At 45.0% G+C, this 282,568-nt stretch overlaps 9 protein-coding genes, 1 long non-coding RNA gene and 1 pseudogene across 59 annotated transcripts in view; 6 read left to right on the plus strand and 5 right to left on the minus strand.

The window, feature by feature from the left end:
- The first annotated feature begins 8,014 nt into the window (after nt 1-8,014).
- On the plus strand, nt 8,015-62,865 carry CAMK2G (calcium/calmodulin dependent protein kinase II gamma). Of its 21 annotated transcripts, XM_040242445.1 has the most exons (23): nt 8,015-8,203; nt 9,558-9,652; nt 20,642-20,701; nt 27,773-27,827; nt 28,866-28,931; nt 31,106-31,178; nt 31,331-31,433; nt 31,859-31,942; nt 32,378-32,472; nt 33,021-33,143; nt 36,527-36,610; nt 36,884-36,926; nt 39,408-39,470; nt 41,398-41,441; nt 49,439-49,471; nt 51,691-51,759; nt 52,879-52,923; nt 54,589-54,637; nt 55,829-55,942; nt 57,870-57,945; nt 58,300-58,394; nt 60,109-60,353; nt 60,841-62,865. In XM_040242445.1, exons 1-22 carry the CDS (start codon nt 8,139-8,141, stop codon nt 60,339-60,341), a joined length of 1,767 nt encoding a protein of 588 aa, XP_040098379.1. In that variant the 5' UTR covers nt 8,015-8,138; the 3' UTR covers nt 60,342-60,353; nt 60,841-62,865. The 21 variants fall into 21 exon arrangements, 18 of the variants coding, with proteins under 18 accessions (XP_040098379.1, XP_040098361.1, XP_040098366.1 ...); XR_005721359.1 differs by lacking the exon at nt 39,408-39,470 and having other exon boundaries at nt 58,300-58,402; XM_040242427.1 differs by lacking the exon at nt 39,408-39,470.
- Nucleotides 62,866-63,488: 623 nt separating this feature from the next.
- Nucleotides 63,489-71,869, plus strand: NDST2 (N-deacetylase and N-sulfotransferase 2). 5 transcript variants are annotated; one of them, XM_040242416.1, is made up of 15 exons: nt 63,489-63,603; nt 65,748-65,787; nt 65,868-67,200; nt 67,403-67,490; nt 67,804-67,958; nt 68,146-68,331; nt 68,613-68,741; nt 68,873-69,055; nt 69,142-69,238; nt 69,872-69,995; nt 70,125-70,299; nt 70,484-70,654; nt 70,752-70,861; nt 71,063-71,165; nt 71,260-71,869. In XM_040242416.1, exons 3-15 carry the CDS (start codon nt 66,196-66,198, stop codon nt 71,383-71,385), a joined length of 2,652 nt encoding a protein of 883 aa, XP_040098350.1. In that variant the 5' UTR covers nt 63,489-63,603; nt 65,748-65,787; nt 65,868-66,195; the 3' UTR covers nt 71,386-71,869. The 5 variants fall into 5 exon arrangements, with proteins under 5 accessions (XP_040098350.1, XP_040098351.1, XP_040098347.1 ...); XM_040242417.1 differs by having other exon boundaries at nt 70,752-70,824; nt 71,260-71,566; XM_040242413.1 differs by having other exon boundaries at nt 70,752-71,165.
- A 117-nt stretch (nt 71,870-71,986) lies between these two features.
- Nucleotides 71,987-85,920, minus strand: ZSWIM8 (zinc finger SWIM-type containing 8). Of its 6 annotated transcripts, none has more exons than XM_040242374.1 (26): nt 85,433-85,919; nt 83,118-83,271; nt 82,775-82,869; nt 82,432-82,604; nt 82,148-82,255; nt 81,951-82,032; nt 81,709-81,829; nt 81,135-81,336; nt 80,810-80,985; nt 79,452-80,445; nt 78,595-78,705; nt 78,261-78,440; nt 77,976-78,159; nt 77,668-77,766; nt 77,018-77,142; nt 76,362-76,602; nt 76,105-76,263; nt 75,775-76,003; nt 75,306-75,595; nt 74,926-75,149; nt 73,922-74,407; nt 73,549-73,732; nt 73,269-73,445; nt 72,992-73,111; nt 72,560-72,670; nt 71,987-72,462 (listed from the first exon to the last, which is right to left on the minus strand). In XM_040242374.1, the coding sequence occupies exons 1-26, from the start codon at nt 85,638-85,640 to the stop codon at nt 72,002-72,004; spliced, it is 5,694 nt and encodes a 1,897-aa protein (XP_040098308.1). In that variant the 5' UTR covers nt 85,641-85,919; the 3' UTR covers nt 71,987-72,001. The 6 variants fall into 6 exon arrangements, with proteins under 6 accessions (XP_040098308.1, XP_040098309.1, XP_040098307.1 ...); XM_040242375.1 differs by having other exon boundaries at nt 73,573-73,732; nt 78,574-78,705; XM_040242373.1 differs by having other exon boundaries at nt 78,574-78,705.
- Nucleotides 85,921-88,022: 2,102 nt separating this feature from the next.
- Nucleotides 88,023-89,226, minus strand: CHCHD1 (coiled-coil-helix-coiled-coil-helix domain containing 1). Its single transcript, XM_040242491.1, has 3 exons — nt 89,066-89,226; nt 88,822-88,940; nt 88,023-88,225 (listed from the first exon to the last, which is right to left on the minus strand). The coding sequence occupies exons 1-3, from the start codon at nt 89,187-89,189 to the stop codon at nt 88,112-88,114; spliced, it is 357 nt and encodes a 118-aa protein (XP_040098425.1). The 5' UTR covers nt 89,190-89,226; the 3' UTR covers nt 88,023-88,111.
- Nucleotides 89,227-89,252: 26 nt separating this feature from the next.
- LOC120865309 lies at nt 89,253-99,065 on the plus strand. The gene is made up of 3 exons (XR_005721364.1): nt 89,253-89,368; nt 89,634-90,289; nt 97,010-99,065. It is a non-coding gene; the product is annotated as an uncharacterized LOC120865309 (long non-coding RNA).
- Nucleotides 99,066-99,086: 21 nt separating this feature from the next.
- Nucleotides 99,087-106,806, minus strand: FUT11 (fucosyltransferase 11). 2 transcript variants are annotated; one of them, XR_005721362.1, is made up of 4 exons: nt 105,908-106,806; nt 105,159-105,784; nt 103,497-103,768; nt 99,087-99,175 (listed from the first exon to the last, which is right to left on the minus strand). XR_005721362.1 is itself a non-coding variant. In XM_040242460.1 (3 exons), exons 1-3 carry the CDS (start codon nt 106,613-106,615, stop codon nt 103,621-103,623), a joined length of 1,482 nt encoding a protein of 493 aa, XP_040098394.1. In that variant the 5' UTR covers nt 106,616-106,806; the 3' UTR covers nt 102,940-103,620. The 2 variants fall into 2 exon arrangements, 1 of the variants encoding a protein (XP_040098394.1); XM_040242460.1 differs by lacking the exon at nt 99,087-99,175 and having other exon boundaries at nt 102,940-103,768.
- Nucleotides 106,807-106,818: 12 nt separating this feature from the next.
- On the minus strand, nt 106,819-128,588 carry SEC24C (SEC24 homolog C, COPII coat complex component). 2 transcript variants are annotated; one of them, XM_040242409.1, is made up of 24 exons: nt 128,490-128,588; nt 126,563-126,762; nt 123,418-123,553; nt 118,065-118,240; nt 117,488-117,853; nt 117,039-117,175; nt 115,752-115,820; nt 114,351-114,462; nt 114,004-114,131; nt 112,792-112,930; nt 112,474-112,589; nt 112,176-112,300; nt 111,827-112,018; nt 111,548-111,641; nt 111,217-111,333; nt 110,705-110,875; nt 110,118-110,214; nt 109,879-110,024; nt 109,515-109,653; nt 109,257-109,375; nt 108,974-109,153; nt 108,520-108,711; nt 108,195-108,284; nt 106,819-108,046 (listed from the first exon to the last, which is right to left on the minus strand). In XM_040242409.1, the coding sequence occupies exons 2-24, from the start codon at nt 126,732-126,734 to the stop codon at nt 107,906-107,908; spliced, it is 3,354 nt and encodes a 1,117-aa protein (XP_040098343.1). In that variant the 5' UTR covers nt 126,735-126,762; nt 128,490-128,588; the 3' UTR covers nt 106,819-107,905. The 2 variants fall into 2 exon arrangements, with proteins under 2 accessions (XP_040098343.1, XP_040098344.1); XM_040242410.1 differs by lacking the exon at nt 115,752-115,820.
- Nucleotides 128,589-132,917: 4,329 nt separating this feature from the next.
- On the plus strand, nt 132,918-142,520 carry SYNPO2L (synaptopodin 2 like). The gene is given in 5 exon segments (XM_040242411.1): nt 132,918-133,162; nt 133,164-133,205; nt 134,480-134,631; nt 135,062-135,576; nt 138,788-142,520. Coding segments are annotated over 5 exon segments (2,955 nt in total). The 5' UTR covers nt 132,918-133,099; the 3' UTR covers nt 140,971-142,520.
- Nucleotides 142,521-145,331: 2,811 nt separating this feature from the next.
- Nucleotides 145,332-153,132, plus strand: MYOZ1 (myozenin 1). Of its 2 annotated transcripts, none has more exons than XM_040242481.1 (6): nt 145,332-145,440; nt 146,846-146,936; nt 147,839-148,017; nt 149,928-150,186; nt 150,552-150,717; nt 152,641-153,132. In XM_040242481.1, exons 2-6 carry the CDS (start codon nt 146,864-146,866, stop codon nt 152,870-152,872), a joined length of 909 nt encoding a protein of 302 aa, XP_040098415.1. In that variant the 5' UTR covers nt 145,332-145,440; nt 146,846-146,863; the 3' UTR covers nt 152,873-153,132. The 2 variants fall into 2 exon arrangements, with proteins under 2 accessions (XP_040098415.1, XP_040098416.1); XM_040242482.1 differs by having other exon boundaries at nt 145,333-145,440; nt 146,823-146,936.
- Nucleotides 153,133-158,925: 5,793 nt separating this feature from the next.
- Nucleotides 158,926-282,568, plus strand: part of USP54 (ubiquitin specific peptidase 54) — a 127,799-nt gene continuing 4,156 nt past the window's right edge. The window contains exons 1-22 of one of the 18 annotated variants that reach the window (XM_040242380.1): nt 158,926-159,685; nt 170,673-170,714; nt 226,688-227,543; nt 229,840-229,932; nt 244,986-245,120; nt 246,798-246,911; nt 247,053-247,135; nt 247,520-247,625; nt 247,736-247,882; nt 249,557-249,706; nt 251,411-251,579; nt 252,912-253,082; nt 255,605-255,736; nt 255,901-256,281; nt 256,534-256,768; nt 257,408-257,541; nt 260,594-260,761; nt 263,208-263,327; nt 264,246-264,441; nt 266,248-267,635; nt 279,483-279,601; nt 279,859-280,059. In XM_040242380.1, coding sequence (XP_040098314.1) covers nt 227,397-227,543; nt 229,840-229,932; nt 244,986-245,120; nt 246,798-246,911; nt 247,053-247,135; nt 247,520-247,625; nt 247,736-247,882; nt 249,557-249,706; nt 251,411-251,579; nt 252,912-253,082; nt 255,605-255,736; nt 255,901-256,281; nt 256,534-256,768; nt 257,408-257,541; nt 260,594-260,761; nt 263,208-263,327; nt 264,246-264,441; nt 266,248-267,635; nt 279,483-279,601; nt 279,859-280,059 — 4,389 coding nt within the window. In that variant the 5' untranslated portion in view covers nt 158,926-159,685; nt 170,673-170,714; nt 226,688-227,396. Of the gene's footprint in view, nt 159,686-159,714; nt 160,057-162,859; nt 162,898-170,672; nt 170,715-186,711; nt 187,099-203,062; nt 203,106-207,530; nt 207,613-209,056; nt 209,383-226,687; nt 227,544-229,839; nt 229,933-244,985; nt 245,121-246,797; nt 246,912-247,052; nt 247,136-247,519; nt 247,626-247,735; nt 247,883-249,556; nt 249,707-251,410; nt 251,580-252,911; nt 253,083-255,604; nt 255,737-255,900; nt 256,282-256,533; nt 256,769-257,407; nt 257,542-260,593; nt 260,762-263,207; nt 263,328-264,245; nt 264,442-266,247; nt 267,636-279,482; nt 279,602-279,858; nt 280,060-282,568 lie in introns of those variants that run through there. The other 17 variants (XM_040242379.1, XM_040242387.1, XM_040242382.1 and 14 more) reach the window with 17 other exon arrangements.
- On the minus strand, nt 173,877-185,412 carry LOC120865137 (annotated as a pseudogene).

Here is a 282,568-nt window from a genome sequence, read left to right on the forward strand (position 1 = left end):
AAATAATTCCAGAAAGAATGAAGGGATGGAGCCAAAGCAACAACAATACCCAGTTGTGGATGTGACTAGTGATAGAAGCAAGGTCCAATGCTGTAAAGAGCAATATTGCATAGGAACCTAGAATGTTAGGTCCATGAATCAAGGCAAATTGGAAGTGGTCAAACAGGAGATGGCAAGAGTGAACGCTGACATTCTAAGAATCAGCGAACTAAAATGGACTGGAATGGGTGAATTTAACTCCAATGATCTGTTACCTTACCACCAACCAAATAGAACAAAGTTGTTGAGCTGATCACACACCCTGCAATCCTCACCCCTAATGTTGCCTTTAAAAACCATTCCCTGAGAGCCATCAAGAAGTTCGGATATTCTGAGCATGAGTTGCCTGTTCTCCTTGCTTAGCATCCTGAAATATTTGCTGAATTATCCTTCACCAGAACTTGGGGTCAGTAGATGGCTTTGTAAGAAGCAGAGTAACAACACTGGTTATTTCTGCAAGAACCCCTCTGCACACCACTCCCAGAAGCCCTAGAGTGCTGAGAGGTCATCCTGTGCTCATCTCACCACCCTCTTTATGGTATGCAAGGAATATCATTTATGTCCATCTCTGATCAAGGGATCCTCTCACATTGAGTTGGAGTTTGGGGTCTTGTGCCTCTGTGAGCACAGAGGCAGCCCGTCCTTGTGGAAGGAGCACTAGGGCAGTTGTACTAGACGGCGGGCTTTGACAAGGCTCTGGGTCCTAGTTTCCTCCTTCTTCTCCACTTGCCCGCTCCGCTCCCACCATACCAGCCTTCTTCCCACCCCTTGAATATTTTTTCTCAGGCTATCACTGCTCTTTCTTCCCCCAGGAATGGTCTTGTCCCAGATCTTGAAGTGACCAGCTCCTTATCACCATTCAGGTCTCCTGTACAAGTCACTTTCCGAGGGCAGCCAGAGCTAAGAACTTCAGCTAAAGGCGTTTTTCCAGTCTCTCCCCATTCCTGGCTCTCCGATCCGTTGCTTTACTTTCTCTGTAGAATTCCAATCTAAAATGACCTCTTTCTAGTTTCGTCACCTGCCCACAAGAATGTAAGTTCTCTGAGGGCAGGAGTTTTGTCATATTGTGGTATTGTTCTCTTTGGCTTCCCCAGTGACTAGAAGAGAAAAAGTGAAAGTGTCAATCGCTTAGTTGTGTCCGACTTTTTGCAACCACATGGACTGTAGCCCTCCAGGCTCCTCTGTCCATGAAATTCTCCAGGCAAGAATACTAGAGTGGGTAAGCATTCCCTCTGCAGGGGATCTTCCCAACCCAGGGACCGAACCTGGGTCTCTTGCATTGCAGGCAGATCCTTTACCATCTAAGCCACCGGGAAACCCAGGGAAGAGAAAAGGTGCTTAATAAAATGAAGAAATGAAAGGATGGATCAATGTCCCCTATGAGTAAGTGCCTGGATTCAGGACCAGGTCTACATTGGGATAAATGTGGGTTAGGTTTAAGAATACAGTCTAGATCCTGTAGTTGGATATGAAAGTTGCTCAGTCATGTCTGACTCTTTGAACAGTCCATGGCATTCTCCAGGCCAGAATACTGGAGTAGGTAGCTGTTCCCTTCTCCAGGGGATCTTCCCAATCCAAGGATTGAACCTAGGTCTCCTGCATTGCAGGCGGATTCTTTACCAGCTGCACCAGGGAAGCCCCATAGGTTGGATGAGCACATTCAAACTGAACCCCCATGCCACCACACATCTCTTTCTATTCACTTCCCTTCAATCACATTATCTCAGCTCTACCACAGAGTAGCTATTTGCCCTCAGGCAAGCTGCTTTCCCTTTCTAAACTTAGTTTCCTCTTCTGTAAAATGGGGCTGCTGGCTCCTACACTCACAGGGCAGTGATGGGGGTTAAATGAAATAGCTCCTGCTGGGTGCTTTGTGCCTGTGTCTTCTGTGTAGCAAGCTCTCCCCAAGTGCTATTCAGTTCAGTTCAGTTCAGTTCAGTCGCTCAGTCGTATATGACTCTTTGTGACCCCATGAATTGCAGCACACCAGGCCTCCCTGTCCATCACCAACTCCCGGAGTTCACCCAAACTCATGTCCATCGAGTCGGTGATGCCATCCAGCCATCTCATCCTCTGTCGTCCCCTTCTCCTCCTGCCCCCAACCCCTCCCAGCATCAGGGTCTTTTTCCAAGGAGTCAACTCTTTGCATGAGGTGGCCAAAGTACTGGAGTTCTGTCATTTTTATTGTTTTCTCTGGTTTTCCTGTCTTTCCCTCCAAGCACCCTGTGCAACTCAGGTCTGCCCACCAGGGGGCCCCACATGCCCAAGCCATGCCTGCTGATGCAGGCCGCCAGCCCCTCACCTCAGTTCCTCCCTTTTTTCTATGATGACAACCCTGTCACCTTTCTACCAGTGCTCCCTCTTCGCCCCAACTATCTCAGTCCCTTGCCCCAATATTTCATTCATTCCACAATACCTGTTGAGCACCTAGTGTGTGCCGGGCTTTGTGCTAGGAGTTGAGGATACAAGGGAGAAAGATCTGATACCCTCTGTCCTCAAGGAGCACACCGTCTATGGGGGATAGTGGAGGATAGAGTGGCTGAGAGGCCAAGGGAGCCCTGATCGGGACTTGCAGAATCCAAAGGCAGAATCTGACTGCCTTTCAGAACCAGCCCTCTAGCTGGAAAATAGAAGGCACTTCCTCCCTGCTGACCCCTCAGCCACTCACTCCAATTATTTTGACTCCTCATAACTCACCTGAAATTCTGAGCTCCAAGCTCAGTATCTCCGACCATAGGTATTACAAATACCTCAGTTCTTCACACCAAATGCTTTAGCCCTCACCTCAAACATTCTCAGACTTTCACCCCAAAATCTCATCCCCCGTGCCCAATAGGAATTGAGTCCCTCACTTTAAAATAACCTCAGCTTCTCCATTAAGAAATACTGCAGTCATTGATTTAGTCTGTGGTTCTTAACCCTTTTTTTCAGCTCTCAGTCATAGGGGGGATGGGAAAACACTCTCATCAAGGTCAGTGGCTTTGTTGGGAGTAGTTCTCATTGAGGATGGGTCATATCAACTTTTCTGTTCATGGTTGTGATTTGAAGTGTCTTCCAGGAGAGAGGGGCATCCCACATCCCCTCCTAGTTTGGGAATTACTTACTTAAATGTTTTCATTTGTCTTTCTCATTGTTACCTATGCTTATTATCACATCTCACTAGTTTCAAAAGCCTCAAAATAATAAAATTTGTCAGAGTCCTTGGAGAAAGGCCATGACCTCATCACTCCTAATTCTCCAAAGTTAATTGTAGAATCTTAGAGTTGGCGGGGACCTCAGAAGGTCCAGTAGGTTTCAAACTTCTTTCAGGGACTTCTTTTAGCCAGGGACTCTTTTCTTAACAAAATCTTACATGGAACCCCAGTACATTGAGCAGCTGCTGAGGCATGACCATGTAACTCATAGGGTTCTGTGGATTAAAAAACCCCTTATAGTACAAGAGTGAATTCTCTTCAAATTTATTTTACAACAACCCCTAACAAGCAGGTAATTATTCTTTGTTTTCAAGAGTGTCATCCCTCTTGCTTTGGTCTCCTACATTGGCAGGCAGGTACTTTACCACTAGCACCACCTGGGAAGCCCCTCTTGCTTTGAAATACTTCGTTTTCATGCCCATCAACAGAGGATTGGTTTAAGAAGATGCAGTATATATAGACAATGCAATATTACTCAACCTTAAAAAAAAGAATGAACATTGCCATTTGCAGCAACATGGATGGACCTGGAGATTATTATACTAAGTGAAGTCGAAGACAAGTATCCTGTGATATTTGTCTGGAAAATAACCTAAAAAATAACACAAATGAATTTATTGACAAAACAGAAACAGACTCACAGAGAAAACACATAGAAAACAAATTTATGGTTCCCAAACGAGAAAGGAAGAGCAGAAGGGATAAATTAGGAGTATGGGATTAACAGATACAAACTACTATACATAAAATAGACAAGCAACTAGGATTTACTGCATAGCACAGGGAACAATATTTGGTATCTTCAGCAGTACGTGAACTGTGAATTTCCAGATGTTCAAGCTGGTTTTGGAAAAGGCAGAGGAACCAGAGATCAAATTGCCAACATCCACTGGATCATGGAAAAAGCAAGAGAGTTCCAGAAAAACATCTATTTCTGCTTTATTGACTATGCCAAAGCCTTTGACTGTGTGGATCACAATAAACTGTGGAAAATTCTGAAGGAGATGGGAATACCAGACCACCTGACCTGCTTCTTGAGAAACCTGTATGCAGGTCAGGAAGCAACAGTTAGAACTGGACATGGAACAAGACTAGTTCCAAATAGGAAAAGGAGTACGTCAAGGCTGTATATTGTCACCCTGGCTATTTAACTTCTATGCAGAGTATATCATGAGAAACGCTGGGCTGGAAGACACACAAGCTGGAATCAAGATTGCCGGGAGAAATATTAATAACTTCAGATGTGCAGATGGCTCCAAAATCACTGCAGATGGTGACTGCAGCCATGAAATTAAAAGATGCTTACTCCTTGGAAGGAAAGCTATGACCAACCTAGAGAGCATATTCAAAAGCAGAGACATTACTTTGCCAACAAAGGTCCGTCTAGTCAAGGCTATGGTTTTTCCAGTGGTCATGTCTGGATGTGAGAGTTGGACTGTGAAGAAAGCTGAGTGCCGAAGAATTGATGCTTGTGAACTGTGGTGTTGGAGAAGACTCTTGAGAGTCCCTTGGACTGCAAGGAGATCCAACCAGTCCATTCTGAAGGAGATCAGCCCTGGGTGTTCTTTGGAAGGAATGATGCTAAAGCTGAAACTCCAGTACTTTGGCCACCTCATGCAAAGAGTTGACTCATTGGAAAAGACTCTGATGCTGGGAGGGATTGGGGGCAGGAGGAGAAAGGGACGACAGAGGATGAGATGGCTGGATGGCATCACCGACTCGATGGATGTGAGTTTGGGTGAACTCCAGGAGTTGGTGATGGACAGGGAGGCCTGGCGTGCTGCAGTTCATGGGGTCGCAGAGTCGGACACAACTGAGTGACTGAACTGAATTGAACTGAATAATCTATAATGGAAAATAACCAGAAAAAAATATAAAACTGTATCACTTTGCTGTTTACTTGACACTCATATATCATTGTAAATCAACCATACTTCAATAAAAAGAAACCATCACTTTGAACTGCTTCATTTTCCTCAGCTCAAGAGTAAGTATCTTTATGGGGCAATGGTAAAGAATCCACCTGCCAAGGCAGGAGACACAAGAGATGTTCAATCCCTGGGTCAGGAAGATCCCCTGGAGTACGAAATGGCAACTGACTCCAGTATTCTTGCCTGGAAAATTCCATGGACAGAGGACTGGGGGGCTACAATCCATGGGGTCACAAAGAATCAGACATGACTGAACATGTATGTATAAACCTACTCTAAACTTGCATTCCAAAACTAGGATGGGAAGTGCCTCTCAGTCAGGGGCCAGTCCTTGGTGTAATTTTCAGAGCCTTCAAAAGAAAGATCACCAGAATGACAGAGGGTTCACCTAGTGGGGCCCCTCTAGGTGAACCCTTTCCTGTGCTGTGGGGGACTGAGGGCTGGACCTGCCGGGGGTGGGGAGGCGGGTGTAGGGACCAACTGCAATGGAACATCGCAAGTCTTGGACCCCATGGGGTTGCCGTAGATACTGTTGAAGAGGGAGCTGGCAAGCTTGGTATTATTTATATGTATCTGCCCTCTAACTGCCCTGCGGTGGCTGGAAGTTGTGTGGGTGCAACAGTAATGGGGATCAAGGAAGGTGTGTGCCAGGGTGTTTGTGTGTGCACATGAAGGCATTTGTGGTCTCCAAATCGCCTCTGAGGCCACGTCAGAAAGGCTGTTGAGAGCAGTGCAGGCAGGAGAAGCGAAGTAGTAGAGCCCTCCCTCACCCTCTGTTGAGAACAGGTCAGGTTTGTGATCCTGTTTTTCTGAAGCCTTGATCTGTGCTTGCTCTGTGAGAAGTGAGATGTCCCTCCATCTTCTCACTCTGCCTTACAGTAATGAATAAAAGTTTCAGCATCTGGAGGTCAGGAACCAAGTTGCCTTGAGGGCTCAGGCAGGACACATTGATGATTAACCAGTATGCAGGCCTTGTTACCGGAGTGCAGGCTAGCCTGCACTTCTGCCTTTAAGGTGGATGATTTACACATCCCTGTGTGTACAATCTCACTGCCCTGCCCCACACTGGCACTTGGAAACAGGCTCTTACCCCTGTGCTTCAAGATAGGAAGTGGCCTTACTCCCCAGCGCCTTACTTCCTGTTGCCCTGGGGAAGGGTGGGGCATGATATTCAGTCACCTCACCCCTTTCCTTCGGCCCTCTGCCCTTCTCCCAGGCAATCTATTAATTCTTTTCCTCTCCTATTCCCTTAATCACACCTACTGGGCAGTCTGGTTCTCAAACCAGCTCCAAGGACTGTTGAGTAAGGAGAGGAAAGGAGCCCTCCCAGAGAGCTTTGCTCCACCCACCCCCTGGGGGTGGAGGCCTGGGAGGCTGGGACACCTCTCAGCCTCTCAGCTGCCTTCTCCAGGCAGGCGAGTTAGCCTGCTGACAATGGAAGCCAGACTCCCAGTGGGCGTCCTGCTGTAATCAAGACTGAACAGCAGCAGTTGGCTGAGCTCTGCCCTGCCCAGTGGGGGCTGGCCTCTAGACTTCGGGGGTACAGCTGCCCAGGCAGGTCAGGAACCTGCCCAGCCTGTTTCTCTTCCTCCATGACAGTTATATGTGTCTTTGTTCCTACCATCCTCTGACAGTGGAGACAGAGAAAGAGATGGTAACTCCCTCTGCCAGCATCCCAAGGAATCCCTTCATCCCACAAATATTTACTAAGGGTCTGAGGCTGAGTAGAGAGGTGAACAAAGGCAAGCCTGCCCTATCACAATTTACTGGGAAGTCAAATATTAAATAGCGAGCACAGTTCTGCTTAGGTACCAGGTACTATTCTGAATGCTTTATGTGATTTAGTCCATTAATACTCAAAACTCTGTGAGGTAGTTAGTTACTATTCTTCCCTGTTTTCAGATAAGGTAACTGAAGCGCAGATAGACTAACTGACTTGCCCAGTGTCACATAGCTGGTCAGTGAGTTGTCCAGAAACCCAAGTCAAGCAGTCTAACCCGAGTTCACACTTAAGATAGCCATCCTCTTGTGTGCTGCCCCTCATACCAGTAAACACATCATTATACAATGTGATGAGCCATAAATAAAAACAAAGGGTGCCTGAAGGAAAATGGGGTTATTTTCTTCTTGCTTCCACTTGCTCTTCTAGCCCACACTGCACTAAGCCTTTTCTAAGTGGTTCCCACTTCATCCCTTTCTTTGCTGGCCAGAGAGAGAACATTCTCTCATCTCTAAGGCTGGAGTGCAGGAAGGAAGGCAGAGTTCCACCTGCATCCTTCGCCCTGGCCTGGTCTCCCTGAACAAACCGTGCCTGAAGGATTTTATCTAATAATGGCCCTGACGCTTACACACGTCTAGACTGTCAGCTTCCCGAGGGAAGGCTGCTGGGAGCTGGCTCTGCACAGACTGGGGGCGTCTCCCAAGTGTTCAGTGTGACACGGGCGTTTTTGACCTTGGCCCTCTCTCGTCGTGTGAGCCGGACTCGGGGCTCCATAGGACACGAGAGTAGAGCTCCGCCAGAGAACTCGGTGGTCCAGACCCCTACACGTTCCCAACACATGCATACTTGCACTCACATCCTGAGCACTTGTAGGGTCTGCCCTGGGACAAGCCCACAGGTCAGGAACCTTCTAGCCCCCTCCAGGTGGCCGGGGTCTGAGACCCCCACCCGCACCCCAGCTTTCGCTCCCGGGCGCCTCCGCCCAGCCCCAGCGGCTCCGCGGGCGGGGCGGGGCCGGTGGCGGGAGGCCCCTCCCCCGGGGCGGTCCGGGGGCCGGGCGGGGGGCCGGCGGGGCTGGGGGCGGGGCGGGCGGGCGGCGCGGGGGTGTCCCTCCCTCCCTCGCTCTCCCCGGTAAAGTCTCGCGGTGCTGCCGGGCTCAGCCCCGTCTCCTCCTCTTGCTCCCTCGGCCGGGCGGCGGTGACTGTGCACCGACGTCGGCGCGGGCTGCACCGCCGCGTCCGCCCGCCCGCCAGCATGGCCACCACCGCCACCTGCACCCGCTTCACCGACGACTACCAGCTCTTCGAGGAGCTCGGCAAGTACGGCTCGTCCGCCGCCAGCCGGGGCCCCCCACACCCTGCCCCTGCCGCCCGGGCGCTATGCGGCTCCTCGCCCCCCCCCCCCGCCCCGCACCCCCCCCCGCCGCGCCCCCCCCGGCCCGCCCCCCCCCCAGCCTTTCCCGCCAGCCGCCTCCTGGGGCCCCCTCGCCCCCAGCTCCCTGCCCCGCAGCCCCCTCCGCGCCCTGCAGCAGCTGCCCGGGCTGCTGCACCCCGCGCTGCCGCGGGGACTGCAGCCCCCGGAGCGCTCCTGGGCGCCCTCCAGCCCCGCCCCTTCCGCACCCTTCAGGCGCCCCCCCTAATCCCGACCCCGCCTGTTTGCTGCCCCCTCCCCACTCTGTTCAAGAGCTCACTCAGCACCCGGTCCCATGTCCCACGCGCCTGAGACTCAGGACCCTCCCCGGCCCTGCAGCTCCAACCCTGCCGCGGTGCCCGGGTGTGGGGGATGCTTGGCACCCGGCCCCGCCCCCGGCTAGTGCCGCTTCCAGGATCCCAGCCCCGCTGCTGGGCAGTGCTGCAGCACCCCCGCCCCCTCCCCCCATCCCTGCAGTGGTCCCGGGAGCCGCGCGCCGCAGCCGCAGCATCCCCCTCCCCTCCGCACTGAGCCGGCCGCTGCACCAGCCCCGGCCCCCACCCCCACCCGCGGCGCCGAGCCTGGCCACTGCAGCCCCCGCCCAGCCCGCCCCCTGGATGTTTCCAGAGCTGGAGAGTACGAGCTCCCACTGAGGGGTGGGGGGCGTGTAGAGGGAAGTATCATGGGGAAGGGGAGTTGTTGATGTCTGAGACCCACAACTGGGTCCTCTCTTTCCCTGCTGTCGGTTGAGCTGGGACGCAGTGGGATGAAGCCGGCTGGGGGGGATTTGAGTCTCACTTTCCTCCCCATGGTTGAGGGAGACATGTATTAGAAAGACATACCCTCTTTCTAATTTCTCCTTCCCCTACCGGGACTATTCCTGCTGAGAAAAGGGCAGGGTCTTCCTTTCTCCGGTCTTCTTGGCTGGGACTGCAGGGCTGTCCGTGAGATGCAGCAGGTGTGTGTTTTAAGCATCTCCCACCAGCTCTTGACGCACAGCCTGAGGTTAGGGCTGTTGCTTTACCCAGAACAGATGTGGGTGGGCGTGGGAGTAGCGTGGTCCTCCACCCACATCTGTTGAGCGGCCTGCAGAGGCCACATCCTTCTGCCCCAGGTTGGATGGTAATAGTCACTACACTGGTGTGTGTGTGTGCTTTTGACTAAAGGTCTGGTGATGGGAGCATCACTGGCCTCAGACCTGAAGTGTGTTTGTATCACTCTGCTCTGCTCCGTGTCCCAGTTCTTTCCCCCTTCTTCCTCCAGGGGTGCTTTCTCTGTGGTCCGCAGGTGTGTGAAGAAAACGTCCACGCAAGAGTATGCAGCAAAAATCATCAATACCAAGAAGTTATCTGCTCGGGGTGAGTATCCCCATCTCAGTCTCTTCATGGGGTGCCTCCAAGGACTAGTGTTTTTCTGAAGAAGAACCAGCAGTTGGGGGTTGTGGCTTTAGCTCTTGGAGAAGAGTTGGAATTTCAGGGTGCGTGACCTTTGAAGCTAGGCAGAGAATTATACAGGGAACAGATAGAAAAGAATGAAGGTGTAAGAGATGTTGATTGCTGCTAGGAGGAGTGGTCCCTGAAGGCTCAAGGGAGTTTGGTTTTCATGGAGGGGGAGGATGTCGGGAGTGGTGGGTGGCTAGCTCTTCGTTTGGGGCATTTGGAATCTCTGTGTTTGGGGCAGTGGTAGCCACTCCAGGCTTGCGCTCGTCCCTGTGCCCCAGGGGTGACTTAAGATGGAAATGCAGTAAGTGAACAGCTCTGACAAACCCAGCTTCCCCCTACCCACCAGGCGGCAGAACAGACTCCCAAGAGAAGGGAATCTGTAAACATCAAGGGAGGCTGCTACTGGCGAGGGCTTCTCGGGAACAAATCCTGCCAGATGAACTTGATTGCTTTTTTGATCAAATTACAAAGTTGGTGGTGCAGCAGCAGATGCAGTCTGTCCTGGGTGGAGGGTGATGCCTCATGGTCTGGAAATCTCAATGGCCTGGTCTGAATACGAGCAGCTGGGCCTCAGGATCTGAAGATTGTGAAGGCCCAGGCCTGAGAGCCTAACTTGTGAGATGCTCCCAAGTGCCTGGGGCTGGGGAGGGTCGGGGCTGGGGAGGGTCAGGCCCTGTGCCTCACACCTTCAACCTTGTCTCCCTGCACCTTGTGCTGGGTGCTTGCCAAAGTCAACTCATCTGATAGGTATAGACCCAGCAATGTGAAGTCCTCTTCATAGCTGCGGCGAGTAGGGAGGTATGTGGATGGGTCAGGTCATTGAGAGCTGCAAAGTGTAGCCCTGGGACAAAGGTTATAAGACTCAGAAGAGAGTTGAGACCGGGCAGTAGAATGCCCTGGAGAAGATGTGGGCCATGACTAGTAATGACCTGGGCGTCTCTGGAGTGAGAGATGTAATACATGTCTCTAAGCATTGGAGAAGCTATAAACTGACAGTGGGCTTCTTGTCAGTTATTCTGGGACCTGTTTAGCAGGTCTGTGTCTGCCTCCTGGCTGGGAGCACTGCTCTCCATCCCCACAAGCAGGGGTTGACTTGCTGTCTTCCTCCCAGCCCCTGCCTCTTGCTGTTCCTCTACACTGGCTATTAAGTTGACTTATTTGTTTGTTTTCTTTCTCTCTGGGTACCTTGAGTCGGAGGCGATGGTTGCCATAGAGATAGATATGTGGGCAGTCAGATGCCCTCCTCCTTTGGGGAGGGGGGACGGTGCAGTGGGCTGGGCTCTTTGGCAGACATCCTCTGGCCAGGGATGCAGGGTGCAGGCAGGGATGGCGGTTTGAGAATGGATCCCTCCCGGTGCCCACACAGCATAGCCCGTGTGCATCAGTAACGGGGCTGGTGTCTGATGTCTCCAACTAGTGATGCAATGCTTTGCTTTCCCTGTCTCACCGCTGTCCTCTGACCCAGGCGTGAGGGTGGGAGAGACAGCTGCGAGCTGAACTCTAGGGTGAGGAGAGCTGGTGTGGTGACTTTGTGGAGTTGCCTGCCTTAGGCTATCTTCTTCTGTTCCTTCCCTACCCACCTGAACTTCCCTAACCTGTGCGGTCACGTCCCTTTCCAGGCTTCACCTTCTTTCAACCTTGTCCCATCTTTCCCAGCTGATATCTTTTTTCCCTGCCCAAACTGGATGAGGTTTTATTTCCCTTTGATTTTTTTTTTTCTTCAAGAAGATTCTTGTGTAAGATCATATGCTTCAGGCAGCAACTCCCCCTCTCGAGATGGTTATGCCAAAACTGGGGCTCTGCTGTGTGGCCTGTGTGCCAGGTTAACTTTGGCCTGGTCCTGGCTGGTGGGTACAGATGCCAACAAGAGGGCTCAGGGATATGTAAGTGCCAATACTGTTGGAGATTGAGAGTGGGAGGCTGTTGTCTTGGAGATGGAGGGAGTCGTCCGGGGGTTGCACTGTAGGTGTGGGTGTAGGGGATTTGAGCTCCCGGGGAGGGTTGGGCCAGGGTGCCCACTAGGCCAGTGCCCGTGGGGTTAGTGAGTGAAGGCCGTGGCTTTCCTGCAGCCTCTCAGTTTACGCTGTATATTTTATAAAGGTGCCGCGGCTGGGGCAGGGTTTCACTCATCGCTGTCTGTCTGTCTAGGGCTCCACAGGTGTTGGATTTCTGTATCTGGGAATGTGGTAGGCCCACCAGGGTCATCCATGAAAGTCTGAAGGGCGTTTGCTGAGTCTTTCTGCCTGTTCCTTTCTTGTTTGTGATTCTCTGTGCTGCAGAGTGAAAGAGAGACTGTCAGGCTGCTTCTCCTTGCCCTTCGTGGTGAGGTGGCCCGGGAGGCATGGGGAAAGATTACCTGGTCTTCTGGGGGGTCAGCTCTGGATAAGAATCCTTTGGCTCTGTTGTTTCTTGTCATGGTGGCCGCAGGGGCCCATGATGGTGGCTGTGCGACAGCGCAGGGAGCTCAGGCAGCTGAGTGTTGAGCACTGTCTTCGTCTGCGGGTCTGTCTGCGTAAAGTCACTGAAAGTCACATAATGTCACTCCATTTGCTTTGGAACAGCAATAGGTGTGGAGTTGGGGCTCTTGAGCCTGTGATTCCAAGCTTAGCTCTCAGCTAGGCTGAAGGAGGCATTTAAAATAGGCTTGGATGCAGAGCTAGTGGGCCAGGTGATGGCAATGATAAGTCGTTATTTTAAGATTTAAGAGCACCCCCTCTCCCAGGAGCCTGAGCCCTTATGTCTTCTTTTATTTTTAAATCTTCAGATTCCCTTCTTATCTTTATTCATATGCATATAGATTTTCACCTCGTGGAACATAACATTTCATATCCCACTCTCTTGCTTATATCCAAACCATTTCCCATATTGCTACAGTTGAAGGGCAAATGGTCCTTTCTTTTTTCTACGTAGTTTAGGATTTATCCTTGGAGCAGTTTACATCATAAGAAATTTCTCTGTTTGGACCATTTATCTGAATTCCAGTTGCTTTCACTGGGAAGGGATGCTTAGCCTTACTAAAAGATGCTATGAGAAACAATATTATGAAATCTGTTAACACTTGCCTTGTTTGTTTATTTATTTAATCTGTATACCCCATGTGAAGAAATTTCTGTTTAAGTTAAATGTAAGCAAAAGCCTTCCCCTTCCCCAGGATCTGGGAGGTAAGGATAGGAATCATATCTGTTTCTTTACATATATGATTGATACATATTGATACAGGGGCCTGATACATATTGGTAGAACAAAGTGCCTGATACATACTAAGGTTGAATGAATGGACTGTGTAACCAGCCAGGTTGCCTTTTGGCTTTGGCTCTCAGGAAACTCATAGCCAAGTTGCTGGAACCCTTGTATCCTGGTACTGGCTTGGGTTCTCTCTGATCCATGGACCAGGCTCTAGTCCTGACACAACTGTAGGAGAGAACAGATGAAGTTAAAGACTTGTGCTTGGGGAATAAGACAGGTGGGAGATATAGGAGGATATTGCAGCTTATCATCTTCCTTCCCTGTCATAAATGGCCTTTTAGGGCAATGTCAGGACTTCCTCTAAGCAGCTGTTTTCAATTTTAGTGTGCAAGAGGATCACCTTGAAGACTGGTTAAGAATGCAGATTCCTGGGCTCTATCCAGAGATTCTGCTTTGGGAAGTCTGGGGTGGAGCCTCAGAATCTACACTTTTAACAAGTGCCTTAGTGAATTTCATGCAGGTGGGCCCTGAGCCACACGTTTAAGAAATGCCGTCTAAAAAGTGACAGCCGTAACAGTTGCTCTTGCTATGCTCTTTGATATTTACCAGACACACCTTGGCCCAGCCTTCTCCAGGTGGTATCTCTGCTGGTCTGTGACTATCTGTGCACACGGGCTGTTCTGTGATTAGGGGCCTCTTCTGAGCCCCCAGATTGGGGTGTCAGTTCGCATCCAAGGCTGTGGCAAGCTAAGTGGCTGTAATTGTGGCATGTTGGCCACCAGAAGGGCAAAGGCTGTGCCTTTCTTGGTCCAGCTGGCCCTGGGGACTGAAATAGGATCCCCCCCGGCTGGTGCCAGCTGAAAGTCTCCGCCCCCTTAGTGTTGGCCTGAGTAGCCCCCATGACATTTGTGTCCCCTGTGGTATCTCCAAGTGAGACTTTCCTGTTAAGGATGAAGAGAGCGGAGGGTGATGCAGCGGTGAATTGGGGCAGGAGGAAGAGAGATCTATACGGCACTGGAGCACTGGGACTCTGGGACTTGAAGCATTTGAGGAGGTTAGATCCAAAACGGTGCTTTCCTCCTGAGGATAAAACAGACCAATTTCTGTGGACAGAGAAGTGAGCATCCTGTGTAGAGGTGACTGAGCTCCTCTGACTCTCCCCGCTGGATGAGGAAACAGCTTGGAGGCCCCTTCTTTGTGCTAAGGGTCGGTTTCATCATCCAGCCATGCTGTGAGCTGTGTCATTTAGCTCCTACAACACTGGCCTGCTGTCCTGCCCACCCGCCCCTTCCCAGGGTGATTTTGGGTGCTAGCATCATAGGGTGGTGATGCAGGTTGGAAGGGGCCCCATCCTGTAGGAGAAGCCCCTGCTTGCTTCCTGCTGCTTGCTCTGAGCTCTGGTCAGGAGCTGTGCTCCAAGCTTTGAGGCTGTGCTGAAACCCTAGAGGTGAGTGGCTGACCCCATTCTCTGCGGAGGCTGGAGGCAGAGAAGGGGTGGAGTGGGTGTGACCAGCTCCTGCCCCATCTCTGAGCGTGCTGCTCTCTGGACAGCCTTGGCAGGCTGACAAGGGCCTGATCCCATGGGTGCCAAAAGGGTGGTGACAGGAAGAGATGGGCACTTTGCACCTTTCGAGTGCCTCTTGGCAGAAGCCCTTTGTCTTCTGTCCATGGGCCAGACAGATCTCCCTTACAGCCGGTGGGGAAACCAGAACGCAAAAGACCGGTTAGGGTTAGCTGTAGGCATGCCAGTGATCTTGCCAGTGCTCAGATCCCAGCATCTTTAAGCAGTGTGGTCATCATTTAGCCTTTGGCTCTTCCCTTTAAAATACAGATTCTGGATATTTTGTTTCTGTGCTAAATCCTGATAGATCACCTCCGCGCCACTCCATCTAGACCCAGAGCTCTGAGCCCAGTGGAGCAGATCCCTCCCTTCCACTGACGAAGTCTCGCTCTCGTCTGAACATACCTCTGTGGGTAGAGACTGCTCTATGGTAGGTAGGGATGTTTCCAGCCACTTCCCCCCCAAACACCACCTCTACTTCCTGGGCCCTATCAGCAGCAGCTTCCCATCTGCTCCCCTCTTCTCTCCTCCCTCTCTTTCCCCTCCCCCAGCTTGCTGCTGCCCTGGGAGGAGCTATTTTTAGGGGCTGCTTCCTGGGATGTTTTACTTGGGGCTGGTTACCATGAAGGAAATGTCACCAAAACAGTGGGCAAAGGCTGCAGGCACCCAGAGCCCTGCTGGGGGCATGGAGAGCTCAGTGGCTGACCCTGTTCTGGCCTTGAGAGTGTCCAGAGGCAGAGCCTTGCCTTGTTGGGGCTTGCTAGTGACCCCATGGGGATTTTCTCTGTCCAAGCTGGTTTGGGAAGACTTTCACTCTGGGCCTCTTCTTGGAGCCTCTCTCCTTGTCCTCCTTAGTTAAAGCTTCTGTCTTAAGATCCAAAGACCAGAGTAAGGCTCAGGTCTTCGTGTCACCCAGTTAAAACTGCTTGATTTAGGGCTGAAGAGAAGGAAAGGACACCAGTTCAAAGGACAGAGCCTTGGGGGTTCACATGGGGACTTTTCAGGCCCCACTGGGCTGTATTCACAGCCCTCAGCTAGTTCCCAGGTGTATGGATATGAATTAGAAGCTGTGGCCCCTGCTCTTACCTGATACACAGACTTCTGCTCTTAACTGGGGACTTTGCACCTTTAGAGTGAGATTCAGAGAGGAAGGGCTGTGGCATCACAATGTCAGGGTGAGGTCAATGGGATTGTAGCTTGGGATTCCCAAGGCCAGGGGCTGTTTATAAGCAGCTGGGGAATGTGGATTATGACACCAAATCCCTGTGCTGCCCTTGTTTCTACTCCTCCGAGCGATGCCTCCGAGGGCCAGAAGGGGGAAGCAAGAGGAGACGCCCACACAGAGCATCTGAACTGGGTGGGCTGTGGGAAGCTTTTCCTGCTCCACGTGGGGACCACAGGCACAGACCTTCAAAATAACTCCGAAAAGTCGAGGATGTCATTGAGATCAGAACCTGGGGAGGGTCCCCCTAGCCAGAGCAGGGCTTTGTGTCTTTTCCCACTTACAGTGGGCTGTATGTTTAGATGTCAGCAGGATCTTAGTTGAAGTCCGTGCTAGCATTTGTGGTTTTAGAGACGTCACTGAATCAGCCAGTGTGTCTCTGTAGGGCTGGCTCTCCCTGCACTCCATCCTGCTGTGGCAGGAAAGTGAGTTTGGAGTAGGCATCATCCCTGAGGGAGAGGTGTTTCGAGGTCTGCTCACCGTCTGCTTCCTCTGCTCTGCATCTGGTCACACCTTTGCTGCCCTTCTCGTCAAGGGTTTTCAGCCTTTGTGGTGCCCTGACTCCAGTCTTAAGCTCTTGTGCAGAAGGTGGGGGAGGCAAGGGATCCTGGTGTCCAGGGCCTGGCCCTCACCTGAGAGTGCTATCAGGAAGGCCTGAAGGGGGATCTTGGTAACAGCCGCTTCTGCTTTCTGCTCCTGTTACCACCTAGCTCTTGAGGGGGAAATCCTTGCAGAGGGCTGTGGTTGGAGCTGGGCTGAAGGCCGGCAGGGGTGGGTCTCTCCATGGCAGTAGCACACAGGCAGACAGGAAGTGGCCCTGTGCAAAAGCGGGAAGTGGCTGTTGTCAAACAGGAAGGGGGGGCTGGGCCGTGTGAGGGGGTGGGGACGAGCCCGGTCGAAAGGTGGGTGGGAAGAGGGTCAGCCTTGAAGAAGGTCTGGGCTGTTCTCTAGGAACAGAGCTCAGCGGTCACTGGAAGGAGGAGTGTCTCAAGGGAGAAGGCCGCCTTCGTGACGGGAGCACTGCTAATGTGTTAGCACCTTGGGATGTCAAGCCAGGGCCTGGACCTACCACTGTGGACCAGGCCAGGTCAGTGGCCTTAGCCCTTCGGGACTTGGGGATGCTGAGTTTCGGACTTCCCTGGTAACTCAGTTGATAAAGAATCTGCCTACAATGTGGGAGACCTGGGTTTGATCCCTGTGTTGGGAAAATCCCCTGGAGGAGGGCATGGCAACCCACTCCAGTATTCTTGCCTGGAGAATCCCTGTGGACAGAGGAGCCTGGTGGGCTGCAGTCCATGGGGTCAGAAAGTCAGACACGACTGAGCGACTAAGCACAGCACAGCATGCTGAGTTTATAGGACAAACCCTGCAGCTGGAAAAGATGCTCTGCAAACCTGACTTGTTCCTGAAACATTGCTGCTGCTTGTACGGAGCCCTGTGCTTCTTCCCAGACACACAGTGGAGAACAGGACAGGAAGTGAGGGGAAAGGGATGGGAGACAGAGGTTGGGGTGCTGGCCGGCTGAGCAAGGATCCTCCTGAGGAAGAGGGAGAGCATGGTAGGCAGGAACCACATGGCTCATTGAGCATTGTTTCAGGATGGCAGGGCGCCACAGCCCATAAGGCTGGGGCCGAGGACGACCAGGGCTCCCACAGACAGTGGCTTTAACTGGGCTGTCCTCTCTCGGAGGTTACCCTGCTGGTAGCCTTCCCCTGCAGGCTGCAGACACCAGTGGGCCCCACCCAAATGGAAGGCTGTGATGGAGCCAGGTCGAGGGCTTGGTTAGTGTTCCAAGACCCCGTGACTGCCCAGGCTGATGGAGAGTGGGTCCATCTCTCTCGTGTCTCTGGTGACGGCCGTGGGCACAAGCCCAGCCTGGGAGACCTCGTCTGTCTTACTGCTGGACCCTTGGAAAGGAGGCTCTCCCTGAGTGCCAGGCACTGTGCGGAGCATTTACCCAAATACGTCGTTCAAGCCACAGACATCCCTGCCTTCATTTTAGAAGTGAGGAAACTTATTCCCAAGCTGTGTACCTGGCTCACTCTGTCACCTCCGTTCTATCACATGTCACTCCATGCCGAGGCTGTCCTTGACCGTGCAGTTTAACTGTGCACTCTCCCACTACCCTGCTTTATTTTTCTTTACTGCACTTGCCGTGACATCTAACATGCCATCCAGTTCTTACGGTCTGTCCCCCGACCAAGCTCTACTAGCGGATCAGCTTGCTGAGGGTGGGGACTGTTGTCTGTTCTGTTCACTGCTGTATCCCCAGCATCTGAAGCAGCACCTGTCGCATAGTAGGCCTCAGTAAGTATTTTCTGAATGAATAAATGAGACTCAGATGGGTTTGGGACTCGCAGCTCTAGGACTCCATCTGGGGCTGTCTGACTCAAAACCAGTGGGTTAATGGCCAGACTCCATGACTGAGGGTCAGACCAAGGACCACAGCACAGCCTGGGGTTCAAAGAAGACTTGTACAGAATGTGGTACTCAGCTCCGTGGAGTTAGAGTCAAACTGCATGACTGTCTAGGACCCTCTGGACCCTGGGCAGCTCCTTCGAGGAGCTGGGAGTGTGACTGTGTCTCTTCTCTTCCCACTCTGAGTCACTGATAAAGCCAGAGCTCCCTTATTTTTAGTGCCGTTGCTGTTGTGGAACTGTAACCATTAGCCAGTAAGAGACTTAAGGGAGGAGATAAACATTAATCTTCTGGGCCTTCCCCTCAGCTGCCACCTCCGCATCGCGAGATACTGCTCTCCTGCACCTGCCCGGGCAGCCCAGCCCGAGAGTTGCGGGTTGGAGGGTGTGAGGTGAGTGGTGAGAGAGAGGGCCGGGGGGTCTTCAGCTTTAGTGTGGCTTGCTTGGTACCACCATCCAACAACCAGGGCTGCGGAGGAAGGTGGGGTCGCCCTGATGTCCCCCAGTCAGGTCTGGAAGAAGCAAGCCCCCTGTCACCAGGCAACGCTAGTGCTGCTTCCCCAGCTGCACTGCCTTCTGGAGGTCCTGGCCCCGAGGGGTCTGGGGCTTTCCTGGCTGCATCCTGGTCAGTCCCCATACTGAACTCAAGGATGGGACAGAAGGCCTGACCCAGATCTATGGGCAGCTGGGATAGATTAGCTGGGCAGCAGGAACTAAGCTCTACCTGTCCCTACCTCCTTCTTCCACAAAGCAGAGCCATCCCTAGAGGGAACGTTTAGGATAGAGCTGAGGGTGCCTGGTGAGACAGTAAATATGAGTTCCTTCTCATCTATGATCCGTACGTTATCTCAGGCAGGCCTCAGTTTGAATTCGTACTTCTCTCCCATTCCTGCTGTAGGACCTCGGGTGAATTATTTAACTTCTCTGGGCCTGTTTTATCATCTGTGAAATGTGGACAGTCAGTGCACCCACCTGGTAGGATGGTTGTGAGGGTCCTGGGAGGCTTTACAGAGGCTCTTTGCTGTTTAGGTGGAGGTGGGGTAGGCACAAGCCCCTACCAAGGGACGCAGGAATTGCTTGGCAGTTATGGAAGGGACAGTACCTGCCTAGACCTATAGGAGTGAGGGTGAACTGGACTGTGCCCCTAAAGCCTGGAGTCTTGACCTGATGCTCTCATTTTTCCTGATCCTGTCATCATATCATAGCGATGGAGAAAGAGGACTCTAGGCTCAGACCACCTGCCTCTGATGCCTGTTTGTGTGACCTTGGGCAGGTTACTTGAAACTTTTAAGTCTCAGTTTCCCCCTTTGCAATGTAACTGAACTAATCAGATCCTCCGTTTCACTGGGTTTCTGTGAGGATGAAATAAGATTGTCTGTGCCTCTGCCCAGCGTATAGTAAATACTTAATAAACAATAGTTTTTACTAGTACTGTCAATGCTATTGAGAAACCATTATGAAGCTTCTGATGTGGAAGGAGCTCTAGGAAGCATCACACAGAGAGGTGCCACTCTGAAGGGCTTGTGACCGAAAGGTAAGTGATTTAATGTGTGATGTGAGAACTATAAGAGGTGTTCTGGGAGACAGAGCTTGGTCATGGGGAGAGAAGTCACTGTCTACTGGGAGAAACAGGGAAGACTTTATGAAGCGGGTGGTTTTGGTGGAGTTCAGCAAGTAGAGATTGGGGGTAGAGTGGCTAGGGCTTCTAGGCTACCTTGTTTGAAGCAGTAGCAGCCTCTCTTTCCGTGCCTGGAGCTCTGCCTTCCTCTGGAAGGAATCAACTACCACATCTTGCTTAGATTTGTGGGCTCTTGGATTCTGGTTGTTTCAAAGCAGCGTGACCTCAGAACATGCGTGGCAATAGGTCAGAGCTCCCAGCAGTAGGCAGCCAAGCGGGTCCTGGGAAGAAGCAGGATTTCTGCAAAATGGGCATCGTAATACTACCAACCTGCAAGAGTTGTTTTGAGACTAAATTAAAAGATGTATCTGCCTGGTGTAGAAGTAAGCACTCAATAAACATTAGCTTTTTTTTTTTTTTTTCAAATTATCATGTCTCCATTGTCGGCATAGTTATGTTTCAGGATTGCCATGAAGACTGCATTAGGGAATATATGCAAAACTCCTAGCACAATATATGTTCATGTAGTAGGTGTTCAATAAAACTTAGCCATTATTATTAGTATTTTCAACAAGGAAGAGACTCTGGACACCCTGGCCCAGTGAAATCCCTGCTGTGGTGGAAAGAGCACCAGAGTTTTAGTTTAAGACTTGGATTCAAATCCTGGCCCTGCCGCTCACTAGCTTGGGAAGCTTTCCTAAGACACTGCTTCATGGCAAAAGGTTGTCATTAATACCTGTCTCCAGAATTGCTATGACCTGCTATGTTAATTCAGCAAATTGTTTAAAAAAAAAGCGGGGGGCCATAGTAGGTGCCTCAGAATTGAAGGCATATGAATAGCCAAGTGGCCACAAATAGAATGGATGTCTGATAGCTTTTGTTTTCTCTCTTCCACTTTTAGATCACCAGAAACTAGAACGTGAGGCCCGGATATGCCGACTTTTGAAACATCCAAACATCGGTAAGTGCCCTTATATAGAGCGTGTCTTGGGTATTTTGTAGAAGGTGGCGAGAACAGAGATCCACTGTTTTTGTGTGGGGAACCACTTCTGTCCCTGGGCGTCTGCCTGGTGTCTTTTTTTACCCAGGCAGCATCGCAGCTCAGAATTCTGGGGTGTTCTAGTTTAGAGACCTGAACCTCTCCCTCCCTGTGGTGCCATCTCAGGGCTGGGAGTGAGGTATCAGAATATGTTTCAGGCTCCCTTTCTTCCCCTCTCCTTCCGTCTTTGGGCTGAGGGCCAAGTCCTCGGCGTGTGAGGCTCCAGGCAAGTGGCCCGCCAGCACCCCTCGCCAGGGGCCTTCCGCGGCCGTCAGGAAAGGGTCTGCCCTTTGTTTCTGGACTTGAAAGAGTTTTGTTCCTTGTTGCGGGATCGTGTGCACTCTGGGGGTTTCCATGGCACTCCCATTTGTATTTCCCGGAGCCAGGAAAGCAAGCTGCCCACCCGCCTGGCTTCCCTGAAGAAGGGGGGGCAGGAGCCACTCGGCTGGAGAAGGAGAAAAAATTAAGAGGATTTCTCTCTGCTCCCACCCTGACTCGGGGGACAAGAGCACATTGTTGGTTGTTCTAAAGCCTGAGGAGGTTTGCCTGCCACAACCCACTCTGGCTCAGTTTTACATTGTTCAGCTGAAGTAGTCTTTGCCAAAAGCATTGGCCCCGATTTGGTGCTTCTCTCGGAGGGGACAGAAACTGGGCTGGCTTCAGCGTCTGAGCAGAAACCCCAGGCTTGACTTGAGGTAGAAAAACAGGGAACATCTCCTAGGTTTCCCTGAAAGCTCCAATTATCACAAAGGATAGTGAGTTTCTGTGCTCCTCAGGCATGGCCTAAATACTAGGGGTGGTCCAGAGGCTGCCCACTCTGCTGGGTTGGTAGCCAGCACTGTGAGGTGACTTGCTGAAGTTCAGTGCTCCCTCCTGAGCTACTCAGCCTCCAGCTTCACAGAGCTAGGACTGGGATTTTCACCATGAGCTCTGACACGGGAGAGCGGGGTCGCACTCCAGCCTGAGGGGAAGGGAGCTTTGAGGTAACCAGAACTGAGGCCCTGCACAGCTTTATAGATGGCAATCAGCAGCTTGGCTTACACGCGACACAGATTGGGGTAGCTGGTACTCAGTTCTGCCTGGTGCAGTCTTCCACGAAGCCAGCCCCTCTCAGCCCACGAGTCCTGGGCTGGGAACCCCTGAGCTCTCTGAAGTTCAGCCCTCACCTGCAAACAGCATAGTGGGGACCAAATTGTCGCCTTGGGTAGGAGAGAAACGACTAAAGGAACAGCTAAAACAGCAGTTACCAACTCAGGCATGTTTTGTTTGGCTGGCTTAGTGGTTTAAAAATATTTTTATTATTTGCCAGTATTTTAAAATGAGATTTCACATTTTGAAAAAAAAATTCTATTTCTCAATCTTTCAAATCAGAAGATTTGGCTCTGCTGAGCCCACATCCATGCATGGCCCGAATCAGCTGGACCTGGGCGGTGACTGCCCCTTAGCCTGCTGGCCACTCTCTATGCTGTTAACTTTCTACTGCTTACCTGGTCCCTCTGGGCTTTACGAGCTTGTCACTCTGAGCTAGCAGTGCCAGAACTGGAGGAAAAAAGCGGGTGGGTGACTAAAGCCACCCACAAGCACAGAAGCGTTTTGATGTTTCAGTCCCAGGTCTCAGGGTCTGAGGATAACAACTTCCTTTCCTTACACCCCAGGTGACTAACTCATAGAGCAATGATGAACTGCCCACCTGGAGGGAGGGGGGAACAAAGGGTGGGATCGATGGTGCAGGAGGTGGAACCATGTCCTTATTACCTGCAACATGGGTGTGGTTGACCACAGAAGGGTCAGGGTAGAACAAAGACAATTGAGAATCAACCAGGAAGTCCAGAACTGGAATTCTAGTTGGAAAATACTCTAGCCTTCTTTTTCTGTGCTTTCGAAAATTAGATATATACTTTTGAACCTTTTAGACTTGGTTTGGTAGCCCCTTTGTCTTTAACCACCAGTCCCCAGCACAGAATCAAGGCAGATGGAGGGACTGTCTCCCCCAGCCATCTGCTCTGTTAGGGAGACAGCAGAACCCAGGGAAGGCCAGGCAAGGCTTTTTCCCTTTGTCAGCATCTCATTGCCTAGAACTGTGCTTTCATTTCATGCTTGCTCCCAGACCCTGGGGGCATTGGTCTGAGGCCCTATTTGGGGTCAAGGGAAGGGAGAAGGAAGGATGAGCAGTCAGGACCATGTCCTGGGAGAATGATCTGGCCAGGCTGTCCCACTGTCCTCCAGTGGAAACCGGGACTCCTAGAGATGAGGGGGAGCTGTGGGTCCAGGAGATGGGGGTTGCCATGGATCTTGACCTGGCTTGCGGCAGAAGAGGAGTCCGTTTTGTCTGCTTAATTCGCTATCCCTCTTCTCTCTCCACTGCTCCATCCTTCAGAGCGGTGGCCCTTTTGGCTTCAGCTTCTAATTCCATCCCACAGGGATACCAGTGGACCAGCCTAAGAGTGGTGCAGAGGTGAGGAAGCAGAGAGCACGTGGTCCACCCCTGATCATTATCAGACTCACCAGCACTTGCATTCAGAAGGGTATTTGGTACAAGGAGCCAGGCACCCCCAGTTTTTTCCCTTAATAGATATTCTACCCCAGGAGTTGACAGTCTGTTGGAAGAGTGACCCCTAATGTAAACCATGGTCTCTGGGTGATAATGCTGTGTCAGTGTAGGTCCGTCAGTTGTAATGAGCTTGCTTCTTTTGTGGAGATGGCTGTGCGTGTGTGGGGACAGCGGGTAGGTGGGAGCTCTCTGTGCTTCCCTCTCAGTTTTGCTATGAACCCAAAATTGCTTTAAAAGATAAAGCCTTTTTTTTTTTTTTAAAGCCTGTTGGTTTTGAGGCATACTGCAGAACCTAAAACAGCCCTGGGAGAGTGGCCAGAGGTGCAGAGTTGAGAGGAAGAAACGGCAGTAGTGCTGACCGTCTAGAGTCTGAATGAAGTGTCTTCTACCTGTGATCTGCTTGCTCCCTGCTCTGAATTCCTCTAATGAATAGACTCTGTCTTCTTTCGTGCTGAGCTGCCCCAGCAGTTTCGATCACAGCCTAGCATTGTGGTTTAGAGCAGTACTTCTCAAACTTTCATGTGCTTGTGAATCACCTAGGGATCGTGTTAAAATTCAGATTCTGATTCAGTAGGTCTGGGGTGGACCTGAGCTTCCCCATGTCTCCAGGTGAAGTTCATGCTGCTGGTTCAGCACGTGGAGAAGCTAAGGTCTGTGGCCTTGGTATCCAGTCTTCCAGGTCTGAATCTGGGATTTGCTGGGCAGCTGTGACTTCTGGCACATGATTTTCCTTACCCGTGCCTCTGTTTTGTCGTCTGTGCCTCTTAATGGAGTTGTTCTGAGAAGGTTGAGCAAGTGAACGAGGCCTAGGAAATAAATGGAGGTGATGAAACTGGAGATTCCAGCTCCCAGAAGTAGTCCCTCCAGCCCCAACTCAGTTCACACATGTTATTCAAGCCTGGCTGCCTTTTACGTTGGGCCCAGGCCACACACAGCTAATAAATAGTAAGTGTAGCAATAACAGTCGCAAAGAAAGAGATGGAAACATTGGAGCATAGGTGAGCAGCTCCCAGATCATGCCCACCTGCTCCTCCCTGCAGGGCAGCCTCCACTCCCCCGCCAGCCCCCTGGGAGGGCACTACCTCCTCCCCAGCCCTGTATTTCCATGGACATGAACAGTGATAGTTGTCGGAGCTTTTTTGACCAAAGTTTGTTAGTTAAAATGTGGCATACTGTCAGGTGGTTTTTAAAGAGTTGGAAATAGCCACAAGATTTGGGTTGTGGCTTTGTCAGTCCTTGAAGGTATAAGACTGAGTGTGTTGTTTTTGGCCTGTTCTTCCTTCCACAGTTTGTAAAGAACAATAACTAGGTTTATGACTATAATGCTCAAATGCTTCATGCTTCTTTTCCCAGATCTTCCTGTCTAGGGTTGGTCTGGTTCTCCTTGGCCTCCATACCCTCTCATGACTATGGAATGGCCAGGGTATTGGATTTTTTTTCCCCCCAACACATCCTTTACTTTTCCCCAACAGCCCCTAATGCTTGGTTATGTATTTGTGTAAGTGCTTCTTTAAAGCCTGTCCACCCCCTACAGGCTGCTGGATCTCTCTTGTTCACTGCTGTGTCCATGGCACGTCCAGCCACGCCTGCTTCAGGGGGGGTGCCACGTGGACATTGTTGAGCAAGTCGGAATGGCCAGGGCTAATAGGGACAGGTTAGAGCTTCTTTGCCCAAGAGGATGGAGAAAAAAGTGACTCCTTCCGGGCAGTTCTACAAAATTAGGGATCTTAATATTGGCCGGCTTTGGCCTCAAGTCTCAGCTCTGCCACTCAGTGTAACTTTGGGTGAGTTTCTTTTGGAGCCTCTGTTGCCTGTCCTGTTACACAGACGTTAATAGAAGTACCTACCCTCCAGAGCTAATGCAAGGGTTCAATCAAATAACATGTGTAAAGTTCTTGGCATAATGCCTGGCACATTGAAACAGCTCAACTAAGTGTTAGGTATTATAATTTGGATCTTTATTATTGCGAATCTGCTAGGTTGGCACTTAGAGTGGTGCAATCAAGTTTCTCCTCTTGTTCTCAGCCCCCTGTTCATTTTCTCTACAAATGGAAAGAGAAAGATAGCAGTCTTGCTCAGTGATGGAGCCTTCCACACCTGTCCCTCCTTGCCTTGGTGGTGCCTGGCCCTGGGACCCACATCAAAGTGGAACTCTGGGCTGGGCGGCCTGGGAGGACTAGTTTTCCCTTGCAGCTCTGCTCAGCTGACTCCCCTCCCAGTCTCCTCACACCTGGACTCTGTGTGTGGTCTTCATGGGGAAGGGCAAGTGCCCATGCCTCCCTGTCTGGGCAGAGGCATGGGTGCCTGCCCTTTTTGCCCTTCTGGGCTTGGGGCCGTGGGGGCGGGGTGTGTAGGTCTGGGATCAGGGGTCCTGGGGAGGATAGCCAGGTGCCAGGACTCCCCTGAGAATCCCTGTTAGTGCCTCCTGCTGCTGCTGTTAGTCACCTCCCTAATGAAGCTCGTCTTTAGCTTCGGGGACAGCTGATTTCCAGGGGATTATTTGTATTACACACTTTAATGCGTTTTAATAGCAAATTTTTAATTAAATGGAAAGTCCTTTTGGAAGCAAGGGAGCAGCAGCTGCAGCAGGGCTCAGCTTGAGCCACCCATTCCGGCCAGAGAAGCGCAAGTCAGGAACGAGGGCGGCAGGGCTTTGGGGGAGCTCGCCTGAGCGCGCCTGGGTTAGTGTGGGGGAGCGGGGAGGCAGGGGTCTGGCTGTAGCTTCTTCATTCTGTCACCCCACAGGCCTAGAGAAGTAGGAGCTTGTTCGTCCAAGTACAGGAGAGAATCATTTGAGGAGGAGGGGTTTTAGGAATACCACCCGCCTTTGATTCCATTGGTAAATCGCAGAAGTACTGAGTTCTGGTGGAAATTTGAGGTTGAGAAACCAGCTCAGATCTAATAAGGTCGGCAGTAGGAAGCATAAACAATTGCTGGGCCGTGGTTCTCGCCCTGGCAGGCCCGAGTCCTCATCCGTCAAGTGAGGAAAAGCACAGGGCTCCAGTGATGGCTGAGGGCCTGGATTTTACATTCAGCTTACCTTGCTGTGGGGGACAGGGGAGGTGGGGAAGGGCCTCAGTCCTGAGGAGACGCCCTCGGACTGGAAATGGAAGGTATCGTTCGAGCTGGTGGGGGCCTGACACACAAGAGATTTCTTTGTATCTAAGAGCTTCACTGGTCGGTTTGGTGTCAGGCCATTCCTGAAGTGCTCCGTGAGGAGCTCCTGGAACTGCGTGAAGGTCAAACAGAGGGAGCCCTTTGGGACACAGGCTCTCCGTGAGTGCAGGTGAGGGAAGGGACCAAGCAGGAGGGTTGATCAGAGCAGAGGTGCGTTTGCATTAGAATGATGCTGAGGAGGGCATTGGCATTTAACCCCCTGAGTTGGCTTTGTGGGCAGAAGCTTGAAGAGGAGACCTCAGCAGCATCAGGTTGGGCTCTTGCCCAAGAGCTCTGGAGGCTGTGAGTGGGAAGAGATTCTGCTCACCAGCCTTTTCTTTCGCCTTGACTGCAGCTCCATGCAGTAGCCTCCCGTACCCATCTTGTGGGCACATTCGTGAGTGGTTTCTCTCCAGGCTCCACTGCTTTGTCGCCTGGGTGTGTGGGCTCCTCCACATTTCTTGTAGGAAACAGTGGTATAAACCAGTCTTTGGAGTCAGAAAGAGCTGGGTTCACATCTGGACCCACCGGATCTTTGGCCTTTGGCAAGAAACTCTATGCCTTTGAGCCTCCATTGTCCTCATCTGTGGAATGGGAGAAATACTTATCTTGGAGTGGTCATCAGGAATGATAAGCTCCTTGAAGTAGACACTATGTCCTTCCTAAATCCTACCATCTACCACACACAGTCAGCACTCGATACATACTTGTAGCTTAAGTAATATACGCAAAGAGCCTAACTCAAGGCCTGGCACGAAGTCAGCACTTAATAAGTGGTTATTGTCGTTGCCTGAATCTGTGTGTTGCCTGCTGGGCTGTGCCTTTGCCACTTCTTCCCCTCCCCCTAATTCTTCTGCTCCCATTTACTCCAGGGTCTCCCATCTTGTCATTCTCTGTCCCTCTGCGGTCTGCATCCCTAGGTGCTTCTCGCTCTGCACATCACCCTTACACGTCACATCCCAGGACCACCTTCGCTGGGACCAGCCCCTCTTGGAAGAAGGTTCCTGCTTTTCTCCGTCTTGCCTTACTTCTTAGCCACAGAGCTTCTGTCTCTCGCCTACATCTGAGGCAGTCTGAGATGGCGACCCGAGCCCTGGCCCTGGGATCTGGTCATCTCTGCTCTGTGGCCGCAGCTTGGACCCAGGGATGCTGGGCATCTTCCCCTTCTTGGGAAAGAGCCTGTGGGGCTGACAGGATGGGGCAGGGCTGGGGTGGCCAAGGAGGAGAGGAGCAGACTTTCCAGGTTTTCTCTCTGTTAATCTCTGTCCCCATCTCCTCTCTTGCAGTACGCCTCCATGACAGTATTTCTGAAGAAGGGTTTCACTACCTCGTGTTTGACCTGTAAGTGCCACTTTCTGAGGGTGTGGGGGCCTTTCCCTCCAGCCGGCTCAAGAGGAAGGCTGGGAAAAAAAAAAGCCCTAAACTGGGTCTTCAGCCTCTGCCAAGGGTCCCTCTCCTTTGCCCGTGGCTGCTGCTAAGTCACTTCAGTCGTGTCCAACTCTGTGCAACCCCGTAGACGGCAGCCCACCAGGCTCCCCCGTCCCTGGGACTCTCCAGGCAAGAACACTGGAGTGGGCTGCCATTTCCTTCTCCAGTGCATGAAAGTGAAAGGTGAAAGGGCAGTCGCTCAGTCGTGCCCGTGGAGAGGGGTTTGACTTTGACCATCCGCTGGTAATGAGCAGATTGCCGAGGGTCCCCTTGCTTACTCAGTGTCTCCCCGGGGCTCTGGCCCTGGCGTGGCATTGCTCTTGCATTTTCTGTTCTGCAGCACACCTGCTGCAGATGCTTTTCCCCCTTGTTTCTCAGTGTGTTGCCCTTAGCGGAGATACACAACCTAGCTCTTTGCCTGACCTTAAGAATTCTGGGAAATTGAAGGCACCTTTTATTAGTTGTAAGCTGGGCTCCCATTGGTCTCTCCTCCATTCTGGTTGTGGTTTAATGTCTTAAAAGTGGTTCTTCACCTAATGGAACTGCCTCTTTGGTATTTGCAGGGTTGGGTCTCTGTGTCCTTGGTCTCATTGTTCTTCAACTTCAGTAGTAGGTCAGTCCTTCTTGGGCAGCTGGATCTTAGTATTCATATTGGTCTCAAATAAAGCTAAGACTGTTTGAACAAGTCAGTTATTTTCTCTTAACTGCCTGTGCATTCATCTTTACCAGAGTATTAGGTAATCTACAGATTATAGACACAGAAATGTGCAGGGGGTGGGGAGGGCTCACATCGTCCCAGGAAGAAGCTCCGTTTCATTGAAGGATTGGTGTGTTCTGAGCTTGCAGACAAAGCGCATGAAGAGTTGCCACGTCTCTAAAAGCCGCTGTTACAGTGTGGCTGTTGGTTACCTGTTGGATGCCGCCTCCTCTGACCCTCTTTGTTGGTTGCAGTGTTACCGGCGGAGAGCTGTTTGAAGACATTGTGGCCAGGGAATACTACAGTGAAGCTGATGCCAGGTGAGACGGGGCCCTGAGGTGTAAGTGTGCCTCTTAACCATCTTAGGGGGCAGAGCATTGTGCCTGTTGGAACCATCTTTGGGAGCAGTCAGAAGTGCTCTTACCTGGACAAAGATTCTGTAGAGTTGGTCTCAGGCTACATTCCATGGGCATGCTTAGAAGTTAATAATTCAGCACTCCCAGATCAGTTTTCTGCAAAGCTCTTACAAATCTCTTTCACCCTGTCACACCAGAAACACCTTTCCTTTGCACCACTGTATACTCATGAGGGCCCTCCCTATCTCCAGTTTTCCCTTCTGACAAATTCTACTGCATACAAGGCATCCTGGGAATGATCCAGAGATGGGGAAAACATGGTTTGTGCCCCAAAGGAGTGTAAACGTCTGGGTTAATAATCCAACCAGGGAACTTCCTGGGAGATTTCAGCCACTCTCACCTTGTGTCTTGATCACCAGGACCAGCTTTTCAGGTTGAAAGACCATCCCTCGGCCACACCCCTCAGCCCCCAGCCCTCTAAGAAACCCTGGCAGCTTCTCCTCATGACGCAGCAGAATTCCTCCCACACCACAGCTCTTGGGCACTTGTTTGGCCTGCCTTTCCTGCCCCGGCTCCTCCCCCACCCCAGATCTTTTCTGAGGGTGATGTCCTGACAACCTGATTTTGAGTGTCCTGCCTGCAGCCTTCTCAGGCATATGTGGCAGCTCTGGCTGCCTCTGGGGGCGTGGAGGGGGAAACACAGCTTCCTCACAGATTTCTCAACCCTTAGAGGCCAACGTTTGCTGATCAGCTTCAGATGCTTCAGCCTCAGGAAAAATTCTCAAGTGGGAGATGAATTCCAGTGCCAGCAGGGGAGGACCAGGCTCTGGGGTGGGGGGAGGAGGCGGTGATAGCTCAGGGAGCCTGGCGGGGAGGAGGGGGAGCTGGGGCGGGTGACGGTACCAGTGGGCTTGGCCTGGCTCTGCTGGGACACTTCGCACTTTTGCCATTTTTGGCCAGAAGGCTCTCCTGCTAGCTTGGCTCTGTTCTAATTATATATTTCTGTGGAGACTCGCCTCTTCAGCTCAGTCTTAAAGTCTCTTCGGCCTACTCTTGGACCATGTCCTTATGGGGAGGCCTGAGCCTCAGCCTCCAGGAACCCAGCGAGACACTTTGGCTCTTGTGGAAGCCCCAGCCTCAGGTTTCAGAGGAAGGAATACTGTCAGTCCAGGTTACTGACGTTTGGGCGGGATCATTTTTGGTCGTGAGGCCCCCTGTTGTGCATTGTAGGTTTAGAAGCATCCCTGGCCTCTGTCTGCTAGGTGCCAGTAGCACCCTCCCTCTCAGTGGTGACAACCAGCAGTGTCTCCAGGCGTTGCCAGATGTCCCTTGGGGGGCCGAAATCATCCTCTGGTTTTCTCCAGTGCCCTGGACTGCTGGTGCATTCCACCGGGAGCTGACCACAGGTGTGGAGGATGGTTTGGAAGGTGAATGGTCTTTGAGAATTTGAGAATCAGCAGCCGAATGTGACTCTAGGCTGGTTTGTCTTTTTCTGTGCAAAAGCATGATGAGAAATGCTCCTTGGGGTGCCTCTTTGAAACTGTCTTAAGTGTCTTGTTTCTCGATGATGCCTGTGTACTCATTTCTCTCCTCTGCTAGATGATAAACGTCAGAGCAGGCACTGGGTCCCCTAGACAGCTGGTGTGATACCCAGCCCAATGCTTATAGGTGCTTGATAAATGTTTCCCTACCCCCAAAACAACTTAGGCTTGGTTGGACTATCCTTCCTGAGTTGCCACCACAAGCCTCTTCTCCAAGAACACAGTTACTATAGGGGGAAAGAGGAAGGAGGAGGGAGTTGGTTGGTGTTTCTTTCTCAGGAGTCTGAGGTATTCTTCCTTGGAAACAAATTGGATATGTTGAGCCTTCACAATCTGAGGAGGCTTGGTGGAACCTGTTCTAGTCTGTCCTCTGCTGTTATCTAGTAGAAGACCCTGGACAAACCACTTAGTCTGCTTGGGCCTCAGTTTCCTCTTTTGTAAAGCAGGTTGAACAGATGGTGTCCAAAGTCCAAGGTTTTGGCTCCTCATTCAGTGATTCCGTGTGAATCCGTTACCGAGAGTTAAGTGCTTTAGTCTATAGCATGTGGTCGTGGATGGTTTTACCCTGCACTGACCTTTCTTTTCGTGCTTTTGCAGCCACTGTATACATCAGATTCTGGAGAGTGTTAACCACATCCACCAGCACGACATCGTCCACCGGGACCTGAAGGTACTTACTGCCCTGGTCCCCTCTGCCTCTTGTTTGTGAACCACTGGCGCCACCTGGTGCCAGGTGGTAGGTAGTACTGCATGGTGCCAAGCTAAGCTCCCTCTGGGCTGCGGGATTGGTGCCTCACGAGGCTCTCTGTCTTCCTTATACAGCCTGAGAACCTGCTGCTGGCGAGTAAATGCAAGGGTGCTGCTGTCAAGCTGGCTGATTTTGGCCTAGCCATCGAAGTCCAGGGAGAGCAACAGGCTTGGTTTGGTAAGAGTGACCCTGTCTTCCTGGAATGCAGCTCCCGCCCTTCCTCCTCTTCCTGATCTGCCTTCCTCTTTCAGAACTACAGGCCAGACCCTTAATGGTCCTGGCCTCCTCAGAGACTGGAGGAAGGGCGGGCACAGAGCTCCCCCTGGCCCTCCGTGACTCAGTACAGTGAGACTAGCTGCTGTCAGCACTGCGTTCTTGCTGCCTCCGGGGACATTGGAAGTTCCTTTAAGGCACACATATTTGCCCTCTGGTTTAGATTCCGGGCACTGCAAGAAGCCCAGCCCGTCGTCTCTTGCTGCCCAGGTGTTGAGAGCTTATGTAGCCAAATCAACAGGAGTAAGAAGGGACGGGGAAAACTGCTGATGTGATTTAATGAGAGAGAAAGTGGGTTCAGTGTGCCTCCGCTCTCTCTTCCGCTACAGGTTTTGCTGGCACCCCAGGTTACTTGTCCCCTGAGGTCTTGAGGAAAGATCCCTATGGAAAACCTGTGGATATCTGGGCCTGCGGTAAGCCCATTCCACACACTCAGCTTTTTGGTGTTAAGGGCGCTCAACTTCCAGCGATGGCAAGAAAGAGGCATTGCTATTCCCTGTGGGTCCCACAGGCATCTGGTATATGTGAAGTCACAGCATTTGCTCTGGTGTCCCCCGGGATGGCTGTTCCCTTCACAACCTCCTCCCCAGCTTCCTAGATGATGATGTCTCCTTCTCAAAAGAGGGATTTACCCATGCCTTAGTGGGTGGGTTGTGCCTGAAGAAATCCCAGACATGGCGTGGTGATGTGGGGCGTGAAGCACAGTGGCCCAGCATTGTCGGCTGCCATCCACCTCTCTCTCTGGGATGGTCCTTGACTTTCTGAGTGGCTCAGAGCCCCATGTGGCTTTTCTTGGTTCTTTAGCAAAGCAGGTGACTGACCCCAGTGACCTCTGTTCTGTCTTGTAGGGGTCATCCTGTATATCCTCCTGGTGGGCTACCCTCCTTTCTGGGATGAGGACCAGCACAAGCTGTATCAGCAGATCAAGGCTGGAGCCTACGATGTAAGGACCAGTTTGTTCCTGCCCCTCTGTCTAGGGGAAAGGGGTGTGCTGAGTGTGTTGCAGGCTGTGGGGAGTGTTAGGGATTTTGAGGACCATATAGGCCTCAATTCTTGTCACCACCTGTCCCAGGGAGCAACTTTTTTGCACAGCCATTGTTGGTGGCTGCAAAATCAGGGAGTCCACTAAAGCCCTTTGTTCTGTTATTTGCCAAGAATGGTGTGGCTGTGTAGTGTGCCGTGTGACATAGAGATGAGAAGTGTGGCGGCTCCTCCCACTGCGGTGGGACCTTGGCACACAGTGCTGAGCAGCAGGTTCCTCCTCATAGGGAGATGGAGTTGAACCAGAAGATGTCAGGGTCCCCTAGTATGATATTCTGGCATTCTAACCATGATTGTTCTGTTTTTCTTTCCCAATCTTTAAGTTGACCTCTGGGATGCCCAGTGTTTAGCCCACTTCATGCTAGGCAGCTTTCGATAGTTAACCCTGGTTACAAGGGTTATAAGGTGCACAGATTTCATATCCCTCCTTCTCCTGTTCCCACTTCTTAGTTCCCATCACCAGAGTGGGACACAGTGACTCCGGAAGCCAAGAACTTGATCAACCAGATGTTGACCATAAACCCCGCAAAGCGCATCACAGCTGACCAGGCTCTCAAGCACCCATGGGTCTGCGTAAGTGTCTTCTCCTGAGGTCAAGGAGATCCAGGATATCAGCTCTCAATGTGCTCATAGCTCTGTCTTTACCCTCCTTCTTGTGACTAGAGAATAATCATTTGGGGCCTTGAGCTAAGACGCTGCAGAGGGGACAGGGGACTGGGTGGAGCCCAGGGGCAGCAAATGTCACCAAGAAAAGGCAGGGAAGCTATTGTGGCTAACTGACCTCTCCCTGACCTTCCCCCACTCATTTGGCAGGTTGAATGAGAGCTTAGGTTGATCCTTGCAGACTCTAGGTGATGACAGAAAGCAACCAGCAGAACTCAAAAGTAAATTGCCACGCCTAGAGTGCACATCCAGATCCCAAATCAGACAACTCTAATGGGAACGTGACGAGATCCAACAAATAAACAAAAGGGGCCTGTGAGCAATGAAAAAGAGCTCCTGAAGTTCAGTCACAAAGTTCATCCTAGGAGAGCCCCCAGGCTATCAATGTGGGTCGTCATCATGCTCTTGTTTTTGTGTAAACTTCTATCTGGCTGCAATATCTTTTTTCAAACAGGGTCTGCTATAGTCAGGCCTCCTGACAACCATGATGCATGTATTTATTTGTTCTTTTCCATGTTTACTGAATGCCTCTTTGGTGCTGGTCCCTGTGTGCTGGAGATACAAAGATGAATAAGGCCTGGTGCCTTCCCCTACAGATCTCAGAGATGATCTGGGGAGACAGGCACTCAAGCAGGCAACCAGTCTGCAATGTGACAAGTACGTAAAAAAAATCTAACGAGTGTATAGGAGCCCCTGCCCACTCCCCTGGGCAGTGGGATTGCTGAAGGCGTGGAGGAGGTGAGCTCTGTCCTGGTTCTTGGTAGATTACTGGAAGTTCCCCAGGATGATAACCTGCAGACGGAGCTTAGCACGGGCTAAGGTGAGAGGCCATGGGGAATTACAGCGATATTAAGGAATGTTAAGTAGTTTGGTTGTAGATGAAGGTAGGGCTGCAGGAATATAAGAGAACGAAACCAAAAACGATTCCAGTGACATACAAGTTTCTGCCTAAGGAGTTTGGGTGTTATTCTGAAAGCATAGGGAACCATTTAAGAGTTTCAAAGAGGGAATGAAATATGCAATTAAGAAAGATCGCTTTGGAAGCTGTGTAGAAAATGGAATTGAAGAGGCAGGGGCAGAGAGAGCTAAGGAAGCTGTTGTGGTTGTCTAAGCAAGGCCAGACAAGGTTTCACCTAAGGGTAATGATAGGATAGGTGGTGTGGCAAGGAGTGGACACATTTGAGAGATATTTGAGAGAGAAAATAAGAAGGACTCTGTGACCAACTGGATTTGGAAAGTGAAGATCTTTTGAGAGAGAGAGATCTGTGGGAATTGCCAGGTTTTGAGCTGGTAACTGAGTTGGAGGGTTGTACCATTCACGGACCCAGAGGAAACCTAGAGGAGGAACCCTTTTATGAGAAAAGATGATGATTTTAGCTTCATACATGTTAAGTATGAGGGCCTCCAGCTGGAGACATCCTGTGGGGAGTTAGAAGTATGGAGAAGAAGTTAAAAATCAGAAATACAGGTTGTGGTCATTTCTGTATGGATGGTGTTGGGGCTATAGAAATAGATGGGATTGGTTCTCTGCTAATTGAATCCTTACTGTGAGCTGTTGTAAGAGAAGATATGGCCACCAGCATTTAGTGGCCCGGAGAGGAGCCAGCAAAGGGGGCTGTCCATGGAGGGAGGAAGATCAGGAGATCCTAAGAAACATGAGGTCTCAGGAAGGGAGGGTCTGTAATCATATGCTTCAGAAAGTCCATGATAAAGATGGAAGAGAGCCTGTTGGCTGTGACCAGTAAAAACCATTGTTTCATTATTTCACTGAAAGAGGCAGTGGAGGCAGAGAGACCGGTGATACTGCTTAGAGAAGATGGATGAGTCGGGAATTTTTAAAATCTTGCAATTGATTATATTGTGTTGACTGCAGAGAAGAATATGATGCAGAATAAAGGGTTAAAAACATTGGCTAAATTTTGGCTCAATGAGACCTGTAGAAGGTGTCCTATCTACTAATCTGGAAGATCATTTGACTTGTTTTATGTAAAAAACTATATGTACATATAGGCTAATTGAAGAACCAGTGTTTGGAAAGAGAGGGGCTCTGGAGCCCAGGGCAGGGGGCCAGCGCATGAAGGGTGATGCTTCTGAAACCTGAGATTAGGTTGCAGGGGGGTGAAAATCAGCCTGTGGGGGGAAGGCTGGAGGTGAAGAAGTTCTTGCTCAATCATCTCTCATTTCTCTTGGTTTAGAAGTTTACACTTTGGAGGAGGAAATGAAATATGATACACACACACACACACACCCCCACTCCAGAAGGTAGACAGAAGGGAGAGTTGCTTCGGGAACTAGGAAAGGGAGAAGCCAGGGACGAGGGCAGGGATGGCAGGGTGGTCCCATGGGGCTGTGGGCCCCAGGCTCTGTGTTGTAGGTTTTATTTTTCTAGCAGACTAGCCAGGATACAACAAGAGCAGAGTAAAGGGATGAGCCACTTAAAAGGGGTACTCAGGAATTGTGGGAATCGTATGTTCTGGGGGCTTGTTTGTGGGCCCTACTCCCTGTCATCCTGTATATCTCAGTAGCCCCTGAGGACATCTCTGTATTAGGATATTATGTAATAATTGATGCTTGTATTGCTGACCCTGAGTCATCAGGGAAATGTAAATCCTGTCTAAGGGACTCTGTTTAAAAGTTAGCAGTAATACATTGAAGAAAAATTCCCATCCAAAATGGTGAAGAGAATTGATACATCATGGTAAAGACCCTCAATTTCTCAGATCACAACTTCATTTAGGACCTTGTAGGACCCCTGGAGAATCCCAGGGACCAGGGAGCCTGGTGGGCTGCCGTCTCTGGGGTCGCACAGAGTCGGACGTGACTGAAGAGACTTAGCAGCAGCAGCAGCAGGGGGCTGCTGAGAGGAGCTTTTGGAAAGAATGAATGCTCTCTGTAGAGAGCAGGACCGCTTCCTGTTTTCTCACTGCCCAGAATCTGGAGTGCTTTAGGTGCTCAGTAAATAGCAGGTGAAGGAATAACTGCGTGAGGATCACAACGCAGAGAATACTCACACTTTCCATAGCCTCCATCCCCTAAGGAAGATCAGAATGCTCTCTCAGGCACCCTCATCCAGCATCAATTACCAGTGGTGTTTTCATGTTCAAATTATTGTCCTTACATAACCTTGAGTTTTGGGTAGAGCTTTTATTCTAAAAGCATTTTTACCTCTATGACCTCATCTTTTCTTTGGAGCAACTATGGGGTGGCTGAGCACAAGGCCACCAGTGCTGGGACTATGGTGAGGGGCAGAGGATGTACCTGGGGGCTCATAGGCCTGTCTGTTTGGCTTCCAGCAACGGTCCACAGTGGCATCTATGATGCATCGTCAAGAGACAGTGGAGTGCCTACGCAAGTTCAATGCCCGGAGAAAACTGAAGGTGAGTTGTGCCTTCTGGGCCAGGCTGCCAGCATCCTGAAATCATACCCTTTGGCAGTGCGCCCCCTGCTCCATCACAACAGGAGAGAGAGAGAGTGAATCTCCCCAGTCATCACCCCCATTAATTGGCCGACTGGGACAATCTCATGGCAGGAGCTGAGCTATAAACATGGTACCCAAGAAGGGCCCCTAGCCAGCAGTTGCACTCTGCCTGAGAACAGAGCGCGCTTCTGTAGAGCCTGATGGAATTCACAGGACCCTCTTCTTTTTCCAGGGTGCCATCCTCACAACCATGCTTGTCTCCAGGAACTTTTCAGGTATGTGTTCGGCTGTGCACTTTCATTCTTTGAGGTGAGTGGGTCAGGATGGGCCGTTCCCAGGTATCATGCCATCCTGATGCTGGGTATCTCAGGCAGTACCTTGACCAGGATGGTGAGGATGCTGTTTGGAGGCCCTGCTACAGCTGAGTCTTGTAACCTGAAATTCTGGGGGGCTTTACTTGACTTCAGATTTATGATCGGCGTTTCCTAGAACCTCACAAAGAGTAGCCTGCCCAGTCTTCCATTTATGTTGTCCTTGGGGATTCTTAATTCTCTGAAGACTCTCAGCACTTTTAAGATTTTAGACAGTCTCAAGGGCACTGGAGGATGTTCTTGGGAAAAGAAAGAGATGAGATAGAGTGAATCTTCCCAGTTACCCCCATTAATTGGCCGACTGGGACGATCTCTACATTGTTGTGTCCAAGTAGCAATGACTAATAGAAATCATTCCAGATGTTTAAACCTTTTACAGCGACTATGCTTAAAATATTCTCTGTGATACCAACTGTAAAAATGGAGAAACAAGCCAGCAGGATGGAGGGAAAGGAACTTGCTTAAATTTGTATGCAGAATTGGGAGTCTTGGGATCAATAATTTGTAAATCACACTTGACATTTCTTTTTAAGATGCAAGACACTCCACCTTTCCCACCCCCACCCCCACCCCCGCCCTCATCATTGTTGGCCTTCAGTTGGGAAGCATTGTGGCTTTTCTGTGAGGAAAAGAGTAATGACAGGACTTAAAAGACTAGAAAGGTCTCTTCCCAACTTGCCTTTTCCCCTGGTCCTCCCTCCTCCTCCCCCCAGCCCCACTGGCTTGGTTCAGGACTTCCCCTGCTTTCTCATAACCAGATTCCTGCCCTTGCTTTCCTTCTGCACAGCCATGGTGTTGGGGGAGGGGGTGTGCAGGAGGCTCAGGTGGATGGTTCCCTGGGCAGAGATTGCTGCCTTGAACTTGAGTCCATAGGCCTGGCTCTAGTAGTTCCTGGTAACCTCCAGCCTTGCCTCTGGGGTTTCATGAACTCTAGACTGCAAGCCACAGGGCCCCGGAAGGTCAGGACTAGACAGTGAGCTGGGAGACTGTCCTCCTCAGAGGGACCTGTGGCCCTGGCTGGGGCTCAGTCTTGCGTTGTGGGCACCCGTTGAAGGAAAGGCTGTGTGTTGGATCCGCCTTGCAGATGGGGATCGGAGGGCGCAGTGAGCCACCTCCAGCAGAGGTGGAGCTGTTGCCCCGCCTTGGGCCTCTGGTCGGCTGTTTCTGCTTACAGAGTCTATGGTCTGGGTTTAAGAAAGCCCTTTGAGAGGATGCTCAAGGGCAGTTCTGTGCCCACCCTAGAGTGGGGTGATCTGTTCTCTCTCTGAGTAGAAGAGACGTGAAACAGGCTGCTAGGAAATCGATAGCATGTGCCCGGCCGTGAGACAGCCTCCGCGTCAGCTTCTTGTCCATTTCAGGAAATTGGTGTCCTAGTTTCAGGAACTCGGTCTCTGTTAGGACACAGCACCTTCCCTGGTCCCTAAAGAGCCTCCTGTCCTTGCTGCTCAGACTCTGTCTGGCCTTCACACTCACTTTGCCCTGGCTCAAGAGACCAAAAAAAAAAAAAAATGTTGTAAGCATTCCAGGATAACCTCTTCTGCCCTGACTCTGGGACAGGTGAAGACAGCCTGTCTCCAGAAGCTTCTGTAGAAAGAGGTGTGTACAGGTATAATCAAGAAGAAGGGGCACTTGGTGTGCTTCTTCAGGAACAAGTGAGGCTGTTTGCTGAGTTGATCCCAAGTAGAAAGTTCAGCTTATCCCTGGATTCGAGCAGGCTGGCTAATGGTGAAATCGGGGCTTCTAGAATGTATTGCTTTAGCAGCCTTGATTTTCTTTTGGGGGGCTCATTTTTTGGGCATCTCCACCTTTGGAACACTGTGAAATAAAGCCTTTCCTGGCCACCTGCCTTGAAGAGGGAAAGTGACCTGTGTCTCTGAGAAGCTGGGGGCTGTGAACTAGGGCCAAAGACCCTCCCCAGGCCCCAGGTGCCTGTCTCTCTACCATTTGGAATGTGGGCGAAGGAAAGGGCTGCCATCAGGTCCCCTCGGGAGGAAGGTCTGCAGATGAGATTCCAACTTCTCCCAACCTTAAGCTAGGGCATGGCTGCCTCAGAAAGGACAGCCACCCCTCTCCAAGTCAGGTTTGGGCCTGCAGACCTTCCACCCGAGGTGGTCGTGGGACAGGAGGAGCCCCGGGATTTCCCCACGACCTGCCCGAGCCTGGCCCTCTCAGGTCCCCAGACTGCTGCAGGGCTGGCTGCACCTGCTCACCAGCCTGCCCCCGGCGCCTCCGCTCCCCCAGCTCGGCCGGCTTGGCCACGCCGCCCGGATCCTGCTGTGCGCGGCGGCAGCGGGTTCCTGCGCCTCGCGCTGGGGCATGCTCGCTGCTGACTGGCCCCCGTGGCTTTGCGGCAGCTCTGTGCACTGAGAGACTGTATCCCCTCAGTTGGCAGGCAGAGCTCCGCCCCCGCCTCGCCTGCCGCGAGCGCCGCCGGCCTGGCCGGGCAAGGTACGTGGCATGAGTCCTCCCCGACCGCCTGCCTCGGCTCCCTGCCACCCCACCAGGAGGGCCAGCATGCCAGGCCCGCTCACCAGGGAGGCGAGTCCCATGCTTGCGGGCTGAGATGGGCATGCCGGACGGACCACCTAACTTGGCATCTGCGAGCGCCTCGGTGTTACGGAGCCCCCTAACCAGCCGTGCATGCTGGGCGCTTGCCAACTCTCAGGAGGCAATAGCCTGGGGACGTGGAGCTGGGCAGCAGGAGGCTTTCCTCCCAACGCGCCGCCCGCCTGACAGCCTGGCCTACCTGTGAGGGCTGCGGCCAAGGCGACCCGAGACAACCCTGGCCTGGCCAGGACCTGCACTGGGGGCCAGGACTAGGCTTGAGCCGCACTGGTAGGCCCCGCCCCGCCGCGGGGGAAGCCACGCCCCTCAAAATTATGAGGTCTGGCCTTGCAAGCCTCTGGGTCTGGAAGGCAATAGAGTGCAGAAGCTGTGCAGACAGCCGTCCCTGGGTTTGGATCCTAGCCCTGCCTCACCCTGAGCAAGTCACAGCAGCTCTCCCAGCCTTAGTATCCTCATCTCTCCAATGGAGCTAATAATATAACAATTAAAATCATTTTTGACTAAGGCTCTCAACGCTGCCTGTAGGAGAAGACTTGTCCAAAAAATACTCCTGTGGCTGAGACCCCACCCCAGATAAATAAAAGCAGAATCCCTAAGGCATGGGTTAGGTATAAGCTCCCCCCGCCCCCCCAATTCCCAAGTGATTCTAATGGACTATCAGAGTTGAGAACTTTGATGTATGTAAAGCACTTAACACAGTGGCTGGTCAGGCATAGTAGTAAACGCATTAAAAAAAAATTTTTTTCAGATCACCCCAACGTTAACTGGAGATAGGACCGAAGTCTGTTTTTGGAGGTCAGAGTTGTTGTGATTCTCACGGGAGACCCAGCTTGGGTAGGAATGGCCACCTGAAGGGAAGAATGGCAGCAGTAGTGACAGTTGTTAACACTTGCTGAGTGCTTGCTATGTGCCAGGCACTCTGCTAAGTGCTTTTCATGTCACTATCCCATTTTATAGATAAAGAAACAGGTTCAGAGAGATTAAGTAACTCACACAGCTAGCAAGCAGTAGACCCTAGGTGCAAGCCCCTCAGAGTCAAGGTGGACAGACAGTTGGACTGATTCCATCTCCCTGGAATCTCCCATCCACTGCCTGCCACCTTCCTGTGGCCTTTGTGGCCAACAGACTCACCATCCTTCCTAGTGGAGCTCATCAGCATCAGCCTGTCCCTGGCCTAGAGTCTGTCTGCCCAGTCCTTTCTGCTCAGTGGGTCCAGAGACTAGACTCTGAGGAAAGGGTGGCATTGAGGACCTGCCCAGTCAAGGCTTCAGCCCCCCGGCAAAACCCTCCTGTAGGTGGTCCTGGTCTCTGTGTCTGTGTCTGTCTGTCCTCACGTCTGGTCTCCTTCGTGAACCGTGCCACTCTTGTTTCTTGAGAACACTCAGGAGATGTCTTGCATCCTTGAAGCTTGGCCGTCCTGAGAATTTCCATGGCATCTAGGGGTGGAGCCCTCACCTTTCACCCTGGCACTCTGCTTCCAGGCCTAGGTGGAAGCTGTTGAAGGCAGAGTTCCCAATCGCCCAGGCAGCCCCAGTGTTGATTGTGGTTTTCTCCCAAGCCCGGAGTGTCCTTGTTTCTGCTGAGTCCTCTTCCATGGCAGAGGAGATCCTGGGGTGCCACCCTGTGGGTCTGACGCTGCCTGAGATGCCCTTCTTGCTTTGGGGCCTCAGGAAGGGCCTCATTTAGGGGTTTCAGGAGACTCTTGGCCCCTTTGTCAAACATGTCAGTCTCTTGCGGATCCAGCTGCCAGACTTCAGGTTGAAGAGAGGGTACAGTGCAGGAGACTTGATTTTTCTCTTTGTTTTCACAGCTGCCAAAAGCCTATTGAACAAGAAGTCGGACGGCGGTGTCAAGGTAGGTGTCTCCACTCTTGTAGCCCGTGTGTGGCCCCTCTCCCTGAAAAGTCACTCCTGGGACTCCTTGGCACTTTGTCTCCCCTTTCCCCAAGAACCTCCCTATCCTTGCTTTTTGCTTTAAGCCAGAAACCTCTGTGCTCAAAACAGCAGGTTCCACTGGCCTGGTAGGGCAGAGGGATATGTGCTTCACCTGACCCTAGCTTGATTGGAAAGACTCAGGGGAGGTGATTCAAACTATAGTTTGCTAGGACTGAATCCTGAACTTGACTTCCAGACACAGGTTTTATCTCCAGGACTTGACTCTCTGGGTTTTTTAGGTTATTGGTTAATCTTACTTTCTTTCAAAAGCACAAACCCATTTAATCAAAGGAAAACAAAGGTTGCCTGGTTGACTCAGGGCACAAGGCTTGGCACCTGAAGCTACTATCCTTTTTCTCTTTTTTCTGATCTCCAAAGCACTTCCAGAACCCAGCTCAGATACCGTTGAGGGAAAGCTTCTTGAAGTGTCTCGAGGCATAGGTGCCTTAGAAACAGGCAAGGGACTTGGTTATCACAGCTCATCTTCATTTGGTGAGGGAAACTTTTCTGGGGGATCAAGGCAAGAGGAGAGACCAGGCCCCATAAACAGGAAGTCTCAGTGAGGGTGGCTGCTTGGCCAAGGTAGAGGGGTCCACACAAAGCTCAAGGTGTTCTTAGATGCTTTGGGGGCAGAAAGCTCCCTGGGCTGGGGAGATAGATAGGAGTTCATGCTATCTTGAAACCTACCAACTTATGTCCCAGAGAATTTCAAACCATTATCATGCAAACCTTTAAATTAAGACGTAAGTTTAAATTAGACTTTTCCCTGGGATCTTATGTTCCCCACTGAGATAGACCTGTGCCCCTTTCCCTGCCCCCATCCCTTCCTTTCTCTCATTCTTTGCATGCCTGCTTCCATGTATTTCTGCCCTAAGGAGGGGAGCTTGGGCTCCACACACACCTGCTGACATAGAGCTGGGGTTGATTGGCAGCCCCGCAGTTTCAGGGTTGTGGACTAGATGGTGGAGCCAAGTTAGGGAAAAGGGGTGTGTGTGTGTACTTAGTTGCTCAGTCGTGTCCAACTCTCTGTGACCGCATGGACTATGGCTGCCAGGCTCCTCTGTCCATAGGTTATCCTGGCAAGAAAACTAGAGCAAGTTGCCATTTCCTCCTCCAGAAGATCTGCCCGACCCAGAGATTGAACCTGTGTCCCTTGCATTGGCAGGTGGATTCTTTACCACACAGCCACCTGGGAATCCCTAGGAAAAGGTGGTCAGTTTATTTAGAGATTTTGCGTGTGTCTTTCTGGAGAAGCTAGAATCTGTCTTCACAAAGTGTTTATTAAATACCTATCAGAGGCTCAGTGCTCGGGGCACATAAGAGGTATAAAGAGGAGATGCGGATTGCATTCAGTCTCAAGAGGCTGCAAGGTTGATTGAAAAGGAAAGTGGACACAGCTGGGATCAGCTAAGCACTGAATGGTCTATGGACCCTACCAGGGATGGTTCAGTCCAAGAAGCTTCTGGGGAAGAAACTTACTGGAGAAAGCTACAGGATGTAGGAAGATTGGACCCAAGTCTGTGATAGCCTTTAGAAAATGGAATTGGAGGCAAGGGCAGGATGGGGAGACACACCATTATTATTATTATTTTTTAACTTGTACACATGTTTCTTTAAAATGGAAATGTATTACTTCTGTAACTTAAAAACAACAAAAATATTTTTATAGTTTCTGTTATACATGTTGATGTTCTCTGCTCAACTGAAACATGGAGTATATGGTAAAGGGATACAGAAAACACAGCTGGATTGGTCTGGTTGGGCAGAGAAGTTGGAGGTTTGTGTGTTAGACCACAGGAAACACCGTAGGCCACCGAGCAGGGAAGGTTAAGAGTGATGTTTTCCAAAGACTTGGCTGAGTGTGTAAGGGTAAATAGAGGATGGTAGTGTCAACCACAAATTGGCACTTGCCATTGGTACTTAGCATCTCCCTCTACAAGGATTAAATCATATGCTGCTGCAGCTACTAATTTTCAACACCCCCTGAAAGGAGTTCAGGGTGGAGAGCTGAAATGAGGCACTCTATACTCTGGTAAAAACTGGCAGAACAGCTCTTCAGATAGTTAGATATAATCAGGAGCCAATTTTATGAGCCCAGTTCATTCTTATAACTTCCCATATCTAGAAAACCACTAAAATCCTTCATGGTGACAAGTGTTCCTCGTGACCAGCAGAAACCTTCTGCAAAAAAAAAAAAAAAAATGTGTGTTTGATGGCATGTACTTCCTCTTTACCGAAATCACACATATACTGACCTTCCCCTCTACTTCTTTGGAGCAGTTTCTCAGAGTTATCTGAGGTGCTGTCGCCTGGGCTATAGTCCTCATTTTTGCCTCAAATAAAACTTAATTCACAACTCTCACATTGTGCATTTTTTAAGTTGACAGTAGGAGCTAGACACAGAAGTATCAACTAGGGCTTATTATAGTCTGGGTATAGGATGAAGTGAAGATGATGAGAAATATAAAGAGTTAATATTCAAACTAACCAGAGGAGCACAGACCAACCAGCTGGAATAGGTGCTGCCTATGGGTCCAGCTCTACCCATGAGTGCCAGGCTCGGATTAGACCTTAGCCCTGATAAGGGGTATGACAAAGGATGTTCCCATTGGATTCAGGGATTAAAAGAGGGTCCATCAAAGGTAATGTCAAAGTTTCAGGACTGTTAAAAGAAATGGTGGTATTTCTGCTGGAATGGGGAGTAGTGAAGGAATGTTTTAGAGGGAAGAGACATTTTCTTTTGAACCACATTGAGACTCAGAGACAGGTAGAGATGTGTGTAGAGAGGTCTTTTTTTTTTTTTTTTTAGATTTATTTATTTATTTTTGGTTCTGCTGGGTCTTCATTGCTGCGCACGGGCTTTCTCTAGTTGTGGCTGCCAGGAGCTACTCTTCGTTACAGTGCACAAGCTTATCGCAGTATTTCTCTTGTTGCAGAGCCCAGGCTGTAAGTGCATTGGCTTCGGCGGTTGCAGCACAGGGACGCAGTAGTTGTGCCCCGCGGGCACTGGAACACTCGCTTGGCAGTCGTGGCACATGGGGCTTAGTGGCTCCCCGGCATGTGGGAACTTCCCGGACCAGGGAGTGAACCTGTGACCCTTGCATTAGCAGGCAGATTCTCAATGAGTAGACCACCAGGGAATGGGTGGAGAGGTCGTTAAAGCTGCTGGCATAGCCCAGGGAGGTCAACACCGGATGTGCAAAGGGGGACTCACATGCGTGAATCTCATGAGTCCATTTACTCAGCCAGTTCTGGGTCTGAGGAGCTGGGAAGGCAGCAACATGATCCATCCTTTAAAATGTTCACCGTGGGAGAGGGGGAAACCACGAGTTCTGGTGTGGTCTGTTAAGGTCAAGGGAGGGAGGAGCATGCAGGATAGCCACTGGGGAGCAGAGAGACCAGCATCTGAGCCAGAACAGGAAACTGAGTTTGAAGGACTCGTTGGATTTTGCCAAGTTAAGGGGAGGGAAGAGAAAGACATTCCGGGCAGAGGGAATATACATGTGAAGATACATGAGTTTGAAACAGCATGATGATTCTGGGAACTCTTGTTAGCTTTTGTATGGCAGAAGCAGAGTGGTTGCACAAAATAGGACCTGAAATAAAGCAGTGACAGCTGAGATGGTGAGAGGAAGGTTAAAGGTGTCATTAAGGAATAGGTTTCTAGCAGAACTTTGTAGTTCCTGGCCTCAGGCACAGCTATGTAAGGCTAGCCTAAGGAGCTAGGTAAAATACACAGGCGTCAGGGTCCAGCCTGGATTTCAGATTCAGGAAGCCTTGGGTGGAAGGAAGAATCCGACTAATTCCATTCCTCCGTATGAATCCAAAGCACACAAAGGTTTAAGAGTCCAGGAAAGGCAAAAATTCCAGGATTATCTGTTTTTTAAGAGGCTGGAAGAAGAATCAGCAAAGGAAATGAAGAAAGAGGTAGACAAAGAACAGAAGTATATGACAAAGCCAGTCCTTACAGGAACACAGAAACGCAGGCTAGGCAAACAGAAACAGCAGTTAAATTGCTTTGGGAAACCTAGCCCAGGGTCTGACCCTGATCGAGTGCTCCATAAATGAGTTTTATGCTTGGGAAAAGACTTCAAATATAGAGGTGGGACCAGAAACTAAGATGCAAGTTTTTAAGAAGGGCATGACCAACCAAAATTCAAAGGCCAATAAGATTGGGGAAAATATTCTCAGCAGGTGTGATGGGATGTGCTGTGCTTTGTTGCTTCTGTCATGTGCTCCTCTTTGTGACCCCGTGGACTGTAGCCCGCCAGGCTCCTCCTCCCATGGGGATTCTCTAGGCAGGAATACTGGAATGAGTTGCCATGCTCTCCTCCAGAGGATCTTCCCAACCCAGGGATTGAACCCAGGTCTCCCACATTGCAGGCGGATTCTTGACCATCTGAGCCACCAGAGAATCCCATTGATGGGATGAGTTAATATTATTTTTATGCAAAAGAGCTTTCTGTAATAAATAAGAATACCCCCTAAAACCTGGCAGATAAATGGTCAGTGAAGATGAACTAACAATATGAAAGAGGAAGTAACATGGGTCAACAAATGTGGATGTTTAGTCTCACTGATGTCAGAGGTAGGTTGAAATGCAGTCCCATTTTCACTTTGTTTTTTGGCCACACCACGCGGCATGGGAGGTCTTAATTCCCCAACCAGGGATCGAACCTGTGCACCCTGCACTAGGAGGGCAGAGTCTTACCCAGTGGGCTACCAGGGAAGTCCCCATTTATTGACTCTTTAGTTTGTGGTAGTGGTGTAAATCAGAATGACCCCCTCCTAAAACAGCCTGTGTGTCAAAAGTCATAAAAGTATTCCTATTTTACCCTTTAGTTCTAATTCTGGGAATTTTCCCTAAAGGAATCATTCAAAATATGGAAAAACTGAAAGTAGAAAGATGTTCAACATGACGTTATTTATAACCATGAGAAGATGAGAAACATCAAAAGCTAACAAGATAATGACATGGGGAACATCAAAAGCCAATAAGATAATGATGAAATAATTATGGGAAATTAATTGACCATTGCAAAGTTATTAATTTTTATGACTATATAATGACAGAAATGTTTTAAGTGGAAAAATGAGGTACAAAGCTATACATACACTGCTACCTAAATTTTGTTTAAAAAAACAAAGTTTTTTAGATTATATTCAGTGTATAATAGGTAAATAGAAAAAGAACCAGGAGAAAACCCACTGAAGTGTTAATAGTAGCTTCACTGGGTGATGGGAATTTGGAAACTTATTTCATATATTTTTCTGTATTTTCTACATTTTTCACCTAGAATGTATATTACTTTGATAATCAGAAGAAAAATTAAGATGCTATTTATTTTTAAAGTAAGGTATTAAAAGAAAGGAAGGATAAACTCATATACAGCTTACAATGATTTTTTTAATTGGATACACAAAAGACTAGCAAGAGTGATAGGATTCTGGGTGTTTTTCCCCCTCTTTTCCAAGCTGCTTGTAATGTGGTTGCGGTCCTTTTATAATCAGAAATAAGTATATAATAATGAACAGCGTGGTTGGATAAACAAGGCAAGGTGCAGGGTTTTTTCTTTTCTGGGCCTTCTTGAGCGTCAAGGTGATAACCTGTGTCATGAGGGAGACCTGTGAAGCTGCTCAGAAGATCCTGAGCTGTCAGCATCCGAGACTGTTCTTTTAGACCCCATGCTGCTTTCCCAGCCCCACCCCACTCCCCAGTTCCTGCTGGGAGTCCATAGGGAGATTTCTTTCTTGCTGTCCAGAAGCTTTCACAGACGCTCTCAGATATTAGCACTGGTTTGAGCAGCGAGTCTTCCTTGTGCAATTGAATTTGGGGACTTCAGGTTCTGCTTAGGTTTCTTCAAAGGTAGATGCCAGTGCCCCAGGGTCTGTGGAGGAGCAGAGCCGCTTATGAGGACAGACTTCTCACTGAGAATAACTTGTGCATTCCACTAGTCCCAGGCCAGCATGGCCATCCAGTCTTTAAGGAGAGAGAAGGAAGAAAAGGAGGGAGAAATAAGGAAAGAAGGGAGAGAGGAAGGGAGGAAAAAGAAAAGGGAGAGAGGTCCTGTTATTTTCCTTAAGTACTGTTTGAATGTTTCAGTGTGGGAAGGACGCTTGAACCTTCTTTTGGTTAAAATTTGAAATGTTTAATTGTTAAACATAAGTAAGGTGTGGTTCTTTAAAAAATGATCTGGAAATTAAATAGTACTACTGGCTGCAGGGGAGGAGGCCAGCTATGTACAGCTGCGGGCAAAGCCCTAAAGGAATGGAGAAAGAAATGGAAAGAAGTCTGCTCACCTGGTAGAAACTAACCCATGAGTAGAAAGGATTATCTTGGGTTTTCCTACAGGGCAGTTTAGGAAAAAGAGAGCCAGTTGGGAGCAAATTGGGAACTTATTCCTCATTAGTTGAAGCAGACGGCAGAAAGTGAAGGCAAGATGTGAGTGAAAGCAACCTGCATGGCTTTTGACAAGACCAGCCCTGGGCTGTGCCCCCGCAGAGTTTTTGGTGCTGGGATTCCAGGCTAGTTAGCCTGTGCTCTGCTTTAACCCAGGAGAAAACCACAGTAACAGTCAACAAACCCAGTTTAACTCTGCAAACATTTGTTGATCGAATGTTAACTCTAAGACATTTGGCTCAGTTGCCAAGACAAATAAGATACAGACCTTCCTTCAAAGTGTTACCCCTCTGGTTGGATAAAGTGATAAATATATATGAATGTAAAGCAAATCCCTCTTTTTTGGATAACTTGGAAGTAAAATCTCCTATGTGAGTATATATGAAAGGGTAAAAGCAAGAGGCCTCATTATATTTAGACTTTCTTTATCCTTAGATCTATTTCTGAATTGAGAGCATTCTTTTAAATACTTGTAGTCCCCTTCTTTTGGAAAAAAAAAACAACACATTCTCAAAAATGTCTTCTCAAGTAGAATATCAACTTCTTGAGGGCAGAAACATCTATCTGTGTTCACCATGCCTAGAATAGTCCTCAACAAGCATTTGTTGGGTATTGTTCATGAATATGCAAGTCAAAAGACAGACAAACATGTTCAAAGAGGACTCCTGTCTCCCGGCAAGCTAATGATAAAATTCTTAATTACCTTTCAATTTTTAGACATAGTCTTCTGAGATGTATTTTCAGTGTTCCATACAGTCTTCATTTTTCTCTGCTTGTTGATATCTGAACATAAAGTTTTTGAGCATCTAGTTGAGACTAAGGCATCCGTGCTTTCAGCATTCCCCGTGGTTGGCATCTTTGTGGCCGTGTGATCACTGCACTTTTAACCACCTGCACTCCTGATGTTCCATTGCCCCCTAGTTGCAAAATGCAATAAAACAATGAAATCTTATAAATGAGCATGGCCATAGCAACAGAGAAATGGGTGCCAAAATATGATGTTTGTCAAATGATTTTCAAAAGCCCAACATCTTTATCTGAAAGGTTATCGGCGTGCAGTGAAAAAGTCTAGGTTGCGAAGTGAAGCATTGTTAAAGCAGCTTTGGCTCTTTACCTAGTAACTGTTCACTCAGCTCTCAGGCAGACCTAGCAGTGAGGAAAAGAATCCTATAGGTGAGCTCAAGAAGCTGAAACCTATAACTCTGCAGCAAAATGTTACTCACTCTCATAGACCTGTGACTTAATCTCCATGAAAGAAGTTTCTCTGAGCAAAGCTGAGACACCTCAGAATATACTCAGTGTTTGTGAACCTCCCCTTCTCTGGGTCTGGAGGGATGTGTGTGCCTGTCCGGCTAGATGCTGTTTTAACCCTTCTGGTGCTGGACTCCAGGTCTCCTCCTGCTCCTCTTTTCTCCTGAGGCAGAGCCCACGCTGGCGCACTAACCTGCAGCGTCTCTGTGCTTCTCTTCTTACCTCCTCTTTCCCCTTCTCTTTCCCTTTCGCTGTGGTGTGTCCAGAAAAGGAAGTCGAGTTCCAGCGTGCACCTAATGGTGAGCCTTGCCTGCCCACCCATCCGCCCGCTCCATGCTGCCTGCGCCCGCCTGCCAGCCACGCAAACCCATTCTGCGATGTGCGTGTGCTTCCCTCATCCTCACTGCATGTCTATGCCGTGCGGGCAGGTGTGGCCTGTCCTGCCAGGCGGGGTCCAATGCCCGAGGTCACCCGGCGGCCTCAGAACTAGGCATTGGAAGGTGTGGTGTGGCACTCCCTGCTGCAGCGCTTGGACTGCCCCCAGCAGCCCCGGGGCAGGATGCCAATCTAGTAGGGATTCGGGGCCAGGTGGCAAGCACAGGGGGAGACCCTCACTCATGGTCGCTCAGGAGGAGAGGCCCTGCTCACTGGGCACGAGCACTATTTCCTACGGATCGGCAGCCAGGGCCCCTCCGTGTGGAGTGTGGAGGAGCCGGGTGGAGGCTCTGAGCTTCACTCTCACTCTCGCCGCTTTCCCCTGTGCTGGTGCCCATTAGCTGGCTGTGCCCAGCGTTTGTCCTTCCCACCCCACCCACAGGGGCACCAGCCGAAAGGCTGCAGAGCTCGTCTTCTTTCTCAAGGGACACAGAGCACCCAGGGGAATGCAGCAGCCTGAATCCTTATGAAACATCTCTTGGGTTGGCCAAAAAGTTCATTTGGATTTTTCCATAAGGTGTCATGAAAAACCCAAATGAACTTTTTGGCCAACTTGATACTAAAGCCAGAGGTGGGGCTACCTGGGTGACATCCCAGCCCTCCGCAGATATGGCAGGTTTTACAGACACGATACAGTCCTTACCCCATGCCAGGGTCTTTGTCTCAGCTTTGCAAACAGAATGGCTTTGTTCAATCAGCCCCAAATAGGTCCATGTCAGCAGCTGAGTGAGGAGGGCTCTGCACTTTTGGGGGGATATGGAAGAGAGCAGAGCTTTTGTGAGGTTAGGCCCACATTCTGTCTATTCCTGGGGCCCCCTTCTCCAGCCTGCAGAGTTCAGCAGAGACTTCAAGCACCTGGTACCTGGCTTGAGGTTCCATGCCGAGCCCCAGATTTGGGAACGTCTCAACCACCAATAGCAAGTTACAGCTTCGGGTGTGGTCCGAAGGGCCACAAAAGAGGCTTCCAGGCAAGAAGAAGTAGGACAGTCTGGAGAGCTTCCTGGATGTATTCTGGGAGAGAAAAAGCACATCCTAGCTGCCAGTGTGCCATCATTGGCACCCCGCACATTGATGGTCACTGGACATTTGTGTGTCTGCATGTTGAAGACCTCACAGGCATCAGGCTGCTCCTTAGTGGCCCCCGGTTCCACAGGGACTCCCAGTGAGACTCAGTGAATTTATTGGTTAGGGGATTGTAAGAGGCAGAGAGCATCAGTATGGCTCCTTGCCCTGGAGATCGGCCTCCTTTCTTGCTTGCCATCTTCTTCCTGCCTCCCTTGCTGTGCCGCTCAGTGTAATATTCTGAAAGGCAAGGAGACAGCCTAGTGGTCTGCTGCTGTTGGCCTGCTAGGCAGCCTGCTGTTTCCTGAGGACTAGGACTGCTGACACAGCTCCCACCTGGACTCACCTGCTGTTCTCTGGAGTTCTGCCTGTATTCCCAGCTGATCATGTCTAAGATCAGTCAGGCAAAAAGGCCAGCAGCACAGCCTTGTGTCTGCGCCCCGGGTCAGTGGTTGCCTTTTGTATCCAGAGTCAGATTCCACCCCTTTCCTCTGTGGATACTGTCTCCTCGACCAGGTTTTCTTTCTCTTCTTGCTCCTCTTCAGATCAGGCTTCAATCTAGTGTTGTAAGGGGAAGGAAATGCAGGTGGCAGATTGAAAGGGCAGCAGGGGACTGCCCACAAGGACCCAGAGTTTCTGAATTTTGTTCTGCTTTCTCAGAGACTACATTTCTTTCACCCTATAAAGTGAGAAGATCTGAATTTCTCTGCATCAAGTGTGATTGTACAATGACAAGGCACCTAGCATCAGCAAAGATTTCTGGAGAGATGCTTTTAAAACGAGTCTTTGGGCTCCTTCCACCTTGAGGATGCCTCCAGGGCTAGGTCTCTGGGTCCCTCCAAATAATCTTCTCTGATCATCTATCCAGCCATTGCTCCCACCCCAGAATGTTACGGGAGTGTTAGCCCACCTCAGGTCTAGCGCCTCCGGACCAAGCTGGGGGACAAGGGAGGTCTGGGAGTCAAATCCAATCTACTTTGGTGACTCTAGAGGAACTAAACCATCTGTTTTCTTGTCTCAGCCACAGAGCAACAACAAAAACAGTCTCGTAAGCCCAGCCCAAGAGCCCGCGCCCTTGCAGACGGCCATGGTACCTCCTGACTACGGCTTCTCCGCCCCTGCCCCTGGCTGCCTCCCGCTTCTGCCCGCTTCCTTCTCTTGCCCCCGCTGCCAGGCCTCCTTGGCCACTTCCCTCCTCATCCCTATAGAGCAGGTGGCTCTGTGTACTACCCCCTCATGGTCCTGCTTGGCCATGCTCCCTCCTGCATGGCGTAACTCTGCTCCCTGTGCTCTTGGGGGGAAGAGTGATCAGGGCTCTCAGCTAAGCCTCCCAGCCCCGAATGGGTCTGCTGGGTGGCCGGGAAGGTGAGCTGCTTCTACAGGGAGAGGGTAGGAGCTTCCCTGGGCTCTGTACCTCAGTTCTTGAAGGCCTCCTTGTAAAATCTGCCTCAGCGCCTCCTTGACAAAGCAATGAATAGGAAGGGGGCCTGGAGTCCCCCACCTCTGGATGGTGCTGAGGTCTCTGGGAAGCCCCCATGCTGTCTGAGTTCTGTCCTGGCTCAGTCAAGGGCACTGTGTGCTCTCAGGTCGCCCTCTGCTGCTGGCTAAGTGGAGATGGCAGGGGGGTAACTGGGAGGGAGGGAGGGGAACCAGTGCTGCTGCCCCCCTCCTCCTCCCTGCACTCTGTGCCCCAGAGCTGCCTGCTGAGGACAGGAACTTGGAGAGAGGCAGGGCTGGGTGGTACAGGCAGCAGTCTGGGCTCAGCTCGCTGAGGGCCTCCTGTGAATCTTTCTGGGAGACCTCAGTCCACTCTCCCAGTATCCCTGTCTCCCACACAGCCCCTGACGAGCACTGTTGGCCAGGCCCAGCCGGTGCCCTCAGCCCCACAGCTGCTCCAGGGTACTTGTCCCATGGGAGAAAGGACACTCAGGTCTGGCTGGATTTGAGAGCAGGGGCCCTTGTCCTCAGCTTCCCCAGTACCTGCTTCCATTAAGTACTAGGCCTCTACTCCTAACCAGCCAGTGCTGTCCCCTAAATCTGGGGCTTCCAGCTGCCTGGGACCCAGTTGAACCAGGATATTTTGTAAGAATGACTGGCGAGCAGGCCTCAGTGGTCATCCTAGGGTCAATATTCGGGGGCTGGGGTCCCTCAGGGGAGAGCCGTAGGTCCGTTCCCAGGTCAGGAGGGTAACTTTCATCTTCTCTCACAGGAGCCACAAACCACCGTGGTACACAACGCTACCGATGGGATCAAGGTGAGTGGCTCCTGAGCTGGCCTCCTGTTTTCCAGGTCAGCAGGGAACAGGTGGGCTGGGCCACAGGGTCTCAGGGTCCCGGAGGCGGCTGCCTATAGGCTGCACCTAGGGGCCACGGTGTTTGCAGAGTCTCGGCTGGGGGCAGCATAGGGCCTGTTGTCACTGTGTTCCTGGGAAGGACATCACACCTCAGTGATGCTGAGCTCAGGCTCCAGAGGCAGATAGGCCTGCGTTTGGATCCTGGCCCTGGGCCACTGGACAAGTCACCCTCCCCCTCTGCACCTCAGTTTCCTTATCTGAGAACTGGGGGTGCTAATAATAATAGAATCTTCCTCCATGACTGGTGGAGCTTAGAGTAAACATGAGCTAGTAAAACAGAGGCAAAAACATACAAATCCTAGAGCATTAATTGTCCATCGCCTCACTCCTTGAAGCCCTCAATATCCTTGTCTCCTTATTTTCATTACCATTAGTAAATATTTATTGAACCATCCACAGCTCTGGTTTACAGAGGTGACAGGAAATCTCTCTCCACAGATGTAAGGGAAGCAGATGATAAACCAAAAACTATACAAATAAGATAAAATCCAGTAGCGATAAGTGCTATGAAGAAAATGTCACGAAGTAAAGAGAGAATGAATGGGGCCTCTAATTGAGTGGTCGGGAAGGGCCTCCTTTAAAAGGTGATATTTGAGCTAAAACACTGAACAACTGGAAGGTGGCAGCCGGGTAGACCCTGAGGCAGAGTGCCCTAGACAGTGAGGATGCAGGGGTCGGGGCCAGGCGCAGAGGAAATCGGAGCTCAGAGCATGGTGAGCAAGGAGAGGGAGGCAGGAGGGTGGTGAAGCCTGAGGGGCAGGCGGGACCTGCTCTGTCAGGCTTGATACGAGTTTGTATTTTTTACCAGCAGCAACAAAAAAGCTGTTAGAGGCTCTTAGCCAGGGAGTGAAAGAGAGTGAAAGTGAAGTCCCTCAGTCGTGTCCGACTCTTCGCGATCCCACGGACTGTAGCCTACCAGGCACCTCTGTCCATGGGATTTTCCAGGCAATAGTACTGGAGCGGATTGCCATTTCCTTCTCCAGGGGATCTTCCCAACCCAGGAATCGAACCTGGGTCTCCTGAATTGCTGGCAGATTCTTTACCAATTGAGCTATGAGGGAAATCCATAGTGGGGGAGTAATGGAGTCCAATTTACACATCGAAAAACTGGCCATGTTATGGGCAAGAACTTTAGGGAAGAGGCAGGTGTGGAGATAGGGAGGCCAGGCAGCTATGGTAGGAGTTCAGGTGCCAGATGTTAGTATCTTGGGCTCAGCTGTGCATTGGAAGAGAGGAAGTAAGACGTGATTTATTTTGGAGGTAGAACTGACCGATTTGGTTTTCGATTGGATAATTGGGACATAAGGGGAAGAAAGAAAGGCATCAGCATATTATGAGATCAGACCTCCATATTTTAGCCTGAACAACTGGATAAGTGGTACATTTACTGAGTTAGGGAAGACTTGGGAGGGTGTTTGGGAATCAGAGTTTTATAAGAGTCCCATGGCAAGGGTCTGATTCCTCCTTGCAGCTCCCATAGGAACACATACTCTGCTTTTGTTCTGCTTGGTTCCTCTGGTTTCCAAGGGCCTGAGTTTATAGAAACTTGTTCTTTTTGGCCCGCAGGGCTCCACAGAGAGCTGCAACACCACCACAGAAGATGAGGACCTCAAAGGTAGGTGTTGGCCCATAGTGGGGAAGGGGCCCCAGCAGTGTCCCGAGGGGGCACGTGCCTCACCTGCCCTCAGAACTGAGATTGGCGGCTCCTTGTACCCCAGGAGAGGGTTTGGCCTAAAAGCTACTTTCCATGGGCCCAGGGATGAGGTCCCTGTCTCGTGTTGCTGGGCTGGGCAGGTGGCTTCTCTTCTTTGACCCCATGTCTAGGATAGTTAAACAAGGGCTTTTCCTGAGCCTGTCCAGGCCCAGGGCTCAGAGAGCTGCTCCTGTCTGCTACAGTGTGATATCCCGATCAGGGACATCTTGAGTCCCCGCAGAGGTGGCCTGCAGATGTCATGAGCCATTAACAAGGTCACTAGTGATCCCAGTTTCCCGGGCACTAAGGTAATTCCCCAGAATGTAGAACTTTGGGCTCTAAAACTAGAACAGTCCTGGACACATTGGGGTTGGTGGGTCACTCTCGTCACAAAGCCTTGGCATGAGTGACAAGAGTCAGAACCACATTTGGCCCTGCCCCAGTGGTCCTGTGAGGACACCAGCTTGGGCCTGGCCAGAGTGCCAGGGGACGTGGGAAGGCATGGCAGGCCAGACCACTGTGAATCTCTGTCCAACTCTTTGGTTTGGCCTCCTGGGATTGCTCCCTTTGCCTTCAGTAAGTGACCTTAGGACAGGTTCTCAGAAAAGTCGGAGGAATGTTCCAGCTCACAGCTGAGAGAGCACACCCGAGGCAATAAGGGAGCAATCAAACCTTTGGTAATCAAGAAAAGAAGAGAAAGCAGAAACACACAAGACAGCAAATAACACTGCCTTCAGGGCTGCCGGGATTGAGATCAGGTCATTTCAGTTCTGGTGATACTGGCAGAGTCAGCAGCTCCGTCACTGCTGGGCTCTCGACCCTGCAGCCTGGGTCCCTAGAACATCTGCCCTGAGAGCATGGCTCCTTGTACAGGCTGTTGGAAGGCTCCTCTGGAAGCCGCAAACCCAGGTCTGTGCCCCTTCCTGGGGCTTTCAGCTGGGAAGCCTCTCTGGCAGCATGGACGTGGTCCCAGGTCCATAGCAACCTGAGGCATCGCCATGCCTCGGTTCTTCAGTGCCACGGGCTCGGGTCCTGTCTGGCTTGCTCGCTCACCTGCCTTGTTCTGTTTGTTTTGGCTGCTCTGCCTTGCCCTGCCCTGCCCTGGCTGGCTAGCTGCCCCGCTCCGCACTGGGAATGGCAGCTCGATGCCTGAAGGACGGAGCTCCCGGGACAGGACAGCCCCCTCTGCAGGCATGCAGCCCCAGCCTTCTCTCTGCTCCTCAGCCAGTAAGTGTGAGGGAGGCACATTCTGGCTTCCGTCTCCCTGGCTCATCCTGAAGCCCCTCAGGGATCCCTCCACCCACTGCCCAGAGCTGTCAGCCCAGCCCAGCTGTCATCTAGTGACTACAGCTTCGGGAGCTCAGCCTCTGCTGGGTGGGGGAGCTGATTGGAGGTGCTGTTAAGACCAGACAGGGGTCCTTGAGACTGGAGCCCAAAGACATGAAGAAAAGCGGGTGGAAGAATGTGGCAGGAGGGAAAGAGGAGAAAGCCAGTGGGATATGCAGAGGGCCTTGTCCCAGCGCTGAGCGGGAAGGAGGGTGGAGTCAGAAGTCAGGCCCATGGTAGTGGGTGTGAGGTGGTGGAGAAATTCATAGTCAGGAAACCGTGTTCCCCTCAGTGCTTCTTGAGGGTCAGCATAATATCACACTAAGAGCTTTGGGTGAGACTGGTCTGAGTTTAAATCTAGCTCCACTACCTTCAAAAATGCATGAAGTAGCTTAACCTCCTGGAGCTACAGTTTTTTTTATCTGTAAAGTGTTAATAAAATGACACTCACCTCAGAAATATAAATGGGATAGTGGAATGTCTTGATATGATGCTTAGCTGGTTAGTGGTAGCTTGTATTTACATCTTCAGTTGTGTTTTTGTAGAGGATGCCTTCGTCTGCTTCTTTCCCTCCTACCATCGATACTTCTAGAGTTTCTAAACACGAGCCTCTTCACCCATAGGGCCCCAGTCAGGTCTTGCAGATGGGCTTGGTGGGGTTGGAGAGGGTGTGTGTGTGTGTGTCTGCGTGTGCATATACCTGCTTGCCTTTAGAAAGTGGATGAAGCCCTGTGGTTCCCCTACCCTCCTGCTTATTCACCCGAGCCACCCTCCTGATGGTGCCAATGTCTGTGGGGCCCTGTGCTGGCTGCACTGTCCTCTCCCAGTTGTGCCCCTTGGCTGTGCTGTTCTAATGCTCACATTTGTCTTGCAGCCTCTCGCTCATGGCCTGGGCCAGCCTGGGGCTCCGGTCAGGGTTAGCCTGGGCCTCCCTTACCCTGGCAGCACCCTCTGCTAATAGTGGCGCTCCCTGTAAGTGAGCTGCCCATGAGAGTGGGGTGTCATCAGCAGTTCCTTGGCTTGGAATTGGGGTGGGGGGCGCTCTGAGGGCACCAACTCTGCCTGCCTGTCAGTCTGAGCCTTGTCCTTGGTTTTCCTGAGGGACACATCCTAGCTTGAGAGCTGGTATGAGATTTAGAGTTTTTCCAAGGGTAAATGGAGCTGGTAAGAGGCTCCATTTAAAAAGAGTGTTTATAGTTCCAAGACCCTTTACCCCAAAAAGCCCTGTGGAGGAGATGAATAAGGCGAAGAGAATTAAGCATCCATCCCAGGGGTCTATTCATTCTTTGGAGCCCTCCTCAACCCTGGCTAGAGTCTGATTTCAGGCTGGCTGGTGCCCAGGGCTAAGTTTTGGACCACTGTGTGAGGGGGGATGGAGGGTGGGCTGGTAATTGAGACCTGACTGAGCCCCTTCAGGTGAGAGAAATGAGTGGTGACAACAGCCATATCCAGGAGATGCTTCTTTGAGAGCCTGAACCTATGGGGATGGGATGCAAAGACTGAGGGCAGTGTATTCACAGGGTGTCAGGCTCCTTGCTTTAAAGACAAGAGTGTTTTCTGCATCCTGGTTATTGATGGAGAGGGAGGCAAAGGCCAGAGGATCCTAAGGCGGGCTTTAGGACAAAAGGGTCATTAGGTCTGTGGACAACAGAGGGCAAAGGGAGACAACGGTGGGCTCGCTTTTCCAGAGAAGGGCCTTAAAGAGAGAAGAGGGATGTCTTTGTCAAAGAGATCGCAGGGGATTCTCTGATGGATTGGGGAGGGCTTTGCGTCGCCTGGGAGAATCCCAGTCTCACATGGGTAAATTGCTGGATTTTTCCCCCTACAGTGCGGAAACAGGAGATCATTAAGATCACAGAACAGCTGATTGAGGCCATCAACAATGGGGACTTTGAGGCCTACACGTGAGTAGAGACCCATTTCCTTGAGATCCAAGTCATCTCTCAAGCCCTTCCTGCCTTTCAAAAAGCAGCTGGGACCCAGGGAAAAGAGAAGGCTGGGCCTTGGGCACAGCATCTGAGTTAAACACCAGGCCCCTGAGAGCCCTTCCAGGTAGACGTTGGTGATTGAGCCCACCCATGGTGCCCGGGCTGGTGGGTTGCAGAGGTGGAGCTAAGCTGCTCAGCTGGCAGAGCCCTGAGATCTCAGCCATCTTGTCAGGCCCAGCCTACAGCTCACCTGCTGCCACTGGAGGAAGATAGACAATAATTCTCATATAAGACTGACGGGCTGCTTTTTTTTTTTCCCCTCCCCTGTAGGAAGATTTGTGATCCAGGCCTCACTTCCTTTGAGCCTGAGGCCCTGGGTAACCTCGTGGAAGGGATGGATTTCCATAAGTTTTACTTTGAGAATCGTGAGTGGGTTCGTGCTGCCGAGATACTCCTGCCTGCCCCTCACCCCCTTGCCTCTGTCCCTGCTCACCTTCTCCTCTTTCCAGCCACCCGCTTTTCCCTTACTGGGCCTGCCTGCCGCACCCTGGTCTGTGTGCTTGCCTCCGGGGGCCTGAGGATGGTCTTCAGCTAGCATCTCCAAAGGCCCTCCTCCCAGAGCCCCGTGTGCCCCTCTGTTCTGCAGCAGTGCCGCTGTATAATAATCAAGGCCACTGTATTTCTTTAAGCCTTACCTCTTTCCAAGATACTTGGAAACCGTGAGAGGTTAGATTGAGATGATATCAACGAGTAATAATGAAGCTCTGTGTCTGCAGGTTTCACAATAGAGGAAATTAAAACCAGGATAAGAATGTGCAAACAAGTAACAGGGCACCGTTGGCGACTGTGAGATCGGAAGTTGTGGCTAGGGTCCTCCTTCCAGCCACTGAGGGAGACAGGAGTCCTGGCTAGGGGGGGGTGGCTGGGGTGTTGTGCTCCAGACAGTTCCTGGAAGTCCCAGAGGATAAGAAGCTAATTCATCACCTCCTCCCATCTTTCTTTCCACTAAGACCATCCCCCTCCTTATTTTTTTTCCTCCTCTTTCCCACTTTATCCTGGGCCTTCCCCATCCTGCCCTGAATTTTATTTTCTCACTGTTTTCTCTGCTAACTACCATCCTCTCCATGTCTCAGCTGCAGTTATAAACCTTAGGTTATCTAAGTAATTCTATTAGCCAGAAGCAATTCCAGAGCGCACAGAAACTCTGAAAGGTCTCGTGTAGCCCCTAACATTCGAATTGAACTAAAATGTGAATCTTAGTAAAAGCAACACAGTTCATAGTGTTTGCTGATAATGGCAACACATCTTCTTTTGGTTTCCCCCCGGAGGATCCTGGGGGCTCTGGGAGTACCCTCAGCTTGGTGCTTTGCTGACTTTTTTTTTTTTTATTAACTTTGGGCCTTTATAAAAATCAAAAATCAATTTTGAATATTTTAAGTTCTTGGTTTTGCTCTACAGCCTTAATTAGGGACAAGCCAACCCTTATGAGGGCTTCCCAGAATGGTAACGAATGGACTCAGAATGGTAACGAATCCACCTGCCAAGACAGGAGACAAGGATTTGATCCCTGGGTCAGGAAGATCCCCTGGAGAAGGAAATGGTAACCCACTCCAGTATTCTTACCTGAGAAATCCCATGGACAGAGGAGCCTGGCCTGCTACAGTCCATAGGGTTGCAAAAGAGTCAGACGTGACTGAGCACACACAAGGCTTATGAAGTCCAAACCCACCTGTCGGGGAAGAAAGATCATCATCATAGTCTTTCGTTAAGATAATCTTGAGTTCAAATGTTGTGTGGGCAAATTACTTAATTAACCTCCTTGAGCCTATTTCCTTATCTTATAACGAAGAAAATAATATCGACCAAGGAATATGGCTCATGCATGTAAAACCCGCAGTACATTGTCTGATTAAAATACTAGCTGCTGTTAACACTGCTCCCCACCTTTCTCTTCCTTGTAAATAATTGAAACTAATCTAATGGGTTTCCCAGCCTCTGGAGAGTGTATGGGGGAACTTGGCGACTCCCAGAATGGTTACTGGAGAGAGGGTGAGACTTGGGAAGTGCAGGCTGGGAGGAAAATGCCCGTCCCCAGGCCTGACGCCCTCCTACCTACCTCACCCCCCCTGCCCACTACAGTCCTGTCCAAGAACAGCAAGCCCATCCACACCACCATCCTGAACCCACACGTCCACGTGATCGGAGAGGACGCGGCTTGCATTGCCTACATCCGCCTCACCCAGTACATCGATGGGCAGGGTCGGCCTCGCACCAGCCAGTCGGAGGAGACCCGGGTCTGGCATCGCCGGGATGGCAAGTGGCTCAATGTCCACTATCACTGCTCAGGGGCCCCTGCCGCACCGCTGCAGTGAGCTCAGCCACAGGTGCACCTGGTGGGGAGCGGGGGGGCTGGGACATGTGGGATCAGAGGAGGAAGAAGGGGCTGAGAGGTGGCCTTGAGGGAGGACATTCGGGCCAGCCCAGAAGCGCAGTGAAGGCCAGACAGTGTGGTGATTGCAGTAAGTTATGCTCTCAAGTCAGACAGACTTGGGTCTGGCTCCATGACGCTAGATTGGGTGACCTTGAACAGGTTACTTCCCCTCCCTAAGCCTCATTTTCCTCGGCTGTTAAAAAGACGGAAGGAGCAGTGCCTGCCTCCTTTGTTGTGAGATTTAAATAAGGTCCTTGTAAGTAAAGCAGTCCAGTAAGTGCTCAGCAAATGGGAGGTGATGTTATATTTAAATACTAGCTTGTCCCCCATCCTCCACCTTCTCAGGCAGAGTTGGCCACGTGTGTAATGTGTTTAAGTCTCTGGAACTCCTGTGTGCGTACTGTCCTCTGTCCTGTTACCACGTCTGTCCTGTTTGACAGGGGCATGAGGAGATCCCAGCCGGAGGTCAAACCTTCGCAGCCAGTGGCTCTGGAGGGCCTGAGTGACAGCGGCAGTCCTGTTCGTTTGAGGTTTAAAACAATTAAATTACAAAGCGGCAGCAGCCAATGCACGCCCCTGCATGCAGCCCTCCCGCCCGCCCTTCGTGTCTGTCTCTGCTGTACCGAGGTGTTTTTTACATTTAAGGGGGAAAAAAAGAAAAAAAAAAAAGATTGTTAAAAAAAAAGTGGGATCCATACCATGATGTGTTTTAAAACCATCGACAGCCCTTGGGCTGGCAAGAAGGCAGGAGTCTGTGATGCCCATCCTGGCACAAGCAGTGGGCTCACCCGCCAGCCCTGAAGAGGTGAGCTCGGCCTCTGGCCTCCATGGACTCGGGACCAGGCAAGAACTCTGACAGAGCTCTGGGGGCTGTGTGATGTGACTGCAGCCTCTGAGATGGCCTGCCTGCCCCAGGTCTCGGAATGGACTTCTTCAGAATTTGTATATGCGCCTAGAATGAGGCTTATGAGAACACCATGGCCAACAGACCTACTTGGGAGAGAATGCGGAGCTCCCAGCCTGCCGTGGAGGCAGCTGAGAAGCAGTGGCCTCAGGACTGAGAAGCAGGGCCCGGACGTTGCTGTACTCTACCATTTAGCGTAGAAGGGAAGAGAATTGGTGCTGCAGAAGCGTGTCTGCTCCGAAGCTGATGAGAAACCTCGTGTTAGTCTGACATGCACTCACTCACTCATCCATTTCTATAGGATGCACAATGCACGTGGGCTCTAATCTTGAGGCCCAATCCTAGCAGCTGGGAAGTGGGAGGGGTTGCCGCTTTGCTTTGTGTTTGTTTTCTTATAACTTAGCAAGGAGAGAGCCAGGCCTTGGTCTGGGCTCCCCCTGCCGCCTTTGGCAGTTCTGTTTCCGTGCTGACTTGGACCATCTTTGTCTTGCCTTCTCTTGGTGGTGGTCCCTGTGCTGACTCTCATCTGGGCCTGGGCCCTCTGCCAAGTGCCCCTGTGGGATGGGAGGAGTGAGGCAGTGGGACTGAGTTGATGGTTTCTATGCATTCAGGCTGCCCTCAGGGCTGCCTCCCTTCTTACTCTTCCCTTGCTGCACGCCAATCTCTTTTCCTGTCTTTGAGACTGACTTGACTACTCTGGCAAGAAGAGGTATCCTCTATAAAGAGACTTCTTTACTGACCAACTGAAGTTTAGACTTACTGCTGGACAATCTGCATGGGCATCACCCCCATCTCACCCGCATGTACCCAAAAGAGATGTCCAGAGCCAAGGCTCCTACCTTCGTTGTCCCTCTCTGTGCTCAAGGAGTTCCATTCCAGGAGAGAAGAATGTATACTCTAAGCAGATAGCAGAGATGATAATGGAGGAGCAGTTGGTCATGGCTTTGGTTTCCCCCCAAACAACTGTGCAGGTCTGTCTGCACAAATGTCTGCACTATTGGGGGAGAGATGGGTAGACCCCAGCTCCCTGGACTGCCTTAAGGAGGCACAGGAGCTGGGAGAAGAGGCAAAGTACAGGTTTACCTTGGAGCCAGCTGAGAAGAGAGCAGACTCACAGGTGCTGGTGCTTGGATTTAGCCAGGCTCCTCCGAGCACCTCCTGCATGCCCCAGCCCCCGGGTCCCAGCCGTCTCCCGCCCAGCAGCCTGCAGTACCAGCACGCAGACACCTTCACCACAGGGTTTGGTTTTGCTGGCTTGAAGACAAATGGTCTTAGAGTTCATTAAGACCCATAGCTTCATATGGCTGCTCCAGCCCCACTTCTTAGCATTCTTACTCCTCTTCTGGGGCTAATGTCAGCATCTATAGACAATAGACTTAAAAACAACAACACCAACACCTTTTAAACAGGAAATGGAAGGCATTTGATGCAGAATTTTTGCATGATGACATAGAAATAATTTAAAAATAGTGTTTGTTCTGAATGTTGGTAGACCCTTCATAGCTTTGTTACAATGAAACCTTGAACTGAAGATATTTAATAAAATAACCTTTAAACAGTCCATTGTGTTACTGCTGTCGGAGGCTTATGGCCAGAGGTTTAGATTTAACAGCCTGGGTTACAAGGCTTCTGGTGGAGAGCTGGACCTTCTCCCACTCCTTTTGGACCCATTTAAGAATAAAACTTCCTCCTAAACTCATCAGCCTCCAATCACCCCACTGGATTGCCAGGGCGAGTTTGGGATTGGGGTTGGGGAGAACTTGCGCTCTCAGGAGGTGAGCTCGGAGTCTCGCCCCGCCCCCGTCCCCGCCCCCGTCTAGGGCCGCCCAGCCCCCTCCCCCGCCGCCCCTCAGTGTGCCGGCCCGGCTCCCCCTCCGCCGGGCCGAGTGGAAGATCCCGCACCCTCGGCCCGCCCCGGCCTCGGGAGCCGCGCCGCCGACGCTCGCCAGGTTGTGCCACCGCGCGGGAAGGAGGGGGGCGCCGCTGCCGGGGGCGCGCGGAGCCGGCTGTCTCTGAGGTCGCGGCTCCGCGGAGCGCTGGGGAGCACCGTTCAGCATTCCGGCGCCTCGGCCGCGCGGCTGGCCGGCCCGGAGGCGGCGGGGGCCCGAGCGGGGCCGCGAGCGGCAGCGCGCCGCCTCCCCCCGGTGGGAGCGGTGGTTGGGCCCGGCTGCGGCAGAACGTTCGCTCGGAGATGGCGGAGCCGCCGCGACGCGGCCCGAGGCCCCGAGAGCAGGGAAGCCGGGCAGCCCCGGGACGTGGCGGAGCCCGGGGACAGCGGGGACGCCGCCCAGTCCGCCGGGTGAGCCGCCCTTGAGGAGAGCCCCGCTCAGAGTGTGGCCCCCACCCCGGGCCCCGCAGCTCTCCCCTCACAGACTTCCCTCCGTGTGGCCACCGAAACCGCCCGCAGGGGCGTCCCCGCGGCCCCTCGGGGCGGCCCGCGCTCCCCTCCCCCTGTCCCTTCCGCAGGCCGCCCTGGTCGTGGCCTCCTTCCTCTCGGCTGGCCCCCTTTGCCCCGGGTGCCTCCTCCCCCCGGGGCTCTTCCAGCCCGACGCCCGCCCCGATGTCACCGCAGACTCTCCTCCGCGCGGCCCTAGCCCCTTCTTTCCCCTTGAATGCTTCACGCCCTACTCTCTCCATACCCACCTGTGAACCCACGTCCCCCCTAGCTGGGCCTTCCGTCCGAGACCCCATGTGCCAGCGCCCCACGCTCCTGTCGCTGCTAGGTCCCCCTCCTCCCGCCGCATCTGCACTGCTGGTCTCCCAGCGCGGGGCCCACACCCCCGCCTTCTTCAGCCCCCACCTCAGTTGCTCTCCTGCCGCTGTTGCGCACACGTTCAGCAACCCCTCCCCGGCCGTGGTCCAGCTTCGGTATTTATCATCCCACCCCGCGCCCTCCCCCAGGACTTTCTCATCACCCCTTCTCTGAATATTGCTGCTTCTTCTAGGTCCGAAGCTAAAATGCAGTGGTTAAGAGCAGGGCTGGAGCTTGACAGGCCTGACTTTGAATCCCAGTTCCTCCATTGACTGAGCTGTGTGATCCTGGGCAAGTTACTAAGCTTCTCTGGACCTCAAATTACTCATACGTAAAACGGGGATATTACTTACCTCTTAGGACTGATGTGAGCATTAAATATAGAGAAAGCTCTTAGAAGAATGTCTGGCAAAGATAAGCCCCCAGTAAATGTTAACTATTATCCTTAACATTGTGAGTGATCACCCCCCCCCCCCAGTATCTACTTCCCCCATTCTACAGTGATTTCTTCTCACCTCTGTGTTTACCCCAAAAAGTTTCCTCTAGGTCTTAGGATTCACCGCTTCCCATCACCATTTTGATCCTTTCCCAGCTCTCTTTTCTTGCCAGTTAGTTTTACTCAAGCGAAAGCTGAACTGTTCTTAAAACTGTCTTAATTCTGAAGGACCCCTATCTCTGGTTAATCACCCCAAAATGTGTATGTGTTGCGGGGTGAGTGGTAGAGATTATCAGCTACTGGCCTTACTAGAAATGATTAAGATGGGGAGAGTGACAAGTAAAGCTTCTAGTTGGTCTACTTAAAGGAAAAAGTCTCTAAAATGTAGATCTCTTTGAAACTATTTTCCGATGGTACTTTCTCCTTTCTCTGTTATTGATTGGATACTACTTAAGCTCCTGTTGCTCTCTGCCACCCAGCCCTACTCAAGCTTGCTCTGTTTCTGTAGTAGGACTCAATCCCTCATGTCTGTCTAGGCTGGCTCGGGACCCTTCTGTGCCATTTAGGGATGAGGATGTAGTACCATCCAGGCTAAGTTAGGAAGGAGAAGTAGAGTGGATAGGGAGACAGACTCTAGTCTCACCTCTCTAGCTTTTCTTAGGTGCCAGTGATGTGGCCTGCTCTGGGGCTACCTTTTTATCACCCCTCCTGACATTGGCACAGGTGAGGTAAAGAACAGGGGTGAGTAATTTTTCACAAGGAGTGGGGAAGAGAATCCTCAGGTTCTGGGCTTGGAAGGTAATAGAACCATTAGCTAGCACCATTTGTCTTTCCTCTTGTATTCCCCTACCATAGTGTCCACCTGACTGCAAGTTCGTTAGTGCTGTTAGCCTGAGATGTTGGGTTTGATAGATGAGTGAGATTAACGGACACACGAGTTTCCTCTTATCTGATATTTCGTTGGAACATGGGACTTCTGGGGCTTTCCTTCCCTTCTTCACAGGAAGACCAGAGCCCCTACTGGCTGACCAATTGCTCAGTCACAGGCTGGGAACTCCTTTCAGAGCAGGTTCATTTTCAGCGTCTTGGGCTATTTGGCCTCTTAACTGATGGGAGATTTGTTCTCTTCCAGACCTTGGATATACTGCTTCAGTTCTGAACTTAGTTCAGGGAGGAGAATTTAGTCAGCATTCTAAGAAAGGGAACAGGCTGTGAAGCTAAGGTATGAGACTCAGATTGTGTTGTTCTTCTACAGGAGCTTGTTCTTGGAGAACAAACCATCCTGTGAGCAGGAGGTAAGAGAGATGGGGTGAATGGGGGGGATGGATTAATGACAGTTTCAAGGAGAGAAGTAATGCACCAATTTCTCTTACAGGTTGTGGGGAACTCTGTCTGACATCTGATGTGACGAGCTCAGCCAGGACCAAAGGTGGAGCCTGACTAGATTTGCATCCCGAAGGCATGGGCCAGTGGGCCATGGTGACTTGAGACCAATGAACTCTGTCCAGTTGCCCCCTGTTGCCCTTTCTACCTCCTCTACCCTATACTAAGGGGACTTGTTTCCACCTTTGCAGGGAGTTGACCCTGCGGGAATCCCTTTCCCCTCTTTTCATACCCTTCTACCCTCCCGGAGAGCCTCAGCCTATAGAACTCCTACCTCCCATCCCCTGAGGTGGTCCCCATCCCTGCCTCACCTCCCCGCCATGCTCAAGCTGTGGAAGGTGGTACGCCCAGCTCGGCAGCTGGAACTGCACCGCCTCATACTGCTGCTGATTGCTTTCAGTCTGGGCTCCATGGGCTTCTTGGCTTACTACGTATCCACCAGCCCCAAGGCCAAGGAACCATTGCCCCTCCCCTTGGGAGACTGCAGCAGTGGCGCAGCAGGTGGTCCTGGCCCAGTTCGGCCTCCAGTCCCTCCCCGGCCCCCAAGGCCTCCAGAGACAGCGCGAACTGAACCCGTGGTCCTTGTGTTTGTGGAGAGTGCATACTCGCAGCTGGGGCAGGAGATTGTGGCCATCTTGGAGTCTAGCCGTTTTCGTTATAGCACTGAGCTGGCACCTGGCCGAGGGGACATGCCCACACTGACTGATCATACCCGTGGCCGGTATGTCTTGGTTATTTATGAGAACCTGCTCAAGTATGTCAACCTGGATGCCTGGAGTCGGGAACTGCTAGACCGGTACTGTGTGGAGTATGGTGTGGGCATCATTGGCTTTTTCCGAGCCCATGAGCATAGCCTACTGAGTGCCCAGCTCAAGGGCTTTCCCCTTTTTCTCCATTCAAACTTGGGGCTTCGGGACTACCAAGTGAATCCTACAGCTCCACTCCTGCATCTCACACGTCCCAGCCGCCTGGAGCCTGGGCCACTACCCGGTGATGACTGGACCATCTTCCAATCCAACCACAGCACCTATGAACCAGTGCTTCTCGCCAGCCTTCGGCTGGCTGAGCCCCCTGTGCCAGGACCAGTGCCTCGCCGGGCCCGGCTTCCCACTGTGGTGCAGGACCTGGGGCTTCACGACGGCATCCAGCGGGTGCTCTTCGGTCATGGCCTCTCCTTCTGGCTCCACAAACTGGTTTTCGTCGATGCTGTTGCATACCTCACTGGCAAGCGCCTCTGCTTGGACCTTGACCGTTACATCTTGGTAGACATCGATGACATCTTCGTGGGCAAGGAAGGTACCCGCATGAAGGTGGCTGATGTTGAGGTCAGTCTTTCTTTTTCCTGACTTCGATTTCTTTCCTTAGAAGCTGTTTCAGGCTCTGTCCTTTCAGACTCCCTCCCTTGATTCTAAGCTTGTCATAGGTAATGCTCGCTGCCCTTTTTTTACAGGCAAGAAGAAGGCGACTTCTCAGTTTTCTCCTTAGATTGCTCTCTCCTGATTTCTCATGTTCTGCTACTCTTCCCAGGCCCTGTTGACCACCCAGAACAAACTCAGGACCTTAGTCCCCAACTTCACCTTCAACTTGGGCTTCTCGGGCAAGTTCTATCATACTGGTGAGCTCGTTCGCCTGTTCCTTCAGCGTATCAGTCTTAGTTTGATCTGTCCCTTCACTGCCCATCCTCCTGGGCAGACAGGTTGGAGAAAGGGGGCAAGATTTGGGGTCGGAATGCTGTGAGGAGCTAGCAGTGGCTGGGAATTTCGGTTTAGCATGGGTGGCTGGAGGGCAGGTTGGCAATGGGGAGAATAGTCCTAGGTGGGCAGAGGTCAGCCGTGTTGTCCCAAGGATGGAAGACGGTCCATCTTGGTACAGAGCGAAGGAGGACCAGGGTCTAACTGGTGTGGTCAGTGGTCAGTGTGTGGTCACAGGGACAGAGGAGGAGGACGCTGGGGACGACATGCTGCTGGAGCACCGCCGCGAGTTCTGGTGGTTCCCGCACATGTGGAGCCACACGCAGCCGCACCTGTTCCACAACCGCTCCGTGCTGGCTGACCAGATGAGGCTCAACAAACAGTTCGCTCTGGTGAGACCCTTGGATCTCTTCCCCATACTTTTCCCCAAAGATAATGCTTCCTTTTCGACCTTTCCCTAGTGGAGTACCCTTTCCTTGTCCTTTCCTATTTTCTTTCTATGGAGGCATCCCCCCCCCCTTTACCCTCTACTCCCCAAACCTCACCAGATCCTGGTGAGAGTCTGTGCCCCATTCCCAGGAGCATGGGATTCCCACGGATCTGGGGTATGCTGTGGCCCCCCACCACTCCGGCGTGTACCCCATCCACACACAGCTCTATGAAGCCTGGAAATCTGTGTGGGGCATCCAGGTGACCAGCACTGAGGAGTACCCCCATCTCCGCCCTGCCCGCTACCGCCGCGGCTTCATTCACAATGGCATTATGGTGAGGGACTCCCAGTACAAACCTGAATCAAACTCCCACAATCGGCCAGCCTCCAACCTGCGTTATCCAAGCTCGTCCATAATAATAGGGGGTAGAGGGGTGAAAATTCATAATGCACAGAGCAGGAGCTTTATTGCTGTAACTTCAAGCTGTTCTCTGTAAACCCAAGGAATTCTAAAATGCCTCAAGTCTTCTGTCTAGTCTTCTCTAGATGCCTCATCTAGTTCTCATTCTACCTTCCAATCTCATCTCTCCCTGTTTTTTCTTTTTCTTTCCTTCAGGTGCTGCCGCGGCAGACATGTGGTCTCTTCACTCACACAATCTTCTATAATGAGTATCCAGGAGGCTCTCGTGAACTCGACCGGAGCATCCGAGGTGGAGAACTCTTTCTGACAGTGCTGCTTAATCCGGTAAGGTGCTGAGAGGAAGGGCTAGAAGATGGGACAGCCAGTGTGTTTGCAGGCTGAGACTTTTGCTCACCAAGCCCGCTTTTGAAGTGGGGTAGGCTCTCCAAATCTGACATGCAGGCACCCCCTTTCAGATCAGCATCTTTATGACTCATCTGTCTAATTATGGAAACGATCGGCTGGGCCTGTACACCTTTGAGAGCCTGGTGCGCTTTCTCCAGTGCTGGACGAGGCTGCGCCTACAGACCCTTCCTCCTGTCCCTCTCGCACGAAAGTACTTTGACCTCTTCCCTCAAGAGCGAAGCCCCCTTTGGCAGGTAGAAGTGGAGCGCAGGCTGACCTAGAGACGTGACGGGGGTGGCTGCTGAGGAAAAGATTATCTGATTATTGGCCTCACCTTCAGAATCCCTGTGACGACAAGAGGCACAAAGACATCTGGTCCAAGGAGAAAACCTGTGATCGGCTGCCCAAGTTCCTCATCGTGGGACCTCAGAAGACAGGTGAGTCGTCCTCAGCCGGTTTCTGTTGCCTTGCCTTAAATCCAGAGAGTTCTCTGGCCGAGGAGTCCCCTTCTCATACCACCCCTCATCAGTCCAGTCCCTTGAGTGACACTTTCGTTTTTGGCTGTGCTGCGTCTTCGTTGCTGTGCGGGCTTTCTCTAGTTGCAGCAAGTGAGCAGGGGACTGCTGTCTAGTGTGATGTGTGGTCTCATTGTGGCTTGTTGTGGAGCACAGTCTCTAGAACGCGTGGCGAGCAGGTTTAGTTGCTCCACAACATACTGGATCTTCTCCAGCCAAGAATCAAACCTGTGTCCCCTGCACTGTCAGGCAGATTCTTAACCACTGGACCAACAGGGAAGTCCCCTTGAGAGATTCTTAGCCTGGTTGTATATCAGAATTCTGTCTTTTTTTGTCGCCAGTGTTTTTTTTAAAGGTCCACAAGTGATTCTGATGCACAGTCAAGGCTGAGAACCATTTTGACCCTTCCCTGGACCTCTCTTTGGCTTTCTTTTTCTCGCTCTAGTTTGGCCAAAGGGTGTTTTACTGCCCAGAGTGATTGTTTTCTGACCTCTTTCAAGCTGATGTTGAGCTGGGTTCTCTCCCACCATGGCCTGCACTTTCTCTCCCATTTAGGGACCACAGCTATTCACTTCTTCCTGAGCCTGCACCCAGCTGTGACTAGCAGTTTTCCTAGCCCCAGCACCTTTGAGGAGATTCAGTTCTTCAACGGCCCTAATTACCACAAGGGCATTGACTGGTGAGACCTGGGATGCTTCTCAGAACATTCCTTTCCTCTTAAACACCCCCAATTCCTGCTTCCACGAGCACAGGCATCTGGCCCCTTCTCTCTGCAAATTGTCTTCCTCTCCTGTCTACTACTTCCTAGGTACATGGATTTCTTCCCTGTCCCTTCCAATGCCAGCACTGATTTCCTATTTGAGAAAAGTGCCACGTACTTTGACTCAGAGGTTGTACCACGGCGGGGAGCTGCTCTCCTGCCGCGAGCCAAGATCATCACTGTGCTCACCAATCCTGCTGACAGGGCATACTCCTGGTACCAGGTGAGTCTGAAGCTCAGGACACACTAGAACATAAGAGGTGGTGACTGCTGGAGAGAGAGGAAGGAATGAGGGTAGGGAAAGCAAGCTAGTGCCTTGGGGAGGGGTCTGTTCACCAGACCAAGAGGGAAAGGCAGAATAATTGTCAGGTCACCGATTCCTTCCCTTCCTGTTCCTTGTCCTTCAGCATCAGCGAGCACATGGAGACCCAGTTGCTTTGAACTATACCTTCTACCAGGTGATTTCAGCCTCCTCCCAGGCCCCTCCAGCACTTCGTTCCCTACAAAACCGTTGTCTTGTCCCCGGCTACTATTCCACTCATCTACAACGCTGGCTGACTTACTACCCCTCTGGACAGGTACAGTTCCCCAGTAGCCCTCATGGGGGTCCCCTCCCTTTTCCTGTCAGCCCAGTGGCTTTTAAGGAATATAGAGGGAACATCCCTGTCCCTTTAGTTGCTGATTGTGGATGGGCAAGAGCTGCGTACCAACCCAGCTGCCTCAATGGAGAACATCCAGAAGTTCCTGGGTATCACACCCTTTCTGAACTACACACGGACCCTCAGGTGGGAGAGCATGACCCAGGGGAGGATGACTCTGGGGGAAATGGGGACGCAGGTTGACCGTGTCTGTTTGGAAAAAAGAAATGAATTTACCCTGTCTTGCAAGGAGAGGCATGTGCCCTGTGGGCCGGGAGAGGTAGTAGTGTTCATTTATGGGGCCTGGATTTCTTTTCTGTTACTTCATGGCCTTTTCCTGTTGAGCAGGTTTGATGAAGATAAGGGATTCTGGTGCCAGGGACTTGAAGGTGGCAAGACTCGTTGTCTAGGCAAGAGCAAAGGCCGGAAGTACCCAGATATGGACACTGAGGTAAGGAAAACCAGGGACAGGGTTTCCCTCTCCATGTCTAAGATCTGATCCTGTCCACTCCTTACCATTCTGACTTCATTTTTTCTCCCGTTAGTCCCGCCTTTTCCTTACGGATTTTTTCCGGAACCACAATTTGGAGCTGTCAAAGCTGCTGAGCCGGCTTGGACAGCCAGTGCCCTCATGGCTTCGAGAAGAACTGCAACATTCCAGTTCGGGCTGATGTATCAGCCTCTTGTACCAGCAAAAGCCCCCTGCTTCCCTAAGGGGCAAGCCCCAGAGCAGGGCGGTCCCTCCCCCTTCTACCTCAGTGGCCTTCAGGCCTGGGATGGCTGAGAAGGGTAGGGCATCCCTTTGCCATAGTTTTGGGGTATAATAAAGGGGATTCCCTTGATACCCTGCAAGATGGTACTAGGCACCTTTGGCCCATGGTCTTGGAAGGTGGAGGGAATGAGAGGGTCCAGGCAGAGGGTAGAGGAACGTATTAATCCAGTGCTTTCCCTCTTCATCCCCAGCAATGTATCTATCTATACTGGCTATGGGAGGGACCCCTTACCGTGGGATCAATGGGATCTACCTGTGGCCCGGCCTCCCTAATGTCATTCACATTGAATGGGGATGAGGTCGGACGATGGCTCATAGAGCTGAGTATGAGCCCTAGCTGTGGGCTAGAAACGACTTTAATAAACGTCCTTATTTTTCTGTTTTGTCTGCCTCGGTGGAGTGGGAGAAACCTAGAATAAAGGAAGTATCCAACTTTTCCTCTGCCCTAGTTCAGGGTTCATCCACACATGGAGGGAAAGAAGGGAAAGGCCCAGGCAGACGAGAGTAAAAAAAGTTTATATATTTATAAATGCCAAATAAATACCAGAGGCCACCCAGTGCCCGCTCCCAGACAGGGCTGTCTCCCCCAACCCTAGGTTTCTAGGGTCTGAGGCATCTTGGCCCCAAGCTACAGCCCAAGAGCAGCTGCCAGTCTGGGCTACTGGGGAACTGAGTGGGGATGATCTGTCCAGCCAAGACTCATTCCCCCTTGGTGAGGGGCCCCCATAGCCAGAGGCCTGTGTCCCTGTATAGGGCCCTATGGGGGTCAGACTCAGGGGGAGAAGGTGGTCATCTCGAGTGAGACCCGCTGCCACAGCTCCTTGGTCTGCTTGCTGCGCTTGAGGTTCTGCAGGATGTCGTTGAACTGCATCATACCCATGGGGGTCAGGCAGAAGGCGCTGCGAGCGCTGCGGATGGCATTCACAAAGTCGTCGTAGTCGGCGGGGGTCAGGTGAATCAGGCGGTGGTGGATGTACTGGACGAAGTGAGGAGAAGCCACTGAGCACAGGATCAGGCCCCTCCCCCTGCCGGCCCAGGTGCTTCACCCTGCTCCATACTGCCCAGGTGGTCACCTGCATGTATGCCTGCTGGCAGCGCTGCACCAGCTGGTGGAAGGCCGGGGCACGCAGGTGGTTGTGGGCGTGAGCAGGGCTCAGCCGCTGCAGCGTCTCCATGACGATCTCCTGCAGCACAAACGGGCTCAGCACCCCCTTGGCTGCCCCCACACAGAACTGGTGCACGTAGTTCACTCCTGGGGGGCAGGGGGAGGGGCATGAGACGGGGGTGGCCACCTCTGCCCTAGGGACCCAGCTTTACTCTCAGCTCTGGCCTGGCAGAGTGCCTCCCTCCACCCCAGGAGCTGAGGTCGCCCCCTGCCCCCCGCGCACGCACACATACCCGACCAAGGCCTCAACTCTGAGCAAGAGCTAGGAAGGAGGTCTGGGATAGGAAGGTTGGGGAAGCAGGTGAGGGCGGACAATGGTCCTGGGGAGGGGAGGTGTTACCCAGCTTTGCCGCCAGCCCCAGCAACCATTTGACATCATCAGTGTAGGGAGGGGAGCGAGAGAAGTTGTTGGGGTGATCGTTGTGTGCCCGGCGACCCAGCATCTCCAGTGCCAGCATTCCTGGGAGAAAAGGGTGGGACCGTGGTGAGGGTCCATCCCCTACCCCTTAGCCTATCACCCAGCCCCCCGGTAAACAAACTAAGAGACAGGGTGAGGAAGGGCCACTAAAGAGCCTCTGGCACTGCTGGTGGGGGTGCAGAAAGGGGCCTCCTCTCACCGACACGGTAGGCGGCGTGCAGGTGGTGTAGGCTGTGCGGGTTGACAGGCTGGCTGTGGGTCTCCTCCTCGGGTGGTGGAAAACCCCCGCTCACCAGAGGGCTGGGCTGCGTGGTCAGGGCAGGCAGTGAGGCACCCTGGATGGCTGGAAACGTGGAAGCTGGATGGACACTGCTCACTGAGGGTAGGATGGAAGCCGTGTGAGGAACTCAGAGCCCAAAGAGGGACAGGGAGGATTCCTTCCCCACCTCCCCTGCCCAGCGTGCCACCCCTCCATTCACCTGTTCCCTGTCCCCACAACTCACAGGCCACACTGGTGGGCAGTGGGAGGCCTGGCTCTGTGTGGTAGGGATGTACTGTGATGGGTGCCATGGAAGGGACGGGGAAAGACACAGCAGTGGCAGCAAGTGAGGGGGGAGTCACCGAGTAAGGGTACTGGGCCCCTAGGAATGCAGGATGCACACCCTAGAGGTGGGGAGAAGAAAGGGGAGAGAAGCAAACTGTGTTAGGATGGAGCTCTCTCCCATTCATCCAGACCTGGGCATCCCTGCGTTTCTTAGTCGGGCTGGTCCCGACTCCCGCCTCCTCCAACCCCTGTGAACCCCCAGGGAGCTCCCCCACATGCCCAGCCTCCCAGCAGAACACTGGTCTCACCTGCGGGTATGCAGAGCTGGCCACAGGGAAGACGGCAGGCCGGGGCATGTGAGGCATGGGGTGGGCGGGGTGAGCTGGGTGGGTGAGGTATTGAGGGCTGCAGGGCAGGTGGGGCTGCAGAGCAGTGTAGGGGTGCAGGCCAGGGGAATGACCGTGCCCCAGGCCTGGACCTGGGTATAAACTGGACCCCACCGAGATGACTGGCACCACTGTGGCTGCTGTCACTGCCGCCGCCGCCACCGTAACCGGCTCAGTCCCTGGGCCCCCCCTGCCCTCAGGCAGCCCCCGCCCAGCCTCCCCAGCTGCCCTGATCCCACTGGCACTACAGCTTGTAGCCCCTTCACGGGCTGTGGATGAGCCACCTGCTGTTTGCTCATATAGCCAGAACCACTGGTGAGCAACCTCAAACAACACTTCGGGGTATACGCCCCCACCCTTAGCTGCCTCTTCCACTGCCATGCAGGCCTTCTCCAACATCAGGTTATCCTGAAAGGGAAGGGCAAAGAGGGTTAAGGATGAAGAGGTTTACTCAGGGACAGTTCTAGATGACAAATGCTGACGACTTCTTCCGAGTTGGCTGGTTCTGGGGCGGCAGCCAAGGTCAGAGCCAATGTTCATAGTCAGTGTCAGCGCAGTGAATGCTTCACACAGACAATGAACAAATCTCTGTTGACCAGCAGAACTCAAGACCCAAGTTGCAGTCCCAGTTCCAACCTAATTTAGCTATTCCCAGCTGAGTTCCATCATCTCCCTCAGGCCTTCCCCAAGGACTCCACCCCCAGTGATAATCTCTCTGGTATAGGAATAGTCCTATCCTTAGACTTGTAAAGGATGTAACGGATAATAAAGCACGTTACTATGTCAACTGTCACCATGAGAGGACCAATCGGATAGTTCATGAATGCCAGGCTTGTGAAATCAAGACCTGGGCCATCAGTTTTTCCCATGCCCAACCTTCCTGCCCAGATGTCCCAAAGCAGGTCCCCAGTGGCCTCTAGAAATACCTGCTCCTTGCACTGCACCAGGGCCCGCTGGATCTCATTGGGGTTCAACGCATGGGCATGAGGCAGGCAGCTTAGGGCGAGTTCCGCCGCTGCCCTCACCATGTTGGAGTCTCGTGCCCGTGATGCCCTGTCAGCCAGGGACGCAACCTCAGGGGGCGTCAGGTGCCCATCCCAGCATTCTACCAGTATAGTCAGGGCTGCACTGCCAATCTCCATTGCCTGGCCTTCAGGAAAAGGAGAGAAGGACAGAAGGTGGTTAACACAGGCAGTGGGAATCGGAGTAGCATCTCTCCTATCGGGTCAGTAACTACAAGGATAAGGCTCTTAGCACCATGCACTAATTCCCTTCCCATACCCAAATCACAAGATACTAGATTTACCTGTAATCCAGGAAACGTGGGAAGAGTAAGTACGTGAGAGCCAGTTGGGAGAAACAAAGTTGTGCAGGCCAAGGGCATAAAGCCCAATCTCAAAGGCGCAAAGGTGCAGGTTGCGGTGAGGACCCTGGTGGCCCCCTGAGGAAGATGGGTGTGTGAAAATGGAAGTGCTGCTGTTGCCCCCTGCCTTGATCAGCACTGTCTTCGCCAGCTCGAAGTAGAAGTGTGCAGCTGCCTCTGATGGCTGATTGGGTACATGGGGGGCATGACTCTCGGGACGGCGGCCCTTGTACCTGAAGGGGCAATGGGGTAGGGACCGGGATTGGGGTTTCTCTGAAATGGGTGTCCAGGGAGACTGGAAAACACCAGGGTTAAATGAGGACACTGAGGGGGACTGGTTGCATGACCCTAGGGGTGTGGCTCTCGGGTGGACCAGGGCAGAAGAGAAGGGTATTTATTTCTTCCCACTGACCTGCCGACTTCAGCAGTCTTCGCCCGGGCCCCTCCACTGGCACTGGCCCGGCGACTTCCACTGGAGGACGAGGAGCCAAGGGAGTCTGAGGAAGAGCTGCTGATGCTGTCACTGTCCTGCCCTCGACCCCAGGAGGTAGGGGCCCAGCCCCCTCTCAGCGGCCTCCTGCTTAAGGTTGGGGAGCTATCCGACGTTGTTTCAGGGGCACTGCTGTCAATGCTGGCCATGCCTAACCCACAAGACAAGTCAGTCTCAGAAATCTGCTCCAGAAGTCAGACTCCAACCTTTAGGAACCTCCTTCCCTCCACGTCATCCCATGGGTTGTCATACCTGTGTGCTTCTTCTTAGGCCGCCCTGGTGAGCCCCAGCCCCGTCCGTTGTAGCCTCCACGGCTGCCAAGTGCCAGGCGGCTGGGAACCTTCCCCTCTGGCCTTGGGGTCAGAGCTGCTTCAGGTGGAAGACCCTCACAGGGGGAATGTGGGGAACTCTCTACATCAGGAAAATAGGACACCAGGATGAGCCTGGGAAAGGGGAACCCAACATGGCTCCAGACCATTCATCCCCCCTGCCCAGTGCCCCCACCTCACCAGGCACATTCTTCTCTGTGAAGCCCTCAGTGGGGCCTGGCCCAGCCCCTGCCACACTCCCTGGCTGAGCAGGCCCTGCAGAGCCTGAGGTCAGAGGCTGCAGGGCCCCTGGGGCAGATGGGCCCCCATGCTTTGAAGGAGACCTCTGGCTGGCTGTGGCCGGGCGGCTGGATGAATAGAACGAACTCAGTGTCTGTGGTTTATGCGTCTGGCTCTCTCGGTCCAAGAGTTTGTCTAAGATCTGAAAGAGAAGCGGTAACAGGAGGACCTTTATCTCCTGTCTTCTATTACTTTTCTTTCTCCTTGTAGAGCTTAAAACTTCCTCCTCAGCAAGGCTTTCCTCCACAGGAGAACCTTCTAGAAGAGAGGGGCTGGCTTACATGTCTTGGTATGCCCTGTAACACTGACCACAGGACTAAGTATATTCATATTCAATATTGAAATGAATGAACAACTTTATGCCCTCTTCTCTTCTTCCACCTCAAGCCCAAGCATTCCTATAAGAACCAATGGTCTCTCGTGTTCCTGACGAGGTGTTCCAAGACTCCCGTTATCTCCTTAAAGAACAGCCCTTTTTTCATCATACTGGAAACCCCTGAGAAAGGTGGTAAAATCTGCTCTCTTTGCTTGTGAACCCCAGTGCCGCAGCCCCTCACCTTCTTGAGTCTGGCCTGGTCGTCTTTGTAAGTGATCATCAGGGCCAGGGCAAGGTCGCCCTTCTCCCGGCGTGTGCCTTCACACAGCAGCGGGTGCTCTGCCTCACTGACTGTTGTCTTCATGCCTGTGACGAAAAAGGCGCCCAGGGGGTTGTGAGCGGCCAGAACGCCCAGGACAGGGCTCCCATCCACCAGCGTGTGAAGTAAGGGGTTCTGGTTCAACCTCTATTCCCTGTGGAAGGTGCCCACTGCCTACACTCTGGTCTGCTTTCTGAGGCTTTCATAGTTTGGCCCCTCTACTGTCCTGACACATCCATCACTTCAGGGAAGCTGGGCTCCTCACTCTCATGGAGACTTGATTGCCCCTGGGTCTTTACTCAGTGTTTTGTCCACCTACCTGGAACTTAATGGATCCTTTAACTCACATCCCATACTCCATCCCCTTTCTAGAGCTTTACCCTAGAGTTTGATTTTGCTGTCCTTGTAACACCCAATGTTCACAGCACACGTTTTTGCCCTAAATTCTTGACAGTCTTGTAGGCCCTACATCTTATGCTAGCTTCCCCCTTTCCACAGAGGGCCCATGTCTCGACGCCCTTCATGGCCTGGGCCAGGCTTAGCTCACACATGGACTCAAGACACAGACTCACCCAAGGCAGCAACTGCTGCTTCAAATCCCAGTTCCTCGTCCCCGGGCATCTCGTTGTTCCAGTTGCGACTTGGGGGTCGGGAACCCGTGGGAGAAACCACTGGATAAAAGTTGGGGTAAGTTACACAGGCAGAAGTAACATGGGACAGAATAAAAGGGAACAAACCAAGATGTTCATCTTTCTAGATTCTTCCAAGAAGCTGCCCGATGTGTCTTAAAGGGAGCTCAAAGCCTTGGGGCTCTTGGTTTCTCCTTAGAGAAAGCTACCCTGCTCCAGTTCCCCACTTTCTGTCGAGTCAGGCATCATACCTGGAGCACAGAGAACATCAAAGATGAAACTGGCCAACATGAGAGGCAAAACTGGCCGATAATCACAGAGCGTCCCTTCACGAAGCTCCTCGGCCCGGCAGCGCACAGTGCTCATCTCACTTGGACCCAAAGGGATCTTCTTGAGCAGAGTGGCCACCTCAGACTCCTGATAGGCCAGCTTCACCTGAGGGCACAGGGAGGAGCTCAGACCACTCACACCTGATGGATATCAAGGTGCAAGGCTCTAAGGAGATGGCAGTACAAGGTCCAGACAGAACCTCTGACCTCCAAGGCCTTGGTAGAAGCTGGGGGCCGCTGAAGCTCCAAGGCGAACATGCCTACTCGGAAGGCCAGGTTGTGGTGCTCTGGACGCTCACTTAGCACTGTCAACAGGAAAGCTGCCTTGGTCAGTGTGTTCGTAGCCACCCAGGTCTGACGGCTTGTAGATACCTTATTCTTCTTGCCCTGATGAGGGAAGCACAAGGAGGCAGGCAGATGAGTCTGACTCACCTTGGTGGAGGGAGGAGGAGACTCTTGCCTGGGGGTGTGGGAGAAGGTTGGGGGTGACGCGGAGGGAAGGGTGAGGGGTCTCTCTCACCTTGGCAGGGGGCGGCTCTACCTTGAGGTCAGGCGGGTTGGCTAGCAGGTCCTGGGCAAGTTCCACGGTGAGGCGGGAGGCCTCGCCGCTGTAGCCGTGCGCATGCAAGGCCTCAGCACAAGCAAACAGTATCTGGAAAAAGGACATGGGCACCAGATGCGTTGAAGCCCTGATGCTCCCGAGGGGCAGGACACCACACTCACTCAGGCAGCACATCTCCCGTGAGCACCGACTATCCACTGGGCCCTGTGCCAGTCCCACCAGAAACTCACAGCCAGTTAGACACAGACACACGAACACACAGAGGTGTGCAGCCAGCTACTATTGGGGAAGGTCCAGAGGGGAGCAGATGGGGAGGATACCTCACTGGGACCTGGGGCAGTCTCAGAGAAGACCTCCCAGAGGACATGATCTCTAAGATCTCTGAGGCATGAAGAAGGAACAGGGGCTAACCACATGAGGGAAAAACACTCCAGACAGACAGACCAATCCATGCACAAGTACAGATATAAGAGAGCATGGCAAGCTATGGGAATGGCTCAACTGAGTACAGTGCGGTAGTAGCTAGATGAAGCTGGAGAGGCAGGCAAAGATCAGAACAAGTGAAGCCTTGCAGGCCAAGCCGAGGCCCTTCGTTTTCACCCTAAGGGCAATGGAGACCACTGAGGAGTTAAAGCAGCAGAGTGACACAAGCAAACACTCCAAGAAAATCAGCAGACAGAGAAGGGAATGGACTGGAGGCAGCGAGGCCAGGGAGGAGCCTGCCACAGGATTCTAACCATCGCACAGCAGTCCTCTAACTCCCAAACAGAGGCTGATGGTCCCTCTCCCAGCTGTGGCCACGGGGCACCCTCAGAGTCCTGTCCACGTCCCCTCACCTCCATGCGGCTCTCCTGCTCCAGCGGCTTCAGTCCAGCAAACAGGGCGTGCTCCTCCCCAGCCCCACCCTCAGCCTTCTCTTCCTCGCCCCCGGCCCCATCCTGGGCATTCAGATAGTATGCCTGGTAGTCGTCATCCTCCTCGCCAACCACAGGGGCGGCCTCTTTGGTTTTAGGGAGTCCATTGCCACTCTCGTCTGTGGAAGGGAGGTCGTCCCGGGTACAGAGCTCCCTGGGCAACAGGCCAGGGGGGCCAGCAGAGGCTGTGGGAGGCTCAGGCCCTTCTGAGAAGTACACGCCACCATCTTCTTCGTAAGTATCTGGAGGTTCGGGAAGGAAGGTAGAAGGGCCTCGCGAGCCACCAGGGTGAGGGCAGGGTGGCGGGCTCTCAGGGAATCCACCGAAGGTGCTGGCCTCTGCACCCAGGGCCAGGCTGCTGTCGTCCAGGCTCATCTCAGCCAGATCCGGCTCCAGGGAGCTGTCCTCACTGCTCAGCCGTCGCTTGCTCCCGCTGCCCACTGAGCCCTTGCCCCCACAGCCAGCCCCACCCAGTGTTTTGGCTTTGCCCCCACCTGGACCCATCTTATGCAGTGCCTTATCTCCCCCCTCAGCCGAGAGGCGGCGGGGACCCCGCTGTGACGCGGGGACCCCCTCACCCAATCCCTTGCGTTTGGCCCCTGGCTCCTTGGGCCGCACAGCTGGCTCGGCAGGAAGAGGCCGGGGCCGCTCCCGGGATTCTTCCAGGCCTCCAGCACGCGAGGCGCCCGGCCGAGGGGGCAGGGCTCGGGCCCAGCACAGGGCCAGCTTGCGGTCAGTGGCGCTGTAGGTGACGCCAGGCAGCGGGTAGGCCTCTTCCCAGCTGAAGTAGCAGGCCTCCACCGCCGGCCGGAAGCCAGGGAAGAGCCGCTCCAGGGTCTTCTTGTGCTGTCCCCGCTTCACGTTCTCAATCACCTTCAGCTGCCACTGGCGCAGCTGCGTACACAGTTCCCGGCGGCTGGGGGAATAGAGGGGGCACGCTGCTGGGAGGTACACTCTGTACCAAGGAGGAAGGGGTGCAGAGGGGAGATGACGAACCCCAAAAGCAGGTTACAGGGAAGGACCCTGGGAAGCACTTCTTGAGCCAGCCCCACAGATGTCACTTGAACACTCAGGGATTTGGGAGAGTGGGCTACTTATGGAAGGGAAGGAAGAAAGCCTCTCAGAAAAAGGACTCATAAATCACTGGAAACCTAATGCTCAGCACCTCCCGTGTCCCCAAGACTAGAAAAGTGGTAAGTGTGTGTGCGTGAGGAGACGAAGGCTGGGTCATCCAGGGCTGGGCCGCCTCCGGACCGTAGTGAGCCTTGGGGGAGACTCACCGCTGGGGGCTGAGCGCGGGGTCCAGCACGGCCAGTCTCCACAAGGTGACCATCTCGTCACACATGCTGGCGCAGGCATGGGCCGCCACCTCGGACTGCCCATTGCTCCGGCCTGTGTGCCCACTGGCGCTGCTGTGAGAGGCTGAGGTGCGCACGCTGTACCACCAGCCTGTTATCTGGAAACAAAGAGGGCTCTGAGATGAACCTGCTAAGTTGGAGAAAGACAGAGTAGCCTGCTCCAGTGTCCCTGTCAGCAAGAAGGGGGTGCAGCTGAGAAAGGGAGAGGATGAACCAGCATGGGGTTACCTGGCTCTGGGAGAATTACCTGCTCATAGGTGAGGCACTGGTCAGTGAGGATTTCCAACAAGGGGGCAGCATTACTGTCCCTTCGCTTGAACATCTCCCGCACGATGCTAAGCAAGTTCCAGACGCCCTCTGGCTCGCGGCCCCTCAGAGGGCGCAGCAGACATGCCCATTCAGCGGCGGCTGGAGGCTCCGTGGAAGACAGATACATGGAGTTCACGTCACTGCGAAAGTCGCAGAGTGGAAAATGATGACCCCAAGATGGGGCTGAATAAAGCAGGTGAAAGAGCAATATGACTTGGACACAAAAGGGATCAAAACAAAGTACAGGGGAAAAGTATGACCCTGACAAAAATTCCTAATTGCTCTCTGCCTCAGTTTCCCAGTTGCTGAAAGGAAGAAAAATAACACATGCTCTACCTGAGGACAGACCACTCTGTGACTACTTAAAACTCTCATCACCCGCTGATTTCGCTAGGCGGGGAACCGACACAGGGAGTGGAGGTGGGGGAGGCAGGCACTGACGAAGGATCCGTCCACAGCCTGAAGGAAGTGCCCCTCCCACCACAGACACGGCCCGAAGAGACCCAGTTCACCTGAACACCACGGGGGAGGGGCCGCAGAACTTGTGCAGGGTCTTCTTGATGTTGTCGGTGAGCGTCGATTCATCCAAATACCATGTACTCTGATCGGAGGCGGAGGGCCCTGCTGTGGGATCTGGGGGTAACAAGCAGTCCGTCACCTGGAGGCAGGGGCTTGGATCTGCCTTTTTAGTAAGTGGCACTCTGCACCCCCAGCTTGCTTTCTTCCTGCTGCCCTTCTTCCTCACCACACTCACCTGGGGCTCCACACACTGTATTGATGGCTGTTGACTGGGAGGAGAGGAGTTCATCCAGGAGACGTTGGGCTGTGGGGAGGATCTGACCGGAGAAAGGGACACAAAGGCAGAAGTGACCCGAGGAGGCCAGGGCCTCACAGAAAGGCTGATACACAGCCCTAGAGCTGGTTGGAGAAGGGTGTGCCAACCTCCCTCACCTGTTGTGGGAGCTCACTGATGAGGTACTGAGCAAATTTCTGCAGCTGGTCCCTCTGCAGCCGAGACAGGGACTCTGACACGGGTGCCCGCAGGCAGACTGCAGAAGCCTGAAGGGAGCACCAAGAGAAGTGAAACAATCTGAGGAAAGACTTGCCGACACCAGAGCTGGGGACAGAGGGGCGGAGTCCAGGAGGCGGAGGGGTTCACACCGTGGCCAGGGATGCAGCAGAGGAGGAGGGGAGGGAGTGGAGGCTCGGGCCAGGATAGATGGGGAGGGCCTCACGTTGTGGATGCGGAAGAGGCAGAGGGCCACGACGTGGGTGCACCATTTGGCCCCAGCACCACAGGTGCAGCTGCAGGAAGTGACTCGGCAGCGGTCAAACATCACAGCCACGTTGTAGGCTCCTTTGGGGGGGACCATCTGAGGCGGCACCACTGTAGCACTCAGGTGGAACCCTGGGAAGAAACATGGGTATGGCGGGGGAGAGCCGCCAAGACGCAGGCCTCTGCGCTTGAACCTGTGGTTATTTAGACAACCCGCTCCAGCTTCTTGCAGTAGTTCCAGAACTCTTAACACAGGGAAAGGGAGGAGCCGGAAGTACCACAAGGCAGAACAGGACCCGTACCTATCTGCAGAGGATCCTTCACAGCCCTCATGCGAAACAGCTGATCCCCTCGCTGGAACTCATCCGCACTGCCGTTGGCCAGGCAGGAATAGAGTCTGCGAGCGAAGAAGAGGACATGGCCATGTGTATCAAATACCCTTCTACAGACCCTGTCAGAGGCTGCCCTGCCCCGGGCACTCTCCCCAGTGTCACACCCTCTTGGGGAAAATCCCAGGTACTCCCTGCCCCTGCTGTCTTTTTACCACAGTCCCAAGCACAGCATCTCCTTTGCTCCTTGGGAAGCCTGGCACACAGTGTGGAACTTCAGGGCCCCACCCCTCCACCGTCAGTCCTTTAGCCTCACCGAATATCCTCTTCATTCTCAGGGAAGCTCCAAAAAGCAATTCGGAGTTGTAGCTGCTCAGGCACTGGGGGGTAAACTTTCTCCACCACTTCAAATGGGATATGAAATGCCACCTGCTTTGCTGACAGCTCCACCAGTGGGATCACCAGTCCATCTATGGAAACAAAGATCAAGGTGAGGAGAAAGAGGAAGGGAAATGAAAAGGGCCATGATCATTCAGCACCAACACCAGTGCCACATCTTGAGGTCCCCCACTTTCACCATGAAAGGAGGACATCTGGATGAAAAACCAAGGGACTCCCTCTGTCAGGATACATTAACCCTTAAGACTCTATCTGAGGAAAGGGAGCTAAACAAACCCTGGGCAACAGCCTGCTGGAAGATGCCTGGGATGTCCCAGAAACTCCTGGCCAAAGAGGTGTGTTCCAGGGTCCCAGAAGGTAATGAGTCTCACTTGGCTTGGCATCTAGTTTCCCATATACCTAGCCCTTTAGATTCATATTACACTGTTAATATAGCTCACCAGCCATTCTCTTCTCTAATTGCTTTTTTTAAAAAAAACTATCCTTTTTCTCTAAATGACTCCGTGCCTCCACCTGAGGAGGAAAGGCAGTCTAGAACCCAGAAGAGTTCAAGAGAGGAGCCTCCGGAAGCAAGAGAGTCTGCCCTTTCTTTGGCACACTTGAACCCTGGCTTTCCACAACAAACGCCCTGGTGTGGGGGATTGGGAAGGGGGTTAGGTTATCCTAAGGTAACCTGACTGCTGCTCCTGGAATCACCTGGAATGGAATGTAGTTACCATTCAAAGTGTGACATATTGTTTTAGTCAAAAAGATACAAAAACTGCATATTTCACCAAACCGATAGATTAAAACACATATTAGAAAATGATGGAGCTGCAAGGAACTTTTCTAAAAAAAGTTAGTTTCCTCTGGTTCTTTCAGTCAGCGACCAAAGAAGGGTCGGGTTGGGGAGGAGTGGAAATGACGTGTTTTCCTAGATTTTAACCTGTTCAAGAAGATACCAACATGTTAAAAACTTTTTTTTTTAAACTGGAGTATAGTTGATTTATAATATGTTAAAAATCTTCACCATCCTCAGTTATTTCCCTCAAAATGAGGGAACTCTAGGCCCCAAGACTACCCACACATGCAAATGTGAAAGCAGCAGAGCGGCCACGGAAGACCCACAGTGAGACTGCCGCCGTGCACGTGCGTGCGTGGGTGTCTGTGTGTGTGTCCAGGGCATATGGTATCTAAGTGAAGATAAACAGTACCACTTCTAAGTAGTGACACATGTAAGTTTCTCTTTCCCTAAGGAGTGCTGGAAATCTCTGCAGGGCAGTTTGAAAAACAGGACCTTAGAATGTCCAGAATAGAATCACAAATTAAACCCCTCAACTGGTGAAAAAAGTCCACTTGCAATGAAGCCCAGGACAAAACTGTGCCTTGAGGAAGGCAAAGAAAGAATGTCCTGAGTCCTGAGCCTGCAGGACTTCTGCTATCAGGACTCTTCTCTTCCATCCTCTTTAATAAAAACAAATCCTTCACAGCATTTATCAGGTAACTCACTGAAAGGCCCAAGAATGGAAGAAACTCAAATGAAAACAGGAATGTTTCATGAGACTCCGGAGACAAGTATCTACACTCCTTCCCAGGCTCCAGGTGATGGAAATCTAAGGTTTTAATACATTGGTCCCAGCCATGGTTTCTGACTGGTATTCAATACGGCCAGGAACCAAGCCTCTGATCTAAACCTATGTGACATCTGCTCTCACCAGCCAGTTCACCTCCACTTTCCTCTGGATGGAATCCCTTCTTGGTGCAGCTGGGATGAGAGACCATCACCTTGAAGAAGCAGCTCCCAGTGCACTTTGCAATGGGGTGACACTTCAAGTGGTCACTTCTTCACAATCCGCCCCCTACTCATATTCATTTCTATTTTCTGCCCTGCCTCAGGCTGAACTGGGTAAGTACTCTCAAGTCAAAGTGGGAATTCCCTTTTACCCTATCTCTAAGGCCAGTGAACGACAAAGGATCTACCTTCTGCTGTTAATCCTATCCAACTCAGGATTCCCCAGTCATCACTCCAACACACACACACATATACACGCAGGTGTGGAGAAAGCCCCAGGAAGACCGGAAAAGCGCGCGCACATACACACACACGCAGTTGTGGAGAAAGCAGCCCCAGGAAGACGGGAAAAGCGAGTCCTGAAGTCCGTTCTAAGCTTGGGACAGCTCCCGGTCCGGGACAGCTCCCGATCAGGGACAGCTCCAGAGACAGGCCGGGGCACGGCCAGCCCACTCTCTCACCTCGCATTCTGGTACCGCCACTGCCACCTCCGCCACCGCCGCCAGTGGGGGAATTGGGCCCCGCTGACTGTTTGCGCCATCCCCGCCAGTTCTGGCAGAGGCTCTCAGCCTCGGAGATGAAGGAACAGAGCGAATCCTCCTCAAAGCGGTCCGAATCCTCGAAGGAGAAGCGCTCTCCGTCCTCCCACTCGGCGAACATCAGCTCCATGGGGCCCGCACCCCCCGGAGCCGGGTCCCCCCCCGCGGATCCGGGGCCTGGGCCGCCGGCCGGGGACTGTGGGGAGGCCCGGGGCCTGAGGGGCGAGCCGGGGCTGGGGGTGGCCGGGGCGCTCAGGGCGGCCGTGCCGGTCGAGGATCTCAGGCCTGGGAGAGATATGGGACGGGGCCTTGCCCAACTGCTCGGTGTGAACAGGGATCGCAGCCAGACTCGGAGACTCAGGGCCCGGACGAAGCCCTCGGCAGCCGGGGCCTCTTAGAGGCTGCGGCGCCGCCTCCCCCATCAGCTGATCTGAACTTCCGGCCGCGCCGGCCACCACCACTTCCGCCCTCGCGCGCCCAGGACACCGACCCGGTGCGCGCGGACAGAAGAGAGCGGTTTAAATGCTACTTTTATTTTCTTTCTGGAGCTCACCCCCAGTACCGTTAAGATAAAGCCAACCCCCAAAAGTATACGAAATGACTATAGATCCCAGCAATAAGTCGGCGCCCGTAACACTCCCAAGGAATAAACAGCCGCCACGCATGTCGGGAATTGTAGGCTGTCAAGAGACAAACACAGGAACCATTGGGTGGGGTTATTGTCCTAACTCTGGATAGGCCCAGGGCCGCACCACCTTCTGGGAATTGTAGTTCAGAAGCCTGCATTCCATAAGACTTTTTATGGGGTCTCATTGGCGAAGCACCAGAAGAAGGCATTTGATTTCGGGAGGTGGTAGAAGGGTGTCAGTGGGGCTTTTGAGTCTAGATGTTCCTAACCTTTTTTTATGTGTGTGCCATAGCAACCTGGTGAAGACCAGGACACCCCCCCGCCCCCTGCAATAGTTTTTAAGTATTTATTTATATATTTTTGGCCACATGTGGAATCTTAGTTTCCTGAAGACGGATTGAACCTGCGCCCCCTGCACTGGATGCAGAGTATTGATCACTGGACCACCTGAGACAAAAGATTACAGATTAAATCAAAGAATTACAAAGAAAATATTTTATTGATATACAATTATCAAAATATTAGTAAATTTGTAAGACAGTAATTCTTTGTACATTAAATAAAGTCTAGCTACAAGTGTAACTACCATAATTTTGAAGTTCAGTTCAGTCACTCAGTCGTGTCTGACTCTTTGCCACCCCGTGGGCGGCAGCACACCAGGCTTCCCTGTGATGAGTATAAATGTTGAGACATCTGTAACAAACTGTAATGTATAAAATATTGTGGTTTCATATAGGTATTGCTAATAATACTGTTGTTTCCCAGTGTTAACTGAAATACTCAATTTCAGTTGTGGTTAAAAATAACTTTTTCTCTTCTCATCCACATTCACAGACCTTTTACTGGGAGTCTGTTGACCAAAGGTTAAGAACTTCAAGGCTAGTCCACAGTACCTAAGCACTGAACTTCTTCCTATCAACCTCAGCTGGCAGAATAGGCAGTTGTCCAGTACTCCATCAATGGGGTATGTGGTGGTATGGGGTATGCAGTTCAAGGAGGCATGGCCCCTTCTTTTATCTTAGTAACTATCCCACTGGAGCTTTAAAACCCCTGCTGATCCCTTTGTACATTTAAAGGGGCTATATGTGCTGTAAAGTACATAGAAAAGGTTAACTCAGTTATGTCTGAAAGGGCAGGCTATAGAATATCAAGAGGTCACAAAAGGAAATGCCTTCAGCAACTAGGCAGATAATGACACTACTGAACAGGTAATACATAAAGATGATAATTGCCAATTAAGTCTTAGTCTCACCACTTGGGGGAGTCCCATGACCAGATCTCTGGAGAATGGAGATAATCAACTCTATTTGATTAATCTTTATTTCCATCTGGGGATAAGAAACTAGGGTTGTCAGATCTTTTGATTTTTTAAGGGAAGCTAAAAAGTGGACTTTTTATGACAGTTTTTCTATTGTGGTCAGCTAATTTAAACTGTGTGGGCCAAATAAAATTCATCTGCAGTAACTGTGGGTTATTAATTTGTGAACCTCTGATTATTCCAGCAGCACCTTACAGGGGCTATGAACAAAAATAGGTCATCTCTAAATATACTTACAGATGATGGCAAAAAACTGCACATACGGATAACAACCTTAATGCATCCAAAGGCAAGGGCACTAAATGGTATAAAGGACCTCAATTGCAGGACAATACAAAGGTTTTTGTCCTCCTCCTGGTGCAAATCATGGAGCAAAGACCTTTCAGAATGTAGGGGAGGACACAAGCTTCAACTATGGTGGGAGTACCTAATCCATGACAAAAGGCCAAGTTCTCTTCAAAAGATTTTATTTCAAAATAAAGCAAAATTTCCACCCACATAATGTTTCCAAAGGGGAAAAAAGAAAAAAGACAAAAAAAAAAGTGTTTTGCCTTGTTCTACTCTTCAAAGAGAGCATGGCAGTGCAAATATCTCTAAAATGCCTCTGTTTAGTTCTCAGAAGCTAAGTCCAGTCATTGAAAATGCTTCTCCATTTTCAGCTGACGTGAGGCTTGTTAGGAAACCTCTGTAACAGTTTATTCAATTTCCTGGGGGGTAAACTCCCCAGCTGTCCCAGATCCTCCTGGATTGATCTCATTTTTCGGGCTGCCTGAAAACACAGAACAAAAATTAAAATGACAGCTCTGAAGTTGGCCCTGACCTAAACTAACAGTTCTCACACAACCCAAATTACACTAAGGTGTTAACCAGCCTAGAGATCTGTGTCATCTTCCCAGTTCCCTTTCATTCATGGGACTTGGGATCCACGAATGATTGTAAAATCTGAATTATACAATTTAGTATACAATTGCCAGCTGGCAATTTAGTCTGGAAACCAAACAACCTGTCCTTTACTGTCTCTAGTTTAAACAATAATGTCTATTTGAAAAGCAATTTAAATTTTAAGAAGTGGCTTTCCCATGCATGTCTTCGCTTGATAAAAAAAAATTCTGTAAAACGAATATTAATTATTAACCTCATTTTGCACCCGGTAAAGCTGAAAGCAATGAAACAAAACACTCAGCATCACAGCGATTTCAAAACAGTAACCTTTCCCACTCTGGCGTGACTCAAGTAGCTTCCAAAAATCTCCTCTCCCTTTCAGAATGAGAGAGACTTTCTTATCACCAAGCAAGAAAAGGAAGAACCGCTACTGAATGCCCCCTATTTTCCTCCCAAAAGGGCACCCCAGAAGCCTCCTGTCACCTCAGCCCTCGAAGCACAATCGAAGAAGTCGCGGATCTCTTTTTTGCACGCTTCGTCGCGGAATTCATTCTGCTTCCAGCAAGCCATCATTATTGACATCTCCGTGATACAGGTTGCCTCTGGAGGGGCAGAACGGAAGGATCCTCAGTCACAAAGAAACCCTTACTTTCCGACCCTCCCACCCAGTAGCCTTCGGCACTATTCCAGCTTCCGCTCCGGGGCCTCCAAGGCTCAGACGACTCACCGCCCTTCTCCCGGCGCCGTTCCCCGACATGGTTAGCTAAGATAAGGGGCTTATTGGGCTTCAGTATAGGTTTCCGCGGATTCCCAAGCCGTGCTAGCCGACCCCGGAGGCTTGGCGTCGCCATCGCGCTCGGAGCTCCCGGCAGGCTCTGCGGCGCCGTGCGTGACCCTGCGTGACCCCTACGAGCCCGATGAGGCTCGGCTGCAACCCACCCACCTCCCGCCCCAGGATGCTCTTCTTTCTTTTCTTGGCGGTGTCGCTTTGATTCCGGTTTCGGACCCTGGCTGGTGTAGACACGTGCAGGTGAGGAGGAGAATCTTTGGGGCTGTTTTGTGGGTCCACGCTGACTTTTGTGAGCTCTGGGCCCTGAAGTCTTGGGCAGTACTGGGCCAGGAACACCCAGGAAAGAGCGCAAGTTTCGGGTGGTAAAGTCTGCCTTAGAGAGTGGTTGACATGCAAGGACAGAGAGGATGGGAGCGGATCAAAATGTGAGACTTTAAGATGCTAACTAGGGAATGATTTAATTTTAATAAACCTTAAAGAATGTTGGTTTTGATTACCTTTAGAGCCACTTCGAAGCCGCGAAGAAAAATAGGTTCATCTATTTGAACACCTGCTGCGGCTTAAAGAATCGTTTTTGTAGGAGACAGGCCTACTAAAAGGCCTGACAAAAGAATTAAACAATCTTGCTGAGAGGAAATGATTCAGTATGTGACTCCTGAAGGAATCCAAGAAGGAACAGCAAACATCTTGAAAGCAGGATGGACGGCTGGGGATGGAAAGCCAGCAACAGACTGTTCCTGTCCTTGGTACCTGAGAGGCACATAAAGATTACCTGAGTCTCTGTCCTTGAGGCAGAAAAACAGGGATACAAAAATATTAAATGGTAACTGCACAGGATTATCACTGAAGGCCACCTGGCCTGCTATGCTCATGTAAACACGTACAAGCAAGTCTCAAAAAGTATAATAAGGCAGACTTGAGATCAGTTTGGGTGCCTTCACCTCGTGGGGGTGTTGGTCCCCTGATCCCCGCTGTAACTTCCTTGAGTATTTCTCATTCTTTTGCCATGGCGGCGCTTTGGGGAGCCTGTACTGTCGAGCTGGACTCGACAAGTGGCGCCCCAACAGAAACCTTAAAGGGAAACCAGCTTTCGAAGCTTCTCCTTAGGAGGCAAGGAACTCGGGGAATTCTGACCGAAGAGGTGGAAGTGGAAAGTACCTGGTGAGTACACCCCTTGGATAATTCAGTCAGGGTAACAATGGGGCATGGGTTGCCATTTCCTTTTCCAGAGGATCTTCCCGACCTAGGGATCGAACCCTGATCTCCCGCATTGTAGGCAGACACTTTACCGTCTGAGCCACAAGGGAAGCCCTAATCATACCGAGTATATGCAAGTCTTAAAAGACTGTTGAAAAAGCTCAGGCGTGCAAGTTTCTCATTCTGCTTTAAAAGACTTTCTTTCTGCTATTGGAAAACATTGCTATTGACTTGATCCCGATAGAGGGACTTTAAGGTATAAAGAATAGCAAGAAGTTAATACGTTGCCTACGCAGAGCTTATCATAGTGGGGGATGTATTCCTTTGTCTGGTCACTGGGGAATCTTATTAGCACTGCGCTAGGACCTTTACATTCAGAAGCCTCCGATTCTGAAAATTTTGTAGAGACAACACATGAACAGTCAGAGAATGAATCTCGCTTATATGAGAATAGTGATTCTGAAGGGGAAAAAGCACCTCTTGCGCCCCAAACGAAAAGAGCGAAAGAAAATAAACTCATATGGGAGTAATGATCACCTTCCCATGGTTCACGTGGCTCATCCTTCAGCACCTTTAATGGAGCCACCCCTCTTAGATCCGAGACTCCATGGGATGACGGCATTTTGAAACCTCGTCTGACAGTGCCCAACCATGTTTCTCCCTTTCAAAGGGTAATTAGGCACAACTACAAGGGGATGAAGATGCCCTAGCCCTCCCTGTGGTAGTTGCTCAGGTTTCCCCTGGTCCACAGGATCCACAAGGTGCTACTACTAATGATTATCATCCTCTTCCTTTTAAGACAGTCAAAGAGATAAAACAAGCATGTACACAATATGGTACTAACTCTTCATATACTATGGGTTTAATTCAAGGACTTTCACAAGCTGAAAGGCTGATCCCTTTTGACTGAGATATGGTTGCAAGAACTTGTTTTTCATCCTCTGAATTTTTACAATTTAAAACCTGGTGGCAAGATGAAACAAATCAACAAGCTCATTAAAAATGCTGCTTCAAATCCACCTATTAACATTTCCTTGCAACAGCTGATGGGGTCAGGAGGATATTTTGGAATACAGGCTCAGTTACAGTTTGATGATCAGGTCCTCTCCCAAGTACGATTTGTATGTTTAAGAGCTTGGGAAAAGCTTAATCCTCCTGGACATACTACTCCATCATTTACACAAGTTAGACAGTCTAATGGAGACCCTCATGTTGACTTGATAGCCAGACTTCGAAAACATTTAATGAACACGGTATCTCAGCCTACTCTAAGGGACATGCTTTTACAGTTGTTGGCTTATGACACTGCTAACTCTGAATGCCAAAAGGCTCTCCAACCTTTAAAAGCTTGGGGGTGGGGGGGGGGAAGCTCGGGGGAAAAAACGAAAAAAAAAGGAAGAAAAAAAAGCTCAGGGAAGCAACTTGGAAGATTATATAAAGCCGTGTCATGATATTGGATCAGAACCCTATAAGATGCAGTTATTGGCACAGGCCCTTTCAAAAGGAAAAAAGGACAATAAAATTAAATGTCATGGATGTTGAAAACTGGGACACATGAAAAAAGATTGTAAAATAAAAAATAATAATGATCAAAAAGGGGAAGCTAAAGTCCCTGGATTATGTTCTAAATGTCAAAAAGGCACTGGGCTAATGAATGCCATTCCAAATTTCATAACAACAGGACTCTTCTGTTGGGAAATGCCTTTCGGGGCTGAGCTGGGGGCTCCCAAAACAATCCGAGCTTATGGAATGCAGTCCCATTCATATATCCTACTCAAATATTAGAAAACAATCAATCTATGATTTACTCCCAGCAACCTCAGGCAGCGCAGCAATAGATACTCCTGCCCTAGATAATCAATTATTGATGCCATCTATGGGAATATGTAAAATTCCTATAGGAATATGGGGTCCACTTCCAAAAAATACCTTTGGACTTAGGATTGGTAGAAGTAGTCTAACTATAAAGGGCATTCATGTACAAATTGGAATCATTGAAGATTTTGAAGGGGAAATTAATGTTATGATGAGTGCTAATATTCCATATCAAAGAAATAAGGGAGACCGAATTACATAACTCCCTTCTCTTGCCTTACATAAAGATTAATAATTCCCCTAGAAAAAGAGAAGGAGGATTTGGAAGTACGGGAAAACAAGTATATTGGCAGACCTGTGTTACTGATGAGAGACCAAAACTAGATATAGAAATAATGGAAAAGAGATTTTCTGGGCTCATGGATACAGGAGCTGATGTTTCAATAATAGCTATAAAACATTGACCTCATTCCTGGCCATTAAAATCAGTTCCTACTGTTATAACAGGAATAGGGACTATGAATAATATCTCTCAAAGCTCTCAAACTATGCTCTGTAAAGGCCCAGAACAACAAACTGCCACTTTGCAACCTCTGGTTGCAGATATTCTGATCAATTTTGGGGGACGAGATTTATTAATGCAATGGGGAGCATATGTAACCATACCCACTATATCCCTAGAAGCTAAACAAATTATGTCCAGTATGGGATATAACCCTTTCCAAAATCCAAATTTATCCTAGCGGCCACTGCTTCAAAAAAGACTGCATTAAAACTGACTTGGTTTTCAGAAAAACACATTTAGATGGAGCAGTGGCCCTTAACCAGAAAAAATTGGAAGCATTATATGAGCTAATAGTAGAACATAAAGAACAAGGACATATAATTGAATGTACTAGCCCCTGGAACTCCCCAGTTTTTGTTATAAAAAAGAAATCAGGTAAATGGAGAATATTAACAGGCCTAAGGAAAGTTAATGCTATCATGGAACCCATGGGAGCGTTATAGCCAAGTATTCTCTTCCCATCTATGATCCTAAAAAATGACATCTTACAATAACAGACTTAAAAGATTGGTTTTTTTTTACTGTTTCTTTAGATTCTTCTGATGCTCCTAATTTTGCTTTTACTGTCTAGTGTTAATACTAGTCAGAGATATCAATGGACTGTCTTACCTCAAGGAATGATGAACAGTCCTCAGTTCAGTTCAGTTCAGTCGCTTTGCGACCCCGTGAATCGCAGCACGCCAGGCCTCCCTGTCCATCACCATCTCCCGGAGTTCACTCAGACTCACGTCCATCAAGTCGGTGATGCCATCCAGCCATCTCATCCTCTGTCGTCCCCTTCTCCTCCTGCCCCCAATCCCTCCCAGCATCAGAGTCTTTTCCAATGAGTCAACTCTTCGCATGAGGTGGCCAAAGTACTGGAGTTTCAGCTTTAGCATCATTCCTTCCAAAGAAATCCCAGGGCTGATCTCCTTCAGAATGGACTGGTTGGATCTCCTTGTAGTCCAAGGGACTCTCAAGAGTCTTCTCCAACACCACAGTTCAAAAGCATCAATTCTTCGGCACTCAGCCTTCTTCACAGTCCAACTCTCGCATCCATACATGACTACTGGAAAAACCATAGCCTTAACTAGATGGACCTTTGTTGGCAAAGTGATGTCTCTGCTTTTGAATATACTATCTAGGTTGGTCATAACTTTCCTTCCAAGGAGTAAGCGTCTTTTAATTTCATGGCTGCAGTCACCATCTGCAGTGATTTTGGAGCCCCCCAAAAATAAATTCTGACACTGTTTCCACTGTTTCCCCATCTATTTCCCATGAAGAGATGGGACCAGATGCCATGATCTTCGTTTTCTGAATGTTGAGCTTTAAGCCAACTTTTTTACTCTTGACTTTCACTTTCATCAAGAGGCCTTTTAGTTCCTCTTCACTTTCTGCCATAAGGGTGGTGTCATCTGCATATCTGAGGTTATTGATATTTCTCCCGGCAATCTTGATTCCAGCTTGTGCTTCTTCCAGCCCAGCATTTGTCATGATGTACTCTGCATAGAAGTTAAATAAGCAGGGTGACAATATACAGCCTTGATGTACTCCTTTTCCTATTTGGAACCAGTCTGTTGTTCCATGTCCAGTTCTAACTGTTGCTTCCTGACCTGCATATAGGTTTCTCAAGAGGCAGGTTAGGTGGTCTGGTATTCCCATCTCTTTCAGAATTTTCCACAGTTTATTGTGATCCACACAGTCAAAGGCTTTGGCATAGTCAATAAAGCAGAAATAGATGTTTTTCTGGAACTCTCTTGCTTTTTCGATGATCCAGAGGATGTTGGCAGTTTGATCTCTGGTTCCTCTGCCTTTTCTAAAACCAGCTTGAACATCTGGAAGTTCACGGTTCACGTATTGCTGAAGCCTGGCTTGGAGAATTTTGAGCATGACTTTACTAGCATGTGAGATGAGTGCAATAGTGCGGTAGTTTGAACATTCTTTGGCATTGCCTTTCTTTGGGATTGGAATGAAAACTGACCTTTTCCAGTCCTGTGGCCACTGCTGAGTTTTCCAAATTTGCTGGCATATTGAGTGCAGCACTTTCACAGCATCATCTTTCAGGATTTGAAATAGCTCAACTGGAGTTCCATCACCTCCACTAGCTTTGTTCGTAGTGATGCTTTCTAAGGCCGACTTGACTTCACATTCCAGGATGTCTGGCTCTAGGTGAGTGATCATACCATTGTGATTATCTTGGTCTTGAAGATCTTTTTTTGTACAGTTCTTCTGTGTATTCTTGCTACCTCTTCTTAATATCTTCTGCTTCTGAACAGTCCTACTTTATGTCAAATTCTTATTAATCAGCCTTTATCTATCATTAGACAAAAATATCCCCAAGCTTTTGTTATACATTATATGGATGATATTTTATTGGCTCATCCAGATAATCAGTTATTGCACCATATATTTTTAGACACTCAAAATATATTGAAAGAATTTGGCTTAATAATTGCCCCGGATAAAATACAGAAAATAATTATTTGGGATACATTCTTAATCGTCATACAGTATCCTCTCAAAAGATACAAATTAGAACTGATCACCTTAATACTCTGAACGACTTGCAAAAATTATTAGGAGATATTAGTTGGTTACTACCTACACTGGGTATCCCTAATTATGCTTTGACAAATTTATTTAATAAATTTTATTTAATACTCTAAAAGGAGATACAGATCTCAACAGTCCATGAACACTTACAGCTGAAGCCAATCGAGAATTACAAGAAATGAATCAAAGCATACAAGAAAAACAGTTATCTTGAATTGATATTCAACAACCTTTAACTGCTTTAATTATGCCTAAACCTCATTCCCCTACAGGAATAATATGGCAAAATGAATTTATCCGAATTTATAATTAGAATGGGTATTTTAACCCCGTAAACAAACAAAATTATTGACTACCTATGTAGACCTTATTAGTAAATTGAGTTTTAAATTGAGGACTCTTATTCGACAAGTTTCAGGATATGATCCCAAATATATAATAGTTCCTTTAGCTAAAGATCAGATAGAATGACTTTTTCCACAAAACGTGGAGTGGCAGATAGCATTATCTGATTTTATTGGTACAATTGATTGTCATTATCCATCTTCTAAATTAATTAATTTTCTTAACATGTTTTTACATTGCCTAGAATAACTAAAACAGAACCTGTCAAGTGTGCTCCTATCTTTTTTACAGATGCAAATATAGAATGTAAAGCTGGATATTATGGTCCAACCACCAAAATTTGGCAATCATCATATTCATCAATACAACAAGCTTAACTAGATGCCATAATTACTGTCCTATCAGACATTATAATACCCATTAATAGTATCTCAGATTCTCAATATGCTGTTAAGGTAACTTTCCAGATAGAAACTATTCATATTCCTGTCTTGGACTTTCCCATTCATCAGTTATTTTCGAAATTACAAGATATAGTTAGGAATTGACAATTTCCATTTCATATTACTCATATCTGCTCTCATTCTCAATTACCAGAACCTTTATCAGAAGGTAATGACCAGATTGATGTTAAATTAACTACATTCCTTACTCCCACTCAGTTTCATGATTTAACTTACATTAATGTCAGAGGATTACAACATTGATTTCAGTTACCCTGACAACAAGCTAAAAATATTGTTTTTCAATGCCCTACCTGTCAAACTTCTGCAATAGTGCCCCTGAGTCAGGAAGGCATAAATCCCTGTGGATTATATCCTAATGACTTATGGCAAACTGATGTTACTCATATGCCCTGTTTGGTAATTAAGGTTTAATACATGTTTCCATTGACACATATTCTGGAATGATTTTTGCTTCAATTAATAATGGAGAGTCAACTGCTCAATGTATCCCTCACTTACAACAAGCTTTTGCCTATATGGGCCTACCAAAAACTATAAAAACTGACAATGGGCCTTCTTATAAAAGTCATATCTTTCAAAAATTTTTAGCTGACTGGTCTATTAAACATATTACAGACATTCCTTATAATCCTCACGGACAAGCCATCATCAAACGTACCCACTGATTAAAACTTATACTACACAAACAAAAAGGGGGAGAACAGTATGGCTTGGGACCTATTTCCCCTAAGGATAAAATAGCTCTAGCTCTTTTTACTCTAAATTTTTTGGACATAAGGGGGCCATATGAGAAACCAGCAGCTGAGGTTCACTGGAACTTTTCACAACAGACTAAAGATACTTCCCTTAAAGTTTCTGCCTTATAGGAGGTTTGGCAAAAAATATTGTGGAAAGAGGACAGGGAACAGAAGCAGGGTATCATGGTTACATAAGGAAGAGGGTATGCTCTTATCTTAATAGAGGAAAATGAACAGCGATGGATCCTGAGGAGGAGAATCTGGTACTGGAAAGAAAAAAACATGATTTGATACAGACCCACCCTCCCGACCTCTGACGCATGCCATGCCGTACCTTACATTAGAACTTGGGCCTGCCAAGACCAAGCGAACGTGAACTGCTACAATACCCACTTGGGGTCAGATAAAGAAGTTATCACAGGAAGCTGAGAGCCTAGTTCATCATCATGGCCTTCCAAAAACATCTGCCAATCTGCTACTGGCTATGGTAACCCTTATCACAATGTCGGTAAGTGTTCAAGCTGATTCCAGTCATTATTGGGCATATATTCCCAATCCTCCTTTATTAAGACCCATTACATAGGAAGATTCAGTATCCCTATATTTGTCAGTGATTCAGCCTGGCTTTCCTGGTCCTTATGATCAAAGCCTGCCTTTAAAAAAGGAAGAAGAAGGATGATCTCTAAAAAAATTATACAGTAAGAACAGACAGCACATCCATTTGTATAGGATTTAGAGAATTCTGTTTAAAGACAGGATTCCAGGGATGGCTTTCTATTGTAGAAAAGCCTGGAGAGAATAAGAACACTTTTTTCTTATTAACAGCACTTACCTTTAAAGAAAGAGAAAATTCCACCATACATTATAGTCCTCCTAATCTTCCAGGCTATGCTTTAAGAATAGGACGTGGTATGGATGGAGGACTGGATCCAGTGGAAAAATGGTAGACGGTCTGAAGGCCATCTGTTTCTAAATACTCCTGAGGGACAGACTATAGATTGGGGCCCTAGAGGAACCCCTAAGATTAAAGGAACAAATATCTCTAGTCCATGGATATATCATGATGACACGCTTCGTACATACGGAAATGCATCTTTGATATGGCAAGGAGAGGGATTTGCTCCCCCCATTCCTCAACTTATCCATCACCCAGTACATAATGAGATTTGGAAGATACCTATGGCTTTAAAAACCCTTAAGGCTTGCAGTGGCCGTTATACTGAATATATCTTAAACGATCCTAAGGCAACTTTTTATTTTACTAAAAATTCTACTCATACTATTCAGGCCTGTGTAAGATTACCTTTTGTATTTGTGTTAGGGCCAGCGATATAGAACATCTCTACTGGTCTTATAAGTTGTATAAATTGTTCTTTTTATACTTGTTTAAACAATACCATTCCTTTCAGTGAATCTTAGCAAAGTATTTATGTTTTAAAAACTCAGACAGGTATTTGGATACCAGTGGATTTACAAAGAGGCTGGCAAGAAAGCCCTACTCTTTATTCCATAGAAGAAATTATAAAAGCAACTTTTAAAAGAACAAAAAGATTTATTGGTATGATAATAGCAGCTATTCTGGGAATTATAGCAATAACCGCCACTACTGCAGTGGCCAGAATAGCTTTGCATCAGTCTGTTCAAACTGTTCATTTTGTACAAGAATGGCATAAGGATGCAGACGTTGTTTGGCCCACTCAACAAAAAATAGATGAAAAATTGGCTTCACAAGTGGCTGACTTACAACATTCTGTTATTAGATCAATTGGTAAGTCTACAAAAACAAGACTAAAGTGTGACTGGAATTACACATCATTCTGTGTGACTGCACATAAATATAATCAATCAACTTTTAACTGGTATAAGGTTAAACGACATTTACTAAATCAAGGAAATATTACATTAGATATACAAGAGTTACAACGTGACATTCTAGACATGTTTAATAAAAAATGATGTGATTACTGGCTCTTCTTTGCTTAATGCTCTAGCTGATGGACTGTCTTCCTTAAATCCTCTCAAATAAAATCCTATGGTTATAGACTTATAATTAGTTGCAGTGTTCTATTAATCATTCTGCTTTGTCTCTGTATAGTCTGGAGAAGAACAAGAAAGCAGCAGCAGCAACAGTTAGCCTTCTTGACTATATTCAGTTATCTACAGAAACAAAAAGGGGGAGATGGAGGAGACAGGCCTACTAAAAGGCCTGACCAAAGAGTTACACAATCTTGCTGAGAGGACATGACTCAGTATGTGACTCGTGAAGGAATCCAGGTAGGAACAGCAAACATCTTGAAAGCAGGATGGCCACCTGGGGATGGAAGCCATCAGCAGACTGTTCCTGTCCTTGGTACCTGGGAGGCACATAGAGATTACCTGGGTCTCTGTCCTTGAGGCAGAAAAACGGGGATACAAAAATATTAAATGCTAACTGCACAGGATTATCATTGAAGGCCACCTGGCCTGCTATGCTCACGTAAACACGTACAAGCAAGTCTCAAAAAGTATAGTGAGGCAGACTTGAGATCAGTTTGGGTGCCTTCACCTCGTGGGGGTGTTGGTCCCCTGATCCCCACCGTAACTTTGAGTGTTTCTCACTCTTCCGCCACGGTGGCGCTTTGGGGAATCTGCTGTTGAGCTGGACGTGACAGTTTTCTCATTTGTAGTGATCTCATTGGATAGGGTGAGGTTTAAGCACTTTCTCACATTCATTGTTTTATTTAATCTTCTCGCCAATCCTGCAAAGATACTTTGCAGTATCATCTCTGTTTATACACTTGGCCCTTGGATTGTAATACCTAGCTTTAACTAGGCTTGGTTCTAAGTGACCTTTTCTTCCCCGTGCCCCTCTGAAGTGACTTAGCTGTTTACAAAACTCAGTCCAAAGATGTACCACTGATGCTCAAGGCATTTACACATGATCTCCAAGAAATGTTTCTGGTAATAGAAGGATAACTTGGACAGCCTTACAATTCATAAGATGATTACTTTGGAGGAGCAGTGTTTATTTGGTTATGTAATTTGAGTGTGCGCTAATCACTTGTCACAGATATTTAGAATTGTCCCATTTATCTCTGCATGACTGGTTCTTTTTGTTCTGTTGAGTCTCACTTCATGTCAAAGAAGAGTTCCCTGACTTCCATCCAAACCACCATCAACATGTTTTATTTTCTTCATAGTACCTATCATAGTCTGGATTATCTTATTCATTTATTGTTTGTTTACGGCTTTAACCCCAACACCCATTTAAAATGTACACACAGTGAGAGCAGGGACCTTGTCAGTCTGGCTCAGTGCTATATCCCAGGGCCTAGAGTAGTGCCAATACATACTTGTTAAATGAACAAATGTTTGAAATATTTTTGCAAGTCTCCAACTTTACCATGTTCACCCCAGAAATAAAATCAAGCAGGAGACACTGTTTAAAAAGAAGCCATTTATTAATACAAAATTAAACCTGAGATAATAGAAAATAGCAACTATTGGGAATTATAAAGGCATCAGCCCCATGCTCCACCCCCACTCCAGCAACACAAATAAAGTTGATTCCTATTGGACACTTCTGCCATTAATAACCTCAAGCCTGCTGAGGTATACAGAGCAGGCTGGGCCCCAAACCACAGAAAATTCACATTACTTGCTTTCTCCACAGAGAAAGTGAAGCCTTTAGTTGGAGAGCCGTGTGGCAGCTACTGGTTCTGCTTTCCCTTGTGGAAAGGTAGCACCTGGCTTACCCTGCTCTTCTGTGAATACTTTTGTGGTGAGAGGAATAAAGAAGAAAGTCTTGGAAGCACTGACCACAAACCAGGGATGAGTCTCCATCCACAATCATTCATAAACAACTGGCCTACTTTGTACATAAAAGTGCTAAGGTAATGCCAGTTGAACGGGTGTAATTAAACAGAAGTAAGAATGATTCTACACCTTGCATAACCATTGCCTACCCATTTTATTGCACATAATGAAATTTGAGTCCTAACCTTAGTTTGCACTTGGGTAATACTGTATTTTGTATATAATATAAACTGGTGTCTGCATTTAAATAGCTTGCATGCTTAGAAATCAAGAGTCCTGAATTTGGCTTTTGTAAGAGTCTGTACTATATCAAATTTTAACGTTAAGTATTTTCAAACGTCTGTCTTGTTCTTTTCTGCGAAAGTCCATATTGTTATGAAGGGCCCTTCTTTTTCTTGGCTGTTCCTTGGGGCATGTGGGATCTTAGTTCGCGCTGCATTGGAAGGCAGAGTCTTAAACACTGGACTGCTAAGGAAGTCCTTGAAGGGCATTTTTTATTAAATAAAATGAAAAAAGGGAGTTCCCTGGTGGTCCAGTGGTTGGGACTCTGCTCTTTCACTGCCACAGGCTCACATTCAGTCCCAGGTCAGGGAACTGAGGTCCCACAAGTTGTGTGGCACAGTCAAAAAAAGAAAAAAAGAATCACCCTGACAGTGAAATCCAGCCTAAATTATAACTTTGGTTGGCTACATCTTCAAAGGTCACAATAAGTGCGGGGCCCTAGTGGAAGCATCATATATGTATATAGGAAAGTGAAAATCCAGCTGTGACCCCATGAACTATACATAGTCCATGGAATTCTCTAGGCCAGAATATTGGAGTGGGTAGCCTTTCCCTTTTCCAGGGGATTTTCCCAACCCAGGGATCAAACCCAGGTCTCCCACATGGTAGGCGGACCCTTTACCAGCTGAGCCACAGGGAAGCCCAATATATATATGAGCCCACATATATACATGTTTGTTGTGAGGTCTGCTGCAGCATTTCCATTTTGTGGGATATTATATAGTTTCATGTCAGCCAAAAATTGTAAAGTCTCTGATCTTTACCCCATTCAAAGCAAGTGCCATTATGTTTTAAAATAAACACTTGATGTTAGCTTTGAGGTAAATAAAGAGCTAGATTTTTTAAATTTAAAAACAAGCTGGTATATCACACATAGAGCAGTTTAGCAGGCTGTTCAAAATATTAAAAACAAAACCTGATAGAAACCCAAGGTTCTATTATACATAGTCTATACTGAAGTCATAAGCATCATCTTCCTCGTCAATCTGTACAACCACGTATCAGTTCAGTTCAGTTCAGTCGCTCAGTCGTGTCCGACTCTTTGCGACCCCATGAATCGCAGCACACCAGGCCTCCCTGTCCATCACCAACTCCCGGAGTTCACTCAGACTCACGTCCATCGAGTCTGTGATGCCATCCAGCCATCTCATCCTCTGTCGTCCCCTTCTCCTCCTGCCCCCAATCCCTCCCAGCATCAGAGTCTTTTCCAGCGAGTCACCTCTTCGCATGAGGTGGCCAAAGTACTCGAGCTTCAGCTTCAGCATCACATATATATGTCTGTAAATAACGTGTGTGTGTACACATGCATACACACTGATTTAAACCAGATATATTGATAAACTATGGGATTTCTCTAGTGATAATCCATTAGTATGTTACAGCCAGTGTAGTTCTAAGGTCCAAGGTGTTCTTTCTTGTCCCACTGCCCCAGAAGACGCAGATGCTCTCCCTCTCCATTAAGCTGTGTTTAAACCACAGTAATAGAAGTGTTTGGCTACCTCCCCAAATCTAACAGCTTTTTATTTAGCCAGCCACTCAGGATGGCTTAAATGTCTTGCTTCACCTCTCATCCCCTTGGGTTTAGGGCTTTGGATGGACTTTATAAAAATGTGGCCTCAGTAAGTACTAAAAAGTTATGCACTGTAACAATAATAGAATGGATGAAGTTGGGATGTTTATCCCACTTAAAAGTGCCACAGAATATGAGACAATGTGAGATAATTACTAGAGCTATATTGCTGGGCTGTTTCTTCCACCATAATTTTCATGAGTTTTTTGGGGAAATGGACTTTTGTAGCATATAAAGATAATAAAATAGAGTTCATTAGGCAGACAGAAAAAGACCAAAGACCTATAAAAATTTGCACTTTGATTCACATTGACCTATTTTAACCTTTTGAAATGATGATTAACTTTTTCTGCTATCATTTGCAGCCTGAGTCTCCATCTCTAAAATAGAGCAGGATGATTCCTTAAGTTGACATGATATTAGCCTCTGAATTTTTATATTCATGAGGTGAGAAGGAATTTCAGATATGCCCTAAATATGAAGCAAATCAGCAGCAAGAAAAGGTGTCCAATCTCTAGCCAGTTTAATGCAGGTGGGAATGAGTGTGGGAATGGTGGCAAGGCTACTCCATCTCCAACAGAAATCGTGGAAAACCAGGCAAGAAAAGCCACTCAAAAAGGCTGACATGAAAGGCAAAGTGAGTGATAGAGAAAAATACAACTCCAGAGAGCCAGAACACAACCCTCTAGGAGTTTTGCTTCACCACCAACATAAATAGTTTATAAAGCAAGAAATAGGAATAGAAATTAGGAAAAGGTATTGAATAATGAGTGGTTTAAAGAATACAGGAGAAGTTTACATACTGTAAACCTGGCCCATCTTACTTCATTCACAGCCAAGTACTAACATATCCCAAATCACGATTGAGAGGCTGAAAGAGCTAGAAAAATAAGTTCTTTAAAAATTCTGTTGATCAGCACCTTGAATCAAATGGGAGTGTTTCTGGTTCCCATTGAATCAAAAACTGGATGCCTCCATCTCTCCTTGAGAAGAGGCTCTATTACCATAGGCTGAGACCCTGGGTACACATGATTAGAATAAAATATCAGTGGATATAACTTACTCCTTGGATTCACGGTAAGACAGTGTTCATTAGGGACTTGCGCATTGGATATCCTTCATGTCCCATTGTTGAATAAGGACTTCCATCTCCTTAGCTCCGTCAAGTTAAATACTTGCATGAGCGGTTAGAGATTTTGGTTCCTTTTCATAAAGATCTCCGTTAGGTAATCCCAAAATTTCCCCTGAAGTGTCTCATTGTTGTGGATCATGGCAGTGAGAGCTTCCCCCTGGTCCAGACCTTGCCAATAATCTTGCAGCCACATCTCCTTCCAGCTGAAACATCAAAATGAGAGTTGGATTATGGAGCCTCAGTACAGCTATGAATCCTACCTTTCTCCCAGTAGCCAAAGAAATCTTCAGCAGATACAGTGGTTTCTGGTTAGGACCAACGATCTGCTTTGAGGGAAGGAAATGTGAAGTAAATCCAGTACTAATCCAAGTGACAGGCAGTGAGCCCAAAACACCAATTCATTATCCAAGCACCCCCCCACACACACACATACACAGATATCCCAGTGAGTTAAATTTCCTGACTTGCCTGCTCTTGGTCTCCAAATGTGGAAGGAATTAAGAGGTAGGCAGAGCAAGGGGCCAAACTATGGAAACAGTAATCTTCCTAAGAAAAGGGAGTGTATTTAGATGGTTACTTTTTATATTACACTGTTTCAGTAATCAAGAAGTGCAACCATATCCAGTGTCTAGATGAGCCATAACCTGAATGTTTCTCTTTTTTTAATGTTACACTTTTCTTCTGATAAATCATAATATGTTGTGCACAAACTAGATACAAATTACCTGATGTAAATTACTGGATACAAATCCACTCCACTCCCAGGACCAAGCTGTGCCAGCCCTCTGCTGCCATCCACTGTCGAAGGCGATCTCCGCAGGTCATTCTAGAAGTCTCTCATAGTCTTTTATGGCCCCTCCCCTAACAGGTGTGGTTTTATGCAAGTGGCTTCCTTTTTCTACCCCATCGCCTATGCCCACCTTGTTTACCAGCGCCACCACCTTCTGCTGCCTCCTTCAGTCGTCTCCTCACTTCCCTTCCAATCCACATTGGCCACAATCATTAATCATCTTTTGAAAGCATCCCTTCTATTCTGTCTAGGACAAACAATTTGTCATCTAAATCAGGGTAATTTGAAGAGTCAAAGGAGATGCTGTTAATAGCTACACCAAGTTAACAAGTATAAACCCTGATTACTGCAGGCAAACCTCCCTGGAAACACTAAATGTACTTCTCATCCACAGCCCCACCATGTTGAAGATGCTCAATAAACAGCTGAATTGATTTTCAGGACAGTCCAGCTACAGGGCCTAGTATTCAGAATATGTATCACCTGGCCCAACTTTGTCCCTCATCACTTCCCTAAACAGGCCCTCTGCTCTAGTTGAAGCTTTTTTTGAATCACTACTACAAACACTGTTTATAAAAGCTGATTTTCGTATGTTGTTGCCCTCAATTACCTCTCACATTTTCTACTGCTCTTTCACAATTTGTCTTCTCTTAGACTCTTGATACCTTAAAGGCATAGTGACCTCATGTTGTAATTTCCTTATACAACATCCCCTCAGCACCCAGGGCTAGTTTATTGCCTGCAGGAAGCAAGTCTATAAATCATTTGATTTGACAGCCCCAGGGGACCCCAGCTATCCTTACCTGTCATTCTCAGGAATCTCTTCCACACTGCCAAAGCCAGGTGTGGGCACTGGGCAGTCCATGTGTGAGGGCTGGGCAATATGAGGCTCAGGGACCGGGATGCTCCCAGGAGAGGCTGCGTGGGCCTTCTCGGCATCCAGCCGCGCCAGTTCGTGGTCACAGACAAAACACTCGAAGCCATTAAGGTAGTTAGGTAGTAAGGGGTCATTCACTCCCCATTCGCGCTGCTTCAAACTATCCAGAAGGAACTGGTTAGTGATGCCCCCAGGCTGCTTGTATGCCAAGTATTTCATATATTCTTCATCATTTTTGTCCAGGAAGTCAATAAACTCTGCCAGCTTCTGCGGCGACTCAAAGTCGTCAATGAGGATGATGGAGTGATTGTTCGGCATCCAGTCCCTCACAGAGGGAGAGCCGCGGTACACGGGCACAGCACCGAGGTGCATGGGGCGCCACAATTTTTCTGTCATGTAGTCGTCGCAGATGGCATTTTCGAGAGCCAAATGGAATTTATAGCGGGACAAGAAGGCCAAGAGCTCTGGATCCTCGGTGGTGGCTGTGGCTGTGTCCCGTAACCGCGGCGCGGGCAGCTCCCGATTCTGCAGGCACTTCCCATAGGAGTCCACCTGCGACGGGTAGAGAGAGCACGGCCGTCAAGAGGGTACGGCACGCCGGCCAGGACACCAGGGGTCCCGGTCTCAGCCCCACGCGCCACCCTCTCCTTCCCGCTCCGCCCGGCCCTCACCCACCGGAATGTAGCGCATGAGCTCGCGCACGTAGCGGTCTCGGTCCGCAGGCACGTCGCAGTGGGACTGCAGATAGAGCAGCGGCGCATAGCCACGGCGGCGCCACTCTGCGCGCTCCTCGAGCGGAGGTGCCGCGCGGCGCAGGTAAGCGATCCCCGGCAGCCACTGCAGCGGCAGCGGGTAGTCCGAGTAGCGACTGAAGGTGGCGGTAAGATTGAAGAGGCGGATGCCCGGACCGTGGCTCAGCAAGAAGTTGTTAAGGGGCGACTCCTCGTGCAGAAGCGCCCAGCTCTGGTGCGCCAGGCGCGGAAGCGGCGCCTCGGATGCGCGGAAGTCGGTGCCGTAGAAGAGCAGCGCGCGCGTCCGCGAGTCTCTCCGCACCCGTCGGTCCCGGGACGCCACGCACGCCCCGCGCGCGCACTCGATGCGCTCCGAGTCGCCCGGGAAGTGAGGGAACAGCCCCGGGCTCCACCACAGCAGCACCGGCAAGTCCACCGCCTCCTCCCTCCCGGGCCGCGGGGGCCCCGGACTGCGAGCCACCCCCACTGCGCCCAGCGCCGAGGGAGGCCGGAAAACCGCGCCATCCCACGGCTCCGCCCACTCCGCCTCCCCGCGGGTCTTCCCCTCCGCCGCGAGTCCTGGGCCTCTGGTCGCACAGACACCAAGCACTCCCAGGACAGCAAGCACAGACCCCGTGCGGCCGGCCCCCATGTCTACTCTGGCGGCCGACGCCCGCAGCACCGGTCCCGGCCTGGCTCTGAGTAGCGATGGGACGAGGGCCTACGCCACAGGGGCATGTGGCGCATGCGCGGCTTAGCGGCCAGCTCAGCCGGCCACTTCCCCAGAGCCGCTAGTCCTGGCAGGAAGGACTGGAGGGAAAGTGATACGTGGCAGATAAAAATGACGCTTCTGGATACATCTTAATTTATTTTTATTTCTTTACAAATTAAAGATGCATTGAAAAATAAACCAATGAAGAGAAATGAGAGGTCCAGAGCAGGGGCATCCCAGGCTGGGAGCAGGCAAGCCTGGCCACCATCAAGCCTAGCCCTTGTCCTGCCCCAGCCAGGTCGGGTTGGAAGATAACTGTCAGCCACTCTGTCAATACCAAAGCCTGAGTGGTGTCCTAGCAGGAGAGACTAGCCACTTCTGCCTCTCTCCCCAGCAGCTTGGAGAGCAGTGTTTCCAGCGGAAGCTCAGAGTGGTATATAGGCTGGCTCTGTGAGGTATTGCAAGTTGATGACCAGGCTCCCTACAGAACCATCCAGTGTTGGGGCTGCTCTGGCTGGAAAGGAGGCTAATACCTCTCCTAGGTCTCAATATACTTTGCAACTGTTCCCAGGCTCATTCATTTCTGATGTGTCTCTGTCCACCAAGGGATCATCAGTCATTGCAGGAGAAAGAGCAGTGGAAGCAGAGCAAGAAAGCTAATCAACCACCCTCAGTCACTTTGAGTTGGCTGTTGACTTCCAGGCCCAAGAAGACTGACCACCTACCATCTACCATCTGTGGCCTACAGCCCAGCTCTTGTGCACCTGTATGTATGTTTTCCCTAATATAGGAAGTCATTGATGACAATGAGCTGAATTAGCAGCCCCTCCCCGCCATAGTAACCCCCTGGGATCTCCGTGCCTTCCCACCTGCCCTTCTCTTCTTGGAGGCTGGTCCAAAGGGACACATAATATTGCCAGGGTCTGGGTGGCTTCAAATCCCCCAACACCAAATCATATACAGTGAACTGAGAAACTACATTCATTACGACAGGATTAGCAGGAAAAGGAGGATAAAGTGAGGGGATAGGGGCACCTTCCAACAGCAGGACATGACAGAGTGGTAGGATACTTGAGCCCAGAAAGAAGGTGTCTCCTTATACCTCCCCCTCCCCACAGAGACTGAGGTCAGCTTACATGACATATAAGATATGGAACTGTCCCAGTTTCTCTGCTGTCCTGGGTACTTTCTGGAAGCTGGCCTGGACCCTGTGCTGTTTACCCATGTGCTCTAGCTCAGTAGCTGTCGAATCTCCTTGTGCATGTGACAGAGAAAGTCCACATAGGATGCTCCCCCACTCAGGCTCTTGTCTTCCACCAGGAAGTGTTTGAACAGCATCTCCAGCTTGTCCTCTTGTTTCACCACAATAAGCTATAGTCAGAATACAGGGTCATGAGGCGGGGCTGAAGAGAATTAACCACATGCCCCGAAATCCCGTGATCTAGGCGCTCACCCTCCCACCCCACCTTCAGAGTGAGAACTTGACAAGGTAAGAAACGCAGGTTCGGATCACTGTTACCTTCATGTACCGCGATCTCTGTGCCCTCAAACTATCAATGAGGCCTCGCACCTTCTTAGACAGCAGATTATCCAGAACTGGCAGCACACTCTGAAACACAAAATTCAATATCCTTATGGTAAGGTATGCTGAGTCCAGTAGACAAGATGGGGCAGCACAGATTCATGCATTATCTGAAATATGGAAGCCTGTGAAGAATGACAGCACCCTCCCTCTCAGTGTCCCCTTCTACTTAAGAGAATGAGCACACTAACTTTACTGGCTTCTACTCTTTATCACGAAGCCTACTGCCACACCCACACTCTCCTTGACACCCTGCCCTCACCAGGCCACTGGTGATCTGACTGAAGGAGGGGACGCCGAAGAGGCTCTGGACAACACCCTGCTGGACACTCGCTCCCACCCAGAGGAAGAGGTTGAGCCCGTTCTCCAGCAGATATATATCCCCATTGCTTAGACGCTCTTCAGATGCTCGGACTGCTGGTGGTTCAGTGGTATTCTCAATGGGAGACTTTGTCTGGACAAAAGGAAGAGGGCAAAAGGTTACCAATGACTTTAAGACACGTTTGCCCACCTGCACCTGCCCATCCTGCACCCCCATACACACAAAATTTCTGAAAACTAAGCACCTGAGTAACTCTCAGTATGAAAATGTTACATCAGATAATACAGGTAAAAATGTAGTAGTGTCAGATACAGACAATGTTAATCCTTCCCTTCCTCCTCCTATGATGCCCCTTTCTCAGTACAGTGTCTCACACTCCAGCATTCAGTCGCACCAACGGTAGGAGCCGAGGATAGAAGAAGACATTGGTCTCAGCCACGTCCATGGAGGTAACCAGCTGCCGGACGTAGGCACGGTCATCAGTAGTGACTTCAGCTCCAGGCTGCAGGACCTCACTCTTCAATACACAGTTCAGATAAACAGGGAGGAGCTTCATGCACTCAGGAAGGATCAACTAAGGGAGTTATCAAAACAAAGTCAGTGATCATGATCATGAGAAATCCCTCCCAATGCAAAGGTGTATCCCAATACCTTCTCTACCAACAAGCTTGCCCTACCTGTCCCGCAGAGGAGGGGCTAGCACAGTTCTTTCTGTAACAGGCCAAGATCTGGGCACACTGAGTGATGAGAGTGTCGCGAACAGTCTTCACAGGGCTGCTTAGGACCCCCCGGTATGCTGGATGGGAAAGGAGACAGCATAGTCACTGGTCAGCCACTCCATCACGGGTGCCTTCCCACCATCACACCCACCCAGGAATGCTGGACTGCTGTCCATCCTCAGCCCCAATCCCACTCTGCCCGGCCTCTGCCCTCACCAAACTTGGCCATGTAGTTGATGAGCGTGTCAGTCTCACAGTTTCGGTACAGATCAGCCAGCTGAGTGCAGCAGTTGAGAGCTAGGTTGTGGATGCGGAGCCGTCGCTGCCCTGCACAGCTGGTGTAGAGCAGGGCACACTACGGGAAGAGTGAGAGGGGCAATTCACACTCCTCCCTCACCAAGACCCTCACGACACCTCCTCTTTGCTATTTTATGAAGCTAGAAGAAAGATGGGAGCTATCCCTTCTCCAGCCTCTTCTAGTCCTCTCTGCGCACCCCTCACCCCCTTCCCTATAGCCTACTTAAATCCAGTGAAGTGACAGCTGACACTTCTTCCCCAACCCCTGCCTCCTGTCCAGCACCTGCAGGAGGGCTCCATTCTCTTCGTTGAGCCGATCATCATGCTTGAACTCCACAGTCACCGTCTTGTCCCCATCCAGCCCAGCCAGCTCCACATCTGTGGTGTTGCTCATGTAGAAAGCCCCAAAGAAATCTACAGCACGGATACCTGAGGCCACATGGATGGGGACATGGTTAATGGTATGACAGGTGCACAGACTGAGGGCCCCTGCTCAGCTGCTCGTCTCCAACCAGAACTGACCAGTGCTTGTCCGGACCCGCATCACAGCATCAAAGCCAACAACCTTCTGGACGTCCCGACGCAAGTCACTCAGGAACCGTTCCTGGTCGTTCTCCACCTGCATCCCCAGGCCCAGAGTCACATCACCTACTACATACAATCCACCAACAATCCCTGTACCCTCTCCACTCTACAAGCCTGCAGAATCGTAATGACAATAAGGTAAAGGTAATAATAATGATGTTATTATTTAAGCTTTTAAGCACTTATTACATGCCCAGTACTACATTAAGTGCTTTACGTGTGTTCACTTAATCCTGACGACAAACCCTACTTAAAAACTACTTAAAAATCCCATTTTATAGATGAAGAAACAAAGTAGAAAATAAGTAATTTATCCTCGGTCATATAACGGCTAAGTGGTAGAGCCAGAATATCAACCCGGAGCTCATTTCAAGGCCCGTGCTCCTGTTCGCTACACTCTTCTTCACATTAGTGGTCTTCTCAATGATATTCCTATCAATGAGTCAGTAGCTAAGGAGCCACTCCACTTGTAGGCAGGCATTCCAGTCCTGCCTCCACCTGCCACCCAGAATCCCGTGCCGTACCTGAAAGCAAGCGTATTTATAGACAGAGCCACCAGTGAGCTGGGGTACAACAGAGAGGGTGGCCACATCCACATACTGGTTAGGGAAGAGGAAGAGGTCTACGCAGCAGCCTTGGGCCACACACTCTTTGGCCAGGGTCTGATAGGCACCTGACTGAGGCTGGAACAGAGTCTAGGCAGGAACAGAAGAAGGTGTTCAGAGACCTGAGTTCCACCCTGTTTGAGAACTATGTATGTAATACGGGCTATTATTTAAGGACACGTAAGTCTTCAGAGCTACCTTACAGTTTGCAATAGTAGTAGAACTTTCTCTTTAAAAAGTCTACCAAGGGCTTTGGGATGAGATGGGGTAGAGAGATATGGGAGCGGTGAAGAAGGCTGGCAGCCACAGATATGAAAGGACAGAGGATCTAATCCCAGTACCCCCTCGGGAAAGCTAAGAGTATTGCACTGTAAAGAGACAGCAAGTTCCTCTGTGATGCAAAGTCCTCCCCTCAGCTCCCAGTCCCACACCTTCTCCTTGTCTGTGTTGATCAACTTCCTGTCGTCTCTGTTCTTCAGTTTCCCTGGGGCCTCTGCAATGGGCAGGGAGGTGTGGAATACAAAGAGCTTCCCTGCACACTCAGCAGCCTAGAAGAGGAGAGAGATCTACTGGTCCATTCTTTCCTTTATTCATCCATTATTCATTCATCCCGTCCCTCCTCATTTATTCAGTGCCAACTATGTCAGACAAGTTGACTCACTGGACAGTCACCAGTCACTAAAGAAACAGAGATTGTATCCCAGAGGTAAGATGCTCAGAAGAAAGTGTCACACAGGCGGCTGCCCAGGACTCTCGCCTTACCTTCAGAGCCTCCATCCCAGCCTGAATCACTGGGGCAAATACTGTCTCCGTCTCCCTTGTGTCTGCAAACATTTCTGGAATCTGATCCAATAAGCTGAAGAGATAGGTGATGGGAGGCAATCAAAACTGCTATCCAAATTTCAGATCCCTCAATTCCCCCAAAAGTCATCTGGACCCCCGACTCTGAGAACTCCTAAGGCACAGCCTGTGTCCATCACTGGCTTTCTGTGGTTGTACCTTGCCCTTCACCTCACTTTACCCCCACAATCTGACTCTTACCTGGTGATGACTGCCCGAGACTCGCTGACATTGACAAGGAAGCCATCCAGCAGTGGCACAAACATGTCACCCACATCAGATACAACCATCATCTGTGGCTGGGCCAGTGAGCTCTTCACATTGTAGAAGTGGAGCACCTTATTATAGGTGACAAAGCCAACGCGGATTGCTGACTCTTCTGCCCCACCCTCCCTGCAGAAAGGGACGTTGTTACCCAGACTTGCCACCTTCTCCACCAACCAACCTCATGACGTCAGGATCCATGTACTGAGTTATCCCAACCACCCGCCCTTGCACCCCCTCCCCAGCCATCATCATCCCTAGGAGTACCTTGGCTCCTAACTCTCACCTAGGCAAAAAGTCTAACAGTGACTTGAGCTCCTCACAGAGGAGCCTGACAAGACCACTCCTGACGGCATTGTAGGAGACATCAATCATAAAGATGAAGGCAGGAGGGATGGGGAACTTATTGTTCTGCAAAAGAAGGAAATATTGGAGGGGAGAGGGCTACCAGTAAGCAGGTCAGTTGACCAGAGATAAGCCAACATACAAGGGGACAGTGACAAGGTGAGGGGAATGACCACAGCGCGTCTCAGCTGTCTCATTGCCCTTCACCCAGTGCTCCTCCCCATGCTCCCCTCCCTCACCTTGCAGTAATCTACAGTGGCCAAGAATTCATAAGAGCCCAGGGACAGCTCAGGACGGTCATAAGCATCCACACGCTTGCCAGTATGATCCAGGTGTTGAAAATATTGGGGAGGAACTGTGGGGAGTAGGGCAGAGTGTTACTCATGGGTCTGCTTTCGGTCCTCGTCTGGTCCTGGCTGAGCTCACTCTAATGCCCCACAGCCCCAGAGGCCCTTCACATCCCCATCTCCTAAACACTGGAGCCTCATCTATCTAACTAGAAAGAGAATAATGAAGATGCAGTCAGGATCCCCCAGCCCCAGCCTCTGTGAACGTACCATCGTTGATACAGCTGCAGAAGCAGCACTGGAAGCGTCTCCCTCCCTCAACGAACTGCATAAAGGGGCACATGTATGCTTTGCAACGGTTGCAGCGCAAAGGGCCAGACTCCCCATGGTCGACCACATACGGTGAAGCCTAAGGAGCAAAGGGAAGGGGCTCAGACACAGAAGGAAGCTACAGTGATATGTGGGAACAGATGAGGAGGAACAACCTGGAGGGAGAAGAACATGGCTCAGACAGTCTGCCTGCGGAGGGAGCAGAGAGAAGGGGAATGAGGACAAATGTCCCTAAGGGTCTAAGGACTATAGTCCCTCTCCTTACTCCTCATCTCTAGAATTTCACTTCTTGAAAGAGAAGAGCAACAGTGGAACTGGCCCAAACAAGCCAGGGGCTGACATGGGCGCATGAGGAGAAAGTCGAAGATTACCCAGGATTCTCATTTCTGGCCCAATCGTCAATCCCCTTCGTTCCTGCTTCCTTTCCCATTCAAGTATCTGTGACACTTGTCCTCCCCAATCCCTGGATTTCTGTGATACCTACTGACACCTCCAGCCACCCTCACTGAGACTCAGGAAAAGAGAAAGAGAAAAAGACAGAACAAGACAAAGAAGCAGGATGTAAGGTGAGCCCTGAATGTCCAGTTATAGAGAAATCCCCCCCAAGTTCATTAAGGCATGAACACAAGTGTAGATACACCATGGCATGGCACAGCAGCTCCAAGCGCTCTCTCTTTTCATCCTGATTCCAGGTATTGGGTGACAGATTATAGCCCAAACCAGGTAAAAGAAGGACCCCTGGATTCTGTTTCTTAATATGCTGTCCTAATATTTCTATCCTACCTGGGATGACAGGACAGAGTACAAGAAAAACCAGAGTGATGTGCCTCTCATCACCAGCTGATGACTGTGCTACGGGAGGCTCCTGCCTCCAGCTGTCTTCTCCCCTACAAGTTGGCCTTGACTCTTTTCAAAATGTGTTTCACGTGTGAACTCTGCTCCATCCAGCAATTTCTTGGGCTTTTGCTTTCCTCCCTATCACCCTCTTCACGCATGGGCCCTGGGATAGAAAGCTATTGACGATACGCTCCCCTCCCGACCAACCAAGCCTTCATCCACTGTGGCTGCCAGAATCACATCTAGGAAGAAGTCTTATCCTCGCTCCCCCTCACTTCCTCCCTCTTATTATACTCTAGTCTGTCCCTGACTCACCTCCTCTGGGGGCAGCCTTGCCAGCGGCTTGATGACAGCTGCCAGAGGCACCTGAGCCTGCTTAGCCATGTCAGAGGTGCAAGGGATGTTATAGGATGTGCATCGAATGTACCGGGGACTTGCATTTCCTGAAGGAGGAGATGGAAAAGCTGAGTCAGATCACAGAATCACTCCAGACACCAGCTCGCCATTGTTGACACACCCCATCACCCCAACAGATGCTAGAGGTGATGGTGGCTCTTTCCCCCTAGAGACCAATGAGGGACTGGTCTCTGACAAGAGCCCCATCCATAAGCTGATAATGCTGGAGAAAAAGTCCTGCAGGGAGGAGTTATTGCCCTTCTCACCTTGGTCTTTCACCACGAAGTTGGTGGTGACTAAGGGTGGCACCTGGCCCCGTACTCCAGTAACAAATGGCTCTGAGCCCCGGTTGTTCCTGTCATCTTCAATAACCTGAATCTGTAGGGAAGAAGTGAAATGAATGAAGTGACAGATGAAAAGGGAGAAGGGAGCACCACGTTCCAGAGGCAGGAGAAAGAAAGGCTGGAGCTACAGCACAGCAGCTAAGAATTTGCCAAGGAACACACCTCATGCACCAGGCCTGCTCTCCTTTTGGAGATCATATAAAATGCTGTAATGCCAATCTTCCACTCTATAGTCAGCAGCACCCTGCTGCATGGGCAACACCGAGAAAGGGCTTCTTTATGAATTGCCCTGACCCCCGATAAACAGTGATCACCCTGTTACAATACCTACTCCAGGAAAGCTCCAGCTCTAATCACAAGCCTTCAGACATGGTCAGATTCCACTTCCCTCCCCCATCGAGGCTTCCCCTCCCCTTCTCTCCCCAAGAGCAGGAACACAGACAACAGAAACCATGTAAAAATGAAATCTACCTGGAATGACTCTACACTCAATGAGAGTAGAAGGGACAGGGTGAGGAGAGGATTACACAGCCAGGAATGATCAGGTAAGGTGAGGAAGCAGATGCTGCCTTATTTTCAGGTAAGCATCAATGTGTAAACATGGGAGAAGAGGATCTTATAGCCCAATCCTCAGTCCCCCACATTTTGACAGACCCAGCGAAGGAAAAAAAAAGAGATATTGCAAAGCTGGTGATCAGATCTTTGTGCAGACTGATAACCTTTGTCAGTTACTTCAAGATGGGTTTGGTAAAACCAGAAAAAGTAAAGGGAAAATAAGACTCTGTGTCCCATAGATTAAAGAGCTGAAGCTTAGAAATACATCAGAGTCAAACAGACTCTCCAGATGAGAAAGTGACCCACACTTTCCCAAACCAGCAGTCCCTTTCCCTGTAAGAAATGCCAGTTTCCCAGACTTGTGCGTTAGTAGCCACCTACCCATGTTTCTCCGCAACAAGCTGTAGACAAATCAAACCCAAAACGGAAGGATCTACTGTTTTGTCCTGTTCCATCATATGTCACAGGCAAGCTCCTGGAGGAGCCAGCAGGGCTAAAACCAAAGCTTAACAAGCTACTTGATCCTGCCCTTCGAGCCTGACCTTCTACCATCCCATACTTAAAGGCACTGCTAACAGCTTGCTACTTCATTATATGGTGACTTGAGGCATGCATATCCTTCTAGCTTATAAAAGCAAGGGTCTAGAAGGACTAAGGGAAGAGGATGGAGAGGGATGGACATGGTGGATGAGGTGAAGACGAGGTCATAGGCATGCACGGGTGATTTAACACAGGGATCACACACACACACCCACCCCCTGCACTTACTGGACTAGGAATGGCATCAGGGTCTATTCTGTGCCTGGTTTTCTGCTGAGGAGGCAGCTCATTGAGTTGCTTTTAGTGTTTTAATAATAAAGGCAGCAGGGGAATACAGGGAGGGAGACAAAAGAACAAGAAGCAGATGTTACTTCTCTCAGCCCTGATGAGTTAGACATGAACAGCTGGAGCCCAGCTCCTACTGCTGAAATCAGGTCCCCTCTCGATCAGAAATTCCAAATTTTTCTGGGCCAAAAAAGAGCCTTTAATGGCTTAGACTATGATGTAGAAAGATAAGGAAGGGGGCAAACAGGAGGCAAGAGGGGTTATATGGAGGGGCTGAATGGGAGAAATTTTAAGAAGGAAGAAGAGGGGTGTTCCCTCCAAAAGGCCAAGCCTCCCATGTAAGAACTACTCTTACACTGAAAGAAGCCTCCCCTCATATCCAACCAGACCTTTCTTCTCACTGAAGGAGGAAAAAGGGAAGAGGCACTGCTTCATCCTCTCGGGTCCCCCTTGGCCAGCTGGGTCCCTCACCATGATGGTTCCCCAAAGGAAGAGGGAAGAGAACAGGATGGATTATGACAATGGCTAAGCATGGTGAGGCAACTGACATAGCAAATGTTGCAGACAGAACTACACAGTGGCCTCCACTTGGGAATACAGTCTCAGCCTCTACTCTTGAGTATGACGAGGAAGGTCTGAGATTCTGATAGCTCTAAGGGTAAGATTCACCCTCTTCCTGGGAGAAGGAACTTCCCCACATTGCCCTTGAAATTGTAGATCACTTTTCTCCATCCACACAGCAGAAGACTAGCAAGCAAAAGTATCGAAGGCTTTCTCCTAAAACACTATCCAGGTAGAGGCAGAAAGAGTCCAGAGAGGCTTTCCTTTTCTCACCAATAACACCAGAGATTCCCCGCCAGCTCTAACCATTAAGAAGACTGCTATGCTATCCTACTAGATCTAAGAGGACGAGACCTGGACACAGCCAGTACTCCACAGAAAAGCAGAGGCTTCCAGGCTCTGTCCAGTGGTGACAGCAACCCAGAGCTCTATGACGCTGCTGATCACTCCTGGTTTCCCTTCCTTTCCTGCCCAGCTATAAAGTAAAAATACTTCTGGGACGTCAAGTTCTATTTAGAGTCAAAAATTACATGTAGGCTCTACACCTGCAACATGACGAACAAAAGGGAAAAATAATCAGAAAAGGCTAGGCAAACATCTCATCTAGGTTGACTTGCTTATTTGATAGCCACAAGCTCCTTCCCCAGGACCACATAAGTATCTACTTACAGGGCTCGGGATGGCATCAGGGTCCAGGCGCTTAGGAGGCAATGGTTGAGGAGGCCCAGGCTGACTGCCAAAAGTGGCTGCTCCTGGGTAGGGACTTCCATAATTGGACTGAGGGCCCCTGGCTGGTCCAAAGGTACCTGGGAGACAAGGGCAAGGTTGATGAACAAAATATTCCTTCCCTATCTCTTCTCAAGGCCTCACGGAAATGACTAGACTCCGATTATAAACACAGAATTGAGAGGTACATCAATAACCATTCAGAGAAAGCCTATGTTATCTGAACTATGAGAAAAAAATCTTATAAATTCCACATCTTAGTAATAATACCCTGAAGCTGTCTATCTAGTTCACCACTTAGCAAGTAATACTAGAAGCAAATAACAACAACAACGAAAACACCTGAATAGCTGAAGCTTTTGGCTCCTAGGCAGTCCTTGGGAAAAACTCACCATTTTGCTGCAGCTGATAGCCTGGCTGCTGGGAGGAGTGCATAGGTGGTGGTGGTCCTGGGGGCCCAGTCATTTGGGTACCAGGGGGCAGAGCTTGAGGAGGAGGTGAGGACACATGGTTGGGCTGGCTCACTGGGGGCCCCCCAAAACTCTGTCCAGGCAAGAGTGGACCAGTCATCGAAGGCATCCGAGGACCCCCTGAAGCGGGGGATGTGAAGCTGGAGGCCTGTGGTGGGACAGATCGCTGGGGAGGCTGGGCCCCCGGATGACCCTGGCCAAGGGGAGGAGCTTGGCCCTGAGGATAGGAGCCATACAGACCAGAATTAGGGAAACTTCCTGAGGCTGAGGCCAGTGATGTCGGCGGGCCTGAGAAGTAGAAGAAGTAGAGTCAGAACCCCAGTCATTCTGCCTCCTTGTTCAGTAAACCACTTTCCTTTCCACCCGAGGGGCAGGAATGACTTGTCCCATCTGCTGGGGCTTAGAGGAATACATAAAAGAAATAAAAGGGATCCAGGTATACCCCAGAGACAGATGCCTCTAAAAAGGAAACAGTATTCCTGTGGTCACAGGTACTCACCATAGCCCAGCCCCGAAGCGGGAGGGGCTGGGGCCACAGCACCACTGATCTGCATTCCGGCCAGCTGAGCAGTCACCTGTGCACTTGTCGGGGGAGGCCCATAGGGCTGAAGCACAGCTGGCTGACTGACCACAGGGGCCAATGGGGCAGACGCAAATGGCTGAGACCCAGGGAGCCTGTGAAGAGATGAAAGGCAGAAGCTTCTAGTGGGCCAGCAATCCCTCCAAAGTTGACAGGAGCCCCACATTATATGGGAAACAATACTGTTTTACAGCATCTTACTCTCATCTGGGCTCTTATATGGCTTCATATTTTTATATATTTGTGAATAAATCACATTCCTCATAATCTACACTGTGATTATTCAGGGCAAACCTTGTTTTCCATTAGGTTCACTCCAAAAACACGTGCCAAGCACCCTCAGATCAAACAGTATTTACTCTGGTAGTTAGATTATCACTTCCTCTGCCTTAATCCTTTGTTGACAAGCCACTTCGGTTCTGTATTCAAAAGCACTGAAGAAGTTGAAATGAAAGGTGCACAGAAGCATTAACACAACAGAAGCTTAATAAATGTGGGCTTGAACAAATGCAGTTTGATTGTTTAACCTTTAAACCAAAGGATCACTTAATCCTGGGAAAGGTATTGGAAAACTCTTAAGATCAGAAGAGCTGGTGAGCTAAGTTTGGGATTCTCTACTAAGGAGAAAGATGATGCTATCTCATCAGAGTTAAGGGCTAGACACAGACGATACAAGCCAGGCAGCCTGCTAGCTGAGTCTATCCAGCAAAGTCTCATTACTTGAATAACTGCGCTGGACACTCCCATGGTACCACCTGCCACATTAAAATACAAATACAGCATCAATGTAATATCACTGCATACCAACTAGCCATTGCACCAGTGGTTTATAGTAATATTACTGCAGAAATCTACAGCATAGATTATTGTACATCACAAGCTCCTTCTGGGATTTCAAGAATGAATCAAATTCTTCATCATAGTAGCCTGTTACACTGAAATCCTGATTTATACTTCCTGTTTATTTTGTCTTTCTAAATAACTGGAACTTTATTATGTTTGGTCAGCTTCTAGTGGTCCTGCAGTTTCACTTTTCATTTGTTCATTCAACTAGTATTTTCAGGGCATTATGCTAGTGAAACTTACCTCCCTAAGCTCTTTGCTGGGTTTTGCAGTTTTTGCCTTCCATAGTAACAAACATACTGTTAGCCCATGGCAGATGCTTATAAATCCTTGTCAGAACAATTGTATTCCATGGTACTACTCTATTAATATGGACAATACTCTCAACTGCCTACTGGTATTCTATCTTATAAACTCACACCTTATCTGCACATAGCTTTATAATTTACAAAGCATCTCTAAATGCTTTAATTCTTACAGCAAATTAATGAAGGGAAGCGAGAGGATGGAAAACTAAAACACTAAGGGTAAAAGTAGCAGGCTAAACTAGAACTAGAACCCAGGTCCAGGCCCAATTCTTAGTCCAGTGTACTTTAAAATTGTGAAATGTAACATAAATAGAAAAAGATACATAAAACATATGTGTACTGCTGAATAACACAAACACCCCTGTAACCAAAAGGCCAGTCAAGAAATGGAATACACCAAAGGCCCTCCTCACAACCCTTTCCTTTTTCCAAAAGTGAAAGTCGCTCAGGATTGTCCCCGACTCTTTGTGACCCCATGGGCTGTACAGTCCACGGAATTCTCCAGGCCAGAGTACTGGAGTGGGTAGCCATTCCCTTCTCCAGGGGATCTTCCCAACCCAGGGATCAAACCCAGGTCTCCTGCATTGCAGGCGGATTCTTTACCAGCTGAGCTATTAGGGAAGCCCCCTTTCTCCCAAAGATAACTACTTTCCCAACTTTCTAAAAATTGTTCCCTTGTCTTTAAAACAATATAATTCAGTTATGTCAGGTTTTCAAACTTTTGTTAAACAGTATCACATCATACATACTTTGAGCTTTGCTTCTTTTGTTCAACCACATGTTTATGAATTCATCTATGCTGCTGCATTTAGCATTCTCTTTCATCACGAAATGTTATTCCATTAAATAAATATGCCACAATTTACCTAAGCATTTTACTACAGATGGATATTGAAGGTTTTCTAAGTTTGGGATATTATCAATAATAATGTTACTATGTTCAATCAAATATTTAACTTATACATACCTGGGCTTTTTCTAAGGCATACAGCTATGAGTTTAATTACTGGTTTATATGATATGATATCTTTAATTTTAACAGATAATTCCAAGTTATTTTCCCATGGTAGTTGTACTGATTTGCATCTGACCACCAGTGGATGAGGAGAGTTCCTGATAATCCATATGCTCAGCAATATTCAGTACTATTAGCTTTTTAATTTTGCCAATCTGATCGATACATAGGATAATTCTGTTGTGGTTTTTAACGTTTACTTTTTTCTTCATTTATGAGGTTGAACCGCTTTTTAATTTGTTTTTTGGCCATTAGTATCCCTTCTTTCATAAAATACTATTCTGGATTTTGTTTATTATTTTTTCAACTGAACTGACTCTTTCTTATTGACTAGTAGGAGTTCTTTACATATTCTGGACACTATTTTATGTTTTTATCTACTTTATGTGTAAATATCTTTTTCCATTTTGGAACTTTTCTTTCCAAAGTACTTCCCATTCAATGTCTTTCTCCTTGATCATTCCCATCAGCACAAAAACATACAAATATCTCAAAAAATAACCAACTATTAGTGAAAACAACCCAAATGTCCATCAACAGATAAATGGATAAAGAACATGTAGTGGTATAATCATATAATGAAATACTGTAATAAAAAGAATGAAATACTGATACATGCTACAACATAAATGAACACTGGAAACATTATGCTAAGTGAAAGAAATCAGTCACAAAATATATACAATTCTATTAATATGAAATATCCGGAATAGGGAAGTCCATAGGGACAGAAAGTAGATTAGTGGTTGTTTATGGTTGGGGGAGTGAGGGATTTAAGGAAAAGCTGAATAGGGATAGCTCCTCAGATAAAGGATACTGTGTGTCTTCCTGAGGTGATGAAAACGTACTAAAACGGACAATAGTGATGGTTGCACATATCTGTGAATATACTTAAAATCATTAAATTTGTGCACTTTAAATGAGCATGGTATATGAATTACATCTCAATGAACTGAGATGTAATTGGATTGGATTTTATTGCCCTAAAACCTCACATCCCCCTCAAGCTTTTATCTTTTAGCCAAACATTAGGAAAAAATTGGTCTACGCTTTTTTTTCCTCTGGCCACACCATGCAGCTTATGGAATCTTAGTTCCCCCTTCAGGGATCAAACCCAAGTCCCCTGCATTGGAAATGAGGAGTCCTAACTACTGGACAGCTAGGGAAGTCTCTATCTCTACTTCTTTAATTACTATTCATATCTCTTTTAAAAGATCTTTCTTTCTAGGTTCTTTTTCCTTTTTTTCCCCTAGTCTATTCCCTGGTACTTTTCTCAGCCAGGGCCCATACAGGGTAAACTATCAGTCTCTGAAAATGCCTTTATTTGGCTTCTCTTAGGTAGGTACATAATCCTATATTGACAGTTACAGTCCCTTAATAAATGTAAAAGCCTACTATCTGCTCTCCTCTCATAGTCTAATCTTTTTTTTTTTCCTTTGAGAAATCCCTGAATTGAGTTAGAGTGGTTGTTTAGCATTTGATTTGCTTCTGGAGGGTACTCCAATGATACTGCTGCCCAGTATCAAAGTTTTCTTTAAAGTTTAAGTTGTAATTTCCACATCATTAAATTCACTCCTTTTAAGTGTACAATTCAATGATTTTTAGTAAATTTAAAGAGTTGTGCAACCATCACCAGAATCCAATTTTAGAACATTTTCACCACCCCAAATGATCCCTGGTGTTCACATGCAGTTCAAAAACACCCCGCCCCCGACTCCCCTGCAACTTACCCTCAGCCAGCCTGGGAGAATCAAGACTCCTTATTATCTCCCTCTGCCAGTGTACAGATTTTTTTTTTCTAGTTTACCTGTTTACTGAAGTGTAGCCTAAGTCCAGATTTCATAAACAAGATTTCAGTTCCAAACCTCAGCTCAGAAATGCCCAAGTTACCTGCTTAAACTTAAGCCCCTAGGTCCTCAAGATAATTTCCACCCTTTGCACAGGCAGCCACAGTATCAACTTACCACTCTGATTTTCAGTTCCCACTTGTTATCTGGCACTTGAGGATTTAACCTTCCTTGAAGCTTGATTATGCATTTGAAAAAAAAAATTTTTGTTTCTATTTCCTCTCCCCTTTCTAGACATTTATAGCAGAAGGGTTTTAGGTTACATTAATCCACTTCCCAGCTGAAATTCTTTCACCTGCTCCAACTAGACAGCTGCCTTCATATCTCCACTGAAACTACATTTGTCAATGACGTCAAACCCAATGGGTCAATTCTTAGTCTACAGCTCACCTTTCAGCAGCAAGTGACACACCTGATTACTCTCTTGACTTCCTAAAATACTTTCTTTACCTAATTTCAGGATGCTATGACACCCTGGCTAACCTACCTCACTACTGGTCTTTCTCATTGCATTTTGATGGCCCCTACTCTGAATGCCTTTTAAAAGTTGGTAAGCTCCAAGGCTCAGTCCTCTGGGCTTACATTCGATGCTAAAAATGTATATTCTGGACACCTAAAAAAAATGTCAGAAAGCAACTCTTCCACTACTACACATCCTACCACAGTTATATTCTTTGTTTACCAAAAAACCGACAGACAGCATTCCAACAGAGATGACTGCCCTCCTTTAATGGACTTGCACACAGAGACAGGGGTTTATTGGGTCACACACCACCAAAGTTTTCATCATTTATGTAGTTTTCCTTTGAGGATCTTTCCTTTCACGACTGGTCACACCCAAATTAACCAATAAGTCCTACTAAGTTCCTGTCCTAGAGGGAAAGGGGAAGTCAAAAGAGACATAAATAATCCTAAGGTTCCTTCTTCCTGTTTCTTCTTTAGGGTAGGTTCTGAAGGACCATAACAATTATTTAAGATATATGTCTAGTCAAGGAAAAAACTCAAGTTCACAGAAATGGAAAGAATATGCCAAAGAAGGCAGGTACTTAAATGAGTCAATAACCCACAGAGGCACAGCAGCAGTACCTCTAATCTGGAAAAAGGAAAACGAATTACAAAAAGATGAAGGGAAGAGCAAAAGGAATCTAAGAGAAAAACAAAGGGGAAAAAAAAAGGAAAAGAAAAGTAAAATAGGCCCTCATACATTCCTAATCCTTCCAGTCTCATCAGACCAATTTTAGGTTGACCCAAGTACATACCTCTGCATCTGAACACCGGAGCTTGGTCCATTCTGTACATCTCCTTGGCCAAACTGGCCATATGCAGTCTGGCCACAAGGGCCCTGTGCTGTCGAGGCTGGAGGTGGCCCTGAAGAAGCTGGGGCTCTTGAAACACCTGAGGGTAATGAAGAGAAGCTAAGAAATTAGGAAATTTCTCCTCCACCTTGAGCAAGGAATGCAAAGCAAGGATCAATAAGCTCAAACCTTCACTGCAATATCACAAGTGTAATATCATAGCTTGGCAATGAAAAGGACACCATCAGGATGCACCTCCAGTTACAAGAGATTCTGAACATGGATGCCCAGCCAGAGAGTTTTCACTCTCTTAAACAGGTATAACAGGTATACTACTAGTGAAGCTGTAGCCAGAGCCACAAAAATGTAAGGCTTTCCTGTGATCACTATACACCCTCACTCAATCCAGGACGGTCTAATATTCTTACCCTAGACAAAACATCAACTCTTTTAAGGAAAAGATCCCACCCTAGAACTCAGAACATATGCGAGGAAGGTGGCTTAGAAGATGACCAAGTAACATGCTGAACTAGGTTGTAAAGACATACCCGTTGGGACTTCCCTGGTGGTCCAGTGGTTAAGAATCCACCTTGCAATGCAGGGGCTGGAGGTTCAATCCCTGGTGGAGGAACTAAGATCCCATATGCCACAGAGCAACTAAGCTCCTGCATCACAACTAGAGAAATCCATGTGTTGCAATGAAAGATCCCACATGACGCAATGAAAACCCAATGTAGCCAAGAAAATAAATAATTTTAATTCTTTTTTTTTAAAAAAAAGAAAGAAAGGCGCCCCTTAGAGAGACTATTCTGCCAACCTCTTCTTCATATATTCTACAGATCCCAACCATCTTCTTCTCATCCACTTCTAAATGTTGACACTCCCAATAGTACATGGCTCAGGGAAGTATTCCCATGGGTCAGAGACTTTGTTTCTGCCCAATTATTCAGTCAGGAGAGGTTGTACATGTGTGCTAAGTCAATCCAGTTGTCTCCGACTCTGTGCGACCATATGGACTGTAATCCGTCAGGCTCCTCTGTCCATGAGGATTCTCCAGGCGTGAATACTGGAGTGGGATGCCATGCCCTTTTCCGGGGGATCTTCCTGACCCAGGGATCGAACCCAGGTCTCTTGTGTTTCCTGCATTGGCAGGCGGGTTCTTTATTATTAGCGCACCTGGGAAGCCCTCAGGACAGGTCTCCTGGCCTCCAGTTACTGCTGTCGCTTATGTCTTCACAAAAGCTGCACTACGCGTGTTCTGCTCACCAGAGCTGCCATCAAAGCTACTTCTACGACTGCTAATCCGGAGAAGGCAATGGCACCCCACTCCAGTGCTCCTGCCTGGAAAATCCATGGATGGAGGAGCCTGGTAGGCTGCAGTCCACGGGGTTGCTAAGAGTTGAACATGGCTGAGTGACTTCACTTTCACTTTTCTCTCTCATGCATTGGAGAAGGAAATGGCAATCCACTCCAGTAATCTTGCCTGGAGAATCCCAGGGACGGCGGAGCCTGGTGGGCTGCCGTCTATGGGGTTGCACGGGGTTGGACATGACTGAAGTGACTTAGCAGCAGCATGACTGCTAATCATCCTTCCCACATGAAATGCAGAAAGCAAGCCATTAGTTATTTGGCATATCACTTTGGAAATGCTGCTGACCCCTGTTCAAACCACTGTTTTTCTTTTGTTCTGCCCTCAGTAGAGATTAGACACTACGTAGAACCTGCCTGCAGGAATATGATTAATCTGAATTCACTAGCCATTCACTGGCCTGCTCACTAGCCATCACAGAGCCAGGTATGTTTTCCTCTCAGTAACAGAGCTTCTTCTTGGGGCAATGCCAGCTCCATCTTGATAAGCCACAGCTTGGCAAATCAGACGTGGACTCTGTCCTGCCAAAGTCCCAACCCAGACTAAGGCTCTTCCAAAGCCCTGAGACTTAATCTCATCACTCCAAAATTTTTTTCCCCCCAAAGTCATAACAAAAATGGTAATAACTTTGGGACTTCCCTGGTGGTCCAGTGGTTAAGACTCTGAGCTTCCACTGCAGGGAGCATGGGTTTGATTCCTGGTTGGGGTACCAAGATCTCACATGCCACATGGCAAAATTGAAAAAGGTAATAACTTCATTCATTTCTCAAGTTTTACCTATGCCTCTTTAGTGCCTTCTTTTTCACATATCTCATTATGAAATTAACTCTCTTAAAAAGCATAAAGCATCTGGCATATCCTAAGGCCCAAACCCTAACCCTAACCCTGACCCTAACCCTAACCTGCAATGTGGGTCTGCAAAGAGTCTGCCTGCAATGTGGGAGGCGTGGATTCGACCCTGGGTTGGGAAGATCCCTTGGAAAAGGAAATGGCAACCTACTCCAGTATTCTTGCTTGGAAAATCCCATGGACGGAGGAGCCTGACAGGCTTGGCAGGCTACAGTATATGGGGTCGCAAAGAGCAACTAACACTTTCCCTTTCACCTAACCAAAGATCTATTGTCAACCATCTTCTTTTGCCCCCTATGAATAACCCACAGGTTATGAGCTCCACTTCATGAAAAATGTAATATAAAAGCCAAACACTGACCCTAAGGACAACCAGTCTCCTTTAATTTCCCTGATATTAGACAACATCTAAGAAGCTGAAGAAACTAAAAGGAAAAGGAATGCTATCACCAAAAAGATATGAGAAGCACCAAAACCCAGGCATACAAACATCATACTTTTTATCCCTATGTCCCACAGTCACGTATAGATAGAACCACGAGTCCGATGAGAGAAATTATCACCGGTTCTGGAGGAACTATGACCACAGTCCTTCCATCCAGCTGTGAACAATTCAGCCAGGTGAGGCTGCACAGGGTGACACCCACATGAAGTGAACTGCCATTGAACCTGGAAGATGGGGCGCCCTACTAGATGTTTTAAAGACACAGTCACCTTACATAAAAACAGGAAAGGGCCGACTGCCCACAGCCCTCTCAGTGACCAAGAGCCAGATTCATGTTCCTCAATCCCAGTCACCACAACCCTATAGGCAGCTTAAGTAGGGCAATACCACTCAACCTGAAGATTACTAGTTCCCTTCCTTAGCTCAAAGGAAGCTTGGAAACATACCTGGGGGAGGGGTTTGCTGATAGCCTGGTACTGGGCCATTGTAGGCTCCATAGGGAGTGGGGGCGGCTGTGGACCCTGGTTGCCCACCATAGCTGGATTGATGATACCCTGCGTAGACGGGCTGGGGCTGCCCAAATGGCGGCACAGGTGGAGCTGACTGGTTAACGTTCATTATGAGAGCATCCCCGACTTGGTCTCACCTATTAGATGGGAGAGAAGACAGAAATTAGTCAAAATCAACTTTCTAAAGTGAAAGCACTATTCACGGTAGGAAGCAGAGCTAGAAAAGGACTGACCTTATCAGGCAGTGATCAGCCTAATCACTCTCACACTATTTACAGGATCTTTGTAATTTTCTTCCCCAGACAGTAGACAGACTGCCTCCTCAACGTAAGGATTTTGTTACTCTGAACCCTATGCTTTGTCACTGCCAAGAGGGTATAAATTTCAACCTCAGACAGGCCCAGTGGAATGGAGCAGCAGCCTCCATTCCCTAGTGGTATGATTTCTAGTGTCTAGTCATACAAGGAGTCCTGCCACTGATGAACTGTTGTGATAGTACAGCTAAGTGAAACAATGTTCCCACTTTCTGTTCATTCACTCTAGCCATTCCTTCCACAAAACTGAATACCCTGCAGTGTGCTAGTCATTTTTAATCATTCAAACTGCATGTCTAAAACAGATCAACTAAATCCCCTCTCCCTCAGAAGGCAAATTTTAGAGTGACCGTTTAGAAAAATGACATTCTTAGGCTAAACTGTAGTAAATCAAGTGCTTACTCCATCCTCAGTCTTCCCACCAAAAGCGTGTATGGACCTTGGTACTGAAGCATTAAAATCACTAAATGTAAAGGACAGCTGAAAACTCTAGCAATGTACCAGATTAGAACTGAGTGAAGGTTTGGCACAAAAACCTCACACAATAACCCAGAGAAACAGTTCAAAGATCAATAGCAAAGTTAGATTTCATGGGAAAAGATCATTCACCTTATCCTTCAAGCAGAGGGACTGTAATTATTCCAAATCTCAAGGCACTTCTCCAACTCTGTTTCTGCTCTCCTTATAGGCTTGTCATGAATCTAGGCCACATCCAAAATTATTACAATCTTGCCCAACAACAGAGGAATGAATTGGAGGGTCTTTCCAGGATCCTTCCAAGAACAGGATTATCTGATCACATCTACTCAACACAACCTGATCACTCCAACTAGCCTACAGAAGGAACCCAGGAAGCAAAAGAGCTCACAGCTGCTGCAGTGGAACAATGGGCCTCTCGCCTGTGCTAGGAAGGGCCACCTTAACGACAGAAAAGCTGAGCTGCTCTTGCACTAGAACTTTTTAAATTCAAAGCCATCTCAGGAGCTATTCTTCCAAATCCTGAACCTTGCACAGGTCATAACATTAAGCTTGACGGATGTCCCCCTCCCGTTTATCTTCCCGAAGTCTGTGTGGGGGTGGGGATGGGAGGAAATAGTTCCCTCAAACACACACAAGAGTCTGGAGTCAGGCTCAAGTTTCGACTTCACTCTGCGTGGACAGTCAAGGGTGACAACCCAGGGGGCGGGGCAAGCTTCCCTAGAACTCTGAAAGTAGTCGAGCTGTGGAGGCTGGGAGTGCCGGGGATCAAGACCGAGAAACCAAGCAAGCTTCTCGGGCCACGATGAGAGGACTGTTGCTCTAAGTAGAAGATCGAGCGTCTTGCGCCCTTCAACAGGCTCCGGACAGGAAGCGGGAGCCGGAATCTGGGCCAGGAGAAAAGGAGGGTCTAGGACTGATTCTGGATTGTGGATGCATGAGGTGAGGGTCTCTCCCCGGGCTCCGCCCCCGAACCTCTCTCTTCCTTCGCAAACAGGACGCCGACCTGGCCAGTGATACCCCGGCATCTCCTCTGCTTTCCTACCCACCAATCTCCCGAAGCCACTCCTCACCCGGCTCCAGATCCAGGTTCGACTTCGTTCCTAACGTCAAGGCTCCCAGGCTCCACTTCCGGTTCCGAGGGGGCCGGCGCGTCGCCCCCGGAAGTTCCACCCCCCACGCTCCAAGGCCCCTCCTTCTGCCACGTCTGCAGTAGGGACGCGCTGAGGAACCCGGATTCCGCGGACGCCCTAGTTTCATTTCTGTGATGGCCGTTTGCGGGGGCTTCTGAGGATTTTTATGTATTTCCTTCCCCCCCCCGCCTCTGAGATGTCGTGGTAACTTTATGGTCCCACCCCAAACCGAAATGCGACTGAACTTTCTTTAGTAACTCTCCTTCCAATGGCATCTTAGACAAAGTCTTGTAGCGACTTCCTGCTGACCCCTGGCCCCTTTGATTTCCGTCTGGGAGGTTCTCTCACCCATGACCTTTGCCGGTCATAAGACTTGCAGAATGGAAAGTATAGTGTTTTTTGGTTTGGGGATTTTTAAAAATTATGATTATTCTGATATAGTATACTTTTTGTACATTTACTTCCTCTGGCCGGGCCATGTGGCTGGCGGGATGTTAATTCCCTGACCAGGCATCCAACCCCGTGCCCTTGGCTGTGAAAATTCAAGCGTTCTAATCAGTGAACCACCAGGGAATTGCTGCAGCCCTTAGATTTTAAAGGGTAGCAGTTTCGCTTTTAGGCAGCATGTGTTCAAGTTCTGTCTCTGCAGTTCCCTAACGGGTAATTTAATCTCGGCCTCAGTTTCTTTCATTTGTAAAATGGAGAAAAGAGGAATGCCATTGTAATAACTTGTTGAGAGGATGGAATTAAGTCACACATTGCCCGGCACCATAGTAAGTGCTCAGTAAAGGGAAGCCCTTATTAACTTTTTTTTCATTATTAACCATTTTTAAATAGCGCCTAGGTTTAGATGCAGAGCTCTGCGAGAGGCTGATGATTTGTAAGAATGCCCTCAGCCTAAAGGAAGAGCTACAGTTCGTGAAATGATTATTATTACCCTGTTTAATGAATAACAATAATTGTAGATAATATTTGTGGGGGTTTTAAAAATATACGTAACTACATTTAATCCTTTCAATAATCTTTTCATTTCATAATTATTTTTTAAGCATTGTTGTGTACCCAGGTTCTTGGTTCTGGGAATACAGTAGTGAACAAACAAAAGCTTTTGGCCAATTTAAACTGTATCGTTTTGTAATTATATACACGTGATAAAGCTATAAAGAAAAAGTGAGAATTCTCTGGTGCGCTCTTTCACAAATTTCAGTCTGTTGGTTACCTCTGGGGAAGGAAAAAGTATAATTTGGAGTAACATAATAGAGCATCAGTAATATTAACAGTGTTCTATTTCTTAACATTCACATGGATATTTATTGTTATTTTAAAATAGTACGTATGTATTATGTACAATTCATTTCAGAATAAACATTTTTAATAAGAAAAGAAATGAGGGGAAAGAGTACTGGTGGAATGGAAGCATTTAAAAGGGAAAAAAATGTTAAGAGTTTTATGACCAATGGGGTAGAAAAGTTCTTGCTATCATCTTGTTCATTAATCTTTCATTTAAAGGGGGAAAAAATTAAATGAAGAATTTTATGACCAATGTGTGTAGGGGGTTGGTTCTTGCTCTCATATTGTGCAGTAAATATTAGTTATTCTGAGGCACAAAATGGTTCACTCATTTTAAAAATTGTGCTTTTAGTGTTTGCTGGAAGCTGTATTAGTCGTTGAGCATATTTTAGAAAACAGCAAGATTTTTTCTGTCCTCAGGAGTTTATAATGGAGTCAAATCACAGTTTGTTTCTCAATCTGTGATCCTGGTGTCAACAGTGTCAGTTTCACTTGGGAACCTGTTAGAAACACAAATTTCAGGCCCATCCAAGGCATACTGAATCAGAAATTCTGCAAGTGGGGCCCAGCAAGCCATGACCCTCTAGATAATTCCACTGCACACTGATTTAAGACCCACTAGTCTGGATTAGTAATTTGTGAAATTTAGCTAACATTTGTTGAGCAATTGCCACATCATTTATCCCACTGAACCCATGGGTTCATTAACCCGGCATTCAGTTCATCCCCCAGCACCAGTTCTGTTTACCAGCACCACGGTTTACCAGAAGTGGCTCACTAGGCAGTCGCATTCCACGCCCAGCTCCATGCCAGCCAGCCGGGCTTCTTACCCATTTAAAGTTGGAGAATAGGTTGAGATCATTTCGGCCCCAAGACCTCTAATCATTTGCTTTACCGTATAAAACTGCATGGTTTGTGCAAGAGTGCCAGCTATCCTGAGGGAAACTTCAGAGGGAGCCAGCTACTAGGTGGTTCAATTAGTCTTTCGCCCCTATACCTGGGTCAGACGACCGATTTGCACGTCAGGACCGCTACCGCTACGGACCTCCACCAGAGTTTCCTGTGGCTTCGCCCTGCCCAGACATAGTTCACCATCTTTCCGGTCCTAACATGTATGCTCATGCATAGGAAAGTAGGTATCCTCTGTCTTGCTTAATTCACTCCTAGTAAGTAGTAGAGTTTAAATTCATAGTTTCTCTCTCTTTTTAAGATTAATTTTATTTGGCTATGCCAGCTCTTCGCTGTAGCATGCGGGATCTTTAGTTGTGGCATGTGGGATCTAGTTCCCTGACCAGGGATCAAAGCAGGCACCCTGCATTGGCGCACAGAGTCGTAGCCACTGGACCACCAGAGAAGTCCTCAAGTCAGTTTTTTGAGAATACAGACTGATATGTTGCATTTTATTGGTTTCTGTATCCCTACGCTGGTTCTCAGTCTTGGATGCACATTAGAATCACCTGCAGTGCTTTTAAAACTGGCCAGTAAAATTAGAATCCCTAAGGTTGAGGAGCCTGAGTGTGTGTGTGTGTGTGTGTGTGTATAATATATAAATTTATATAATATGTAAAATGCCATTATACATCATCTAATCCTATATACAGTTCTATTTTAAGGAAACAGTAGCTTTCAAAATTTTCCAGGTGATTTCAATGTGTAGAGGTAATTGAAAGCCACTGGTATGGCACAATGGCTTACATGTATTTTAGATGCTGCTGCTGCTGCTGCTAAGTCGCTTCAGTCGTGGCCGACTCTGTGCAACCCCATAGATGGCAGCCCACCAGGCTCCCCCCATCCCTGGCATTCTCCAGGCAAGAACACTGGAGTGGGTTGCCATTTCCTTCTCCAATGCATGAAAGTGAAAAGTGAAAGTGAAGACAGTTGTGTCTTAGTGACTCCATGGACTGCAACCTACCAGGCTCCTTCACCCATGGGATTTTCCAGGCAAGAGTACTGGAGTGGGTTGCCATTGCCTTCTCCGGTATTACTAGCTTATACTCAATAAATGTTTGAATAGTGAATGAAAGGATATTTAGATACTCTTTTTACTGATGATGTCAAGTGACTGCCCAAGGTCACGCAGCTAAGAAATAATATAACAAGAATCCAAGTCCAATTCTGACTCTAAATTCCAAGAGCTTTTCATGACTACATCATACACCAAGGCAAACAGCATTTAGCAGGCTAGCAGAGCACCTATTCCAGGAAACTGTAGCTTTTAATAATTAGAGCAGCATAACATTAATATAGGGATATTAATGTAATGGAAACCTAAAAATAAGTATTGTGTTATTAACATGGGTTGACATGTTTAGGCACAGCTATCTATACCCACCTTTCCATGACCAACTATGTATTGTAAAAGGTAATTTATTTCAGCAAACATTGAGCACCTGTTACATCAGTCATTGCTCTGTGGGCTATTCCCTGTGCAAGGCTGTTGCACACAGTCCTTGCCTTCAAGACTCTCACAACCTAGGAGGGAAACAGGTATATAAACAAACTAATATTGGCTGAAAACTACAATAACAGACATATAAACAAGCTACACATTTTGCCCAGAGGAAGGAAGGATTAATCCTATAGGTAGGGAGTTGGGAGACAGTCAGGAAAACTTTATGAAACAGGCAGTACTTCAGCTGGAGCAGGCTTGTCAGAATTTCTCTACATTGTACCCAGCACTGCAAGTGGCATATGGATATCCACTTTGATTAATTGGTTAATTCATACAGCAAAGGGGCACTGTCTTTCTGGAGAGCTTGCCAACCTGTGGGACAAACCTAGCCATTCCTTGCTCAAGAATGGAGGCCCCTGCTGCTGCCATTTTGGAATCGGCTTTGGAGGAAAGCAGCTGGGATCAGTCCATGACCCCATCAGCGAAGGCACCATCCCTGAAAGGATGTACATTAGTGATAGAGCCCACAGAGCTAGTACTCTGAGTCCTGGATAAAAAGTCCATGAAGAAGAATGGGGGACGGGGAGGGCAGAAATTTTCACTATAATTAGCTCTGGGAGTAACACAGCTGGGGGAGGAAGGGGAGTATAGCCGGTAACTATTTTGGGCGCAGCTCCGATTGACAGGACACGTGTGTGGACTGTACTGATCTCAGGGCCAGGCTGCCTGCCTGTGGTGTGTGGTGTGGGGGGGAAGGCCTAGGGCAGCAGAAGCAGCACAGCCAGACAGGCCGGACGGGGTACCAGCGCCTCGACTTCTCTCCTTGGGACGCTGTCCAAACTCCGAGGGCCGTAGGCCAAGCTGAGCGATGGGTGCTGAGGAGGAGGTGCTGGTCACACTGTCAGGGGGAGCCCCCTGGGGCTTCCGACTTCAGGGGGGGGGCCGAGCAGAGGAAACCTTTACAGGTGTCCAAGGTAAGGGAGCCTATATTGAGGTTTCAGGGAAAGGGGAACCCAAGGGAACTTGGGAAAAGTCATGTGATGGCCTATAGGGGAGAAGTGGGAGGCTGTGAAGAAGTGGACTGGGAGTGGGCAGGTGGTCGAGGGAGCATGCTCAAATCTGATGGGGGCTGGTGGGAATAGTATCTGAGCAGTGGCTTCTTGTGGGGGGCTATAGGAAAGGGAATCCCTGGTTTCTGGGAGCAGAGAAAAAGAAAGACTCTGGCTCGGTTCCCTGTGTCACCATAGGAGCAGAGGCCCAGGGCTGGCCCTCCAATCTCCTGGGCCTGTGCCTCTCTACTCTAAACTCCAGGAATGTAGGGAAGGCTCTCATTTCTAACTAAATTGGTGTGTGATGAGCTGAAGCTGTCTCATCCAGCTGAGCCCAGCCCAGCCCTGCCCCTGCCTTCAGTCCTCTTTCCCTATGCCAGATCCTTTCTCTCACTAGGCAAGACTTATTTTAGGTACTAGGAGGGTTATGGCAAGATCTGACCTGTCAGATGAAGTTGTTACCATTTTGGTTTCATAGCTCAAGCTTATTTTTCTCAACTGTAAAATGTAGGTAATAATAGTACCTACTCCATGGATACTAAGTTCTGAAGGATTAAATTCAATAAAACATGTCGAGTGCTTGGCACTGTGCCTAACATTTAGTAAGCGCTCAGTAAATGATAGCCACTACTACTATTATCACTTTAACATATCTATGTGTGTGCACACTCAACACACACACAGTCATAATCTCAGAATCTGCTGGACTCCCTCCAGTCTGGAATACTGTTCTAAAATCTTGACTGTATAGATAACGGTGCTTAGGATTTCAAGGACTAGAAGAGAAAGAACATTGGCTAGTATAGATATTTCCTTTGGAGGAAAGAGTTGAGGCGATAACCACCATTTCCAGTACGTCTCTCCCAGGCATTTTCCCCCAAGCCTCTTTCATTTAGCAGTTACCCTACCTCCCTTCATACAATGTTATTTTCTCCAGTTAGCACTTTCTTCCCTCTAGATTGACCCCCTTAACTGTCACCCCTTGCCCCCTCCACCCTTTCTTACCCTCTAAAGTACTGGGTGGCCAAAAAGTTCACTTGGGTTTTTCAGTAAGATCGTAGGGAAAAACCTGAACAAACTTTTTGGCTAACCCAATAAAATCCCCTCCACACATGGTTCCTTCCTGTCCTAACTCCTTTCATTCTATTCCCCCTTGGAGCCCTCCCTCACCTACAGTCTCTCCTCCAACACCTTCTCAGATCCGAAGACGGAGCCAGGCGGGTAGAGCAGGACTCCGAGAGAGGGATCAGCTTTTGGCCATCAATGGGGTCTCCTGCACCAGCCTCTCTCATGCCAGTGCCATGGGCCTTATCGATGCCTCAGGGAATCAGCTTGTTCTCACTGTGCGGCGGTATGGATCCCTCCACCCCAGCCTATCCCCAGCCCCCTAGTCCAGGGCTTCCGTTGCCTGTCTCAGCTCTATGTCTCACTGACCTGACTTCAGCTACTAACAAGTACCTATTTCTGCTTGTGTATTTTGCTGGAGCATGGATGTTTGTGTATGCCTTTCAGAGCACTTGAATGTGGGTACGTGGGCCTGTCTTAGACTCCTTGCCTGTCTCTGCATCATCATATCTCTCTTTAAGCCCATTTCCACTCAAAGCCTGCCAAGCAGATTTGCCTCCCAGTTCATCTTCAAATCGCTACTCTATCCAGCCCATCCATTTCACCCAAATGCCAGTCCCCTCTCTCCCCATACGGCCTTCTCCCATCTCCTCTAGATCTCTCTAGCTATCAGTCATCCAGCTCATTTCTCAAGTTCTGTCATCTTTCCCATCCAGGGTAGAGGACGAGGGACCTGTGCGATCTCCATCCCCGGGTGAGCTTCAGGCACGGTCACCCTTGTCTCCACTGAGTCCTGAGCCCCCAGGAGCTCCAGTTCCCCAGCCTCTCCAGCCCGGGAGCCTCCTCTCGCCCCCTGACAGTGAGGCTTACTATGGAGAGACAGACAGTGATGCTGATGGCCCAGCCACCCAGGAAAAGCCCCGCCGACCCCGCCGCCGAGGCCCCACAAGGCCCACCCCTCCAGGAGCCCCACCGGATGAGGTCTACCTGTCTGACAGCCCTGCAGAGCCGGCACCTGCTGTCCTTGGCCCTCCCAGCCAGGGTGACAGTCGTGTGAGCTCCCCATCTTGGGAGGATGGGACAACTCTTCAGCCACCCCCTGCCGAGGCCCTGCTGTTGCCCCATGGCCCCCTCCGGCCTGGCCCTCATCTCATCCCTATGGTGGGGCCTGTTCCCCACCCAGTGGCAGAAGATCTTACCACCACCTATGCCCAGAAGGCCAAACAAGCCAGTGAGTGCATGAACTCCTTTTCATTATTCAGGATACTTCAGTTTGAGTCCTAAATCTAACCCCCCTTAACCATACATTCTATCAATATCTACCTTATGCTTCCCTTGAATACAGTCTTGGGAATAGGTGGAGAAGGGGGGGGGAATAATTAGTCTCACGATCCCCATTATTTTTGCTGTTTGAACCAGTGGGATAAAAAGATACAGGGGGTTTCTTCAACCTAACCCAGGAACGGCCTAAGTAGGGAAGTTGGAAAGGGACATGAATTGATGACGAGTTTGCCTATTGTTATGATATTGCTAGATGTCAGATGGGTGAGGGGAGCACAGACATGGGGCAGGGGAGTATTTAGAAGCAGGACAGGGACATAGGGACTCTTCAGTGTTACTGCAGGCATAACATCAGAGCTGCCTTTGGCATTGCTAGTTCCATGAAGATTCCTGGGGACTGGGAGGCTATGGAATAGTCATGAGATCCCTAGGAAGTGGTGGAGGGAGAGATCTTTGGCTTCTTATCTCAGGCGATAATGTAGGCCTGGGCAGAAAAAGCCTATTCCACTTATCTCGGGCTCTCTACTATTTTTGATGTGAGCTACAGTACAAGGTTTAAGAGTGAAGTTTCTCCCTGTCTTATGCCTCCCATAGCACTCCATTCTCGTCACCTTGGAAATCTCAGGATTACCCCCTAGTTCTCATCTCTCGCTCCTCTCTCCCACCACTCTGATTCCTGATCAATAGAATTTTGTGTCTCTAAGTCTGGAATAGAGGCTAAGGACATGACAGTTCACCCTCTGACATTCCTGAGAGTGTCCCATGTCCCACCAAGAAATTCCAGATATACACTTAGGATCCCATGCTTAACCCCAGTTCTCCTTTTAGCACCCTCTCCCTTCCCCATCATGCTGGATGAGACTGTAGTCAGTGGCTCAGGGATATTTTTAGCCAAGCAGACCTCATTGTTCAGTGCACTGGAGTCAGGGGGCGGGGGGTGGGGTGGGCGGGAGGCAGGTGCCCACGTCCATCACACCGGGGCTTGTGGGGCAGCTGAGAGGAGGGAAGGGGCCAGGCTCCAAAAATAGCACAGTGAGCTCATTCAGCTGCCATCTCTGGGGCCAAGACAAAGGGGCTTTAAAAGGCGTTGGGGGTGGCTCAAGCTGGTCCTGCTCCAGCCAACACTGCCTTTCTCGGCATGGAGACTTTTGAGCCCATCAGCCAAGAGCCCCTCAGCCAAGCCAGCTGCGACAAAGCCCCAAACCCAGTTCCTGAGCTCCAGGACCCATTCTATGCAGGTACTACCCTCCCATAGCCAAGAGAGTTCTGGAATCTAGAATGAAAGGGACTATATCAACGGTATAGGAAGGGAGGTCTTTGGGGAAGATCTTATCCCCTTACCCCCTTCTCCTTGTTGCCTTCCTATTCCTTCTTTTCTCAGGAGTTTCACTGCCCTTTTCTCAGGATGGGCTAATGCTATGGCCACATGTCACAGGGGTTTGTGACAACATGAGCTGTGGAAAACTCATGGAGAGAGGGTGTGTGTGAGAGAGAGAAGTGTGAGTACCCTATGAATATATGGAAGCATGTGTGTAGGAGTCTCTGGGAGAAGGAATGAGTGAACAAGACACTTGTGTGCAGCTAGTATCAAGAAAGCTTTGATAGTAATGATTATTCATAGTGGACCTTAGGTTAAATGCTAAATTGACCTACATTATCTCACTGAATCCTCATAGCAACTCTGTGAGGTAGCCGTTAGCCTCATTTACAGATGAGGAAACTGAACTTCATTGAGATGAAGTAACTCTCCCAGGAAGCAAAATCTGAACTAAGCTATGACTCCAGTGCCTATCTCTAGTACTATTGTGTGGTACAAATGTTGGAATGGGCGGAATGACTGCCCAAATTAGAAAGGAGCTTGATATCTTGAGTGGAAAGTAGGTGGAATTTCAAGAATTTTTCAGGAGGAACTGGGGATCATGGATTAGAGAGTAACTGTGTCCAAGTCAGGGTCCTAACAGCAGGACAGCCTCTCCCATTTCCTGGCCCCACCTCCCGGGCCCCACATGGCCTGGGAGGTCCTGTCCTGGCTCCCCTTAGCACACAGTCCTTTTGTGCCTGCCTGGTGGTGGTGCCTGAGCACTCTACCTAGAAGGTTTGAAATATAGGGGGCAGCTCTGACTCTAAAAGAAGCCCACCCCACTCCCACCCTCAGCTTGGGGGAAAGGAGATTGTATCAACTGGTGACCTTGAGATATCCTAAAGATTTGGAAGCTCGCCTTGGAGAGCAACACTCTGGCTTTTCCTGCATCTCGGATCTGAGGCCATCCCTGGCTGTGAGTAGCAGGGGTTTAAGGCACAAAGGAGTGCCTTGGAGGTTAGAAGCCACAGAATTTTGTCCCAACTGTTAGTGACGGTGTCTTGGCTAGGGGAATTCTGGGAAGAAGAGCTACCTGGGCTATGCATGGATGTTTTTGTGTGGACACATGGATTTACACATGTGTCTATTAACTGGGGTCTATATAAGCTAGAGTATATGGGAATGAGGGAGAAGAATACATCTGAGAGCATAAGCTCATAGGTGCCTTTCCCTAGAGCCATATTCTTGTTGAAACGATGTGTGGGAGTTATTTCTGTGAATGCATATGACGTGGTTTACATGATGGTTGTGAAATTATGAATGAAGATCACCACTGCTAAGGATCCTTTTATCCTTAGTACAGGGTAAGGGGTAGGATAAGGGGAAGTCCCAAACTTTCTGAGAAGCCCTCTAACGTGGTCTCTGGTGGGAGAAGTGTCCCTTCTCATCTTTTCTTACGCTGGGACCTGCTTCATGTCCTTGCCTGCCATGCCAAGTGACCCCCCCGCATCCTCCACCCTCACATTGCCAGCCAGAAATGGAAGGGAGAGGGGGGGACAAGTGCGTGGTGTGAGTAAAAGTGATTTCCAGAAAGACAGGAGCAGAGTAGAGAGAGGAGAGCTGTGTGGTCAGAGTGGTGTCAGGGCAGCCAACTAGGCTCTGCCTTCCCTTCCATTGTCCTTGGTTTCACCTTTCACCTCCACTTTGCCCCCAAGTCAGAGGACTTTGCCGCAGGTAGGAAAGCCCTTGTGGGTTAGGCCAGTGAAAAGGCCAGAGGTAGAGGCCTAAAGGAACTGGGAGGAGGGGGAGAACCTTGGGGCTCACAGATGCATACTGACCACCCCGCTTGTCCTCTCCTCAGAGCTACAAAGGGCAGAGAGCCTCCAAGAGAGGAGTGTGAAGGAGGCCAAGACCAAATGCCGGACGATTGCAGCCCTGCTCACCGCAGCCCCCAACCCCCACTCCAAGGGGGTACTGATGTTTAAGAAACGTCGGCAGAGAGCCAAGAAGTACACCTTAGTGAGCTTTGGGGCTGCCGCGGGGACCGGCGCTGAGGAGGAGGACGGCTTGCCTCCAACCAGTGAGTCCGAGCTGGACGAAGAGGCTTTCTCCGACGCCCGCAGCCTCACCAACCAGTCCGACTGGGACAGCCCCTACCTGGACATGGAGCTAGCCAGGCCGAGCTCAGGCACAGCAGAGGACCGGGGGCTGGGAGGGCCGCTGAGTGAGGCCTCGGGGCGAGGGGCCCAACTGTTTGAACAGCAGCGCCAGCGCGCAGCCTCCATCACCCAGCAGCTGGCCCAGGAAGGTCCGGCGGCCACGCTCAACGGGCAGGGCCTGCAGTCTCCACCTCGGCCACAAAGCGCTCCGCCAGAGGCGACTCTGCTCCCATCCAGCCCTTCGCCAGCCCCTGTGGCCAGCCCCAGACCTTTCCTCCCTGGCTGTGGAACCTCTACCTCAGCTCCAAGCATATTTAACCGTTCAGCTAGGCCCTTTACTCCCGGCTTACAAGGGCAGCGGTCAGGTACCACCTCTGTGATTTTCCGACCTCTAGCTCCCAAGAGGGCAAATGAGAGCCTGGGAGGCCTCAGCTCCGCCCCACCGCCTTTCCTGTCTCCTCCGCAGGGTACCACTCCCGTGCCCAGCTTCACTTCAGGGGTGCCCAGCTTCACTTCAGGGGTGCCCAGCCACGTGCCAGTCCCCGCTTCCCCCAGCACCCCACGTCCCCCCGGCCCCGTGACGGCCACCAGCTCCCTCTACATCCCAGCCCCTCAACGTCCTGTTACACCAGGCGGAGCCTCAGAGGCCCCCGCCCCCGCTAGCGGAGCTGCCATGACCTCCACCGCTTCTATCTTCCTGTCGTCGCCTCTGCGACCTGCTGCGCGCCCAGAAGCGCCTGCCCCTAGCACGGCGGCCCCTGAGCCCCCCAGCGCTCGGGAGCAACGCATCTCCGTGCCAGCTGCTCGCACGGGCATCCTCCAGGAGGCCCGGCGTCGGGGAACCCGAAAGCAGATGTTCCGGTCAGGAAATGAGGAGACGAAGAACTCGCCCAACCCCGAGCTGCTATCGTTGGTGCAAAACCTGGATGAAAAACCCCGGGCTGGGGGCGCGGAATCTGGTCCCGAGGAGGATGCTCTGAGCCTCGGGGCTGAAGCCTGCAATTTCATGCAGCCACCAGGGGGCAGGAGTTACAAGACGTTGCCTCACGTGACAGCTAAAACCCCGCCTCCAATGGCTCCCAAGACCCCACCCCCTACGACTCCTAAGACTCCACCCCCAGTGGCTCCTAAGCCCCCTTCTCGAGCGTTCCTCGATGGGTTAGTGAACGGGGCGGCCCCTTCGGCTGGAATCCCTGAAACACCAAGGCTTCAGGGGAGGGGTGGGGAGCTGTTTGCCAAACGTCAGAGCCGAGTGGACAGGTATGTGGTGGAAGCTCCACCTGGTCCTGGCCTTGGCCCTCGGCCCAGAAGCCCTTCTCCTACCCCTTCACTGCCCTCTTCCTGGAAATATTCACCCAATATACGTGCCCCACCTCCTATTGCTTACAACCCACTGCTCTCACCCTTTTTCCCCCAAGCTGCCCGAACTCACCCTAGTAAGACCCAATCCCAGGGGCCTCGGGCAGCCACTAAGCAGGGCATCAAGGCTCTGGATTTCATGCGGCACCAGCCCTACCAACTTAAAACTGCCATGTTCTGTTTTGATGAGGTCCCCCCGACTCCTGGACCCACCTCCTCAGGGCCTCCCAAAACTGCCAGAGTCCAGGAGATCCGCCGATTTTCAACTCCAGCGCCCCAGCCCACTGCGGAACCCCTGACCCCCACTGTGCTTGCTCCCAGAGCAGCCACTACATTGGATGAGCCCATCTGGAGGACAGAGCTGGCCTCAGCCCCTGTCCTTAGCCCACCCCCTCCTCCAGAGTCTCCCAGGGGTCTTGGGACTTCCCCCAGCTCCTGTGGCTTCCAAGTAGCCAGGCCCCGGTTCTCAGCCACCAGAACAGGATGGCAGGCTCATGTGTGGAGGCCTGGGGCGGGCCACCACTGAACAGGGCACAGCTCCCAGGACCAAGGGGAGGTGGAACATCCAGTTCCTAAAATTGCTTCTCCTTCCCAACGCTCTCCCTGCCCCGCCCCCTGCCCCCAAGCAGGCTAAATTCCCCCTGCCAGAGATAGTTTTGGAGTTGGTGTCCTGTTCCCCAGCTTCCTCCTGGCTCCCAACCTCCCTGCTGCCTTCCAGCCTACTCTCTCAGCTTTGGTGTCTGTGCTTCTCTTCGTAGTTCCTTGCCTGGATCTCTGTCTTTAGGTCTCTTCACCTACACTCCTGTGCTGGTCCCTATTTCTCTACATTTGTGCCTTTTTCTGTGGGCCTTGTTTTAACATTCAATGAGAAACACACAGGCAAGTTACTACTAAGACCTCAGGCGAGAAGCTCACTACCAGACAGGCAGCAAAGGGACTGAACTGACCCCCTATTTGCGTTAAGTTACTTGCTGTTCCTCACTCTTCTTTCCCAGCTTGGCTGGTATATTCCTAGGCATGTGTATGTCTGTGAATGTGTGTGAATGTGCAAGTGTGTGCATGAACACAGATGTACTCTTCTCTCTGAGGCAAGAGTAAGAGGAGAAGTCTACATAAAGACCCAATCTGGGTCTCACCTTTGCACTGATGAAGGAAGAGTCAGCTGTCCTCACATAGAGGACATAGAGGTTTGTCCTCACATAGAATGTCTGGAGGGGAGAAGGAGACTGACTAGAGTTAAATATCATCATCTGCAGCAAATGTAGAGCATCTTGTGAAATTCACAGAGTGTGAGGAGACACGAAGGACCAGGGCAGTTTGTATGGGTTTGGGTTACATCAGTTAGACCAGGAATAGAACTAAGAATTCTGTTCCTCAGGATTTCAGAAAGCTAACAGCTTGAGAGGCCCATGCTGAGCAACAAAGCGTCCAGGAAATGAAAAAGAAAATCTCCTCTGAGAATGACCAAATCATTGGCTTCATGGCCTCATGAACCTAAGACAGAAAGGAAGGGGAAAAGAACCTTAATGTGGCAAGTATGGTAGAAGCCAAAAGCAGGACAGAAATGAATGAAATTGATTGAGACTTAGAGAGGAGCATGGTTAGGGTGAGTGCAGTGTTGGTGGAGTAATATTGGATAATAAGAAACCAGTCGTGTACAAAAGGGGGACTGGGAGAAAATATGAGGAAGAAATATGTATTTGTTAGACAGAAGGAAGATGATGGTAGAGGGATGCGAGAATGTGTGCTGAATGTTGAAAAAACAGGTATATCTGTGTTCCCTCCTGTGAATCTGTTCCTCTGTCTTCTGCAGCTTGTCATAACTACCTGGGAAAGGGTAAGGAAACACCCAGAGCCAAAACCTCTTTTTAGTGCTCCCCCATCCTGTAAATCCTAGCTCTTATTCCTTTCCAGCTTGAGGTCCTGATCTCTGTCCTAGAGAGATACGGACTCCCCTCTCACCATGACCACCAGTCACTTTTGCTGCTTGACCTGGAAACTGATCATTTCCTTTGCCTATTGAGTGTGAACCACAGTGCTTTGGTTTGTGCACAAGAATAAACTTATGCCCTATATCTTCTGTTGTCATCTTGTCTCGTTTCTTGCCTAAATCCAGGTCTCCCCTTCATCTTATCTAATTCATTTTCCCCAATCCTGATCTTTTTCTCAGCTCCTGCCCTCCTGTTTTTTACTGTTCTGCCCTTCACCCCAAGGCCTTTTGCTCTTCTCTACCAATTCTATCCTGATCCCAAGTAGCCACCTCCATTTGGTTCCCTCTGTCTAGATTCTCCCCGTCTCCATCCCCTGCTCCATACCTCTCAGATGAGGCCTAAGCTTACAGAACCAAGACAATTTGAAAAGGCCCTCTAACCCTTTTGCCATCAACATTTTCCAGCTGCCTGGAGGGAATGAAGGAAAGGCAGTGGCTGAAGGTGAAGGTGAGGTGAGAGAAGGAAGAAGGAGAGAGAAGGTGGATCAGCCTAGATTGAGACTAATAAAAGAGAAGGCACTGGAAAGCAGGCTAGACTTAGACTTTTGAGAAGGGAAGTTCTATTACTCCAGTTTAACCAGCAGGGGGCAGATTTGTGCCAATAACCAGCCCTATGACCCTGATCCTGTCAAAGGTAAGCAGCCTCTCAGAAAATTCCCCTGGAGGAGGGCATGATGACCCACTTCAATACTCTTGCTGGGAAAATCCCATCGACAGAAGAGCCTGGAGGGGTACAGTGCATGGGGTCGCAAAGAGTTGCACACGATTGAAGGGACTGAACGTGCATGTATGACACACACAGAATTCCAAAGCAAGGGCTCAGAAAGCCTACAATACATATTCTGTCTTCATTCACATAGTAGTTTTAGGTACTCAACCATAGAAGACCAAAATTTTGGTTGGTTTTTGTGGGTTTTGAGGGGAGGATGGTGATGATGACAAAATCACCTTTTGCTACTTATGTTTTTTGGTCTAACTGCTTTTTTGGGTTAGGAGAGAACAGAGGAAAAGGACAAAAGATGAGGTATCTGGAGGCTAAACTGGTTTGGTCAGAGGCCAAGTAGAGGGGAGCAGGGAGAACTTTTGGCCCCTAGTTCAGTTCAGTTCAGTCGCTCAGTCGTGTCCGACTCTTTGCGACCCCATGAATTGCAGCATGCCAGGCCTCCCCGTCCATCACCAACTCCCAGAGTTCATTCAGACTCATGTCCATCGAGTCAGTGATGCCATCCAGCCATCTCATCCTCTGTCGTCCCCTTCTCCTCCTGCCCCCAATCCCTCCCAGCATCAGAGTCTTTTCCAATGAGTCAACTCTGCATGAGGTGGCCAAAGTACTGGAGTTTCAGCTTTAGCATCATTCCTTCCAAAGAAATCCCAGGGCTGATCTCCTTCAGAATGGACTGGTTGGATCTCCTTGCAGTCCAAGGGACTCTCAAGAGTCTTCTCCAACACCACAGTTCAAAAGCATCAATTCTTCAGCGCTCAGCCTTCTTCAGAGTCCAACTCTCACATCCATACATGAGGCAAAGTATTGTCTCTGCTTTTGAATATGCTATCTAGGTTGGTCATAACTTTTCTTCCAAGGATTAAGCATCTTTTAATTTCATGGCTGCAATCACCATCTGCAGTGATTTTGGAGCCCCCAAAAATAAAGTCTGACACTTTCCACTGTTTCCCCATCTATTTCCCATGAAGTGATGGGACCGGATGCCATGATCTTCGTTTTCTGAACGTTGAGCTTTAGGCCAACTTTTTCACTCTCCTCTTTCACTTTCATCAAGAGGCTTTTTAGTTCCTCTTCACTTTCTGCCATAAGGGTGGTGTCATCTGCATAGCTGAGGTTATTGATAATTCTCCCGGCAATCTAACCTGAACCTATAAAGTTCAGGATGGGAAAAGGATGTGGTCAGGAAAAGTGGATAGCTCACAGAAGGGCAAAATGGTATTCTGGGAGCTACAGAAGCCACTTCCTAAGGCAGCTACAGCATGGTGGTGGTTCCAGCAGAGGTGAAACAGCTGGTTGCAAAACCTGAGCAGAAGACAGGAGGATCCAGGGTGTTCTTGCAGCTACTGAGAAAGGGCTCAGGCAAATGTCAGATTTCCAGGGTGCTCTCAAGGTTGTGCCCCAGCCCAGAAGCTTCTTTAGACCAGTGTGAATGGGATAGTCCAGAAAATTCTAAGTAGGAACCTCAGAGAGTAAAGCCCTGGCACGTCAGAAGCCTCTATGTCCTTCTCAGGAAGAAGGCTATCTATCCAGGGAGAAATGACCTCTGTCCTCTGAGTAGGCTGAGCTGAGCACCCCAACAGCAAATGGGGGTAAAGATGAGGAAACTGGCTCAAGTTTTGCCCCACATCATCCCTGACAGCCTAAGCACTGGATTTGGTTAATTTGGTCCCTTATCCTGCTAAGATCTGGCCCTCCCAAAAGAAAGACTTGCTTATCCAGGAACTTTCAAAGGGCACTTAAAACATTGTGAACAGAATTCCCTTCTCCAGACATAGCATCTTAAGCCTTCCCACCCCCAAAATGCACCCACATGTCCCTCAAGCCCCGGCCTACATTGGCTCTGCATGGCTCTCCAGACAAGTTCTGGTTCTCACTCTCCCACTCAAATTCCTGTCCACCACTTGCTGCCTGCTTCCTCTCTCCCTCTCAGTTTTCAGTTTCTCCCTGAGTGCTTCTCTGGATCTGAGCCTCTAGGTGCCAAGGAAGGGGAGTCCCTGGGCAGAGTGATCCTTGACTCAGACAGCTTAGTGGGAGAATTCCAAAGGCTTTTCCTACCCTTCCCGAGCCTCTGGGCCAGGAGGGCGGGATCTTGGTTCCAGGGTCTCAGTACCCCCTGTGCCATTTGAGCTGCTTGCGCTCATCATCTCTATTAATAACCACGCTCCCTCCCCCACTGCCAGTGCTGCCCCCACGCCTGCCTAGCTCGGGTTCTCTAGTCACAGCAGCTCAGTCCTCCAGAGCTGCTGGATCCCAGGGAGAGCTGACCACTGCCTGAGCAGCCGGTAAGTCTCCAGCTGATGGCCCAAGGGGCTGGAGCGCCTTCTGTCACTGCTGTGTCTGTGTCTGTAACAGTGACCCTTGATCCCAGGGGAGCTGCCCCCCTCCTCCATCTATACTTATTCCCCAGTTGTCCAGTTCAGGGGAGCCACAGAGAGTTGGAGGGAGAAGGACTCCAGAGGGTGGGGGAACTGAAATGTTGGGGGAGGCACTGAAGAAATGGGCAGAGGGGTGGAGACTGAGAGGCTGGGTGGAAAATAAGAACCTAGTTGGGGCTGAGAGGAGTACAGGGAAAGTCCATTTAGCAGTTCCTGGGCTCCAGCTGCAGCAGACCCCACTAAGCAAGTAAAATTGCAGGTGTGTTGTGAGATAGGACTCAGTAGAAGACTGCATTTTGCTGAGACCCAGCTTCTGTGAAGGAGGGGCTGGAATTTGTATCTTTTTCCAGCTTGTCCCCATCTACTGCCAGGTCCTATGAGTATGTTTCTGTCCTCCCTGAATTTTGTGCTGCTGTGATATTGCTGAATTGATATGCATCAAGGTTCAAATGTCCCGTGACCTCCCTCTGCACTCTGGTTCTAGGGTCCAGTCAGGGCTGGGGGGGGTGGGGGGAGTGACTGAGAGAGCAGAAGCCGTGCTGTGACCTCCCAGGCCATGATCCAGCTGGCCCAAGGGAGGGGCAATAACCTCTTCATCCTATGGAGAATGTTTTTGGCTGGATCTCCTCAATGCTGGCAGAACATTTTTTCTGCTCCACCCCTACCTCCCCACCCCTGCCCTGGGGCTTGGGGGAAAACTGAGAGACTAGAGCTTGGAATGACAGCCCCAAACTGAGAGCCCCATGCAAATAAAAACTTCATATCATGCCAAACCAATGAAATCTGGGTGCATTGCCCTACCTGTAATTTGTTTGTTTTATTCCCAAAATAACGTTATATTCCTAAACTCTGCACCATCTCTGTGTAAAACAGCTGAACAGAGAGGTTGGTAGAAAGTAGGAACAGGGGGTACATCTATACTTTCTGCTCTGCTTCCTAAGAAGAGAAGCCATAAAGCAATGGGTTTTCACTTTCTGTGTGTGTTTGTGAGTTGCTCGGTCGTGTCAGACTCTTTGCAACTCCATGGGGTGTTGCACGCCAGGCTCCTCCGTCCATGGTCCATGTGATTTTCCAGGCAAGAATACTAGAGTAGGTTGCCATTTCCTTCTCCAGGGGATCTTTCTGACCCAGGGACCAAACCCAAGTCTCCTGCATTGCAGGCAGACTGTTTACTGTCTGAGCTACCAGGGAAGCCTTTTCTCTGAAAAATCTAATGAAGTGTTTTTCCTGAAAGTCCTTAAGCAGTACCTTACTGGAGACACTCACTCTACACCCTGTCCATCCTTCAGCTTCCCCTTCCCACCCTGTCCAGGCTCCATCCACCTCCACAATGCCGCTCTCAGGGACCCCAGCCCCCAATAAGAAGAGGAAATCCAGCAAGCTGATCATGGAACTCACTGGAGGTATGGCATGTTCGCACCTACCTAGTATGGGACTTCTTAGTAAGAGTATCTCTGGCCCAAGAGTTCCAGAAATATCATAAGGTTGTATATGTCTTAAGGTGAAAAGATATGAAGAGACACGAATTTGGGGTGGTGGTGGGGTTTACAGGGGTGGGGGTGAAGAAAGAACAAGAACGAATTCAACACTGACTACTCCCCCTTCCACCCTTTTCACCTTGTAATCTGAGACAGTACTATCCCTGCCATGTTACCCAGCACAGGTCCAAGACAACAGGACCCACAGGTCAATGAGGTGTGTTTGAGGAAAAAACATATATGCTGCAGACTGGCACAGAGTAAGGTCTCAATAAGAGCCTAATTTCCTTACTTCTTTCCCAGAACTAAGGAGCTTTGTCTGAGCACTTAAAACAGAAAATTCTTTGAGCATTTTTCCTGGGGGTAGACGAGCTTTCCTAATACCGAGAGGCTGTTTGCAGCCAGAGTTTATGAGAGGAAGAGAAGGGAAAGAAGTTGAGACAGGAGTCTATATTTAGAGGTGGCCTTTGGGCTTCCCCCCATGCTATGGCTTCCCCACTGTTCTCCACCTATGATGTTTCTTTACTCTTTTGCCTTGTACCCCATACCTCTCTTACCCATGTACCCTCTCCACGCCACTTTAGTATTCCCCCTGCCTTCCCCTCTACACCTCATTTCCCATGCGTTCTCTCCAACTCCAAACCCAGGAAATCAAAATCCCTCATAGACTAGACAGAATTTAACCAGACATCAGAGACAGCATCTGCTGCCCTCAGAGATCTCTACTGGGACACACACACACGCTTAGTTGCGGATGGCAGCTGCATTTGGAACTAGAAAACCCCACTTTCCTCTTCCCTGTCTCTGCCTCCCCACTTCCCTGAAAGGTGGACAAGAGAGTTCAGGCCTGAACCTGGGCAAGAAGATCAGTGTCCCAAGAGATGTGATGTTGGAGGAGCTTTCGCTGCTCACTAACCGGGGCTCCAAGATGTTCAAACTGAGGCAGTTGCGTGTGGAGAAGTTTATCTATGAAAACCACCCTGATGTCTTCTCTGACAGCTCAATGGTAAGTTCAGAACTCTACAACTCTTGAAGCCTAGTGCCTCTTCTGACAGCTTCTTGGCAGGCCCAGAGTTTTCAAAATATTATCAACCTCCCCTCCCTGCAAATTTATAAACTCATTAACCCCTCAGATATAGCATGCCTCCAATAGATGCAGGGTGAATTACGACCCACCCCGAAACTGAATTTGTATCTTAGAGCTGGTGAAGCAGGGTGAGGAGTACCACACCTTCAGAGAGAAAATTCCTCCCCAGTATGGTTAAGTATTAAAGATAGGATTGCCAGCTAAAACACAGGATGCCCGGTCCTATGTTTTAAATTTGAGATGCACACTAAACAAGCTATAGAGATATATTTACAGCACCAGAAATAAAGCCAATATTTTATAATGCCTTTAAATGGTGTATAATCTATACATAAATCAACTCTACTTCAGTTACAAAAATAAAGTTGAGATACACACAAATAGTTTCTTTGTAAAGTATATCTCGCACAATATTTGGGATGTAACTTTCTTTTTTCTTAATTGAAGACACTTAGGGAATTCCCTGGTGGTCCAGTAGTTAGGACTTGGTGCTCTCACTGCCAGGGGCCTGGATTCTCTTCCTGGTTGGGGAATTAAGATTCCACAAGCCATGCAGCACAGTCAAAAAAGAAACAAAAAGATAATTTAAATTTGAATTTCAGATACACAATAATTTTTTAGTATAAGTGTGTCCCATGAAATATTTGGGACATAAAAATTAAATTAGAAAATACAGGATACCCAGTTAAATTTGAATTTCAGATACATGATGGATACTTTCTTATATCTAAATATGTCCCATGAATATGTAGGCATATTTGTACTAAAAAACTATGGTTGTGTATCTGAAATTCAAATTTAACTGGTGTCCTGTGATTTTTTGTGTGTGCAAAAATCTCGCAACCCTAGAAAGAGGTAAGTGAATTTTTATAGCCATCTCTTGAGCCATTCTTTTATTTAAGGGTCAGTCTAAGGGCCATAGATGCAGGGACTGAAACCATCCATTAAGGCCCAACATCCCTTAGTCAGGGTCATTCTCCAAAGAGAAGTAGGGATTGGAGAGGGGCCAGGCACAAGATGTTACAGCTGAGGAGGAGGGGATCGTCTCCATTTCCTTTCTTCCCCCTCCATCTTTCCCAAGCAGCCAGGGGAGTGTGAAAATAGATGCCTACATGGGGCCAGGGGCAGGAGTGTCTGCCATTGGCCCATATGTATGAGCAGAACAAAATTGCTGAGCCGGCCATATCTAACTTTAGGAGGCCAAAAGCCCTCCTCCCTGCCTGTGTCTGGTTACACTGGGTGGAGCGTGGGGGTGTGCGTGGTGGGTGGCCAGGAGAGCCTCCTGAAGGAGTTGGCAGGGTTATTTTTAGGCTTTGGGGATGAATCCAGTGTTGCCCTTTGGGCCACCCTTCCCCCTACCTGCTACAGTTTCACCGTCAGGAAGTCCTGGTTCCCTATGCACCGAAAGGAGGAAGGGAGAGGAAGAGACACACTTTTTATCTGTTAGACAAGATGGTGGGAGAGAGGCAGAGATCTCCTTAGTTCCTCAAATTAAGGCTGGGTTCTCCATGCCAAACCCAATCTCTCAAATTTTAGTGGAACAGAAGTCTCTATCCTTTTTGCATCAGTAAGGATGGGAAAGGGGAGTTTGGATAAAAACTTACCTCTATCCTAGATGTAATTCGAAGAACTGAGCCAATGGGGTTGTATCCCTTAAGGAGAGTTTAATTTCTCTCAGTCAGGTTTATCCACTAACATCTAGTGGATGGGGAAGTCTCAGAGGATTCAGTGTCTTTGAGTTGGCCATTGTCTCTGATCAGTTCATACTTGGCTATGGTATTCCCTGTGCCCATTGCTAACCTTCCCCTCACTCTGTCCTTTCTTTTCAGGATCACTTCCAGAAGTTCATTCCCACAGTGGGGGGACAGCTGGGAACAGCTGGCCAGGGATTCTCCTACAGCAAGAGCAGTGTCGGAGGCCAGGCAGGGAGAAGTGGCTCTGCTGGGCAGTATGGCTCTGACCAGCAACACCATCGTCAGGGCTCTGGGTCTGGCTCTGGCCCTGGATCTGGGGGTGCAGGTGGTCCTGGGGGCCATGCGGGCAGAGGAGGTGCTGCTGGCACAGCAGGGGTTGGCGAGACAGGAACAGGTAAGTATCCTCACCCGAGTCAAGTGTCTGGTCCCTAAAACAGAGAAATCCCCAGGACTGAGGCCTGGCCTGGGTGTTGGATACAGGAAAGTCCTGCTGAGATATCTTGACGGGTCTTCTGGGTCCAGAATGATATAGAGACATGTCTGTTCCTCCCAGAAGTCCTATCACTCAGTCACCTTTCTCTCATTCATCACATATCTGACTCCAGGCTATCATGGTTTCGCAAACCATAAACAATTACTAGCATGTTTTACCTTTGGTCCCCAGCCCCTAGCGACTTCTCTAGTACAGAGCTCTAGACTAATTTCCGTTTCCTCCTAACTGCTATCATTTGACTATTATTTCTCTCCCTCGGCTGCCAGACAACCAGGCAGGTGGAGAAGGAAAACATGTCACTGTGTTTAAGACCTATATTTCCCCATGGGAGAAAGCCATGGGGGTTGACCCCCAACAGAAAGTGGAACTTGGCATCGACCTGCTGGCCTATGGGGCCAAAGCTGAACTCCCCAAGTATAAGTCCTTCAACAGGTAAGGGGGCTGAGAAAGGAACCTGATGCATTCCAGTGTATGCCAACGTGTCCTTAGTTGGAATGGAGACTTTGGTTCAGATGTTTCAGGAGACTGAGGAGGCGTAGGAGTAATATGGGGGCCCTAATTGAAGGCTCTTGCCCTTTTTACTCTAGCTCAGAGAAACAGCATGGTATGATGAAGGAAAAATTCGCTAGGAGGCAGGATCTGAATTTTGGTTCATTGTTATTAGCTGTGTAGGAAAGTAACCCTACTTCTGAACCTTGGTTGCCTTGACTGTGAAATGGGAATAATATATTACACACATGTAAAGGCCTCTTGGGCGGGGGGTCCCTTCATTTAAAGTTATAATTTTCATTACTGTCCTTGTAGTAGAATTCTATTTCTCTTTTCTTTTTTCATTGAAGTATAGCTGACTTACATTATATTGTTTTCAGGTGTACAACAGTGACACAGTATTTTTATAGATTACGTACCACACAGTTATTATAATATTATTGAAGATTCTGTTTCTTTATTCCCTACTTTGAAGTAAAACATGAAGTGAAAGTGTTAATTAGTTGTGTCCGACTCTTTGTGACTCCATGGACTGTAGCCCACCATGCTCCTCTGTCCATGGAATTCTCCAGGCAAGAATACTGGAGTGGGTTGCCGTTCCCTAGTCCACTTAGTCCAGGGAATCTTCCCCACCTGGAGATCAAACCCAGGTCTCCTGCATTGCAGGCAGATTCTTTACGGTCTGAGTCACCAGGGAGGCCCCATACCCTACTTTAATAAGGCTCAAATATCTATCATTTTGGAGCTAAGCTTCTCTGCTGCTGCTGCTGTTGCTAAGTTGCTTCAGTCATGTCTGACTCTGTGCGACCCCGTAGACGGCAGCCCACCAGGCTCCCCCGTCCCTGGGATTCTCCAGGCAAGAACACTGGAGTGGGTTGCCATTTCCTTCTCCAATGCATGAAAGTGAAAAGTGAAAGTGAAGTCGCCTAGTCGTGTCCGACTCTTAGCAACCTCATGGACTACAGCCTACCAGGCTCCTCCGTCTGTGGGATTTGCCAGGCAAGAGTACTGGAGTGGGGTGCCATTTCTTTCTCCAGGCTTCTCTAGACTGTGTGAAAACAGGACAGGGAAGCACTAGAGAAATGCTTTTGCTTTTGGTTCTAAGTGAGTGAGTGAGTGAGTGAGTGAAAGTTGCTCAGTCATGTCTGACTCTTTGGGACCCCATGGACTATACAGTCCATGGAATTCTCCAGGCCAAAATACTGGAGTGGGTAGCCAGTCCCTTCTCCAGGGGATCTTCCCAACCCAGGGATCAAACCCAGGTCTCTCGCATTGCAGGCAGATTCTTTACCAGCTGAGCCACCAGGGAAGCTCAAGAATACTGGAGTGGGTAGCCTATCCCTTCTCCAGTGGATCTTCCTGACCCAGGAATCAAACCAGGGTCTCATGCACTGCAGGCAGATTCTTTACCAGCTGAGCTACCAGGGAAGCCCTTTGGTCCTGAGGTGCCTGGATTTTTCAGGAAATGTTAATTCTTCCTATTTAGGGCACACATTATCCACTGGAGGTGAGGTAGGGGTTTTGAGGGAGGTCTCTACATTATAATTTAAGGTGATCTCAGACCCTTGGGCCTCTAGTGTTTGTTGTTAATTTCTCTGAAATTTGACTGGTTTGGATTACAGCTATCCATGAGAGTATTTAGTACCCTCTAGACTACTTTTCTCTTTATTAGCCTTGGGGAAACAAGCAAACCAGAAGGCAGAATGGATTACTAAGGGAGAAGAAGACAAAGCAGTGCAGAAATGATCTTAAACTAGAATTCACAGACTTCTCCATCCTTCAAACAGGGTAACATTTCACTGACAAAAAAAAACCCTCTTTTTCTTTTGTTCTGGTTTTTAACGAAATCATGTTTCTCCTTTTCAGGACAGCAATGCCTTATGGTGGATATGAGAAGGCCTCCAAACGCATGACCTTCCAGATGCCCAAGTTTGACCTGGGGCCCTTGCTGAGCGAGCCCTTAGTTCTCTACAACCAGAACCTCTCCAACAGGCCTTCTTTCAATCGAACCCCTATTCCCTGGCTGAGCTCCGGGGAGCCTGTAGACTACAATGTGGATATTAGCATCCCCTTGGATGGAGAAACAGAGGAGCTGTGAGGTGTTTCCGCCTCTACTTTGTATCAAGTTTCCCCTCTGGTTTCATTTTGTAGAGGGAATGCTGAGCAGGATCCTTGTGGGAATGGAGGGAAAAAGCAAGGAAAGATCTTTCTTTTCACCTTTCACTCGAAGTCCCCACTCCAAGCATCTTTTCATACCAACTCAGAGCTCCCCTTCCACTGCTCTGTATGGAACCTGCTCTTTTATGGAATTTGCTCTGCCTTCAGAAACAGTTAATAAACTTCAAGGAAATGAACTCATTCTTCCTCTGATATTTGAGGGCAGACAAAAACTGAGGCTAACAATACACAGGGACTAATTAAAGTAAAATACCATACGTTCATTATTCAGACTTCAAGACTAAACCTGAATTCTGATTACATACCCACACTCATATCCACACCCACCAAACCACATTCATAGGCGTATACTTACTCAGTAGTACCAACATAAGACAATCAGCACAAACACATGTGCTGGCCCCTGTGTGGGCAAAGCTAAGAAGTAATTGTGTGCTGTGTTTAGGAAGTTAGGCATTGGTGACTCTGGTGTTAATTCTCTTTATGTAGCTGATTAGAAATTGGGATAATCAAGATTATCCAATTATCACAGAATGAGAGCATGCCACAAGACTTCCAGATGACACCAGGGTGAGCTTAGGAATATCTGTCAAAGGTTACAAATCCCTGAAAGGATGGAGTAGAATAGGGAGCCATGTTGGAATTGAGAAGGAAGTGGGAGAAACCAGCTGCAGTTATGGTATGCCTAGCTCTGTGTGAAAACTTCAGGAAAAGATCTAAGGGTCATAGGGGCAACTGCAATTGTGTCCAGAAAGCACTATGACTGGGAAGAAACCATCAAAGTCCAATAGGAATGAGTAACAATACTCTTTTTATTGACTTCAAGCAAAAACTTCTTTCAAGTTCCTTTTAAGATTTATTTATTACTATTATTTTTTAAACTGTGGTGGGTCATTGTTGCTATACTTGGGCTTTCTCTAGTTGCGGCAGCGGGGACTGTTCTTAATTGCTGTGTGTGGGCTTCTAACTGAGGTGGTTTCTGGTGCAGAACTCAGGCTCTAGGCACTTGAGCTTCAGTAGTTGCAGCGCAGGGACTCAGTAGTTGTGGCTCGTGGGCTCTAGGGCACTGGCTCAGCAGTTGTGGTGCATGGGCTTACCTGCTCCCTGGCATGTGGTATCTTCCCAAACCAGGGCTTGAAACTGGTGTCCTTTGCATTGCAAGGCAGATTCTTAACCACTGGACCACCAGGGAAGTCAGCATGGGTTTTCTTGAGAGTCCCAGATTTACTCTTATGTTTCACAAAATAAGAGTTTGATGCAGACCAGGAAAAATAAAGAGATGACTTACTAGGATCTGGGGAAGTAACTTCTAAGGAGAGCTGGCTGAATTCAGTTCATTCCATGAGCCATTAATGATTATAGTAAGTTCCTAGACTCTGCCTAGACTCATTCAGTTTTCATGGACCTAGAGTCACATGATATTTACTCTGGTCACTTTCTTTTACCACCTAAATAAATTTCAGAGGATTCATACTTTTAAAGTGAAGTGAAAGTGAAAGTCGCTTAGTTGTGTTCGACTCTGCCACCCCATGGGCTATAGAGTCCATGGAATTCTCCAGGCCAGAATACTGGAGTGGGTAGCCTTTTCTTTCTCCAGGGGATCTTCCCAACCCAGGGATCGAACCTAGGTCTCCTGCATTGCAGGCAATTCTTTACCAGCTGAGCCACAAGGGAAGCCATACTTTTAAGTAATACACAAAACTATTTCTATATGCATTTTTCTAAGAAGAGTTGTCATAGTTTAGATTTCCCCCCAGTAGACCCTGAGACAAAGATTTGGATGCAAGTAGTAAATCTGGGCAGAGAAGGCAATGGCACCCCACTCCAGTACTCTTGGCTGGAAAAATCCCATGGATGGAGGAGCCTAGTGGGCTGCCATCTATGGGGTTGCACAGAGGCGGACACGACTGAAGCGACTTAGCAGCAGCAGAAGCAGTAAATTTGGGAGGTGATCCAAGAATCTAAGCAGTGTAAGGGAGTGAGAAGAAGGCCAATAAATATCTTTTGGGCAAATGGGGCTGATTCTCACTGGCAACTCTTGAGAAAAAATGTTAAAGTGTGGTCCATGGTCTGGCAGTATCATTTTCTCCTAGAAGTTTAATTAAAATAACAAATTCAAGGGAATTCCCTGGCTGTCCAGTGGTTAAGATTTGATGCTCTCACTGCCAGGGACCTGGTTTGATCCCTGGTTGGGTAACTAAGATCCTGCAAACTCTGGCCAAAAAACATGGAAATGTAAGAATTTATCTCTTATTAATCTCTCCAGGTGATTTTTATGTGTTAGTAAATTTTGAGAAACACTATAGTAAAACATACTTTAGAATTGCCTCACTGAGGAGGGGTAGAATTGGAATATTTAGCTATCAAATCCCATCTCTCATTGGTTATAGACTGCTATGGGGAATGTTAAGTCTGCTGACATTTCTAGGCAAGGAGAATACTCAGGTGTTTAAAGTAGAAAGCTATGGGCTTGTATAGCATTTGTCTGCCAAAGCTTTTGTGAACTCTAGGATAGGCTGAGGGAATATGGGCAGGGCACAGACAGGACCTGAATAAAGATCATAACTTTTATCAGATTCTCATGTTTAAAAGTCTGTAAAGGACTTTCCTGGTGGTCCAGTGGCTAACACTCTGCACTTCCAATGCAGGGGGCCCAGGTTCAGTCCCTGGTCAGGGAACTAGACCCCAGATACCACAACTAAGACCTCGCACAGCCAATAAATAAATTTTAAAATAAAAACATTTTTTAAAGAAGTCTGTGAGCCCTCCCCCAAAGTTAAGGACTAATTCCTTCAGCAGATGTTTCTTGAATGCCTGCTATATACCAGGTACTATTATCAGGCATCAGAGATACAAAAGCAAATAGGAACTTTCAGGTGACAAAGAGACGATAAAATAATTATTAAATGCCTATCCTTAAAGTTGAGGTAAAAAAAAAATGCCCAGGCCTAATAGTCCACAGCTCTGAAAACCTAAAAATTTAACTTTTCCAATCTCAGAATATTTGAAATATTGATATAAACCTAGTAATTTACAGGGAGCCCAGGTTGGTTGAGGCATTATCTTCTTAGCTCAGTTCAGTTTAGTTCAGTTGCTCAGTCGTGTCTGACTCTCTGCGACCCCATGGACCACAGCACGCTAGACCTCCCTGTACATCACCAACTCGCAGAATTTACTCAAACTCATCTCCACTGAGTCGGTGATGCCATCCAACCATCTCATCCTCTGTCATCCCCTTCTCCTGCCTTCAATCTTTCCCAGCATCAGGATCTTTTCAAATGAATCAGCTCTTCACATCAGGTGGCCAAAGTATTGAAGTTTCAGCTTCAACATCAGTCCTTCCAATGAACACTCAGGACTGATCTCCTTTAGGATGGACTGGTTGGATCTCCTTGCAGTCCAAGGAACTCTCAAGAGTCTTCTCCAACACCACAGTTCAAAAGCATCAATTCTTTGGTGCTCAGCTTTCTTTATATTCTAACTCTCACATCCATATGACTACTGGAAAAACCATAGCCTTGCCTAGACGGACCTTTGTTAGCAAAGTAATGTCTCTGCTTTTTAATATGCTGTCTAGGTTGGTTATAACTTTCCTTCCAAGGAGTAAGTGTCTTAATTTCATGGCTGCAGTCACCATCTGCAGCGATTTTGGAGCCCCCCAAAATAAAGTCTGTCACTGTTTCCCCATCTATTTGCCATCTTCCTAGTAGAAAAGTCTATATAGAAATCAAATCATTATTATAAGTTGCAGTGGTGGTTTAATGTATTAAAGTGCACACTTGGGTCTAGCCAGAAATCTAGTCAAATCCTCAATTTTGGTTTTGCTATCCCTTTGCCCAGACATCAGTGTGTTAAAACATCTTTTCTTCAAAAATGTTTCATTCATATGAATGCCACAGTTCAGAGAGGCCACATTCTGGTAGATCTAGCTGTCCATATTGCTTATCTTCTGCTTGCCATCATTGTGTTTTAAAATTCAGGAGAGTTTTGAACTCCTTTATTTTTATTAAATTTTTTTTTCTTGTGATCAGAACTGATAGGATTTGTTCTCTTAATCACTTCCATATATAACATACATCAGTGTTAATCATTTATCAGGTTGCACATATTCCTCTTACATCTGGGAGTCTGTACCTTTTGATTACCTTCATCCAATTCCCCACTTTTGTCAACTCCCTACCTCTGGTAACTACAAATCTGATCTCTTTTTCTATGAGTTTATCTTTGAAGTATAATTAACCTATAACACTATAGTTCCTGTTACACAACAAAGTGATATTTCTATACATTTCAAAATTATCACTACAATAAGTCTAGTTACGATGTCACCACAAAATATTACACAATTATTGACTATATTCCCTATGTTGTACATTTCATACCAGTGACATTTATTTTGCAACTGGAAGTTTGTACCTTAGTCTCCCTCACCTGTCTTTCTTCTCCCCACCACCCTTCTGTCAGGCAACCATCTGTAATTGTTTCTAGTTTATGTTTGCTCATTTGTTGATTTTTAGACTTCACACATAAGTGAAATCATACCGTATTTGTCTTTCTGTCTGACTTATTTCACTTAGCGTAATGCCTTCCGGGTCTATCCAAGTTGTTACAAATTACAAGATCTCAATCTTTTTTATGTCTGAATAATACTCCATTATATATACATTATATATATATAATATTTATGTATCACATTATTTATCCATTCATCTATTGATGGGAACTTTGGTTGCTTTAAATTTTAACTACTGTAAATAATGCTGTCAAGAACATAGGGGTGCATATATGTTTCCTAGTTAGCATTTTCATTTTCTTCAGATAAATTCCCAGGAGTGGAATTGTTGGATCATATATTAGCTCTATTCTTAATTTTTTGAGGAATTTCCATGTTGTTTTCCATATGGCTTCAGGAAACCTCCCTTTCAAATAGAAGCTTGTACTCTTTAGTGGGCCCTAGCCTCCACTACCACCTTATGTTTTACACCAGGTCATCTTTTATTGTCAGCCACCTAGGCTCTGCAGTCATTTGAGTTAGCAACTTCAAGGGTTCTTTTACATAAACCACATGCCCGTAATACTGTGCTCCTAAAGTCACTCAGATAATGCATTATCTAGTACAGGGTCTAGGGCTTTCCAATAGAAACTTCTTCCACTGCAGGGGACTCCAGTTGGATCCCTAGCTGGGGACCTAAGATCCCACATGCTGCAAGACTACTGAGTCCACTTGCTCTAGAGCTGGTGGGCCACAACTAGAGACAATCCCTCATGCTGAAACTACGAAGCTTGTCCACAGGCAGCTACTGAGCCTGTGTGCTCCTGTACCTGGGCAGTACCACAATTAGAGAGAAGCCCAGGCCCTGAGACAAAGAATCCGCACATCACAACAAAAAATCCTGCATGCTGCAAGGAAGATCCTATGTGCTGCAACTAAGAACCAATGCAGCCAAAAATAAGAATTTTTAGAAATTTCAAAATATTGATTACATGTCAAAATATATTGAATATGTTGGATTATGTGGATTACTAAATTTCACTTTTCTTTTTTAAAAATGTGGCTACTGCAAATTTTAAATTGCATGTTGTGGCTCACAGTATGTTTCTACTGGACAGCACTGGTCTAGATTATGAGAGCTATTCAGGGGCTTGGAGAGAAGAAAATGAATTCTCCATTTATTACTTTTATTCTCACTGAACAACGTTCTTTATATATCCATCTTCTGTTCCAGATCCTACTCAGTCTGCATTTACAGCTTTCTGAGAGTAGAGAAAGGAAAGGAAAGTGAAGTCGCTCAGTCGTGTCCGACTCTTTGCGACCCCATGGACTGTAGCATATCAGGCTCCTCCATCCATGGGATTTTCCAGGCAAGGATAGTGGAGTGGGTTGCCATTTCCTTCTCCAGAGGATCTTCCTGACCCAGAGATCGAACCCGGGTCTCCCATATTGCAGCCAGACGCTTTACTGTCTGAGCCACCAGGAGAGAAAGTCCTTAAAACTGTGTTGAGAGGCATCAACTAAGGATGTGCCCACAGGGTGGCAAGCAACAACTGCAAAGTTCAGATCACACACCAACGCGGCCCCCTTCTGCATCCAAACACCTGTGCTTATGCTCGATTAAAAACAAAAACAAACTTTTATTTCCTATTTTGGTAGGGAGAATTGATGGGGGCGGGGCACCAGTATATAAACAAACATTTCTGTTAAGTCAAATGTCCTTCACAAACCAGGGTAGAGGAAGAATGGATGAATTTCCTGAAGAAAGGTTAACGAAGATATGGAAAGGTCAATTTCTGGCTTGCTCGCTCCGTCTCTACTGGGCACGCTAAAAGAAAATACCAGGAAGACGGAACTTCAGTTAAGGGTGACACTGTTCCAAGTCTGAGGCACTGGGGAATGACGGCCACATCCCTAAAGTTATTCCAGTGTAGGGTTCGCCATACTAACTTTCCTCAGATGGGACCGTTTTCCGACTCTCCCGCCAGTTCAAGATCCTTCCCCGCCCTCGCCCACCTCCAAACCTTTCCGGGCCACCCCCGAAGCGCCTTACAGCCGCCATTTTACACAACACTATCGCGAGATATACTTAGCCGTCTCGAGCCTGACTCATTTACTTTCTTGCGAGAGGCTCTTCCCGGCTGTTCTCGCCGTAGCTGTGGAAACTGTCGCGAGAGCTGGTTGCCTTGGCTCCCCGTAGCTATAGCAGCCGCGGCGGTTAAGGATGCGGCGGCAGAAGTGGTGAGTGCGACACCCTCAGGGGGGCGGGGCCGGAGGTAACAGGGTGCTGGGGGGGTAGCGCCTAGGGAGGGGGTGGGGAAGGTCGGGTCGCGGGAGAAATGGGCCCTCGTGTGACGTGTTGGGTGGGACCCAGGTCCAGTGATTATAAGGACAGGGCGCCGGTCTGCACCAGGGCACGCGGGAAGGGCTGGAGCTGCCGCGAGGTCCAAGGGGGAGGAACCCGGGTGTAGAAGGGTTCAAGGGGCAGGGGCAGGAGTATAGAAGGGTGTGTGTGTTGGGAGCAAGATGGTTATGGGGAGTCAGAATTGGAAAAAGAGACCGGGCTACGCCGAGGAATAAGTGGGAAGAAATGGGGTACAGCGAGGAGGAGGGTATGTTGAATGGGAGCCCAGAGACTGGGCCCGGTTTGCTTTGCCCTGGCGGAGATGGGGCGCGGGGCGGGGGTGGAGCGGCGGGTGCGGTGTCAGACCTTCGCAGTTTACTGGGGTCTGCCCGAGACTAGTCCGGGACTGCGCGCTAAGACCTGGATCCTAAAGGGCTTGGCGGGAATGGTGGCGTCCCGGAACTTCACCGCCCCCCGCCCCTTCCAAAGAAATCCCCCGCAGACTCTGAGATGTGAATGGAGGGTCCGGGTGAAATAGTATTAGTTGGAAAGGTTCTTTCGGTGGAGAGACTATGAATGGGGTAATGAATGATTGCTGCTCTGAAATAACGTGTGGGATGGGGGCGGGAGAGAGAAATTCTTGAGAAAAAAAACTAAGATGTGCGTATTGAGTTGGAAGAAGGGGGTGTGTGCAAAGCTCACGTTTCTTTCCAGATTCATTCAAGTGTAGAGTTTCTTTACGGTGTACTTATGAAATTATATATGCGGTGTAAACTCAGTTTAGATCATACAGTGAAAGAATGTGTAGTACGACTTTTAAACCTTCCATGAATATGATTTAAAAACTAAGAAAATGTGTCTGTTGCAGAAGCACCAGGCTGAACACTAGGGATAGTTTTAGTTACTTGAATATAAAACCTTGTGTCTGTTGAGGTTCTTTGCCTTTTAAGAAATGAACGAATTTTTATTTTAGGAGACAGAGTTTTGAATATCTGTCAGTCTGGAAATAAAAGGAGTCTCCTAGGAGTTACATCACTGCGAGGGCAAAGCATTTACACTGAGTCTCAAGGAGTATTTTCTAGAGACAGGTTTGGACCAGTTTTCTTATTTCTAATGAAAACAGTGGTTTCAATTCAGGCATGAAAAATAATTTGTTCATTTCTATCTACACATGCAAGCTTTCTGATAATTTTTTCTCACTATTTTTGGTACGTTTAAATTTGCAAAAGCATAACCTCTCTTGATTATGTAACTGGATTTTTCCATGTTGAGGTTCACAAATTCATTAATTAGAATAATGGATTTTAATCCTTCTAGAGCTAGCTTTGTTGTGGTTAGTCATTGAACCTATTTATTTGATATATGTTAGGTTAAAACTTTTAATTTGTAATGTTAGTAGCTAATCTTTAAAGTTGAAATGATTTTCTGAGGCAAGATAAAGCTTTATGTGGTTGAGTCCAAAAGACTTCTCCATGAATCCATTAAGAAGCTTTACTGAGTTCCTATTATGTGTAGAGTACTGTGCAAGGCATTGCAGGGGTTGGGGGAAAAGATAAATTCATTCATTTATCCTTTCAACAAACATTTATTGAGACCTTTCTGTGTTTGATAACTAAGCCTTCTGGATACAAATACAAGTAACCCTTCCTCTTTGCCTTGAAATTGCTCAGAGAGCAAAATAGAGTAGCAAATCCTTACAATGTAGTAAACACAATACATTTGTGAACACAGGCTTATGAAACAAAATTCTGGCCCTAGGGAGTACTTGTCAACAATAGTTGACAAGAATAAAATGGAAAAAACTGTTAAAAAATTACAAAATATTAAGCAAATTCTAAATTATGATGCATTAATAAAACATACTGTTTTTCAGAAGAGATAAAATTAGAATGGAATCTTGAGAAAATTAAGGGGTCAGTTCATAATTTAATAGTCTTTTAAAAGTATTCTTAAACATCACTGAACATTCTTAAGTCAATAATGGTAATAAGCATAAATGCTGACATTCTTTGAGTGATTATTAATGTCCTAGGCACATGATCTCATTTCATTTATTTATTTTCCACCCCTCTTCCCACCTCAATTTTCTCATTTTATCTTAACAACACTCAGCTGATACTAATACTTCAATTTTAAAGATAAGAAAATTGAAGCTTAAAACATTAAGGCAGTTGTCTAATATCACGGAGCTAGTAAATGGCAGATTAGGGACTGGAGTTGGAAATCTGTGCAACTGAAAACCTAAGCAGGGCTCCTTTCTTTTTGCAGTAAAGGAGCCTTGGAATGGGGATGGGGGGCCAGACATTGAACATGGAATTGGCCAGAAGACTAAAATTCAGTCTCTCTTTATTCATAGATTTTGCTTCCTCAAATATTTACACTATGGGGGAACTAATTTGAATATTAACATGATGCTAAATATGAGGTTTGTATTGTACAGAGAATTGAGTAAATTACCATATTCATATTGTGTATAATTGTATAGGGAGCTTTGCTTGGGGAAATAATTATAATAAGCAATTGTTAACATCTGTAAGCTTCCAGAAACTGATGATTTTAACAGTGGAAATGGTTATCTATATTCATATATAGGGCAACGGTTATTACAGCAGACTGAGGGATTTAGGCAAACATTTTTGTAGACTGCTGCAGTTTGGGGCTTTTTTTTTTTTTTTGGTGTATTAGCTTTCAGGTTTTGCTAGTGTTATAGAACCCGCCTGCCAGTGCCAATGTAAGAGATGTGGATTTGATCCCTGGGTTGGGAAGATCCCCTAGAGGAGGGCATGGCAACACATTCCAGTATCCTTGCCTCGAGAATCCCTTGGACAGAGAAGCATGGCGGGCTACAGTCCAAAGGGTCATCAAGAGTCAGACATGACTGAAGTGACTTTGTGCGCGTGCACACACACACACACACACACACGCACAAATGTTTGCTTTCAGATTTTTAAAACTATATTCCAAAGTCCAAAGTCTGATTTCCTGGTTGAAATTCAAATTTTATGTCTCCCTTTTACATTGAAGAAACTGAGAACTTTTAAATGACTTGCCCAGAGTCACACAGCTGCAGTGTCCCAGGTGTTTTTAAGAAATACATGCAGATTTGAAGGTGAGTCAGTGTTTTTTTTTTTCCCCCATTGAGTTGACTTTCTGCATCAGTCCCTCTATATAGATTTTAGCTGGAATAGCACGTGGGTGTGAATGAGATTCTCATGTTTTCTAACACCTTTTAACTAAGTGGGCTGTGTGCCTATGTTTTATGTGAGTTATTTTTGAGGCATTGAGACATTTTTCCAAGAAAGGTTTAGAGCAAGATAATGAGATGAGAAGGAGCCTTTGAGGGGTGAGAAGGGAACTTCTCCAGAAGGGTTGAAAACTGAAAGCATTTGATGATGTGTTAGGAGGATGATGATCTAAAAGCTTTTCTTTAACTCCACCCACCACAGGAGAGCCTGGAGACTTTTTCTACACACACCCTCTGGAAAGGTTTTATCCACTGGAAAAAAGTATTTCTTTCTCAGCATTTATATTAGCAATAGTAAATAGACATTATAACGATTTACTCTCATGGTAGGTGAAAAGTGATATCTCACTTTAGATTTCCGTCTCTTTGATTACCTGTGAGGTTGAACATTTTCCTGTATTTATTTATTTTTTTATTAGGCAAACTCCAGGAGATAGTGAAGGACAAGAAAGCCTGCTGTGTTGCGGTCCGTGGGGTCACAGAGTCGGACACGACTTAGTGACTGAATGACAAATTAGGCAAAGAGTAGAATAAGCAGTTTCACAGAGAGAAATATAAATATCCAATAAAGAAATGAAAAACAGACTCACAGACATAGAAAACTAACAAAGGGAGAAGGCAGAGTGGAGGAAGTTTGGAATTAACAGATACATGCTGCTATATATGAAATAGATAAAACAAGGACCTACTGTATAGCACAGGAAACTATATTCAAAATCTTGGAATAAAACCTATAATGGAAAATAATCTGAAAAACAGTCTGATATATGCTTGCCTATTTACCTATATTTGAGTCACTTTGCTGAAATTAGCACACCATTGTAAAATAACTACTTCAATTAAAAAAAAAAAAGATGCGCAGACTCCTGTGATCTGAAAACTGCAAATTAAACATTTTTTTGTTGACCTTGTTTATCTTTTTTAAAACATTAAAAAATCTTACAGATGTTTAAACTATATACTTAATTTGAAGAAAGAGAAAAAAAGTACATTCTTTAAAAATAATAACTTTATATGGAGGCCAAGAAGCAAAGGTTCCACTTCCAGAGCTATTCTGTTTGATGAATTTTCCAGTTCTTTTTCTATGCATTATATGCAATTTCTATTTATAATTTGTATGTCTATATATATCTTTTTAAAGTCAGTGGAATGATATTTTTTCTGCAGCTTTTTTTAAAGTTAGCAATATGCTTTTGAAATCTCATCCTGTCAGTGCATACTTTTTAACAACTGATTGTATTTCAGTTTGAATGTAAGTAATCTATTTAACTGTTTCTTTATTTATGGACATTTAAGTTGTCTCAGAATTTTGCAGTTATTGGGAACACTGAGATGAACATCCCATATTCTTGTCTCTTGTGCAAATGTTCTATGATACCTCTAGAATAGGTGCCTAGAATTGTTGTTTAAAAGGTTTACATGTTTTTAGTTTTGAAATATACAGCCAGTTTGCCTTTCAGACAGTCTGTGTGCCATTCTTTATTCCACTAGCAGTTTATGAAAGTGCCTCTGACACTGGATGTCAGTCTTGTACATTTTTACTAATGTAACAGGCAGATTTTTACATTTTAATTTGTAGTTTTCAGATTACTTTTTAGTTTGAGCATCTTTTTGTTTGATAGGCTGTTTATATTTCTGTCTTTTGAAATTGCTTATTCTGTTCTTTATATATTTTTAAATTGGATTTTCTTTTACCTATTGATCAACAAGAACTAAGAACTCTTTATATGTATATAGATGCAGATCTGTATTTTAGTATCTATTATGCATATTTTCTCCAGTGTGTTACATTATCTATAGTGCCTATTGATATACTAAATTTTTTGTATTTTACACAAAAAATACAAGTCACATCTTTTTCATAATGGCCTCTGGATTTTGAGGACTTGCTTAAGAATGCTCTTGGGACTTCTCTAGCAGTCCAGTGGTTAAGAGTCTACCTTTCCACAGCAGGAGGCATGGTTTTAATCCCTGGTCAGGAACTAAGATCTCACATGCCACTCGGCCAAAACAAAAAAGTTGGGGAGAGGATAGCTAAATAAAGTTGATCGGGTTGAAAATCTACAATAGAATGTATAAATATTAATGGTGTCTGATGTTTAATCATACATATGGAAGAAGCTGGTTTTCTGATTATTATTATGCCTGGGGAGAAGCAATAACTTTTCAGGAGCAATGTTCCTTCACGATTCTCTTCTGAAGGGAAATCCTGACATGTGGACATTCCTGAGTTAAGCATTGAGGAGAAGGTTGGAATAGCAGAAAGAACGTGAGCTTTGGAATCAAGCAAACCTTGGTTCCCTTTCCAGTTGTTCAGTTATTAGAATTGTGATATTTAGCTCATTGTCGTAGCCGCCTCTCCGTATATCACATCAAATAACATCAACTGCTCAGAACTGATATTTTTGTGCAGCTGTATTACATGGTACAAATATTTGATGACTGAAAAGTGTACTATTATATTTAGGAGATCTGAATTAATGTTTGCTGCTGACCCGTCAGTAACACCATTCAAATCACGGGGTAGGAGAACGAAGAACCTAGGGTTAAAACCATATAGAAGCACCTTGAAGCATGTTAGAAATGCCAAATTAGAACCTAAATCTTAATCAAATCCCAAGGTGATTCATAAATACCTTCAAGTCTGAGAAACAGTGATCAAATGTGCAGTACCTGAAGGAAGGTGGTAACTCCAAGCTCAAAGCAGCAGGAGTTGAGGTGGTAGGAGCTATAGAAAATTAGGCAGATACTCATACTGTGGTTCCAGATGATTCATTTATTCATTATGTAGGGTCATCTCATCAAGTTGGGGGATGCAGGGAACATCTTCCAGGAGACAGGACTAGCAGGATCCTGATTGGGCGGCTGGACACCAGCGAAGGGGTTTAGCATTACAGCAATAGCTTTAGTCTCTGCAGGACTCTCGGCTAGCTGTGCTGTTCAGTATGCAGACCACTAGCCACATGTGGCTTTTAAAATTAAAGTAAAACTTCAGTCCTTCAGTTGTACCAGGCATATTTCAAGTACACGGTAGTCACATGTGTCTACCATATTACACAGTGAAGATTCTGAATGTTTCCATTAGTGCAGAAAGTTCTGTTGGGCACCACTTGAGAGGAATAGGTAGAGATTCCAAGGTAGAAAGAGTATCTGCTTTAAAGACTGTGTCGAAATGGCCAAGTACAGAAGGTAGAGAAAAACCTAGGAATTGCTGCTCACATATAACTTACCATCCCATTCTAGAACCTTTCCATTACTGATAGCTGCAGATAATTCCCTGTCCTGTTAAAGTTTGGGTGTACCTGCAAGTGAAGGCATCAAATAAAAGGTGAGAGAGGGCAGAAGCTGAGGAAAACGTTCTGGGAATTGTGGGTAGTAAGTAAAGGAATTTTCCAGACATACATTGCTGAGCATTGGAAAGAGGAGGAATGGCTGGGTATGGAGTTAGGAAAATCATAAAAAGTACTTAAGTATTTAGCTGCTAGTAAAACAGTATTGTTCCCAGAAGAAATAATACTGAATAAATTCTAATGTCCAGAGTAATGCCGAGTCGGTCACTGATTTGATCACATCTTCGCTAAAGTGTTTAAATTGGTTTATCAATATTAAAAATAAGAACACTTTTTTTTTATGTTTAATGAGAATTAGTGGGAAAGCAGAATTCAGTTTGAGGTTCAGTTTTCAGTCTTTCCCCTTAGAGAATACATCTGTAGAAAAGGCTATCCAAATTCTATTTATTTTTGTTTTGGAGACAGTGCCATATAGTATATTTATAAGTTGTTTATCTTTTTTTAATTGATGGTTTATAGCAGACACATACATGAATATGCTTTATAAGTCAAGACCACTGTTTAAGTCACAAATTGCCTGCTAGCAAGTTATTTTGAGTAGGAAATCTTTATGAACCAAACTCTGATTATGATTTTAATTGGGCAAACTATAGAAGTCTGATTTAGAGTTTTTTTTCCTGTGCTTCCTCTTAACAACTCATGAAAAGAATCAACAACTGCTTTTAAAAATTCAATTTGGAGTTCTTATTTCACAATGACTTTCATCCTTTTTTTGCTTTATTTCAATAGATAGTTGCTAAACATCTGCTTTAAAAACAAATTTTATTAAGATATAACTCACATGTCATACAATTTGCTCATTTTAAAGTATACAATTCAAAAGTTACTGTATGTTCATAGTTATGCAACTGTCACTTCAATCAATTTTATTACATTTTTATCACCCCGCAAAGAAACTGTATATCCATAGGCAGTTATTCTCCTTCTCAAACTCTCCCTCCCTTAGGAGCTACTAATTTACTTCTGTCTCTCTAGATTTACCTATTCTGGACATTTCATACAAATGGAATCATAAAATATCAATATATAGTCTTTTGTGACTGACTTCTCTCATTCAGCATAGTATTTTCAAGGTTCATCTGTGTTGTGGCATGTATTAGTATTTCATTCTTTTTATCACCAAAAATATTCTGTATTCCCTTATATGAATAAAGCACATTCTTTTTTATCCATTTGGATTGTTTCTACTCCTTGGCTATTATGAATGAGGCACATGAGGTGCTTAGCTCACAAAATAAGAATACTAGAGGTTGTGCAAGTGCAAAATTTAAGGAGGTATTCACTCAGGGTTGTGTAAGTACAACCCTACTTGAGAGTTAGGGCCTCCTTAAATTTTGCACCTGGGAGCCTCCAGTGTCCCACCAGTCTTGGCAGTGAATTGGCTTTCCTTGAGCTTCACTGAATATCAGCCAGTTTAAAAAAACTGAGTCAAAAGCTGTACTTTGCTTTTTGTCACTTTCCTGTTCAACAGTGTTCAGTGATGTTCTATGGACTATCAAAGAGTGACCTGTGATTCTAGTTTTATTTCTAGTTAGATTTCCACTGTCTTATTATTTTAGCCAGTCTAAACTACTCTGTATTCCCCAACAAGTCAAAAACTCTTCTGTTACCCTGACTTTGCCCAGTGCTGTTTTTTACCTGTGCCTGACACATTGATCGAAACCTGTTTCTAGTGGCATTGATGACGGTGAACCTGCTGTTTGAGCCTATAGCACTAAACTTGTTCAGGTTCTAGTTCCCAACATTATCTAGTTCCCCTGGTTGGGGAACTAAGGTCCCGCATGGTTTATAAACAGAATCATCTGCTGTGCTGTGTTTAGTCAGTCAGTCGTGTCCGACTCTTTGTGACCCCGTGGACTGTAGCCCGCCAGGCTCTTCTGTCCATGGGATTATCCAGGCAAGAATACTGGAGTGGGTTGCCATGTCCTCCTCCAGGGGATCTTCCCAACCCACAGATCGAATCCAGATCTCCCGCACTGCAGTCAAATTCTTTACCGTCTGAACCACCAGGGAAGCCCCCAAATACTAGAGTGGGTAGCCTATCCATTCTTCAGGGGATCTTCCCAACCCAGGAATCAAACCAGGGTCTCTTGCATTGCAGGTGGGTTCTTTACTAGCTGAGCTACCCAGGAAGCCTCAGATAAAATCCTATACTATATAATTTGGGGGGCTTGTCCTTTTTTTTTTTTTTCCATTCAGCATTATTTCCTGGAGATTCATTCAGGTTGTTGCATATATCAATATTTTGTTTCCTTTTTATCGCTGAGAATTACTCTCTGATATGCCTATACCACCATTTGTTTAAACATTCACCTGTTCAAAGACATCTGGGCTGATTCCAGTTTTGGGCTGTTACAAAGCTGCTGTGAACATTTGTGTACAAGTTTTATATGAACATGTTTCCATTTCTCTGGGATATATGTCCAGGAATATAATTGTTGGATTGTATGGTAGTTGCATGATTAGTTTTTTAAGAAACTGGCTGACTGTTTTTCAGAGTGGCAGTAAAATAAATTTTACATTCCCATCAGCAGTGTACCAGTGATCCAGTTTCTTTGCACGCTTTTGGGTATTTGGTGTTGTCACTACTTTTTATTTTAGCTATTCTGATAGATGATATTCTGTAGATATTCTGATAGATGATAGATGCTTTGTGGTTTTGATTTACATTTCCCTAATGGTTGGTGGGCTGCCGTCTCTGGGGTTGCATAGAGTCGGACACAACTGAAGTGACTTAGCAGCAGCAGCAGTGGCTGTTAACGGAGAAGGCAATGGCAGCCCACTCCAGTACTGTTGCCTGGAAAATCCCATGGATGAAGGAGCCTGGTGTGCTGCAGTCCATGGGGTTGTGAAGAGTCGGACATGACTGAGCGATTTCACTTTTCACTTTCATGCATTGGAGAAGGAAATGGCAACCCACTCCAGTGTTCTTGCCTGGAGAATCCCAGGACAGCGGAGCCTGGTGGGCTTCCATCTATGGGGTCGCACAGAGTTGGACACGACTTAAGTGACTTAGCAGCAGCAGCAGTGGCTGTTAAACATCTTTTCACATGTTTGTTTGCCAACTGTATACCCTTTTTGGTGAAGGATCTTTTGTCTTGTACTTATTTTCTAATTGTATAGTTTGATTTTTTACTGTTGAGTTTTGATAGATCTTTGTATATTCACAGTACTAGTTCTTTGTTGAATATGTGGTTTGCAAATAATTTCTCCCAGTCTGTAGCTTTTCTTTTCATTCTTTCCCCTGGGCTTTTATTGTACACAAGTTTTTAATTTTGATGAGGTCCAATTTATCGAGTTTTCCTTCATGAATCAAGGTTTTGGTGTCAAGTCTAAGAACTCTTTGCCTGATTCTAGATCACAAAGATTTTCTTCTATATTTTTTCCTAAGAGTTTTATATTTTACATTTAAGTTCTTGATAATTTTGATTTAATATTTATATTAGATATGAAGTTTAAGTTTAATTAATTTCTTTGCAATGGAATTTTAGTTGCTCCAGCACTATTTGTTGAAAAGGTTTTCCTTTTTCCTTTAAATTGTTTTTTCATTTTTGTCAAAAATCAAACTGTGTCTCCTTCATTGGCAGGTGTATTCTTTTACCACTGAGCCACCTGGGAAGCCTTAAGAATATTTATGTAGGTCCTAAATTTGGGATTCTCTATTCTGTTCCATTAATCTATGTATCAGTATCATACTCTTTTGATGACTGGAGCTTTGTAATAAGCTTGATATTCAGTTCAGTTCAGTTCAGTTCAGTTCAGTTGCTCAGTCATGTCCGACTCTTTGCGACCCCATGAATTGCAGCACGCCAGGCCTCCCTGTCCATCACCATCTCCCGGAGTTCACTCAGACTCACGTCCATCGAGTCCATGATGCCATCCAGCCATCTCATCCTGGGTTGTCCCCTTCTCCTCCTGCCCCCAATCTCTCCCAGCATCAGAGTCTTTTCCAATGAGTCAACTCTTCGTATGAGGTGTCCAAAGTACTGGAGCTTCAGCTTTAGCATCATTCCTTCCGAAGAAATCCCAGAGCTTGATATTAGGTAGAATAATTCCTTCCACTTATTATTCTTTATCAAGATTGTTTCAGCAGTTTTAGAGTCTGTACCTTTCCATGTAAATTTTAGAATAAACTTGTTTAAGTCTTCAAAAAGCCTTACTAGGATTTTGATAGGAATTGCATTAAACTTATATATTAATTTGGGGAGAATTGACATTTTTATCATGTTGAGTCTTACAGTCAATGAACAAGCCTGTTTATTTATGTTGTCTTTGATCTCTTTCTTTCAGCATTTTTTAACTTTCAGCATACAGACCCTGTACATGTTTTTGGTAAGTGTATATACTTAAGTATTTAATTTTTTAGAGCGATTGTAAATGGTAATATGTTTTTAATTTTGATTTCTGCACATCTTTTGTCAGTACAATTGACCCTTAAACAACACAGGTTTGAACGATACAGGTCCACTTATATATGGATTTTTAGAAAAAAATACATACTGTAATACTACTTACTCTTCCTTTGGTTGAATGGGAGGGTATGGAGCCATGGATACTGGCGGGTGACTATAAAGTTATGTAGGGATTTTCCACTGCTCAGGGTGTCTGCTTCCCTAACCCCTGTGTTGTTCAAGGGTCAACTGTATATAGAAATCGATTGATTTTTGTGTGTTGATCTTATATCCTGTGACCTTATTATTACTTTCAGGAGTGTTTTTGTATATTCCTTGGGATTGTCTATATAGACATTATGTCATTTGCAAATAGAGTTTTATTTCTCCCTTTCCAATCTGTGTGTGTTTTATTCCTCTTTCTTGCTAATTACAGTGCCTAGAACTGCTGATATTAAATATAATGACAGCAGACCTCCTTGCTTTGTTCTTGTTTCTTGTTGTTCAGTCACTAAGTTATGTCTGACTCTTGGCGATCCCATAGACTGCAGCATTCCAGGCTTCCCTGCCCTTTGCTGTCTCCTGGAGTTTGCTCAAATTCATGTCCATTGAGTTGGTGATGCTGTTTAATCTTTTCATCCTCTGCCGCCCCCTTCTTTAGCCTTCAGTCTTTCCCAGCCTGAGGGTCTTTTCCAATGAGTCTGCTCTTCGTATCAGATGGTCAATATATTGGAGTTTCATCTTCAGAATCAGTCCTTCCAAAGAATATTCAGAGTTGATTTCCTTCAGGATTGACTGGTTTGATCTCCTTGCAGTCCAAGGAACTCTTGAGTCTTTTCTAGAACCACAGTTCAAAAGCATCATTTCTTCAGCACTCAGCCAGCTCTCACATCTGTACATGACTACTGGGAAAACCATAGCTTTGACTCTATGGACCTTTACTGGCAAAGTGATGTCTCTGCTTTTTAATACATTGCCTAGGTTTGTCATAGCTTTCCTTTCAAGGAGCAAGCATCTTTTAATTTCATGGCTATAGTCACTGTCTGCAGTGATTTGGAAATCCAAGAAAATAAAATCTGTCACTGTTTCCACTTTTTCTGCTTCTATTTGCCGTGAAGTGATGGGACTGAATGCCATGATCTTAGTTCTTTTTGAATGTTGAGTTTAAAGCCAGCTTTTTTACTTTCCTTTTTCATTGTCACCAAGAGTCTCTTTAGTTCCTCTTCACTTTTTCCATTGGGGTGGTATCATGTGCATATCTGAGGTTGTTGATATATCTCCTGGTAGTCTTGATTCCAGCTTGTGATTCATCCAGCCTGGCATTTCCCATGCTGTACTCTGCATATATGTTGAATAAGCAGGGTGACAATATACAGCCTTGTTGTATATTTCCTAACCTTAGGGGAAAAGTATTATTTCACCTTTAAGTGTAGTGTTAGCTTCAGGCTTTTGTGTAGATGCTCTTCATCAAGTTGTAATCACATATTTTAAAAATTTCAGGTGAAACTGTTTCTTCTATGGTGTTTTTTCTTATTCCCCCAAGCTAGTATTTACCCTCCATATTTCAGTAGCATTCAGCTTATATTACTATTATTGCAGTCTTACTTAATTGTATTCTGGTTGATTTGTGTTCATCCATCTGTCCTTCAGACATACACACCCTCTAGGCTATGAGGGCAGATGCTGTTTTATTAATTTTTATATCAGTAGCTTATAGCAGTGTGCTCGCACTGTTGACTTGTTTGATTGAGTGAAGGAGTGAATGAAAGAATAATTGAATAAGAGAATGAGAAACTCTTATAGGGCTGAAAATAGTTTTTAGTGATAAGAGTATGAACTTTGGAGCTAGACAGAATTCACATCTCAGCCCTTCAATTTAATGCTGCTGTGTGAAGTTGGTCAAATTACTAAGTATTTCTGAACCTTAATTCTCTTATCTGTGAAATTAGGATAATAATAACCTACCTGAACAAATTAAGTGAAATACTACATGTTAATTCTCAATATAGTAGCTGTCATGTAATAGGCACTCAAATTTTAGTTTTCCTTTGTTTCTTCATTGAACTGTTGTAAGTATTAAGTTACAGTGATTGTAAAAATCACTTTGTGAACTGCATCAGTTCAGTTCAGTTGCTCAGTTGTGTCCGACTCTTTGCAACCCCATGAACCACAGCACGCCAGGCCTCCCTGTCCATCACCAACTCCCAAAGTCCACCCAAACCCATGTTTTAAATTTTGTACATGTTTGTGTTAAATACAGTCAAACTAATTTTGATGGTGTTGGCTTAAGAGGGAAAAATAGGGACATGAGAAAATGGAGAAGGTTTTCTCCAACAATAACTTCTGTTGAGCAATACCATGTACCAGCCACTCTGCTCAAACTTTACATGCAATGATTCATTTATTCTTTACAATAACCCTATGAAGCACATGCTTCCTCTGAAGGATTATCTCTTAGTTTTTTAATTATAGTTTCCTTATCTCCACCCTTTCTAAATAAACCTCAGGAATTGGGCTAATACAATTTAATGCAGATTTCAAACTTTGTATTAAATATGAATAATAACAATTATTTCTTTTTTAAGCTCTCAGTATTGGGGACTGCATATCTTAGGTTAAATCTTCATTTGTTTCAGTAAATCTTAGTAATGATATTTATAGGCAGTTTGGTTCCAGAGCACCACAATAAAAAGAATACTGCAATAAAGTGGGTCAACTGAATTTTTGTATGCCACTGGATATGAGTAAATATAATTTACTATATGATATACTGTATAATATACTGTAAATATACACAGTATACTGTAGTCTCCTAAGTATGAAATAGCATTGTATCTAAAAAATACACTTCTTTTAACTGTACTTTCAGGCTTGTGGGATCTTAGTTCCCTTACTAGGGATTGAATCAGGACCATGGCAGTGAAAGTCCTAACCCTGGACCACCAAGAAACGCCCCCAAATATACATATCTTAGTTAAAAAATACTTTATTGCTAAAAAATGCTAACCAACACCTGAGCCTTCAGTGAGTTGTAATCTTTCTGCTGTTGGAGAGTCTGCTGCAGAGTGAGCCTTCAGGCCGTCGAGGTGATGGTTGCTAAAGCTTAGGGCGTTAGTGATAACTTCTTAAAATAAGAGAACAATGAACTTTGCCATATCAAGTGACTATTCCTTCTACAAATGACTTCTCTGTACTATGCAATGCTGTTTTGATAGCATTTTACCCACAGTAGAATTTATTTCAAAATTGGAGTCAGCCCTCTCAAAACCTGCCACTGTTTTATCAACTAAGTTTGTGCAGTCTTCTAAATCTTTTGTTGTCATTTCAGCAGTCTTCATAGCATGTTCACCAGGAGTAGATTCCATCTCAGAAAACCACATTCTTTGCTCATCTGTAGAAGTAACTCCTTATCTGTTCAGGTTTTATCGTGAACCCCTCCAAGTCATCCATGAAGGTTGGAATAAACCTCTTCCAAACTCCTGATATTTGACCTGTTCCCATGAATCACAAATATTATTATTATTATTATTGATCACACCTCATGGCTTGTGGGATTTTAGTTCCCTGACCAGGGATCGAACCCAGGCCCTTGGCAATGAGAGTTCTAACCACTGGACCACCGAAGAATTCCTCACAAATATTCTTAATGGCATTTAGAATGATGGGTGTGCTTTCCAGAAGGTTTTCACTTGACTTTGTCCAGATCCATTAGAGGAATTACTATCTATAGCAGCTATGTGTGTGCGAGCTCAGTTGTGTCTGACTCTTTGCGACCCTTTGGATTGTAGCTTGCTAGGCTCCACTGTCCATGGGATTTCTCAGGCAAGAATACTGGAGTGGGTTGCTACTTCTTCCTCCAGGGGATCTTCCCGACCCAGAGACTGAACCTGCATCTCCTACATCTCTTGCATTGCAGGTGGATTCTTTACTGCTGAGCCATCGGAGAAGCCCTGAAGGGATGTGCAGTACATTCTGAATCAGACCTGGGCCTCCCACATGACAGAAATTCTATCACTTAACCAGCAATGCAAGCAGCATGGCAGCTATGGCTTTACAAAATGTGTTTCTTAAATAATAATGAAACTGCACACCCAGATTGAGACTGATTCCACTGTCTTTTAATCGAAATCACACGCCTGGTTTCAGAACTTAATGAAGCTCAGGTTCTCTATGTCTCATTGCAGAAAGAATTCAGAGAGGGACAGAGTGATAGATAGGAAGTGGATTTATCTAGATATACAGTCCATAGACAGACTACGATCCATCTCAAAAGGTGCGAATGGCCTTAGGAGAAACACTCTCCACAGATAGAGTGTGTGGTTAGTTTTAAGGAGTGGGAGGATTTTGGGGAAGGGGCAGAGATTTCCAGGAATTGGGCCACTGCTCACTTTTTGACCTTTTATGGTTAGCCTCCAAAGTGTCATGACACCAATGATACTGTAGGTGTGTCATTTAGATGCTAATGTATTAATATTGCAGTGAGCATATAATGAGGCTCAAGATTCATGAAAATCAAATCTTCTGCATCTTGGACCTAGCTGGTTCTGACCAGTTTGTGTCTTATCCTCAAGGGCTGTGTCATACTTTTAGAGGTTATTTCCTTCCCTCCTGTTTTAATAAGACCTGAAAGTCAAAATTTCTCCTTGATCCATGAGCTACAGAATGGATGTTGTATTAGCAAGCATGAAAACATTAATTTGGTCTTTCTCCATCAGAACTCTTAGCTGACCAGGTACATTGTCAGTGAACAGCAATATTTTGCAAAGGATCTTTTTTTCTGAGTTACAGGTCTCAACACAGGACTTAAAACATTCAGTAAACCATGTAAACGGATGTGCTGTCATCCAGGCTCTCTTGTTCCATTTACAGAGTACAGACAGAGTACTGTTGTTCAGTTGCTCAGTTGTGTCCAGCTCTTTGTGACTCCATGGACTGCAACACGTCAGGCTTCCCTGTCTTTTACCATCATCTGGAGTTTGCTCAAACTCATGTCTGTTGAGTTGGTGATATAATCCCATGTCATCCTCTGTTGTCCCCTTCTCCTGCCTTCAATCTTTCCCAGTCAGGGTCTTTTCCAATGAGTCAGCCCTTCGCATCAGGTGGCCAAAGTATTAGAGCTTCAGCTTCAGCATCAGTCCTTCCAATGAATATTTTGGGTTGATTTCCTTTAAGATTGACTGGTTTGATCTCCTTGCTGTCCAAGGGACTCTCAAGAGTCTTCGCCAACGCCACAGTTCGAAAGCATCAGTTCTTCAGCACTCAGCCTTCTTTATGATCTGGCTCTCACGTCCGTATGTGACTACTGGAAAAACCATAGCTTTGACTATTATGGACCTTTGTTGGCAAAGTAATGTCTCTGCTTTTCAATATGCTGTCTAGGTTTGTCTTAGCTTTTCTTCCAAGGAGCAAGCATCTTTTAATTTCATGGCTGCTGTCGCCATCCACAGTGATTTTGTTGAAGCCCAGGAAAATGAAATCTGTCACTGTTTCCATTGTTTCCCCATCTATTTGCCATGAAGTGATGGGACTAGATGCCGTGATCTTAGTTTTTTGAATGTTGAGTTTTAAGCCAGCTTTTTTGCTCTCTTATTGCATCCTCATCAAGAAGCTCTTTGGTTCCTCTTTGCTTTCTGCCATAAGAGTGGTATCATCTGCATATCTGAGGTTATTGATATTTTTCCTGGCAATCTTGATTCCAGCTTGCGCTTCATCCAGCCTGGCGTTTTGCATGCTGTACTCTGCTATAAGTTAAACAAACAGGGTGACAATATACAGCCTTGATGTACTCCTTTCTCAAGTTTGAATGAGTGCGTTGTTCCATGTCCAGTTCTAAGTGTTACTTCTTGACCTGCATGCAGGTTTCTCGGGAGACAGGTAAGGTGGTCTGGTATTCCCATCTCTTTAAGTATTTTCCACAGTTTGTTGTGATCCACACAGTCAAAGGCTTTAGTGTAGTCAGTGAAGCAGAAGTGGATGTTTTTCTGGAACTCATTTTCTGTGTTCCAGCAAATGTTGACAATTTGATCTCTGGTTCCTCTGCCTTTTTTACTTCCAGCTTGTACATCTGGCAGTTCTCAGTTCACATACTGTTGAAGCCTAGCTTGAAGGATTTTGAGCATTACCTTGCTAGCATATGAAATGAGTGCAATTGTGTGATAGTTTGAACATTCTTTGGCATTGCCCTTCTTTGGGATTGGAATGAAAATTGACCTTTTCCAGTCTTGTGGCCACTGCTGAGTTTTCCAAATTTGCTGACATATTAAGTGTAGCACTTTGACGGCATCATCTTTCAGGATTTGAAAGAGCTGAAATTCCATCGCCTCCACTAGCTTTGTTTGTTGTGATGCTTCTTAAGGCCCACTTGACTTCGCACTCCAGGATGTCTGGCTCTAGGTAAGTGATCACACCATTGTGTTTATCCCGGGCATTAAGATCTTTTTTGTATAATTCTTCTTTGTATTCTTCTTAATATCTTCTCTTTGTTAGGTCCCTACCATTTCTGTCCATTTGTTGTTCCATTTATAGAATACAGACAGGGTAGACTTAGCATAATTCATAAGGGCCCTAAGATTTTTGAATCAGTAAATGATTGTTGGTTTGACTTAAAGTCACCGACCACATTGAAACTGAGCAGGACCCTCTGGGGCCTTACCAAGTACAAAAGCCCCTCCATAAGCCCTGTTTCTTGTTCGTAGAAAACGTTTTAGTCTCCTAGGCCTTCCCTAGGGGGCAGAATTCCACAGAGCAGACTCATTAGAGAAGTGAGGAAATGCAGAAACAAAGGAAAAGCAATCAAGCAAAAAAAGTAATGATAGCTTAAGCTATAGTTCAGTGATAAAACAGAATCACAAGACTCTTAGTTCCTCCTGAAGGGATTTACGTAACAATATGACACATATCTTTGAGTTGTTCTGCAGAAACTAAAATCCCCACCCGGATGTAGGATGGTGACTGTATACTAACCATAAGCACTAGACCTTAGATTCAGTTCAGTTCTGTTGCTCAGTCATGTCTGACTCTTTGCAACCCCATGGACTGTAGCACACCAGGCTTACCTGTACATCACCAGCTCCCAGACCTTGCTCAAACTGATGTCCGTCGAGTCGGTGACGCCATTCAACCATCTCATCCTCTGTCGTCCCCTTCTTCTCCTGCCCTCAGTCTTTCCCAGCATCAGGGCCTTTCCCAATGAGTCAGCTCTTCACATCAGGTGGCCAAAGTATTGGAGTTTCAGCTTCAGCATCAGTCCTTCCAATGAATATTCAGGACTGATTTCCTTCAGGATTGACTGATTTGATCTCCTTGCAGTTCAAGGGACTCTCAAGAGTCTTCTCCATCACCACAGTTCAAAAGCATCAATTCTTCGTCCCTCAGCTTTCTTTATAGTCCAACTCTCACATCTGTACATGACTACTGGAAAAACCATAGCTTTGACTAGATGGACCTCTGTTGGCAAAGTAATGTCTCTGCTTTTTAATATGCTGTCTAGGTTTGTCACAGCTTTTCTTCCAGGGAGGAAGTGTCTTTTGATTTTATGGCTGTAGTCACCACCTGCGGTGATTTTGGAGCCCAAGAAAATAAAGTCTGTCACTATTTCCACTGTTTCCCCATCTATTTGCCATGAAGTGATGAGACCGGATGCCATGATCTTAGTTTTTTTGAATGTTGAGAGTTTTAAGCCAGCTTTTTCACTCCTTTTTCACTTTCATCAATAGGCTGTTTAGTTCTTCTTTGCTTTCTGCCATAAGAGTGGTGTCATCTGTGTATCTGAGGTTATTGGTATTTCTACCGGTAATGGTGATTTCAGCTTGTGCTTCATTCTGCCCGGTATTTCGCACAGTGTACTCTGCATATAAGTTAAATAAGCAGGGTGACAATATAAAGCCTTGACATCCTCCTTTCCCAATTTGGAACCAATCTGTTGTTCCATGTCCAATTCTAACTGTTGCTTTCTGACCTGCATACAGATTTCTCAGGACGCAGGTAAGGTTGTCTGGTAGTCCCATCTTTTTAAGAATTTTTCACAGATCCTAGATTGGTTGGAACCAGAAAGTTGATGATTAAAATTTCTAAAATGTCATCCTGTTACCTCATCGTCGACCAATCAGAAAAAAAGTCCATAAGCTGATCATGCACTCTGCAACCCTCAATTCTAATGTTGCCTTTAAAAACCCTTGCCTGAAAGCCATCAGGGAGTTTTGGTCTTTTGAGCATGAGTTACCTGTTCTTGCTTGGTGCCATGTAACAAGTGCTGTACTTTTCTTCACCACAGCTTGGTGTCATTAGATTGGCTTTGATGTCTGTTAGACAGGTTGAATTTGGTTTGATAACAGCATTAGCCCCTAACAAGAGAGTCAGGCTGTGTTTTGAAGCTGGACTTTGACTTCTCTCCAGCTATGAAAGTCCTAGATGTCATTTTCTTCTAATAGTAGGCTATTTTGTCTACATTGAAAATCTGCTGTTTAGTATAGCCACCTTTATTAATTATCTTAGCCACTTCTTCTGAATAACTTGCTGTACCTTCTACATCAGCACTTGCTACTTCACCTTGTGTTTCTATGTTACGGAGATGACTTCTTTCCTTAAACCTCGTGAACCAACCTCTGTTAGCTTCAAACTTTTCTTCTGCAGCTTCCTTACTTCTCTTGGCCTTCACAGAATAGAGTAGAGTTAGGACCTTGCTCTGGCATAAGTTTTGGTTTAAGAGAATGTTGTGGCTGGTTTGATCTTCTACCCAGACCACAAACACTTTCTCCATATCAGCAGTAAGGCTGTTTCACTTTCTTATCATTCATGTGTCACTGGAGTAGCACTTTTAATTTCCTTCAGGAACTTTTCCTTTGCATTAACAACTTGGCCAACTGTTTCCTGCATAAGACATAGCTTTCAGCTTGCCTTGGCTCTTGACATTCCTTCCTCACTAAGCTTAATCATTTCTAGCTTCTGACTTAAAGTGAGAGACATGTGACTCTTCCTTTCATTTGAACATTTAGAGGCCAGTGTAGGGTTTTTAATTTCAATATTGTTATGTCTCAGGGAATAGGGAAGCTTTAGAAGAGGGAGATGGGGAAACAGCTGGTTGGTGGATTGCTCAGAACAGAGCAACATTTATGAAATTTGTTGTGTTACACGGGCACGATTTGTGATGCCCCCAAATAATATTAACAGCAGAGATTGCCGATCAGAGACTGCCATAACAAGTATAATAATGAAAAAAATGGGGACTTCCCTGGTGTCTCAGTGGTAATGAATTCACCTGCCAGTGCGGGAGACATGGGTTTGATTCCTAATTTGGGAAGATCCCACATGCCATGAAGCAACTAAGCCCCTGGGCCACAACTATTAGCCTGTATTCTAGAGCCTGGAACTGCAACTAATGAACCCACATGCCACAGCTACTGAAACCTGCGTGCCCTACAGCCCATGCTCTGCAACAGGAGATGCCACTGTAATGAAAAGCCTGTGTGCCACAACTAGAGGGTAGGCCTTGCTCACTGAGACTAGAGAAAAGTGAAAACCAGCATAGCCAAAATAATAAAGAAATAAAATACTGTTAAAAAAAAGTGAAGCTCAATTAAATGAGGTGTGTCTATACTTTCTATTTCTTCACGTGTACATTAGCTACCCCCCAATATATTAGGTTCTTCAGTTGTATGAAATTGATCAAAGCAATAAATTTGTTTATTGTCTATGGTGCATCAGTTTTTTTTGACAGAGATCACCAATAAAGCTTGAATTAATTTTTGAAAGAAGAGAAAAGCAGCAGACTGTTTGAATTCAATATATTTAGAAGGTTAAGATCTATTTTGATTAGTTCTCTCTCTCTTTATTTGTGGTAAAATACACAAAGAAGAATTTATCACCTTAACATTTTATGAGTGTACAGTAGTTCTAAACATATGCACGTTGTTGTGCAACCAATCTCTAGAACTCTTCTTATCTTGCAAAACTGAAACTCAATACCCATTAAACAACTCCTCCCTATTTCTCCCTTCCCACGGTGCTTGGCAACCACAATTCTACTTTTTGTTTCTAAATTTGACTCTTCTATGTACCTAACGTAAATAAATTATAGAGTATTCGTTCTTTTGTGCATAGCTTATTTTGCTTAGCATAAGGTCCATATGTATTGTAGCATGTATCAGAATTTTGTTCCTTTTCAAGGCTGAGTAATATTCCACTGTATGTATATTTCACATTTTGCTTATTGGTTCACTTGGTTTGCTTCCATCTTCTGGCTGTTGTGAATAATGCTGCTGTGAATATGGGTGTACAGTGGTCTCTCTGAGACCTTGCTTTTGTTTCTTTTTTTCTTCAGTTTTATTGAGATATAATTGATGTACAGCACTGTGTAAGTTTAAGGTGGACAGCATAATGATTTGATTTATGTACGTCATGAAATGATTATTACAGTGAGTTTAGTGAACACCCATCGTCTCATGTTTGGTTTGGGCTTCCCTGGTGGCTCGCATGGTAAAGAATCAGCCTGCAATGCAGGAGACCCGGGTTTGATCCCTGGGTTAGGAAGATCACTTGGAGAAGGAAATGACAACTACTCCAGTATTTCTTGCCTGGAAAATCCCATGGACAGAGGAGCCTGGAGGGCTGCGGTCCAAAGAGTCAAACACAACTGAGTGACTAACACTTTCACTTTCATCACCTCATGTAGACACAAAATTAAAGAAATAGAAAAAAAGTTTTCCTTGAGAATTCTCAAGATTTGCTCTCTTACAACTTTCATACATAACATAAAACATCATTAATTAAAATTTTCATGTTGTATATTACATCACTAGTACTTAATTATCTTATAGCTAAAAATCTGTACTTTTTTATTACTTTCATCCAGTTCTCCCTCCTTCCCCTTCCTGCCTTGGTAACCACAAAGTCGACCTCTTTTTCTATGAGTTTGTTTGTTTCTAAGGTACAGTTGGCCTACAACACTATGTTAGTTCCAGTTACCCATCATAGTGATTTAATATTTCTATATATTTCAAAATGATCACCATGCTGTCTACTTACGATATATCACCATACAAAGATATTTCTTAATTATTGAATATAGTCCCCAGATTGTACATTTCATACCAGAGACTCATTTATTTTACAGCTGAAAGTTTGTACCTCTTTATCTCCCTTACCTATCTCTTTCCTCCCCCAACTCCTCTTCCCTCTGGAAATCACTTATTTGTTCTCTGTATCTATAATTATGTTTTGTTTATTAATTTGTTTTGTTTTTTAGATTCCAAATGTAAATGAAACCATCCTTTTGACCTTTTACATTTTCATTTGATGGCTATCTTTAGAGTTCTGTTTGAATCCCTTTCTCTTTATTACAGTGTGTTTGTTTATTACAGAGTTTTGGTTTATGGTTACCATGAAGTTTTTACACAGTTATATGTCTGTATGGGCTTCCCTGCTGGCTCAATGGTAAAGAATCCACCTGCCAGTGTAGAAGACATGGGTTTGATCCCTGGGTCAAGAAGGTCCCTGGAGAAGGAAATGGCAACCCACTCCAGTATTCCTGCCTGGGAAGTCTTATGGACAGAGGAGCCTAGGGAGCTACAGTTCATGGGATTACAAAAAAAGCTGGAGATGACTTAGCTTCTAAACAACAACCGTGTGTGTGTGTGTGTGTGTGTGTGTGTGATTATTTTAAGTTGCTGATCTCTTAAGTTCAAATGCATTTTAACAACCCTGCATTTTTACTCTCCCTCCAACCCATGTTTGCTGGTTTTGAAGTCATATTCTATTACATCAGTGTGTTTACCTTAACTACTTACTGTGGATATAGAAGATTTTTGTCTTTTAACTTTCCTATTAACTTTATATATGGTTGGTTTATTACACTTACCAATGAGATTCTGCCTCTTGTAATTTTCTTTTTTAAATTTTTATTTATTTATTTTTGATTGTGCTAGGTCTTCACTGCTGCCTGGGTTTTTCTCTAGTCGCATCTAGCAGGGATTACTCTCTAGTTGCAGTGCACAAGCTTCTTATTGTGGTGGCTTCTCTTGTCACAGAGTGTGGGCTCCAGGGCACGTGGGCTTCATTAGTTGTGGGATTCCCAAATCCGGGGTTGAACCCATTTTTCCTGTGTTGGCCAGCAGATTCTTTACCACTGAGCCACCGGGGAAGCCCCTTTTATATGTATTTCTAGTTGTGGATTTTCCTTTTACTTAGAGAGGTTACCTGAACATTTCTTTAAGAAACATTTTTTAAAAATTTATTTATATGACCGCATTGGGTCTTTGTTTGGTACGTGGGATCTTCAGTGTGGCGTGTGGGCTCTAGGTTGCAGAGCGGGCTTCTCCGGTTGCGTCACATGAGTTTCTCTCTAGTTGTGGTGCAGGGGCTCAGTAGTTGTGGCGTGCAGGTGTAATTGTCTTGCAGCATGTGGAATCTTGGTTCTCTGACTAGGGAGTGAACCCACATCCCCTGCATTGGAAGGTGGGTTTTTAACCATGCCAAATGTTTCTATAATGCTGGTTTGGTGGTGCTGAACTCTTAGCTAGCTTTTGCTTGTCAGTAAAACTTCATATTTCTCTATCAAATCTGAATGAAAGCCTTGGGAGGTAAAGTATTCTTGGTTATAGGCTTTTCCATTTCATCATTTTAAATGTATTGTGCCACTCCCTCTGGCCTTACCGAATTCTGCTGAGCAACCTTATGGGAGTTCATCTGTAACTTTTTGCTTTTACATTGCTTATTTTTAATATTCTCTCTTCTTTATCTTTAGTTTTTGCCATTTTAATTACAGTGTATTTCCTTGTCATCCTCTTTGGATTGATCCTTTTGGGATCTCTCTGTTTTCTGGGCCTGAATGTTTGTTTTCTTTTCCAGGTTAGGTAAGTTTTCTGGTATTATATCTTGAAATATGTTCTGTGCCTCTTTTTTCCCACTTTTGCTTCTGGGACCCCTACAGTGTGAATGTTAGCATGCTTGATATTGACTGAGAGGTCTTTCAAGCTGTCTTCATTTCTTTTTTTTTTTTTCTTTTTAGCTTGAGTGATTTTCACTACTCTGTCTTCCAGCTTGCTGATCCATCCCTCTGAATCATCTAATCTACTGTTGCTGCCTTCTAGTGTATTTTTTTATTTCATTTACTGTATTTTTCAACTCTTATTTGGTTCTTTTTTATACTCTCCAACTCTGTGTTAAAAACCTCTAACTTCTGACACTCTTCATCCAGTCTTCTCCTGAGTTCCTTGAACATCTTTACCATCATTATCTTGAACTCTTTATTGAGTATATTGCTTGTCTCCACTCAGTTAGTTCTTCTGGAGATTTAATCTTGTTCCTTTATTTGGAGCATATTCTTCTGTCACCTCATTTTGCCTGATTTGCTGTTTTTATTTTCATATATTTGGTGGATTGGTTTCTTTCCTGCTCTTAGAGAAGTGGTCTTTGTTAGGAGGTGTCCTATGACAGCAGTGTACTTACCTCTGGTATGTATGTGGATCCTTCTGTTGCGGTAGGCTGTATTACTGTGAGTGGTCTGGTAGGTGTCACTGGCCACCTGTCTAGTTGATTGCCAGGCCCTGACTTGTGCAGAGGCTATCAGCTGCTGGTGGGTAGGGACGGGTCATGAGGGGGTTGGCTGGGGGGCTCCAGGGGTCCTGGGGCTAGTATTGGCACCCTGATGGGCAGAGCTATATTCTAGGGTGGGTGGTTGCATAGCAGGGAGTCCTGGATCTAGTGTTGGCCTGCTAGTGGGTAGGGTCAGGGCCCCAGGGGTCGTGGGCTTAGTGCCAGCCCACTGATGGGTGGGGGCAGGTTTCTGATATGACTGTGTGTGGGGTCCTGGGTATCTTGAAGCTGGTGTCAGCCTACTGGTATTGGATTCCTGGGCTGGTGCCTGCCCATTGGTGGGCGAGGCTGTGTCCCAGAGTCTCTGGCTAGCCTGCTGGTGGTTGGGGCTATGTCCCTGCTTGGCTAGCTGCTTGACCTAAGGTATGCCAGTACTGGTGCGGATAAGCTGGCAGGTGGGGCTGGGTTCCAGGATTAATTAGCTAAAGGCAGGATTCCAAATTGGCATTTGTCAGCACCAGTGTCCACATGTTGGGACACGTGCCTCAGAATGGCTTCTGCCAGTGTCTTTGTCCCTAGAATGAGCTCCCGTTACCTCTTGCCTCTCCAGGAGACTCTCCAAGACCATCAGTGGGTTTTGACCCAGGCTCTTTATAAATTACTGCTTCTGCTCTGAGTCCCAGAGTGTGTGAAATTTTGTGTGTGCCCTTTAAGAGTGGGATCCCACACGTAAAGGGCTCCCACAGCCTGCTGTCTCTCCCAGATGTAAGTCCCACTGGCTTTCAAAGCCAAATGTTGTGGGGCTTGTTGTCCTGGTGCAGGAACCAGGGCTAGGAACCTGGATGTGAGGCACAGACTCCTCATTCCTTGAGGAGAACCATGGCAATTGTAATTGTCTTCCCATTTAGGCAATTGTAATTGCCTTCCTGGGGATGTGAGTCTTGACTACACCATATAACCACCCCTCCTACCCATCTTTTCTTCTTTATATCTTTAGCTGTAGAAGAAATCTTTCTGCTGGTCTTCCAGTTTTTCTCATCAGTATTTCCTCTATATATAATTGTGATTTTGATGTACCCATTGGTGGAGGTGAGTTCAAGGCCTTTCATCCTCTTGGGCACTTCTCTTGATTCTTTTGGATACCCAGAAGTGGAATTGCTGGATTGTATGATAGTTCCATTTTTTTTTTTTTTTTTTGAGAAATTGCCACACCATTGTCTACAGTGGCTGCACCATTGTATATTCCCACTAGCAGTTCCCATCTCTTGATGTCCACAAGTAGAATTGCTGGATTGTATGATAGTTCTTTTTTTTTTTTTTTTTGATCATAGCCATCCTAATGAGTGTTTTTGATTTTCATTGTTTTTGTGCTTTGCATTTTCCTAAAGACTCATGATTTTGAGCATCTTTTCACGTGCTTATTCGCCATTTGTATATCTTCTTTGGAGCAATGTCTATTTGAATCCTTTGTACCCTTTTAAATGGACTGTTGTTAAGTTTTAAGGAGTTCTTTATATAGTCTAGATATTAGCTCCATATCAGATAAATGATTTGCAGATATTTTCTCCCATTGTGTGGGTTGCCTTTCACCCTTCTATGTCTTTTGATGCTCAGAATTTCTCTGTTTTAAAATATTTTATTATTTATTACTTAAGACCGTTAAAAAGAATAATACAGTAAGTATCATTGTGTCTACTATCCAGCAAATTAAATATTACTAAATAAGTTGAAGGCCCCTGGGTTTTCCCTTCTTGATCACAAACCCCTTGTCATCTCTCAAAAGTAACCAGTAGTGAATTTGATATTTTGCTGACTAATTTATATTCCAACATCAGCCTCTTAGTGTATTAGAAGCTTACCATGACAGAGAATACTGCAGAAGTCCTTGGAATGCTGAGATGAGAAGGGTTAATTCTTAGATTTCTTTTTTTAAGTTGAAAGCCCAGTTTGGCATGCTGTTAAATAGTTTTATGTAACAGGTGCACAGACATATTTTTTGAATGACTATTTGGTACCCACGTACTTTTGATTGAAAATAATTAAAATACCACTATTACATCATTTTGACATGAGTTCTACACTTTTTTGAGTTAGGATTATTATTTGCTTTGCTAGTAAATAGCCAGCTATGGCAAAGTGAATGTTTTCTTAGAGGTAGTGAAACTGAGGGGCAAAATTGAATTTGGAGCATTTAGCTATAACTGCATACAGTCCATTTAGCTGCCTCTGTTAATTGAGACTTGTAGGAAGGACAAGCAGAATAAGAGACGTACAAGCGTTACATTCCTAGTTTAAAAAATGAGTTGTAAGTTCTGAAAAAGAGGAGTGATTCTTGTCAGGTCTGACTCTGGTCAAGGACCTGTTGAAACAAATAGTGTGATGTTCACAGGATCGTAGTGAAGAACCTGACCTCCATTGTAAAGTGAAAATAAGGTTCTTCTCTAGGGAGGCCATAATGAGAGAGAGCAGCAGCAACTGCTAGTTCTGCCACGACTGCCTAAATGTAATGGCTGTGTGAGGTGGCCGGAGCAGGAAACGATTGCACGACAGTAGGCGTGTCCAGGGAAGGAGTTGTTCTGGCTCTGGCCAAGTGGTTACACAGGTGAGAGTGTCCCTTTAAACATACAAAGACCTGCTGGCTGGAGGAGGAGCAGCTTCCTGAGGATCAGGTGCACATCTGAAGGGATGAGCTCATTCTTCCAATCAGACCTGCTCTAGATGCTGAGTGAATGTTTTCCTAATTGCAAGTCCTGCAGCTGGGAGAATCAGGAAATGGTTGAAGCTTTAGCCACTTTGTAAGTAGCAAAAAAAAAAAAAAAAGAATCAGTTTTGGGACTCTTTGGAAATGTGTGGTTGTGAATGTCAAGGTGAAGGTGCCACACGTGCACATTTGTTTTTTCTCTAAGTCGAGGATTACAGCAGTAAAGTGTATCATGGGTTGAGGAAAGCTTTGGTGGTTCTAGCTTTATTCTAGTGATTCTTTTTGAGGTGATTTAATAATTTATTTCCTGGACTGTCTTGTTTTATTTTCCTTCCTTAGGAAATAAAAATCTTGAGGGCTCCCTTTTAATTAACAAAGATCATTATGGCTTTTTTAAAGCTTTAGTTGGTGGGACTTACTTCGCTTTTTAGTCCACTCTGCTTACTTTCAGAGCTCTATGCCTGATTCTGTTTTACTTTTTGTTTTAATTTACCTATTCAGTTTAAGTAAGCTTCTTTAAAATTAAGTTGGCTTAAAAGAGAAATATCAATTATTAATTAGTTTTTCTTAAACTTTTTTTCTTTTGAGATATTTCTCAAAATTCACTCAGAATTAGGGGTGATACATTCTTTACCCAGTTTCCCCCAGTGGTAACATCTTGAAAAACTGTAGGGCAGAATCACAACCAGCATACTGACATTGATACAGTGAAGGTGCAGAATATTTTCACCACCATAGGAAACATCATATTTCCCTTTTACAGCTGCACCCACTTCCTCTACACCCACCTGCTCCTTAACTCTTGTCAACCAGTAACTGAAAAATCAGTTTTTAAGCAAGAAGTTTTGTCTGCTGTCTTAAGTAGTTTTGTGTTAGAGAGCTACATAGCTTTATGAAAAAGAGCCCTAGATAGACTGCAATAGATTTTCATTCATTGTAGCTCTTTGACCTTGGGTAAATAATTTAAATTTCTCTGTACTTCAATTCCCCTATATATAGAATAGGATAATGGTATACTAATTTCTTTACAACCTATTTAAAGGGTTTTTGAGAAATTCTAAATGTCTTTTAAAAGTACGGTATCAGTTCAGTTCAGTTCAGTCACTCAGTCATTTTCGACTCTTTGCAACCCCATGGACTTCAGCACGCCAGGCCTCCCTGTCCATCACCAACTCCCGGAGTTTACTCAACTCATGTCCATTGAGTCAGTGATGCCATCCAACCGTCTCATCCTCTGTTGTTCCCTTCTCCTGCCTTCAATCTTTCCCAGCATCAGGGTCTTTTCCAGTGAGTCAGTTCTTCGCATCAGATGGCCAAAGTACTGGAGTTTCAGCTTCAGCATCAGTTCTTCCAATGAATATTCAGGACTGATTTCCTTTAGGATGGACTGGTTGGATCTCCTTGCAGTCCAAGGGACTCTCAAGAGTCTTTGCCAACACCCAGTTCAAAAGCCTCAATTCTTCGGCACTCAGCTTTCTTTATAGTCTAACTCTCACATCCATATATGACCACTGGAAAAACCATAGCTTTGACTAGATGGACCTTTCTTGGAAAAGTAATGTCTCTGCTTTTTAATATGCTCTCTAGGTTGGTCATAACTTTTCTTCCAAAGAGCAAGCGTCTTTTAATTTCATGGCTGCAGTCACCATCGGCAGTGATTTTGGAGCCCCCCAAATAGTCTGTCACTGTTTCCCCATCTATTTTCCATGAAGTGATGGGACCAGATGCCATGATCTTAGCTTTCTGAATGTTGAGTTTTAAGCCAGCTTTTTCACTCTCCTCTTATACTTTCATCAAGAGGCTCTTTAGTTCTTCTTCACTTTCTGCCATAAGGGTGGTGAGAAATTCTAAATGTCTTTTAAAGAGAAGTACTGTATAAATTATTATTAACAGCAAGGACAGTAGTTTTCAAACTGGAAAGTATATAGCAAATTCTAAACTAGAAACTAGCCCAGGATAGTAAGTAAGAATAATCATTTTAAAGTGAATTAAAATTTTAAGGCTCAGTTGAGTTTCAGATTACTGAATTAACTGGCTGATGATTTCAGAGTCAGCGTTGTTAATCTTTGAGAAATCATAAAGACCAGAAAGAGACAACCATCCTGATATCCAAGGAAAAAAGGAAAGTAGTTGGAAAATTGAAGACCTGTAAAATTAATGTTAATCCAGAAAAATTACATAAGTGATCAAACAGATGATACGGAGTATTAACCAAAAAGATTTAGTATAGGTTTGATTATTATAAATAATTTCTTCTTATTTCTATTCTTAAATTCTGTTACTTCTCTTTAGAACCACTAGGTTATTAGATCAAGAGATTGTTCTAGTTATAGTCATAATGCCAGTTTTCCAGTCTTTCATGATACATTTGCAGCTGTTATATAGTAAAATATGGTTTGGTTGATTGACTAAATGAATGTGTAGAAAGACTGAATAACTGTACCCACTTAGACTCTTGATTTCACCAGGAAAAGTCTCTGGTGAATTTTCTTTGGACCTTGGATAGAGCAAAAAAAATTTTAAAACATGTTAATCAGATATGTAAGTATTGCAAAGATGCAGGAATAGTTAATTTGACAGATGATGCATATAGCTTGAAAAATTATGCCCATAACATGAAATCATGGGGTCAAACTGAAATTAAATTTAGCAGGTATAAGTCCTGTGTTTAAATTCAAAACTTCAAATGCACAGTAACAGGATGAGGAAGAGCTGGTTGGGCAGTGGTTCATGTGAAAAATAACTGGGAATTTTGGTTAATCACAAATGTAGCGGTAATTGCCTAGGTAATATGGCTGCTAAAACGCCATTAGCTATGTTACAAGTTTATTCAGGTCACAAAACTATTGGTTTCAATATATTTTTGTACTAGTTTGGAAACACATTTTGCATATTGGTTTAAGTGTACACTGACAAAGTTGAGAGCATTTTAAGGAAGGCAGACTAGACCAAAAATGGTCTGAATTCCATTTATGTAGGAAACTGTTGGGATTTAGGTATTGAGAAATTATAAAATAATTTAAAACAGTTATTTAAATTTTATGCCATTTAAAATGGAAAAAATATATAATACCACGTTCCCACCTTTCAGAATTAACTACTATTAACATTTATTTTTCTTCTTTCCTTCATAGAAATAAAACAATAGAGATAAAACCAAGGCCCTTTTCCTCTTTCTCCCTACAAGGAAGTTTATCTTATTTTTATCAAAGTAACCTCTGTTCATTGGAGAAGGCAATGGCACCCCACTCCAGTACTCTTGCCTGGAAAATCCCATGGGCGGAGGAGCCCGGTAAGCTGCAGTCCATGGGGTCATGAAGAGTCGGACACAACTGAGCAACTTCACTTTCACTTTTCACTTTCATGCATTGGAGAAGGAAATGGCAACCCACTCCAGTGTTCTTGCCTGGAGAATCCCAGGGACGGGGAGCCTGGTGGGCTGCCATCTATGGGGTCGCACAGAGTCGGACACGACTGAACCAACTTAGCAGCAGCAGCAGCAGCAACCTATGCTCATAGTTTAAAAAATTTGAATAGTTTATGTGCATAGAAGAATAGCAGTTATCCCCTCTCACAGTGGCAACCACAATCAGCTGTCTTAAATATTTGTAATAGTATACTTATAGCAATTACTTTTAAAAGCTATTAAATCTATAAAAAATGTTTAATATGAGGGACATGAGGTGTTGGCACTTTTAAACACATAGATGTCTTCTCCCTTATATTTTTAACATAGTTACATATTTTGTGGTGAAATCATTGTTGTTTATATTATACAGATATTGAACCTGGGCTACATACTCTCATGATAATTTTTTCCTTACATGGCTTTTAATTTTCCTTAGACATAATGGCCTTGCTTTTTTGTTTTTCTTTTTGACTGCACTGGGTCTTCATTGCTTTGTCCAGTTGCAGCGAGCAGGGGCTTCTCTATAGTTGTGAAGCGTGGGCTCCTCATTGCAGTGACTTCTCTGTTTCTGAGCACAGGCTCAGCAGTTGGGCCTGGAGGGCTCTAGAGTGTGGTCTCAGCAGTTGTGGTACATGAGCTTAGTTGCTCTGCAGTATGTAGACTCTTCCTGGACAGGGATCGAACCCGTGTCCCGTGCATTGCCAGGCGGATTCTTATCCACTGCGCTACCAGGGAAGCCCTGCCTTGCTTTTTCCATTTGATTGGTTTTCAAAGTTCTGATCATTGTTATCTCATTCCAAGACTCGTAGAGGACTTCCCTGGTGGCTCAGATGGTAAAGTGTCTGCCTATAATGCGGGAGACCCAGGTTCAGTCCCTGGGTTGGGAAGATCTCCTGCAAAAGGAAATGGCAACCCACTCCAGTATTCTTGCCTGAAAAATCCATGGACTGAGGAACCTGGTAGGCTATAGACCACGGGGTCACAAAGAGTCAGACACGATTGTGCTGGCAGGCTAAGACTTGTAGATAGGATCTAAAACTTGACTCCATTCATTCAAATTCAGTAAATAAGTTTTCAGTCTTTTTTCCCCCTTAGAAATCTACCTTGTATATTCCATTTTAAAAATGATATATAGCATTAAATCTTAAGACTATATCACATTGTATTTATCCATTCTCCTTTGATGAACATTTAAATTGTTTCAGTTTTCCTCTATTTAAGAAAAGATACATGTATGGGAATTTTCCTAGGCTACAATGAGAAGTGAAATTGCTAGTTATCTATTGCTGCATAACAAATTACTTCAAAATTTTGCAACTTAAAACAACACATATTTGTTATCTCTGTTTCTGTGAGTCAGGTATCAAGGTGTATCTCTCATAGGCTTTCATCAAGTTGTTAACAGGGGCTTTGATTTCATGTGAAGATTCAACTGGGGGAGGATCACATTCCAGGTTCTACCTCTCATGTGGCATGATTCAGTTGCTCACAGGTTAATTGATTGAGGACCTTAGTTCTTTACTAACTTGTTGGCTGAAGCATCCTTCAGTTTCTTGCCTTGTGGGAATCTTTATACAACATGGCAGCTGACTTCCATGACAGTGAAGAAGATGGAAGCCAGAGTCTATAACCTAATCCTGGAAACGACATCCCATCACCTTTGCTGTATTCTGTTCATTAGAAGCAAGTTACTAGATCCAGCCCATAGACTAAGAGTGGGGATTATATGAAGGGATGAATAAAGTTGTATACTGCTTTGAGTCATGGCTGTAGTAGAGTATTTAGCTTGGAAAGAGATGATTAAGGGAACGCATGAGTTTTGTCTTCTAAATTTGAAAGGCTTGCACGCATGCATGCTAATAAGTCTCTTCAGTCGTGTCTCACTCTTTCTGAAGCCCACCAGCTCCTCTGTCCATGGGGTTCTCCAGGAAAGAACATTAGAATGGATTGCAATTCCTTTTTCAGGGGATCTTCTCCACCCAGGACTGAACCTGTATCTCATATCTCTTGAGTTGGCAGGAGGGTTTTTTACCAGTTGCGCCACCTGGGAAGGCCAAAAGGCTTACTTAAAGAGGAAATAGTAGATCTGTTTTTGATCAGAGATTAAACTAAGAGCAGTAGATGGACATTAAAATGTATGGCCTTATAGGATAATGTGATTTCTGTTCTTGAACATATTCTGATAGAAGGTAGGTGACCGCTTGTAAAAAGGATTATAAAAAAGTTTCTTGCATTAGGTTAGAAACTTAACTGTATGCTCTCGAAAGATTATTTTTGCTCTAAGATTTTGTGATTATAAACGAGTGAGTTTCACACTGTTAGTATTTGAGTAGTTTATTAATCACTAATGAAGAAGTGTATAGGATTACATGTGTATTTGCACATATGAGGCTTCATTTAGAAGATCTAGGTTAAAAAGTTCAGAGGAGAGCTATAAATTTACACTTTTAATTATTGATTAATTATTACTGTTCTTATCCTGTTTTTATATTCCTTTGGCTACCATGAAATGTTTACTGATACAATTCTTATTTTAAAATAATAGCAGTAACTCAGTTTTTTTCTTCTAACAAAAATCTTTTTATTGTAAAAAAATAGAAAATACAAACAAGGAAAAAATTAAGAAGTAAATATCTTATAATCTTCACACCCAAAGATTATACTAGTAATAACTACATTAACACCATGGTATAATGGTATATTGGAGACGGCAATGGCACCCCACTCCAGTACTCTTGCCCGGAAAATCCCATGTACGGAGGAGCCTGGTAGGCTGCAGTCCATGGGGTCGCTGAGGGTCTGACACGACTAAGTGACTTCACTTTCACTTTTCACTTTCATGCATTGGAGAAGGAAATGGCAACCTACTCTAGTGTTCTTGCCTGGAGAATCCCAGGGACAGGGGAGCCTGGTGGGCTGCCGTCTATGGGGTCGCACGGAGTCGGACATGACTGAAGCGACTTAGCAGCAGCAGCAGCAGAATAATGGTATATGGGGCTTCCCTGGTGGCTCAGCGGTGAAGAATCTGCCTGCAGTGAAGATGCAGGAAGCTTGGGTTTGATCCCTGGGTCAGGAAGATCCTCTGGAGGTGGAAATGGCAACCCACTTCAGTATTCTTGCCTGGAGAATCCCCTGAACAGAGGAGCCTGGCAGGTTACAGTCCATGGGGTTGCAAAGAGTTGGACGTTACTGAAATGACTGAGCTCGCACACATAATGATATATAATCTCTGTGCCCTGTTAATTTTGTGTACATAAATACACACTTTCCTTATTTGTGTTACTATGTTCTATAGTATCACTGCAAATGCTGAATTAATGAATACTGAATTATTGCTCCTAGGGGAATTACAGGGTTAGATTCCTCTGAGCTGCTGGTTGCATTTTTGTTAACTAAATCAATATGTAACCTTGTTTTATGTGTGTTTTTGTTAAGACACATTATTTAATATATATTATTGATTCATTAGCATTGAGCTCATGGTAAATAGCACTGTAATTTATGCCTGAATGTACCTTATCTAACACATGTATTCTCTAGAAGGCACATCACAGCCTTCTTGCACTTAGAAACGCTAGACAGCACTTCTGCACTACACTTGGGAGTCATTTTAAACAGTGAAATCACCGACCAAAAGCACAAAAATGTGAAAAATATTGCACTAAATAAGCCACTAAAAGGACACTAGTTTATAGTTTGAAATCTGAAACCAGAAGGCTGCATATCTCCCCAGCCGTGGACCTCAACTGGTAATGTACACATCAGGCAGCTCAGATTTTTCACCACCTGTGCATTCACATGTCCGTGCATGACTGAGAAAATGTTGCAGGTCTTGATTTTGAGGTTACAGATGAGTTTTAGTGAGTAGGAAAATTTACCTATGAGGAATCCATGTAATAAGGATTGACTCTCTGTGTGTGTAGTAGCTTTTGTTTTCCATTTTGCTTAATTGTATAAAACTGAACAGTTTTGAAAATACTGTTATAACCTGCCCTTTTCACCTAACATTCTAACCATTTGTTCATTCAGCAAGTTATTTATGTGTGCCCACTGCGTGTCTACATGATGTACTAGACTCTGAAGATTTGTTGTTGTTCAGTCACCAAGTTGTGTCTGACTCTTTGTGACCCCATGGACTGAGCATTACAGGCTTCCCTGTCCCTCACCATCTCCTGGAATCTGCCCACGTTCATATCCGTTGAATTAGTGATGCCATCCAACCATCTCATCCTCTGCTGCCCCCTTCTCCTTCTACCTTCCGTCTTTCCCAGCATCAGGGTCTTTTCCCAATAATCGGCTGTTCACAACAGGTGGCCAGAGTATTGGAGCTTTGGCTTCAGCATCAGTCCTTCCAATGAGTATTCAGGGTTGATTTCCTTTAAGACTGACTTGTTTGATCTTGCTGTTCAAGGGACTCTCTGAAGATACAGTAGCAAGTAAGATAAACAAAGTCCCTGCCTTTTGGAGCTTGTGTTCTAATGGGAAAGGCAGAAAATGGGAAATGCCTGGTAGTGATAAATGCAATTAAAAAAAAATAAAGCAGGGTAAGGAGATAGGTGTTTGATAATTTTATTTCATTATTTAAATTTAATACCCTTTTAAAAAGTAAATACTGATTTTATTGGTAGTTGGCAATTTTAATTAATTTTACTGAAGTATAGTTCAATAAATTGATTTACAATGTTGTGTTTCTGGTGTCCAGCAAAGTCATTCAGTTATATATATATATATATATCATTTATACATATGAAGTATATAGTTATATACAATTATAAATGTAATAACTATATTTAAATATATATAATATAATTATTAACATTTAAAGATTGTGTTTATTTTTGTCTGTGCTAGGTCTTGGTTGCCACGTGTGGGCTTTTCTCTAGTTGCAGTGAGTGGAGGCTAGTCTCTAGTTGTGGTGCACTGACTTCTCTTGTTGCACAACACAGACTCTAGGGTGTGCAACCTTCAATTGTTGCAGTGCACAGGCTCCAGAGTTTGGGCTCAGTAGTTGTGGCCTACGGGCTTAGCTCTGGGGATCTTTCTAGACCAGGGATTGAACCCACTGAATTAGCAGGTGAATGCTTATCATCACTGAACCACCAGGGAAGCCCGAGGAGGGTACCGTGTAAATAGAGACCTAATTGAAGCAAAGCAGTAGCCTATGCAAAGAGCTGGGGAATGGGCATTCAATGGAGAGAGATTCGCGGTGGAAAAGCCTTGAGGTGGGAACTAGCTTGTCATTTTCTGAAAAATGATGGGGTGGGCAGAGAGCAGTAAAGATGAAAATGTTGAGAGAAGTAGGGACTAAATCATGAGGGATTTAAGATTCAGGATCCATGGGCTTCCCTGGTGGTCCAGAGGTTAAGAGTCCCTTGAAATGCAGGGAATGCTGATTGGATCTCTAATTGGGGATCTAAGATCCCACTTGCTGAGGAGCAATTAAGCCCACATGCTGCCACTACAGAGTCTTCCTCAGACCATAACAAAAGATCCCACATGCTGCAACTAAGACTGGAAGCAGCCAAATAAGTAAGTAAATAAATAAGATTAGAAATCTGGATTTCATTCAGAGCGTAATGGGAACTCATTGAAGTGTTTTATGTGGAATAATAGTATTGATTTTTTAAAAAAGATTATTCTGGTTGCTGTGTGAAGAAGTGATTGTCATGGAAGCAAGGACAGCGCATACTGGCTATTGCAGTATTCTATGCAATAAACATAGGTGACTTTGTCTAGGATGGTAGCAGTATAGGTGGTAAGAAGGGATAAGTTTTGAGAGTAACATCAATAAGATTTGCTGATGGACTAGTGAGGTGTCAGGAAAGAAAGGAGTCAAGCATGACTCCAGTTTTGCCCTAAAGAAGTGAGTGAATGGTAGAGCTTTTTACTATGATAGGGAAGACTGTGGAGAAGCTGATTGGGGTATATATGGTAAGAGTCCAGATTTTTTTCTTTGGGGTGTGTTAGGTTTGAAATACCTAGTAGACGTCTAGGGGGTAATGTTCAGTAGGAAGCTGAACATACAAGTCTTGACCTCAGGGGAAGAGATTGGAGCTGGAGATAAAAAGAATGGTGATTATATCTCCATTTCAATAAATATTTATCTACAACATAATTTTTTCATGGTTGATTCATGTTCCATTGTATTGATGTGTGCTATCCTTTGTGATGAATAACTTTGTAAATTCTTATTTTAAGTGAATTCCTCTTGGGTATTTGCAATACAGTTCTGACATTAACTAACCAGAGTTAGCTTAACGTTCTCATGTTAAGGGCACAGTTTCTCATAAGACTATCTGAACTTTGGACTCCAAGTGCAAGTTTAGGAGTCTCCAGGATACCTGCATCTCTGATCAATCAGCTATAAATTCAAGAGTTCCCCTGATTCTCTCAGGTTTGATCATTTGGTGGAGCAACTCACAGAACTCATGAAAATGCTGTATTTATGATTACAGTTTGTTTTTGTACTGGCTGTGCCATGCAGCTTGTAAGATCTTAGTTCCCCAACTAGGGATTGATCCTGGGCTCTGGCAGTGAAAGAGCTGAGTCCTAACCACTAGACCACCAGGGCATTCCTGATTACAGTTTTATTATAGTGAAAAGTTACAAATTTGAACCAGCAAAAGGAAGAGATACATAGGATAAGTCTGGGAGGATCCCCAAAGCAAAGCTTCTGTACCTGCAGGATGTGTCACCCTTCTCACACATGGATGAGTGTTATCAACCAGGGAAGTTCACCAACTCAGTGTTCGGAGTTTTTACTGGGACTCCGTTATGTAAATATGATTGATTGAATCATTGGCCTGTGTGATTGAACTCAGTCTCCAGCCTCCCCCTCTATTTCCCAGAGGTCTGTCTGAGATTATGTGACTCAAAGCCCCAACCTTCTAACCACACAGTACTTGGGCTTTCCAGTACTGCCAGTCCCTATCCTGAAACTGTCAAGGGGCCCACTATGAGTCCCCTGGTTAGTGTTAATTCAGTGTGACTGGAAGGGCCCAACACGAATAACAGAGGTACTCATATCATTTGAGAAATTCTGAAGGTTTAGAAGCTTCCCTGTCAAGAACCAGAGACAAAAATTAGATTCTTATTATACAACTATATTAAAACCCAGTTCAGATATTACTTTCCAAGGTTATAGTTCTTTTTTTCTCTCATTAGACAGTGATCATTTAGAAGGTCCTCTGATTTTAGTCATATTTGCATTTCTAACAGCACTATATCTGGCTTGGAATTTTCCAGGCCAGAATACTGGAGCGGGTAGCCTTTCCCTTTTCCAGGGGATCTTCCCAACCCAGGGATTGAACCTAGGTCTCCAGAATTGTAAATGGATTCTTTACCAGCTGAGCTGCAAGCAAAGCCCATGAATGGTGGAGTGGGTAGCCTATCCCTTCTCCAGGGGGTCTTCTCGACCCAGGAATTGAACCGGGCTCTCCAAAATTGCAGGCTGATTCTTTACCAACTGAGCTATGAGGGAAGCCTATAATTGATGCTCAGTAAGTATTTAATGAACTAAAATATTTAAGAAATAATTTGTGGGTAGATGGGAGGTTCAAAATTTCTTTGTAGAGTTGCTTTGAGATCAAATAGTCTTCATTTCTTTTTGCTTCATTCATCTTCATTTGCTGTTATTTAAATATTTTATGCTTTTATATAGATATCAAATTTGCATAATAAATAAAAAGGAAATTTCTCTTTTTAAAGTAAATTCATCAGGGACTTCTCTGGTGGTCCAGTGGTTAAGACTGCATGCTTCTAATGCAGGGGGAAGTGGTTTGATCCCTGGTTTGGGGAATTAAAATCCCATATGCCATGTGGCCAAAAATAAATAAATAAATATTTTTTAAAAGAAAGAAAAATGAAATTTGCAATTAAAAATAAATCCAGCAGTTCTTTAGATAGCAACCTTTTCTTTAACTGAAGTATAGTTGACTTACAATGTTGTGTTAATTTCTACTGTACAACAGAGTGATTCAGTTATGTATATACTTTAAAAATTCTTTTCCATTATGGTTCATCTCAGGATATTGAATACAGTTCCCTGTGCTATACAGTAGGACCTTGTTATCTGTCCTATATGTAATAGCTTGCATCTGCTAACCCTAAACTCCCAGTTTATTCTTCTACCACCCCTCCACCTCCTTGCCGACCATAGTCTGTTCTCTATGTCTGTGAGTCCCATTCTATAGATGGGTTCATTTGTGTCAGATTTTATTTTACTTATATATTTTTAAAAATTGAGCTTTCCTGGAATTCTTCCTTCCTTCATTTCTGGCTGCATTGGGTCTTAGTTGCAGTATGCAGGACCTTTGTTGCTGCACCCAGGATCTTTTGTTGCATTTCACAGTTTTCTAATTGTGGGCTCATGGAGGCTAAGTTGCCCCACAGCGTGAGGGTTCTTAGTTTTCCAGCCAGGGATTTAACCCTGGCCCCCTGGTTGGAAGCACAGTGTCTTAACCACTGGACCACCCGAGAAGTCCCTTCCTTGATTTCTTTAGTGACTCATGGGTTTTTTGGGCTTCCTAGGTGCCTCGGAGGTAAAGAAACTGCCTTCCAATGCACGAGACTTGAGTTTGATCCCTGGGTTGGGAAAATCCCCTGGAGAAGGAAATGGCAACGCACTCCAGTATTCTTGTCTGGGAATTCTCATGGACAGAGGAGTCTATTGTTTAGCCTCCACATGTTTGTATGTGTTTGTATTGTTTACCTCTGCTCCATTTAGTTCCTTTTCTGAGGTTTTATCTTGTTCCTTGTTTAGAACATGTTCCTCTGTCTTCTTATTTTGCCTAATTCTCTGTTTATTTCTGTTATTAGGTAGGTTGTTCAAGTTTCCTGACCTTGGAGAAATGACCTTATATAGAGACTTCCTATGAGGCCCAGCAGCAAATTCCTCTCTTGTCACTGGACTGTATGCCCTAGGGGTATCCCCTGTGTGGGCTGCATGGGGTCATTGTATAGTTGTGGTTGGCTGACTACTGTAGCCAGTAGGTGGGTCTGGCTCCAGGCACAGTTGGCTGCCAGCCCAGTGGTGGACAGGACTGAATCCTGGTGTGGTTGGCTGCATGGTCCAGGGTTCCCTTGTTTGGTGCTGGCCTGCTGATATGGGCAGGGCTGTGTCTTGGAATGACTGGCTGTGTGGCTCAGGGTGTCCCAGTGCTGCTTTTGGCTTACTGGTGGGCGAGGCTGGGTTCTGGGGCTGGTGTCAGTCTGCTGGTGGGTAAGTAAGCCTCCAACGCTAAAGGATAGAGTGAAGTGAAGTGAAAGTTGCTCAGTTGTGTCCGACTCTTTGCAACTCCACGGACTATACAGTCCATGGAATTCTCCAGGCCAAAATACTGGAGTGGGTAGCCTTTCCCTTCTTCAGAGGATCTTCCCAACCCAGGGATCGAACCCAAGTCTCTGCATTGCAGGAGGCTTCTTTACCAGCTGAGTTGTAAGCGAAGCCCAAGAATACTGGAGTGGATAGCCTATCCCTTCTCCAGCAGACTTCTCAACCCAGGAATTGAACTGGGGTCTCCTGCATTACAGGCGGATTCTTGACCAATAGAGCTATCAAGGAAGCCCAGAGGATAGAGGGAGGACTCCAAAATGATAATTGTTAACACTAGTATCCTTGTGGTAGGACAAACTCCAAAAAAATGGCTATTGCTAGTGTTTGTGTTTCCAGGATGAGCTCCAGTTATCTTCCTACCTCTGCAGAAGGCTCTGCAGGATCAGCAAGTTGTCTGACCCAGGCTTCTTTCAAATTACTGCCCCTGTACTGGAATTCAGAGCATGTGAGATTTTTTTGCATGTCAAGAGTAGAATCTCTGTTTCTACAGCCTCTGGCTCTTTCCTTTGCAAGCTCCTCTAGCCCTCACAGCCAGATGTTCTGGGGACTCATCTTCCTGGTGCAAGACCCCAACTGAGGAGCCCAATGTGGGGCTCAGAATTCTCGTTGCTTAGGGAAAACCTCTGCAGCTGTGATTATTGTCCGGTTTGTGTGTTGCCCACCAGAGAGAGTGTCTTTACTGCATCTCTGTGCCTTCTGCCCTTCTGCTGTGGTTTCTTAGTTATACTTTTAGTTATGGAAGATATTTTCACCAGTATTCAGATCATTCTCATAGATAATCTGTAAACTGTAATTTTGATGTGCCTGTGGGAGAAGGGGGCTTCCCTGATAGCTCAGCTGGTAAAGAATCTGCCTGCAATGCAGGAGACCTGGGTTCGATCCCTGGATTGGGAAGATCCCCTGGAGAAGGGAAGGGCTACCCACTCCAGTATTCTGGTGGGAGAACGTGAGCTCAGGGTCTCCCTGCTTCAGCATCACACCTCCATACTGTACTCTTTGGAGTATGGTTTTTTTCTTTTTAAAATTTCTTTTTTCGTTTTTTTGTTTCCTAGTTTCGGTATGTGAGGTCTTAGTTTCCTGACAAGGGATTGAACCCATGCCCTCAACAGTAAAGCATGGAGTTCTAACCACTCGACCACCAGGAATTCCCCAGGAGTACTTTTCTTTATATCAGTGTGGACTCATAGGTATTTATTTTATACTTTGGGTTAATCCAGTACTAATTATTTTTCCCTCATATTGTTTCAGATTTGGCCATTGGGAACTCCTTTGGTTGTCTCCTATGTACCTTTGATATGCCTCTGTCAATTTAGGATTTTTGTTTTCTTTTTGTTTTCAGCATTTCCTTACTTTTGGACATTACAGGATGCTCCAGGCTCATCTCATGTGTTTCCTCTTCCAGGCCTAAAATCAGCCATTTCTCCAATGAACCTTGGATTCTTTTATTGGAGAACGGTTTTTGACACCAAGGTATCAAGTCTGTAGGACTTCACTGGTGGTCCAGTGGTTAAGGCTCTGAGTTTCCACTGCAGGGAGCATTGGTTTGGTTCCTGGTTGGGGAACCAAGATCTCACATCCTGCCCATGGTGTGGCCAAAAAGTTAAGAGAAAAAAAACAACGACTAAGGTCTAGGTGTGCTTGTTGCAACTGGGATGTCATTGGTTCTAAGCATTCTCAGCTGATAGAGCAAATAAATATATGGGTATATGTGCTTGTGCTCAGTCGAGTTTGATTCTTTTTTTTTTTGTTTTGTTTTGAGTTTGATTCTTTGAGACCTCCTGGACTATATAGCCCACCAGGCTTTTCTGTCCATGGAATTTTCCAGGCAAGAATACTGGAGTGGGTTACCATTCCTACTCCAGGGGATGTTCCCAACCTAGGGCTTCAACTCTTGTCTCTTGTGTCTCCTGCATTGGCAGGTGGATTCTTTTGCTGGGAAGCCCATATGGGTGTATACATATATACCTATCTATAAATATTTCTAGATGTAACCATCTATATTTTATTTTAAAAGTTTTTTTGGCCATGCCACTCAGCACGTGGGATCTTAGTTCCCCTACCAGGGATCAAACCCCATCCTCTGTGCTTTGGAAGCACAGAATCTTAGCCACTGGATTGCCAGGGGAGTCCCCCATCTGTGTCTTTAATAAGCTAATCACAAGTTCATTCTTCAACTCTAATCCATTACCACATGGATAATTTTAGCTTTTTCCCTCTTATCTGTATCTTCCCATTCAAAAATTAGGAAACCTTCCACCATCTTCCATTCGTTTACTTAATTATTCAATTCCAGTATACATGTGTCTTCAGAATTGTTAACCTGTACACCTGTGGGAATGTACTCTACTAGCTGGAATGTAGTGGTAATATACAGTTCCTTATGCCTTTAGGCTTACAAACTCTAGTCATTTCCAGGCTTAAGTCAGTACTTTTATCCACTACCCCCTTCAGTGAGATTGTTTAATATGTTTGTATCATTTTATTATGCAAAATTTTGAACATATATAGAAGTAAGGAGAAGAGTGTTGAGTCCGCCTGTACCCACCACCAGCTTTGTGAACTATTAAGTACATGGTCAGTTGTGGTTTTGTTTATTCTTCCCCTGCTTCTCCCAAGACAACCTATAATTATTTTGAAGTAAATTCCATACGTATTATTTCATCTGTAAATATTTCTAAATGAGACTTACCATAATTTAACCAATCCCCTAATGACAGACCTTTAGTTTTTATTTATTAGAAACAGTGTAACTGTAATATATTTTTATATTATCTTTGCAAACTATAGGACAAGTTTTTAGAATTTGAATTGCTGAAACAAAAGGGTATAAGCATTTTAAATTGAGAAATACCACCAAATTCATTTTATTTCTACCAGGAGTGAATGAGAATTTATCCCTCTCCTCACTCTCACTTGGATTCACCCAAGTTTTAAATATTTGGCATTGTGAGATATGAAAAGTGATAGTATTTTTATTTTGCATTTCCTTAATTATGAATCCTGGAGAAGGAAATGGCAATCACTCCAGTATTCTTGCCTGGAGACTCCCACGGACGGAGGAGCCTGGTAGGCTACAGTCCATGGGGTTGCAAACAGGTGGACACGACTGGGTGACCTCACTGTCTTTCTAATTATGAATGAGATAGGACATTTTTCCTATCTTTATTGATCATCTACTTTTTTTTTTTTTTCTGTGAACTGGACATTTAAACTCTTTGTTTAAGGAAAGAAAATAAATTGGTACAAAGGATTATATCCTTTCTCAAAACGTCAATACTATGCTGTCATATTTCCCCTTTGCCCTGTTCATAGTTCAGATCACCAACTGAGGAGTGGCGCAGAAGCCCCTTTAATGAAGGTAAATACTTGCCCATTTTCCCCCTTTCCTCTGTCCCCCCTTTTCACTTAGCAAAAGTTCATCAGTTGTTTGCTTTCTTTGCATCCTGAGCAGTCAGAATTGTTTATCAAACAGATGATTTTAAGTCAGCTTTTGAGTGAGTACTCTGGGGAAATTTGCCCAAAAAGCCACAGGAAGGATTTCTACAGATGTGCCGGGGAATGTTTGTAGTTGTTTAGCAAAGGGTGTGTCCAGCAAGTATTATTTCAGGCTGCCTCTTCATCTGTTCTTTCTACCCAAACATAAAACTTGTACTCTGACTTTTGTGGATGTGCCATGTCAGTGGCATTTTCACCCTTATTTTTGTCAAAGTGAGTTATCTTGTCCATTCACTTTGAACATTTCTATTATCAGTAGTATTACTGTTGGCTTCTTGGTTAGAGAAATGATTATTGCATTCTGTCCTGAATTAAATGACAGTGTCAGAGACTAAGAATGCCTTGATAGCCTGATTTTTGTGCTTAGGTATACTTTAAAAACAGCTTTCAAAATCTCATACACACAGAAGTTGTTTGCCAAGCATTTGAAGCCCATTTACTTTTACCAGGTGACAGCTGCTATTGTTTATGGGAACCTAATTTAAACCACAGACATGAAACAAAAGAGTGCCCTTGTTTTGCAAAGAGGAAAACTGTGATTTAAAAAAAAAACCAAAAAACAATAAAAAATTTATTGACATATAATTCACATAACACAAAATATAAAGTTTTATAATTCAGTGGTTTTTAGTATTTTTAGAGTTGAACAACCATCAGCACAGTCAATTTTAGAACATTTTTGTCACCTCCAAAAGAAATGGTTTATCTCTTAGCAGTCACTTTCTATTTCTTTCACACCTCCTTGCAGCCCTAGGCAACCACTAATCTACTTTCTATCTCTGTAATTTGCCTATTATGGGTGTTTCATGTAATTGGGATCATACAACAGGAGATCCTTATTACTGGCCTTTTCACTTACTGTTTTCAATATTTACATGTGGTAGATGTATTAATACTTCATTCTTATAATGACTGAATCCTGTCTGTGCAGTGAATATGGCACATTTATTTATGCATTCATCTGTTGATGTATGTTTTGTTTTTTTCTGAAACTGTTGCCATTCCGCTCTCCAGGGGATGTTCCTGACCCAGGGATCAAACCCATGTCTCTTGAGTCTCCTGCATTGACAGGTGGGTTCCTAACCAGCTGAGCCATCAGGGAGGCCCAGTGAGTGGGAGGAGTATTCCTATTTTGGAGAAGGAGCAAAGATGAACAGGGATTGGACTATTGCCTACTTTTTGGTCTTCGATGGTTGGCCTCAGAATTGTTGTGGCACTGGTGGGTGTGTCACTTAGCTTGCTGACGCATTACAATGAGTGGATACCGAGGCTCAAGGTCTAGTGGAAGTTACTGGTTCACCATCTTGGATCTGTTTTTGGCTCTAATCAGGTTTTGTTGTGTCCTCAGGCTATGTCATTCTTTTAAAGCTTGTGCCCTGCCCCCTTCCCTCCTGTTTCACCACCAGGAAGAAACTTAAGTCAGACCAAATATGGGCCAAACAAGATTGTTCAGTGACAACCCCCAAACTAATAAGCCTCTTAGCATAAAACCTAAGACAGTGAGCCATGTGGCACAGCAGTTCCTGGGTTCCCTTACCCTCCTGCTCTCCACCCCAGCGCCCCTTCCCAATAAAGTCTTTTGCTTTGTCAGTACATGTGTCTCCTCGGACAATTCGTTTTCAAGCCTTTGGAAGGGGTCTCCCGGCAACATCTTGACCTAGTAATCATGCCACAAAAACACTCCTACAAGCAATTTGGCACTCATCTAGCACAAAGCTGTAGTTACTTAATTTATTTTTGGTTGAGAGGGCCAGTGGTTAACACAGGGTTCTCTTTATGAGATAGAATCTCCTGTGCAGTCTAATCTCCTCCTATGAAAAGGAAATAAGAAAAGTCCAAAAATAACTTTTACAAGGCAGAATGTGAGTACACAGGAGAGTTTTGCATGAAGTATTTTCTGAGGGGCTTCATAAAAGATTACAGTCCATTAATGTGAGATTGCCTGTGGACCACCTCCCTTACCTGACTGAGATGAGAAGTCATGGTTGCATTGTAACGAGGGTTGAAGCTCTGTAACTCTGCCCCAGTACGCCAGTTTTATTTGATTAATTCCATGAATTATGAATGAATATGTCGACTTAAAAATATTCACAACCTAAAGGTTGAGAGTTATATTTTATTTGGTGGAAATTTTTAGGGCCTAGGTCCAAGAGGCAGCATCTCAAGTAACTTTGAGAGATCACTCGGAGATGAGGGAAGGAGCCAGGTTATATAGAAGTTTTTCAACAAAGGGCAGGTAGTCTGAACATCAAAAAATTGTTGTTAATTGAAGAAAGCCAGATATCCCCATTTAAGGAATTTAGCGCTTTTCTATGCATGGGAAGATGCAAGAATCTGGGCTCATTGTAATCATTCCTTGCTTATGTAACTCACTTATCTGGAGCTGAGCTTCTTTGGTTGTTCAGGTGGTAAAGAATCTGTCTGCAATGCAGGAGGCCCCAGGTTCAATCCCTGGATTGGGAAGATTCCCTGACAAAATGGCAACCACTCCGGTATTCTTGCCTGGGAAATCCCATGGACAGAGGAACCCATTGGGCTACAGTTCATGGGTTGCAAAGAGCTGGACACAATTTAGCAACTAATGCTTATCTGGGGCCAGTATCCTGTGTTTTTACATCCTGAGCTTTTCCTCAGGGCCCATCATAGGAAGTAGTTGTAGTCTGATGGCACACACACACACACACACACACACACACACACACAAATGAAAGTGTTAGTCACTCAGTTCTGTCCGACTCTTTATAACCCCGTGGACTGTAGTCCACCAGGCTTCTCTGTCGATGGAATTCTCCTGGCAAGAATATTGGAGTGAGTAGCCATTCCCTTCTCCAGGGATCTTCCTGAACCAGGGATCGATTCTAGGTTGTCTGAGCTACCAGGAAAAACATATATATGTGTGTGTGTGACACACACACACATAGGAGGGCTGCAATTGCTGATGACTGTGACATCCTTGTTTATTGATATGGCAGGAAATATTCCATTTCTGGAATATATAACCATCTCTTAAGGACTTGATTGGAGAGCTTGACCCTAATATTTGTACATTCTTTTTTTTGTATCTAGCACTGATCAAAGAAATTTTGTGCCTCACATTTTGAAATGACACTAACATCCCCATCTTCCACCAACCACTAGGGACCTGAATTAGAATGCTAATGATGAGCAAAAGAAAAGCAATAGTATCTTTTTTTTTTTTTTTTTAATTTGGGCACCTTCCTTGTTGCAGAAGGACTACTTTAGTATATTGTTAAAATATAAGAGCTGAATTAGTTTTGGGCAGTGCCTGCATTTGTTTAGTTTTACCAATAAATCTTAATTAAATCTTTAAAGAAATCAATTCGTACATATTATCTCAACCTGTGGAAATAGAGCAGACCTTCCTTCCTATTTAGCAAGGGTTCTGCTGGTGAGTTTTTTCATCAGTATGCTTATAGAACAACTCCTTTCAATAAAGCTGGTTTATAACAGGGAGTAAGTAGTACATAGAAGGTTGTGTGTTGGTCCTCTGGGGCCTTTGTGCCCTGCCTGCAAATGTAAGTTCTGGGTGGACTGATCACATGTTTGGGGGTAGGACTCTGCCTGCTGATTGTTCTTGATGATATAATTTGTTTGGCCTCTTCCCTGAGAGAAGTAGGGAAGATCTTTCACTGTCTTTACTTGGGACTCAGATTTCAAGCTTTTAAAAATTGATTTTTGAATCTAACAGCTCGTTTCACACAAAAATTTTCTTTAAGAATATCTTTTTTTAAGGTAGTTGAAATAGTTTTGCCTCTTAAAATGATTTAATTCAATTTAAGTCTGGATAGTCTTAGAATTGTGAATTAAGGATTTAAATAATGGCATTGCTATGTGTCTTTTAGTGCTTCTTTTGACTGTTAGTGCAAAGGACTGTTTTTTAGTGCTAGCCCTCCATTTGAAAGCAGCTGCCACTCTGTAGACCTTATTGTTATACTGCTGACCTTTGTCATCAGGAATGCCCCTGGAGGAAACTGACTCCTAAATGTTTTTCTTAAGCCTCTATGAAGTTTGTGATGTGTCCTTTCAAGTTACTTTTGATTAGTTTCTTAAGTTTACTTTGTGTTTAGTTGGAAGCTCCATCTTTTTAGCTTTATCATGAGTTATCAGTGCTGAGCTCCTGGTAGGTGGTAAAAAGAATTGTCCTTTCCCTGTTACCCTGTTCTGTGGGAAGCCTTTGTGGTTTAGAGTCACAGTTTCCCATTGTTGTTAGCTGCGTCTCCTCCCTCCGTACCCTTCCCTCCCTAGAACTCTAGCTCTTCCCTTGCCCCTCCCCATTCCTGTATCTCTCGTCCCACAAATGCCCTTGTGATTGCTGAAGGCCTTTTGCTGGGAGTTGAGTCTACTTTCTGGTGAGTGTGTGCTTGTGGTAAAATGGGATACATGGAGGGATGGAGGGAACTCATCAGTCTTTGTGAAGTGTTGCTTTTAACAGCAACAGTTTAAACTTTGAAATTGAGGTTACAGGACTCTTAACTTTCAGAAGGCTTCTTTAATGCTGACTGTTGTTTCTGTTCTTCCCTCCTCTGATTCAATTATTAAGGCTTTAGAAAATTCATTTTTATTATTGGTTTAAAAACCCATTCTCATAGATTTTCTTGAGCTTATAAAATTAAAGATAAAGGATGTGGATTTAAATTTCCTTCAGACAGACGATTATTTGTGATTTCTTTATATTTATTTTCAGTATTAACATATTGATAAAAGTAATAACAGAGAAAAGATTGTGTTTTGTGGCTAAACTGAAAAGTAGCACTTATTTCAAGAACCGGAATGATTCTTTTTTCCTCTCAGCAGAATGTTGGCAAAATTCACTAAGATTTTGGCAATATATTGTCAGTTCTGGGAAATGGTTTGCTGAGTACTTGAGGATAACAGATGCTTCTGGGAATTATTTTTGGGAAGTTAGATTTGTTCATTAGCACCTTCTCTCTTGAGATGTGAGATCTATAATCTTTTTGTAAGTAAAATATTTAATATTTTGGTGCTCAGCTTAAGGCAAATATCACTTTCATAATGGGCTTTCTATTTCCTTGGGTTATACATTTTGATTCTCAACTAAAAAACAGTGTGTGTGTGTTGTGTATGTGTGTGTATTGGCACTGAATGGATGATCCTATGGTATTTTAAACAGTTATAAAGTTGTAAACCTTGGGTTCTTAAGTGCTGCTAATTATTGTTTTTATGGAAGACTATATAAAGGAAAACTTATTTGTGGGATTTCATTGAAGTTCAGTTGAGTCACTTATTGAAGTGATAGGTGCACTTGTGTGATAATGAATTCCTGAGCTCCTACTGTGTGACAAGTGCTAGTTCCTATGGTAAGTGCTTTGCATTTACTTCTAATTTCCAGTACAACCTTGTTAAGCAGGTAGTAGTATCCCTCTGGGAAAGAGTTGTGCAGGAGTAGAACATGGGTTTTACTTTTCTGGCAACTGAGGGAAAATAATGCCTACTTGGTAGATTAATCATGAGAATTAAAGGATGTACCATTTGTCTTGAGCCTGGCACAGAGTTGGTGTTCACTAAGTGATGGTTTCCCAAGTGGCACTCTTGGTAAAGAACCCATCTGTCAATGCAGGGGACACAAGAGATGGGGTTTTGATCCTTGCGTTTAGAAGATCCCCTGGAGAAGGAAATGGCAACCCACTCCAGTGTCCTTGCCTGGAAAATTCCATGGACAGGCGAGCCTGACAGGCTACAGTTCATGGGCTCACAGAGAGTCGGACACAACTGGGGAACGGGGCACAGGGCACAAGTGGTGGCTGCTATTATTATAATCTTACAGCTGGAAGAGTTGCCGAAAGTCTCTCAGTTGTCCATGGTAGAAGTAAGGTTTGAACTGGCTTAAAACCGGGAGTCTGGGAGCATGTTTTTGCTTGAGTATTGTGAAGGCTTCTAGAGTAAACTTAGTGGATTCCTGCCCATCCCTCCACCCCTCCTTTCCTTGGTATCCTCTGTCACCTTCCCAGTCATGTGCTTAGTGTCTCACACTGGAGTTGCTTGTGCCATTCACTGCCAGTGTTCTCCCAGCAGAAATGAGACAAGTCAGTGCAGTCAGCGGCTTTTGATGGAGCCATCATGCTTTCATTATTGTTTGTGCTGAAATAATTCGGGTAATGGTAAGTTTATAATGATTCATAAATAGTGAATGGTTGTAATTGAGCATTTAAGTTAAAGAAAAAACCTCAGTGGCTTAAAAAATTAGGAAAAAACTTTGATTCTAAGATATTGAGTTAAAGGATAGTGTAAGGCAACTTTATTTAATGTGTAGTTATCATTTTGCTGTCTTGGTGCCCATAATTGCTGTTGATTCTCTTTCCTTTATCTGCCATTGTTACTGGTTTGGATATTAGCTGTATATGAGTAGAATGTTGTGTTTGTCCTACTGGCTATTAGGTAAAGTATCTTTCTTCCATAGACCTTTGGGAAACAGAAGGTACGATTTAGGTATGATATGATTTAGGAAGTAGATTCAGGGAAGAAATAAAGAGGTGACTGATTATGCTTATAACTGAGTTATCTCTAAATTGAAAAATGTGTTTAAAAAACTTAGTTCTTCATTTATTTATTTAACAGTCATTGAACATTTGTTGAAGGTGAGGCAATGTAACTTTCTATTTTGTATTCTAATAAAGTACTTACGTATTGGGTAAGCACTGAATAACAAAGTTCCTGAGACAGAGTAAGTCCCAGTTGGTGGGGAACAGTATTTAGAAAATCTTTTGGGAAATGACCTAATTATAAATGACTACTCCTTTCTAATAGGGTGTGACTGTCGTTAGTCATCATTACTATAACTTACCAGCTGAGTGGCTTCTTCAAACAGGTTTGTTGACTGGAGTGGATTTCTAGTATTACGAAGTACTGGGAAGATGAAGCCGGGGCAAAGATAATACAGATGACTCTTGGACAACAGGGGATGGAACTTTATCGGTCCACTTATATGCAGACTTTCTTCAATAAATGTACATATTCCTTATTGAGTAAAATGCTGTGCATATATGGAAAACAAATCTTCTATTCGGTTTTAAGGGGAACAGTGATACTTGAGGTTGGAAATATGCATGGGTTAAGACTGTGGAAGACCATTTAAGTCCCAGTAGTTTTGACTATAAGTATTTTGCCACTGAAGTTTTTTGAGCTAAACATTGATAGTGGTTGTTCAGTTGCTTAGTCGTGTCCGACTCTACGACCCCTATGACTCTGAATTGCAGCACTCCAGGCTTCCCTGTCCTTCACTATCTCTCAGAGTTTGCGCAAACCCATGTCCATTGAATCCATGATGCCATCCAGCCATCTCATCTACTGTCGTCCTCCTCCTGCCTTCAATCTTTGCCAACATCAGGGTCTTTTCCAGTGAGTTGGCTCTTCACATCAGGTGGCTAAAATATTGGAGCTTCAACTTTAGCATCAGTCCTTCCAATGAGTATTCAGGACTGATTTCCTTTAGGATGGACTGGTTTGATCTCTTTGCTGTCCAAGGGACTCTCAAGAGTCTTCTTCAACACCATAGTTTGAAAGTATCAATTCTTTGGCACTCAGCCTTCTTTATGGTCCAACTCTCACATCCGTACATGGCTACTAGAAAAACCAATAGTTGAATTGTATTGAGAATGCATTATTTTTAGAATACATTTTCCTTCTTTTTGATATGGCTTTCTGTTTGTGCTATCAATTATAGTTTAATCTCATAGAATTTTTATAGTAAGTGTATGTATGCCTGTGTTTGTGTGTATAAGAGAGAGAGGGAAAAGGAAAGAGAGACAATTGGTATGGGGATGCAGTTTTCATAATCATAGCTACTACTTATGGAACTTCTATTTTGTATCTGACCCTGAGTATTAGAGTTTTGTTACAGTATTCTCAATAGATCACATTTATTACAGATGGTGAAAGACCTGAACGTGATGGAGCAGGATTGGAATGTAGGTTCATCTTATTCTTCTTTATGATAATTATCATCAAAACACTTATTAATTTTTGTCATCAAAACATTGATGCCTCATTTACTAAGTACTAGATACTGGGCTAATTTTACACACACACACACACACACACACACACTATTTCATTTAATCCGTGTAAGAGTTCTATGGGAGACATGTTATTTTTAAATCCCACCTCATTATCGGAGACTTCAATAATTGATTCAGTAAGCTGGTCAAGATGACACAGATGTTAGGTGATAGCGTCCAAAACTGTTCTGCTCTGTGAACTCGAGCTCCCTGACTTTTAGAATTCACATTGTGTGCTCTTAGAATGGTACCTTCTGGATCCCACTATGAGCATGGTGCTGCCTGAGGCTGTGTAACACAGTTGCTCCTGTAGAGGCTGTGCTTTTAGCCACTGTGCTCTTGCTGCTGTCTTGCTGCCTCTCTTATTGCCATGCTTCAGTCATGTCCTGCCATGCTTCAGTCATGTAGCCCGCCAGGCCCCTCTGTCCATGGGCTTCTCCAGATGGGAATACTGGAGTGGGTTGCCATGCCCGCCTCTAGGGGATCTTCCCAGCCCAGGGATCGAACCCTCGTCCCCTGTGTCTCCTGCATTGCAGTGGATTCTTTATCCACTGAGCCACCTGGGAAGCCCACTGCTTCCCTTACAGATCAGTAAATTATCTATATAGCTCTGGATCTCTGTAAGGAGGGGCTACGTAGCATGCAACTGTCATTTCTTAGTTATTTAGTTTGTCAGTTATAACAAAGTGAAACTTGCCTTTTTTTTTTTTTTTCCCCAGCTGGTTTTGGACGGATTTGTGGTAAATGACAGTGTTCCAAGTTCTCACAAAAGAAAAAAATAAAGCTTTCTGTCCTTTATCAGCATAGAGTTTTTCTTGTTGTACATGATGTAATAATTTGAGGCTGCCAAAGTCCAACCCACAGGAAATTGTTTGAGTTGGGTAGCAGTATTCACTGGGGAGTTTGCAATAATCAGCCCATAAATCAACAAATAGTGTAGCCTTTTTTTTATGGTTGTAGATGCTATCTCTGTTTATTTTTAAGCTTGAATCAAAAGCAAATATTGATTCACTTACATAGTCTTCATTAGGAAAAAATGTCTGCAGTATCTCAAGCTAGATATGGAGATTTGGGGGACTCATTTAAGGAGAGTCAGAGTTTATCAGAATGTTGGAATTGGTTGTTCTAGGTACTTATCCTTTCAAACATAAAGTTTCCTCTTTAAATAAACTTTCGGTGATTCAGTGCCTGCTATATTCAGCTTCTCTGTGGAATGAAAGATATCCTTAAGGGATATATGAGGTATATTCCCTGTATACAAGTAACTGTAATATGAACGAGGATGGGAATGTTCATCTTGGAGTGGAGGATGAGTGCGGGGCACTTAATAGGGGCTCAGATGTCCGATCAATTGATCCAGCTACATCTTCTACAAATTCATTTGTGAATGAGTGAGTAGAAGATGTAACTGGAAAATGGTGGTAAGGTCTAATGACTCTCAAACTTTGTGTAAGTGCCAGAAATATTTAATTCAATTTTATAAGTTAGTAGTTAATTTTACTAGCAGAATATGTGAATATAAAAACATGCAAAATAGAAAAAGAAAACAAAATAAAAACATGCAATTAAAAAAAACCACAATCATGAACATGAGTCAGTTACAAAAACTGTCAAAGTAGGTCCTGCTGACTGCTTTGGTTTTCTTTAAGTTTACTGTTTGTTCATGTTTTTGCCCTGATAGTGGAATAAGTGGACAGGAAAAAAATTATGGGAGAGAAACTTGTGAAAACTCCATCCATTAATTTCTCCCCTTGTGAATTAAAAAAAATGCCATTTTTTTTAAAAGTACCATTTTTTTCCTAGCCAAAAGAATCCTTATCACTAGAAGCCATTGAAAAGGGGAATGGCATGGTATTTTAGAAGTCCTCTGGTGGTCTCATATGCAGCAATGGAGGTCTGACAGTGAGTCAGTAATGTGGTGTAGTAGTCCAGTGAGGAGAGGATCTGAACATAGCAGCAGTAGCAATGAGACTGGAATGAAAAGAAATCGAAATCGAAATCTAGCCTCCTGTTTTTAAATAGGCAGTAGTTACCAATTATTAAACAGCTTTCATATTGTTAGGATCTTAGGTGTCTCAATGATTGGTTACCTCTGGTCCAGAGTCCCTTCATTCTGTTTTTGGGGAAAATGAGTTTAAAATCCAATTTTAGTTTTACTTGAAGGAAATTGTAAACTAAATATAATTTATCCATGAATTATAATTTAGAAAATAGAGAAAAGAGGGGGGAAAAAAATGCGTCACCCTAACAAGACCCCTGTCCTTTTACATTTACTTTTTCTTGATCTTACAGATTGACAAACTTTTCTAATAGTTCATTCCAGGTAAAGCAAGCTCTGAGAAACAGACTTCTGAACTAACGGAACTTAACCCATTAACTGCTGAACTGTGAGGGTAAACATGATAAACCCATAGATTTCAAACAAGTCTTCACTGGACTCTTAAGTTTCCCACGATCACAAACTATTAGTCCACCTACACTTGTAGAAAGTTAATCCTCCAAATACCTCTGTTCCCCACTGGGGCCAAGCTTTCATCTTCCTCAGTGAAGTATTTGCATAGTTAAAAAGTTTTTTGTTTTGAACCAATTTGGGACTTACAGAAAAGTTGTAAAGATAGTACGCAGTGTTTTTAGATATCTCTTACTCAGCTTCCTTTAATGTGATCATCTTGTATGACTGTAGTACAATGATTAGAACCAGGAAGTTAGCATTGGTTCAGTACTATTAAGGAAAGACCTTCAAGCTTCACTAGTTTGTTCATCATTGTTCTTTACTGAGGATTCCATCTAGGGTCTCACATCGCATTTCACACATTTTTCTTCGTTAGTCTCCTACGTTCTGAAAAAGTTTCTCAGTCTTTCTTTGTCTTTTACAACTCTGACATTTTGGGAGAGTATTAGTCAGTTATTTGGTCAAATGTCCCTCGATTTAGATTTGTCTTTTTTTTTTTTCCCTCATGATTAAACTGAGATTATGAGGTTTAGGCAAGACTATCACAGAAATGTGTTCTCAATGCATTATTAACACGGGATTCATAATGTCATTATTTATTTTTGCTGGTGATGTTTGACCTGATCACTTGGTTAAGGCCCTTTCTGCCTGGTTTCTCGATAGTAAAGTTAAAATCTTTCCCTTTGTAGTTAATTAATATCTGGTTGGAGATATTTTGATACTATCATTTGCATGAATGTCATGGAATTCTCTATGCATGGAATTAGTAGTATTACTTAGAGACCTCACTGAACTTCATTTAATGATTATGAAATGAATTTCCTTAAGAGACTTATCCCCTTCCAGGGTACTCGTACCTTATTCCTGGTTTCATCAAAGGACCCTCAGGTTCTGCAGGAACAAATCCCTCTAGTCTTTACTGGTGTCAGTCACACTCGTATCCCATTCATAATGAAGTCTCCAGTGCTGATAAGCTATATATCTCTGAACCCCCTTTACCCCAGTGTCTCTTAGGGTGATGGGCTCTTCATGTGGCTCAGTGTCCTTTCAGGCCTCATTTCTCTTTAGGCATAAGCCAGGTTCATTTCACCAAACATTTGAATGACTGCTTAGGGTTTTTTCAGAAATAGAGGCTAAGAGCAGCTTAGCTGTTTGGTGTGGAATACAGTAGTGGACAGTTAGGGTAGCTACGTCTGTAGCCTGGTTTAATACTTTGGCCTGAGAAATATGGCAGCACAGCGTGATGTATTGTGTATATTCATTGTGAAGTAATCATTCTCTGGGTTTCATTAATACAGAGAAATAAACTGTTTTTTTTTTTTTTTTCTGAAGGTCATCAGCTAGAGCTTTATTGCTCTAATGCTGTCAGTCTTGAGCCTTTTAAATTTAGCCCTGCTATTTCTACTCTGTCAACTGTGGATCTGTAATAGAAATATTACAGTCTGCCTAAGAATGAAAAACCCAAATGTAAACCAGGCAGTACAATTTAGGTCTATTTAGTGCTAAGGAAATTGTAAACTATGAATAACATATTAGATGTTTGGTTAGTAAAATACAAATTTATTAGTATTACTGAATTCAAAGTAGCTTTTTGAATTAAATATTTTTTCAAGTAACGTGTACGACAGAAGCCCATTTTTTGTAATATGATTCAGATTCTATGGGTCCTGGAGCTTATATAATTTAGGGGACCCACTTTAAGGAAAACATTTTTAAAAAAATAGAAAATTGAATATTGGGCCTGAGGGCCTGTGCAAGAGAGGACCTTGAAATTTAATCTTCATGGTTTCTTGTTAAGTCTGCTTCTGGATGTGGGAATCTGCAAAAAGTTTGGAACCCACTGTTTTCTGTCATTTCACACAGGAGAAAGGTTTTTACCCTGCCCACAGGAAGTTAGTGTGTTCAGATTGGGAACAATATGGGACATAAAGCTTAGTAACTGCATTTCACTAATAGGTAATAGGTAATAAGATGACACGCTTCCTTCCCAATTTTGGCTTCTAAGCTTCCTAGGAGTATACCTGATGTTAGAGACAACAAAGCGAGGCAGGCTGTTTTGACTTAGTAAATCCCAGTAATGATGATTAAAAAAGTAGATTAAAAGTAGATTACCTTAAAGTAGATTAAAGATTAAGTAAATATAAGAATTTATGTTCAGATTTTTAATTTCTTCATGATTCAACCTTGGTGGTGGTGGTGGTTAATTCGCTCAGTCGTGTCCAGCTCTTTGCAAGCCTGTGAACTGCAGCCCTTCAGACTTTCCTGTCCTTCACTATCTCTTGGGGTTTGCTCCAACTCATGTCCATTGAGTCAGTGATGCCATCCAACCATCTCATCCTTGGTTGCCCCCTTCTCCTCCTGCCCTTAATCTTTCCCAACATCAGGGTCTTTTCTAGTGAGTCAGCTCTTCACAGCTTTTTACATCAAAGTATTGGAGCTTCAGCTTCAGCATCAGTCCTTCCAATCAATGAACATTCAGGACTGTTTCCTTTAGGATTGACTGGTTTGATCTCCTTGCTGTCCAAGGGACTCTCAAGAGTCTTCTCTAGCACCACAGTTCAAAGGTATCAATTCTTTGCCGCTCAGCCTTCTTCATGGTCTGGCTCTCATCTGTACATGACTACAGGAAAAGCCATAGATCTGACTATACAGACCTTTGTTGGCAAAGTGATGTCTCTGCTCTTTAATGTGCTGTTTAGGTTGGTCATAGCTTTTCTTCCAAGGAGCAAGCATCTTTTCATGGCTGCAGTCACTGTCTGCAATGATTTTGAAGTCCAAGAAAAGAAAATCTGTTATTGTTTCCACTTTTTCCCCATCTATTTGCCGTGAAATGATGGGACTGGATGCCATGATCTTAGTTTTCTGAATGTTGAGTTTTAAGCCAGCTTTTTCACTCTTCTCTTTCACCCTCATCTAGAGGCAAGAGCAGAGAGTTCTTCTTTGCTTTGTGCCATAATGGTAATGTCATCTGTGTATCTGACGTTGTTGATATTTCCACTGGCAATCTTGATTCCAATTTGTGATTCATCCAGCCTGGCATTTCACATGATGTACTCTGCATGTAAGTTAAATAAGCAGGGTGACAATATACAGCCTTGATGTACTCTTTTCCTAATTTCAAACCATTCTGTTGTCCCATGTCTGGTTCTGACTGTTGTTTCTTGACTGTTGCTTCTTGACCTGAGGTTTCTTAGGAGGCAGTCAGGTGATCTGGTATTCCCATTTCTTTAAGAAATTTCCACAGTTTGTTGTGATCCACATAGTCAAAGGCTTTAGTGTAGTCAGTGAAGCAGAAGTAGATGTTTTTGTGGAATTCTCTTGCTTTTTCTATGATCCAGTGGTTGTTGGCAATTTGATCTCTGGTTCCTCTGCCTTTTCTAAATCTGTCTTGTACATCTTGATGTTGTTGGTTTATGTACTGTTGAAGACTAGCTTGAAGGGTACTGAACATTACCTTGGGAAGCATGTGAGATGAGTGCAGTTGTGTGGTAGTTTGAACATTCTTTGGCATTGCCTTTCTTTGTGATTGGAATGAAAACTGCCGTTTTCAGGCCTGTGGCCACTGCTGAGTTTTCCAGATTTGCAGGCATATTGAGTGTAGCACTTTCACAGCATCATCTTTTAGGATTTGAAATCGCTCAACTGGAATTCCATCACCTCTGCTAGCTTTATTTGTAGTGATGCTTCCTAAGGCCCACTTGACTTTGCAATCCAGGAGGTCTGGCTCTAGGTGAGTGACCACAGCATCATGGTTATCCAGATCATTAAGACCTCTTTTTGTATAGTTCTTCTGTGCTTGCCACCTCTTCTTAATCTCTTCTACTTCTGGTCCTTGCCATTTCTGTCCTTTATTGTGACCATCTCAATGAAATGTTCCCTTGGTATCTCTAATTTTCTTGATGAGATCTCTTGTCTTTCCCATTGTATTGTTTTCCTCTACTTCTTTGCATTGTTCACTTAAGAGTGCTTTCTGATCTCTCCTTGCTGTTCTTTGGAACTGCATTGGTTGAGTATATCTTTTCCTTTCTCCTTTGCCTTTCCCTTCTCTTTTCTCAGCTATTTGTATGGCCTCCTCAGACAACCTGTTTGCTCTGACCAGCATGTTCTCTTGACAAAACTCTTAGCCTTTGCCCTGCTTCATATGGTACTCCAAGGCCAAACTTGCTTGTTAGTACAGTTATCTCTTGAGTTCCTACTTTGCATTCCAATCCCCTCTGATGAAAAAGACATGTTTTTTGGTTTTGGTCTTCATAGAGCTGTTCGACTTCAGCTTCTTTGGCATTAGTAGTTGGGGCATAGACTGGGATTACTGTGATGTTGAATGGCTTGCCTTGGGAATGAGCTGAGATCATTCTGTTGTTTTTGAGATTGCACACAAGTACTGCATTTTGGACTCTTTTGTTGACTATGATGGCTACTCCATTTCTTCCAAGGGATTCTTGCCCACAGTAGTAGATATAATGACCATCTGAATTAAATTTGCCTGTTGCCATCCATTTTAGTTCACCGAGTCCTAAAATGTCAATGTTTACTCTTACAGTCTCCTGTTTGACCACATCCAATTTACCTTGACTCATGGACCTAACATTCCTCTACATGTATAGAGGTAGTGGAACTCCCAGCCCAATCAAGACATGTAACAGTTTCATCATGCTGGTACTGCCCCTTTGTAATCAACTCTTACCCTCACTTCCAACTTCTGGCAACTACTGATCTGTTTTGACTTTTGATTTTTAATTTTGACTTTTCCAAAATGTCATAAAAGTAAAATTGTATAGCATATGACCTTTTGAGTCTCATCATAGTACATTTGAGATTCATCCATATTTTTTTTGTGTTAGTATTATTACTTTCTATTGCTGAGTTTAATGTATGTATGTACCATTTACTAGTTGAAGAACATTTGGGTTATTTCCAGTTTTCGGTGATTATATATAAAGGTACTGTAAACATTTGTGTAAAGGTTTTTACGTAGCATAAGCTTTTATTTCTTTTTAGGTAAAATACCTAGAAATGAGGTTGCTAGTTCAGATGATAAAAGTACATTTAACATTGTATGTAATTGCCAACAGTGTCATTTTGCATTTTCGTCAGCGGTTTGGGAGACTTTCAGGTGCTCGGATTCTTCTTCTCTAGCATTTGTTGTTGTCAGATTTTAAATAACCTCTTTTTGTAGTTTTTGTTTTTAGCTATTTAATATGCTTGTAGTGTGGTTTTAATTCCATCCCCCTAAAGACTAATAATAATGGTAAATATATTTTTATATGTTTATCTGCTATTTAAGAAAATTGGATAATTTTGCTCATTAAGTTTAGAGTGTTTAATGTATATTTTGGATACAAATCATTTATTCATTATGTTATTTGAAAATATTTTTTAATCTTTGGGTTGTCTTTTCATTCTCTTAATAACGCCTTTCAGATAATAGAACTTCTTAATTATGATGAAGTCCATTTCTATGTTTCTTTTTTCTTTTATGGATTGTGCTTTGGTTTTGTATCTAAGGAATCTTTGCTTAGCCCAAGGTCACAAAATTTTCGTCTTCTAGAATTTTTATAGTTTTAGGTTTTCATTTAGGACTGTAATCCATTTTGAGTTATTTTTGTAGAAAATGTAAGTTATGGGTCAGGGTTCAGTTTTTTTTTTTTAATAGGTTTGTCCAGTTGTTCTAACTTCATTTGTTGAAATGACTATCCTTTCTCTTTTGAGTTACCTTTGCATTTTTACTGAAAATCGGTTGACATTAATTGTGTCGGCCTGTTTCTGGGCTCTCTGTTTTGTTCCAGCGTGTGTCTTGTGTCTGTCTTTTCACCAGTACCATATGGTATTGACCAGTGAATATTCCACCTTGTTTCTTCTGTTTTAAAATTCTTTTGGCTATTATACTTCCTTTGCCTGCATGTAACTGTTAGAATCAGCTGGTTAATTTCTACAAAAGAGAAATCTTGCTGGAATTTTGATTTGAAATTGCGTTAAATCTCTGCATTAGTTTGGAATGAATCAGCATCTTAAAACTGAAATGTCCAGTTCACAAACGTCACATGCCTATCCACTTACTTAGGTTTTGTAGTTTTGGGGATATAAAGCTTATATATAGTGTTTTTACCTAAGTATTTAATATTTATGGTGGCTCAGTGGTAAAGATAGTATTGTAAGTAGTACTTTAAAGGAATTTCGGATTCCAGTGTCCATTGCTATCATACAGAAACACAAGCGATTCCTTAAAAAATATTGACTTTGTATTCTGTGACCTGACTTCACTTATTAGTTCTTAGAGGTTTTTCGGTAGATTTCTTAGGATTTTCAAGTATAGAACATAGACTCTAGAAAGATGGTTATTTTATTTCATTATAATCTATATGTTTTTAAAATTCCTTTTTCTTGCCTTGTTGTACATGCTAGGACTTCCAGTATGATGTTGACCAGGGTCAGTAAGAGTAGACACCATTACATTACTTTTTAAAAAAGTGGGACTGGTCCTATCAAAAACCTTTTTTAGCTGAATAGCTGACATTGTTCTACTGCTAAGGAACAATTCAAGCTTTCCACTTTTTGTGTGTGTGAAATCACAAGTAAGTAATGAAGTATGTTAAAGAGAAATATTAGTTCAAAAAACTAATTTTATGAATGAATTGGCTAGCAAGAGACAGGAGGCCAGAAAGACTTATGTATTGTAATAGTCTAGTGTTAGTCACTCAGTTGTGTCTGACTCTTTGTGACCCCATTTTACTGTAGCCCACTAGACTCTTCTGTCCATGGGATTCTCCAGGCAAGCATACTAGAGTGGGTTGCCATTTCCTTTTCCAGGAGATTGTCCTGACCCAGGAATCGAACCTGGGTCTCCTGCATTGCAGGGCAGATTCTTAACCATCTGAGCCACCAGGACGGGTAATTGTGGTACCAACTAGGTGATGACAGTGGAAGTGAGAAGGAAGGATCGATGTCAGAGATTTTGAAGGGGCAATTGACAGACCTCAGGATGTGGATGGGGAAGGGGGGGAGAGGGATAGAAAGGCATCGGAGACTGATAGACAGCTAAGACTTAGAACCTGAGTAACTGGAGATGCCATTAGTTGACAAAAAAGGTGGGGGGAGAATAAGAGGAAGGATTCTTTTGTTGGGGAAGGATGTGACTTCAGATTTGACATGTTAAACTTGTTTTGAAAGTGAGACAATATGCGCATAGTTGGTAATTTTGTACATGTTAAACTTGTTTTGAAAGTGAGACAATATGCGCATAGTTGGTAATTTTGTTTCAGAGTTCATGAGATTTGTCATTTATCAACCAGAAGTGATGGTTGAAGTTCTGATGGAAAAGAGGATGAGAACACCATGGGACGCATTCTAGACAAGAGCAGGCACACCTGATTTTAACTTCAGGGAATGTTCGCTTTTAAGAAAGCAGCGAGAGAGAGAGAAAATGGACTGTTAGAGTATAGGAGAATCAGTATTCATTTGTCATTCTTTCACTTTTGTTATTCCCTCATTTTCTTTTTAATTCACCCTATGAATTCAGGATTGTGTAAGATCAGGCAGCCAGTGTTAGGTGCTGCAGAAAAGTTAAGAAGACCGAAGCATATGGAAGAGCCGGTAGGTTTTGAAATTAGGGATTTCTTTTGAAAACAAAGATACCATGAAGTAAAATTGTGGTGGTAGAATGAAGGAACAGTACCGTGTTCTGAAGAGATTAATGGTGAGCAAGGAAAAGTAGGAGTTGTAAATTATTTTACAGAAATGTTTAGCAGTGAAAGGTTGAAAAAAATTTAGGACAGTAGGCATAGGAGTAAATAAGTTCAAGGTGGTCTTTGTTGTTACTTTTTTTTTTTAAAAAATAAAGAATATGGGATATCTGTATATGATTATCTTTAAAGGGGAAAGAGTTCATGAGAAGGGAATGTGTTAATGATAATAATAATAACTAGTTTGTATAGGGGTTACTATATTGATATCCTAATAATAAGCAACAAGGTATTGTGAATATGGTTTGTAATTTTTTTTTAATTGGAGTATAATGCCTTTACAATGTTGTGTTAGTTTCTGCTATACAACAAGGTGAATCAGCTATATGTGTATAGGTAAGTAAGTAAGTGGTGTCGCTCAGTTGTGTCCGACTCTTTGCGACTCCATGGACTGTGGCCCACCAGGCTTCTCTGTCCATGGGATTCTCCAGGCAAGAATCCTGGAGTGGGTTTCCATTTCCTTCTCCAGGGGATCTTCCCGACCTAGGGATTGAACCTGGGTCTCCCGTATTGCAGGCAGACACTTTAACCTCTGAGCCAACAGAGAAGCCCATATGTGTGTGTGTGTGTGTGTGTGTGTGTGTGTGTGTGTATTTTGTGTATATATATCCCCTCCCTATAGATTCCCTCCCCCCACCCAACCCACAGTTTGTACTTATTGATGTGTGGAGTGTACCAAGGAATTGAGATAACTGTCTGTTGATTTATCAGTGCAAATATAGTCTAATTCAGTTCAGTCAGTCAGTCATGTCTGACTCTGTGACCCCATGGATGGCAGCAGGCCAGACTTCCCTGTCCATCACCAACTCCCGGAGTTTGCTCAAACTCACATCCATCGAGTCGGTGATGCCATCCAGCCATCTCATCGTCTGTCATCCCTTTCTCCTCCTGCCTTCAGTCTTTCCCAGAATCAGGATCTTTTCCAATGAGTCAGCTATTTGCATCAGGTGGCCAAAGTACTGGAGCTTCAGTTTCAGCATCAGTCCTTCCAATGATTATTCAGGGTTGATTTCCTTTAGGATTGACTGGTTTGATCTCTTTGCAGTCCAAGGGACTCTCAAGAGTCTTCTCCAGCACCACCGTTCAAAAGCATCAGTTCTTTGGTGCTCAGCCTTCTTTATCGTCCAACTCTTACATCCATACATGACTACTAGAAAAACCACAGCTTAGACTATATGGACCTTTGACTATATGGCACATATAGATTCTTCAGTAAATTATAAGTAAACTGCTCCACAGATGAACAGAAACCAGAAATGTGAGCAAATTTTCTGGTTAAACTTGTTTGTATATCTCAGTGTAGTCCAGTTTGACTTCCTATTGTTTGGGTTACTTTTGGCTTTAATGGCTAGTAATGGGGCTACTGTTCCTTCATTAGAAACTGAGATACTTTTCATGATTTTTTTTATCATTCTTTAGACCTTCTAAAATGTTACCCTATTTCTTGTAACAGACTGAATTGTTTACCTTTTCATGTTAATTTTTGTATTTTTAAAATAGTTGTAAAATTTAAATGTTTCTTCAAGCACATTGCTCAATAATACTGATATGTACCTTGCTCTGTGTGAGGCCTATTACATTTCTTTTTGTACAATTAGAAGACTTATTCCTGTTGGCTTGCAACTTTCTCGTATCCTGAAGTGCCCAAACAGAAATTTGCTTCTCTCTTTTTAGGCACTCATAATTTATTCTTTGTTTTGAAAACTTGCTTGCACATACCTATCATGTTAAATCTCATTGTGTGAAATAGATTTTGTAAAGCTGTTTTATAGACCCAGAAAACAAAGTTCAGGACAGCTACGTTGTTTGGGATTACAGAAAGTAATAAAAATCTGGAAATTGAGCCCATATTTTCCAACTGCAAGTCTTGTCCTAGGCTTCTTAATAATATCATTATTGTTGTGTGTGTGCTCAATCACTCAGTCATGTCCAACTCTTTGGACCCCATGGACTCCAACCCACCAGACTCCTCTGTCCATGGAATTTTCCAGGCAAGAATACTGGAGTGGGTTGCCATTTCCAGCTCCAGGGGATCCTCCCGACCCAGGGATGGAACCCTTGTCTCTTATGTCTCCTGCACTGGCAAGCGGATTCTTCACCACCGCACCACCTGGGAAGCCCCAATATCATGATTATTTTACATCATTTACTCCTTACAACAACTTGACCTTATATTGTATTTCAGACTCTTCTTTTCATAGAAGTAGTATTCCAGCCTTATTTCCTTTTTGGAGAAGGAAATAGCAACCCACTCCAGTATTCTTGCCTGGAGAATTCCATGGATGAGGAGTCTGGTGGGCTATAGTCCATGGGGTCACAGATAATCGGATACGACTAAGTGACTTAGGACTTATTTCCTTCTAATTTGGCCACATAGCTATACATTTTTTATATTTTCTTATGTAATTTTAAATTGTTTTATTATTTGCAGATATCAGTTCCTTTTCAACTTAAGAAAATAATTAAAAACTTATAAACAAGTTCTACGAAATGGAACAAAGAATTTCCATATACCGTTCAGCCAGATTTATTTATTGGTAACATTTTGCTGTTTTCAGTTTATTATTTTCTCTCTCCTTCTTTCTCCATGTATATATAAGTATGCACACATACACACAAGTCTTTTTTTCTGAACCATTTCAGAGTAAGTTGCAGACATTATGCTCTTTTACCCCTAAAATACTTCAATATTGCCTAGGAAGTTCTTTTTCTTTTAAAAATTGGTTGTTAGGGACTTCCCTGGTAGACAGTGGATAGGAATCTGCCTGTCAGTCCAGGGCACATGGGTTCAATCCCTGGTCCGGGAAGATTCCACATGCCGCAGAGCAGCTAAGCCTGTGTGCTTCAGCTACTGAGCCCACATGCTGTAGCTACGGAAGCCCGTGTGCCTAAAGCCTGTGCTCTACAATGAGAGAAGCCTCTGCAGCAAGAAGTTCCAGCACTGCAACTAGAGCACAGACCCTGCTCGCCACAACTAGAGAAAAGCCCGTGCACAGCAACGAAGACCCAGTGCAAACAAAAATAATAAAAATACATAAACTGCTAAAAAAAAAAAAAAAGAAGAAGGTTGTTAGATAAATCCAAGACTTCCTGGTGGTCTGGTGGTTAAGACTGCGTGGGCGAGCACAGGGTCCATCCCTGGTCCAGGAACTGAGATTCCGCATGCTGTACAGCACATCCCCCACACCCCTGAAAGTTAGGGCTTTGTGGGTAGAATTCTTTTATTTACTTTCTCATGTATGTTTCGTAGATGGATTATATTGTTTGGTGCGAGACCTGCGATTTAATTGAAATATTTTTTCATCAGTGTTTCTTTGGACCATTTGTTACTGCCCCTCTTGGCTTTGTTCTTTTTGGCTCTCACCTCTGGTTTCTGACACACCTAATTCAAGTGTGAGAGCTTTTTGCCATTCAGAGCCTGAGAATCTTTTTTTTTTTTTTTTTAATTTATTTATTTATTTTTTTTCTGAGAATCTTTTTCTGCCACTGCCTTTTCCCCTTTGCTCCCTGAACTCACGGGTGTGTTTCATAGGGCAGGCTGAGTTTCAGTGAGCTCCTCACGTGGATGCTACTGCCAAGTTCTTTCGGCTTTGAGCAGAGTGGAGGCTTGGTCCTTGTCATTCCTTTGCAGCAGTTAAGCTGAAGGAATGCTGCATGGCTTGTTGGAAATTGCTTAGTGGCCTCCGGTGGGGTGTGTATGAGGGTGTGTGTAGAGAGTTGAGGGTCTTGTAGTCTGTGTGGGAGACGTGGGATCTTTCCTGGTGCTGTGTGTTAATCATCAGGCAGTATTTATTGAGCGCTTCCTTATGACTAGCACGGTGTTAGGAGCTTTTGGAATAGTATAATAAAATGCATAATTAAGTCACAGTAAGTAGTCAAACAATTCTATGTCTCCCACTTACCAACTTTGATTTGAGCACGTTAATGTCTTTAAGCTTCCCTTTACGCTTCTGTAAAATGGAACTATTAATACGTACTGATTGGGCTGTTATGAAGACTGAATAAAGAATGTAGGTATTGTTTAGCACATGTCTGACACTAGCTAGTATTCCATTTCATACAGTCATGGTCAGGATACATGACTGACACCATATAAAACAAAGAGTAATAAAAACAAATAGAGACTAACATGACACTATAATGTATAATCAAATACTTTAATTGTGATCTGTAGATTATAAATAGTCTGGGAATTTAGAGAAGGGAAAGAACATTCTTGTGCAACCATTTAATGTTCCTGTGCCTCAGCTTTTCCACTGAACACACCGTAGATAGTGCTAGGTGATCTGAGAAGGATGAAACTGTTATAGCATTTTTGGTTTTTTAGGTCATCCATATGATGGTGAGAAGGAAAGGAGAAGCTTGGACAACTGTTAGAAACCAAATTTAATATTTAACATTCTTAATTTTTTCCTTATGTGGACCTGGCGGCCTTATAGGAAAACTTAAAGGTGAATATTAGAAGCATTTTCTTCCAAGGAAATTTTTGCCTCTTGCTTCTTTGGCATTTTAATTAGTTGAAGATTATTGTTGGTCAATGGATGGCCTCTGATGGTGACTGCCTTGGATATAATCTGAGGATTAAGTGATTTGTAACCCAAATTATCTCTCTGATCCTCTGGCCAAAAAAAGAAAAAATGTAACATACAAACAAACAGGGCAGAAGAAGATTTCTTTTTTTTGGACTGAATATTAAGGACATATGGTATACTCACCATGAAGGTTTCTCTGGGATGGGACATCTTTACTCAGTAAAGTGATAACATGCCCCTCCCACCTTTAAACAGGCTTTTATAGCCATGGGCATGTAAAACACCTTTAAAATTTTCTGTACTCAAAATATCCAAAAGACACTGTTTCAGTTTCCCAGTTTGGTATGTGTTTACTTGGTACTTTTTTTCTTAGCCTGGTTGTGGAAAGTTCACGTTGGAGTTTTATTTTTGTCCAGATCAACTTTCTTCTCCTAGAAAATTTGAGAGAAGTCTCCTATGAAAGTAAGGCTGCTCACACCTTTTCCCCCTGCCTGTTGAGTGTTTCTCCTTTTTGTTGTTGTTGGGCTTATTTTTTTGGTTGGGGGAGGGCTATGTATTGTTTGCCAAGGTTTCAAGTTTATAGTGTGAGGTGAGGCAGCGTTGATCTTGGCAGAACAACACAAAGCTAGTAGAGTCATTAAGTGACGCAAGCTTTTGATTATTTATTTTTTTTCTTTCTGTTAAAGCTCTCTGGCACAGCTGGCTAGTCTGGTCACGGAGGAAAAGAGAAGAGATTTTCTGAAGTTGTGGATGGAATAATAGAAGATGTTTGGGACATACTAAAGAACAGCAGCAGAGCAACAACAGCAGAAACTCCATGTATTTCAGACAAACTTCTTAGCTTTCTGAAATCTATGTCAATTGCTTAGAACCTGGGCTTTTATTTCAGAGGATGATGGGACAATGGGACAGGGCAGTAGAAGGCGAGGAGAGTTGTGCTGGATTCTTGGTTGTCTGTCTGCCTCTCCTTCCAGTTGGGAAAATCTTCAATCCGCAGGAAGCATTATAAACAAGCCTAAGGAACACACTCTACCCTGATCCTGAATTCTGTTGGAGTTGAGGATTACAGCCACTTCACCAGGATTTTATGGAGGCAGTTCAAGAAAAATAGAAGGAAGCAATACTTAAGGATTTCTCTGTTTGAATTTGTCCTGTGCCATGTTAAATTTTAGGCAGTGTTTGGAACAAGTTGAGGACAGCTCTGGCTTGTGAATCTAAGGATGCCTGAGTTTCTTGAGCTACCTATATGATGTTTGAAACGTTGTAAATTCAAAGTCCTTCAACATAAATTTGTTAAATTCTGGATTCTCTTTATATTAAGGACTTCAACAAAGACTAAGGACTCCCCCAAAGATACAAAATATTCTCTTGTTTTCAGGCTAAATGTGAACAGTAATGTCTTGGAAGAGAAATTATTTTTCAGGGGGCCGTGGTAGTGTCCAGGGGATGTTTGCACCTCGAAGCTCAACCTCCATAGCTCCCAGCAAAGGCCTCAGCAATGAGCCAGGACAAAACAGCTGCTTCCTCAACAGTGCCTTGCAGGTAAGGATAATTTCTTTTTGGTGAACTTCGACTTTCAGTTGCTGATGCTGTATTTCTGATTACTTTTTAAAATCTAATACTTGATAGTCTCTGTTTGAGGTCAGCAGCTTAAGATCATTTTTTAAGTTCATCTCTGTGATCATAGACATGTCACTTTATCTCTTTGAGTCTCAATTACCTGATTTGTAAAAGAGATTAATAATGATAATAGAAATAATAACTAACTACTACTACTTACCTGCCTAAAGAGGGAGGTACATGGACTAGGTGTACTACTTGTTTAGTGACTTTTATCCTGAATAGTCTCTACTGTTTCTTTTTTTTTTCCATTTGAGACTAAGGTGTCTCATCACTCTAGTTGCTTTCCTCCAGTCTAGAAAGCAAAATTCTTTCCATAAGTCAAAGATTTTCAGGTCTGTTATTCTTGTCTCATAATATTCAGGCTCTCAGCACACTCACTGATTGGGGTCCAGTCTGCCCACTTCTTTGTCTCTTTCCTCTGAGCTCTCCTGTAGTATCTGATTAGATATGCTTGCACAGAGCTGGTAGAAAATAAATTCCCCCAGGTTGATTATCTACTCTGAATTTTCCCTTTTGGTCTTGCTTGCCACGTTAGCCTTCTCAAAACCCCAGTGCTCACTGTCTGTCTTCCTGCCCTGCCCAGTCAGGGCCACAGTGGGCCAGATTCGTCCCTCTCAGTCTACCTTTCAAGTGATAACTTTCCCCTCTCTCTCCTCTTCAGAGTAAGAGTAAATCTTAAGATAACTATGCTTGGGTAAAGTGTTAGTTAGCTTTACACCTCAGATATATGAGAAAATAAGTTGTTATGAGAGAAAAAAGGACATGACAATGCATTTGGTATAAAAAGCACTGGACTTAAGAATTAGGAGAGCTGGGTTCGAGTTTTAGCCTTTCTTTAGACTAGCCTTAGTGACTTTGTACAGGTAATAGTATTTTAGTTTTCGCACTTGTAGTTCAAGAATCTTGTCAAGCTTATTTACTTATTTATTTTGTATTATGAATTTTCATGCACACATCAACCAGGCTCAACAATGGTTAACATTTACCAGTCTTAGTTCATTCATTGCCACTACTCAATTATAGAACATATAATTTATCCACATATACATATTTCTATATTTATACTTGAAGACATTGGTAGTTTTGGAGTGCCTGTTATAATCTTGTTACAAGTTAAAAATAATTGTTTCTCTGAGCTAATATTCTAACTTTTATGGTATGAAAGCTATGTTCACCACAGGTGTATTGAACCCATTACTTTTATTATAAAAAGGTGTTACTTATTTGGGAGTGTAGCATATTTCAACAAACATTGGAAATATATACCTATAGATACCTAAGTATCAATGTGAAGATGCCCCAGAGGTGTCTGTTATCTGGTACGCCTAAAGTGTAGTGCCTTTTCAGATATGATGTTTTTAAAATGTTTTCCAGATAAGAGAAGCTTCCTAAGGCATTTATGCTATATATTACACTGTTTCTTTTTTAACTAAAGTTCAAAGTTTATTCAGATTTCCTGAGTTTTTTACATAGTGTCTTTTTGTATTCCAGATCCAATCCAAGATACTGCATTTACTTGTCATATCTCTTTAGGCTCCTCTTGGCTGTGATAGTTTCTCACAGTTTCCTTGTTTTGATAATCATGACAGTTTTGAATAGTACTAGTCAAGTATTTAGTAGGATGTCCCATTATTGGACTTTGATGTGATTCTCATGATTAAACGGGGGTTATGAGTTTTTGAGAGAAATACCATAAAAGTAAAGTGCTGTTCTCATCACTTTCTGTCAAAGTTACATTCTATGAACGGATTTATCACTGTGGATTTTACTGTTATTTTTTAAAATTCTGTTGACTCACACCTCTCTCAGAAAGGTCCCAAAATGGAAAAATCTAATAAAGACAAAATTCCACACTACAATTCAAGCTTCTAAACAAGTTTTTAAATATTTTTGCTTTTCTTGTGTGGACCATTAAATCCTTATTCTGCAGTTTTTAACCCATAAAATATGTCTTTAGGATCACATTTGATATATGTTATACCACATTTTCTCTGTGTGATCTACTTTATATTTGAATTAGTGTTTTTTCCATAATATGGTCATCTGTGCCTCTGATTGGATACTTCACTTTATTTGGACTTTTTTTGATACGTTAGAATGAACTTTTCTCTTGAGAGTAATGATGTCTTCTGTGATCATTACCTATGTTTGCTTGACTTCTTGATTTAAATGGGAAGTTTTTGTAGCGTAATGAAGTATCTTCCCTTTTCCTCAGGTTTTATGGCACTTGGACATCTTCCGACGTAGCTTTAGGCAGCTTACAACTCACAAATGTATGGGAGATTCCTGCATCTTTTGTGCTCTCAAGGTAAATACTTCAAACTTGTTTCCTCTCACTGTCATTAGGTTGCCAAATGATCAATATTGAGGTGGTTTGATTATTCAGATTGATGCTAAAGAATCTGTTGCTACATTATCTGCCTATGGTTTAGTGCAAAGGATAAGTATTAATTTTGCTTGCTTCAAAGAAATACTACTTGGTATTCTGTTTCTCTGAACCTTTTGCCCATACAACTCTATTTAATGTGATAGAGTACTATTTACATGTGCTTAGACTTTGAGTATTTATCTGAAAAGCTAATACTAAATTTTCACTTTGAAAAAACAAACAACAAGCTATTTTTCATGGAATTAACTATTGTCTGTAAAAGCTAAATTTAGCAACAAACTGTTTCTATGAGGAAAAACCAGTACTAAAATTTTCCCATTTTCCCATTCCCTAATATTTCCCATTATCACATGTAATAGATTCTTTATATTGGTTCTATTTTCATCTGACTCCAGTTTTTTCATTTCTGAATAAAGTGAAACTGAGGATTCATTTAGAGACAAATAAAATGGTGTAATGTGAGAGAGTTCTGACTCAGAGATTTTAGGTAAGTTGCTAAAGAGAAAGAACTAGGATGTATAAAAGGCCCATTCTCCATCAGTTTTCCAACATGTATCCTCTCTGTTTTCTTGGCCCAGATATACAATGCATTATTTGTGGTTGGATGATGAAGCTTCTAGGGTCATTTTTCAGTCTCATGAAGTCTGAATCCTTGGTTTGTCACAAGGATGCTTGGTTGTGATCATTATTAACTTAGTTGTTTTTATATCTGAAAACAGGAATTATAACCAAAAAACTCCAGGATTATTTCCTAGTTAAATTTGCAACAGCTGAGTCAAAACAATTTTTGGCCAACATCAGTTTGAAGTTTTAGTCCATGTTAGGCTGATATCTCTGGAAAGAGATAACTGAGACTTCTGAACTTTTTGCTACTAGGGTCACAAATATCTTTTTTTTTTTTTTTTTTCTAATTCTTTGTTTGCAACCATTATAGCTTAGCAAAATATAGAATATAAATCATTGAGGACCTCCTTGGCAGTCTAGTGGTTAAGATTACATGTTTCCACCACAGGGGACATGGGTTCGATCTCTGGTTGGGGAACTAAGATCCTCTGTGCCTCTTGCTGCTGCTGCTGCTAAGTCACTTCAGTCATATGACTCTGTACGACCCCATAGACGGCAGCCCACCAGGCTCCCCTGTCCCTGCGATTCTCCAGGCAAGAACACTGGAGTGGGTTGCCATTTCCTTCTCCAATGCATGAAGGTGAAAAGTGAAAGTGAAGTCGCTCAGTCGTGTCCGACTCCCAGCGACCCCATGGACTGCAGCTCACCAGGCTCCTCCATCCATGGGATTTTCCAGGCAAGAGTACTGGAGGGGGTGCCATTGCCTTCTCCGTCTGTGCCTCTTAGTGCAGCAAAAAAACAAAAAAATAAATTATTGGTTAATTGAGGAGTTTAAATGTGAAATTTTAATGAAACCAGATTTTTACAAGTTGTAACATTTCTGACTATACCCATTCAGACAAAAGTCCATTCAAAAGAGCATTTGGCTTGATTTTCTGAAAGGTACATTGACATTAATTATCTAATTTTAGATAGACAAGAAACATAGTGATCCTTTGGCCATCAAATCCAAGGGAAGTCTGGTTCATGACATTAAAACCAAAAAAACAGGGCAAATTACTTGCTAGGGATATCTGAATCCTGGGGAAATACCTGGTAGGAGAATCTCCTACAGATAGAATTTCTACAGATAGAAAACTCCTATCTGTACCAGGAAGAGATGATGGCACTTACATGACCCTCTGACATGCATGCCTTTGATTAGTTAGGACTGTGCCATATTCTTCACTGACCCAGACTGGACTGTGGAGAATTGGTTGTCACGGTCTTGTTATGTTTCATTTTCCAGAGGGACAAATTGTTACTTTAATATAAATCAATACAATTATATAAGTCAGAGAGATAAAGAAAACCAACCACCAGACTTTATGGGACACCTTCTGAGACATCTAGTTTTTCAAGCTAAAGGGCTAAGGGTGTATCTTGGGAGTTTTTCAGAGAAGCAGTTGCTTATGATAGGTAACTAAATGAGCTTAGTGGATCAAAGATTATGATTTAGGACTTTCTAGCTCTGAGGAGCCAATGGCAACCCACTCCAGTACTCTTGCCTGGAAAATCCCATGGACGGAGGAGCCTGGTAGGCTGGAGTCCATGGGGTCGCTAGGAGTCGGACACGACTTGAGTGTCTTGACTTTCAGTTTCCACTTTCATGCGTTGGAAAAGGAAATGGCAACCCACTCCAGTGTTCTTGCCTGGAGAATCCCAGGGACGGGGGAGCCTGGTGGGCTGCCATCTCTGGGGCCGCACAGAGTCGGACACGACTGAAGTGATTTAGCAGCAGCAGCAGCAGCAGCTCTGAGGATGTGTTGGAATTCTGGTGCTTTCCTCATCAATCACATCATTGCCTGGTCTGTCCATTAGCTTTCTTTTCCTTCACTGATGGTTTTGCTATGTAAAGTGAAAGTTGCTCAGTCATGTCTGCCTCTTTGTGACCCCATGGACTATGGGGTCTATGGAATTCTCCAGGCCAGAATACTGGAGTGGGTAGCCTATCCCTTCTCCAGGGGATCTTCCCAACCCAGGAATCAAACTGGGGTCTCCTGCATTGAAGGCAGATTCTTTACCAAGTGAGCTATCAAATTTGCTATCTTGGAAGATTAAAAACTTGATTTTTTTCCCTAAAATGCTTTTCAATCCCTCAGTGCTAAGTAAATGTTAAATAATTAAGCTCTAGTTTTTAAGTTTTAGGAGAAACTATGAGGGAGTATCATGGCCTAAGTGATAGAGAGGATTTAATAAGTAAGTCATGAAAAATACAAAGCTAAAAAGTTTGACATATTTTACTATAGAAAATTCAAGAACTTCTGTTCATCAGAGGATTTCATAAAGACAGTAAATATACAGGGCTACAAATTGTGAGAAAGTGTTTCCATTATATATAGTCAACAAGGATTGGTACCTAGCATAGCATTTAGAGAACTCCCATGAAGAATAAGTAAAACATTAAATGAGTCAACAGAAAAACTAACAAAAGACATAAATAGACATTTCTCAGAATGGGAAAGCCAATTAACTTTTAAGGATATGAAAGAGGCTTACCCTCTTTAGTAATCTCAGTCAGTTCAGTTCAGTCGCTCAGTCATGTCCGACTCTTTGCGACCCCATGAATTGCAGCATGCCAGGCCTCCCTGTCCATCACCAACTCCCGGAGTCCACACAAACCCATGTCCATCGAGTCGGTGATGCCATGCAACCATCTCATCCTCTGTTGTCCCCTTCTCCTCCTGCCCTCAGTCTTTCCCAGCATCAGGGTCTTTTCCAGTGAGTCAGCTCTTCGCATCAGGTGGTCAAAGTATTGGAGTTTTAGCCTCAATATCCATTGAGTAATCTAAAAATGTTAATTAAACCATACCCTTCAGATTAGTAGAAATTTAAAAGTTGGATAAAATTATTAACTAAAAGGTAGAATAATGAGAAATTATGTGTATTGTTGATTGGAATATAAATTGATACCACTATTTAGGAAACCAAGTTGTCATTGCATTTGTCAAACAAAATTGAAGTAACAGGTATCCTGCTGCTGCTGCTGCTGCTGCTAAGTCGCTTCAGCCATGTCCTACTCTGTGAGACCCCAGAGACGGCAGCCCACCAGGCTCCGCCGTCCCTGGGATTCTCCAGGCAAGAACATTGGAGTGGGTTGCCATTTCCTTCTCCAGTGCATGGAAGTGAAAAGTGAAAGTGAAGTTGCTCAGTTGTGTCCGACTCCCAGCGACCCCATGGACTGCAGCCTACCAGGCTCCCCTGTCCATGGGATTTTCCAGGCAAGTGTACTGGAGTGGGGTGCCATTGCCTTCTCCGAACAGGTAATTCTACTCCTAGATATTCCCTGTAGAAAACTTCCTGTACGTACATACCAGAAGATATCTTAGAGGATATTTAAGGTAGTATTTTTCTATGATTACAGAAAAATGGAAGCAACCCATTCCAACTGTAGTGTAATGAATTAAAAATTATGGTTTATTCCCAGAGTAAAATACTATATAGTAGTGATAATGAATAGTTGGCAGCTACATATATCAACTTAAATTAATCACAAAAACTTTACAGACAGTCCTTGACTTATGATTGTTTTGACTTTATGATGATACGAAAGCGATATACATTCAGTAGAAACCTTATTTTGCATTTTGATTTTTTTCTTGGGCTAGTGATACGTGATATGATACTTTCTTGTGTTGCTGGGCAGCTATAATGAGCTGTCAGTCAGCCACAGTCAGTCATTCTCTGTCAGCCACACAATCATAAGGTTAAACCAACCAACACAGTTATAACCATTCCATACCCATACAACCATTCTATTTTTCATTTTCAGTATTCAGTAAATTAGATCAAATATTCACTTTACAGTAAAGTAGGCTTTGTATTAGATTGTTTTGCCCAACTGTAGGCTAATGTAAATGTTCTGAGCATGTTTAAGGTAGGCTAGGCAACCCACTCCAGTATTCTTGCCTGGAAAATCCCATAGACGGAGGAGCCTGGTAGGCTACAGTCCATGGGGTCGTGAAGAGTCGGACACAACTTAGCAACTTCATTTTCCCTTTTCACTTTCATGCACTGGAGAAGGAAATGCAACCCACTCCATTGTTCTTGCCTGGAGAATCCCAGGGACAGGGGAGCCTGGTGGGCTGCCGTCTATGGGGTCACACAGAGTCGGACACGATTGAAGAGACTTAGCGGCAGCAGTAGCAGGCTATATTTGGTAGATAAGTGACATATTTTCGGTAGGTTTATTGGAATGTAATCCCATTGGTTTCCTAAGATGATTGGTTTCCTATCATCTCTAAGAGCGGTAGAGATGCAATCCCATTGAATGAAAAAAGCAAGTCACTGAAGACTGCTAAACTATAATTCCATTTATAGACAAAACAAAAACAGGCAGAACTAAATAACATATTGTTCAGGGATACATACATATGATAAAACTGTAGAGAAAAATGGAATGATTTTCACAAAATTTGGGATAATGGTTACCTCTGGAAGGTGGAATGCGGAGGATATAATCAACTGGGGAGTCTCAAACTCAATTTTTCCATTTTTTTAAGTTGTGTGGTAAGCACATGGGCATTTATTTATTATTCTTTGGTTGCATATACCCATCATGTTTCAGCAATCTAGAAAGCCTAAAGTATAAAGAGGGAAACAAAATAGTCTGTATTCCCTCACAGGGGTCGTCATTTCGCTTTATGCCTTCTCTCTGGTCTATGATATTTCTAGTAATAAGTCTTTTTGCCCACCATTTTAGTAAAAAGAATACTCCCCCCCCCCATCCTTATATTGCCTTTCAATCTCTAATATCTTCCTCTTTGTTTGAACCTAAGACTGCCCTGGAGTGATATTTTGAAGTTACTCCCTTCTTATAACCCTGGCTTCCAGTTATCTGTTAAATCACTTTAAAAGGCAAGATTATAGATGTGTAAAACACGAATTTCTCACTTCCTTTTCCCTTCCTCTCCTTCCCAAGACTGTGTTTCAGCTATGACAGTAGATAGTGCACATAGTATGCCTCCTTCTTAGATACGCATTGCAGACGTCATTCACTCTGCCTGGCTCCCTTGTCACCCCAAACAATAGCATAACGATAAATAAAACAATAACACATCCCTTTTGAATCAAACCACATCTACCTGTCAGAACTCTTTTAAGAATTTATCTTCTTTACGAAGTTTTAAAAATACTCTATGTAGCTCCGTGATTGACTTAACAGTGTTTGGCATGGCTGGGTGGGTTTTGGGGAAGGTGGCCCAGCTTTTCTTCTCTCTTGGTGTTATGCTCAGTGCCTGGACCTTAATATAAACACAGCTTTTCTGGGTTCATATAGTCTTTTAGTTGCCATGCCTTCCTCTAGGTGATCTTCCCAACCTCTAGGGATCATACTCAGGTCTCCCTCATTGCGGGCAGATTTGTTACTATCTGAGCCACTAGGGAAGCCTGAGTCTTTTAGTAGTTCTTGGTGTTTTTGTTACGGAGTTTGGGTATTGCCTTTTTCTTTTCTGTCTTATATTCTCTCTCACTTTGTCCTGTTTAACAGATTTTCATATTGTGACATTTAGCCTCATACTTTTTTTAGTAGGTCCACTAATTTAAGCCTTCATGCCTCATTTAGTAAGGGGGTGGTGACAGGGAGGGGAGTCGACGATGGTAAAGGTCAGCTGGTGTAAGAGTGAAAAGGCTAGAGTTCTGTCAGCATAGCAGTTATATGGTATCCTGTGGTTAAGTTACATGTTAACTTTGTGGTGACCAGTGTGGACATAATTCTATATTTTTTTCTCTGTGAGTATAATTGTAAATATTTTTCTATTTAAAAATTAGGGGAATATTTGATGAGGCCAGTAAGAATTTCTTTTTGCTGATACTTCATGACCTGTTTGCATTCTTTAGTGCTAAGTTTTATACATAAAATTCTTATTTCTTAGATTGTTTTTAAAACAAGAGACTCCAGAATCCCTGAATTTGAAATAGTCTACAAAACTTGCCAATTCTATAAAGTCAGAATTCTTTATGTTAGAGCATAATTGCTTATCTCTAGAACCTACTATTAAGGGCAAAAAGAAACAAACATGTTCCTAGAGGAGTCAGAAGTTAGCCAGTTTCTCTTAATCTGATGTTTGGATGAAGGATTTGGCCTTCCAAGTCTGGCTGAAAGATATGTATCCTTGCTCTTTCTCCAGTTGTTTTTTACCTAGCACCTTAAATATACATTTACTATTGGCCTTATGTGGATACATTTGGATCATGTCTTTATTTTCTTCTTTCTTTTGGTCTATGAACATCTGTCAATAATCCTGTCTTATAACCTTCACTGGTACAGTAGAATATGTTGTTTCTAGTACTTTTTAGTGGTTTGTACACAAAACCACAGAAATGGACTAGTTTTGATAGTAAAATATACTGTTGACTTTTTTTTTCTGTGTTACATTAAGTCCCTAAAGTAATTGCAGCCACAGAATCTTCCATGCAAATTATTAATGAAGAATTTGTTAGTCTTTCTTCTTACTTTGAACCAGGATTTCTTTCAACTTGGATTTAGCAAATAGAAGGGACTTGTGTGCTAATTACCCTGTCCCTTCTAAAACACCAAATTTACTCCCATCTAGTATTACTGATCTAAAGTGTTGTCATGCCTATAGCCCAGAGCTCTTACTCATATCGAATCTGCCCGTACACCCTGGCCCCCAGGGTATGACTTTACTTTAGTGTTGGTTTATTTATTTATCTCTATCCAAAGGAGGAAATCCGTCCTCTGTACTTAGTATGCCACAAAGATTTTGTTCTCCTTCCAGGGATTGTACTAGAGGCTTTGCAGTGCCAGGATGTAGGACAGAGTGTTTTTTGTTATAGGCAAAGAAGAATGCTGCATTGATTGATTAAATCCAATAAATCTCAATTAGTGAATTTTTTTTTTTTTAAGACAGTATAAGGCCTAAAAGCCTCGGAGAGGTGGTGATGATGGAGGTAGGGATGGAGGAAATAGGTTTTTGTCTATTAAGGTGTCCTGGAATGTGTAAGTCTGTATCTGTAGAGCAGTAAAACCTTTGTGAAGGGGCAGTAAAGTCTATGTTCTGCTGATTGCTCACTTGTTAACTGGGAGGAAATTTGAGGGTTAAGGGAACAAATCTCAATATTTTTTGATTTTGTACCATGTAGCTGTTCCTATACTGGGGACTGAAACTTACACATATGGAGTAAAGTGGTGTAAGGAATTACAGTCTGGTCATTTTTGTTTGTTTGTTTTTTCTGTAGATTTTAGGAATCGGAAGTTCTTCATTGTCTTGTAGTCATTGCTACTATCAGAAAACAATAAACCCATTATCCTGGACTGACTATGTAAACCAGGAAATTAGATTTCTGGTATGTTACCCAGAAATTTTAGCTCGTAACAAACAGCCCTCACATAAGGAAGGTCCTTATGTCTAAGGCAGTGTCTAAGTTGAACTTCATTGTTTTGCCTATTGTGGAATATGACTGTATTTTTGTGATCTTTCGGTTAACCTTTCTTAGTCTTTTTTTTTTTTTTTTTTTTTAACTTTTTGGCCACACTGCACACATTGCATGCAAGATCCCTGACCAGGGATGGAACCTGTGCCCCCTACAGTGGAAGCACAGATTCTTAACCGCTGGACCATTGGGGAAGTCCCTAACTTTTCTTAGTTTTAAAGTTGTATTAGTCTGTCCCTAAGTTTTCTGAGTTAATTTAATGATTGACATAACTTGGATAGTATAAAACTTAAGCTCTTATCCTTTTAAAAATTATATATGTGCGGCTGAGTCTCATTGCTGTCCACCTGAAACTATCATGGCATTGTTAATTGGCTATGCTGCTACTCCTAAGTCACTTCAGTCATGTCCAACTCTTTGCAACCCTATGGACTGGAGCCCATCAGGCTCCTCTGTCTATGGGATTCTCCAGGTAAGAATACTGGAGTGGATTGCCATGCCCTCCTCCAGGGCATTCCTGACCCAGGAATCGAACCTGCATCTCTTATGTCTCCTGCATTGGCAGGCAGATTTTACCACTAGCATCACCTGTTAATTGGCTATACTCCAATATAAAGTTAAAAGCAAAAATGAAATTCTAGAGTTCAGAATTTTACATGATATTTCAAATAGAGAATATGACTACAGGGAAAAATATAGTAGATCACCATGATTCTTTCCTTTCCAGAGTTTATGGCAGAACCTGAAACTTTTACAATCTCACAATCCTTGTGCTTCTCCAGAAGGTTTCCATTTTTTATTTCACCATGGAGTAAATGGTTAGGATATTGATTCTCAAAATTTGATTTGAATACTGTTGGTAATCTGTATGGTACTACATTTTTGATCTTGGCAAAAACTAGCAGATTGACTTATATTTTAGTTTAGTTTAGCTCAATATTAGTTTATGATTTCCCACTGAAAGCAGTACTATTCCCTGATGAATCTGGCCTATTTATGCCTCTGTGTCTACCTGTCCAGTGTCTTGAAGTCTTGGTATTTCTATCTGGGTCTCTACCTTTGTGTGTATGTGGGTGTCTTTTTTGTATGAGTGGGAGGAATGAGTGTAAAAGGTAGTTTATGATGGTCTTTTACTTCACCACTGCAAGTCCAAGGTTTTAGATTATGAACTGAGTGCAGATAAAGCCCTAAACTCATTAGGAGATAATGGTATTGATAACTAAATTTAATTTAAAGGAACTGATATAGTATATGTGGTTAATTTTCTAATTAGGAAGTCCAGAGGCTATTTTAAGACATAAGGTTAAAGAATCCTAGGAGAGAAACTGGCCAGCTGTTCTCTGCCTCCCCCAAAGTTTGAGCAGGCGTTTCTGTTGAACCGACTGGATACCTTTTTCTAAGACTGTGGTGATAGTATTATGGTTATGTCTTAAACTAGAAGTGTTCTTATTTTTTAGAGGCAGCTCCTGAAATATTTACAGATGGATAATGTCTGGTATCTGTTTCAAAATGATCTGGGAAAGGGGTGAGTGGGTGGGTGGTATATATAGAATAAGCTTGGCCACAGGCCAATAATTGTTGAGAATGGATAATGGGTACAAGGAAATTTATTGTGCCAGTTTGTCTAACCTGATATGTTTGAACTTCTTTGCAATAAATGTTAAAAATCCAGTGTTACTGTTTTGGGTGCCAGAATGGTAAACATTTAAACATTCTTTCTCCTCTTGAAAGAAAACGTTCAGCTTTCTTTTGAACACACAAAACTAGGGTGAAATTTCTCTCTTTCAGCAGTCAGTGACCCACTAGGAGTAGCTCCTTTATCTTCCTTTCAAAGGATTGTGTTTACAAACAGGCTCAATTGGCCATATCTAGGTTTAGGATTTATTTAGGTGTATGATTTCCAGGAGGTGTGGGGGAAAAAAAGATAGTTATAAGAGCCAAAATTATAGATTTGGGAAGCTCAGAGCAAGAAGAGAAATCCAGAGAACTGAGTTAGTAGCAGTGTGTAACATGCGTCATGCCCTTGTAGAAAACATTGCTGGACACCTCTCAGAGGTGAGTTGGACTGCCAACTAGGGCACTTTCCAAAAACCTTGGGTCCATAAAGCATCAAATTTAGTGACAGCCCTTTTCCTTGACCTGTATCTTCCCTACTCATGACTTCTTTTTGATACAAAGCTAGGAAGTTCTGAGAGAGAAATAATCAGCTATTCCTTGCTTAAAGACAAAGTCTGTGTTTTAGGGGAAAGAAAAAAAAATCTCAAGCAACAGCTGCATTTGTACATGCCAAAGTACAAAGACTTTCTGTCTTTATGGTGCTTTTATCTTATTTACATGGTTTTTACTAATCCAAATAATTATATGCTCATGTGGGTAGAATTGTTTTGCTACTTGATCCAAAAGAGATGGGTGGGGAAGCACCTGCTTTTAGTCATTAAAGTCTTGTTGCTTTTGCACCACATCCAAGAAAATAGTTAATAAACAAAAAGTAATTTGCCTTTTCCTGAGAATGGAAAGGAACACCTCTTTGGTTTCCCTCTGTGAAGAAGAGCAGAGAGAAACCTCAAAGTTGGGTTTTCTATTTGTTGAAATGAGACTGACAGGGACCCCACAGAGGAAAGTGATTCCTGCCCTCTCTCCCTGTCTGCCATAGAGCTCAGCAACTGGAAGAATACCAGTTTTTGTTCCTTATTGGTGCTACCACCTGTTCTTATTGCTGAACTAAATGTTCTTGGCTTTCTTTGGTGTGAATAGGATCTCCCTCTGGGAAAGGTGGGAGGAGGGCAAAAAAGGGAACAGGAGAAGGCTCGTTCCAGCCTTGTGCTCCTGTGAGAGGGACACACAGAGTTAGTGTGCTGCCCTAACAGAGGGGCTTTGTGCTACAGCTTCTCCCAGAGCTGTGGCTCCGCAGATGCAGGCTGGGCAGGCTTAGGCTGCTTCATCCCTGATGCACATGCTTGTTCCTAACAAGACCGATAATAGTTAAAATAAGAAAAGAAAGAATATGCAAGCAGAGGCTGTTCTGAAAAGATACTCAGTGTGTATGGAAAAAGCTGCCTGTAATTAAGAGGTTAAGAAAGAGTAGCATGGAGATGATGCCACTGAACGCAAGCGCCAGATCTGTCGATCATGCACTGTGGATGCAGGCAGAGCTCTGACTTTAAGTCTTTCTTTCCCTTGTTATCTAGGTCATGGGAAATCAGCCTCTTAAATACAAGCGGCAGAATAGAGAAGAGTCTCAGCCTTCGTACCCAGATCTCAGAGACTGAGGAGGTAGCTCAAGGCAGAAGTGTATCTGACTCAAGGCCTTTCTTCATAGGTCAGTGCAGGCAGTAACCTAAAATAACTCCCAAATAGAATGGTGAGGATAATAACAGTTAGCAGTTAGATAGCACTTTCATACTGTCAGAGACTAAGATATAAGTATCTGTCAAAGATATAAGTATAAAGATAGATAATTTATGTAATCCTTAAATAATCCTAGGAGGTAAATACTATTATTAATTCTCTTTTAGAAGAGGAAACGAAAGCCTAGAGAAGTTAGGTAACTTGTCCAAGGTCATATAGATGATAAATAATAGGGCTGGGATTTTGAACACAAATAGTATGTTTCCAGAGTCCATACTGTTATGCTGTGCCATCTCTCCGTGGAGCTCTGTCCTTTCTCAAACAGGGTCATCGAGCCATAAAGTATTTTGAGTGACTGTTTTCTTAATTCCTCTAGGATGGTAACATAACTAGTACTATGTGTAGGAGAGAAGTTAATTCATTGGGAGCTGTTGATGACTTCGAGTATTAAGACTTAATTCTTGAGGAAACCCAGTTGAGAAAGACGAAAGGGGCTGTAGTTTGCATTTGTTGTGTTTGTACAGAACTGTCCTGAAACTAATTTTGTATTGGTTTGTTTTGGAACTGACTGTGGGCTCTGAACAAAGAACCAAACCTTATCCGTCCCTTGCCCAAGAGCACTGATGCCTTACCATTAATGACTGAGAAGAATGACAGGTGGAAATATGATAGTGGTCACCAAGTTTGGCCGTGCTACAGTGCCTCTCTTTCATTATATCATCAAGTGTTCAGATCACCATGTGTAGAAGCATCACTACTTCTTTCCTACTTTCCTTTTCCTTTTTTCTTCACATTTTCCCAAGTTTCAAAATACCGTTGGTCACTTGGTCGGTATCCAGTTGCCTTCTGGGAGTGTTTAAATGTGTTGGCCGGTATCCACTTGCCTCTGGGAGTGTTTAACTGTGGACCTGGACCTTTCCTTCTGGTCTAGTTTAAGGGGTCACTGATAGATGTTCTTTCACTTCCAGCAACAAATTATGGAAGATCTTGCTCTGCCTTTACCTAATCTTATAATAGACTTTTTAAAACTTTCTAGGTCAATCTAAAATAACTTAAAAGTAATTATAAGCAACCTCTGCCCCCAACTCTATGCTTGTTAAATAATACTAAATATGGCTTGTTGGTACTGCCCCCTTCATATCATAGACTTGTTTATAGGCAAATAATAGCTAGGTACATGGTAAATTGTTCCCAAGTTACTATAGGGATAGATGTTCAATGTGTATGAGGTGGAATGATGATATTAAGAAAATAGGGTGAAGAAAACAGTTCCTACTTGAAATTAGAAGAATGAGGTTTAGTCCCATTTTGCTTGAACTGGTTATGTTACTTTAAAAATTTTCACTCAGAAAGTTGATTCTTCATCTGCTTAAAAAGAGTAGGAACTTAATATTTTCCCTTGATAAGATCTACCCACATAAAATCATTCATTCATTTAAAACTAGATTTTTTTTAATGAAAAAAAATTTTTTTAATTTATTTATATGCTGTTTTAGCTGTGCAGGGTCTTGTGTGGTTCCCTGTCCAGTTACGGCAAGAGGGGCCACTCTCCAGTTGCAGTGTGAGGGCTTCTCACTCTGGTGGCCTCTCTCGTTGTGGAGCACAGGCTCTAGGGAGAGTGGGCTTCAGTAGTTGTGGCGCTCAGGCTCGGCAGTTGCGGTTTCCTGGCTGCAGAGCCAGCCTCGGTAGCTGTGGCGCACAAGCTTGGTTTCTCTGCAACACGTGGGACCTTCCCAGGCCAGGGATCGAACCTTTGTCTCCTGCATTGTCAGGCGGATTCTCTACCACTGAGCAACCAAGGGAGCCCGAAAACTAATTGTTGATAGCCTTTTACTGGCCAGTACTATTCTTGGTGCTGGAGTATAGCAAGGAATTAAAGGATAGAAATTGCTGACTTCATATTCTAGGGAGTGCAGTTAAGACAATAAATAAATAAAGTATATGGTATGACTGTTGGTAACAAGTGCCATAGGGAAAATTAAAACAGGTAAACGTGGGAGGTTTAGAAAAAGTGGATGAAGCTTGCTGTTTTGAATACAGTGATCAAGGAATACTCTATTGAGAAAGTAATGTTTGGGTAAAAATCGGAAGGGAATGAGTGACTGAGGTACTGCAAGTAAAGTGTCAAGTAAAATGAGGACCAAGGATTAGCCATTTTAGGTTGGTGGGACCTCTTATTGTTAGCTCACATAGGTAGGTTCATAAAAGTGATCTCATTTCTGGTCTCATTCGTAAGTCTGAAAAATAACCCTGGATTTTTTTTTTTTTTAATATGAATAATTACTAACAGGGATTTCAGGAGAGTGACCTTTGTCATGTTGATATGTAACTCACTGTTGGGTACATATGTAACTCACTGTTGGAGTAGTTTATCTGGGCTTAGTGTGGATCTGGGCCATGTGATGTCAGCAAACACATTCTAATCTCAGGGCAGAGGGTCTAATACCACTGGGGAAGACACCTCAAGCCAGGTGTCACTTGTTGCCACTCTTTGTTTCCATTCTCTGCATATCACATTCATCATTGTTTCAAATACAGGTAAAGATGGAGAAGGCAGATACATTTAGTTACACCAAAATAAAAAACTGCTGTGCTTGAAAGATACCAGAAGACTAGAAGAAGGTATTTGCTATAAGTAGTACTCACAGAAGACCCAGAAAAACTAATGCAGTTAGAAAGACTAAAATTAACCAGTTTGACTATATTAATTGCTGACAAGGATATGGGGCAATTTATTTATATTCATACACTGGTAGAAGTTTAAGTTGCCATAATCTCTTTATAATAGCAAAAAAGTGGAGACTGCCAAAATTCCTGTCAATTAAAAAATGATAAATAGATGTGATAGAGTAACCTGATGTAATGCCATACAGCAAGGAGAAGGAATGAAATGTGTGGATAACCTCAAAAATAATGCTGAATTTTTTTTTTTAAAGTAAAATTCAGTGTGATACTTTTTACATAAACAAAGAACATATACACACAAGCATACTATATTTTATTGAGAGATAAATATACACACACACTTACAAATATATATAAAGTATTAAAAAGAAAAGATTGTGCAATGAACTCATGATAGTGAGTGACTGGTCTTAAAGGGGACTTTAGCTTTATCTGCAGATTAGAAGTAAACATGATAGAATGTTTATTTCTGAGTGTTAGACATGTACGTATTTGTTATTCCTTTTACTTTTGGGTAATTTTATAGTAGCTAAACAGTTTAAAAGAAGAGGGCCAGATTTCATAGAATGAGTTACCAGAGAATAATTAACCAGTTTATTCACATGTAATTTATTTACTATAGACCATTTATCTCTTTACATATCAGAGGAAATGAGGTAACTGCATTTCTTTAATGCATGACAACAGTCTCTCCTAATGTGTCCTTAATGGTATATCACACTCAGATGGAAGAGCAAGGATCCTTATGAGCGCATGTCATGCCCATTCTTATGAATCTTGTTTTTTACTTTTTTTGTTACTTACTGCAGGCATATCAACTCCTGGAAGGTACATTTGGTTCCATAGCTATAAGCATGGAGATGCTAGCATGGCAGACTGGGATGCAAAGAAGCTGAGTAACAGCATTGTGCTTTTCCCCTTGTCTAACCTCTTCTCCACAGGGAATCTTTAACCAGTTTCAGTGCAGTAGTGAAAAAGTGCTTCCATCTGACACTCTCCGCAGTGCCCTGGCAAAGACTTTTCAGGATGAACAGCGTTTCCAGCTGGGAATTATGGATGATGCCGCGGAGTGCTTTGTAAGTGCTGGCCTCTGGCCCTCTTTGATACGGGGTGAGACTGTGGATGGCCTCCGTCAGGGACTTGTTACTTTACTGTGGTATTTACTGTATTCCTCATCTCTACAGCTGGCACTAGAATTCCCCTAGTTTCTCAGAGCTCTAAGCTGTCTCTGCTGAGTATGAATTCATTCTCAGTATGAATTGCCTAGTGGGTTTATTCTTTTTCCTTCAGGCTTAGGGTTGTTTCGTGCTTGTCCTTGCACAGAACAGTAGCTCTCACCTTCAGAGGAGACAAGGCTCATTATGTAAATATAAATTACTGGGTCCTACTCCGTTCAGTTTCTGATTTGGTAGGTTTGGAGTAGGGCCCAGGAATATCTGTAACAAGTTCCTACGTGGGCTAATCCTGATACTGCTGGTCTGGGGAACCACACTTTGAGAGCTCCTGCATTACCCAGGATAATTGAATAGAGAGTAGCTGAGTCCTTAGCACAAACATGATGTGCTACTTTTGGTGATTTTTAGTAGACAAGCCTCACTTTTTTCAACTCCAGGTGCCACCCGTCAATCTTCAGAAGGCTGCCTTTGTGCAACTATTAAACAATCTGAGTAATGTACATCCTGTTACAGGTTAAAATGTACCCCTGAGAAACTGGATCCCTGATTTATTGCTGGTAGGACTCTGTAATGATCTAGCCACTCTTGAGAACACTTTGGCAGTTCTTTCTCCCCTGGCTGCATTGCACAGCACGTGAGGTCTTAGTTCCCTGACCAGGGGTTCAATCCATGCCCCCTGCAATGGGAATGCAGAATCATAACCGCTGGACCACCAGGCAAGTCCCCTGGCAATTTCTTAAAACACTAAACTTGAAAACTACCATAAGATTCAGAAGTTAGATTCCTAGGCATGAATCCCAGAGAGATGAAAACATATGTTCATACGAAAACCTATCCATGAATATTCATAGAAGCTTTATTTATAATAGCCCCAAAGTGAAAAGCCCCAGATACTTTTAATGGATAGATGATGAGACAAACAGTGGTACTTCTATGCCATGGAATACTACGCAGCAGTAAAAGTAAATGGTTGATGTGCAGCTGCTTGAATGATCTAAAGGGAATTATGTTGAGTGAAAAACGCAGTATCAAAAGGTTGATCCCATTTATATAGCATTCTTAAAATAAAAAAATTATAGAGATAGAAGAACATATTAGTGGTTGCTAATATGTTAAGGTTGGGATTGAATGGGTAAAGTTATAAAAGGATAGCATTAGGGAGCTTTGTGGTGATGAAACAGTTTTATATCTTGATTGTGGAGGTGTTTACATGACTATACATGTGATAAAACTGAATCGAGCTTTACAGACTCACCGATGAATGTATGTAAAGCTAGTGAAATCTGAACAAACTCTGGATTGTGCTGATGTCCATTTGCTGGTTTGGGTATCATACTATAGTTATGTGAGATGCCTTCTGTGGAGGAGACTGGGGGAAGTGTACATGGACTGCCTGTACAATTTTTGGGGGAAACTTTCTGTGCATTGATAATTATTTCAAATTAAAAATTTTAAAAATATATCAGAATATTCTCATCTCCCAGACGGATTGCTGTCTCTCTGAGTAAAGTGCCAACAAATTTGTGCTTTTCTTTGTTAAATGGTTTTCATACACTGCTTTTGTTCCTTCCCTGTTAGGAAAACCTCCTGATGAGAATTCACTTCCACATTGCTGATGAAACCAAAGAGGACATATGTACTGCCCAGCACTGCATCTCCCACCAGAAGTTTGCGATGACACTGTTCGAGCAGGTGAGCCTTATCTTTATCCCTATCATTTCTTAGACCTTTTCTTTAAGAACACTTTATCCGAGGATGTAGACTGTCACGTGGGGGCCAAAGGAGTTAATGACTGTGGCCTACTGGTTTCACTTTTTTTTCCCCTGGGCTTAGTGTGTATGTACCAGCTGTGGCGCCACTTCTGACCCGCTGCCTTTCATCCAGATGGTGCATTATATCTCCACTACTTCCCTTTGGTGAGTCTTACAGCGTTTCGTTCTCTGTATTCATAGGCATTCCTGGGTTTTAACCAAAGGCTCCCAGGTAGCTTGTAGCCTTATTGCTGAGTCTTGGCTATACTATGGGATGTCAGAACAGTCATTTTGAATAACCTTTGTTCTCTTCCTTTCCTGTCCCATCGTGGGAGGAGGAATGGGGATTCTGTGAGCTTTGGATTTGGGACCAGCAGGCTCACTTACTCTGTGGGACACTGAGGCTGGTCAGACAAGGGGTTTTAGCACAGTGGACAGAGGAAGGAAGTCAAACATGTGAGTTAGGAATCTGCATGAATGATTTATTTGATTTAGCTATAACTGTGTACAACTCCCCAAATCATCCCCCTTCCACTTCCCATCTCAAAGCAATCAGGCTATTTGTATGCTGGAAAGACGAGAAAAACCCTCACCAAGCATGTTTGGCGAGCTGCTGCAGAATGCCAGCACCATGGGGGATCTGCGGAACTGCCCGGTGAGTTGTCAGGTGTGGGGTTCAGAGTGGGGAGCAGAGCCCTGGGGTGAGTGGGATTAAGGCAGAGCCCGTGAGAGACATCTCAAACTGACCTCATATGTGTATTTCAGAGCAACTGTGGAGAAAGGATTCGGATTCGCCGTGTGTTGATGAACGCACCACAGATTATCACAATTGGGCTGGTATGGGACTCGGACCACTCAGACTTGGCAGAGGATGTCATTCACAGCCTGGGCACCTGCCTTAAGCTGGGTGATGTGAGTGTTAATTACCTGTATCTCTCACTTGGAGTTCTTATATCTTAGTATTGCTCAAGGGCAGTGAGCTCTAAACACAAAGGTGTATCTTAAATGACAAATATTAAAGAGTTTTGAACAAACGGATTTTGTGTATATGTAGACATGTATATGCAGGCATGTACTTGCTCACATACCTTCTTTGTACAGGTGGCAAGGCTTTTTGGACGATATGGAATGATCTTGGCCTTGAAAGATACAATGGGCAGAGCTTAGTTATTGATAAGAATGAAGTAATTCAGTACTTCCTTGGTGGTCCATTGGTTAAGAATCTGCCTGTCAGTGCAGGAGACATGGGTTTGATCCCTGGTCCAGGAAGGTCCCATGTGCCACAGAGCAACTAATCCCGTGAGCAACAACTGCTGAGCCTGCAGACCCTAGAGGCTGTGCTCTGCAACAGGAGAAGCCACTGCAGTGAGAAGCCTGAGCATCACGACTGGAGAGGAGCCGCTACTCACTGAATCTAGAGAAAGCCCCCACAATGAAGACCCAGTGCAGCCAAAAATAAATAATTAATTTTTAAAAAATCAAATAATTCATGGAGTTATCCTGTGCTCTGCTCATTGTTAGTTAATACCAGTGTATTCACCCATGGGAGGTAGTAAGGTCAAAGAGGTAAGCAGTCCTGACTAGTGCTGCTGTGGGCGATGAAAGAGGTAGAAGTTGGTCACATGAGTCCCAGATATTAAATTCATGGTGAGGAACCAGTGTCTGTTGACACTGTAATGAATTGGCTTGGAAGAGAGTTCTAGTGTTTTTCCATGCATCTATTCAGGGGAATAGGGAACAGACTTCAAACATGGGGTCATTGCCTTATCAGCTGCATGTCCTAGTATCAGCTGCATGTCCTAGCCAGAATTTTCCTTCAGTTCAGAAGAAGAGCCAGGAAGCTTGTAATTTCCTTTCTACTGGTTTCTCTCTCTGATGGTCCTGTGACTAAGGAGATCCTTTGTTGTCTTTTAATGTCATTAAGTTATGGCTGAGAATAAGTGGACTACTGGGATCTTATTTTAGATTTCCTTGCCAAAGAATCTGACGTAATAGTTATGCACAATAAAAATCTGACTTTTTCTAAGTTTCTGTAGCATATGTTTTCTCTTCTACTTTTGTTTTGTTTTTATGATTGCTTTCTCAACGAAACAGTTTCCTTAAGGCAAGAGTTCTTGCCTTCAAACATTTCATACGTCTCTTTGTACCCAGGACAGTGCTGAACATCTTGGAACTGAAATGCTAGTAACCAGTGTGAAGTAATTCCTCCTCCTAAGGCCTTTCTTATCCTCTACTTAGTGTCTCAGCAGGAACTTTATATTTATGGCACCAGCTGATAAATAACTTTTGAAACTTAAGAATGTTTTATTCTTTTTTTCCCCCCAACATTCCTGGCTCCTCTTAGGATAAGCCCCAGCAAGAAAAATTATTAAAATGTATGAAGAAACATCACCACCTTACCAGTTTGACCATTTTCTCTCTTTTCCTTAAATTCTACCTTTTTAGGTTCATTACTTACGATAATATGAACTAGCAAAAACAAGAAGCAAGTCAGTACCTTAATTAAGAAATGATGGAGTCTTCTGAGAGATGATATGAGAGGATTGAGTATGTGACTCTTCTTTGCTTTCTCCTCTTTCCCCACAGCTGTTTTTCAGAGTGACAGATGACCGGGCCAAGCAGTCTGAACTGTACTTAGTAGGAATGATCTGTTACTACGGCAAACATTACTCTACATTCTTTTTCCAAACAAAAATCCGCAAATGGATGTATTTTGATGATGCTCATGTCAAGGAGGTAGGAATATTCAAACCCTTCTTGATGTGTTTGATGACTGGAACAAAAAACTACAGTTATTTGTCTTCAGTGTTTTATTTTCATAATTTTAATTGTCTATCTGCCTGTCTCCCCCAATAGAACAAGTTCCTTGAAGACAGGATCAATTTATCTTCTATATTGTGTTTGAATCCCCTCACCAAGCATTCAGCACAGTTCTGTATTTATAGTTAAATGGGCTTTTTAAATACATTCATTGGTTGATTTGAGCAAGAACAATCTAATGTCTCAAATTAGTTTATAAGCTTAGCACGGAATTCAGAATTCCAAATCTTGGAATTAACAGTGAGTAATGCTTTGTCTCAGGACTGCTATAAATTGTTCTCTAGTCGTTATCTCCCTGAAATACTCCATCATGGATTAACGTGTTTTGGGATAGTATAAAAAAAAATAAGAAAAAAAAAAATAAGGCCATGATGATATTTAAAGCTGGAAATTTGGTGCTATCTAAACCATGGAGTGTGTGGCTGAAGTAGTTTAAATGAATCATGTGAGTTAGGAAGCCTCTTGTGATAAGGTTAGCAGCTAGGAAATTGCTGACTCTAATCTATCCCAACTTGTGGACCTTTCGTAATATCTTCCACAAATAGTAAAGTGGGAATTTGTCAAATTCCCTGATTCTCTTCTTTGTCTCTTTTTCACTGTTGTAATTTTGGGCAACTTATGTAAGTTCTTTGAGCTTTAGATTTTTTTATTTGAAAAATAATATGACCACCTTATAAAATAGTAAATAAGATTTGTATGAAAAAAGCACATAAATGTGTTTCAGTTAAAATAACTCAGTTATACATTGACTGAACGTCTATTATGAAATAAGCACTGTGCTAGTTGTCTGACTGCAAGAACACACCATCTAAGAATGTGACTGGTCTAGACTTAGGAGAGAGTCAGTGTGGGGATTTGATTGGATTGTTGTTTCCACGGCTGTCCTGTCACTTTTTCCCACTGCTGTGGCCGCACTGAATCCAGCACAAAGCTAAAGCTGCAGGGTTCAGCTGTCCATTCTAAGTAGTTTGACATTTTATGTCCTGCCACGTGTGGACTCTGAAACGGAATGTCACTTATTCTAAGGCAGTCTGTGAGAGAGTTTCTGTGTGCTCTCTAGCTTCATACAAGTGATTTTAATATTTAGGAGAAAATGATAGAAATGCAGATTTCAAGCAGGGGCTTTTATTTGATGTCTGCGAAAAGAAATTGATCCCCAAGTACAACTGAGATTGCCTCACATAGCATATTCAGCTTTGAGAACTTTTATTCATATTTCACAACTGAATTGATGTTTTAATGAATAAAAATAATTTTATTCATCATTCCTATCTGTTTTAGGGTTTTAGCTAAAAGGATTTCACAAAAAAAGACTTAAGAAAAAATTCATGGTACTTTCCTGGTGGGCAGTTGGTTGAGATTCTGTGCTTTCACTGTGCAGGAGGCACAGGTTTGAGCCCTGGTTGGGGAACTAAGACCTGCATGCCTCATGGTGTGGCCAAAATTAAAAAAAAAAAAAGATTTTGTCTTAAATTTAGGTGTATGATCTCTTCTGTTATCTTTTTACCCAGTTCTTGTCTTTTCATCTCTTTTTCTTTAAAAAAACAGAGCAGAAAGATATATGTTGAATTACGGACATGAAGTATAATTGGTCTTGCTTTTCTGGTTGTTCTGGTTCAGATTGGGCCCAAGTGGAAGGATGTGGTGACCAAATGCATCAAGGGGCATTATCAGCCTTTGCTGCTGCTCTATGCGGATCCCCAGGGTACCCCCGTGTCCACCCAGGACCTGCCCCCCCAAGTGGAGTTCCAGTCGTACAGCAGAACATGCTACGATAGTGAAGATTCAGGTGAGCAGCCCAGCTCTTTACTTTCTTCCCTCCCTCTGGCCATGCGATGACTAGATAGTAGAGTCTCATAGCCATGAGCCTGGCACTTGGCTGAGCTTGGAGAAAGGTGAAGCAGATTTGCCAGCTTGCGCTGAAGCCCAAGTTGCTCCAGGCTTAGTTTCCTTCACTGTTGTCTGAAGGTGTTGCCTTGATCACCTGGCCCCGATTCAGAAGTCAGAAGGAAGTTATGTTCATTTAGACTGAGATATTAAGTTTATGAGGAAACCTCATTATTTAACCATCTCATATTCCTAAGGTGACTGATTCTTACTAAGGATTTAACAGTGACGTGAATTGTTAGGACCAAGAAAATGATACGAGTTACTACAAAGCTAGTCACTTTGGGATGAGAGATTTTTGTTTTAAAATGCCAGGTGCAGAAGCAATATTCCTTAGCTGTTCACTTCTAATTCAATTATTTGGAACTTAAATCGTGTTTTCCTGTGGAAACGATTTCAGCTTTATGGCTAAGATCTCAGGCTGTTCCTCAGAAATTCATCCTATAATAGAAATACAACCCTAATGGTTTTGGCTTGATTCCTAAAATGAGGAAAAAGTCATGTTCTTTTTCCTCTTTTGGATCTAGGGCTGGATGGCCCTGAGTATAATTTTGAAAGAGAAGAGACTCGTCTCTGGACTCTTTTCCTCTTTCTTTGTGCCTCCCTCCCACTTGGTGTGCTCACTCCGCCCTTGCGCCCCACCCAGACCTGCTCTGCCGCTTCTCCCTTCAGTCAAACACCCGTTCACACTGTCGTGCTTATCTCAGCCAGGTGTGCAGAGGAAAGCAGTCCAAATGAACTAATTCATACCAGAGTATAAATCACTGCCCCAAATGTCTCATGCATATTAAACATGCTTATAATTTATAATATCAACTAAATTTTTACAAATGACTGCTCTGACAGTATAGGAGAAAAATTATGGGATAGGGAAACAACTTGTTATGTGTGCCAGGTCAGCCTGGGACTTGCCATCTAACTAGATTTTACTTTCCACAGCTTTTTCCTTTCTTCTTACTTTTCCCTCCTTAGGCTTTCTAAAAGCCCCACAGTTTTTCACAGTGGCAGGCAAATTGAGGGCTTCAGCAAGGTAGGGGCAGGAGTGGGAGGCATTATTTATATGTGTGTGTGTTATCTGAGGTTGGGTGTCAGAAAGAACGGCTCTGGTATATCCTTCTTATCCAACTGTTTAGGAAGTTCCTACCTCATGGACCTTTGTTGCCATCCAACTCTTTGCCCCTCTCTCTCACTGTCCTCTCTCTGCTCACCTTTGCCTGTCTCCTCCTTCCCTCAGGGAGGGAGCCCTCCATCTCAAGTGACACTCGAACAGATTCCTCAACGGAGAGCTATCCCTACAAACACTTCCACCATGAATCTGTGGTCAGTCACTTCTCTTCTGATTCTCAGGGGACAGTCATCTATAATGTGGAGACTGATTCCACGTCTCAGAGCAGTCGGGACACAGGTAGGGACTTAACACAGTCAACCCTGCCTGCCTTACTCTGTTCTACATAGAGGGTCTCCCAAGAAAAAGGAAATGGGGCGAGTCAGAAATGTTTCTCATGCAAAGAGGGCAATGCAGAGAACTTGGGTAATTGACTGGGATGAAAGGAAGCAATGCCAATTCTGAATGAACAATGGTGTTCCACTGGACATGTGCCTGTCAACAGCAGCTTCTCAGTAAGGACCATTGTAATGAGATTATTTATGTGATTATAATGTGATTGTTCATCCTGAAGTCTTTTTCTAAGGACTTTTCTCCTGCTGTGCTCTTGATCCCTCATTCTCATAGTGTCCCATTAACCCTTGTGATCCTGTACCTCATCACATTCTCATCCCAAAGGGATTTGCGAGAAGGGATGTATTTATGGATGGGGAACCTGCTCATCACCTTGCTAGGCTTCCTGAAGGACAGAGAACCAAAAAGAGGAAAAGCTAGCCTGTTTGTTATTGTGAATTCCATGCAGAGAACGTTCTTGAATTGTTCTGTTAATCTATAGAAGATTGTGCCTGTGTCAGTAGAAGAAATCATTACAGGATATAAAAGGAAGAACAGTGAGTGACTGCTGAGATGAAAAGCTCATCATTGGAAGCATAGAACAGTTCCCATACTCTTAGAGACTTGGGAGTTAGTGCTCTCATGGCTTCAGATTGGTGGTTTACATCCTGTGCATACCCTTAAAATAAAAGAGAGACTCTCAAACATATTCAAAAGTATACAGAATAGTATGCAACTCCTTCATGTCCCTGTCACCTAGTTTCAATAATTATAACTCTTTGTCAGTCTAGTTTTATCTGTACCTCTGCCCACTTCCCCTACTCGTGGATTATTTTGAAGCAAATGCCAGACATTATATCCCCTTTTCCATAAGTATTTTAGTATGTATCAAATAATCATTTTTTAACATACCATTAACTTCTTAAAACCACTAAATAACCAGTGAGTGTTCAAATATCCTATTGTCTATAAATTTCATATTTGTAGTAGTTTTTTTTTCTGACTCAGAATCCAAATGAGTCACATTGTAATGGGTTGATAAATCTTGCATATCTTTTAATCTGCAGGTTTCTCCTCTATTTCTTCCTTTCTATTTATTATTGTAGAACTAGATAGTTTGTGCTATAGTTTCTCCTCATTCTAAATTTTGCTGATTGTGTCTATATGGTAAACTTTAGCATATTTCTTTGTCCTCTGTATTGTTTATAAATTGGTAGTTGGATATAGTGTTTTGGTCAGATTCATGTTGGATTTCTTTTGATGACTGTTGTATGAATGACTGTGGCAAAGTGTGCTTTTTGTTAGATGATATTTCTGAAACGGAACCAGGGAAAAGCCAAGTCACAGGAGAAATGAGGAGAGTCAGGTTTATTTTAAGGGTTTGTGAATGGCTGGGGGTGGGGAAGCGTGCACATTGGTTTAACATTTGTGGATTTAGTTGTTCCAGTTGATTTCCTCCCTTCTTAAATCTTTCTTATCAGCCCAGAGATTGCAAATTATTAGATAAAAGCAATAAAAGATTGTGTTGGTAAGTGATTGTAAATATGTAGCCATATCATTACATCTTACACCTGAATATGTATAAAGATTTTCATAACTAACATATGAAAGCAAATTTCTGCTAGCTCTCGGACATTTTGAGAACCCTAGGGGGTTTCCTCTTAAGTCTACATTCCAGTTTATTTCAGTTGCTTAATTCACCTTTGGCTTCCAGCAGCTTAGACCTTTAGAATCTGACTGTGGGCAGATCATACATATGTACATACAGTATGTACATTTACATACTGTGGTCATGAAATGTGGCAAGTTACATAAAAGAGCCCAGATCTCCCGGGTTTCCCAGAGATTAGTATTGAGGAACTACGAAATGTAATCTCTGGGTGAAGTCAAATTTGGTAAGACTTGGGTTATGGCTGGGAATGATTTGAATTATTCAAAGTTCAAATGTCCTTTGGGATGATTCACACTTAACGCATGTTTAGAATTGGGTCTTAAAGCCATATACAGTCAGAGCTTTCATGGGCAAAGGCTAGGGCCCCTGGGATAATATCAGATGTAACAAAAATTAGCCTCCACTTAATTTGTGTTGTTAAATAAATAGAAGAAAAACTCTGTCTTCATTTGATGAGAATGAAAATATATTGATACATGACATTCTTATATAATCTTTAAAACTTTTGCTTTTTAAAAACTACCAAGTGATGTATCCTTCTGGGTCACCGGGAAGGATTATGAGGGAGATTGAGACTGGTCATTGCTCAGGAGACCCTGTAAATTTGGAAATTCCTGATAAATACTTGAGCTTTTCTGCCTTTGTCTACTGAGAGATTCCTGCTGCACTGAAATCAGATACATAGTTTTGGGCTCTACAGCTTCTGATCCCCTAAGTTTGGCGACGCTGCCATGAATCCCAAAGGGAGAGTAGGTTCTCAAATGGATGGAGGTCAGTCTCAGATACCAACTTACCCTCATTTCCTTGTTTTCTTCAGGACACCTGACTGACAGTGAATGTAATCAGAAACTCCCATCCAAGAAAGGGTCATTGATAGAGCGCAAGAGGAGCTCTGGCCGGGTCAGGAGGAAAGGCGATGAGCCTCAGGCCTCAGGGTACCACAGTGAAGGCAAGCTCCCCTGCAGAGCTTCTCTTTCTTTACGCTGCCTTGCTTTTGTCACACTTCAGCCTGTGGCTTCTCTCTGCTCAAAGGCCTTTCTTTTTTGACTCTGGGGTCTGGGTATCCATGATGGCTTTAAACATTTACAGTTGTTTCATTCTTTGTGTTTTTAGGAGAAACACTGAAAGAGAAGCAGGCTCCTAGGAATGCCTCCAAATCGTCCAGCAGCACCAACAGGCTAAGGGATTTTAAAGAGACAGTCAGCAATATGATTCATAGCAGACCATCCCTGGCTTCTCAGACCACCCTAGGACCTCCTTGTGTAGGGAAGGGAGGAGAACAGACCGACAAAAAACCTCCTCGGAGCCTGCCTTTACACTCTCGTGACTGGGAAGTAGAGAGTACCAGCAGCGAGTCAAAATCCAGTTCTTCTAGCAAATACCGTCCAACATGGAGACCCAAACGGGAGTCTCTGAATATTGATAGTATCTTTAGTAAGGACAAAAGGAAGCACAGTGGCTATACCCAGCTTAGCCCCTTTTCTGAAGATTCAGGTGAGAAGATGATTAGGGAAGAATTGAGCTTTTGCATAAAGTTGATTTATATATATATATAAAGCCTGGGGTTTCTGGTAGACTTGGCAAGGTACATTTTTACCTTGAAGGGTAAGAATTTTACCCTCCTGAGTGGCCTGTTGTGGATATGAGCTCAATGGGTGAGTCAGTAGAGGGAGGGGTTAGTTCTGTCTTGTTTTGAGGCAGATGCTAAATCTGCCTCTTTCCACACTTGTCCTTTGATCGGTATAGCAAAAGAATTTACACCGGATGAGTCAAGCAAGCCTCCTGCCTATGACGTTAAAACTGGTGGACCAAGCCCCCAGTACAAGATCTGGGGCCCAGTGCGGCCAGGCTGTCACTTTTTAGAGCAACACCCTCGCCTCCTCCAGCGGATGGAATCTGGCTATGAGAGCAGTGAGAGGAACAGCAGCAGCAGCCCCGTCAGCCTGGACGCGACCCTGCCTGAGAGCTCAAGTGTCTGCAGGTATTGTCCGGCCTTTGAATAGCTGTATTGTTCCTCACAGAAGTGTGAGCCACCGAGAGGCTTCTTAACTCACTCAAGTTGAAGAGATGCACTGTCTTTCCCCCTTGTGGGCAAGCAAACGTGCTCTATCGATTTCTGTGGCAACAGCACCCTCTGCTGGGGGAAGAAGCAAAGGCATTTGAGAAAGGGGAGACAACTTTTTTAAAGTGTTACATATAAAATAACTGGCAAACTTTTAATGAAAGAATGAGTTAGTGAATTGAAACTTGTATACGATCAGAGCGAAAATCCATCATCATACTTTCCACTGCTCTTCCCTGACCTCAGACCCTGTTCAGTTTAACACATGCAAAGATGCCTTAAAAGTGTAGGAAAGAGGAAGGCAGTCTATATGAGGACATTTGTTTATTAATTCATTAAAGAAGTTTTCTGCCAGACACACACAAAACGTGAATGAGGTGTGATAAGATGGGGGAACGAATGGGTGTTTTGATATTCAGAAATAGTTTGGCAGATATTTTAATGTTAGTTTGCTGCTTTGGGTTTTTGTTGTTGCTTTTGGAGGGAATTTGGTCCTGTGCATGTTGCTATTTACCAGCATTCTGATGCTTTCCCTCACCTCTGATTTCTGTTCTGAAGGGATCCAAGTGCTAAGAGGTCAGCAGGGTTGGCCCCTTCCTGGCGTCACATCCCTAAGTCTCAGAGTAGCAGCATCCTGGAGGCAGACTCCGCCGTGTCCAGGAGTGGCTGGATAAAGAACCAGCCCCTTTCAGGTAAGTGGAGGGACGCTGGATTTGGAGAGCTGGATTTCACTGCCAGTTCTGTCTGGGAAACAGCCTAACCTGAGCACATTTGAAATGAGAGGGCAGTTGCACTTCATTCCACCAGAACGTGAATGTGAAGGCGTTTGATCTGCTCTCTCTCCAGGTTTATCTTTTTCATTGTCGTTCTATCACAGCTCTCCTGCTTGCTCTTTTCCTTTTGGTGGAAGCAAGAAGGAACAGAAATATGGTGAACGGTGTCAGGAGCACCTGCTTTTCCTCAGAAGAATAAGTCCTGGGGCTTTCCTCGGTGTAGAGGCATCCTCTTGGGAATGGACTTTTTACTGTTTATTTCTCTGAATTGAGATAACAAGGGGGACATGTAGACTATAGACAAAATTGGGAAATGAGCAGGTCAGAGCTACCCTTAGCCCTGCCTCTCTATCCTGCCTAGTATCCCTGCTTGGTTTCTCCTTCTTGAACGTGCCTGTGTCCCTCCTTCTCCAAAGAAGCTCTAAAGGAATGATCTGACTCTTTCACACTAGATGTATGTGACTGGAAATGCGTGAAAATGTGCTTTCTTTAAGAGAAGCTAGTATTTTCACAAGTCAAAGCTTAAAGATAAAGGAATATTGGAATTTTAGGCATCATACACCAAGCATAGCAATTTGAGGTAGTCATAGATTTTATATCCTATTTACATTCTTCTCACAACACACATATATACTTAGAGTGCATATTCAAATAAGCAAAATGAATAGATCCTTACTTAGAGCAGAAAATTGAGGTAATAACTATATAGTCTCCCCAAAATGGAGACTTTCTGTGATTTTTGAGGGAAGATAATATGTATTCAGTATTGTTTAGTCAGCTGAGGATTTCTGGGATCTGCTTGTCTAACTTAGAAATCAACCTTCTCTGAAAGGTGTGTTTCATCATCCCCCTCTTTTTCTGGTATGTTAGATGAATTGGGAGTCGCATGTGTGGGCAGAAGTTTAATTATGATCTGATTTAATGAGCATCTGAATATAGATTTGTGGCCAGCTCACTAGGGAAATGAGGACAGAATACTGCACGGCAAACTATAGAGATGAGCCCAGGAACTTTACTGGTTTGACAGCCAGTTCTCTTAATGACCACGGAAAGTTCCTAGAGGTGGCTGGAAGCGTGATATGCAGCAGAAATGAAAAGGTCTGAAGTCTTTCAGGTATGAGTGAGGGGCATAGACTGCTAACATCTGGCAAAGCAGAACAATGCATGTAGGGGCAGATAATCTCTGAAATTCTGGGCTAGAGTAGGTTACAGTTAGAAACTCATGGAAGAAATTTATTCTTCCCAATGAAATTTTAGGTTTAGTTTATTTCCCACATTTTGTCTCATATTGACTAACATGGCTTTGAGATACCCGTGCTCTTACTTTAGCCTGATCTCCCTTCTCTTTTCTTTAACAGCCAATAGCTTTTCAGTACACTGAAGACTGACTCTCATGACTTCACTGATAGCCCTAATTCTAGACTAGCTGTATAGAATTCACCAACTGGATTCCTCAACTTGTAAAAGATATTTGGCAAGGAGTTAGAATAAATTCCTTATATACTATACTATACTATACTATACTGCCATCCTCCTTGTATAGTAAACTCTATTTTTTTTTAATCTGGTGACTGATCACCCTTTTAAAAAATTGCAGAGGTTAACACAAGTCCAACAGTTTGGTAACTTGCGCTGTGCCTCTTCAATTTGAAGGAACTAGTGTTACCATTTGGAGAAGGCGATGGCACCCCACTCCAGTACTCTTGCCTGGAAAATCCCATGGATGGGGGAGCCTAGTGGGCTGCAGTCCATGGGGTCGCGAAGAGTCTGACACGACTGAGCGACTTCCCTTTCACTTTTCACTTTTATGCATTGGAGAAGGAAATGGCAACCCACTCCAGTGTTCTTGCCTGGAGAATCCCAGGGACGGGGGAGCCTGGTGGGCTGCCGTCTATGGGGTTGCACAGAGTCAGACTCAACTGAAGTGACTTAGCAGCAGCAGCAGCAGTGTTACTATTATGGTATATATCTTTCTACATCTCTTTCTATGCTTTGTATTCTGTGTGCAAGTATAATGATAAGTTTATTGTAGTTGTTGTTTAGTTGCTAAGTTGTGTCCAACTCTTTTGCAACCCCATGGACTGTAGCCCACTAGGCTCCTCTGGCCATGGAATTTCCCAGGCAAGAATACTGCAGTGGATTGCCATTTCCTTCTCCAGGGGATCTTTTTGACCCAGGGATCGAACTCAGGTCTCCTGCATTGGCAGGTGGCTTCTTTACCACTGACCCACCTGGGAACCCCTAAGTAAACTTATTACTACCATTTAAAAATCAATAAAAGGAAGTTATACTATAGATATTATTATATCACTTGGCTTTTCACTTAATATATCATGGATAGCCTTTTAGATCTATTTGATTCCATCTATGAACACTGATAAAATTAAGGTTTACTACTATAGATATTTTACAAACTCATTTGGAAGGAGGTGGAAATTAAGGGAGAGAAATTGACTTGCTTGAAACTTCCTGGTGAGTCAGTGGTAGTAGAGAATGCTCCTTAATAGTTAAAAGCTTGGATTATGAATTTAACCTATTTGACTTTAATTCAGCTTTACCATTTGCCATCTTTGTTATTTTGGGGAAGCTATTTATTGTCTTCGTGACTCAGTTTCTTCATTCTTAAAATGTGGGCAATAATAGTCTCTATCTCACATATTGTTGTGAGAATTACATGAAATAATACAGGTAAAAGTGCTTGCAACTATGCCTGTCACATAGTAAATACTCAACAAATGTTAGTTGCTATGTTGTTATTTTTGTTATAAAGTGCTCAATAAATATAACTCATTATTATTCATGGCCCAGGCCTCAACCTGAATCTGATACGGAAAACACTATCCAAATTTGCATTCCAAACTGAAGCCAAGAGTTCCAAAGAAAAAGCAGTGTGGTGACCAGGAATATAGCAGGTGCTTAGTCTTGGTTATGGGAAAGTGGCGATTTCTCTTCTCCCTTGCTTGTATTCCAGGTGGGGAGATATCTTCCAAAACTGAACTGGATGAATTGCAGGAAGAAGTGGCCAGAAGGGCACAGGAACAGGAACTTCGAAGGAAACGAGAGAAGGAATTAGAGGCAGCCAAAGGGTTTAACCCTCATCCCAGCCGCTTCATGGACTTGGATGAACTGCAGAATCAGGGTAATTGTTGTGAGCATTAGGTTGTGGGCGATGGGGACAGAGAGAGGGGGAAGGAAAAAGGTATTTGAGCTCATAAATTCTGTCGTTTCTTTAGCAGAGTTATATTTTATCTTAATTTAGCCATTTCAGTGAGAACTAAAGTAGGAGGTAACAAGCCTGTTGGATAGAGACAGGCACTGATTTGGGGCCTGTTAAAAGCTTGTAGATTAGAGATAGTACATTGTTCATGAAAAGTATTTCTGATGAGCAGCTATAGAAGGTGTAAATTAAACTACTCACAGTTCAGAAACAGCAGAAAAAGGCAATGAATGAACCACACTGACTGTGAGGGGAATTCTTCTTCAGCAGGAAAATGCCCTTGAGATTTCCTACCTGGAGCTTCAGGGAAGTGGATCTACCAAGGAGGTTCTAAGAACAAGAGGCTGACTGCCTTTTCATCCTCTGATGGTTCATTTTCCAATCTCACACAGTTTTCCTGGCCTTTATTTCAGCTGCTCTGGCTGCCCCAAATTAGTTACTGTTTTTTTCTTCGATTGCTTTAAGATATCATTTTACACCAGGAGAGACTAGCCTTCAAAATAAGAGTTTAAAAAGGCCGAGGTATCTATTTTAAATAGGCCCTGAAACCTATATCTCTGCTTGTCTATGAAATAAATTTATTGTTCAGAACCTCCAGCCAGATACAGCAGATTGTGCTAAAGCAGTGTAAAGAACAGAAGCCTGGGCTGTTTTGGGTGGCTGCTTTCTCTTGCCCACTTCTTTCTTCTTATCAACACTCAAAGAAACTTCCTGGGCTTTTTGAGGGGCCCCTTTTCTCCTCTACTGTCTTTTGATTCAAGGCAATTGTTGCTTTATACTTCCCAGAATATTGTATTTGTCTCCAAATTAGCTTACCTTTCCTAATTACTTAGATATCCCTATACTTAGATAGCTTTTTCTGAATTTTTTTCCTTAAGCTATACCACATTGGCGTCTCAGGTTAATGTTGCTTCTGAAAGAGGGGTCTTGTCATCTTCCTCCCTTACTTTTCTCCCCGCTCTGTCAGTTGGTTAGTGCATCAGAACTGAGAGTGGGTCCCTCTGGTTGTATTTCACTGTCAGTGCTCCAGATGTTTTGGTTTAGCACCTCCTGGAAGAGCAAGGAATGGAGTGCTAAGAATTCTGGAGGATAAGAATTAAAATTTAGTACAGTGATTGGCCAGCTGTAGTTTTCCTATGTCTCTGTAGAGAACATTTTTTAATAGCTGTAGCCACCACCTCTGATTATAAAGGTTGCATAGATTCAGTTGATTTCGGATATAATGAGAAAATTTCAGGCCTGTGTACCCCCTACCCCAGGGACCATAACTCTGCCTGGAGTAGAACCCAAATGCTACTTTCACTGTCTTTCCAATTATTCTCCAAAAGTTATTAGTGAATTGGGGAGTGAATGTTAGGGGTATGGAAGAGCTTTTCTTACCATGTCCAGCTGGAGGTTAATGGAGGATGGGGATATTATGGGGGAAATAATATATTTTTTTTCTTGTGAGCTTGTGAAGCTCACCATTAAGTCCAATCACAGATGAAGTTGCATTAGAGCTTACTCCTGATTTACGGTTATAAGTGAGTAAAAGGCAGTGGGATACATAAACTTGAGAATTCTTTGACAGAAGTTACACTTAGAGTAGTTTGTCACTTTTTATCTGGCACTGTTCTTCGACTTCTGTACCTGCTTTGGCACATACTCACTTTTGGGGAGAAGGCAGCGTTTCATGGTCACTGTGTGGGAAGGTGACTCTTTTATGGTAGGTTTGGTGAGCAAGGGCAGGAAAGAAGTAAATACTTAGCTGTGCTGATGGAAGATATGTGTGTGCAAACCAAGAACAAAGATGGTCCTCCTGACTTGGTAGATATATTGAAGCTTGGAACCGTAGAACCTGTGCCCAAGAGGAGCACTGATTTTCCAGGTGCAGCTGGTAGGGAGAGGACTACGAATTAGGACAGGAAAGAAGGGTTACACACGGCTATCCACAGAGTCATGAAGCCACTTTTGCCTTAAACAGCAGTGGAGGTCTCGGTGGAGATCTGGGGTTCTGGACACACATTGCCAAGATGTATCTTGCTACGATCCTGTGGGGAAGCAGGTCATTTCCAGGCAGAAGAACTCACCCTTCTGGTATAGACAGTACTTTGTTCTTTCTCGAGGGCCGTCGTAAGAGGTCTTGGAGTTGAAATACGTGGTGGGCAATGACATTCCCGTCTTTCACGGCTTTGGTAAGGTCTCAGCTAAGGCAAAGAAAAGTGGATGTCCTACATGTTTCAGAGAATTCTTACTAGTAATGGTCAGCTGGAGTAGAGGTGGACCAGAGGCTCAGCAGTGAGGATTTACGTGCACCGAAGGGAAACAATGGTACATAGGAAAAGTTGGAACAGGTTGTTATAAAAATGAAAAGTGCTGGCCCTTTCAGGGAGGAGTGACGGCTTTGAGAGGTCCCTGCAAGAGGCAGACTCAGTGTTTGAAGAGTCGCTGCGTCTGGAGCAGAAGGGAGACTGTGCTGCCGCTTTGGCTCTCTGTAACGAAGCTGTCTGTAAGTAACTCTAACCGCTATGGCTATGGCACCTTTGACTAACTTCATGATAGTTATTCGTGCAGATAGGATAAAAAGAGCTTTTAGGTTTCATTACTCTCACTCCCCCAAACTGAGGCCCTTTAGCTATCTTTTCCTTTCAGATTCCTAAATGTGCTAGGCACTGTCACTGTGGCCTGTGGATATTTACTGGAAAAATCTCAGCAGGAGTCTACAAATGAACTATCCAGCCATACCTATCTTATAATCCCCAAATAAAGTTAGGTCTCAGAGGCAAGGTTAGTCTGCTCTTGTGCTAGTTACTGACTAGTGCAGTGGAGCTTAGGGCAGGAAGAAATGAATAAATTGGCTGTGACTTCCTAGGCCAGTGACTTCTTAACTGCATATTTGATTCTTTACGTTTCTTCCCTGCCTTCCTGGTATGCTGCACCATAGGGTTACAGCAAGGGACTAAGAATTTGTATCTGGTTCTCAAATATGACCCACAAGAAGCTGTGTTCTATAAAGACAGACGCAGGTTTGGATCTTAGTTCTGCTCTTGGCTGTCGGGAAGGGGGAGTTGGGAGCAGAGAATGGAGACCAGAATTGGACAGGTTAGTTGCAAAGGACAATGAGAGTGGTAACATCTGAGATGGAAGCACCAATTTATCTTCTTGACTCATTTTAGTTTAGCTTTTTGTTTGTTTGATTTTTAAATTTGAATGAACCTGTTCAGCCTCCATGGCTCCCATGAATGTTCCTGGCTGCCAGAGGCAGCTCTGTGCCCTGGGCACCATATGCATGCTCCATGCCTTGTAGTTCTGCTGCCTATTTTCAGTTTTACTGCATAACTTTGCTCATTTTTGGTTGAATTTTATTTTTTATTTTTGTTTGTATTTTTGTGTTCTTGTTTCTGCTATATTTTCTTTTGCATTTTAGCTAAACTAAGACTTGCCCTGCATGGTGCCAGCTCTAGCACGCACAGCAGAGCCCTAGTCGATAAGAAGTTGCAAATCAGTATTCGAAAAGCACGGAGCCTGCAGGATCGCATGCAGCAGCAGCAATCATCTCAGCCGCCGTCGCAGCCCTCAACCTGCCTCCCCTCACAGGGAGGAGCCCTCCCTCAGCCAACAAGGTAGTGCCTGGGAACCACTGTAGTTTATGGACGCCAGGGGAGGAAGTGACCATGGGTGCTCCATAGCCAGCTCTCATTGTCTTGGCGACTCCAGGGAGAGAGAAGAGTGCTCTGAAAAGATTTCTTCTCTCAGGTCAGATATACAAAGAAAAGCTCATCCCACTGCTGGTCCTTGTCTTAACAGTTCCTAGAAAGATACAGAAAGTATAGCATCATAAATAGACTACTTGTCCATATTTCCTGTGGGTGAGTTTGTCTCTGGACTTGTATAATAACATGATTATTAAGTTGTTACATATTACGATCTTAGACATAGCAATCTGAGTTACATTTCACTTTGCAGTAGAAACCATGTGATTTATTTGCGGATTTCAGTGTCTCGTGTCCCTTAAGGAAGCAGAGAAAGCAGTCCTCCTTGCTCTGACTGAACGATTGAGAGGAGACAGAAAGATTCTCTTTGTTTTACTTCCCTACGGTCAGGAATAGGAAAAAAGTCCCCATGGCCATTAGTATAGTTCCCACATTGTAGCCCTTGAAACTGGCTGTTACTTAGGATAGATAGAATTAAGTAAGAATTAATGTTGGCTGTTAATAAGCCTGAGTAGTTTTTAGAATATAAATGTTATAAAGGAAGCTAACATTTTTTGAATATTTGCCCAGGCAGTAAGCTAAATACTTCCCTGTTTTATTTTACCTATCTCACAATAACCTTAGGAGACAGGAATTACTATTTAGCAATGGTTTATAAATAAGGAAACTCAGGCTCAGAGAGGATTAACTAAGTATGATACCCAGGATTACTCAGCTAGTAAGTGGTAGAAGCATGGAATTTCAAATCCAGGTCTTTTGGACTCCATTAGGTTTCCCTTATAAGTAATACATTCTTCACAGTGTCATAAGGGTAATAGAGTTACTATATCCACAAAAGTTCAATAGTATATTATCATTGAAATTTAATGCTTCTAGCTAGGATCTTCCCATTTTCTTCTTTTCTCCTATTGTTTACTCCACTAGTTGAATGCTGATTTGAGAATCTGATCAGAGATATATTTGAATGTAAGCAATTGAGGGAGCTAAACTCTTTTCAGAAATCTTAAGGCCACTTGATATATGTGAGTAATTAAGGTTATATCTAAGTGCTTCTAATGAGATTTTCAGATCAGAAATATAAAACAATTAGTAAGAAACCAATTAAATGCATTTAATCCCTACTCCCACTCCCAGATCTCAAGAGAGTCACCATTTATTACTTTGGGGAAGCATCTCTGTGAATAAACAATCAAATCCAGATTATAAGAATACACTTGAAATGGTTGATCTTTCTGTTAATGCCAGAAGCTCAAGTCATCCTGTACTCTGTAAATATGGCCTTTTGGTTCTTTTGGCTGGTCTGCCTCTCAGGAACCTAGGTATGAGTGATCTCTAGGCTCTGCTTACCTTCTCTTGTCATCTGTATGTGGGACTAGAAATTTTTGTTTTTGAATTTTTAAGTAGAGGATGATTGGAATGGGACTTTACAGGTAATGAAGAATATTGGCAAGAGCTTTGCTTACTATTACTGTGTACAACTTTGATGAGGATATTTAATAAAGAGAACTGATATTACCCATTACTTGGGTATGAGCTGACCACATGTCTTCTCTTGTGAACCTCCAATCTGTTGACTCTACTTATGCTTGTCTTTCTATTTCTTTTTACCATTCCCTCTGTGAAAAGCTAGAAATGGGAACCAGATGAACAGTTCTTTTTGTAAGTAATCTTGTCAAATTAAGACAGCTTATGACTGGCTCTCTTTATTTATTTCAGTGAACAGCCTATCCCGCTCCAAGTATTGTTAAGCCAGGAGGCCCAACTGGAACCCTACATGAATACGGAGTTTGGGGCCAGTACTTTCATTTACTCACCTGCTTCCTGCCATGAGCCACACTCGCCATTATTCCCAGAGTCATCCGCCCTGTCTGCTCCACAGCACAATTCCCCCAGTGGGTCTGCCTCGAACCTTCTTACTTCTGTTGAGGTGGACAGTATTGACCCCTCTGTGTTCCACAGGCAGGGCTTACCTAAAACACCAGGGAGAACTGAGAAGAATTCTCATCATGGTTGGGAATCAGAGGATGAGCTGCAAAGCTGCAGGGGTGACAATAGCAGCGGGACCAGGTTCCCCCAACAAGAAGGAAGAGACACCGATCCAGAACAGCTATTCCAAGAACAGAGGGATCCTGCTGACTCGTCCCAGGTGATGCCTTGGCCACAGCCAATTGGAGTAATAGCCACCTCTGAGAGAGGAGATGCACATAGTCTAGGCTGTGGTCCTCCAAATTCAGCAGCTCAGCCTAGCCTTTCTCTGTACAGGGCCTGCCACCCCGTAAAACCTGCTCCTTCCTCATCTGTGCTTCACTCTTCTAATACTGTACAGAAAACTAACCAATGCCTCCAAACCCCAAACCTCAAAACTCCATTGACTTCAAATATGGACCGAGGCAGCGAGGAGCCCTCTATGCCAGAGTTTCCTACCACCAAGGGGCTTGTCCGCTCTTTGGCAGAGCAGTTCCAGAGGATGCATGGAGCCTCCACCAGGGATGGAACAGGTGCCCAGGATAGAAGTTTGCCAAATAGTCTAAGGAAGGACTCTCCACCTTCCGACTCTAAGCCTCCTTTCCCACAGGGTCAAGGGAAAGGCCACTGGTCTTGGGCAAAACAACAACCCTCTTTGGATGGTAGGAACAAACTGCCTTCCTGGGAAGAGCCTGCTAATCATCGTTCTCTTGCCATGAACTCTGGGCCGCCTAATGGTGAAGCCTCTAGGGGAGGACAGCCCAGATTGGTAGAGTCAGGTATTTACCACGGGAAACCGTCTCAAGTGAGAGATGCTGGGCCTAAGGAGCTGGGCAGCAGTGTCGACTCGGGGACTTCCTTGCCTTTGGATTCTTGGGTGAATGTCACAAGGCTCTGTGATTCTCAGCTTACACATGGGGTCCCTGGGCCAGGAATGAAGTCCTCCCCTCATGATTCCCATACCTGTGTAACCTATCCAGAAAGAAAGCACATCATTTTGCATCCACATTGGAACCAGGACACAGAGCAGGAGACCTCAGAATTGGAGTCTCTCTACCAAGCCAGTCTTCAGGTTTCTCAATCTGGCTGTTCTGGATGTGGGCAGCAGGAAGTAGCCTGGAACCCGCTGAGCCAAACAGGTAAGAATGCAACCAGGGGCAGGAGGTGTGGGGGACACAGAAAAGCTGAAGGCAGGAGGATAAGATCAGAAGAGGGGATGGTGTTCTATCTAAATAATATCCTCAGCTTAGGTGGCAGCAGGAGAATTTCTGACTTTATTTATAACGACTTCATGATAAGAGCTAGACATTTTCCTGGCTAGAGTAGAGAATGAGGGCAGAATCATCACTCACAGGCTAGTTCCCTCCTTCTAAAGAAAGAGACCAATGACTATATGCACAGGGCTGCTGCAGTATATATACTAAGGAGTGGTTCTTAGGCCTTTGAGAGTGATTCAGCATGAGACAGGGGAGGCTGAGTGGGTAAGTCATCCTTCTATGGCTTAGGAACTGAACTGATCCCAAGAGCCAGCTTCCAGATCCAGCTTGCAACAAGGATGTACACACTGAGCCAGGTCCCCAATGTAGCATTTCCAGATTGCACTGAACCAGCTATATCAAGACCTTTTCTCATCCATTCTGGAACTACCAGGTTTAGACAAGGAGGTATGCTTGTAGGGTACCTGTTTACTGACTCTGTGAGATTATATTGTGTGAAGAGTGAAGTCTAATGTTAAATGCAAAGTATACACATAGTTCTATAAACTGAAGACATAAAGGATATTTTTAATTTAGGATTGATGTACTTAAGAATCCAAAGCCTGAACTGTCATCCTGTCTCCATCATTAACTATCAGTATAAATTTGGATAAATCATTTAATATATAAGATTTTACCTATAAGAAAATTGGTTCAGTGATTTTCTTTTAAAGATACTTTGCAACTCTTTAAGTGATGCATATGATTCTGTGAAATTGACTCAGAGAAATGTATCTTCAGTTCAGGTGGTATAGCTTCTTTGCATGCTGCCAACCAACATTGAATTACAGCTAAACAAGTGTTTATTCAGAATCTTCTGTTTCCAGTAGTGTCAGAGTGGGGATCATCACATAAATATAAGATTTGATATTAAGATATGTTTTTTTAGGATCTTCACTCTAGACTTTGCAATAACATTTTTAGGATCCTTAGATACGTAGGACAAAGCAGTATGGGAAGATTCTAAAGAAGAAGGAAAAGGAGGAGTTTGCCTCAGTTAGATCCTGTCTAATGTAACAGAGAAAGAATATACAAATGTGAAGTGTTTTAAGAATAAGAAGCACATATGAAAAATACAATGTGACTAAAACTGAACTAAGCAATTGAATGTCAAACATTATAGTACAAACAAAACAAAAAGTCCACATGTTACCCCAAACACTGGGCTTCCCAGGTAGCACTAGTAGTAAAGAACCCTCCTGCCAAGGCAAGAGATGTAAGAGACATGGGTTCAATCCCTGGATCAGGAAGATCCCCTGGAGGGAAGGCATGGCAACTCACTCCAGTATACTTGCCTGGAGAATCTCATGAACATAGGAGCCCGGCGGGCTCCAGTCTGCAGAGTTGCAAAGACTTGAACACACTGAAGCAACTTAGCATGCACCCCATATAGTAACAATTTTTTTTTTTTACTATAGATACTTTTGAAAATATATAAAGTATATATATAAATATATAAAGTATATTTTTAAAAGTATCTATAGTAAAAAATAAATTGTTGCTATTTGGGGTGCATGCTAAGTCGCTTCAGTGTGTCCAACTCTTTGCAACTCTACAGCTGGATCATGGAAAAAGCAAGAGTTCCAGAAAAACATCTATTTCTGCTTTATTGACTATGCCACAGCCTTTGACTGTGTGGATCACAATAAACTATGGAAAATTTTGAAAGAGATGGGAATACCAGACCACCTGACCTGCTTCTTGAGAAACCTATATGCAGGTCAGGAAGCAACAGTTAGAACCGGACATGGAACAACAGACTGGTTCCAAATAGGAAAAGGAGTACGTCAAGGCTGTCTGTTGTCACCCTGCTTATTTAACTTATATGCAGAGTACATCATGAGAAGCGCTGGGCTGGAAGCAGCACAAGCTGGAATCAAGATTGCCGGGAGAAATATCAGTAACCTCAGATATGCAGATAACACCACCCTTTTGGCAGAAAGTGAAGAGGAATTAAAAAGCCTCTTGATGAAAGTGAAAGAGGAGAGTGAAAAAGTTGGCTTAAAGCACAACATTCAGAAAACGAAGATCATGGCATCTGGTCCCATCACTTCATGGCAAATAGATGGGGAAACAATGGAAACAGTGTCAGACTTTATTTTTTGGGGCTCCAAAATCACTGCAGATGGTGATTGCAGCCATGAAATTAAAAAACGCTTACTCCTGGGAAGGAAAGTTATGACCAACCTGAATAGCATATTGAAAAGCAGAGACATTACTTTGCCAACAAAGGTCCGTCTAGTCAAGGCTATGGTTTTTCCAGTGGTCATGTATGGATGTGAGAGTTGGACTGTGAAGAAAGCTGAGCGCCAAAGAATTGATGCTTTTGAACTGTGGTGTTGGAGAAGACTCTTGAGAGTCCCTTGGACTGCAAGGACCAGTCCATTTTAAGGGAGATCAGTCCTGGGTGTTCTTTGGAAGGACTGATGCTAAAGCTGAAACTCCAATACTTTGGCCACCTCATGCAAAGAGTTGACTCATTGGAAAAGACTCTGATGCTGGGAGGGATTGGGGGCAGGAGGAGAAGGGGACGACAGAGGATGAGATGGCTGGATGGCATCACTGACTCAATGGACATGAGTTTGAGTGAACTCCGGGAGTTAGTGATGGACAGAGGCCTGGTGTGCTGTGTTTAATGGGGTCGCAAAGAGTCAGACACGACTGAGCGACTGAACTGAACTGAACTGAAAGTAAGAAAAATCATTGATAACCCTACTCAGTAATTTCATGAGTTTACTTCTGGCTTTGGGTTGTGTCCCAGCCTTGGTTGATACACTTTTTTAAAAAATTGAAGTATAGTTGATTTAGAGTTGTATTAGTTTTAGGTGTATAGTATACAGCAGAGTGATTCAGTTTATATATTAATATATATAATGTATGTATATGCATACATATGTATATATATGCATGCATGCTTGCTTGGTTATGTCCGACTCTTTGTGACTCCTTGGACTATAGCCCGCCAGGCTCCCCTGTTCATAGAATTTTTCAGACAAGAATACTGGAGTGAGTTGCCATTTCCTCCTCCAGGGGATCCTCCTGACCCAGGAATGAAACCTGCTTCTCCTACACTGCAGGCTGATTCTTTACTGCTGAGCGACTGTATACATATGTATGTTAATATATATACATATATGTGTGTGTGTATTGTTTTTCAGATTTTTTTCCAGTATGGGCTATTACAAAATATTGACTATTACCTGTGCTATGCAATAGGTCCTTGTTTATATATTTCTTATATAGTAGTATATATATGTTAATCCCAAACTCCCAGTTTATCCTTTCCCCTCTTTCCTCTTTGATAACCAAAAGTTTGGTTTCTATGTCTGTGAGTCAATTTCTGTTTTATAAATAAGTTCATTTGTATCATCATTTTAGATTCCACCTAGAAGTGATGTATATTTGTCTTTCTCTGATTTACTTCACTTAGTATAATCTATAGGTCCAGCCATGTTGCTGCTGGTTTTGTTTTTTATGCATATATACTATATATTTATTTGTATTGTTTTTATCAAAAGTAGAATCATTGTAAAATATGGATACAGTTTAGTCCCATGATTTTCTTATATCCATAAGCATTTTCCCTCTGGAAAAAACTACTTTTAATGACTATAATATGCTTCACATGAATGTACCATTCTACTCTGGTTAAATACTTATGTCCAATTTTTAGGTAATATAGCACAGTGATGAGTATCTTTACACTTAAGAGTTTGGCCACATTTCTGATAAACTCCTTAGAATAAACTTTTAGAAGGATAATAACTAGTTGAAAGTTTTAAACTTAAAAAAAATCTCTTGATACATACTAGCAAACTCAGGAAGATTATCCTTCTGAAGGCAGTATGACGGCATACCTGCTGCTGCTGCTGCTAAGTCGCTTCAGTCGTGTCCAACTCTGTGCGACCTCAGAGACGGCAACCCACCAGGCTCCCCCGTCCCTGGGATTCTCCAGGCGTACCTACCAACCATTAATTTGTACTTGATAGTGAAAGAAAACTAATTTTTAAGATCCATTTGATGAATCAGTCCTAAAAATAACTTGTCAAACCAAAGTAGGCTGTATTTTGGTTAGTCTTTTAAATCGAGTCTTTCAGAACTGACATGACAAAATAAAGAAGAGATCAGTAGAAGTGAGAAATAGGTGAAGGAAGGAAATCGAGAAGGAAAATGCTGGTTAGGGTCCATATATGATAGAATATATCTTTAGGGGAGTCCTCTTTCATTGGAAAGCATTTATTAAGCACCAAATTACTTTCTTCCTCCAGGTTTATATCTATAATTGATAAGTAACACTGTAAGTTTAAGGTATACAGTGTGATGGTTGATACGTGTATATGTTGCAAAGTGATTACCACAATAAAGGTCGTGAACAAAACCATCACCATACCTAATTACTGTTGTGTGTGTGTGTGTGTGTGTGTGGTGAGAATATTTAATTAAGATCTACTATCTTAGCAACTTTCAGGTATATAATAACACAACATAGTTAACTATAGTCACCATGCTATACATTAGGATTCTCAGAACTTATTCATCTTATAATTGGAAATGTGTACCCTTTGATCAATATCTCTATATTTCCCCTAACCCCAAGCTCTTGGCAACTATCATTGCATTCTGTTTCTATGAGTTTAATTCTTTTAAGACCTCACATATAAGTGTGATCATATGTTTTTTGTCTTTCTCTGACTTACTACTTAAAAAAAAAAAGCTTTATTGATATATAATTTACATACTGGACAGCTCACCTATTTAAAGTGTACAGTTCAATGGTTTTTTAGTATATTCATAGTCATCCACTCTTCACCACCATCAGTTTTAAAGTGTTTTTTCAGTACCCTAAAAAGGTGTCAGTAAACCTCTAATCCGTCTAGTCAAGGCTATGGTTTTTCCAGTGGTCATGTATGGATGTGAGAGTTGGACTGTGAAGAAAGCTGAGCGCTGAAGAATTGATGCTTTTGAACTGTGGTGTTGGAGAAGACTCTTGAGAGTCCCTTGGACTGCAAGGAGATCCAACCTGGGTGTTCATCCTAAAGGAGATCTCCTAAAGGAGATCAGTCCAGGGTGTTCATTGGAAGGACAGATGCTGAAGCTAAAACTCCAATACTTTGGCCACCTGATGCAAAGAACAGATTTATTAGAAAAGACCCTGATGCTGGGCAAGATTGAAGGCAGGAGGAGAAGGGGATGACAGAGGATGAGATGGTTGGATAACATTACCGACTCAATGGACATGAGTTTCAGCAAGCCCTGGGAGATTGTGAAGGATAGGAAAGCCTGGCGTGCCGCAGTCCATGGGGTCGCAAAGAGTCGGACACAACTGAGCGACCGAACAGCAACAATAAAGTATTATGATCACCCCCTTTGTACTTATCACTAACTTCCATGGTGATTATCTTGGCCAATTATCAACATGTGGCTTATTTTGATTTAGCGACCCTCCTCCCCTTTCCCTTCTCCACTGGATTTTTTTTTTTTTCTTCTCTTTTTGCCTATGCTGGGTCTTTATTGCTGCAGGGGCTTTTATTTAGTTGCAGTGCCCAGGTTTCTCATTGTGGTAACTTCTCTTGTTACAGCATGTGAGCTATAGGGTGGGCAGGGTTCAGTAGTTGCGGATCCCAGGCTCAAGGGCACAGGCTCAATTGTGGTGCACGGGCTTAGTTGCTCGGCAGTATGTGGGATCTTCCTGGATCAGAGAGTGAATCTGTGTCCCCTGCAATGGCAGATGGATTCTTCACCACTGAGCCACCAGGGAAGCTCCCTTTAAAAGCCGAACTATGATACTATTATACCTAAAAAATTAGCAATAATTTCTTAATATAATGTAGTAGAAATTATATAGTAACTGGCCAGTATTCATTTTTTCCAGTTGTATACTCTATAGTGTAGTATTACTATACTATACTACAGTATATAGTAACTAGCCAGTATTCATTTTTTTTCTAGTTTTCCCACAAATGTCTTTTCACAGTTGTTCATCTCTAAGTTCTGTCTGACTGTTTGCAACCAATGCACTGGAGCATTCCAGGCTTCCCTGTCCTTCACTATCTCCCACAGTTTACTCAAACCCATGTTCATTAAGTCGGTGATGCTATCCAACCATCTCATCCTCTGTCGTCCCCTTCTCCTCCTGCCTTCAGTCTTTCCCAGCATCAGGGTCTTTTCTAATAAGTCTGCTCTTCACATCAGGTGGCCAAAGTATTGGAGCTTCAGCTTCAGCATCAGTTCTTCCAATGAACATTCAGGACTGATTTCCTTTAGGATTGACTGGTTTAGTCTCCTTGCTATTGAAGGGACTCTCAAGAGTATTCTCCAACACCACAATTTGAAAGCATGAATTCTTTGGTGCTCAGCCATCTTTATGGTCTAACTCTCACATCCATATATGACTAATGGAAAAGCCATAGCTTTGACTAGACAGACCTTTGTCAGCAAAGTGATATCTCTGCTTTTTAACACACTCTCTAGGTTTGTCATAGCTTTCCTTCCAAGGAGCTAATGTCTTAATTTTATGGCTGCAGTCACCTTCTGCAGTGGTTTTGGAGCCCAAGAAAATAAAATCTGTCACTGTTTCCACTTTTTCCCCATCTGTTTGCCATTAAGTGATGGAACCAGATGCCATGTTCTTAGTTTTCTGAATGTTGAGCTTTAAGCCAGCTTTTCCACTCTTCTTTCAACCTCATCAAGAAGCTCTCAGTTCCTTTTCACTTTCCGCCATTAAAGTGGTATCATCTGCATATCTGAGGTTGTTGGTATTTGTCCCAGCAATCTTGATTCCAGCCTGTGATTCATCCAGCCTGGCATTTCACATGAGGTACTCTGCATATGTTATAATAAGCAGGGTGACAATATACAGCCTTGATGTACTCCTTTCCCAATTTTGAACCAGTCACTTGTTCCATGTCCGGTTCTAACTGTTGCTTCTTGACCCACACACAGGTTTCTCAGGAGACAAGTAACATGTTCTGGTATTTATACCTCTTTAAGAATTTTCCACAGTCTGTTGTGATCTACACAGTTAAAAGGCTTTAGTGTAGTCGATGAAGCAGATTTTTTTGAAATTCCCTTGCTTTTTCTATGATCCAACAGATGTTGACAATCTGATCTCTGGTTCCTCTGCCTTTTCTAAATTCAGCTTGTACATCCGGAAGTTCTTGGTTCACAAGCTACCGAAGCCTAGCTTGAAGGATTTTGAGTGTTACCTTGCCAGCATCTGAAATGAGCATGATTGTATGGTAGTTTGAACAATCTTTGGCTTTGCCCTTCTTTGGAATTGGGATGAAAACTGACCTTTTCCAGTCCTGCGGCCACTGCTGAGTTTACCAAATTTGCTGACATATTGAGTATTGCACTTTAACAGAATCATCTTTTAGCATTTTAAATAGCTCAACTGGAATTCTATCACCTCCTCTAGCTTTGTTCATAGTAATGCTTCCTAAGGCGCACTCCAGAATGTCTGGCTTTAGGTAAGTAACCACACTATCGTGGTTATCCGGGTCATTAAGACTCCTCTTGTATGGTTCTTCTGTGTATTCTTGCCACCTCTTTTTAATCTCTTCTGCTTCTTTCAGGTCCTTGCCATTCTGTCCTTTATTTTGCCCATCTTTGCATGAAATGTTCCCTTGGTATCTCCAGTTTTCTGGAGAAGATCTGCAGTCTTTTCCATTCTATTGTTTTCCTCTATTTCTTTGCATTGTTCATTTAAGAAGTCCTTCTTACCTCTCCTTGCTGTTCTCTGGAACTCTGCCTTCAGTTGGGTACATCTTTCCCTTTCTCCCTTGCCTTTCGCTGCTCTTTCTCAGCTGTTTGTAAAGCCTCCTCAGACAACCACTTAGCCTTCTTGAATTTCTTTTTATTTGGGGTGATTTTGGTCACTGCCTCCTATACAGTGTTATGAATCTCTGTCCATAGTTCTTCAGGCCCTCTGTCTGCTAGATCTAAGCGCTTGCATCTGTTTTATCACCTCTAGTTTATAACCATAAGGGATTTGCTTTAGGTCATACCTGAATGGCCTAGTGGTTTTCCCTACGTTCTTCAGTTTAAATCTGAATTTTGCAGTAAGGAGCTCGTGATGTGAGGCACAGTCAACTCCAGGTCTTATTTTTGCTGACTGTATAGAGCTTCTCCATCTATAGCTGCAAAGAATTATAATCAATCTGATTTTGATATTGACCATCTGGTGATATCCATGTGTAGAGTCATCTCTTGTATTGTTGGAAGAGAGTGTTTGTTATGACCAATGCTTCTCCTGACAGAACCCTGTTAGCCTTTGCCCTGGTTCATTTTGTATTCCACGGCCAAACTTGCCTGTTCTTCCAGGTATCATTTGACTTCTTACTTTTGCATTCCAATCCCCTGTGATGTAAAGGACATCTTTTTGATATTACTGCTAGAAGGTCTTGTAGGTCTTCACAGAACCATTCAACTTCACCTTCTTTGGCATTAGTGGTTGGGCATAGACTTTGATTACTGTGATGTTGAATGATATGCCTTGAAATGAACTGAGATCATTCCGTCGTTTTTGAGATTGCACCCAAGAACTGCTTTTTGGTCTCTTTTGTTGACTTTGAGGGCTACTCCATTTCTTCTAAGGGATTCTTGCCCACAATAGTAGATACAACTGTCATCTGAATTAAATTCATCCATTCCTTTCCATTTTAGTTCACTGATTTCTAAGATGTCAGTGTTTACTCTTGCTATCTCCTGCTTGACCACATCCAGTTTACCTTGATTCATGGACCTAATATTCCAGGTTCTTTTGCAATATTGTTCTTTACAGCATCAGTCTTTACAACTTTTCACTACCAGACACATCCACAACTGGGTGTCATTCCCGCTTTGGCCCAGCCTCTTCATTCTTTCTGGAGCTTTCTCTCTGCTCCTTCCTTCCTAGTACCTTATTGAACACCTTCTGACCTGGAAGGCTCATCTTCCGGTTTCATAATCTTTTTGCCTTCTCATGCTGTTCACGGGGTTCTAGAGGCAAGAATCGGAGAAGGCAATGGCAACCCACTCCAGTACTCTTGCCTGGAAAATCCCATGGACGGAGGAGCCTGGTGGGCTGTGGTCCATGGTGTCGTGAAGAGTCAGACACGACTGAGCAACTTCACTTTCACTTTTCGCTTTCATGCATTGGAGAGGGAAATGGCAACCCACTCCAGTGTTCTTGCCCGGAGAATCCCAGGGATGGCAGAGCCTGGTGGGTTGCTGTCTGTGGGGTCACACAGAGTCTGACACGACTGAAGCGACTTAGCAGCAGCAGCAACAGAGGCAAGAATACTGGAGTGGTTTGCCATTGCCTCCTCCTATGGACCACGTTTTATCAGAACTCTCCACTATGACCTGTCCGTCTTGGGTGGCCCCGCACAGCATGGCTCACAGCTTCATTGTGTTATTATGCAGGCCCCTTCACTATGACAAGGCTGTGATCCATGAAGGGGCACCTTAATTCTGCTTTCTGTCAAAGCAGAAGTGCCCTCAACAGTTCCCCTTACGGAGGCTACCTTCACCTCTGTTTAAATGTCTTTAAAGGAATCAGTGTCTACTCTCTTCAGGAGATTCCAGTGGCTACCTCGTTCGCTAGATAGGAATCCCATTTGATTAGAGCAATTTCAAATTCTAGATTCTTAGATTGCCAGGCTCATGGAGAAGTTCCTATTAAGGTCACTTGGTTGAAAAATGAAGCAAAAGTGTCTGCAAGTAAGCGGATCCAGGTTCTGTTCAACAGTCTTCATATATCAGTGAAGCAGAAGGCAAGTAAGGAGTTCAGTCTGATGAAGGATTTTATCAGTGCTTGGCCATGAATAACGTGGAGCCATTCTTAGTCAAAAAGCTCATCTTAACCTTATCAGTGTGCTCCTGGGCTTCCCAGGTGGCTCAGTGGTAAAGAATCAGCCTGCTAGTGCAAGAGACACAGGAGACAGGGGTTTGATCCCTGGGTTGGGAAGATCTCCCAGAGGGGGAAATGACAACCCCCTCCACTATTGTTGACTGGAGAATCCCATGGATAGAGGAGCCTGGTGGGCTACAGTCCATGGGGTCACAAAGAGTCGGACATGACTGAGCAACTGAGCAAACTCTAACCATTACAGCTATAATTCTTAAATCTGACTGCCCATCACAGTCACTGAAGAAATGGCTTTAAAAGAAAAAGAGGAATAATTTCGTATAAATGGGATCATAACATACCTGATGTTTTTATTATAGAAAATTTTTCTCTCCTTTCCTTAAATCACTCCCTACTGTTTACCCCTGCCCTCAACCTTCTCATAATAATAATAATCTGTTAGGCATATATCTGTATTTTTCTGTTCATGTAATCCTATGCAGATGTATATATATCATGTTTTTTTGTTGGGGATTATTTTACAGATTTCTTTTAACTCAGTACTTGAAAATACTTGAAAATTCCTCAAAGTCATCTAGTTTAATTCAATTCCTTTTTTTTTTTTTTTTTTTAGTGGCTGAACAGTATTTGATATTGAGGATACTATAAAGTATTTAGCCATTCTGCTGTAGATAAGCATTACTTTATTTCTAGTTATTACCCAAACAATGCCACAATAACTGATATTTTTGCTTCTTATTCTCAAGAGGGTAAGAAGGTAAATATATTTTCAATCTTAATGGTTATCTCTAGATTGCTTATTAGGAAGACTATAATATTTCACATTTCTTCTAACAATGTTTAAGGCTATTCTCCCACATTCTTTATGGAAATCTCTTAAAAATAATATGCCCAGGCTCTAACCAGAAAGATTCTGATTTAGTATGTCCGTGGAGAGATACACAAAGCTGTATTTTTAAAAAGTTCTAGATGAATCAGAGGTAGTATTGGAACCACTGCATTTAAGCACAAGAAAATATTAAAAATAACTGGCCTTTTAGCTTAGTATCAGCAATATCATGCTTTAGCTAGGTACACATATTAGAATCAAAATATCAAATCAAGATGTGAATTGGCAATAGACATATATATCAAATGTAGGTCAAGGGTGTGTGCACTTTCAGAAGGCTTAATTAGTTGTATTGGAGCAAGCCCCTTGGGAGTCACGTATCCAGTTTGGAGCAGCTCATCTCTTTACAGTCTCACAAGATTTTTAGGAAGAGATAAGCATTTAGAATTTGTTTAGAATGTAAGTGATTAGAGAGATGCTAATGAGGAAATAAAAGACCACACTACACATAAAATGTTGAAGAGTTCCTGCTCATAGTATATAATTGGAAGTGAAAATCCAAAGACTTGAGTTTTAATCCTGATTAAACTACTTACTACTTGTCAGACTCTGGAACTTACTTTCCTGTTTTGTAAAAGGAGGTGGTTTAATATATGGCTACTACGATAATTCCCTACCTAGACTGGAGACAGCATTTCCCTTGTCGTTGCAGATGCTCTAGAGAATTACTGTGTCAGGTAATTTCCTCTGTATCTGTTATAAGTCTTGGACCCAAATCTGATCGCAGCAAAGCTGATTATATTTACTATTTAGCTATGTGTCCACAGAGCACCTTCTCTAGGGCCTGTGTTTGAGATCCCTATGGCCTATGGGAAGCTATCCACATTCTGAAACTCCTGTTTCTACATTCTAGGAATCCATCCTCCATTGAATTCAGAGATGAATATTTGTTATTTAATGAAGCAAAAACTGCAGAGTTTTGTGTTGCAGGCTGAGTGCAGACTCTAGGAGAAGAGATGGGTTCAACTTATGTTTATGTTTTCCTCCTCAGGCTCTGCAGATGGTGTAGGGAGGAGGTTGCACTCAGCCCCTGGCCTTGGTCTCTCAAAGACCCCAACAGCAGAAATGGAGCACAGTCTCCATGAAGCCAACACAGTATCTGCTTCTCAGGTAGCCTCCTCAGGTTCTATAGTTCTGGGCATGGGGTGGTGTGTTGGGAAAGAATTATGGAGAGATATGGGTGGTGGGGTTGGTGATAAGGCAGGGCATAGGAATGTGGGGCTATTAGAAGAGAACAAGATCTATGATTGGGCTTCTTTTGAGTGAGAGGAGGTTGCCACATGGCTACTACCTTTCAAATATATCTAATTCAGATCTCTACTAGTGAGTCTTACTTACCCTATTCTCTCCCATATCCCTCGGGACAGAGTCTGTGGGAAAACCACAGGTCTGATGTTACGTGTCTGCCTGTGTCTGTGTGTTTGAAGGCCGCACCTTGCCAAGGCCCCAGCAGGGAGTTTGGGGAGGATGATCCGTATGGTGCAGAGAACTTTCGGCGCATCTCACGCAGTCTCAGTGGCACCGTTGTCTCAGAGAAGGAGGAGGTCCCAGGCTCTTCCCACAGTTTTGTAAGTAGAATCAGGGTCTGTCTATTTAGAGCATCTTCTTTTTCTGGCTAGGTAAAAATACACTGTGGTGAAGGGGCAAGAGAAATGGAAGGTTGTAACTTGGGGAAAGCCATGTGCACTCAGCAAAAATGAGGACATGTAATCATTGTTTTTTTGGTCACACATTCACTTGGAGCCCAGAAGAATGTTCTTTCTCTGTAGCAGTTCTGGAGGGTGTAATGTTGGCTTCCTCAGGATGAGAAGTGTCCCAGAAGCCTTGAGAGGAGTCTCTGAGGAGCCATGACTGCTGACTGGGTCAGAATCCATTGCACTAATCAAAGGAAAAAGAAGAGATGGGATGACGTACTGTTTTGCCTGTTCTTCCCCATCCTAGAAAATGACCGATTGGGGTCCAGTGGGCTTTCAAGCTGAAATGAAGCATATACATTGGCAGCAGAAGGAAAATGATTTAAAGTCCTCATCTTTGGGGCATTTCATATAGAATTAATGCAGTAATCTATAGATGAAAGGTCCAGGGATATCCAAGTCAGCGGAGATCAGCAAACTCAAATAGTTTCAGTGGTTGGATTTCTAAAATGTGCCTTTTGAGAATTTCATACACTTGCCTGAGGCAACTTGAGATTTTATTACAGTATAGGTCAGGATATAAAGCACCAGTAGTACATTGGAGCTTGCTCACCATGTCAGTTTCATAAAAATTTTAAAAAACAGGTCTTAAATATGTGGTATAAAAATAGAAAAGTACAAAAAGGAAAACTAAGTCTCTTCCACCAGTTCTTCAGATCCAGTTTCTTTCCCAGTGACTACCTAAGAGGTGGTCATTTTTTCCAGTTTATTGTCATAAATTTATAAATAGCTCTGAACAGTTGGCCACTCTTTTTGGAAAAGGTGGTCTTTTCTGCCCAGCATTTGTTCTCATATACCTTTAATAGCAAGTTGTTATTTTGCTAGGAGAGTTGGCTTCCTTTTGGTCTGACTTCTGTATCATTCATTTATACATTGATTCATTCTTTTAAACAAATGCTTTCTGAGTTTATCTTCTAGGTATTGTGCCGAAAAATGGTGTTGAGTGAGCTAGATACACTCCCTGCTCTTTTGACTTTACAGTCTACTGGAGGAGACAGATAAACAATTATCATATAAATATGATAGGATTTAATGCTATGGAAGCAAAAGAGAGGAATTCCAGGCTTGAGGAATCAGGGAAGTCTTCCTGGAGAATTAAAATGAATGTAGCAGATAAAGGGGACTGAAGCAGATATTAACTGAGTTTAAAAAAGCTTTTTGGTGTGGTATGATTAGAGTCTGGCAAGGGATAAATGGAGAATGTTGACAAGTGAGACTGTAAGACTATAAACAAGGGTCATATCATGAACCATAGTAAGGAGTTTGGGAGGATAGAGAGATGTAGACACATTGGAGAGTCAACTAGGAAATTAAAATGTTTGGTGCCTACTTGCCTGGACATGGGGAAAAGAGAATCAAGGATGATATCTAGGAACTGTGGGTTGATAATGATAATATTTGAGGGAAGAGAAGCAGGAATATATTTGGAGGGAGAGATATGTGCAATTTTGGATGTATTAAGCTTGAGTTGAGATAGATATCTGGTAGGCTTTTGATTCTGAGACATATAAACTTAAAATTGAGATTTGAGAATCATTGCCACTGAAAAGAGGAAGAGAATTGCAAAAAGAGAAAGAAAAAAAAAAAAAAACAGGACATATCTCTGAAGAGAATCAGATTTAAGGTTCTTCTTTTGAAGAACCCCAAAAGGAGACTTGGTAAGAGGCTATAGGGATGGAAGGGGAACCAGTGAAGAGGGGTGTCTTTCTTTTGGTGACGGTGTCACATGCAGAGAGGACTGGCATCTGGTCCTTAGGCTACTTGGTAAATGCCCACCATGTGCCAGGCCGTGTTAGGTGCTGTGAGCACACACTGCTGAAACAACACAAAGTATCTTATAATCTCAAAAAACAAACAAGATACCCTGGCATATAGATTATTTTATTTAATATATTATTTGTTAAGTGCCTATAATAATCCTCCAGGAGCTGTTCAAGGTTATGGGGATACTGGAGTGAAAAGAAATGTATTCTAGTAGGAGATAAAAGACATTAAACAAGTAAACCCCAGACAATGTGTGATAAAGAATAAATCAAAGCAAGAGGCTAAGGAGTAAAGAGGTAATAGTGGTTATTCTCAGGGCTGTTTTTTTTGACAGAGTAGTGAGGAAAATCAGCTCTAAGAAAGTAACATGTGATGAGAGACCTCTGTGATATGAAGGTGTAAGCCATGGGAAGAGCATTCCCAGTAACAGAAACACAAAGTGTAAAGGCCCTAAGGTGGAATAAGCTTCGTATGTTTGAAGAACATTAAGAAGGTTGGCGTGTAAAAGGCGCAGGAATCATAGGAGATAAAGTGAGAAAGATCAGCTTTGCCATATCACACAGAACTTGCAGGCCACACTAAAGGAGGCAGTGGGCTGGAGACAGGAAGGACTAAATTG

The sequence above is a fragment of the Oryx dammah genome, unplaced genomic scaffold (assembly GCF_014754425.2).
Source record: "Oryx dammah isolate SB20612 unplaced genomic scaffold, SCBI_Odam_1.1 HiC_scaffold_6, whole genome shotgun sequence".
NCBI lineage: Eukaryota > Metazoa > Chordata > Mammalia > Artiodactyla > Bovidae > Oryx > Oryx dammah.

What these genes read in the sequence shown, in the direction of transcription:
- SEC24C (XM_040242409.1), bottom strand. Translation starts at nt 126,734, where the DNA reads ATGAACGTTAACCAGTCAGCTCCACCTGTGCCGCCATTTGGGCAGCCC. An exon ending in CTGATGCCATCCCGAGCCCT is followed by an intron (nt 115,821 to 117,038) that starts GTAAGTAGATAC and finishes AAACACTAAAAG; the next exon opens with CAACTCAATGAGCTGCCTCC. An exon ending in TCAACACAGACAAGGAGAAG is followed by an intron (nt 110,876 to 111,216) that starts GTGTGGGACTGG and finishes GTTCCTGCCTAG; the next exon opens with ACTCTGTTCCAGCCTCAGTC.
- CAMK2G (XM_040242445.1), top strand. Translation starts at nt 8,139, where the DNA reads ATGGCCACCACCGCCACCTGCACCCGCTTCACCGACGACTACCAGCTC. An exon ending in TCAAGCACCCATGGGTCTGC is followed by an intron (nt 33,144 to 36,526) that starts GTAAGTGTCTTC and finishes TTTGGCTTCCAG; the next exon opens with CAACGGTCCACAGTGGCATC. An exon ending in AGTCGGACGGCGGTGTCAAG is followed by an intron (nt 41,442 to 49,438) that starts GTAGGTGTCTCC and finishes TGGTGTGTCCAG; the next exon opens with AAAAGGAAGTCGAGTTCCAG.
- ZSWIM8 (XM_040242373.1), bottom strand. Translation starts at nt 85,640, where the DNA reads ATGGAGCTGATGTTCGCCGAGTGGGAGGACGGAGAGCGCTTCTCCTTC. An exon ending in GCCTCTTCCGCATCCACAAC is followed by an intron (nt 82,256 to 82,431) that starts GTGAGGCCCTCC and finishes TGCTCCCTTCAG; the next exon opens with GCTTCTGCAGTCTGCCTGCG. An exon ending in CCACGTTTCCTGGATTACAG is followed by an intron (nt 75,150 to 75,305) that starts GTAAATCTAGTA and finishes CTTTTCCTGAAG; the next exon opens with GCCAGGCAATGGAGATTGGC.
- MYOZ1 (XM_040242481.1), top strand. Translation starts at nt 146,864, where the DNA reads ATGCCGCTCTCAGGGACCCCAGCCCCCAATAAGAAGAGGAAATCCAGC. An exon ending in TCTTCTCTGACAGCTCAATG is followed by an intron (nt 148,018 to 149,927) that starts GTAAGTTCAGAA and finishes CTTTCTTTTCAG; the next exon opens with GATCACTTCCAGAAGTTCAT. An exon ending in GGTTGGCGAGACAGGAACAG is followed by an intron (nt 150,187 to 150,551) that starts GTAAGTATCCTC and finishes CTCGGCTGCCAG; the next exon opens with ACAACCAGGCAGGTGGAGAA.
- CHCHD1 (XM_040242491.1), bottom strand. Translation starts at nt 89,189, where the DNA reads ATGGCGACGCCAAGCCTCCGGGGTCGGCTAGCACGGCTTGGGAATCCG. An exon ending in ACGGCGCCGGGAGAAGGGCG is followed by an intron (nt 88,941 to 89,065) that starts GTGAGTCGTCTG and finishes CTGCCCCTCCAG; the next exon opens with AGGCAACCTGTATCACGGAG. An exon ending in ATTGTGCTTCGAGGGCTGAG is followed by an intron (nt 88,226 to 88,821) that starts GTGACAGGAGGC and finishes CTGTGTTTTCAG; the next exon opens with GCAGCCCGAAAAATGAGATC.
- NDST2 (XM_040242413.1), top strand. Translation starts at nt 66,196, where the DNA reads ATGCTCAAGCTGTGGAAGGTGGTACGCCCAGCTCGGCAGCTGGAACTG. An exon ending in TGACAGTGCTGCTTAATCCG is followed by an intron (nt 68,742 to 68,872) that starts GTAAGGTGCTGA and finishes ACCCCCTTTCAG; the next exon opens with ATCAGCATCTTTATGACTCA. An exon ending in AGCGAAGCCCCCTTTGGCAG is followed by an intron (nt 69,056 to 69,141) that starts GTAGAAGTGGAG and finishes CCTCACCTTCAG; the next exon opens with AATCCCTGTGACGACAAGAG.
- FUT11 (XM_040242460.1), bottom strand. Translation starts at nt 106,615, where the DNA reads ATGGGGGCCGGCCGCACGGGGTCTGTGCTTGCTGTCCTGGGAGTGCTT. An exon ending in AGCTCATGCGCTACATTCCG is followed by an intron (nt 105,785 to 105,907) that starts GTGGGTGAGGGC and finishes TACCCGTCGCAG; the next exon opens with GTGGACTCCTATGGGAAGTG. An exon ending in GAGATTCCTGAGAATGACAG is followed by an intron (nt 103,769 to 105,158) that starts GTAAGGATAGCT and finishes TTGATGTTTCAG; the next exon opens with CTGGAAGGAGATGTGGCTGC.